This window comes from Sturnira hondurensis, unplaced genomic scaffold (assembly GCF_014824575.4).
Source record: "Sturnira hondurensis isolate 20B ecotype Veracruz unplaced genomic scaffold, ASM1482457v3 Scaffold0016663, whole genome shotgun sequence".
In the NCBI taxonomy this organism is placed as follows: Eukaryota; Metazoa; Chordata; class Mammalia; order Chiroptera; family Phyllostomidae; genus Sturnira; species Sturnira hondurensis.
This window is the reverse complement of record NW_028089294.1, coordinates 16379034-16600848: the sequence shown is the minus strand read 5'-3', so window position 1 is coordinate 16600848 and position 221815 is coordinate 16379034. Positions and strand designations below refer to the sequence as shown.

General features: G+C 45.5%; 1 protein-coding gene, 1 long non-coding RNA gene and 1 pseudogene across 11 annotated transcripts; 2 read left to right on the top strand and 1 right to left on the bottom strand.

The window, feature by feature from the left end:
• Positions 1 to 7964: 7964 nt before the first annotated feature.
• On the bottom strand, positions 7965 to 179322 carry DTNB (dystrobrevin beta). Of its 10 annotated transcripts, none has more exons than XM_037066786.1 (21): positions 179090 to 179320; positions 153335 to 153402; positions 151766 to 151846; positions 147148 to 147361; positions 131927 to 132012; positions 121931 to 122085; positions 114015 to 114120; positions 109576 to 109742; positions 87555 to 87679; positions 67576 to 67653; positions 59240 to 59329; positions 55698 to 55785; positions 45807 to 45892; positions 44901 to 45014; positions 41798 to 41894; positions 36515 to 36535; positions 17259 to 17418; positions 16394 to 16483; positions 13427 to 13480; positions 10000 to 10033; positions 7965 to 8342 (listed from the first exon to the last, which is right to left on the bottom strand). In XM_037066786.1, the coding sequence occupies exons 2-20, from the start codon at positions 153399 to 153401 to the stop codon at positions 10029 to 10031; spliced, it is 1884 nt and encodes a 627-aa protein (XP_036922681.1). In that variant the 5' UTR covers position 153402; positions 179090 to 179320; the 3' UTR covers positions 7965 to 8342; positions 10000 to 10028. The 10 variants fall into 10 exon arrangements, with proteins under 10 accessions (XP_036922681.1, XP_036922679.1, XP_036922680.1 ...); XM_037066784.1 differs by having other exon boundaries at positions 179099 to 179320; XM_037066785.1 differs by having other exon boundaries at positions 7965 to 8277; positions 179099 to 179320.
• LOC119001476 (60S ribosomal protein L10a-like) lies at positions 160728 to 162633 on the top strand (annotated as a pseudogene).
• A 96-nt stretch (positions 179323 to 179418) lies between the features above and the next one.
• LOC119001382 (uncharacterized) lies at positions 179419 to 189315 on the top strand. Its single transcript, XR_005069554.1, has 3 exons — positions 179419 to 180638; positions 185980 to 186122; positions 188850 to 189315. It is a non-coding gene; the product is annotated as an uncharacterized LOC119001382 (long non-coding RNA).
• Positions 189316 to 221815: the final 32500 nt, after the last annotated feature.

Sequence of the window (221815 nt, the reverse complement as noted above, 5' to 3'; positions counted from 1 at the left end):
TTCCCTCGTCCCCTCGCACTTTTCTGGGCCCTGAGTTCGGTCACTTCCACTCCTCACTTTGTATTACTGCGGATTCACGTCAATGCCCTTCTGCCTCGGGCTGGAACCCCCTGAGGACAGTGACATTTTGCACACAGGACCAAGTGTGGGCGGCCATGGAAATGTTGCAATGGACTAAGGCAGAGAGGAGGGGAATGCCCTGTTTGGCCAGATTAGCATGGGTCAGTCCTTGGGTGACAGGCCTCTGAGGACTCGGCCTCTGGCAGGTCCATTTTGTGTGCGAAGGGGCTTTCCCTCCAATGGTCGGGGAAGCTGGTGACAGGACAGAAGGGTGGCTGCCAGTTCAGGAAGATGCTTTCTCTGAGATGTGGCTTAGGCAGAGAGTGGGCTGAATGCTCACTTAGCCTAACACCAGGAGGTGAAGCGCAGGGTCAGCTCATGTGTCCTCAGGGAGGGGCGTCCTTAGACACTCTGTCTTAAGGTTCCGGATGATCCCAAGCAGCAGGACAAGTTCCCTGGATGCATGTTAACAGAAGGGAGCCTGGAAGAACCAGCCTGTCCCTCCAGGGCTCCCTCACCTCCTCCCTGTGTGCCCTGGACGGCTGGCTCTCCTTGACGTCACTTCTACACGCTGGAGCTCTCTGACTTGCCTGACCCACAAATGGCAGTGGGGCTAATGATTAGGTTCTCATTCGTGCCCTTCCTCCACCATGTCTCCAGGGGGACTCTGCCACGGGGGACCGTGGACGGAGCTCCCCCGCCCCCCGCCCCACAAATCTCGTAAGGACCGACTGCAGCAGGTGGGGTGGGGGACTTCCAGATCCTGCCCTGCAAAGTCCAGGGGAGGCTGAGGAGCCCCAGACGTCCCTACTGGCCCATGCGAGTAAGGTGCTCAAGGTACAGGGTGGGCCTGAGGGACCACCCTCCCTAAGCAAAGGCTGAACCTCTATCTTTCCTTTCCTACAAGAGTCTGATGATATGTAGGAAGAGCACAGAGCACCAGGCCCAGAAAGTCCTGTTCAGTGTCTGTTGGCTACAGAGGCGGAACAGGTCAGGAGGCGACTTGAGAGACTGTTTGCCTGGGAGCAAGTCCCTGCAACTAATTGGCTGCCTGTGTCCCCAGGCAAAATACTTCCTTTGTTCCGGTTGCCTCATCTGTCTGACAAGGGAGGACAGTGCTGGTGGTGTGTTTGAGGGGGACCTGGGAATGAAGTCGGTGTGCTTAGCCTGCAAGTGCGTGTGCCACACAGATTGCCTCACACTGTCCGTCTACCTTCTCTTCGGAGATGACGTTAGAAATTAGGCACTATCCCAGTTGTTTTAAGATGAAAAGAAAAAATCAGTGAATCTGGGCGATCGTTTCTCCATGGTGGTTTCTGTAGCAGGCAACCCGGCTGGCCCAACACTCCGCTCCCTCCCTGGGCCGGCTCCCTGCTCCCTGTTCACCAGACTCGGGCCATTTTCCCTTCCCTTGAAATGCCGCTGGGGTCCCCCCGTGAACGGTCTCACACGGGGGAGAAAGAGTTGATAACAGCCAGAGAGATGAGGTGGCCGTTTTACTTCCTACAGGTGTGGTACTTGACCTTTTCCAGAGTCCGTTTCCCTAGGAATCAGGGCCATCTATACCCCAGCTTCGTTGCCAGGAGGACGCCAACTTAGATTGCGTGTAAACACACACGTGGCACAGGGCAGGCACTTCCCGTGTGTCTGTTCCCTTCCCCTCGCAGTGAAGCTGCTGTAAAGAAGCCCACCTGGTTCTCATGGCCCAGTGACGTCGGCACGCCCTACACCCAAGCATCTCGCAGAACGACTACAATTCTGTGTGTGACCATCTTGCTGTTTTTCTGTTCTAGTATTTTCTTTCATTTACTGCCTCCTAGATGTCTTCCGGAAGCTCTGTTGGCTGGTGTCTCAAGGTAGACTTCCACTTTCTTCCCCTGTACGGCGCTTTGCAGCCTGGGGTGAGAGGAGAGTGGGGCTGCCCGTGGCTTCTGGCTCCTTCTGCGGCCCCACTGGAAGTGAGTGCCTGCCTCAGGTGTGCCTAGGTGTGTCGAGCTGAAAGGCCTTTTTGAGGTTCTGTCTGTACAATACAGCTAGAGAGTGACCTTGCCCAGGGAGCTGGCTCCCTAGGTAGAATATGCAGGGGAAGAAAGGCCCAATCTCTATCATAAAGAGGGAGCAGGGAAGCAGGATAAGGTGGGCCTTGGGCAGGTCAGGAGGGCAGGAGCCTCAGCAAACAGAAATGTTAAACTAGGGCCTCTCCCTGCTCCACCCAAGCTTTAAACCCCACAGTGTGCAAAGTTTGGCTCCAGAGGCCTTCCGATGACCCCAGTCTAATTTCCCTCTCCAGTAGTGGCTGCAGGCAAGAAGATAGCGACTCCTTAAACCAGACAGCCCCAGGGGAATTCCGCCAACCCCTCTGAGGCCGGAGCAGAGCTCTGGAAACCAAGCCCCAGGTCAGGGTGGGCTGTGGGGGGAGGGAGGGGCTGAGGAGATAAGGCCCCTGCCTTCCGGAGCCCAGATCTGTGCCTGGGGCAAGGGCTGGGGCAGGTGTGTGGGATTCCAGTGGGAGGGTGTGCAGCCTGGTCCCCATCCTAGCCAGGGGCGAAAGCCATCAGATAAAGTTGTGGCCACAGTGGGACAAAGGAATGAGACACCTAAGCCTCGGGCTGAGGGTTCAGGAGAACCCACCCAACTCTCCTCTCTCCATCTTTTCCCATCTTCCCCCTCTTCCCCTGCAGGTTCGGAGATCCCAGTACCATGAGTCCCTCCTCAGCCCACGATGTTCTGCCTCTTCCCTTCCTCTCCCTCTTAGAGTTCCCTCTCCCTGGTCCTTCAGCCCACACACCCCTCTCTTTGCTCCACTGCTCCACGTTCCTTGGTCCCTTGCTGCCCTCCTCTGAGCAGGCTCCAGGGGTAGGTTGGGTGGCGAAGGGTGACAAGGGATGGTCGCCTATGCGATGAGGGATGTAGGATGAACACCGGACCCTTGGACGAAGGGGACCTTCAGAGGCTTCGAGCCTGGAGGCCTCTTTCACACTCACCTGTGGTCCCCCGAGTCCCATCCTGAGGAACTGGTCCAGAAGGAAGCCCTGGCTGACACCCTCACGGCCAGCATCTGCTAGCTACTACCCAGTCCCAGGCTGCCCCTCTGCACTCGGCTCTCCACTGGCTGCTTCCTCTCTGCCTGCCTTCCTCTTACCCGCCCCACCTTAGAGACACAGCCCTTCCTAACATCAAGGGATGGTCGGATCCCGGAACCCCAGGGAGGAGACACCTGAAGGTCAAGGGGCCAAGGCAGGCAGGGCCATCACGCAGGCATAGTTCCTCAGTGCCCAGTTGGCCTTGTGGGGGAGGGGCCCCGGAGGGCCTGCTTTCCGAGGGTGCAAAACGCCTGACTGCCAGGCCTGCAGTTTGGAGGAGCGGTGGGTGGGGAGGATCTTCAATGTGGACCCATGACCCAGACTGAATCTTCTTGATGGGAGATGGATGCCTGGTGTACAAGGATGCCATCTCTGACACGGAGGCTCAGAGACTAAGCGACAAAGGGCTTGGGACCAGGTCACGGCGGCGCTGGCATGGCCCGTGACCCGGGACCGGAATGGAAAGCCCACTGTGCAGAGGCCATCCTGAGGCCCAGCGCTGCACACACCCTCTCCCCCTCCCGCGGCCAAGGAGTCGGGTGCTGAGTCTAAGGCTTTGCTCTCCTCCAGCGAAGCCCCAGCCCCTGCACCCTAAACCTTCGCAGCCGAAAGATCCCTCCGCCACCTGTACGTGCGCTTGCGCACTGAGGACTCCCAGCGCCCCTCGCTAAAATCAGGTGGAGTGTGTCTTCCCCGCCACCCTCTCACAGGCTGCAGCCTCTGAACTCTGACTGGGAGATGGGGCGATGGCTGTAGGCTGCCGTGCTGACATGTTTTTCTGTTGCTTGGCTGAGGGCTCTTGCTGAAGCTGAAGGGGATTCCGGCTATAATTGGTTATGACTGATAAGTAACTCATTAGCTGGCCATGTGCCTGGGCCCCAGGCAGCTCTAATGTTTCTGTATGTTAGTCGTGCCCCTCAAACTCATGTGGACGCTTTCCAGTCTCTTCCCCCATTCATGGGCCCAAAGACCACCCACTCGGAGGAGTGACCACACCCCTCCCTCCCTGCCTGCAGTGGCCTTGGTTTGCACCCACTGTCCCCAGTCTGGGGGGCTTCAGAGGACGATGCCGACACTCCAAGCCCACTGCCCACTCCCTAGTTATGAACAAAGAGGCTTCAACCTTAACCCTAAGGCCCTGTGTTCAGTGAAGCCTACAAATCTGGGGAGGCGCCAGCACTCAGCAAGAAGCTTCTGGAATGAAGGACAGTCCACCCAAGGCTTCTTGTCCCTTCCCAATCTCTACCTCTTAGCAGCGTTTGGATCCACTGACTTCAGAAAACCAAGGGTGGCTACCTGCTGCCTGCCTCTCCAGTGAGTCTCCGTTTGCCGTCGGGTCTCCCTGAGGGACTCCACATCCTCAGACCTTCACAGAACTGGGAAACCAATGCTGCTTTCTGGAACTGCTACACTGACTCAATGCCCACTGTGTACGCCACAAACCTACCCCCACTGGCCCCTGCACAGGGTAGGAGGCAGACAGGAGATGGCACCAGCAGGCTCCACCTGTCTGCAAACCACTCGGGGCAGGAGAGACACCAAGCCCACCACCTGCATGCACAGGCCTGACTTTCTGGTTGGGGTGAAGGGTGCACAGAAGACACCTGAATACCCGGCATCTGCTGTTCATGGCTGGGAATGGCTGCAACCCACCCCCCACCCACGCCTACCGTAGGTCCTCCGGCAAACCTTTTCTCTTAGGACAATAATGCCCACAGGGCTTGCAGCTTCCCGAGCAGGCTGACGGTAAGCAGCCCCGCTGGGGCCTGAACACTGCGCAGTGTGGAATATGATCTTTGCATCCTGGGGGAAGCATCTTGGTGCACCAGCTCCAACAGTGGGGGCTAGGTGTCTGCGATGCCCCTTCCTCCATCCAGGCTGGGCAGGCCGTACCTCCTCCCCACCCTCTACTAAGACTCTAGACTCTCAGCCACGAGGCATCTGTGAGGTTGGTCTTCCGTAAGTTCAAGGCCTTACTCAGGATGTTGCCCCCTCCTTCACATCTAGGGGAATGTATTTGTTCATTGATGGTTGGGGACCAAAGAGAAATGGTGTAGGACCACCGGTCCCAGCACATGTTCCCTAGGACCCCCGGCCAAGAGACGTGACCGTAAAGCACTCCCCCACTCTCCACTCCCTTCCCTTCCTTTGAATAAACAGCTGACTCTAGCCTTTCTCCACCTGACTGGTGACGGCTTTTTGCGCCAATGTGGATGCTTCTCCTCCTCCTCCTCACAAACGGTACAGTGGTCCTCACAGGGTGGTCTGAGCACCCACAGCGCCACCGCCAGTCAGGAGCTCCACCCAAGAGCTATGGCGTGTGCAACTCTTGGGGTGGGACCCAGCTATCCCCTTATTCACAGGCCCTCTTAAGTATGAGACCCACCTGTACTGCGTGCTACCCAAGAGCCCCACGTAAGAGGCCTCATTTGGTTTTCTGATCCCCATGTGGAGAGCCTGCCCAGGGGCACAGGCCTTGCACCTGTGGAGAGGAGCTTCCCAGGGAAGATGGGTACCTACACGCCACACTTCCAGCCATCTGACCCTGGCAGACGAGAGGCCAGAGAAGGCTAGATCTGGAATCCACGGAATGGCTCTTCACAAGCCCTTTCCTTCCAGAAGGTGCAGCAGGAATTCAGATGGCTGTGGGCATTGCCATAGCAACTGCACCTTTCTGAAGCTGTCACAGGCTACAGGAGCAAGGCGTAAGCAATGTGGTGGTGGGGGGGGCGGTTGGGGAGGGTGTGCCAGCGGAGAAAGCTCACCCAGCAGATGAAGCTGTGAAAATAGATGGAACCTCGGCATGGCTGGGATTTATAGACTGGAGCTCAGTGGACCCGTGACTTCCTCAAGACCCAGGATGTGTCTGGGATCTCTCTAGGGGGCCTCCACAGCGACAACACTGCACTGGCTAGCCCTGAGGGGCCCGAGATGATGACAGCAGACACCAGGTACAGCAAGAGATCATCCACCAAGGTTAGACTGGCTCCTACACGGTCACAGCAATCAGGAAGGAAGTGCCCACCATGGGACGGCTGCTCGTGGTTCCAGTCTGGGTTGAAGAAATGGATGCCGCTATAAGCTTCTGGTATAAATCAGATACCAAGAAGTCAGGAGGCACCTCGGGGGCCTTAAATAATGGAGGATATTCTAGCGCTAAAAGAAATCAACTGTCAACCAGAATTTGTATAAAAAGAACACCCATGCACCATTAGGCTGCCATCCGTGTCCATGTGGCTCTCTCCAGTGCTGCCCACCTCCGGGTGCTGGCAAAAGTGGGAGGCTGGGGGCTCTGGGCCCCCCCAAGGTGGAAGGCGTCAGTGCCTCTCCTCAGCAAAGGCCAGCAGACAGGCAGGACCTGCTAAGTGACACTCAGGCGTGCAGCTTCTCAGGAGCAGAGTGGCGCACACACACACACACACACACACACACACAAAGGGCCCAGGTGACCACCTACGTGCACCTCAGCTGGCCCGAGCACCCGGCAGTCTTGGTGCTTTCAACCTGTTCCTTTGGCTTTTGGCTCCACAAGGAGCAAGCGGTTGTGTCAGGGATTCTGTTGTCCTCAGGGGCGGGACACAAAGCATGAGAAGTCAGGGTAGTAGGGGAAGCAGTCACCCCCAGTGTCATCTCTGCAAGCCTGTTGCAGCCGCCCCATACCTAACCTCACCGTGGTTCAGCACTGTCCCCCAGAACTTTCCACCGGGTTACACTCACCTTTGCCCCTTCTGGCCCTCCTGGCAAGCCTGGGTCCCTGCTGAGGGTGGGTTTTCACTTGTTTTTCTGATACCAGAACCCCTGCTGACTCTCCGGGGCCCCTGCTCGCTGCCGTCAGTGTGAGTCCCTGCGGTACTTCGGAGTTGCTGCGGTGGGGGGCGGGGGGGGCAAGCCCTCCCCAGGTGTGGGGGCTCCTCCAGAGGCTTGCAGGGGGAGAGCGCTTTACCCCCAAGGGGAAGCCAGCTCCTGGCTCCCACTTTGCTCCTCGCTGTCATCTAGCTAAAGCAGTCTTCCCTGCACCTGCCCTGCACCCCCGTACTCACGACGCTCAGGAGCGGGGCCTCCCAGGCTCGGCACTCCCACACACCTCCGTGCCCTCCTGCAGGAATGAGCGTGATGGAGGGAGCGCAGTGGAGAGGGAGGGGTGGGGAGTCACGCCCGTCCCTGCCTTACCCTGGCTGCTCCCTCACGAGGTTTCCATGTGACTCTCCGTGTATGGCTGGGCTGAGCCCGCTGGTTCTGCACAGACCTCCTCAGGCAAGCGGGCAGGGGTCTGCAGAGGGGCATGTGTTGGGGGGATGCGAGAACCAGCTGTGGGGCCTCTCACTTCATTCCAGTCACTGCCCTTTATAAATATTTATAGACGTTCTCCTACTAAAAATAACATCCTGGAGCCCAGGGAGGAGAAAAAAAAAATTAATGCAAAGCACCAGGACCTGGGATCGAAGAGCATGTGTGCCAGAGAAGGGAACCCTGAGCCGGGACCTGCTGCGAGCGCACAGCAGCGAGGAGGGCTCCCTCTGGCGGCCAAGGGTCACGACACTCTGGCGGCCGGCCACGGGGTCGGCTGCACAGAACCCTCTGCCGCAGGAGGAACGGTACAGGATGCAGCCCCAGCTCTCCGCTCCCCCTTCCTGCCTAGGCTACAGAGCAGCGGCACCAAATGGAGTGGCCCAGCCGGAAGCTGTCTTGCATGACACAGGGAAGAAAACCTGTTTGTTTTTAAAGGTCAAAGGTAGCGGGGAAACATGTGCCTCCCCATCCTGGGGAGCACCCCCCAAGCTAGCAAGCCACAGGTGAGAATACCATCAGGTCACACACGGAGGCGACTTGTGCTGTTTCTTTGCTCTTTTCAACCTCCCGGTAGAGTCCCGGGCAGAGATGAGCCCCTGCCCGAGGGGAGCGGTGAAGATGCTAGTTCATGCAGGACTGTGCGAGGGGCCGCCCACAGGCGGGGCATCAGGTGCTCCCTCCCACTTCCCACCGGCGCTGGCTCCCCTCCCTCTGGCAGGTGGTGACATCTGGCATCCTGCGAGCCCGATCCAGGTGTGCCGCAGAGAGATGGACAGGAACGCCCCTCTGGGGGAGGGCCTCGCCTTCCTCAGGCTGATGCCAGCTCGCGCAGCGTCCCCCGTGCCTGTGCAGGGCAGACACAGTTACTGCAGGCGCTGCCAAGGGTCTCCCAGCAAATGCCGCTGCTGTCTGCAGGGGACGAGACAACGAGCAGGGCTGGGCTGCGGGGATGCTTCCTCTCACCTTGGGAGATGCAGAGGGGGGACAACACTCATCCCCTTTCAGGGAAAGGCATGCTCTCTTTTCTGGGGTCACCTAGGGTCTTTGGGGTCCCTGTATAGGTCACCAGTTAAAAAACAGTGTTTGAAGTGCAAGGTTTGGAAGGTGGTGGTTTCTCAGGAAGGAGAACTGAGGAGAAAGAAGGGCAGGGAGGTCAGAGACAGGCCCGCACGCACAGGGGCCCGAACTGAGCAGAACTTTGGGGCCCCTGAAATGGAGTCACCAGAGTTTTCAAGCTTTTCACCTGCCTTTCTACCACCGGGGCCTTTCTCCCAACTCCCAAAAGGGCCAGAGATCAGCACCGGGAGTAGAAGCTCCATTCTGTTTCCGACACCAGGCTCCCTGGTCAGGTTGTGGGCCTTGGTTTCTTCATATGCACGAACGGGGGTGGGCCACATGGCGTAGACCTGCCTTTCCTTGTCCCCCAGTTCCTGGGTCCAGGAGACAGGGGCTCTGGCCAGTTCCCGAAGGGCAAGTCAGCTCCTGACTCCCTCGCTGGCTGGGCCAGCCTTGGGCCTTGCCTGAGTATGCGGTGAGTTTAGGTAAAGGCCTGCCTAAGCCCCGCAGGCTCTGTGATTCCCAGGCCAGCGAGAGAATTCAGCAGCTTGGGCGCTGCCCATCCGTAGCCTGCAGGACCTGAGTCGGTGCGGGCTCACAGCCTGCAACGTGTGAGTGGAAGAGAGCTAGAAGGGACCTGGTGCAGGTGGGAGGGGGAGGGTGTCAGGACTCGGCCTGGAGGGTTGCTGCAGTGTCAGACTACTTGGAAGGGTCCGGGAAAGCTCCTTTTCTGAGCCATGAGGCCTGCAGCCCTGGCTTTGGTGCCTGAAAGACCTATAACTAAGATGGCCTAACTTTTAAGCATGAGAAGTGGGAGAGGGGAGGGAAGAAGAGATCGAAAAGCAAAGAGAACTCTCAGGGCTGCACCAAAGGCATCTACCCTTGGAAAGAACACTTCTCCAGAACAGAATGGCTGTCTGTTTCTGTGCTGTCCTCCCAGTGAGCATGCCCAGAAGCTGTACTTTCTTGTAACTGGAACTAGGGAAGAATTAAGGTCCTAAGATGGAAAACATGTAAAGGACGAATTCCTCAAGGCAATGGGCACTTGCTGTGGGGAAATCTGTACTTCCATTATTCATTTTTTAAGGAGGCGAGAAGGTGCAGTATGGCCAGGTGCCACGAGAAATGGCTTGCGTGGCCTATGAAGTCGGTGTGAATCTTCGTGACGAAACAGGTGACTAAGGTGAGGAGCTGTGGCAGAGGCAGCCCAAGGACATGGGGGCTCTCCGCCGACCTGAGTCACAAGCCTGTTCAGGCGACTGCATCCCGACACAGGTGACACCCAGCCCTGCTTGGGCCCAGGCCTGGGCACAGCACAAGAGGTTATTCAGGGCCTGGGACCCAGGCCAGATGGGTAGACTGGTGGGGTTGGACAAAGGGAAGAGGTGCAGCTGTGCTCTTTAAAGAAAACCCTAACTTGGGTCTCCACCAGTCAGGATGGGCCTCGAACGAAGGTGGGGGGAACCTTAGCTGCGAGTAGAGGGCCGTGGGGAAAATGGTCTGCACTCACCTTGCTTCTTCTCCGTCCCGGCTCCTCCGCTAACCTGGGCAGCGGGGACACAAACAACACATAGGTCACAATGAGGGTCTTCTCACCCCCGGATCTTCTCCCAGGGCCTCCCTGGCCCCCTGCACCCATGGGCTCCGGGACTTTCCTGACCAGGTCTGAAACCAGGGGAGCATCACTACCTACGACCAGCAACTGCTGGTAACTGCCACAAACCAGCCATGGAGACAAGTGCCTCTCAGGAGGAGGGAATATTAACTAATACTGACCAGAAATGAAGCCACCTTAAACCTAGGGAGCGGTTAGTTTGGGGGCACAGGTGTCCCGGGAGCAAACCAGGTGACCACAATGGCACGGTGACGAGGACAGCATCTCCTTCCTGTGGACCTGTCTGTCTGGGAGCACCGAGTCACTCTCACCCACCCTGGGATGACAAGCACTGCCCAGACCCTCAAACCCGTCTGCTTTCACAGAGGGCCACAGATGCCAGCCACGCACTGGGCCTAAGTGTGCAAACTGGATTTACGGCTCTTCGCCGTGAACAGCAGGTGCAGGGAGAGGGAATTCTGAAGAACACGGGAGCGTAAAATGAGGCTCTGGAGTAGTGGAGGCAAGGGTGGGGCTGGGAAGCCACACATGGTGAGTTCTGCTCGTCTGTGTTCTGTGTCGTCTTGGGGAAAGAAAAGCACTCACCACTCAAGGTAAGCGGTGTGGGAGGCAAAGTCGGAAGGGTACCCAGACAGAGCAGAAGCCTTCCACAGGGTGCAGCCGGACAGACAGCCAAGGGAGGGCAGGGAGAGGCCCAAGGGGGCAGATGGGGCTGGGCCATCCAGCTCAGTCACACCTTCTTCCAGAGCGTCCAGGGGTTGGCTCTCAGGGGGTCTGCACTGAGCAGGCCATGCTGCCTGACAGGCACCAACCAAGTTCTGTGTGTATTATGTCAGTAGGATTTCAACCCCAAAGCAGCAGCCCTCTCTCCCTCTGGGTGACAGTTACTGCTGTCTACCGCCCAGGTGACAGCGACTGCCGCAGCGTCAGTCTACACTATAAAATCTCATGCCCAGCTCATGACGGAGAGCTGGAAGGGCCGTCCATGAAAACACTTGGCTTTAGAACAGCGCCCACATGACAGCCGCAGGAATGTATCCTAGGGCCTTTACAATGTGCAAAGTCAAATATTTTTCTAAAACCCTACCCATCTCTCACCCCAGCTCTTAACACTCCTCCCCTCGGGATGACGTCTAAAGCCAGAGAAATAGAAAATCAGGTGTTTTCATGAAAAGATTGCACATGGGTAGAAACTGGCGTACATGCTGAAAGAGGGAGAGGAAGAGCTGCTGATAGGGCAACTTGGGTGTGAAGACAGAGGCCCCCAAGGGCAGGGGACACCAGGTGAGAGAAACCATGGCCAGTCCATAGGTGAGACGCAGCCTGCAGCCAGACTTGAACCAGGACTAAGGGCTGAAGTCCATGGTCAGGGCAAGGCCCCAGTGGGCAGGGCAGAGTCCTCTGTGCTTCAGGGGAGTGGAGGGAGGCTGGGGAGAGGCCATGGGAAAAGCTACTGGGGAAAGGAGGGTACACGGGAAGGGAGGCCAAAGTAGCAGCTGTTAAGTCTTCAGCCAAGAACATTCCAAAATGAATGCCAGGATCTGGCTGGATTGTGTGCGTGCGTGCTTGTGTTTGGAGGCTGTGATTACATAGGTGTAAACCTATCTCTGGGTGTCTGCTCTTCCCTTGTGCGCTACCGCCCTCCCGCCTTCAGCCTAGACCCCTAGTGCCACAGGGACGTCAGCCGTCCCGACGTTTCTCGGTAGCGTTTCTAGATGTTTCAAACCACTGCCCTCCACTTCTGACCTTTGACGTCCGTGCCAAACACATCACCCTCATCCATTCATCCCAGCTCTTGGTCACCTTCTGAATGAGTGCAGCACCTGAAGGATGTCCCCTCCTTTCCTGGCTTCTCCCTGGGCAACTTCATGTCCTTGCTGACACACTTGAGAGCCCTCTCTCTCTCACCCACACGAGCCCCCAGGGGCAAACAATGCTGCAGACCCCCAGGCCACGCGGCTTCCCCTTCCCCCTTGCAGCATCCTGGCCTGTACCAATTCCCTTCTACCCGCCCTTTCTCCACGTCACTCAGGGTGCTCATCCGCTCCGACTAAAGCTGGGGCTCTGGGGCTAGAGAAACTGGAGTGAGTGTGGGCTCTGACACCTACTACACGAACGAGTTCTCTAACTGCCGAGTCTTGTCTGGAATCCTTCCCTCACGGGGCCGTGAGAGCACACAGGGGGGTGTGCTTCGTGCGGCCGGCACGCAGCTCTCTCCCTGACACAGTGCTCTTGGGCACACCACTGTGGGTCCCATCGGACCGTGCACTTGCTCACATCCCACTACGTGCCAGGTGCTGTTCTAGGCACTGGGGATACGATCTGAGCGAAGCAGACAGAACCTCTGCCTCGTGGCAGGTTTTGAAGGAACTGGCATGGACATACTCACAGGTAGCAAAAATGACAGCTAACTCTCAAAGGTGCACGGAGGGTTTTGTTCTCCGTCCAGTGTAACACCGAAGCAAGAAGGTTAAGAGCATGAAGTTAGGAGTCAGAGAGACCCCGTTCAAGCCCAGTATCTGCAACTTCCTAACTCCATGATCTAAATTTCTCTGAGCCTGTTCCCTCATTGGTAAAGTGTTGTTCTAGAGCTCAGAGGGTTGTTAAGGATTAAATGAGATTGCAGGTGGAGATCATTTAGCACAGCTCAGACTGAGGAGGCATTATAGGCACACTCCGTTTTATCGCACTTCCCAGATACTGCTATTTATACTGGGCAAATTGAAGGCCAGCGCCTCCTCCGGAGAAAGGTGATGCTGGCTTTACGGCCACACTGGCTTGCTGCGGCGGCCTGCAGCCGACCCCACAGCGCCGGCTCCACCATGTGGCCTGTGCCGGCCTCTCTGCCGCAGCCTCTCCCACTGCTTTTCATTCTCCTGGGAGGCCACACCGGCATCCGGCTAGTCTGCCCACAACCATCTCCTCCTTCTCCGGACACTGTCCTGTATCTGTCACCATGCACTCAAAGTGTGACGATGCACTCTTCCTGCCACTTGCCTCCTGTTGACTTTGCCTGTTGCTTTCCCAACTATATCATAAACTCCTAGAGGCGAGGAGTCCTGTTTTGTTTTCTTGTGTCTGTTTCCTGTATCCCGACATCTAGCATCTCTCGGAAATCAGGAAGCTTTGTTGATCCATGGGCACTACCACCTCCGGGGGGGACTCGCTGGGCAGTTGGGGAAAGCAGGTAGGGGGAGCTGTGGGGTCCGAACCCTCGGGCGGCAGCAGGAAGAAAAGCAGAAACAAAAGGGAGCAGGGTCCGTTCAGGGGCTAGGAGCTCTGGCTCCCATTCCCACTGGGGCTCCTGTTGAGCTGCCTTTACCTCTGTCTTTCCCATTCTGCATCTTCTCTTCTTCTTCCTCTGCACCTTCCTCTGCTGCGAAAACAAGTCCAAGGAGGCCCGTGACCCTTCAGCACAGGACAAGCATAGAGAGGGGCGGAGGGAGCAACTCGGGAGGCTTGGGGTGACGCCCTAGCTGAAGGCTCAGGGCTGCAGCCCCCTGGGCTGCTCCCCTGCCCAGGCTGCACCCTGTGCTGTTTAACAGGGCTACTCAGAAGTCCGGAGCCCGCAGAGCAGCCTGATGCCGCCTACACTGCTGCTGGCTTCCCTGGTGACTAGATGGGGTGGCGGCCTGTCCTCTACACCTATTTTCCCTAAGGGAGGACGCCTGCGGGGGACACGTTGAGCATCTTGCAATCGGGTTAAAGGAAGCAACTGTGAAAGTGCACAGCTAGATTAACCTAGATTAACACTGATTCAATAAAAATGAATGAATAACAAACTAGGGGTTTTAGCTGGCGAGTCTTAAAACGACTGAACACTGCAATGTGGCTGTGAGGAAAAAAAATCTAAGGACGCTTCCCAAGTGTCCCTCAGGGAGGTCACGGCTCACTGTGCTCTGGAGAGAGAACCTGCCCTTGGGGTGGAGTATGCTCAGCTCTGGGGTATCTGAACTGGGGCCTTGAAACGCTGGGCAACGTCCCCAGGTTGGCAAGCAGGATGGTGAGGTGAAAACTGCGTCCCAGTGGGAACGGCCGAAGGAACGACCGACAGTTGCCTAAAGAGGAACAGGCTTAGGGAGGGCCCTGTCCTCTGCCACCAGATACTCAAAGGCAACACAAAGGAGGAACTGAACTTACTCTGGGCAGGTTTAGAGGGTCGAGCAAGTGTAAATGGGCTACAGAAAGGCATATTTTGGCTCCCCGATTAGAAAGAACGTCCTAGAGATGAGAGCTGGTCACGAACGAGCTCACTGGAAACACACAGATAGAGGACTTTTGGGTCAGGAGGCAGGCTGCAGTGAATGGCATCCAGGGGTGTCCACAGTACGGCCACGCTGTACGGGAGATATGGAGAGACACCCCGAGGATCTAACTGCACCCTGACCGAAACCTCCAGGGCAGCAGTGGAGATGGGCCGGTGTCGGCCGGGCTGTCCCAGTCCGTGGGGCACCGGCAGCCTCGCGTGTAAGGGAAATAGACTCCTGCATTTTGTGGAGATGGTGCCATGTGTGGGCTTGGTCCACACCTTCTTTTGGTCTCCAGAGTTTGAGAGGGCAGAGCACCAGGGAAAGGGGCCTCGTGGGACCACAGACCCGACACTTAATGTTCCTAAGACTCCGGTTCTAGAACAAGCTTTGCCCCTTCGAGCTGCCTGACTTCAGGCAAATGGCTTTTCTGTTGGCTGTTCACTGCAATTCCAAAGGGAAGGGAGTGGACAACGTGGCCTCTCAGGGACCTTCCGGACACAGCACCTAGTTCTGTCTGCACTGCCTTTCCCTGCTGTGAGAGGTGGCCGAGGACTCCCCTGAACTCCGGGCGGCTGTGAAGCTGTCTGCTCTGTGGGTGCTTTCTGTTGAACGGTGTCTGGTCACCTCTGTGCTAGTGTGATGAGCTCATGGCCACTTACTCTGCATAAACCCTAATAAGTGGCCAAGAGGCACCAGTGTGGTTGACATCCACAGCCCGGAGTCCATGGGGAGCTGTAAGAGGGACGTTCTGGTCACGTATAAAGTGGTCTCCATGGCAGTCACCGCTTCTATTCACAAGTGTGTGACGGGGGCACTGATTCTGACAGGCACTAGGGTGCGGATGGCGTCACCCAACGCTCCCTGAACAGGAAAACTGACACCTCATCTTAGCTGGGCTGGGAAAACCAACCTAGGCCACACATTTATTCTCTTTTAAAAGAAAACAGGCAGATTGGAGAGCGACGCCATGGCCCCAGGACGAGGTGGAAGGAACGCCCTTCATTTTGGGAAGTCTGCAGAACCGAGAGGCTGGCCTTCCTTCAGGGCACGGACTGGTGATTTCAATGCGTGTGTTTGCATAAGTGTATCTGTTTGAATAGGCCATGGAAAAACGGCTTTATATTTTTAATTAATAACCTTGGTAATTAATAACCTTGTGAAGGCATCTAACAGCATTACATTGGGCCAAAAGAAACACAAGCGAGCCATCTGTACGAGTGACCTCCGGAGCTCAGGAAGGGAACCTGCTTGTTTAATATTTAACATGGGAATCGGGCCCCTGTAAGAAAATCGGCAGATGCCTGGCAGCTACAAAACGGATGGAGTCATGAGGATTCCTAGAGGTATGATGACGTGGGAACGGGCTTTTACCCCCTTCCTGGGTTTCGTGTAAGGGGAGAAATGGCCATGAGGTAAGGGCCTCTGGAAAATCGCTGGAATAGCTAAGTAACCAAGAGACTGAGAAAGAAGTCACAGATGAAACCGAACCCAGGGAGGGAAGGAAGCGACAGACTCGGGTCATGAACTTCGAGTGAAATGAGAGCCTGGTCATGGACAAAAGGGGAGAATAGGGTTTCAACACCAAATCAGAGAGGAGGGAGCCGAGAGGCAGCTGGGAGAAAGTCCAGAAGCGTCCGTGGCTGATTTGGTCCCAGTGGCCCAGGAAAGCTTCGGAGGGAGACGGCGGACCAGGGCCTAGGAGAGAGGGGCTGCAGACGGAGCATCGGCGGAAGATACGTGCGGGGAGGAAGGAGCCCAGCTGTACTTGAGGCCTAAATTTCTTTAAATTCTGAATCGCGTTGGCTCCACACACTGTACTCTTAGGAGAAACTTAAAGGTGTAATCATCTCTATGTGAGCGCCAGGGAGAGACACTCCCCGGGTGAAGACATCCAGTGTGTCCCTAGAAGGCAGAGGATGGGGGGTGTGGCATGAGGGGTCTCTGCTCTCTGACAGCGTTCTAATCTACCTCATGACGCAGGAGTGAGGAGGGCATGAGGGAGGGGAGGCGTGAGGCTGGGTGGGAGCTCGGGGCTTCACCTGAGTGGAGCTCCTTCACCAGGGATGACATGGTGTTGGTGATGGAGTCGGCGGCCACCAGCAGGTCATTGCGGAGGTTTCTCCTCGTACCTGAGGGGAGTCAGAGCAGATGGCGATGCCAAGTGGGTGGGCGCGGAGAAGGGGGAGCAGAGTGCGAGACTCGGTCTTCCCGGCCCTGGGACAGTGCCGAGTACCGAGGGGGCATGGGGCGGCAGAAGCCCCACCGGTCCCCAGCACATCGGCAGCTCCAGGCACCCGAATGCACGTTTTCCTCCCTCTCCTTCTCTGCCAGGAGGGCAGGACCCTGTCAATTCCGAGCTTCCAGCCACAACCAACGCAGCTCAGTTCCGGCACCATTACTGCTCCCAGGGGCTCCTCGGTCTCCGGCAGGGCTTCCCTCCCCAGTGCTGCCTCCTCCCTGTCTTCTGTCTGCACCCCAGTAAGGCTTGCTCACCGCCCCATCTTCCTCCAGCTATGTAACTCTGGCCGCTGGCTTTTTGGGCGGTGGTGACATCCTGACACTGAATGAGCCCTCAGTAAGGTCCTAAGCACATGACTTTGAGAATCATTCCACCCCATTCCTCCGGGGGAAGCAAAGCCCGTAGGGTGAGGCACTGCTCACAGCCGGATAAAGAGCGCAGGAGCCCAGGAGGTCTTCCTGTGCACAGGTACAAGGCCTGCCGGCCTCCCGTTGGAGACAGCCCTCTAGGGAGAGGGAGCCAGCATGTGACTCACTAACACCGTGTATAAAAGTCTGACCACTTAAACCGAAGAGCAAAGAAATGGGAAAACTCTCAGTAAGAATCTTGTCTGTGTTTCCAAAGCCCTCCAGTTCTCTGCCTTGCACTCTGATCCCGAAACTGACCTTGTGCAAAGGCCTCCTGCATGTCTCCCCCGACTCCGCCCAGCGGGTCCTGCGGGCCGTGTGTGGGCGTGGAGCCAGCGGAGGCCGAGCGGACCGGCATGGGCATGGGGCGGCCGCCTCCGTGTGTGGGCGAGGTGTGAGGCGATCCCGAGGCCTGAGCCTAGGAGAAGCAAAGACAGAACACGTTATCTTGGGTGCCTGACCTCGGAGGGAGGGAGAACCGTTTCCTCAGCCAGCTCTGGCCCAGCTGACTGGGCTTCAGTCCCTGGGGCGAGGCGCCCCCACATTTCAGAGGAAGGAGTCAGGCTGCCTCTAGGACCGGAGGGAGGAGCAAAGGGAAGAAGGACAGGGAGTGGAGTGGGGAGGCTGAGAGAGCAGCAGCAGAAGAGACTGAAGTGGGAGGGTGCGCAGGGGCTGGCTCAGAGAGGGCAGGTCTTCCAGGGGGCAGACTGAGCAGGCAGCTGGGCCGAGGGTCTCAGAGTGCGGGGTGAGGGTGGGGGTCACACAGTTGGAAAATAATCCATAAACACCCCTCATTCTTGTTTGCGAACACATTCATCAACGCTGTCTCATCTGGCCCTCACAACACCTTATGCGTAGAAAGGGCACATGTTTTGTGTCTAGTTTACAGAAAACCAAGGGTGAAAGAGTGAGAGCCTTGTGTCAGGCTACCCTCGGGAGATGCTGGAATAATCTTCTCCCAAGGGCCATGGCGCGTCCCCTGCACCCCTGCGGCCCCAGACCACGTGCTGCACATGCCTGAATTTGTGCATCAGCAGCCAGGTCACCTGGCCTGTCACACTGCACGTGTCAGGCACACAGGGTGAGGTCTTCTATGGGCCACCTTGCAGGGACCAGGTGAGAATGGTTGCATGTTCAGTGCAAACGGAACTTGCCTTGTGAAGGCTCCGGGGTTGGTTTGGGCAAAGCCTGGGGCAAGAGACGGGATTTAAAAGCTCTGGTTAGAGAGAGCTCACTGAGGGGGTTCTGCCGCCCTTCAGAGCAAGGGGAACTGAGCGTGGCAGACAGGCTGGGCTTTCTGCAGAAGCAAAACTGGGAAAGTGTAAGCCAAAGTGTGCAAATGAGTTCAAATGAACATACTTATCCTTTCGGGATCTAGGGCAACACCCCCGACCCCCGCACAAACAGAATCTGCCCCAACAGGCCAGCTGGCTGCACGGAGCCTCACCTCCACACTGCAGGCAGTGTGGGTGCCTGGCTCACCAGGAACAGCCTGTTCTCCATCGTTTCTGCTTTGCCTCGTGTGTGCATGTGTGTGTTTAGAGGAATTTAAAAAAATAGAGGAAGCAACAAAGTATAACATACCGCCTACATTAGTAATTGTTACCACCGTATCCATTTATTTCAGCCTGAAAATACCGCAGGAAAACCTGGAGACCCCTTTTACCACCAGCCCTTTCCAGTCCCAGCCCCCTCATCTAATCCCTTCGGGGGCCACTGCTACCAAAGATTTTGGGGCGGAACTTTATACCTGTGTGTACATAGGTAACTATGAGTAATATAAGACGTGTCATGCCTTTAAATTTTGCATAAATGGTATTGTTACTGCACATATCATTTTGCAATTTGCTTTTATCATTAGCATGCTTTTTGAGATTTTTTCCACAATATAAATATGAACTTAGGCCCTTATCATGTTATATATAAAAACTCACCCAAAATGGATCACAATAAATATAAGAATTAAAACTAGACAATGATTCTTTAGATATGACAAGATGCAATAGCTACAAAGAAAATAAATAAATTGAAATTCATCAAAATAAAATGTTTTTTTCAAAGGACGCCTTTAAGAAAGTAAAAAGATAACTAAGAATAGAAGAAAACTTTTGTAAATTATTTACCTGATTACTGATTTGTATCTAAAATATGTAAAGAGCTTATAAGGTCAAGTAACCTAAGTTAAAAGTGGGAAAAGGATCTGAATAGACAGTCTCCAAAGATATATAAATATCCAATAAGCACATAAAAAGATGCTTAACATCATTAGCCATTAGGGAAATGCAAATCAAAACCACAAGGAGATAACACTTCACAACCATTAGGATGGCTATAATAAAAAAGACAGACAATAACAAGTGTTGACAAGGATATAGACAATTGGGAACCCTCATAAGCTGCTGGTAGGAACCTAACACGGTCCAGCTGCTTTGGAAAACAGCCCGGCAGTTCCTCCAAAGGTCCAACAGCGAGCGCCACATGACCCAGAAACTCCACCAGTACCTGTACACACCCAAGAGAAATGAAAACTTGTATCTACACAAAAATTTGCACACAAGTGTTCATAGCAGCATTATTCATAATACCCCCAGAGTGGAGACAATCCAAATATCCATCAGCTGATGAATGATTCAAATGAAATGTCGTTTATTCTTACAATAAAAAAATGATTTGGCAATAAGAAGAAATGAAATACTGATACATGCTACCAAATGGACAGACTTTGAAAATATGAGAAGTAAAAGCTAGTTACAAAAGACCAGATGTTGTTGGGTGCCATTTGTATGAAATGTCCAGAACAGGCAAATCCATGGAGACAAAGGAGATCAATGGTTGTCTGGGGCTGGGGGGTGTGGGGGGAGAGAGGAGTGAGTACTACGAGGTACAGGATGCTTTCTGGGGGTCATGAAATGCTCTAAAATTGGTTGTGGTGATGGCTGCCCAACTCTGGGAATATATTAAAAAACACGGAGTTGTATACTTTAAAAGAGTAAATTGTATGTTACATAAATTATATCTAAATGAAATTATTATAAAAAAGATACCACTAAGGAAAAAAAGATAAGCCATATCGTGGGAAAAATATTTACAAGTTATATTTGATAAAGAACTTGCGGGTATTTGCAATGACTTTTTGGATCTGACATCAAAATTAAAGGCAACAAAAACAGAAATAAACAAGTGGGACCACAGCAAACTAAAAAGCTCCACACAGCAAAGGAACCATCAACAAAAGGAAAAGGCAACCTGAGAGAAAATAACTGCAAATCGTGTATGTGCTGACTAGTTAATATTCAAAATATATAAAGAACCCATATAACTTAGCAAAAAGCAAACAGTCCAATTAAAAAATGGTTGGAGTAACTGAGTAGACCTTTTCCCAAGACGACAAACAAATAAATGGTGAGCAGGTATATGAAAAGGTGTGCAACATTACAAATCATCAGGGGAACACAAATCAAAACCGCAGTGCGCTACTGCCTCTCAGCCGGTCATTAAAGAGAGAAGTACCAGCAAGGACGTGGGGGAGAGGGGGCCTGTGCTCTGCTGGGGTGGGGGCGGTGGGGGTGTGATTGGGAGCGACCGCTGTGAACAACGGGATGGAGGCTTGTCACAAAATTAACGCCAGAGAAATCGGTCCAGGGAGCCCCTGCTTCTGGGTTGATAAGCAAAGCAAAGGAAAAGGGGATCCTGAGGTACCAGCACACCCATGTTCACTGCAGCAACGCACAGTGACCAGGATACGGCCGCAGCCTACACCAATGGTTAAAGAAGAGGCGGTGTGCATGTCCAGCAGATGTTACTTGCCCACAGGAAGACACAAGTCCTGGTCTTCGCGAGCGCACGATGCTGAGTGAAGCAAGCCGGTCAGAAAAAGACAAATACTGCATGGTGTCACCTACATGTGGAGTCTAAACTAGGTCAAACTCGTAGACAGAACCGAGAAGTGGCTGCTGGGGATCGAGGGGCTCGGGACAGGGAGAGGCAGGTAGAAGGGCACAAACTTCCAGCTAGTAGGTAAGTGAGGCCGGTCCGAGGATCTCATGCATGCCACAGTGACCGCCGTGGGTGACAGTGCATGTATTGTGAAACGAAGTTTGGGGAGGGAACAGAACTTACATGTCCTCACACACACACACAAAGACCCACAGGTAAGTTGATGGGTTTGTTAGTTAACTCGATGGGGGAATCTTTTCATTACGCATATCAAATCACCACGATGTATACTGTAAGCATTGTATGATTTTACATCAACTACACTTACATAAAGCTGAAATGACAAATATAAACCAAAAAAAGGAAAAGAAAATCTTGTGTCAAGAACAAAAATAACTCTTACAACTGGGTAATAAGACAAACACCCCAAGTACAAAACAAACAAAGACTTGAATAGACATTTCATCAAAGAAGATGCACAAATGGATCCCTGGCTGGTGTAGCTCAGTGGATTGAGCGCGGGCCTGCAAACCAGACGATCGCAGTTCAATTCCCAGTCAGGGCACATGCCTGGGTTGCAGGCCGGTTCCCGGCAGGGGCCAGTTCCCAGCAGGGGATGCACGAGAAGCAACCATACATTGATGTTTCTCTTCCTCTCGCCTTCCCTTCCCCTCTAAAGATAAATAAATAAATATTTTTTTAAAAAAAGAAGATGCACAAATGGGCTAATAACCCACATGGAAAACACTCAAGACAAGAAGTTATTAGGGAAACAAAAATGGAAATTATAATAAGATGCCCTTTATCCACTGAAAAGCTACAATCAGAAAGCTGATCCAGGATGTGGGGGAACCTGAACCCCTCGTACGCTGCTGGTGGGGCTGGACAAGGGTCAGACCACTTCGGAGAACAGTTTGGCAGTTTCTTAAAATGTTAAACATAAACTCAACCTACGTTCCTGAGTATTTACCCGAGAGAAATGAAAACATACGTCCACCCCAAACTGGTGCACAAATATTCATTAGCGACAGTGTAATAGGCCAAAAGGAGGAATAGCAACGAAGTCCATGGTCAAGTCCATGGTCAGGTGACTGCATCCACATAATGGAGCACGACAAAATCTTTCTGCTATTTTTACTGCTGCTTAACGTCTACAATAATTTTCCATGGACAATTAAACATCTTCTATCTTGTGAAATATTCTCGTCTATTTTCTGTCAGTGGTTATGAAACATTTATTATTTTTTCAGGGTGCACATCTTTTCTTCCCCACTAGTTTACAAACAGCTCAGGAATCCTGTTTCGGCTACATAATGTTACCACATAGTATTGTATCGTGGGGGACCCCGTCTGCCTTTTAACCTGTAATTACCACCATCCCGTTTTTCAGCCATTTTTATGGGAGAAGGGAAGGAACAGAAGGTAAAACTCAAGGTAAAACTCATTCTCCTTCGGAAAAGCGCTTATGAAGAGCCAGAGCTGGAATTTCAACCCCAGTCCAAGTGAGATAAGGAAGCCAAGAGGGAAGGGAGAGAACCAGGAGAAAAGGTGGGAAAAGGCAAGACAGGGCGATGCAGAGGCCCCACTTCGCCGGGAAACCCTGTGAGCCGGCCCAGTTGGGATGCAGGGGGTCACAGCAGTGGACCAGAATCAAGGTCGTCGGCTGGGTTGCTTGGGCAGCCTCCAGGGAGAACCCCATGCACCCCAGCAGCCGATGGGTTTCCCACAGGCTGATACTGTCAGATGAAGAGCCTGAAGTTGTCTCTCAGTCATGAGCTAGAACCTCAGTGAGATCATGTGAGGACCCTGAGTGCTGGGGAGCCTATGACTTCTGATGCTTCCACCACGGAGCAGGGAATGCGGCCTGCGGGAACCAGGCCTGCCCGAAACAGAGGACAACGGCCTCAGCCCGGATCAGGTTGGAGCTGCAGGCACGTGCCCACTGACAGAACAGCACCCAGCACAAGTCCCCAAGGCACAGCACCCATCTTGGGCACAGGAAGGGGATAAGAGTCTCTAAAGCAACCGGCTTCAGAGTTTGCCTGGAAATGCCAAGACCAAGTGCAGAGTGCAGACATGGAACACTGAAGAGGGAAATCAAACCCAGTTAAGGAAAGGAAAAAAAATCAGGGGGCCTGAGTACGTGGCCTGTGAAATTCAAGCTTACTTCACTGCCGGTGGCCCCGAGGGCCAACCCAGCCTGCAGCGGGCAGTGAGCGCTGGCTCCCCCTCCCTCAGGGAGGCCTGGGCCCAGCACCCAGGCTGAGGAGGCAGGGCAGGCAGTGGTCGCCAGGGAGTGCCAACTCCACCCGTCTTTGCTAGTGCTGAGTGTGACCTCTTTAACTAGATGGCTAAGTGTGCTGGGCAGGCCCCTGGGATGGCCTCCAATGACCTCTGGTCTGTAGTCACACTCTTGTGTAATCCCTTTCCCTTGAAGGTGGGCTGGGCATAGGGACTGCTCTTATTAGTGCGTCAGGACAATGGGAAGCCACCTCCGAGATTTGGTTCTTCAAGACAGACTCTGATCTGCCCACAAGCACACCCTCTCTCCTCTCCTGGCTTCCAACTCTGACGCAGCCAGCTGCCATCTCATGAGCTGCCCTGTGGAAAGGCCTACGGGAAGGGGCTGAGGGCGGCTCTCAGCCATCAGCCACGCTGAACTGAGGCCCTGAGTCCCACGATCCACGAGGAAGCCTGCCAACAGCCGCACGAGCTGTTGAGCCTTGAGGGGACTGTAGTCTGGTGAGAGATCCTGCCCCTCGCCTTCCGAGGCCCCCACTGCACAGCGCCTGGGTTCCTGGCCCACAAAAGCTGTGAGTTAATACCGTTGTTGTTCTACACCAACAGGTTTGGGGGTGAGTTGTTATGCAGCAACAGGCAACTCATATGCTATGCTGACTGTTTTCTTTGTGTGGTATTAAATCGGTTCTGCCTGAATGACAGCTGAAGGAGAGACGGAGAACTGGGGATATAAGGAACCAGACTCAGTGGCGCGCACGACAGGCCAGGGACCCTCGAAAAGAGGACGGCAGATGAGAAGAGAGGCAAGGACATGTAGCCGAGAATATGTTTTCTGATCTGAGTGTGTGCCTGGGTCCCGGAGTGTCTTCATCTGTCCCCACACTGAAAGTCGCAGCCTCTTTGCTTTGTCGGTAATTACAGACACCGGGGACACGCGGCCCTCACCGCCTTCCTTCGGGAGCACACTGAAGGCAGCAGCGCGGTTCAGTGGGAGCGGTCCTGGGTTTGTCTTTCCACTGCAGCACAGGCAGGAGACTTTTATGGGGCTCGGTCTTCTTATTTGTAAACCCAGAGGCACCAACGAGACGGTCTCTGAAGTATTTTCCAGAGATAAAACTCTATGAGTCTCTGACTTCCGCCAGGTCACCTCATCTCAGAAACGCCAAGTCGGCATGGCCTTGCTTCGGCCCTAACTGCACTGCCGGAGAAGGGTCCTCCTCAGCGGGTCTGGGCAGGTGTCTCAGGGTCACGTGAGGGCGTTTTCCGTAGCTGACTCACCTTTGTCACAGGTGGAGCCAGCACCAGAGGCGATGCCCATGTAGGCCTCACGCAAAGGCAGGCCGTCAGGAGGTGCGGGGAGCGGGCGGCTGCACGAGGGGATGGGGCTGTTCCCAGAAAGACAGTGCCCAACACCAGGTCCTTCTAATGACCCAGGTCCCCTGACCTACCCCCTGCCCCACGCTGCCTCCTTAAATGTACAGACCGGGGTGTGTGGACCTCACAGAGTCGCGGCAGCGCCTGAGCGCCGAGCCACACTCCCGGTAGGCTGACCGACACCTGGGAACCGGGTCGGTTTGTTCGATCATTGCCCTCCTGGCAGGGCCGGGCTGGAGACATGCATGAGAAGGAAGGTGGAGCACGGGGCTGTGCCGTCCGTGGCACCTCCCCTTAAAGCAAGGGTGGGCCGTACATTCCCAGAGGCAGGCCCTCCCCGTGGAGAGCCCCGGGCACTGCGCTCAGTGAGAACTGATCTTGGGTACATGGCACCGCAGGTGGGGAGAGCGTCACGGCTGGGACCCTGAGATTACGGGGAAATTGAGCATCACACCGAAGGTGGTAACCGCAAAGCCAGGTGGCTCTGGGGATGGGAACGGGCTGACCAATGAGGGCACGGGACCATCGTGGGCCCCCGGGGCTCCCCGGGCCAGGATGCGGGGGCAGTCGGCCTGGGAAGCTGGAAGCTTTGCAACGTGCTGCCCGGTGTGTCAAGGTTTCCTGGTGCAAGGACAGGGGAATGTTACTGAGACATAACCTGCGACAGAGGCTGGAACACAGCACGGGCTCACCACGGGTCTGACCAGTAACTACACACAGTAAACGCCCCGTGACTCAGGTCTCTGAACACAGAGGTCCCTTGTAGTTGAAAACAATTCTGCTGAAAACACAGAACTAGAGAAATGTTATAATCTGGGAAGCTCTTTAGTCTGCTGGCTCGTCACTTCTTCTGAATCAGCAAAACTCTTGAGAACCTGAAGAGGCAATGTATCCCATTCTAAGGAAACAGCTCAGAAATTATGTTTATGATTTCGGGGCGTCTGTGACCTCAGGAAAACAGCCTCTAGTTTAGTCCAACATTCCTTTTATGTTTGAGGAGACTGAGGCCCACAGAGGTCGTGAGGTCAATTATGACCAATCAGTAGAAAGGCTGAGGCTGGTACCTGGGTCTTCTAACTGCCCCACAGTGCTGGGAGGGACCAAGGCACCGTGGGACCCCAGCACGTGTTTCTGAGCCAGACGGGACTCGGGTCAGCCACCGCTCCTCACTGAAGCTCACCGCGACTTTCCACAGGACAGGCCATTTCCAATACTGTTGACAGGACGGCCAATTTCCAGTGAGAAATGTGAGGACTACAATTGTGACTTGGTCTTTTGTCTGGAACACAAATCTAATACTGGAGTCAAGCAGGTACAGAGAATGCCAGAGGAGGTGACCTGAGGACACTGTGATCCCTCCCCACAGCTGGCACCTGAGCCCAGAGGGACTCGAGGCGGTGGCAGGGCGAGCTGGCCACACCTGGAGAAAGGCCCCATCTTAGCTGGAAACCGGGAAGCTGTCCGGGGCTGTGCTCGGGCATCCCCGGCGCAGTGCCTGACACACGGCAGGGGCGCCACAAATACTGCTGCCTTCCCTTCTTGTTCCACCCGGAACAGGTATGCGTTCTTTTAATCTCTGGTGCCCAGACAGGCTTGTGGCAGAAGCCTGAGTCTGAGAGTTACTGCCCTCTGAGGAGCCCTGGTAACCACACACGCCCTGCTCCCCCGCCCCAAACCTCCGAGCTAGGCTGTTATCATGGCAACAGGAGGAGACACTCTGGTCTCTGCTTCTCTCTCTCTGACTCGTGGATACCTGCCAGGTAGCAGATGGCCTGTGTGGACAATTACCTTCATTTTGCTGCAGTGTATTTAAATTAAACAAACCGGCCTCTTTGCTGCCGATTTTGAGAGGCCCTCTCAGAAAAACAAAACACCAAAAAAGAACCCTGGGAGAAAGGAGCCATCAGTCTAAGATGCAAGGGAGCCAACCGCAAAGGCAAAGAGAACTGGGATGTGTAAGGAACAGCCTCTGTGCATTTTTTCCCTTCAAAAAAGGGTAAAAAACAAACAAACAAAAACAAAACACACATGCTATTTTGAGCTGGTGCTGGCTGGCTCTGCTAGGAAAATGCAGCTGTCTCATGGAACACAGAAGTAAAGGGAGAGAGAGGACGATCTGGTGCCGCACTGTCTGTCCTGCAAGATGTGGCAATAATTGCCTAACTCAGCACGAGTTATGACACTGGGAGTTAGGACCAGGGATGGGAGCAAGCGGACGATGGAGAGCAGGGGGAGGAGAGGAGAAAGACAACCACGGAGCAGTGAGCTGGGATGCAGGCTGTGCGTCCCTTGGGGCTGAATTCAAACAGATAAAGGATGCGCCTGGAGACCTCGCTCTCTAGGCAAAGGTGCCTGCCTGCCTGCTTAAGTGCAGAGCAGCGTTTAAGGATAAACCTGTCTTCTAACACCGGAGCGAGGGGCCGGCTTCCCGGACCACTGTCAACACACAGTCGTCTTGTTGTGTGTGCATTGGAAAGTCAGGGCCATCAAAAAGTCTGCCATGAGCTCCTTCCGCAGAGGGCTGACATACCTGTTTGTACCCATGTCACCTCAGGAAACTCGGCGCTTACACTTAGCCTGTCCCCCTGTGGTGGCTGTGGGGACACAGCAGCCGCAGGTGGGAAATGGCTACTTCAGGGCTGCTGGCTGTTTTGTGGTCACAGTGTTGGCATCAGGTGGAAAGTCGTGGTTCTCGATCTTCGTGATTCATCCACATTCAAGTCCGACTAAATTATACAGAAGACAACGCTTACCTCGAGGCTTAATGGGGGGAGGGGGGCAAGGTATTGGGCTATCTTTCTTAGCAGTAGAGGAAAGCATACAAAGCTCAGACAAAAAACAACCTATTAAAACTCACCCTAAACCCAAAGATCAACAGTAAGTTGAAAGTTAGACGTTTCAATAGGGAAGCTCATAAATTCCAAGGCTAGAATCACCCTCTTTCTGTTTGTTTCTCCTAGTTTGCCCCACTCTATTGGAAAATGGTATCCCATTAGTGATCATTGCAGGATTTTAACACCAGCTCTCGGCAAAATGATCAGGAACCTCATTAAGGGGGAAAAATCCCTATAAAACGAATGCCAAACACCCCGACTGCACATTAGAAACAAGAAGAAAACAGGCTCCCAGGAGAGCGTGGCCCTTACTCAGACACGGCTACATTAATGGCCATCAGGCAGGCAGCCAGAACCTACCACTGATATTTTAAAATTCAGTGAGACGAATTCAAATGCTCTGCGTGGGCAGGCCAAACCAGCACAGAGTGAGGGGCGGCACCTTCCACACCACCCCTCTCTGCCGAGTGCCTGGTTATCTGCAACACCGTGGGCAGAATCCAGGCTCTGTGGTTGACAATCTGATTTGGATTCGGCTCTGCTCTCTGCTTGCTGTGTGATCTGGGGCAACTTGCTTAACTTCTCTGGCACCTCAGGTTCTTCATATATAAAATGGCGGTAATAATCTCTCCACAGGTGGGTGAGGAGGAACATAAAGTGTGTCCCACATCGGCTCAGCAGCCTGCTACCTGCCACTACTCAGCAAGGTGCTGGGAATACGAAGGGGCAAGGTCTCCACTGGGAGGTGCACAGGCTGGAGGGCAGCCGGGCAACTAGCACACAGAGGAGGATGCAACCCGCGCCTACCTGGAGCTACAAAGGAAAAGCAGTACAGACACAGAGGGCTTAACTCCGACCTTCCAGAAGGGTCAGGTTTCACAGAGGGGTGGCATCTGAGAGTATCTTCAGGGGTATGATTTCATGAGGCAGAAGAGGCCTGGGAAGGGCGGTGCAGGTGAGGAGAGAGCATGAGCAGGGACAGAGGCGGCTGTGCATGGGGATAAGACGCGGCGCGGGGAGTACGGAAGCCACGTGATGGGAAAGGGAAGGGTGTGAAAGGGCCACAAGCGTGCAGAGCCATAAATAAATGGTCGCCAAGTTAATTGACCAGGCCACAGAATGGGCAACTGCGGCCCATGACCAAATCCAGCTCACTACCTGCTTTTTACAATCCACGAGTAAAAATGGTTTTACATTTTGAAATGGTTACATTTCAAGTGGTTACATAAGTACTCACATAATATCGTTGGTTTGGCTGGCAAAGCCTGAAATATTTACTAGCTAACCCTTGAAGCGGAAGCTTGCTGACTTGCCTTAGGCAGGGGCAGAGGGAGCTGGGGGAGGTGGGAATGATGAGGTCAGTGTGGTCCGTCCTGAGGAATCAGGGGCGATGTGAGGGAGGGACAGGGAAGCAAGAGGCAGCAGACAAGGAGACTCATTAGGAGGCTTTTCCCACAGACCATGTGACAGGTGAGGGCGGCTGGCATGGCGAAGGGTGAGAGGAGCGGAAAGGAGAGGGGGGAGAGCAAGAGCTCGGAGAAAAACGGACCGGACTTGACGACCGAGTAGGAAGAGCAAGATGGGGAGGGAGCATGCCTGTGCGGGGTGCGGGCAACGTGTTAGCGCAGCAGGACATAGGGACAGAGCAGTGATTTGTGTGGGAAGGTGACTGGGCATCTTTCAGCCTCCATCCCACCCTTAACCCCCAGAATAAGGGGTGCTGAGAAAGCCTGGGGCTCAGATTGGTGTCACAGAGAAAGGCTCTCTGGGCTCAAGGCAGGGCTTCTTAATTGGGAGGTCATTTTGCCTGCTGGGGACCTGGGGATAGGGGTGGCTGGAGCTAGAATGCAGGGGGGAGAGGTCAAGAATGCTTCTAAATATCCTACTAGGCACAGAAGAGTCCCCTGCCCTCCGACAAAAAGCCATCTGGCTCCACATGTCCACAGTGCTGAGAGGAAGACCCCTGCTTGAGGGTGATTCAGAGTTGCTCCGTCCTACGGAGGGTGACCAGTCCAGGGCTGCTTTTCCCGGGTGGTAAGCTGCTGCAGAAGGAAGGGCAGGCCACGGTGGCCTAAGGCCAGGGGAGAACTTTCAAGAGCCCAAGAATAAACTCTGATATCTTCTGCACATTTGGGAGATGACCCGGAGGGCAGCTATGGGCCCGAGAGTCTCTTAGATTCTCGGTTTCCTGACGCCTGAGGTAGTTGAATATGGGAGCTGAAGTCTAAAAGGGGAAAGTAACTGTCTAAACAGTGACTGCTATTATTTGTGACGTTAGCAAGAATACATACAATAAGGGCACTGAAGGGTTTACAGTCAGCCGGCTTGGCAAGCAGCAGTGAGTCGGTTCTTATCACAGGTAACGCCTGAGCTGCAGTGCACTGTCTCTGCATCGCCTCTGATTTTGGAAAACATGCCCCCTCCCTCTCTCTTTCTTTTTTAAGCATTGGGACATCTACACCACAGCTCCAAATGAGAGTGATTCTACTAGCCAAATTATGATTAGCAGTCAAGGGAGATGAAAGTAAAAGAGTCTATTGTAGCCTTTAGAACACGATTCCCTGAGCTGAAAAGAGGCAGATGTTCATCTCTGTTCAGGACTCCAGGCCAGGAGGCTCCCTACCTTAGCCTTGTTGCTAATATGGACCATCGGAACCAGGCTTACGGCAAGGTGAGGCCTAACAGAAAGAGAGCACCAGGGATCCTGCCCTCCTGTGGGAGGCATGGCCGAGAGTCCCAGAAATTAGTCAACGGGAGGAGGTGATGCCCTTTTCATAGGATGCATTTGCTTGTCTGGAAAAGTGGAGGGCAGACGATTGGCCTGAATAAACCCTGGGGAAGGAGCCGTTTACTGAAAGTGTAGACAATGACGTGAGGACCGTAGGGTCTCCAAGTCACAGTAGGACATGCCAGGCAAAAGGAACCCAGTTGAATTTCTGTAGCCCCTTTTTGGTTTACAGCCTTTCCCCAATATACCAACTGGTTATCAGTGACAAAAGGATCAAAGAATTGTGATGCGGGAAGTTTACAGATGAGGAAACTGAAGTTTCTAAGGGTTTGTACATATTCAGACAGAAAAAAAAATGAAGTTTTGTCATCAAGATTCTGAGTCAGAAAATCTAACATGCAGACTGAAGATTTAATCCTTCCTCCATTGGGGTGAATGCATGCAGTGAGGTGTGTGCAGCAGGGTGTGTGTGTGCAGTGGGGTGTGTGTGTGCAACGGGGTGAGTGTGTGCAGTGGGGTGAGTGCACGTAGCAGGGTGAGTGTGTTCAGCTGGGGGTGTGCATAACGGGGTGAGTGTGTGCAGCTGGGTGAGTGCATGTAGCGAGGTGAGTATGTGTAGCGGGGTAGATGAGTGCAGCAGGGTGAGTGTGTGCAGCAGGGTGGGTGTTTGCAGTGGGGTGAGTGTGTGCAGTGGGGTGGGTGTGTGCATCAGAGTGAGTGTGTGCAGTGGGGTGGGTGTGTGCAGTGGGGTGAGTGGATGCAGCAGGGTGAGTGTGCATCAGGGTGAGTGTGTGCGTGCAGTGGGTGAGTGGATGCAGCCGGGTGAGTGTGCATCAGGGTGAGTGTGTGGGTGCAGTGGGGTGAGTGGATGCAGCAGGGTGAGTGTGCATCAGGGTGAGTGTGTGTAGTGGGGCGGGTGAGTGCAGCAGGGTGAGTGTGTGCAGTGGGGTGGGTGTGTGCAGTGGGGTTGGGGAGAAGCAGGCCGTTGCAGAAGACAAAGCCCATTTGTCAGAGCTGTCAGCATTCCACTACTCTACTGAATATTTCCTTTCCAAGGTGCTGATAACTTCCTCACTGTCAATTTCAAGGGCTTCCGTGTTTATTGTCTTGTTAACTTTCTCCTTGAAACTGACTGGGCTTTCACAAGAACCCACAATCCGACCCCTCCTGCCCACTACTCTTTCTTCCTTGTGTCTACTAAGGTGCACGTTTATAATTTCTACCCCAATTTTATGTTGAAGACTTGCACATCCACAACGCTGGCCCTGTGTTCTCCCTGAAATACCAGTTGCATGTCCCCAAGTACCTAGTAGACCAGACAAAAAAAATGCCTGCCTGCCTATTCTTCATAACTTAATAGCTTCAAAACCAGACCAAAGTTCCCTCCCTAACCCAGATCACTCCCCATTTTCACTTCTTCACTCATGGGTATTTCAGTCATGGGTATTTCAGTCACTGGTATTTTCCCAGGTTCTCAGGCTCAAAACCTAGAAGTCATCTTTCACTCATTCTTTTCTGTTGATGCTCTGCTGAGACTCAGACTGGAATGTTTTGGGGGGACCTACGGTGGTCCTAGGAAGTCAGTATTCCCCCAGCACACGGCAAATTTCTCCAGCCTGGTGTGTGGGCTTTTCCTGGACTCCCAGGCAGATCCCTTTCACAGGCTGCATGCATTCTGGTCAGGAGAGGAAAAGACAAGTTCAGCACAGAAGGGAAAGAAAAAAGCAGGCAAGCACATCCACCAGCTTGTCACAGATGAGACTGAAGAACACTGGGAGCACCACAAAGACCCAACGCTGTTCCCCCTGTATCCTCAAGGCTGCCAACTCCTTATGGGTGTTCAGGGATTTTGCAAGGGGAGTGAGACCAAACGCCTATTTTTAAATATTGAAATGGCATTTCCTCTTGTGGGGAGAAATAACACAAAACCCCCAACCGGCAAGGTGCCAGGTCTCTGTAGTGAGTGTAAAAGCCAAGAGGGACCAGCAAGCACCCAGGGGACCTTGATGAGGCGACAGTGTGCAGAGGGTGTGGGGTCAGTGCACGCAGACGAGGGTGGCGCCCAGGCCTCAAGCTGCAGCAGAGCCACGCAGGCCAACACAGTGGTCCCTGTTCACTAAGACACCTGGGCCGTCTGCGAACTCAGGACGGCAGCAGTGGTGCCAAAGGCTCAGATGTCACTGACCTGGCTTGGGTTTCTGTGTTTAGGGCATCACGCCAACCACAAAATAACTTTCATGCTATTTGAAGGTGGGATTCATGTAGAATTTCTCCTTTTATCCTCTGAAAGGTCAGGCTCACTGCCTTGAACATGGGTAGTAAGACACTGCTGAATAAGTAAATAAACAGCAACCCTTTGCCTCTGAGGGAGCCAGCACTGCAAGCTTCCGTTTCAGAACATGGCATAGGGGGGTGGCGTGGATGGGGGAGAGTCCCAAAGATTTCAGAGGCATGCGAATCACTTCCCGGTAAGACTGTGTCCAAAGGTTAAGTGACCAAGAGGGGAAATGACCCATGAGCACATCAAGAGGTCTGCCAATAATCTTTTTAATGGGCAGAGGTGGTTTTCATTTGTTGTTACATTTTTTAAAAGTACTTTCTCTTAAATTTACAAAGTTAACACTCATGAGGTTTGCTGGAGTCCTCAGGGGTCCACCCTGGCTAACTAAATGAACACTGAACGCCCTTCCTTCAGGCATATTTGGGGGGCTGTGGTCAGAGAGGGCCAGCCCACACCATGCCTTCTCTGGGGCAGAAGTAGAGGATTATCTTCTTGGTTCTGGAAATCAGAAAGGGCAGGATCCCACATAACATCCCAGCTGACTCAAGTAACAAGAGAGATCCCAAAATGCAGCAACAGGCAAGTGGTTTGACAGGCAGGCTTCAGCAGCCTGGGTCTAGCTTCGCATTTTGTCAACTTCAAGAGAATGAGGATCGTGTACAGAATCAAAGTCGGTGAAACGAACATGTTCATTTATTCCCTTGTTGGCCCAAGGTTAGCTTTAAATTGACCTGAGAAATAATACACCAGCAGCAGTAATTTCTAGTTCTTGGATTACACAATAATCCATAAATTAAAAAAAAACTGTCTAGAAATGTCTATTGGAGGTTCTACTGCTGCCAAAAATAAACGCCCACAGTGTCTGCCCCCTCCTGCAAGACGGTTCTCAGAAGCGTAGGGAGTTCCCAAGCGCAGGCTTCACTCTGAGCTGGCACATTCAGAGAGGAGTCAGGAGAGGCGAGTCTGGGTGGATTGCTGGAACATTCCCAGCAAGTGGCTTTGACCGCAGAGTGTATCTCTGGGGTGTACAAGGGGGAAGAGGAGGAGGAGAACACTGGGGGTCAGCAAGCCCAGTGGGGTGATGCGCTGTACCAGCAGGAAAGGTACAGTCGATAGCAAGGGGATGAGACTGTCGGGCACGGAGTGGATGGAGAAGGGAGCAGGAAGGACAGATCTGCCCACTTTACACCTACATATTACCGGTATCTGCTTCTCTGCTTCTGCTGACCAAACTGGAGGGGAAGTGTGGTCATGTGACTTGCTTTGGCCAATGAAGTGGAGCGGGTGTGATGTGTGGCACTTCCTGGCAGACGCATTACATTGCAGCACTTCACTGGCCATCCTGGTCTTCCACTTCGCCCGTGTCAACGTATCTACTGATACGGAAGTGCCACAGATCAAAGCAATAAACTCCGTGTGGATGAAGAAAACAAGCTCTACACTAAAGCCACTGAGATTCCGGGCTGCCCGCCTCCCCTAACCCATGCTTTCTCTTCCTGCCCTCTTTCTCAGTCTGCCACTCCTTTCTTGCCTGCTCCTTTCACTAACCCTCTCGCTTCCTTTCTTTTCCCCTTTACTCTGATTCCACTGCTCTCCTAACTGGAAATAACAATAAAGTAATTCCCATTCTTCATCTGAAACAGATACATTTGTTCTATGCAAAAGACATAATTAATTTTTTGAATTAACATCTCATACTTCCTTCCTTAAAAAGAAAAGCCCTGGACTTCCGGCCAAGATGGAGGCACAGGTAGACACATTTTGCCTCCTCACACAACCAAAGGAAGGACAACAACAAATTTAAAAACAAAAAATAATCAGGACTGCCAGAAAATTGAACTGTATGGAAGTCCAACAACCAAGGAGTCAAAGAAGAAACATTCATGCAGACCGGTACCGGTAGGAGGGGCGGAGATGGTTACTATGTAACAGGTACACCTAGATGAAACAATACGGCCCAAAGCTCCAGAAAAAATACAACTAAGCAAGCAAGAGGTAGCCAACCCATCAGTTGCAGAGTTCAAAACGCTGGTAATCGGGATGCTCACAGAAATGGTTGAATATGGTTGCAAATTAGAGGAAAAAGTGAAGACTATGCAAAGTGAAATAAAGGAAAATGTACAGGGAACTGATAGTGATGGGAAGGAAACTGGGACTCAAATCAACAGTTTGGAGAAGAAGGAAGAAATACACATTCAACCAGAAGAGGATTAAGAAGCAAGAATTCAAAAAAGGAGGAGAGGCTTAGGAACCTCTGGGACAACATGAAATGTTCTGACATTCGAATCAGGGGTGCCAGAAGGAAAAGAAGAGCAAGAAATTGAAACTTATTTGAAAAAATAATGATGGAGAACTTCCCCAATCTGGCAAAGAAAACAGACTTCCAGGAAATCCAGGAAGCTCAGAGAGTCCCAAAGAAGTTGGACCCAAGGAAGCAAACACCAAGGCACATCATAATTACATCAGCCAAGATTAAAGGTAAGGAGAGAATCTTAAAAGCAGCAAGAGAAAAGGAAACAATTACCTACAAAGGAGTACCCATAAGGCTATCATCTGATTTCTCAAAAGACACCTTGCAGGCAAGAAGGGGCTGGAAAGTATTCCAAGTCATGAAAGGCAAGGACCTACATCCAAGATGGCTCTATCCAGCAAAACTATCATTTAGAATGGAAGGGCAGATAAAGTGCTTCTCAGATAAGGTCAAGTTAAAGGAGTTCATCATCACCAAGCCCTTATTATATGAAACATTAAAGGGACTTACCTAAGAAGAAGAAGAAGAAAAATATGAATAGTAAAATGACAACAAAACCACAACAATTAACAATTTAACTTAAAAAACAAAACCCAAAACAAACACGAATGAAGCAAACAACTAGAACAGGAACAGAATCACAGAAATGGAGATCACATGGAGGGTTATCAGTGGGGAGGGGAGGAGGGAGAGAATGGGGGGAAAGGTACAGAGAATAAGTAGGACAGACGGTAGGTAGAAAATAGACAGCGGGAGGTTAAGAAAAGTATGGGAAATGGAGAAGCTAAAGGACTTATATGTATGACCCACGGACATAAAATAAGGTGGGGGAATGCTGGTAGGAGGGGGTACAGGGTGGAGGGGAATAAAGGGGAGAGAGAAAATGGGACAACTGTAATAGCATAATCAATAAAATATATTTTTAAAAGGAAAATATTTATGGAATGAAACGTGCAGAATTATAAATTTCCCTAACTGCATATTTTATTTCAGAGGAAAAATGTAAAGGATACTGGAAAACAGAATCTGTCAATAAGATTTCCTACAGTTTTTTAAGAAAATACAAAAGTTTGTTTAAATTTTTTCCCCAAAAAGCCCTGAGGGTAAATTAAATGTCAGCTTTAGCTTATCTATAAGATGCATGCTTCGGGAACCTCGCTATATAAACAGATGGTGTTACCATTGGGGACAGGCCCTCAATTGATTTTTTTGTGTGTTAGTAGCTATCAGGATAAATAAAAACACACACAAACCCTCCCTAAACACCATGCAACAGCCACGCAGCCCAGAGAAACCAGAGCTCCCTCTGGGCAGGCTCTGAACAGGAAATCACAGCATCATCAGTGGCTTAGTTCTCATTCTGTTAACTTTGTAACTTTGTTAAGAAGGCAGCTGGAGTTGCAGCATCCAGAGCCTGTTCAGGACCAAAAGACATCTGAAGTTATCAGAAGAACGACCCAGTTTCATGCGCCATCATTCAGAACCAAGTATTTAGACCTGAGGTCACCCCTTCCCCTCCAAGAACTGTTTCAAGCAATTAATGTGGCTCTAGACAGGAGGCAGCAGAGAAAGCAAGAGCAAGAAAATGCAATGGTAGCCTGCATAACCATGCATACTCAAATAAACACGACAGATGTGCACTTTAAAAAATAATTCAACAGGCTCTGGTTTCAAATAAGAACATGCTCTACTAGGTAACATGATGGGGACTTTTAGGCCACTTCACACCACGGAGAGAACTGCTGGGGGTTTCACACGTAATTCTGCAGGGATGACCTTGTGCAGGGAGGAGAGGAGAAAGCATTACCATGAGGAAAATAACATGCAAAACAAGCAAGAACCAGATGGAGAATTCTGAAGTTCACTTACTGCCTGCTTTTGCTCTTCCTCCTAGAGGTGGTGAAAACAAAACAAAAAGGCAGAGGGAAAAACGAGAGAGATTAATGCCCATCACCACAGACACCTGGAAGAAATGACAGAAGAACAGGGCAAATCGGGACAGGCCCAGGGGTTCAGAGATCAAAGCCCTGAGCACCATGGAGCACCATCAGCGGGGCAGAGCAAACAGCTGCCTCTGCCCCGCCCGGTTCATTAAGCACTGACATCTGGGGTTGCAAGGAAAGAACCTTAAAAACCACCTGGTCCAACGTCATCACATGATGCATCGAAAAGGCTTCGAGTGTCTAACTTTCCCAGCATATAACTACCCGGAGAAACCCCAAAGAAGGGGCTCAACCATGACCCAAAAGCCCAATAACCATCTCAGTCTTCACAATATTCATAGGAGTTTGGGCACATTTATCCGGGCCATGGTCCTCAAAGTGTGGGACAGAGACCAGCAGCAGCAGCAGCAGCAGTACCTGAAAACCTGTCAGAGATGCAGATTTTGGGCCCCACCCCTCACAAACTGGATCAACACTCTCAGGCTGGGGCTCAGCCATGTACTCAACGAGCCTTTCAGCCAATTCCGATGACTGCCAGTTTGAGAACCACTGCTCAAGGGACTCCCCCTGCTAGCAATCCCCCCACTAGCAATCCACGTGTGCACAGACTCATCTCTGAATCTGGGCCCTCCCCTCCGCTTGCTCTCCGTGGCTTCGGTTTTCCCGAGGAACACAGCATTTCCCCCAGTAAACCTGAAACTGCTTCGGGCCCTGAGAGACCTCCCTTTTTCATGAATTCACATGGGTTTATTTAGTATTTCTAACTTGTAAAGCTCTGGAAAACACAAGAGGGTCTCCATCTTCCGAGCCTCACAAGGATGGGGTGCAGTCCGCGCCCCCAGGCACGGGCGAGAACAGCACAGCGGAGAGTGATCAGATGTCCAAGTTTCCCTCTCCTCGTCCTGTCCGCGGTTCCTCAGCCACTCATTTCACCGGGCGTCTCTGCTTCCTTTCGGTGCCTTGTTACGATTAACCACGGTCAGGAAGCTCCTGCTCTTTGCCCCCAGCACGCGCATCTACACGCTGTGGCGATGGTTCTGCTTAAAGGACCGTGTGTGAGTGTCCAGGGAAGGACGAGGGCTTCTCAGTGCGCACATCGGTGTGCAGTGGCGAGGATGGTTTCAGGAAAGCCAAGCAATTACAAGAGGGCGAGAGAGAGTAAAAATCCGGAGAAAGTATTTTATTTCTGTAAGGGAGAGACACGAATTTCCAGAAACAAAAGGGTCACTAAAAATTTCCAAGTCAGCCCAGGAAGATGTTCTCACGATGAAAGCCAGCTGTAAGGTGCCCGGCCAAACCCATGCTCCTAATAGCCCAGGCGGAGTGGCCCTGACCTCGAGCTGAGTTACCCTGAGGAGTCAGGGTCTTTTGCAGCTGGCATGCCTGGCTCTGGTTAGAAGGGGTTAGGGTTTTGCAGTTGGGAAGCCATCTCCCTTCCCATCCAGACTTCTCTGTAGGACAGAACACTTTTCTTCCATTCACTGGTAAGGCCAACGGTCCTGGTAGAGTTATGAAACAATTTAAAAACATGGGTTTGTTTTTTTTCTTGCTGGCACTAAGTGTTGCAATGCAAATTAAAATGGTGAGGGAGGGATGCGGCAATCCTGATAGGCTGAGATCTCTTCTGAAGTCAAAAGACCAGCATCTAATTCCTTAGAACTGACCCTATAACTCCCATTCTCTCTGTTTTCTCCAGGGGTGGGATTGGAGAAAACCTTGCTTTGGTTCAACAGAACAGGGAAGTTCCAAAACACACTGTTTCAAGTTTGTCTGCAGACCTGGTGACTTGTACCTAGTTTGTCCAGACATGAAACCATTAAGCCTGCACTAGACCCAGGTGTCGGGTGGGGATGGAGGTGCACAGGGTAGCACCTTCAGGACTCAGAGGCTACCATGAGCACTGGGACTGAGAGAGGGTGAACTTTGGCAAAGTGTTACCTAGGATGGTGTTGTACAATTTAAACTCACAAAAGTTGTAGCTCAGTGGATTGAGTGTGGGCCTGCAAACCACACGCTTGCAGTTCGATTCCCAGTCAGGGCACATGCCTGGGTTGCGGACCAGTTCCCAGCAGGGGACTCACAGGAGGCAACCATACGTTGATACTTCTCTCCTTCCCTTCCCCTCTAAAGATAAATAAATAAAATGTTTAAAAAAAATAAACTCACATAAGTCATTCAGATAAAGCCTTGAAGGCTCTGTCAACACAGAAAATGGGCCAGAAGGAAGGTCTCAGAACATTCCTGTTATCAACTGGTCAGTTAGGGTCAGTAAATACTGACTGAACAGGGCACAGGGGCCGACTTGATTTAAAGGGGGCAACACTACCTCAGTGATACAGTGCAAATCCGGAAATGCTGTGTCACCAACAGCGTGAGAGACTCTTCCACACAGGACACACCTGGCCAGGTGCCCAGAGCAATACCACAGTCGCTGCCACAGTCATAGACCTAAAAATTTATGTCGGCGCCTCATTTGCAAACGTCGTTGACATTCCACACTGCACAATTCATCTGGTAAATGTGTTTCCAAAGCAATAATGGGAAAATGGAAAATGATATAGAAAAATACTGGGGACATAATTCAGAAACTGAAATACCAACACATAACCATTTCCAGAGTAAATAAGAAGTGGGGGGCAGAGCCACCCACATATTTATTAGTCAGGGGAAGGCTCTCTGAAACAGGGAGCCCGAGGGCCAGCCTGCGCCATGTCATCAGGAACAAAGCACTGACTGAGGCCCCTGACACTCCTTGGTGACAGGAATGGAGTCTCACTCACCCTTATACACCAAATATCGAAACACGACACTTAGGAATTCAATGCCTTTTTGTCAAATGTATGATTAATTTTTGCCCAACCTTGTCCCCCCCCAAAAAAAAAGGATTTACGATTTTTGTTTGGTGAATTCATAAACAACGGTGGCACTTCATACACATGCTTCTTGCAGTTACTTTTCAGATAAACAGACAAAGCATGTAATGTTTCACTGAAGCAGGGAAACGACGGAAGGCCCCGTGAAACGGAAATGTGATGTGTGGTGTGTTCCGATTCGTAAGCGTCCCAGACCACGGGCCTGACTGTCTGTCTGATTCGCTGCTCCCAGCTGCTCTGGGAGAGGGTTAAACGCTGGCACATCGGGGAAGCAGGACAGTTGTTTGAAAGAAAAATCAGGGGAATGCCAGAGGGTACTCTTACAATGTACTGGTGAATATATATATTTTTAACGGTAGGAAAACATCACTGAAATTTTCATAGAAGTCAGTGATTCCTATGAAGGGCTGACCCTTTAGGCGTGTACCTAATACACAAATTAAGATTGTAATCCTTTTAGGAAGTGGAAGGAAAGGAATGAGATTTCAACTGTGAGTGCTCATCAGTGGAAAAGAAGACACTCCTGGGGGAATCTGTAAATCCTTCCTCCCAGTCTGCATGGCCTCCACCTGTCAGGTGGGTAGATAATAATATTTCTGATTAAGAATCCAGACGGGGATCCCACAGAATGGGGCAGCAGGCTCCTGCTTCTTTTACCGAAATTTGTAACTGCAAGACAACAGCTAGAAATGCAAGAACCTCGGGGTTTGGGATCAGAGTTCCAGGCCTCGGCACATTCTGCTCAGCCCCTGACGGACACGCGTCAGAGTTGCACGCACAGCTCTGAGCCAGGGACCTCAGGCAACCAGCTGACGGGGAAGCGTAGCCATAGTGAGAGGAAATTCTTGCTTCCTTTAATTTTCCTAAACTCTATTTTTCACAAAAACGAGTCTGGGGCACCTTTCCATCTGTGTCTGGGTAATGTTTGGGAGAATCTTCTGAAAGGGAGTTTTGACACAGGGGAGGAGTGCGTGGATCCCTTGCCATTTCTGACCCACTGGTGGGCCAACCTCCCAACAGCCGGGCTTCCAGAGCCCCAGGAGGCCACAGGCACTGAGTGGCTGACAGGCTGCTTGGCCGAACACCTGACAGTTCCTGGAGGGAACCGGGCCAGGTCTTACGCATGAGGTTTCCTTCAAACAAGACCCACTAAGACTCCGAACGTTTCTCAGAAGTCCTGCAGATGGGGTCAGTGTAGAACCGCATTCAGGCGAAACAACCCCAACATCCAGGACCAAAGCGAGAAAAAGCTGTGCTCAGGACTGAAAGAAGTGACTGTCTTGAGCAAGTCGAAAGTCAGTTTAAAATGCGTTTCCCCAGGTGCCAATCCCACTAGCTTCATTTTTAAGGAATGGGTTTAGAATGGAGGAACTGGTTTGGAGGAGAGTCAATGTTCCCCAGGTTGACCTCTTGGGCCACGGCCCAGCCACCTGGTCACTTCAGGCCTGGGCGGTTTCCCCGGGCCACCTTTCACCCTGCAGTCCCTTTTCTCACCCGTTCTGCGTATTCTCCTAACACCCCAGAGACTCCCCTCCATCACAGGGTTAAACCCACCCCCTCAGCCTGGCACCTGCAGCTCCGCACATTTTCCCGTTTTCGCTCCGGCTGCTGACCCTGTCCTATCTCGACAGATGGCGGTTTCAGAGCACGGGCCTTAGGACTCAACGGTAGGAATAAATGTGCTCCGGCACCACGGCTCCACCTTTTGCTGGGCGAACCTTTCTGTTTGATGCTAACGAGGGCGTCCAGGGGAGGGCATTTACACGCCAAGCGTGCCTTTCTCCGCCCTGGGTGTAGGGGTTGTAATATATTTCACAACAAAGAATAGTGGGATCTGAAGTATCCCAGATTTATTCAAGCCCCAATCTACTGAACCTAGAACTAACATGCTACTTTATTCCTTCTAATACAGCAAAGTTATCAATTAGGGTTGGCTTGGTAAGACTGGTGTGCCTCAGCAATACTGATTAAAAAAGGACATGATGCTCGTAGGTAGAGTATCTGAATGCTTGTCTTAAAACAAAGTTCAAACAGTTGGGAAATATTCATTTATATGTGGCTAATGTCCTATTTATAAAGATCCACAAAAGCAACTACTCAAAGTCATTACTCTGGCCCCAGTTACGGGGCTCTTTTTATAATCAGGCTTTACAGCACTGCAGATTACCGTCATAACGAATCAGACTGCCGTGACGGAGGTTTACCTAGAAACTGGGTCTAGGCAGCTATACGTCAGCCTGCAGCCTCCGCCTGCTCCAACATCACAGGGGGCGGGAGGCCCGAGCGGCCCTGGAGGTGGGTGGGAGAGGAGACAGCGAGTGGGCGCCAGCTCTCACCTTCAGCAGCTTCATGAGCCCCTCCAGCTGAACCATCAGCTCCCGCCTGCTCTCCTGCAGAGCCGACATTCTCTGCTCCAGCTCGTCCTTCCTCTGCCTGTCCAAGAGGAAAAGCACGTCAGGAACGAAACTCGGGAGGTGCAGGGTCTGAGGCCAGGTAACGTCTGTTTCGGACCCAACTCTGCTACTCGCCAGTGTATGAGATGCTGAGCGAGCCCTTTAACCTCTGATGCCTTATGGACAAAGGGGTTACATAGCTATTTTGCCCACCATATTACTGTGAGACTAGCATAAAATACTCTGAAAAGTATACATGGCCAAATAGGGAAAACTTACTATTAATAGTATTATTAAAGTGTCTCAAAAATTCTTCGTCGGGAAGTCAAACACCTCATTTAGAAAAATACACAGAACCAGTTCAAACTTAAATTAATAGTGGAGAAAAGGTATGAACACCGCCCGGGAAAACCAGGGTCCAGGCATCCGCGCTTTCAGTACCCAGCGCCGGTGCTAGAACTGTGTGCCAGGCACCAGGAAGACCCGCCCCTCCCTGAGGCCAGGCTTCGGGTCAGTGCCAGCTGAGTGTGTCCACCGTCGGGCCCGACTTCCCTCCCCCCGAATTCTCTCTCCCAAATGCCCTGTCTCTGCCCCGTTCTCTTCCGGGTGTCACGGCTGCACAAGTCAGTCCTCTTTGATGTCTCCCGTTTCTGTGCCGTAGTCAGTGCAGTCTCCCAGCTCAGATGACGCCTTCCTGGAAGCGTGTGTACCCACCTTCCTATTCTCCCTCCTCTCCCTTCTCCAAGCGCTCCTCTCGGCACACACCCAGTGGCCTCTTCGCTTGGCTGATCTGGATGGCATGGGTCATGGTGAGCAAAATGCAGTGGGAGACTGGAGGCCCATCATTTTCTGACTGTGCAGTTCTGGGCAAGTCACTTAACCTGTCTGAGCCTCAGTTTTCCATTCTGTGAAATGGGGCTGGTAATGAATAATATCAGCAATATTCTGAGGAAAAAATGAGGCAACGACGATGTAAGTGTTCTGTGAAGTGTGCCTGCCCACAGCAGCCAGTCTTAACCGAGATGCACTAAAAGTAACACACGCGCTGGATTTCACACATGTGGTGTGGACAAAAGAAAGTAAACTATTTCATTAATAATTCTTCATGTTGATTCAATGTGAACATGATAGTATTTTGGATATATCAGGTCAAGTAAAAGATAGCATTAAAATTAATGACACCTATTTGCTTTTAGTCTTTCACTGTGGGTGTTAGGAAAGTTTTAGTTGTGCACGTGCCCCACAGTGTATTTCTACTGGAGAGCACGGCTCCCGGACCCCCCGCCCCCCATCCGGCCCGCAGTGCCTGACCTATTCCATGTCTGGACCTCCAGACGGTGCACTTTCCCCTAAACAGACCCCACCGAGCTACAACTCACAGCTACCCCCCACCTTCCAAGTATTGTTCACTTCTTCAAGTCCATCCCAAACCACTCCTTCCCTGAGACTGCTCCTGACTACTTCAGCCGCTATCAGGTCCTGCTCAACCCACCACTACAGCAATCAGGGCTTCTCTGCGGCACTTTATTTTACCTTGCACTGCTGTGCTGTCAATCCTACCGCTGAAAAATCCTTGAGGGTAAGGGATGAGCCTTAATAGACTCTCATGCATCCAGTATATACGAAGTTATCCTCTAGTTAACTCAAAGAGATCGTTATTTGACACCCCTCAAGGATTTCCAATGGCCTATTGTTTAAGGTTCTCCAGATTCTGGTATCAATTAACTAACTAATTTTTTTCTCCTACCACTGGCACTTAAAGATTAATTCAATGGATGATTGAAAATTCTTAGCTCTGAGAGCCTTTCCCCTCTCTGTAATGTGTTATACTTATTTGGGGGATCATGCTGAACCCCAATGCCACTTCTAATCAGAAATGGTTTGTCTCACACTCCATGCAAGTCACACCACACCTATCTCTCATGGTCTCGCTCAACTTCCCCCACCTCCATGGGTCTAACTGCTTCTAGTCTGTACAGATTTAGATTCTTAAACTACTCAGATTTCTTATATTAGCCATTCTATTTATTAACATTGTATAATGTTATTTAGTTGACTAGCAATTTATGTTTTATTTCCAAAACTAGATTATAAAGTTTTAGGGTGGATCCACTGTCTCCTAATCATTATACTCCCCTAATTTCCAGCACAGTACAAATGCAATCAGGAGCTGGCTCATTCTTCCCTGAACCCCCAGGACTGGACACAGTGCCCTGTCTGTGCTGGCATGACCAAATAGTTACAACACACGGTAAAAATGAATGAACTACAGCCATGTGCAGCAACACGGAAGGGTCCTAAAGAGTAGTATGGAGGGGGGCGGATCCCAGAAGGCTGCGTATAACAACATTTCTGTAATGTCTAGACAACAGCAGCAAACTAAATACCCTGTTACGTAGGAATACATGTATACTTGCTAATACTGTTCAAAAAGCAAGGGGAGAACAAACCACATTCTGTAGAGAGGTCTGCTCCGGGGGGAAGGCGACAGTGAGGATGTAAGGGGTCTCACACCCACAAGATGGGGTTTTGCCACACGAGTTCTCAATTAGGATGTGGGCCCACCTGTTCCCCACGCTCCGTATTTCACACCTTTGTCACACATATTATTGTGACGAATGTACCATCAGAATAAGAATAATGGAGGAAACAACTCTGGTGGTCAGGAGTCATCACCACTGACCCTAACGATGAAGTCCTCTGTCTTGTCAGAGGACCGGCAGTGCCTACGTATCGATCAGGAACAGAAGGATGCCAGGTACCTACAGACGAGCGAGCCTTGCCCTTTATATGTCTTTTAATAAGCAAAACTTATTAATGTGGGTGAATTTACTAACTTCTTTCATGCTTAGTAATTCTGAGAAATTATTTTCGATCCCCAAATCCTAAAGAAATTCCCCTCGAGTTTCTTCTGGAACTTTTGAGGTTTTGTCTCCATGTCTAATCTGCCTGTTGGTACCTTTCTTCCTTTGGCGCACAGTGCCAGGCAGGGGGCCCGTGTGCTTCGTGTGTGCCCAGCGGACGATTACCGTTAGGTAATTCTTACCTCAGCAGCCGCAGCTCGGCCAGCAGCGTGGGGTTCTGCTGGGCCTTCTCCGGGGTGGGCTGGGAGGCCTGCTCGTGCTCCAGGCGGAGACGCTGGATCTCCTGCAAAATCTCCCTGCAGAGGGAGAAGGAAGGAGGTGGGCCACAGAGGGCCTCACAGCTCTCTCTCCCCGGCAGAAGTTTTCACTCGTGCACTGCGACCTCTACTAGTCTCATTCTGATGGCTTCCAAGTGACCAGGACAGGAATCGGACACCTCCTTAATACCTCGGCACATGGCACTCAATGAAACAATCCTTTACGGTAGAAAAAACCATTAAATACTCTTCTTGACAACTTGAAAAAGTCTTCCCAGAAGGGAAATGACAACGGAATACCGTGTTCCTCCCTGGGGAAAGAGCAAGAGACCACCCTGCGACCTGCTGAGGCCCTGGACGAACTCGCCCCAAGGCGTCCTGTCTCCCTTCTTCCCCTGACCCCGAGTGACAGGCAGCGGCTTCCACCTCTGCCTGTTCTAGTCCGTCCAATCTCCCTTGGCCGGGCTTCTGCCTTTCAGCGCACAGTGGGGGTGTCGTCTGGTCTCCTAGCCTTTAAATTGCTTCCTTAGTAAGAGACCGGGCACCCGCAGCCTAATGAGCCAGGACAAGATGATCAGATAGGCACCTGGAAGCAGGCACCTGAAAAAGAACCTACCTGAGGACAGGTGAGTGGGGTTTTGGATTAGTGCCCTGAACACCATGCAGATATGCAACTCGGTGTCCAGGGAATTTACTGGACTTGGGCTGGCCTATATTCACTGGGGGGCAGTTCTTCCTTTGTAGTCAAAAGCCATGCAGTCTGCCAGGAAAATGAGATACTCACGTGATAACCTTGGACTTCAGAAACCGGCTCAGTCCCTGCATTCTTACCTGTTTTTGTTTTCCAGTTCTGCAATGAGCTGCCTCTGTTGTTTGTTGGCATCCAAGCTAAAGCTCAGGTCAGTGGGAGGGCGGGTCTGTGGTGAGGAGACAGACGGGTTGTTTTTCCCCCCTGATTTAGACATATCCAGAGTCCTAGATAGACCACTGACTCATTTTTGAGGTAAGAATTGCCTACCAGAGAACCCACCTGTCTGAAGTATACAGTTCAAGGAGTCTCAGTGAATTTGAACAGGGTTGTGCCCGTCACCCAAAGTCCAGCTTTAGAACACTCCCACACCACAAAAAACGCCCCTCATGCCAGTGTGGGTCAACTGCCCCTCACTCCCATCCCCCAGTGCAGGCGCCCCCCACCCCCCGAAGGGCCTGCCGTCAGGCTTTGCCTTGTCTAGAAGCTGCTTGTAAATGAAATCACATGGCACGTGGCCATTGGCTTTTAGCTTCTACTTTGCGGGATGTTTTGGGGGTTTATCTACTTTGCTTCATGAGTCAGGAGTTCCCTCTTTTTACTGCTGAGTAGCCTTCCACGGTTGCAGCTTTGGGCCATTCAAGGAAGCAGCTATGTGTTGATGTCTGTATTCATTTCTCTTGGGTAAGCGCCTAAAAGTGGAATTCCTGAGTTATAAGGTAACTCTATACTTAACGTTTGGAGGAACTGTCAAATTGTTCTCCAAAGTGGCTATTCCCTTTTATAATCACACCCACAATGAACCAGGGAGTGATTCTCTACTTCCTGTTAAAACTCGTCATTGTCTTTTTAGTTTTAATCGCCCTGGGGTGTGTGATGTATCTGTGGGTTTTTTTTTAATGAGATATAATTTACATGCCAGGAAGCCCACCCTTTGAAAGGGCAGTGGCTTCCAGTACAGTTATGAGGCAGTGAGGCCATTGTCATCATCTAATCCCAGAACGTTTTCATCGCCCCCAGGAAGAAACCCCATCTCGTTAGGAGTCACTCCCCACAGCCCCTCCCCCACCCCACAGCCCCTGACCTACTTCCTGTCTTTCTGGACTTGCCTATTCTGAACAGTTCGCACACACAGAATTATGCAATAGGTGATCTTTTACATCTAGCTTCTTTCACGTGGCGAAACGTTTCCGAGGTTTGTCCGTATTGTTGCCTGTATCAGTATTGCGTTCTTTTTGTACAGCTGCGTGACAGTCCATGATACGGACAGATCGCATTTTGTTTATTCAACAGTTGGTGGATATTTCAATTGTTCCCGCTTTTTGGCTATTCTGAATAACACTTCTATGAACACCTGTGGACACGTTTTTGCATGGACCTATATTTTTGTCTCTCTTGGGTAGACGTCTAGGAGGGGAATGGCTGGGTCGCATGGTAACGCCGTTTGAGGGCCCGCCAGACTGTTTTCCTAAGTGGCTGAGCTATTTTACATTCCCACTCTCGACGCACGCAGATTCTGTTTTTCACACGCTATCGTCAGCACTTGTCATTGTCCTTCTTTCTGATCATGGTCCTCCCAGTGAGTATGAAGCGCTACCTCGTTGTGGAGCCGATTTACACTTTCCTCCTGACTAACGTGTTGAGTGCACTTTCGTGTGCTTATTGTCACTCATATATTATCTTTGAAGAAATCACTGTGGTTTGGTTTTGCAAGCCCACGGGCGTTTCTAACACGTGTTACCCCCTTTAAGAACATGGAAGCCGATCAACGCGAACTAGGAAAACAGAGGAACGGGTGAGGCTCCCGCCCTGCTGGTAACCAGAGTGGAAGCCCTGGACGGAGGCCCTTGGATGGCTGGGCTCCACCCGCACTCTCAGCTCGGCCCTGAGCCTCACCTACAACGAAGCGGGAACCCTGGCCCCCATCTAAAGCCCGAAGGTGCGTTTCCTAAACAAACAAGGGCAAAGCTGCAGAGCAGATCTGGGTGGGAGGCTTTTTACCAAATATTTTTGTTTTTCTTTTTTTCTCCTCCAGAGACGAGTGGACCAGCAGCCAATTCAGCAAATTGTCTATATTATATTAAGAGTCTTGTGAGATGCTGAATTGCACCTCAGAAAAATGGTTTGCCTGGGACTGAACCTGCTATGAATAATAGATTTACAATTTCTGAAAACTGGAGTTCAAACTAATGGCTTCTTATTAGAGTGAGACCAGGGAAAATTAGGAGGAAATGGTCTCTGAAAGGAATCTGCTTCCTAGGTAGAAAACAAACAGACGAAAACCCCATAGTATTCCACTGGACATTTCTTCCTAAAGAACCCTTTCAGCTTTGAGTGTCTAACTGCACTCGAAGGCACCTTTCAGAGGGGAGGTTAATAGGGCGATCGGGGTTCTTATCCACGGCGGCTCCTAACCAGGGAGGGGTCTGCAGCACCAGGAGCATCGTCGTCGCTCAGATACAAAGACCTGGGCGGGGGCAGGTGGAGAAAGAGTGGGACCCTGAGGCAGCACCCCCACTGGGGCGTCGTGCCTGGGGACAGAACAGGGAGGGCCCCGCTGGCAAATGCCCACTGACGGCTTATTTCACGGGGTCAGATTGTAAACACATCAACTGCACATTAAATAACAGAGAAACTGAGCATTTGACTCAGTTACTATCTTAAACACCATGGTGCTCCTTAAAAGGGAAAAAAAAAGCCAGGTATCCTTATTTCTAAAATGCCCAGGACACCAAAGAGAAAAAAATGGAAAGGGATTTATTAGGTCATAAAGACACAGACTACTTCAGCAAGAAGAGACCTAAAGATGATTTCCTTCAAAAATCAAATAGTTCGAGCATTCATTTATTCAGTAAATATCCCCTGAGCACTTACTATGTGCTAGACACTGTTTTAGAGACCAGGGGTATGTCAGTGGACGCGACAGAGTCCTCACCCTCATGTGACTTACGTTACACAGGGACAGAAAGATATACGGCCACTGTGATAAACGCAATGAAGAAATATGGGGAAATGAGACAGAGTGAGCTGAGACAGGAACCCTTTTTAAACGAGGCGGTGGTGAAACGCTCTCAGAGACTCAGTGATGGTAGGAAGTGAACCAGGGGAAAGGCGGCAGGCCCACGGCAGCTGCGTTTGCTGTTCTCGGGTCAGCGAGTGAGCTGCGGTGGGAGTGGCCAGTACCGAACTGGGAGATGAAGCCCGTGTGTCCAGATCACAGAGGGCCATGGGCAGGAGCCTCCGTCCCATCCTGAATGTGGTGTGAAGCCAGTCTACGACTCTCAGTGGGAAATACAGCAATTCCAAATAATGTGGGAACACACTCTCCCCTCGAGGGAGTGGAGCCAAACTCCCCATTCCTGTGTGGCCTGCCCAAAATGACTTCCTTTCAAAGAGGCCGGGTGGGAAGGCAGGGGAGGAATTTTACTTTGGAAAAACCTGACAAATACATTCTCAGCCAGGCACCCAAGGTCAACAGCGACAGTGATAAATGATGCCGATCCTATGTACCCCTGATCCGACAGAAAAGGGGCACTTGCCAATCACGAGGAAAACATCATGCTAACCCCCCACAGGGAACATTCTACGGCATACGACCAACATTCCTCAAAACCAGCAAGGCCATCAAAAGCAAGGAAAGTCAGAGAAACAGTCACCACCCAGAGAGGGACCGAAGGAGACTCGACAACTAAGTACAACATGGCGTCTCGGATGAGATCCTGGGGCAGAAAAGGGGCCTTAGGTAAAAAACTAACAAGGTCTGAATAAAATACGGACCTCAGTTAACAATAATGTATCAATATGGGCTCATCATTTGCAACGAACCTGCCATATTAACGTAAGATGTCAGATTGGGAAACTGAGCATGAGCTGCATGGAAATTCTCTGTCCTCGCCTCACAGTTTTTCTGTAGGTCTGCAGTAAGAGTTTATTACGAACAACACTGCTCTTGCTGCCACATGGGGAATCTGCTGTGTGAGAATGGAAGTGGGTGGCCTGGTCAGGAATCCTGGGTTTTGCTACTGACTCGCTGTGGAAACCTTGGGTTATTTTGTTTTACTGGGCCTTTATTTTCTTGTCTGTCAAGTGGGGATATTTACAAAAAGAGATGTGAAGAGGATCACTTCCTCTGTTACATCAGCATTCTCTTAGGTTCCGGTAATCTCACAGAACTCCGTCATCTTTAATGAGATGGAGATACATCTGTGAAGTACAGGATGAGAGACACGACCCCCTTGAGTAAGACTGGGCACAAGTTACGCAACCAAGGGACGCCAACGCTCAGCGAACTGTAATCTCATAATATGCATTTCAGTGGCCTTCTAAAAATACAGGGTCCAGCACAAATAACACCCTTTTTAATTACAAAATCATGAGCATGTAATTCTGTAACATAGCAACATCATACTCAAGCACACCATATGACATTTTGGGTGGAATGCTCAAATTAAAACTATAAATTATTACAACCACATTATTACCCTCCCAACCACACTCAAGCAGGGGTTACTTCTGCCAGGCCCTGTAGACTGGAGGCTTCCCATCTGTATGAACTTGGTGAGGACAGATTCCAAAGAGAAGTGCCCGATACCAACCAGACTCCCCTGTGAATCGCAGAGGAAGTCCTGCCATCACTCCACGCCCACTCAGACCAACTGGAGGGCTGTGGATTACTAATCTCTCTCACCTTTCAAAACCCCAATAATGCCTTGTAGTGTGGTGGTCCCAAAGACTGGGAATTTTCTACTCATTTTGTACATAAAAATCAAGACATCAAAAACCAAGAGACTCTCATTCAGCAGGTCTGAGGAAAAGCCAAGAACCTAGTTTTTAATTGCTTCCCATGATTACAACGGCGGGTTTGCCACTCACTGTTTTTACGGGGGACTCTGAGTCCATGAGTGTGTGCAAACCGCCACATGGACACTGCTGATCTGTGATTCTGCAAAGCCGCAGGAGACTTCTGGAATGACGCATGCTGACACAGGAAGATGCTGTGGTGGGCGAAAGCATCTCGAAACTGCATGCAACTTAGTGGGACACACGGGCAAAAGTTTCCCCTTCCTCTCCACCTTTCTTCCAAGATTTCCACTGTGAGTTTTTAACTTTTTCATAAAGAAAATTACTTTAGAAATAAACCCCGAACACCTGAGTATATCTAAGGCTGGTGATGTTGGTGATAAAACTTTAAGAATTTACTGTTATTGTTATGACTTTCCACATATTGTAGTTTTGTTTTGTTTATTTCTTCAGAAAAACAGATTAGCTCTCCTGGCTCCTGTAGGCCCCTGGAATCTCTCCAGTTGAGGGTGAGCCTGCTGAGGGGCCAGTGGCCACCGCGTACCCCCAGGGAAGGGGACATGAGGGCTCCGATGCCGAAGCCCGCTACGGGGTGCAATGCCGACTGCTCGGATGAGTTAATGGTCTTTCTTAGTGGAGGAAGGTGTTTTTAAAAAAAATCAATGCAAAGTCTATCTAGCAGGCTATAAATTCTTCTGAGCACGACACACCCACTTTACCCAAAGCACTTGTATCAGTGAGAGATTAGCGGATTAGAAATCTTCTGTGTAACAGAAATCTAGTCTAGAACTTAAGCTGAGAGTTCTAATATTTATAAGACAACTATACTTCAGAAAATACACTGCAGATGAAAGGGGCCATATCAGTATTCAGTCTCAAGCCCACTCTAACAATTATCATTTTCACACGAATAAGAGAACTGGTATCAGAAGCTATAAGGTACAAACAGACTTATCTTGTTTGCAGTGAAGGGGACCTGCAATCTCCTATTCAGGGTCAAATGGCTTTGGAGCTTTAATTTATGGCATTTTGAAAGTACCGTGCAAAGTCAACAAGACTACATAATGGCATTAAATATACTTAATTTTAAAAACTCAACCGCGATGCCGTCTATCTCAACGAATTCGATTAATTTTGTTTATAAATTCTAACTGGTAAAATAATGTGAACAGTTGTGACTGATTGAGGGTATGTGTGAGGTTTAACTAATGAAACTCTGTGCTTTCCTCAGACTTTCTCCCTATTCTGTCCTATTTCACTAACCTTTAGAATTGCAATGTTAGAGTCTGATGTAGGGCCTAATATGAGATTGAAATTTTTTTTTTTAATTCTAAACAAATGCAAAGGAATACATTACTTTGGGGGGGGCATGGAGAAACAAAGCAAGATTCTCTGTTGGCAGCTTTCGTAACTCTACCTTCCGACAAAAAGGTAAACATGAATCGGTACACATTTCTATAGCAATACAGTGTGTTTGCAGTCCTGGGCGATCGGGCCTCCTGTCCAGCCCAGGTCACTCCGGGATTATTCTCTTACTGAACTCTCCCACTCTGGGCCTTGGCATATGTCGAAACACACCCCCGGGCACTCATTACAGTTTCTTTACCTGGTCACTGCTCACACGGCCTGTCGTTTTGGCTTCAGATCACTCCTACTTTCAGCTCTTTGCTTGTATTTGATGATTTTTAATGTTATAGGAAAGGACATTTTCCCTAAATTTGATTGTCTTGTTTACTGCTAGTAAATAGAATTTTTATATTGACTTTGTATCTTGCAACATTGTTATAAAGTCACAAATCTGTTCTACTAGTGTTTTGTAGATTCCTTAGAAATTTTCTATGCAATCTCATGTCACCTGCAAACAATAACAGTTGTACTTCTTCCTTTCTAACATTTAGGCCCTTCTTGTGACGTTGCATTGGCTGAGGCCTCCAGAACAGCCTTGAATAGGGGTGGCAGGAGGGGCCATCTTTGTCTCCTGAGAATACTGGGTCAGGAAAACATTCTCAAATTTAACCTTTCACTGTAATATGAGCTGTATGTTTTTTGTAGATAATCGTTACCATCTGAGGATGTTTTTTCTGCTCCTAGTGTATTGAGAAGTTGTATCGTAAATAATGATTATATTTTGTCACAGGCTTTTTCTGCATCTATTGAAATGGTCTTGTATTCTTCTTTGCACTGCTAATATGGGGAACTACACTGGCTGATTTTTGTGTATTAGATCAATTTGCATCCTAAAATAAATCTCACTTGTTTGTGGAGTATCATCCTGTTTGCAGACTGCTGCATTCTATTTGCTAATTTTTTTAAAAGAAGTTTTCTTTTAAAATATTTTATTTATTTATTTTTAGAGAGAAGGGAAAGGAGAGAGAAAGAGAGGGAGAGAAACATCAGTGTGTGGTTACCTCTCGCATGCACCCTACTGGGGACCTAGCCCACAACCCAGGCATGTGCCCTGACTGGGAATCGAACTGACGACCCCTTGTTTCACAGGCCGGCACTCCATCCACTGAGCCACACCAGCCAGGGCTCAGTTTGCTAATATGTTGTTAAGAAATGTTTATCCATGATCATAAGAGAATTTGGCCATCAGTTCCCTTTTCTTGTAATTGCCTTGTATTGTTTTGGTATTAGATTATAGGGGTCTGATGAAATGACTTGGAGGTGTTCCTTTTTCCTCTATTTTTTGTTAGAGTTTATGTCAGATTGTTATAATGTCTTTTTTATGAATATGAGAATATCTAACAGTTAAGCCATGTGAGCTTGAAGTGTTTCTTGTGGGAAATTATCAATACAATTTCTTTAACAGGTTTAAGACTAGCTAGATTTTCAGAGACTTCCGCCAAGATGGAGGCATAGGTGTAAACACTGTGCCTTCTCCCACAACCAAGTTTGAATAAAACAAAGGTTTGGAGAAACAAAGACACAACCAAAGGACAGAAAATTGAATTATACAGAAGTCTGACTACATCTAACCGTTCAATGGGGACGGTAAGAGGGGCGGAGCCAGCAGCGAGCAGGGTCGGGCAGGACAGGGCCCAAGACCCAGGCGTGCAGGCAGACAGTAACCAGTTGGGGTGCGGGGCAGACCTCGGGCGCATATTCGCGCACAGTGAGACAGACCATGCAGGCTCCAGGGGGCGAGGGCTGGCACACTCGCGAGCAGTGGGACAAAACGCGTGGGCTAGGTGACGGCAGCAACTGCGGCACCGGTGAGAGCCGTGGCGGCAGGCGGAGGACAGGACACCATAGTCCCTCTTTGACCCCGCTCCCACATACAGCATCACAACCCAGCGACTTAGTTGCCCTGCAATACCGGTGAGAGCCATTGTCGCTCTTTGACCCTGCCCCCACATACAACGTCACAACCCAGCGACTTAGTTGCCCTGTTCTAGTGAACACTTTAGGGCTCTGATCCTGCTATGGAACAGGCACGAACAACCCGAAAGATGGCACAAGAAGAACTCAAAGTCCAAGAGCCAATAACTCTCAGCGACCAAGAAATTGCCAGCCTCTCAGAAGCACAATTCAGGACACTATTTATCAGGATGCTCACAGAACTGGTAGATTATAGTCACAAATTAGAGGAACAAAGTCACAAATTAGAGGAAAATATGAAGGCTAAACTAATTGAAATGAAGGGAGATGCACAGGAAACCAATAGTGATGGAAAGGAAACTGGGACTCAAATCAATGGAATGGACCAGAAGGAAGAACAAAACATCCCACCAGAAAGGAATGAAGAAATGAGAATTCAAAAAAATGAGGAGAGGCTTAGGAACCTCCAGGACATCTTTAAACGTTCCAACATCCGAATTATAGGGGTACCAGAAGGGGGAAAGAAACAGCCACGAGTGGAAAACGTATTTGAACAAATAATAAAGGAGAACTTCCCCAGTCTGGCAAAGGAAATAGACTTCCAGGAAATCCAGGAAGCTCAGAGAGTGCCAAAGAAGTTGGACCCAAGAAGGAACACACCAAGGCACATCATAATTACATTAGCCAAGACCAAAATGAAGGAGAGAATCCTAGAAGCAGCAAGGGATAAGGGGACAGTCACCTACAAAGGAGTACCCATCAGACTGTCAGCAGATTTCTCAAAAGAGACCTTACAGGCAAGAAGGGGCTGGAAAGAAGTATTCCAAGTCATGAAATCCAAAGACCTACAGCCAAGATTGCTTTATCCAGCAAAGCTTTCATTTAGAATGGAAGGACAGATAAAGTGCTTCTCAGATAAGGTCAAGTTCAAGGAGTTCATCATTACCAAGCCCTTATTATATGAAATGCTAAAGGGACTTATATAAGAAAAAGAAGATGAAAAATATTAACAGTGAAAGGACAGCAAACACACAGCTATTAACAACCACACCTAAAACAAAAGCAAACCAAGAGGACAGCTAGATCAGGAGTGGAACCATAGAAATGAAGAACACATGGAGGGTTAGAAACAGGGGGGTGGGAGGGGGAGAAGGGGGGAGAAGGCACAGAAAATAGCATAGATGGTAGGTAGAAAATAGATAGGGGGGAGGGCGAGAATAGTGGGGAAAATATAGAATCCAAAGAACTTGAGACACGTGGCTATAAACTAAGGGGGGCAGAATGGTGGGGGAGGGAGGGTGCGGGTGGAAGGGAATGAAGGGGGGGAATAGAACAACTGTAATGGTATAATCAATAAAATATATTTAAAAAAAAGACTAGCTAGATTTTCTATTTATTTTTATGCCAGTATTGCTAATCTGTCTTTCAAGAAATCTGTCTATTTCATCTAGGTTGTTAAATTCACTGGCAAAAAGTAGCTCACGACATCCCCTTACCATCCTTCATAACGTCTGCAGGATCTGCAGCTACGTCCCATTCTCATTTATGATACTGGTAATTTGTGGTTTCTTCCTTTTTTTCTTGATCAGGATTTCTAGGGATTTATTACTTTTATTTATTTTTCTCCAGAGAACTAAATCGACTCTTTGATTTTCTGTTCTTGATTCGTTTTTTGAAGAGAGAATATCATAGATAAAATTCCAGACCACTGCCATCCCTTCCCTAAACCCACTCCTCTCCTTCTGGCCCCGAGGTGCGTATTCTCCTGGGTTTCAGGCTGACCGTTCCCCCAACACTTCATGTTAAAGTGATGCTAATCTGTGCTACTCTGCTGGAACCCTCTGTTCACTCACCACGTTTCCCGCCTCTGCAGCCAGCCGGGCAGCGTAGCGAGCTATAAGCCGGTGTTCCTCATCCAGTCGGCTGGGACTGTCCAGGACGCTGTCGAGGAGATAAAAATCAACAGGTGTCTCTTAAACATCCCCTCTTCTTGCTTCTCTTTCGGAAAGACAGACGGGAGAAGAACTTGTAAAAAGGATGGTAACAGAGGAAGTGGAGGCCTGGCCCACAGACGCCAATGGCAGTCTGAGACAGAGGGGACTTAGAGAACCGAGGCCACCATGCGTGTCACCTGTCTTCAGCAGCACATCCCACTGCCCTTACACTGGCAGATGGGCACTTCTTTTTCCATACGAGGACTGAGAAAAGACAGGGCATTTACAGAGTCTGACAGAGGGGTTTCCAATCCAATGTTCTAAAAAGAACTCATGACTTTTAGACATAAGTCTCGAACCCCAAAAGAGCAAGAGAAAGCTGGCGCATCATGACAAATGGCTGAAAAAAGTACAATTAACACGGGCCGAGCAACACAGAGGGCTTGGGCAGGCCCAGCAGCATGTGGTAAAGGTGGAGAGGCGTACAATGGTACTGGACCCCTTCTTTCAATGCCTCTTTTTCTTCCTTTACCATGCTTGTTTCACAATGCAGCCCCATCTCTGAGCCACTCAGTCCATCACTCTTTAAGGAGAGCTCCAGCACTTTAAAAATGTAAAGACCCACAGAGGTGGGATGTCAGGTAATGCCGCACCTGGATGAAAAACGGGTTCCTGAGTGGCAGGTCCGCTCTATGCTATGCAATGCAATGAATGAGCTGTGGGTGAAACAGCTGACTCCGTTAATCTAGCACATGACACCGACTGTCCTGTGTTTGTATCAGGGCAGCTCCTGAGGAACAGGGACATGACTGTATGATTCTCTTTGTGGAAGCCTGGCAGGAGCTTTAAGGTAACGGAGATAACAATGACGGACCAGAGCTGGCTGTGGTGGCTTGCTTCTACTTTGGCCCTACGTTCTTGGAGTTCTAAAAACCCTTGATTGGAATTTAGCAACCTGACGCATACTCTGAAAAAATCTGAAGACATGAGTTCAATACTCGTCCAACCTTGTGATGATAGTCACTGAGGGAAACCTGGGAAGGGTAGAGGCAGATTAACGGCTCCATCTGGCCTTCTCATGTATATGATCAACTGCATTTTTCCTAGATGTTTTTCAGCTTTCTATATTTCTATCTCTGGCTAATTCTGTAAGTTTAGTCTTTCCTCTAGGATAGATAATTTTGTTGGAATAGGCTTTAAAGTCCTCTGTCTATGACACTTCTGAACCCTTAGTAACTTTAGGTGTGCAAACGTCAGTCTCCAACGTGTACAATCACCCTCTCGAAAGATGATCGCACAACAAGAACCTGCTGCCATCGGCCGACTTTAACATCTCCGGGCCAAGGCCCCACGGTCTGGGCTGAAATGTATTTGTGCTTTAAAGGTGTTTGTCTGACACAAGGGAACTACCTTCATCCTTTAAATAAACAACAGAAATTAGTATTTCACAATACAAGTAGGTAATATTATGGAGGGACTGGCAGCCTAAGAAGTGGGATTTAACATGGTTAATGTCTGTTTCTCAGCAAGGACCACCACGCTCCTCTGCGCAGACGAGCTCCTTCTCCAGCACATTCCATCTCCCAGGGAAGGTCAACCCTGCTTGTCATTCACACCCAACGGTGGACAACATGGTTGCTCTAATTGAGTCTGCTTTCCAGCCAGAAACTAGAACTTTATGTTGATGAGAGGTTTTAAGGTCAATGAAAATTATAAGGGAAATTAGAAAGGCCCCCTATTCTTCTTGAACTGAATTCATTTGCCGAATTAGCCATGAAATTTCTGATTTCTGATTTCTTCGAGGAAGTACGAAGCTCAAGTCCTTAGAGTATGGATCGGGAAGAGATGTAGTACTCACCACATCTTCACATTCTCCCAGGGTCCCTGGCCACGGATTCTTGAGCAGGGAGCCTTATCCCTAAGCCAAAGATGTGAGGACCTGGGCTAAACCTACCATAAATCTTCTTGGGCTGACATATCAGGTGGCAGTTGCTGTCCAACATCCAGTTGCCACTTTCCCCGTGGAAACTTTTAACCACCTGGACAACTGCCCCAACTGATTTTAAGTGAGCTGTGCTGCCAGGGGTGAGGATGAGACAGCTGTGCTCCTACAGGCCAAGGGGCAGGGCAGAGTGCCCGGGAATCACTCTGCTGGACGAGAAGACACTGTCTGTGACACGATGCATGAGCATCAGCCAGGCCCTGACTTCCCTCCTGTGGGGCGAACACACTTGGGAAGCAGGAGAACCCTACAGTTCTCCTAAGAACCCTGAGGCTCTACAGATAGGTAAATAAATTCCAAAAAATATCAATGCTATTTAGTCATATTAGGGAAACTGTGGGAAATAATATGAAGTATGATATTAACAGTCCTTTTAAAATACATGCATTTCTCATTGACTATTAATTTATCTGTTGTCCTGGGGAATAAGAGTTACCTTCTCATGGAACCATGGTATGCTATGGGCAAAACGAAGATCAAAATTTAAGGCTCCAGCCGCCCTTATGTACTTAGTTTATGAATTATGGGGTCTCCCCGCCAAGACTAAGAATCTCATATTGTTGGGTACAGTGACTCTGCCACACAGAGCAGCTGGGATGGCCTTGAGTGACTCACCTTTCACCTGCATTCTCCTTGCAGAACGCTGGTGGGTGTGGCCACGGCACAGGCAGGTGGCTGGGTCTGCCTGAATGTGACAGCATTTTGTTTGGTATGAACTCTGTTAAAGGGTTACCTTCGAGGTGGTTAGTGGTCATCAAACTATTTTCCATCCGAACCCACTGAAGGGTAGGTCACATTCCCATATTAAGAATGAGTCACGGTCACAGTCTTCAGGGAGAGGGGCAGTGGGGCTAGTACAGTCCATATAATCATTACAATACGAGGAGGCGTGCATCATTGGGAAAAGTCCCTAAGGCGCCGGACAATGATCCAATGCCACTGTTGAAAGCACTGGTTTAAATGACTGATAATGATAGACTTGGGGGAAGAGGTGGCGGTGTGACATGGGAAGATGTGACAGGGTAGTGGCACTGACGATTAGACAAAGTGCAATGTGCGTGGGTTGACTGACCTAAGCTTTGAGTATCTACAGAAATATTTTGTTATTTAGGCCAGAGTGAACAGTAAAAGGCTCATCAAATCTCCTGTGGATGTACATCTTCGGGGGCGCCTATCTCTCCAAGGTTTGGATATTCTTTAAGTACAATCTGAAGGAAGCGAGCTCCACTTCACAGGAGAATTTTGACTATATGTTTAGGTAAGTGCCTGGGCTTGGCAAGGCTCCTTCTCCTTTAGAAGTTAATGCGTTAGCAATAACACAAATGCTGCCAAACGTTGCTGGGAGCTTCTCAAGCAAAACCCCGTGCAGAGCTTTTTCCAGCTGGCACCCTGGGCAGCACGGCTCTCCCACCCTCTGCTCAGCCCCGGGTTCCCCGCCCGCTGCCGCCCTCCCACTGACCGTGCACAGTGCTGCAGACGGGCCACATAGGAGGCTATCAGCGCGTGCTCATCGGCCAGGTGACTGGGTATATCCTGGCTATAGTGCAACCTAGGAACAGCGGAGGCAAGGACAGTAGGCATGACACACACACAGAGCGAGAAATGAACATGAATTAAAAATGGGCAAACTTCAAAGAAACATAGAAAAAAATAAATCATAAGACAAGTTAAAAAAAACCCACGATGCAGAATGGAATGTGGTGTTAGACCATAGGGAATGTGTTTCATGAATCCTTTGACAAAAGTAGTCCCTTAGCAGACGGCTTTGGCCACCTGACACCACAACCCTTGAGAAAAGAAACCACGGAGGGGTCACCAAGGAGCCTTGCCCTGCAGTCCTGTCCAGGTTCTGGGCTCCGTGACGGATGCACCTTTAAGGGAAGGCTGGCTGGCACGAGAACAGGCAAAGTGGGTCTACCTGACACCACCACGTGGCCCCCTCCTGCTTTCATCGCCTTTGTCTACATGTAAGAGTTGTCAGTGATGCCTCAGGGTAGCAGCGAAACCTCCGCATTTCTGTAAGGATACTTACTGCCTTTAGCATTGTTCTGTTTTCTCCCACACAACGGGTACTTAAACCAAACTTGTTAGAGCTGTTTCTCAGTGTGAGACACACTTCACACATTCCAAGCGAGGCGCTCTCTTCTAGATTGATGGAAGGTCCTTGAACGCACTATCTTTTTTTAAATAAATACTTTTTATGCTAAAATATGCACAAAGTAGAGAGTAATCCAATGACTACCCTTCATGTACCCATCACCAAAAATTAGCACTTTCCTACTTGTTTGCTCTAGCTTTTCGTTTCCTAAGTTTGTGCAGGAAAGGTGGTTACAGCAAATCCCAGACAACCTAGTATTTGCCTCAGAGATACTTAATTTAAATAACCTCAATGCCATTATCACACCTAAAAATTTAACAAAAATATTTAAACTCAGCCCATCTCAAAATTTCACCAATCTTTAAAAAAAAATACTTTTACAGTTAAAATCAAGATCCAAACAAGGTCCACAGACCTTGCAATTGGTTGACTTTCTGTTTTTAATCTATAACAGTTTCTCCTTTTCCATTTCTGTCATTTATTTGTGAAAACAGGCTGTCTCTAGCATACCCTATATTCTGTATTTAACTGGCTATTTCCTGTGGTGTCATTTAATTTGTCCCTCCATCCTCTGTGATTAGACATAAATGCCTGATTAAAGTTTTTGCTTTTTTTGGTTTGTTTTTGGAGGTGGGAAGGGGCTAGAATCCACCATAGGCAATATGGTGGACTTACAAATCAAATAGGAGGCACACGATGGAATGTGAATGTTGACCACTGGGTTCAGATGTTACTGGTCACATGTCTCTGTTACGAAGTCCCCCGTCAACTTCACACATGGTGGTCTCTGCATTTACTGATGCTCTTGACTACATTCATTGTTTCATTAGCAGTTACAAAGTGTTGATTTTCTCCATTTATAACTTTCCTCTATTTGTTTGTTTTGAAATAGTGCTCACTTGGAAAAAGTAAAACAAATGATTAGTGTTTCTAATTACTTAACAAAATTCAGGACAATGAGTTAGTTGGTACCCCAGCAAACTCCAATGGTTACCAAGGGCTATTCTGTTTTGGTATCACATGAACTCACAGATCTGAAGGTATCTGATGTGCTTTGATCAGTTACAATCATCTTTTTGTTGCTCAGATTGTCCTATCTTTGGTCAGTGGGAGCCCTGTAGGCAGTAGGTTCCTGTGTTCTTCTGACATATGCAGTAGCTCTCACTAGGTTTCTTGCTTGGGACAATAGAATGTCTAGTCCCATCTTGTGTCTATCATACCCTACACTTGAAATCCACCATTTTTCCAAGGACTTCGCGTTCCCTTTACTGGAAAGGAGTGTTAGAGACCACAGTCAGGGGCCTAGGGTGCTCACTATTCCTGGGTTCACCGCTTCCAGACCTTTCCAGGGGGTAAAGCTAGTAACTTTATATATTTTATAAAGTAAAATTCTCAGTACTTTCAGATGCCATTCCATTTTCTCTTAGCTTGCATTGTTTTTAATGAGAAGTCATGGAAAAATCTTGTCTTTGTTCCCCTATACGTGACATCATTTTTTGTTTAGCTGCTTTGAATATTTTCTCTTTATCACTGGTTTTTAGCAATTTGATTGTGATGTGCCTTGGTATGGTTTTCTCTAATTATCCCATGTACAGTTTATTGAGCTTCTTGTATATGTGTGTTTATAACCTTCATTTATTTGGAAAAAATTTATTTTCTTAACTATTTTTTCTCTCCTTCCTCTGTTAAGCTGCTTGACATTGTTCTACAAGTCACTGATGACACTGCTTGTTTTCCAACTTTTCCCTTCTCTGTGGGTCATTTGTTTCCTTCATTTTGGGTTTGTCTTCAAGTTCAGTGGACTTCTCACCTGCATTCTGGTCTAGTAGGTCAATCCTCTGAATTTTTCATATAGGTATTATTCTTTTCAACTCCAGAAGTTGTTTTTTAATTTAAAATTTTAAGTAGGAAGTTAGAATTAAACTTATACTTGGTTTTTCTTTATTTCTTCCATTTTTTGCTTTAATATGTTCATATTTTCCATTATATTCTTTGGTATTTATCATGGCTGTTTTAAAGTCTCTATCTGCTAATTGCCTAATGGCTGTTATTTCTGGCCGTTTTTATATTAACTGATCTTCTCCTGGTTATAGGCCATACTTTCCTGCTTCTTCCTATGGCTTCTAATTTTTTACTGGATGATGGAAATTGTGAGTATTATGTTGGTGAATGTCTGGATTAAAATTTAAAAAAATTTTTAAAGATTTTATTTATCTTTAGAGAGGAAGGGAAGGAGAGGAGAGAAATATCAATGTATGGTTGCCTCTCATGAGTCCCCTGCTGGGAACTGGCCTGCAACCCAGGCATGTGCCCTGACTGGGAATTGAACCGTGATCGTGTGGTTCGCAGGCCTGCGCTCAATCCACTGAGCTACACCAGCCAGGGCTAAAAAAACTTTTTTTGAATGTCTGGATTTTGATGCCTTCCTCCAAAGGATCTGTTAGCTCATTTACTTGTGGACAGCTGGATCCTTATGAGGCTTGGATTTAAGTTTCATCAGTGCAGATCCAGGGGAACCTTTACCTAGGACTATTTTGGTCTTTCTCCTAGGACTCTCTGGGTCTTTACTGAATGCCTCAAGCATTCAATGACGTCTCTCTACCACGGTGGCTGAAACTCAACCACTGCGTAATCCCAGGTACTTATTCCACTTTCGAATTCCTCAGGGGCTGTAATTTCCCAGGTAGTTGTTCTTTGCTATTCTTGTGAAATCTCATTCTATGCGAATATAGCTTCGTTTTCATCCAAAGACCCCAGAGTCCTCTATGCAGGTTTATGGAGATCTTTCTCTGCACACCTCCTGCATGCTGGTGATCTGCTCCATAAACTCCTGCCTCCCCAGACATCAACCTCTGTCTCCTAATTCTCAGCAAGACTGCCTTGCTCGAGTTACACCCCGCACTGGAGCTGGGCAAATGCCTCTCTGCAGAAAGTCTGGACAGTCACAGCAATCTCCTCATTTGTTTCTCATCCCTCAGAGATCAGCCCTGCCTTATTTACCTTCTGACTTCTGAAAACAGTTGTTATATTCAGACTGGTTATATTCAGCAGTTTATAGTGGAAGAGTCAACCTGAGGCCAGCTACTTCATCAGGACCAAAGTGAAGGTTCTCTTTATAGGAACTCATTTTTATCATCCTTTTGTAAAGCACTGATCCACTTCAAACTAGAAATTACAATAAAACTGCTTCTTTAGGGCAGACATTGAGAAGTAGTGCTGTATAACCTGGTAGGCAGGCCATTGTCAGGGTTTTAGTTTTCACTCTAAGGTGCAATGTTACTGGAGGACTTTGAGCAGAGGTGAGCTATGACGCAGCTTATACAGTAAAAGGCTCATTTGAAGATAAAGTGCCAGAGAGCAGGGAAGAAGCAGCTAGTAGGAAGGCTGCTGCGTCATTCCAGGGGAGAGACAGAAGAGGCTAGGAAAACAGTAGTAGCAGAAGTGGTAAGAAACAGCAAGATCTTGGACATATTTTGAGGGTATTTTTGGATGAAGCTAATCTAATAATCCGACAGATTAGATGGGACAAGGATCAAAGATTCTGACTTAGCAACCAGAACTGCCATTAACTGAGGCAGGGGAAGACATGGGAGAAGCAGGTCCAGTGGGGAAAGATACAGTACTCAGCTCGACACATGCTAATTGTGAGATACGTGTGAAATAGCCAAGTGAAAATACTGCCTAGGAGGAGAGTGTAAGGGAAAGGGCCGGGGCCAGAAAAATAAGTTTGGGAGTCACCAGTATGTAGACAGTATTAAAGCTGGGAGTCTAGATAGGATTCCCCACTATGAGTGAGTACAGACAAAAGTGAGAAGTGGTCCCTCTGGTACACTAATGTCTAGAGTTCAAAGAAGTATGAAAAAGCCAGCAGAGGAAGCTGAGAAGGGATAAGAGAAAAACCAGAAGGGCAGGATACCTGGGAGCGAGGGCAGAAAGCGTTTCAAGTAGAAGAAAGTGATCCTCTAGGTCAACTCCCGCTGACAGATCAAGCACGATAAGCCCTGAGACTCCCCCCTGGATTCACACTGAGGAAGTCACCAGTCTCCTGGACAGAAACGGCTCTGGCAGAGTAACGGGAAGTGGAAACCTGACCAGGGGACGGCAGAACAGAGATGAGGCGGGCACTACAGAAGCAACAGGCCGCTGAGCTCTGCCGGCTTCGTGTGAGGACTGCTATTCAGAACCGGTGTTGTCTGCCAGATAACTAGGGGTCTAAGCCAAAAGGAAAAGCATTATCCCAGCAACCTATGGTAGCCGAAGAAATTAAGTGTCCACGTATTTTCACATTCAAAACTGTACCCGATTTCCAGATTTACTTTTTGAATTCAAACTTTCCCTTTTGGACAAAATCCGTATATATTACTGTATATGTAAATTATAAATATACACGAGCTTGTTTTTGTTTGCATCAACCTGAGTTAGAACTGCTGATGGGTTTACCTTAAATGCGTGAATGGAAATGGACTTTAATCCCAACCCAGGAGCAGTTAAAAGCTGGAGGTCTGCCCAGGCTATAGGATGGACTCTGGAACCTGGCCAGCAGCGAGGACCCTGCCGTTCCATACGAGTTATGTGTTAATTTTCAATTACTCTGCTTTCTTCTCTTTCAAAAAAATATTGGAGGGGAAAAAAAATCCCTGTGTTGCCATGGAGAGATTCTCATGAATTCACACAGCCTAGTTGCTCCATGACCATGCTGAAACCTTCATTACTGGGCTTTTCAACCAAATTTTGTTTTTCTTATTTCACAGGAAGGATGAGAATCAGTGGCATGACTCCAGAAATGGACAGCTTCTGGCTCAACCAACTCTACTTTGCCACCTTTCTCGATTTCCCTAACATCTCTCCTGTTCTCAGTTTAAAAACACAGCAGCTTGTGGCCTTCGTCACTTCACTGTGGTCTGCTGATAACAAGGTAAACTATTCACCTGGCACCCAAGCAGAAAGCCTTTTTAACACTAATTACGTCTCCTAATTTGGTCAGAAATAATACTTTTACGGTGGAATCTTCTGGCCTTTAAAAACTGCTTGCCTTCTTGTGAAGCTGGTGTTATAGTAACGTAAAAAATTCCAACTGATAATATTCTGCCTTTTCTTAAGGTTCCTAGCAATCGGTGACTATTCAGAATTAGCGGCCTACCTGGCCCTCACCTGGACCAATGGACCTAACCTAGTTATCTGGGGCCCTGTGCTGCCTGCAGGGGGTAGATGACACTCCTGAGAAAGGCTTGCATGCATTTGCAGTTGTTTATGGAGGGCTGTACTATGCGAAGAAGGAAAACTCTGGAAATGTCAATGTGTATGGGAAGTGTGCGAGGGCTTGTTTGTGTGGGCATTGTGCATGCTTTTGCACACATCTGTGTGCTGGGTAGCAAAACAGTAGCCTGCCAACAATCTGCGTTATTTTTCTTTCCCAGGATCGCTCTCTTCTGTTCTTAGCGGTGCAACTCATCACACACATACAAGGATGGGCAGTCGTACAGTCCTTGGAGCTTTCTCATCCATGGGAGAAGCACAGCATCTTGAGTGACAGGCGCTGGATGTGTGCCTGAAGTGTCGGCAGTAATGAGAAGGAGCTGTCCCGCAGTACAGGAGAAGGAAGACTGCGGAGGCAGGCGACGCAGGGCATCCTGGGGCAGTTCAGCTGCCCCTGTGACCCAGGGGCACTTCTGCCCTTCCCTTTCTGCTTCTGCCTTTGTGGGTTTGTGCCTTCCTCCACTTCTTTGCTTGAGTGAGAACACATAGCATGAGATCTATCCCCTTACATTTCTAAGGGTACAGTACAGCAGTGTTAATTATAATGGTTTCATCTTGCTTAACTGGGTTTGTGCCTTTTAAAGTTAAATTTTAATACCTGAAGCTAAGAGTTGATACAAATATATCAACCAACTTTTTTGCACAAAGCAAAAAGTTTTACACTGAATGTTTTTGTTATTGCCATAGTTGACAGGAAATGTCCACAGACTTCTTGTCATCTTTTTGTTTAACAATCTAAGGGAAAAGAGGTCGGTGTCCCCAACTAAACAGTCAGTTACTGCATGTCTTAAAAATCCTTGCAGCTCGCAGGTCGAAACTTGCTGCTCTGGCGTGATGCAGCGTGCAGAGGACACGTTACAGAGCTGTACACGTGAAACCTGAATGGTTTTATTAACCAATGTCACTCCTGATAAATTCAACTTAAAAAAGAGAAAAATAAGTAAATACATACGTTGAGAATGTAAAACAACAAAAAGTCTACGCTCTAGTGCACGGTACTGCTCATCTTCGCCCACCAGGCGCAGCGTGGCCACCCCCTGCCTGCAGTGTTTCAACAAGGCGGTGGGCAAGCGCTCTCACCGGGTCAGGGTCTGGAGTCTCCACGTGGGCTACACTGTGCTGTCGGGTCACTCTGATCTAGGAAGTCCCCAAATCCTCTGTTCCAGGGGAGCCCGCCTACGGTTTACTACTAGCTTCTTCCTAAGGCTATTTTCCACACCTGCCTGATGATAAGAATCCCCTGGAATTCCTGCCGAATGTGTAGCTCCTGTGGATCTCAGGATTCACTGGGTTTGATGTGGTCCCAGCTGGTTGTATCTTTAATGAGTGACCCAGGTGACTGTTTGCATCAGTCAAGTTTGGGAAACATGCTCTGGGCATTCCCATGCAATGGGAACTAACAGAGTTGATCTTCGTATCGTATAGTAAGTACTCACTCAGTGTTGTGGGTAGGTTCTTGGAACGGTGGCAAAATGATGTATAGTGAAACCAATTTCACCACAGGCTAACGGATATAAACAAGACAAGTTCCGAAGGCATCCTACCAGCAGGATAATGAAAGGACATTGAATGAAGCAATGCCATTTGAGGACCTGCTGTATATTACATATTAAGTCAAAGTATTAGTAACCAGATGATATTTCTGTAGCTGAATGAACCCAAAGCAATCAGTACCTTGTGGCACAAAGTGATTTCCTGCGGGAAGGACTTGGCGAGTGGGTTGAAATGCTTTTGTTGTCGTTTCCTTTCTAAGTGATGAGTATGAGAAAGAATTCTTTAATGGCTGCACCCCTGAGGGAGTTTCTGCATTGCTCTAGTCAGGCAACGGCTTAAAACCAATCGAAAGTGAGCCACGTTATATAGTTCTTTTAAGTTCTGCCCAAGAGAATTTTGGAGTAAAGTAAATTAAATAAAGAGAAAGGAGACACATAGTTCTAGTTCCTCGAAGGCCCATAAAGGAAACTAGTTGTACAGCTACAAGAGGGGCCTGTGCTTTTCAACTTCGATGTTTGTGAATCATGTACAGAACGACCTGGGAGAATGTAAAGAATTACTTTACACAGTCCCATCAGGACACAGAATCCATCTTTGACACTCAAAGAACCCCAATGAAAGAGTGTTGAAATTCATGATTATCAAAATGTTTTTAATGTTCAGAAAAAGATCTCAAACACGCCTCATTTGTTTTGACACTGTGTTCGCTGCTTGTCACAAATGCGGAGTTTCCACCTCAAGGCACCACTCAAAACAGACTCCGTCAGAGGCTATATTTAGGAGTAAGTAGGAAAATAAATAAGTAAAAAGTAGAAAATAATATTAAAAGAGAGTCAAAGGAGGAGAAAGCGAGCCAGTCCTTTCTGCCCTGTGGAATGCTCTGCTTCCCACCCAGACGCCTGTCCCTAAATCTGCATGGCGACTGAGGCGCGAGCCGTGACACATACCTCTTGGTGGGAGTGGGTGCTCCGGAGGACATGTGGCTCACCATGGTGTCGTTCATGTTGGCCAGAGGGCGAGGAGGACTGAAAAAAAGAAAGACATTTACGTTATATTAATAATCACCAGCGTGACTAGGGGAAATCGAATGAAGAATGATAAGACAAAAGAACTAACCATCATTCCTGAGAAGCACAGTGGGACCCACAGGAAGAGCGGGCAGGAAAAAAACCCATCGATACTTCCCACCTAAGGTAAGTTCCACAGAAAGGGCTCCCCCAGTGAGGCCAGACGTGCCAGGAGGCGCGTTCCGCCATCACACACATGCCACTGCGAGATGGAACACCGGGCCTTTTGCTTCGTTGTTTGAACGCAGGACATCTGAGCTCTGCCACTTCGTTAGCTCTCTGCTTGTTAGTGTTCACGGGACTCCTGGGAGCGTGGCGTTTATGCTGCATCACACAGGTCACGATGGCACCTGAGACTGGAGCTCGCTGCCTTCCCTCAGACTTAGCTTGCATACTTTTTACCAAAACAATTGAACTGTTAAATACTAAATTCCTCCATTAATCCTTTACTAGACTCTTAACGACCCCCGCTGGGGAACAATGAACCACATTTTATACTTATACTCCAGTTACAATGCTTCCTTTTCTAGCCTAATCCAAATTTAAATTTTTGATAACTTGTCTTTAACTGCTGGTTTTCTGGACTCAAGGCCTATTTCTCCCTCTTGTGTCTGGAATAAATGAATGAATCCAAACTTACCGAAAGGAACCTATGATTTGGCCTTTCAGGCAGGTGTCAGCCCCGCCCGCCCCACCATGATCACGTGACTATTGCCACTTTCTCCTGGGAAATCTCATACTTCCTCTCCAAAAGTGAACAAGTACTTTTCAGAGAAATTTGTCCATCAAAATCAGAAAAGTAAAGCAGAAGAGTCCTTCTCTCATATTCAGGAGTCCTGATAACTATCTCCTGGACTCTCCCTGTCTGTAAGAGTTAATTACGTAAAATGTTTTTGTAGAGGTTACACTTAGCAAGTCTTGGTAAATATTATGGGACCAAAACCTTCATTGTTTTGCAGATTTCATAGTGCATTCTAATAAAGTCTCAAGGGAAGTTTTTCAGGTAGAGCCAAGGGCCCCAGATGAAAGAAAGGTTAAGAGGGATGAATGGATCAACCCATCCGTGTATATCTACATCTGTCTCTCTAGGCACTTTGTTTTTAAAGCCAATTTCATTTCTGGGTGGGGGAGTATTTTTTATAATTTCCCATTTAATGGAGAGGACCAAAGACAGCAAGTAATTTGCGGGCAACAGATTGAGGTCTGCTGGTTTCGAAGCCATACCACTCCGCTTGCTGTCAGACACCTCCCCTTGCAGGGCAGGCCCCTAAGCCAGGCGTTCAGGACTGAAGCCTGCCTTGCCTTTATGGGCTAGATTTCAAATCCACATTATTTATCCCACTACCTGTCTTCCAAACACATGCCCGGTTTTGTCCCTAAACTTTGAAGTCTATTAACACTCCTGGCTTTGTTGAATAATAATCAATCAATTGCTTTAGGTTGATTAATAATGAAAGTGAACATCAACTCAAAAACTTGGTTTTTAGTCCTAAATTTACACTTTGCCACTTGTTCTTTTAAATCAATTGTCCAAACGGGACAAGGAGACAATTCCTATGAAAGAAGCAAATCTAGCCTCATAGCTTTTCGCCCTTTAGGGCCCCACAAACATCCTGGTCCTGGAAACAGAACGGACTTTGCTTCCCTAATACATTATTATTAGCAACCCCTTCCAAAGCAAGATAAGGACACATTCACACTGCTTTCAAAACTAACACAGGTCACTGCTCTCTGAACCCTGCCATGCTTTATATGGTCCCCACCTGGTAACCCGTCCCCCACGTCCAGGGCCACCTTGCTCCCCTGTCTAGGTTTCCTTGCAAACACATATTTTGGCCAAAAAACACAGCCATTAGAAATATTCGGTTTCACGGAGTACTGCACTTTTGCTGCAATAGTTTGGTAACAACAGAATCACTGAGAAGACCCTGGAGACTGCCACACAGCGGTCCCTTTGAAGACCTGCCTGACTCCGCCCCACCTGCTTCTCACCTGGCTGATCAGAGGGGCCAGCTGTAACACAGAAGGTCTTTCTTTTGGCCGACTGTCAACATACTCCTGCCTGGCCGTGGTGCGGCATCTAGGGAAGAGTCACAGGCCGCCCTTTCACTGGTATTCACTGCCCTCTCCTGCCGTCTCTCCTCTGTGGGAGGCACAGAAGATCTTGCTTTCTTGGGGATGAGAAGATATCCAAGAGGAATACGAGACAACTAGAGGACCAGAACTGCCCGTAGGAGGAAAGAGTCTCTGAGGATCGGGTTTCACAGGCTTGATGATGAGGACATGGCCACGTGCATCACTAAGGGCTGGTACCTTAAGCCCAGTGTGACCTGGCTGGACTGGGCAGAGAGGGATGGAATCAACCACAGTGCTGCGGAGGTCCTGGAGACACCGACGAACAACTTCTACAGGGGGTTCTCCATCCTGAAATACCATCAAGTTATTGATGGTAACTTTTCTCACCCATCGAGTTGGACGAGAAATATGTCCGCCGCATAACAGAGACAGACATGAACAATCGGCCTTTCAGAGTCACGCGCAAGTATCCGAGGAGAAAGTACCCTCTCTGACCACTATGAGGAGTTTGAATCACATCCACCCATGAACCGAACGGTCCCACCCAGAACGCCTGGTGTTCTTTCGTGGATTACACTCTTTTTTCCCCAGGCACCTCTCTGCCAAATGAAAAAAAAACAAACCAGGGGGTAAGAGGACCAATGTGCTATTGACTAAAATTATAGGGGCTCCCGACTTTGTCTACCTTAGGCCTTGTATTAAAGCTTTGTTTCTTTCTTTGGAATATGGCTTTGTAAGATTTGCTTTTCTTTGACCTATGCCTCTCACACTTTAAGCTCTCTGAGTAAACTTTAAAAATTTTCATTGCAAAATTAAAGTTAAAAACCTTATAAACCAAAAAATAACAAACAAACAAACCTAATGTGGTTGCTTAGTGTATATCAGTACTGAAGACATTGCTTCATTCAATTTCTTTCTGACATTCTCAAAGGAAAAATGACAAAACAACATTTTAAAACTCTTATACATGGATCTGTGTGATAAAATTGCCTGATCTGTCACATTTTGTTTGATCTGATACCACAAAAGTCTCTCCTAATCATCTCTAACTCCTGGCAAACATCATGCTCAAATAGTACGGTCTAGCACACATATCAAAGCCTCTTTTCTAATGTTTGAAACCGGACGGTAATGTCAGCCATAAACTAATCATAACTGCCCCAATGTCACACCCCTTCTGACCTTCTAGCGAATTTTGAGAAGAAAATGGGGAAGTATGCAGTCCAAGATGAAAGAGGCCTCTGAAAATACAAAGGGACAAAGGCAACCAGAGGAGAAACTGCCACGGCACGTCTGAACCTAGAAGTAAAGTAGCCAAGAGTCCTCACAAACTCTTCATTCCAGACACCACCCTCCCTTACTCCTCAGAGTAACTGTATGCAGTAGGTGCTCTTATTACCAACCCCCTTTTACAAATGCGCAGACCGAGGCACAGAGAGGTTAAGTCACTTGTGTGAGGTAACACAGCCACAGAACCAGGATTTAAACCCGATGATCTGGCCCCAGGTCATGCCCACGATGACCGCATAGCTGCCACGAAAGGTCCCTCACTGGGAAGAACAGAGAAAGTGGAAGCTGAGCCTGCAGGACTGGAGGAGAGACCAGAGCGAGCAGAACCAGGCCCCGAAGGGCTCAGGAACCAAATGCACAGGTACGTCTGAAAGCAGGAGGTGAGACAGAAAACAGAGGATTGGTTAAAGTCTAATAGAGAGTCAGACTCTGATTCCTTCTTGTACTGGTTTGACAGCATTCCTCCAAAATCCACGGGCATCAGCAACATCAGAATGGGACCTCGTTTGGAAAGAGAACTTTCCAGATGTCATGAGTCGATCTGTGGTCGTACTGGAGCGTGCAGGCTCTGATTCTGTGGTCATACTGGAGTGTGCCGGCAATGACTGGTGTCCTTAGAATAAGAGAAACAGGGTCGCGCACGGAATAAAGGCAGCAATATGAAGATGAAGGAGGCGAAGACTGAAGTAATGCCACCACAAGCCAAGGAGCACGAAGACGGCCAACAGCCACCAGACACTCGGCCGAGGAAGGAGCAGATTCTCCCTCAGAGCCTCCAACAGTGGCTGACCCTGCCAGCAGGGTGACCTCAGCCTTCAGAACTGTGAAACAATAGCTTTCTGTTGCTTTAAAGCCAAACAAACAAAAAACAGAAAAGAAAAAGGAAACATAAAGGGCATCTTTAATGTCTACCACTAGACCCACGATTCACTGCGAAAGTCAACGGCTCAGATGTAGTCAGGAGGCAGAGCACACGCCCTGGCAGGGGGACCCAGCAGGCCGGAGGGTCCTCCCGCAAATCGAAAGCTTGTGGTTTCGATCCCTGCTTGGGGCACTTACGGGAAGCAACCAATCGATGTTTCCCTCTCATCAATGCTTCTCTCTCTCTTTCTCTGCCTATCTCTCTCTAAAATCAATAAACACATCCTTGGGTGAGGATTTTTTTAAAAAGGAGGGGAGATATAATGTACCAAAAATGACTTCTTAAAAAAAGCCTTCCCAGCTCCAGTAAGGCAGAGAGCACTGAGAACAATGCTTCCAGGTGTGCAGGCGGGAACTTGCAAAGCAGCAGAATTGACACAACTCATCAGACCAGTTTGGCTGATCCTCTCCAACGTGCAGAACCTACTGAAAACCTGAACATATTACCAAGTGTTCAATGTCTGCACCTCAGCAAAGGAAGATGCCCTCACTCCACAAAGGCAAATGCACTTCCAGGGCGTTAAAGAGCTAAATGTAAATGCTAACTGATATAAATTAGGACAAAAAATGCGGACCTATGGACAGAGGATGGTCTAAGCTCAAAAGCCATAGAAAAATGACAAAGGAAAAGACTAGTTAACTTGAAATATTAAAATCAGGTAGAAAAAAACAAAATGTGGGGATTTATTTCAATTAATATGAGAACATAACAATTAATAGTCTTTACGCAAATTCATTAAGACAATTATTAAGACTTCAATTAGATAAATGAGCAAAGTGAAAATAACACCTTTAAAAAATACAAATAATAACATAAAAGTGTCTTAATTGTAAAAAAAAAGCAAAGAAATTTGTTAAAATTACAGATCACTTTCCCTTTAAAACATAATTTTTTAAAGGTTTTATTTATTTATCTTTGGAGGGGAAGGGAAGGAGAGAGGGAGAGAAATATCAATGTATGGTTGCCTCTGGTGTGTCCCCTGCCGGGAAATGGCCTGCAACCCAGGCATGTGCCCTGACTGGGAATTGAACCGCAATCATGTGGTTTGCAGGCCTGCGCTCAATCCACTGAGCCGCACCAGCCAGGGCTAAAACATAATTTTTTAAAAGGTAATCCTTGCTCTGGCCAGTGTGGCTCAGTTGGGTGGGTGTTGTCCCACAAAGCAAAAGGTCCCTGGTTTCACTCCTGGTCAGGGCACACGCCTGGGTTGCGGGTTCAGCCCCCATTAGGGGCACGTGTGAGAGGCAACTGATCGATGTTTCTCTCTCACATCAGTGTTTCTCTCCCTTTCTTTCTTCCTCCTCTTCTCTCTAAAAATAAAATCTTAAAAAAAAAATGAAAAAAGGTGATCCTTAAGGCTGGGGAGAATTTTCTTTTCTTCTTTTTTAAATCATCACCCAAGGACATACCCATTGATCCCAGAGACAGAGAGAGAGAGAGAGAGAGACAGACAGACAGACAGACAGACAGACAAACGGAAACATCGATGGGTTGCCTTCTGTATGCGCCCCAGTCAGGGACAGAACCTACAACCTAGCTACGTGCCCTGACAGGAAATTAAACCTTAGGCCTTTTGGTTTTATAGGATGATGCTCCAACCAACTGAGCCACACTGGCCAGGGCTGGAAGGGATTTTCTGAGACAAGCCACTAACTCATTCTCAGGAAAGAGTAAAAGTAACAAGTTAAGCAAAATTTCTAGAAAGCAATCTGGCAATATGTCTATTAAAGGTCTTTAAAATGTTCACTTTGATTCGATAACTCCCTTTCTAGAAATCTATTCCAAGGAATTAATCAAAATGCAAAGACGGGTCTACACTTTTAAAATTTAGGGAAATATTCAGAGTAGGACAAATATTGTAGAGTCTAAATGTTCAAATATAAGACCGAGGAAAAGTAAACAATGGCACATCCCCGATTATAGGACATAGTGCTGTCATTAAAAAATAATGCTTATGAAGACTTTCTAATCACATGGAAAAGTGCTTAGCTTGTAAGAGGCAATAAAGAAGAGCAAGAAAACTACAATAGCTAAAAATTACTAAATGTGTATATAAGTCTATCAAATATTGTCTTTAGAGCTTTAAATACATTACTTTATCCGAGCCAAAAACCCTATAAAACAAGATAAAATTACTTTTACATATACACAGCATAGTCTCATTTAAACATAATAAAACAAAGTATCTGGAGGAAATACATCAAACTGTTAAGAAAAGCAGAATTACGGGTAACTTTTTCCCTGCCTAGTTATACTTTTCTGTACTTCTCCAATTCTTCCAGCTTAATTTTTCCTGATTTTTCAAAGAAAAAAAAGATGTTTAAGTAGAAAAAATTATAAAGTAGGAAAATGTTAAATGTTAAATGTATATAACTGATAATACCACTGAGTCAACTTTCTGAAGTGAGTCTACAGTATTTTTGTTATCATTAACAAAGCGAACTGAAAAGGAAAGTGTTTTTCAAACCCAGAGGCAACTCTGAGTGTCACTGGGAGAAACACTCGTTCAGTGGTTTGAGTTGAAGTTCCAGGATCTCCCAACATCCCTACCATCACCCCTCCCACAAGAAAGTGAACATCCTAAATCAATCTGCATTATGTCCACGACCAGCCTAAGAAGTCTGTGATTTGTTCATCACCATATTTCGAGCACCTGCGTGTGGAGTAGGCTTTCCGGAAATACTTGGTGGTGGTGAGTCGGCCCCATGCAGTTTAATACTTAGACGTGTAGAGTGTGTAAGAAGTGATCTTTGTTACATCTAGCGTCGGTGAGACTATTCCCAGAGAGTGAAGTAGTGGCATCATTAGTTGTTCCGTGGGGTGGGTCTGTTCACAGTGTCTGCAGCCGCGGCAAAGTCTCCCCTGTAGCAGTAATGGAGGCGAGAGTGGCGAGGGTCTTTAACAGCGGCAGCAGCACGCTCACGGAGGGCTTCACATGCGCCACGCTCAGTTCGAGCGCCTCCGTGGGTTCATCCACTCCAACCTCACGACCACCGATAAGGCAGAGGCTGGGATCACCTTTATTCTAACAGATGGAGACACTGAGGCACGGAGAGAAGTAAGGTAAAACACCCGAAGTCACGACCAAATCCTGGCGGAAGGAGGATCTGAACTGAGGCAGGGTGGCCCTGGGGCCTGCGCTCTCGATCGCTGGTGTGTGGGGAACTACCTGCGACTCTTCTAGAAAAACTCACTTTAGTTTGTTTAGTCTATACATTACTACCAATAGCATGATATCAGATCATAGTTCTTGTCAAGTTGTTGCTAGGAAGGGAGAATGACAAAAGCCCAGAGCACAGTTTCTGTGTGATCTAGCCTTTGCCTGGTACAGCATTAGAACCCTACTGCAAAACATGCCTCTCTGAACAATCTGCTTGTGGAAATCCCATTCTGAAACCACTTCTGCCCACGGAAAATTGGATTAACCTGGGATGAACTGGCTCCTTCAGAAACAACTCTCTGATTTATTAGAATGACTTTAGATCTTTTGGATTCCTCATCTCAGCCTAACAAACTATATACTTTCAATGAGTAAATTACCTATTTCATCAGCCAGACTATTGATTAAAGAGAAACTCTGACCCTGGGTGGGCTCAGGACCCACACTGCGGGGACGCCCTGGTCTTGGCTTTCTTTCAATCCAGGGGTGAGCACGGGCTGGGAAGAGCTCTGGTCAACCAAGAATGTGAAAGTACAGTGTTGCTGTTTCAGCAACATTTCTACTTAAAAACTGCCAGTGAATAAAGGGGTACGTGAACAAAGCCAACTCTGACACCAGAAAGGACAAGCCAGGCCTGGGGCACCTGAGGGGACTGTCCCTCTCCCACAACCCTCTTCTGCAGAAAGTCGTTCCAACAGGCAGACACTCCTGCCCTGTACTTTCAAAAGCGCTTGCTCATTATCTCACTCTTTCCCCCAGAATACCTTTTAGCTGCGAGGTTAAGGTTACAGTCCTGCAATTCTCTTTAACCTCGACAGCTCTCTGCCAGTCTGGCACCTGGGGACTCCTTACCAGATGTCTTCATCTGTTTATTACTGTTAGTGTGAAAAGGAGCAATATTTTATTATGCCCTATGCTTTCATTTACTTGATTAGTTTTTGTATTTCCCACAACAGTGCTTTCCATATGGGGTACTTAACCATTTCCGTTAAATACATTTAATCACTTATCAAGATTTTTGCAGCTGGCTCTTTTGCCTTCAATCCAGATACGTGTGTTGCTTCTGAATCATCTTCCCTACTTACTTTGATCACACTGCCCCATCCCTACGGTCATTTGCAGATTTCACCATACTTTAAGACAAATTCAAAACCCACTCTGTAGAGACAACTTCATTCTTTTATCTGTCAAACTACTGGATTTCCCACGTCTTTCAAACAAGTTGTTCTTTTGCTTCATCTAAGCCCTGCTTTCAAATCAACTAGGTACCTACCCCGCCACGTCCTTCACAGATGTGCCAACATTACACTCGTTCTCACCGCTCTCATCAGAGAAGTGGCTCCAAGCATCTCCATAAAGCCCCTCTGATGACCGCAAACTCCATTTAGGTAAACGAGGGCCTAACCAGGACACACACAGAATCCATGGCTCATTCGTGCCCAGCAGCCTTAGGGCTTTGAGAAAAACAAAAACAAGTTAAAGACTGTTCCTGCCCACAAGAAGTTTTTAATCCAATTAGTCCTCGCCCTCTCGACAGCAGACATTTAACTTTGGCTTAATATATTACAGTTTTTAAGTCAAATATGATTTAACAATTATTTACAACCAGAAATGTATAAAATCATTCACAAAAAAGCTGCAACTTAATTATTTCAAATAACGAGCCAAACACCAGTGCAACAAAAGAGTACGAAAAAGCCATATGACGCTAACAGTTACAGGCACACCTTGCTTTATCATGCTTTGCTTTACTGCTTTTCACAAATATTGCATTTTTTACAAACTGAAGAAAAAAAACCCCATCAGCAAAAAGATTACAATTCACTTTACTGTGATACTGAGTGCAGTGGTCTGGAACCAAACCCACGAATCTCCAAGGTACACCTTAGGCAGGATTTGCTATGTATTTTGAATGTATTTCTTTACTTTGGAACGCCGAAGGGGGCCGGGAGGGAAGGAGTAACGCACTAACACTCAACAAGTGTTAGCACTCACTGCATTAGCAGTGACCTAGGTCCCTGTATACACCGTCTGAATTCTTGCTACTCTCCATGATGGCATCCCCATTTTCCAAATAAAGAAATGAAGGTCAAAGAGGGCAATTAACATGCTGAAGGTCACAAAGCTAGGACACGGCAGAACCAGTCCATTTTTACCTGGTTCTAAAGCTACTGAATAGATCAAATCCACAGACTCACCACCCTAACCCAGGCATCTCTATTACCCATAGGAACTTTTCAGATTCGAGTTCCCAGGGAAGAACAAATTTTCTAGTTTGAGAAACACTGCTCTACGTTGGAACCATTAGCTTCAAGTCTAACTTGAAGTCACTAGGGGAAAAAAAGAGGAATTTACTCAGTGTAATTAAATTCACAACTTAGCTTCATGAAGGGTGAGGGTGCAGCTGGCTGCCAGGACCCTGGAACGGCACCCGGACACTGGCTGTGATTTTTGCTGAGGTCTCGTTTTGGGTCAGAGTCTATATAGATCCCACAGCCGTGTGTTCATTAACAGGAAACAGCTTCTGCCCACCACACTGGAGCTTTGCCACGGGAGGGGGAAAACCCCTTCCTCATTCCAATGTGAAATCCTCAAGGCGATCGGCCTTGAGTCATCTGCCCACTCTGGTGTATGGAGGGCCCCGTACTCTGATTGGCAATCCTCTAAGAAAAACATGATGAGGGCCGAGGGAGAACCAAGTCTCCAAGGACGTTACTGTTTCCACTGCAGAGCAGTGCCCAAGATCCAGGTGCTTCTGGATCTCTGCTGGGGTGGTCAACACAAATGAATGCTGGGTTAGAAGGCACTACCCTCCAAATCCTTCACTCCCTCGTACAACCCAAAGGAGAAAAACACCCAATCTAAAATCAAAAAACAACCAGAAGTGCCAGAAAATCAAACTGCATGGAAGTCCGACAACCATGGAGTTAAAGAAGAAATCAACCAGAAAAACCAGACAGGCAAGGCGGTGGACGGAGAGAAACCATGGTGAGGCGGACCGTGCAGGCAGGGACGGCTGCAGCAAGGGGGCAGGCTGTGTGGGAGGGGCTGACTTAAGGGGAAACTGAGACTCGGAGGGGGCTGTGGACTATGGCAGTTACCCCATGGGAGAAACTCCCGGTCTCACACGAGAGTTTGTTGAAAAGGGCGCTGGAGACGAGCGGGCGAGCTGCACAGTTCCCTCACTGGCCCCTCCCCCACAGGCAGCCCCGCAGCACAGCAAGGAATTCTGCCCTGCCTCGTGAATACCTAAGGCCCTGCCTCCTTACGACTTACATGGCACACCGCCCCCCAGCAATGAAATGGGGCCAAAATGAAAGAACAGTGCCAAACCTCAGAAAGAGAGCTAAGCCCGGCACAGCCAACCTATCTGATAGAGAATTTAAAGCCTAGAACTGACTGAGCTGGGTCGAAAAATGAAAGAACAAATGAAGGATACCCAAAATGAAACAGCAAAATATTCAGGGAACCAACAGTGACAAGAAGGAAACCAGAACTCAAAGCAACGATGTGGAACAGAAGGAAGAAATAACATCCAACCGGAATAGAATGAAAAAACAAGAATCCAAAATAATGAAGAGAGGCTGAGGAATCTCTGGGACAGCCTGAAATGTTCCAAAATCCGAATCATAGCGGCGTCAAGAGGAAAAGAACAACAGCAAGAAATTGAAAACTTATTTGAAAAAATAATAAAGGAAAACTTCCCCAGTCTGGCAAAGGAAATAGACTTTCAGGAATCCAGGAAGCTCAGAGTCCCAAAGAAGTTGGACCCAAAGAGGAACACACCAAGGCACATCATAATTACATTCCCCAAGATTAAAAACAAAGAGACAATCTTAAAAGCAGCAAGAGGGAAGGAGACAGTTACCTACAAAAGAGTGCTCATAAAGCTATCAGCTGATTTATCAAAAGAAACCTTACAGGCAAGAAGGGACTGGAAAGAAGTATTTGAAGCCATGAAAGGCAAGGATCTATATCCAAGATGACTCTATCCAGCAAAGCTATCATTTAGAATGGGCAGATAAAGCGCTTCCCAGATAAGGTCAAGTTAAAGGAGTTCATCATCACCAAGCCCTTATTATATGAAATGTTAAGAATGGGCTTATCTAAGAAAAGGAAGATCAAAAATATGAACAGTAAAATGACACCAAATTCACACCTATCAACAAATGAACCTTAAAAAATAAAAGAAAGAAAAACAATGAAAATAAAAACTAAGCAAACAACTACAACAGAAATAGAATCAGAGAAATGGACATCACATGGAGGGTTTTCAGTGGGGAGGCGAAGGAAGGAACGGGGGTGGGGGGGGAGGTACAGGGAAGAAGAGAAGCATAACTAGTAGGTATCAAATAGATGGGGAGAGGTCAAAAATGGTATAGGAAAGAGAAAACTACAGAAAAAATAACTTACATGTACAAGCCATGAACTAAGGGGGGATGTGGAGGGTTGGCCTGTACAGGGGGGTGGATGAAAGGGGAAGAACTGGGAAAACTGTAATAGTGTCATCAACAAAATACAATTAAAAAAGGAAAAATACAATAGAAAATTATAAAAAAAACAAAAAAGTCTTAAAGATAATAATAACATAAACAAATGTAATGGTAATTAACCACTAATTGAATAAATTATGTATAAGGACTATGTGGTTAGACAATTACACCTTAAGTGACAGCAAAATGAAATTGGAAACAGAAGGTCTCTCAGAGACATTGAGAGCTGGGTGTTTTCTAAAAATTTTGACACAAAGAAACAACTAATTTTTCTCAGAGGCTCAGAAGTAGGAAAAGTTGCTAGAGTGTTGATAATAGGCGAGTTGGTTTTGTCTGAGAATTACTTGACCAACCTTGTTTACTTAATATTCTCAGTTCACCAGGAAAAAAACACAACAAACCAATCAAGGAATTATGCCTGACCTCTAGTGGAGGCTTTAGGTACTGTAGGTACATGACATCACTTTCTGAAGAGAAGGGACATAAAAGGGAGGGTGGGAGGGCTGTTTGACTGTTTATATAAATCATGTTTCATGTCATTCATTCACTCAAAGTATTTTAAGTGCCTACCATGCAACAGGCCAGGCACTGGGAACTCAGTACAAACAAGACGGAGTCCCAGCCTTTGCAGAGTTCACATTTTTGTGCTAGGATTTACTTTATTCTGAAGAAAAGATTTTAGAAGTTTATAGCACAGTATTTATGGCATCGTAACCTCTTAAAGCACTTTCAGATACATTATCTTTAAACAATATCCTGAGGTAATTAAGATAAGTTTTATTTATTTGTCCTCAACCAAGGACATTTTTTTATTGCCTTTTAGAGAGGGAGAGAGGAAAGGAAATGGAGAAGCATCAACTGTTTGCCTCCCAGTCCTGGCCCGAAGCAGGGATTGTAGAGCCCAGACTTGGACCAACCCACAACCCAGGCATGTGCCCTGACCAGGAATCAAACCCACAACTCTTTGCTGACAGGACAATGCTCCAACTGGGTCACCCTGGCCAGGGCTAAGGTAAGTTTTACCACCATCAGTTTTATAGAAAAGCAAACTCACGGCTCTTGATTTTTTTTTTACATCCCTGAATCTTTAATCTGGTTTTTCCTCTATCATTTCACACTGCTGCTCTTCTATTTTTCAACCATCCAAATTACAGTCACTCAATGTCCTCTCTTGATTCTAAAACCAACCATGGCGTTTGAACAATGTTCCATTATTGTATGTTTTGATAATAACAATTTTCCCTGGGTCAGCATTTTAGGCAACTGAGGTGCAATGGAAAGAACGTGGCACGTGGGTTGCGAGCCCTAGATTCTAGTCCCAGCTTCCCTGCACTGTAGCTGTGTGATCTTGGGAACCATCATTCAGTCCCACCGATGCTGTTTCCTCATGTTACAGGCTAATGATACTTACACTGCAAAGGCTGCTTAGGGTTAAGCAGGAGGTGAGCAAAGGGCGTGGAACACTAGGCGTGCATGCTCCATTAATACCAACAACTCTGGAATCTCACATTTGTGAGGCTCTGAATGAATCTCTACTCTATGTCAAAACTGAAATGGAAGCAATTAACACTACAGTGTACTTTGAGTTTCAATTCCTGACCCAAATTGCTACTGAGGTTTTTATTTCTGGGTATGCAATTTCTGGGCAGGGTACCTCTGAGACAGTTCAAACCACCGTCATCTCTCACCGGGCCAAGGGAAAAAGGAATCCTGGCCGGCTCTTCTTTTTCACCGTTGTGAACTCCTATTCCCACACAGTAGGCAGTGACTTTCCTTGAACAAAATTCAACTGGTCCCTCTCCTAGCCAAACCCTTCCGTTTGAGATAATGCCCAAAATCCTCGCCCTCCGTCCTAGTGCCCCCCTGCTGGGAATGCTCCTCCCACTGCCTTCCACTGGCCTAATCCCTATTCATCTTTTAAGCTTCACTGTAAATGTTATTTATTCTTCACAAATGCCTTCCCTAACCTGCCGATAAGATAAAGACAGACCACAAGGCAAAGACATCTTTTTAGAAAATTACATATAGAGGGCAAATATGTAATTTATGAGATTCTCAGAGCTTCAAAGTAAGTATCAGTTGCTAAAAGAAGTCTTATTAAAACTGCAACAAAATAATCAGGAAAATAATAGAATTGAAACAAATGGCTATCCACATTGAAAAAAATAAACTTAAATTCTATCTCATCTGATAATAAAAGAAATCCAGAAATGGAAAATTTTTTATAGACAGAGGTATTTTTATAATGTCGATGTGAGAACATTATCTTAAATATGAAAGGGGAGCCATAAACCATGATGAAAAAAAATAACAAATTTGATCTTTAAACTAAAAACTTGACCAGGAAAAACAGTTGAGACATTTACTAATTCAGAAAAGTTTGGCAGCGCCCTGGCTAGTGTAGCTCAGTGGATTGAGCATGGGCCTGCAAATCACACGATCGCAGTTTGATTCCCAGTCAGGGCACATGCCTGGGTTGCAGGCCAGTTCCCAGCAGGGGACCCATGAGAAGGAACCATACATTGATATTTCTCTCCCTCTCTCCTTCCCTTCCCCTCTAAAAATAAATAAATAAACCTTAAAAAAAAGAAAAGTTTGGCAGCAAGTTTGACAAAAGGTTAATTATTCCAATAATAAACTGTAATTGAAAAATAAATTTCATTAAAAGGAAAAAAATCCAGCTTGCAATTTACAAGAAACAGACTAAAAACCCAAGGACACAGAAAGGCTGAAAATAAAAGAATGGCAAAGCAATATCTGGCACATACCTAGCAGAAGATATTAAAAGACATTACTGGCAGATAAAATAGACTTGAGAACAAACAGAATTATCAGGAATAAAGAGAGGTACTACAAGAAAATTAATTTTCCATTTCCTAGAGAAGTGATTATTTGGAAGAAGTAAGTAAGGCTATACAGAAGGTTTGAGCAACATGACTAACAAACCGGACCCCATGGACAAACAGTTAGTCCTTCACTATGAATTCCGCACCCAACTAGCATAGGACACACATTATCTCCAAATTTACCAGGGCCAGGACAGAAACTGGATTCTATGTTAGATAATAAATACATACCAACAAATCTGAAGAGAACTGAATAATGTGGACCAAAATGAATTAAACTAAAAATTAATCACAAAAAGGAACTAGAAAATGCCCATATGTTTTGAAATTAAGAAAGTATACATCTCAAAGAAGAAATCTTAACAGAACTTAGCATATATTTAGGGCTAAACAAAAATATTATATAATGTTCCCTGGAACACCACTCAGGTAGTACTTATAGAAATTAATAGGCTTTAAATGCTTATATTAGGGGGAAAAACTTGAAATGAGTAAGCTACCAGGTCTTTCAAGAACTTAGAGTAGCAAAAGAAACTCAAAAAAACTAGAGCAAAAATAACGAAGGTAAGGGTGGAAGTGAAACTTAAAAATACAATTACATACAATAAAAGAATTATAAAAAACAAAAGTTGGTCCTCTGAAAATCCAATAGGTTATACAAACCTATGGCAATATTTTTAAAATAAACAAAGAGAAAATCCATAAACACATGAAATTAGGAATAAAAAGGGGGATAGTAGCATACATAGTATACACAAAATATTACAACTTTGTGCCAATAACTGAAAATTTAGAAGAAACTGACAAATTCCTACAAATATAAAATGTTCCAAAGTGACTAAAAAATAAAAAAATAAAAGTCTTATAATCATTTTTAAAAATGGAATTAACCATTAAAAACTTTCCCACACAGAAGGCTAAGGGGCACATAATTTCAATCTTATACAGGCTCTTCTAAAAAATATAAAAAGAGAATGTTGCTCAACTTGTTGAAGTAAGCAAACTAGGCAAACTTTGTCCTAAAGACACAAAAAAGGAAAAATTACAGAACAATTTAAATCATAAACGTAGGCAAAAGCTAAATGAAATATCAGCAAGTGAAACCTAGCAGTGTATTAAAAGGAGAGTCAATTTACATTTATTCCAGGATTGTTTTAAAAAATGTAATTCACAACATTAATAGAATAAAGAAACTTACATGATCATCTCAATGAATGCAGACAGAGTCTTTAAGAAAATTTGGCATCCGTTCAGGACAAAAAGAAAGCAGTCTAGCAAACTAGTCATAAAAGGAAACCTCTTCTACCTGATACACAGTTTATTCAAAGACTGCATCAAATGACATCCTAAATGAATGCTGAAAGCATTCTCTTTGGGATTAGTGATAACACAAGAATGCCTGTTAAACCACTTCTATTCAATATTGCACTAGAGGTTCTAGCCAGGATTATAAGACCGAAAGAAAAAAAAGTATGATTAATGCTTAAAAGTGTAATGAGTGGGAGATAGGAGACAAAGGTGTCACTCTGTGCAGGTAATGTATTATTTACAGAAAATCCCAAAGACCCTGAATACAAATTTCCAGAATCAATGAGCATGTTAATATAGCAAGATGACTATACAGTGGATTAAAACCCCAAACCCATTTACATCTCCACACACCAGCAACGAACTGTTACGGTGCATAATTCAAAGAAGATACTATTTGCACAATTATAGACATTTGTCAAAACTCAGCAAATTGTACACTTAAAGTGGGTGGGTTTTTTGCATGTAAACTATATTTCTAAACTGTAGGAAAAAAGGCATTACTTGCAACAGCAACAACAAATGTAAAGTACATAAGAATCTAACTTATGTAAGACCCTTCTGTGGAAAATTAGAAAGCTTTACTGAAAGGTATAAGAGCATATTTAAATAAATGGAAAGACATAAAACATTCCTGGGCTGAAAGATTTAATACTGTAAAGATGTCAATCTCCCCAATTTGATCTTCAGATTCAGTGAAGACCTGATAAAAATCCAACAAAATTTTGAATTCACTAATGAGGAACTCAATTAGTGAGGAAGTCAATAAGCTGATTCTAAACTTTATATGAAAGAGCAAAGAACAGATAAGACTTCTTCTAAAAAGATTACTTAATCCCATATAGTAATCAGGGTACTGGCATAGGGAGAAACCACTTCAACAGAGGGACAGAAGAAAGAGCCCTGACACAAAACTGTGTGTATTTAGAAACTTCGTTTGTGGCAGTAGTAGCATCATAGGTCGTTGGAGAAATAATCAATCATCTAATAAATGGCTCTGAGACAAGTTATTCTTCAAAAGCAAAGAAAAAAGAAAGAGAATTACACATTCTGTATCACACTATACGCAAAAATCTACTTCCGATGAATTCAAGACATATGTGAAAGGGGAATTCTCAAAACTTATAAAGGAATAAAGGAGAGAAAGAAAAAAATCTCTACAATGTTGGGATACACGAGGACCTTTTAAAAAATATTTCATTCATTTATCTATTTTTTAGAGAGAGAGGAAGGGAGGGAGAAGAGAGGGAGAGAAACATCAATGCGAGAGAGCGACATCGATTGGCTGCCTCTCATACGCACCCCAACCGGGACCAAACCCACAGCCCAGGCAGGTGCACTGACCAGGAATCGAACCAGCGACCGTTAGCTTCATGGAACAAAGCCCAATCAACTAAGCCACACCTGTCAGGGTGACAAGGACTTTCTTTTTAAGGAAAAAAAAAAAGAAACATTAAAAACACTAACCTAAAAGGGAGAATTTTCACAAATTTAACCCCCGAAATGGATTACACACAACAGGTAAAATTCAGTATGGAACATAGTGGGTAAAAAAGCATTTTCTCTCCTCTAGTAAGAAGACAAAAGTGATGGGAAACGGAAGAAAACACAAGTCAGAAAGTCAATGCAACTGTAAAGTCAACAGGCATGGGTTTGAGCAGTCAGTGTCGTATGAGAAAGAAGTTCCCACCAAACTTGGATAGAGTTCACAGGGCTCATGAACTTGGAACTATAAGAAGCAGCATACAGAATCACAGCACACCACTGGACTTTGTAGTAAGTCCTTGTTACTGCAAATGCTGTTATTTGGTTTGTAACTTTTAGATTTAACCCTGCGTAAGAGGGAACAGAAATACCACCAGTTTTGACAACACAAAAGTGAAGGCACCAATGACACGAGTGGGAGGTGCAAGGAGACAGAGGGAATAGAAGGAAGGTACTAATTGCCTCACTTTATACAAAAGTCAAGGAAACCTAGAAGAAATAGTGGTTTAAGAACATCATTTTAAATGACAAAGTTGACCAATGTAAAAAACGGTGATATACGAGGTCTGTCCAGAAAGTATCCAGCCACGTACTATGAAAAACAGAGACACTGATTGAAGAAGATACAAGATACAAGAAACATTGGTCACAGGTCAGTGACACAGGTCAGTGACAGCTCAGCCCCTTTCAAAGTTATGACCTTTTGAGAAAATCTGGTTCATTGGTAGCAGTTTGAATCATGTCATTAGCAACCTCAACACCATGTTCCTTCTGCTCTGGTAGCAGAAGCTGCAGAACGAATTTTGCCACGACACGTTTCATGCCAAGGTCCTGAGTCAAAATCTCAGACTCAGTAGTTTGTGGAATCCCCAGATCAACTTCTAGTTCTCACACTGTCAGTCGCCGATCTTTGTTGATTGCAGCCCATATGTGATCGACATTCTCAGGTGTCCTGCTTGTGGCAGGCCTTCCAGAATGTGGATCACTGTCAATAGATTCTCGACCGTCTTTGAAGCATTTGTGCCACACTTTTGTTTACACTGCACTCATGGCATCATCCCCCAAAGCCTCTGAATCATCTGAATGGTTTCCGTGGAGGATCAAGCTTAACACAAAATTTGAGGCAGATTCGTTGTTCTACTCAGTCATTTTGAATGCAATGGCCACACAGTACACATGCTCACTCAACTGCGTCTACCACCCCCACTGACTAGTACAGTGACGTCGTCATTGTTCACACATGCACATTCCAGTCCACTCTCCTTGGCTGCCAGGTTACACCGGTGTCTTGCAAACTGTTCTCGTTGTATTAACAATGGCTGGACTTGTTCCAGACAGACCTCATAATTATGAAAAACTGGGATGGGTTGATTCCTTATGCCCCAGAAGGGAGTCCACAATGTCCAAAACTGATTAAGTCAAGAAATGGTGCTGTAAATGTACTGTTTAGAGATATGGAGGTAACCACTAGCAGATCCAAAAGCCAAACAAAACACAATGAAGTGTGGAAGGATGTGTTGGGTTTCACTTTAAGTTCTGTATTACTGAACCTTCAAACCACACGCTTGTATTATTCTACCATCACATAGGGAAAGAAAATGTCTACTCCAACAGAAAAATTTTCTAACACCTGATATAGACTAATGATCAAATACTGCCAACTTTATCCAGCAGACTAAACTTAGTACCAGCATTTAATTCAGAGAGAAGAGGAGATCAGAATAGTATCTATCTTTGCTGCTCCTCCTCCTTACTTTTCCTCTATTTCTCTAACTCTTTTGGTCCCTTCAGCTTTCTAGCATGAATGTTCAATTAAATACATATATCTCACTAGCTCTGTTTATAAAATATAACCTTATGTTTCCTAATTTTCTCTCAGTACAGAAAGAGCAAATCAGGTTGGTATTCACTTCCATGCTGTCTAAACGAATTTTCAAAACCTATAGGCATTACTGTTACAGAGAAGAAGCAACCGCTACCACTGTTTTAGGGGAAGAGCACACCAACGACAAAAGGCAACTTGGCTAAGTCCAGCACAGCAATCACCCTTCAACGCGCCAGTGCTTCTTTTGGAGACTGTAATGTGCCACTAGCCTTCAGGACTCAGGAGCTAGGTATCGACACAGACATTCACAGTGATTTAAAGAGATGAGACCTTGAAATCTAAGTTTCCCCAAACCAGAAGGTTAAATGTTCACGTTAAGTGGTTTGGATCCAAAAGAATTGAGCAAGGTCTCCAGGTCAGTCTAATCGACATCCACATCCAGGTGTATACTTACACTATATTTGCAAGGTCAAGTGGTTTCTCTGGTTGCTCAGGAAAAACAGGATGCGGGGGTTCTCTGGTGGGTACGCACCCCAAAGATTTACTAATTGCATGGCTCAGCTTCTTTGCAGGGGATTTCTGTGTCAAAGTAGAAAATAAGGAAGTAAGGAATTATATCTTCAAAAGCATGAAAAAGAACTTCAAAAGAAATGGTGATGAGAGCTGGAGAACACAGCTTTCCAAGTACACGACACTCCATCACAACCCAAGTTCACGGGCTCCGCGGAAAGGCACCCGCGCCTGTGCCCGGGCCGCTTGTGGCCCTGCGTTCCGGGCTTCCTTCCCCGTCACTCTGTGCGGTCATATCACCAAGGCAGTAATATGCCTGTGCCCTGTCCAAAGGGCAGTCAACTTCCCTTTTGGACATCCCTGTGTACCCTTTGCATAAATTCCCCCCTTTAACGCTTCTGGATCTCTTTCCTTTTTAAAGATTTTAGAGTTCATTCCCTAATTGGAGTCAACAATTTGTGTGGGGCTGAAGTACTGAGAGCTCGTGGCTTTAGAATGTTAGCCAATTAGCTGACTAAGCCACATGCCAAAACGTGCCCATTAGGAGAACATTCCCAAAATAAATGGGAGGCAGAGAATTTGGTGTTAAGGGGCTGGCTATGTACACAGAAACCAATGAGCACTCCCAGACACGGGCGGTCAGCAGCAGACACGCCACTCTAAATTATGATATGCTGAGGTACAAAAATAGGTTGGCGCACTGATGCATTTCTTTGGAAGGCAGAACAACACACATGAAACCCAAAGACTATCAGGTTTAGTGTTTAATAGTAAATATGCACCAAAGTAAACATACGCCCCAATTCGGCAGAACACTCATGATTTAAAGGAAGCTCCAGGATACTGACTTTGTTGTCCACCCAATTCCCTCTAAATAACACCGTCGTCTGAGATTTCCTTGGCAGGACATTAACTGCAAAGAAGTTTAAGCATCCCCTTGCCTCTGCAGTCTGTTACCGTACGTACCGCCTCACTGCTCGCAGCTGTGTACCTCATTGATACCACGCTCTCCGTTTACCTTTATGCACCGCTTATATACATTTTAACACAAAATAAGCAAAATTCGATTAGCCTTAAGACCATATAGGCAAAGCTAGTTAATACCTTATTTAAAGTAAAGATGGAGTAATACCAGTTCCTTCAGAAACTTCATATATTGACTCCAAAGCACCTAGCACTATCCCCTTTGACCCATTAAATTCTCAGAAGAGTCTAAGTGTAATCCAGGTTTCTGAAAATAACACGAAACGAAACAAAGCAGAGATTCTGAACTTCCCCCAGTGGCTGTCCTGGTCCCTCTGCCCCGTGACTAACTGTAACGTGATGCTGGTTTTTCCTCCCTCGGTCCGTCCGTCGTCTGTGCTCCCCCAGACACATCAGTCTTCTGCCCAAAGCCCTTCAAAGGCTGGCCGGCACCCGCAGAATTAGAGCTTCGTGAATGCCACCACATCCCACAGCTTTCACCCTCAGCTCCTCTCCCCTCGCCTTTCACCTCACTCGAGGGCAAACGACCAGCGCCTGCTCAAGCTGACCCAACACCACCTGTTCTCCCAAGCTCTCTGCATCTCAGCCCCTGCCGTTCTGGGGTCTGCCCCCCTCAAGTCTGGTTCTCTGCGAATGTTCTGCTCAGCTCCCGGGACTGCGTGCCGGCTCCCTTCTTCCGTGAAGACTCTCCTCACTGCTCCCTAAGTCAGCGCCCACCGTTCAACACTACCCCGAACCACATCCGTAAACCCACTGGTGCGCTCGCCTATCTCTGCAAGACCGGTGCTCCGCGAGGCTGGGATCTGCACTTCCCATACTCGTGTACTCCCAGAACCTGTCCTATCACAGAATATGTTATGTGAACAGATCATTTGCCTAGAAGAATTCTGTAGACTGCTTTCCCCCTGACAAACCACATGTGCTTTATTTTTTGAGAATTATGATAGGAGTAGGAGACAATCAGAGGACATCAGAGAATATCTAAGTTCACCTTTACAGCTGAACCCCACATCTGTACTCCATGTATTCATCTCATGACGTTTTGCTCTATCTGGGAGCCACCTGGGCCATTAGCTCATGCAGTTTATGGGAGATGGTTTATCTTAGCTGCACCCTGAGTAACAGCAGCCATGAAATCACAGGTTCCATATGTATATTTTACAATAAACATTAAAATAACTACATGACTGTTAAGTAAAAAAACGTTTCCTTCTGCCCCTCTTAACGCTCTCCAGCAGTATGCATGTTGTGCTTTGAAAATACTGCTTTAAGACAAGGTTTAAGATTAGATACAATTTTGAGTCTCAAAAATATAGATAGAATGATAAAATCAATACATCAAAGTGAATTACAAACAACTAGAGTTCATCAAGAGAGAAAAAATTAGAAAATCAAAAATATGGGAATTAGAATATAAACAATGGACTAGCACCAAACCAGAAACGACACTACACTGAAAACTTCAAAGATGGCATTCACTGAGGTTTTTAAAATACCTACATAAAAGATTTCCTTAACAAATCTCAAAGACTGGATTATGACACGGACCTGAAGTGGCTCTCACCGCGGAGTCAGTGAGGAGGCGGAGTAACAAAGCCTGTACCGACCAAGGTTCGAAAACTACTGTAAGCACCAAGACGGGGCTTTACCTTCTGGCTACTTGGTCCAGGGACAGTGCTCAGGACTGAGCGGTCACTGAACATTCATGGACGTGAAGAAGGGAGCGAGGGAGGAGGAGAAGCAGTCGGGTCCAGGGACCAGGGTCCCCCCTACTTTGTGCGCACTACTACGCCAGCGATGCTCCCTTCGGTCTCCGTCCCTCCGCCCTCACTCAAACTCTGAAACTGAAATACGGGGAGGCCTTAACCTAGAAAATTGAGTCTCCTCCAAACACTTTTAGGGGATGACTTTCAACCTTTGTGAATTTTTAATACCCTAATACATCTAATTTCAAAATATTTCCTACTATCTCTTAAAATTTTAAAATAAACAATGGGCCCCCCCCTCCTGCATAACAGAATTACCTTCTGGAGGGCGGCGGGCCCTTGTAGTATAGGATTCCCCAGCTAGGGAGTGTTCTAGGAACCCGTCTGTATCAGTACACCAGCTGGCATTGTTGTGAGAGGCTGCCTTCAGCTTCAGTGAGTTTTTTTTTGAAGACTTTCAACGCATGTGCCCATTTCATTACGGGTGATTTACGAGCACACCTGCCCTCACTGAGCCAAATGTTTGGCAGTTTTTGATAAAAAAAGTATAACTCCCATGCCCCAGCCTCCCTATTCACCCAATCTCACCCTGATCGACTTTTTTTGTTCCCCTGAATGAAAAGAGTCCTCAGGGGGAAACCTTTTGCTGATATAGAAGAGGTGAAATAAAAAATAGCAGAAGCACTAAAAGGCATCAAAATATACAAATTTGAACACTATTTTGAGTAGTGGAAAAAAGTCTCCATAGGTGTATTGAACCCAATAGAGAGGACTTTGAACCCTGGTTGGTGTGCCTCAGGGGACTGAGTACTGGTCTGCAAATCAAAAAGATTCTGGTTCGATTCCCAGTCAGGGCACACACCTGGGTTGCAGGCCAGGTCCCCAGCGGGGGGCGTGCAAGAAGCAACCAATCAATTTATCTCTCACACATCCTTGTTTCTTCCCCTCTCTTTCTCCCTCTCTTCCCCTCTCTCTAAAAATAAATAATCAAAATATTTTTTAAAAAAGAGTACTTTGAAGGTGAATGAAATTTAAACATGTAAGAATAAATACACAATTTTTATAATAAATTCTGGGGGTTTCAGGGTCCCCCTCTTATATGTGTACAATTAAAAATATATTGAATTGGCCCTGGCTGGTGTAGCTCAGTGTATTGAGCACAGGCCTGCAAACCAGAGGATCGTGGTTCAATTCCCAGTCAGAGCACATGCCTGGGTTGCAGGCCGGTTCCCTGCAGGCCAACTCCCAGCAGGGGACGCTCAAAAGGCAACCATACATTGATGTTTCTCTCCCTCTCTCCTTCCCCTCTAAAGATACATACATAAATAAAAAAAATCTTTAAAAAATATCGGATTGTGTATAAAATGTGTATCAACTGTGTATGAAGTTATAAAGCATGTCCCCATCTACCACTACACTTCCCAAGAAGCAGCGCACTCCGGTCAGTCTGCAGCCGTGGGCCCTCACCCAGTACAGCCCCTCCCACCACACCGGCTGCTCTCCTGGAACCAGCATCCTGGGCTTTGTATTAATCATTTCCTATATTTTATTTTTCACAATTATGCATAAGTTACATGATTCATTTAACACGTTACATATTTTCTCTGCAACTTGCTTCTTTCACTCGAAATTGTTACGATTCACCCATACCAACGTAATTAACTGTAATTTATTCACTTTTTCCAATGTTTGATTGTACTTCGTTCCTTAATTACATCATAATTTATACATTCAATCCACTGCTGGTGAACATTTGGGTTGCTTCTGTTTTTTCCCCTCACTCACAGGGCTGCCATGAACTTCCTCGTCCACGACTCCTGCTGGCCATAGGTGAGAAGGTCCTAAGAGCGAAATTACGGGGCCAGGAGTTACGCCCACTCAGCTTTCTCCGGCACTGCCGACTTGCTTTAACAGAGTGGCCGCACTGATCTCTACTCCCCTTGGCTGTGAGAAACTCCCTGACTCTCCGCGTTCTGGCCAGTCCTTGGTGTTGTCAGACATTTTTATCATTTGTCAGTCTGGGGGGTGATAAACAGTATCGTGGTTTTCATTGTAACTCCCTGAAAAGTACTGAAAAGACTGAGTATCTTGTCCCGTGTTTATGGGCCACTCATGTTTCTTCATCTGTGAAATCTCTGTTCCTATATCTTGCTTAGTATTTCACCTGGTTGTCTTTCTCTTTTTCATCTATAAAAGTTCTTTATATTTTCTGGGTGTTAATCCTATGGAAGCTATGACTTGCGAACAACTCCTTAACTACAAGGACTGTTTTTCACTCTATTTGTTCTTTATACAGTCATCTTCAAACATAACGTCAGTCCCAATTTAGTACTCTCTTCCTTTATATTTTGTAACTTGAAAAACATTTCCCTCTCTGAGGTCAGAAAGGTAGTCTTCCACTTCGTCTTCTAAAGTTTTATAGTTTTCAACTTTTATATATAAGTTTCAATCTACTTAGAACTAATTTGCTTGGTAGGTATGAAGACAGAACCCGACTTCATTCCTTACAGAGCATCAACTGCCTCAGATCATTTAGCAGCTAGCCGTTCTCTCTCTACGAGGTAGGTATTCCGCTTCTACCCCTGCGCCAGTGCAACGTGACGTCATTGCAGCGTGACGTGACGTCATTGCGGCATGACGTCATTGCCGCCGCGGTGCCCCTGCTCTTCGAGGTTAGTGTCCGAGCCCCAAACTCACACTCTTCTCTTTCGACCCTTTACACTACCGCTCAAATTTTAAAGTCAGGGTGTTGTTTACCACAAAAAATCCTGTTGGGATTTTGACGCAAACTGATCAAATCTGTAAGTAGTTTTGGAGAGAACTGACATCTTTACTGAACATTCCTTTATACATATATTAATCTCCTTGTGCATTTACACCTCCCTTAATGTCTTTCAATAGTTATAAATTCCTGTCCATACTAAATCTATGCATCTCTCATTTATTTCTAGTTACTTTATAGATTTTTAAAAAAAACTGATTTTAGAGAACGAGAGAAGAGGAGGGGTGAGAAGGAGGCGGAGCGAGAGGGAGACAAAGACACTGACTTGTTGTTCCATTTACACATTCATTTCTCGGTTCTTGTGTGTGCCCTGACTGAGGTTGAACTCGCAACCACGGCATATGGCACAAGTAGTCATTTTAATTTACTGACTGCTAGTACATTTTTATTTATTTCTATAGCTTATTGTAACATTTTTCATTTTATTTCATTTTTTCTTTTATTTATTTCCTTTCTTACCCACTTTTCAGGTTTTATTTTTCTCATTTTAATTCATTTTGATTTCCTCTTTTTGGTGATTATAGTCTGAGTCTACTCTTCTAGTGGTCTCTTTTTTTTCGCCCCTGAAACGTAACACTTAAGACATTAGCTAGTGTCAGGCACCTAACAGGTGCTTTGCACGCACACACAGGCTCATTTAACCATCCGACAGTCTTGTGAATTAGTTTCATGGTCACAGTTTTATAAGTGTGGAAACGAAAGTGCATGTGAACAGGCCCGTTTTACTCTTCTCATGGTACAGCACAGCCTCTCGGCAGAGCGATGCCCCGGAGAGAGCACACAGAGACTGGCTGGGGGAGACAGCCTGGGACAGTGCGGCATCCCTGCAAGGAGTCACACAGAGACTGGGACCCCAAGGACTACAGTGCGGGTCATGCAGGGAAAGCTCCGCTGAGCTGGGAGGGGAGACCGAGTCCCACCAGAGGGGCAGACTCTAAGGCCGGAGCGGGAGGTGACTTGTGCGGGAACCGCTGCACCGCGAGTTCCTGGGCCAGGGCTGGAACTCACGGACCCGGCACAGAGACACTCTGGGGGGCAAGTTCTTCTGAGCTCAGATGACTGTACTTCCAATCAGCCTCGAGCTAATTCCCTGCATGGCTCAGGGTACTCTAAAGCTCAGGGTATAGGCTGACAGGCCCTGACACCTGGGAGCACAGCGGCCTAATGGGAAGAGATCAGGATTGGTGCCATGGAGGCCATTCCTGTCCCACTCACTTCAAATCGCCCTCTCTGAGCACATCATCATGAGCATCAAGCCACCGTCTGAGGGGCCGAAGCAGAAGCAGAAGCCTCCTGAATCCTCAGGCAAGACAGGACCCTCCTCCAACTACTTTATATGAACACTGACCACGATCCTACCCAGCATCTCGGGTGACTTAAAATCCTGTAACTTGACAGTCACGCCTCAACTAACTGTTCATGTCATGGTTGGCCAGTGCTTTAGCTGCATCTTATTTTAAGCCCATCAAAATTAGACATTATTATTATTATTTTATACATGATGCTTATTGAAATGTATTCACATCTACTAATTCCACTGCTCACCATTTCTTCTTACAGCCCATTTCTTCCTTATTGCTTCAGTTACTTTCTCCCCCAAGTATATCCTCTCCTAGTTCCTCAGCAACGGACTACTTAACTGGTGGCGGACGCACAGCGACTTTTTCTGAAAATGTATGTTTACTTCATCTTTGCTCTTGAATAGATCAGCTGGACACAGAATTCTGAGTTGATCTTTCCATTCCACACTCCGGACCCTTCGATCGCCTCCCACATTGTCCACCTCCCTGCGTCTGTGTTCGACGTTCTCTCTCCTGGTCGATTCCTTCGGATCTGCTTTCCGTTCCCTAATTTCGACTGTAGTCATCTCTAATTTGCTACTCAACCTCTCCACTGAGCTTGGCCCTAATATTTTATTTTTAGAAGTTTGACTTGGTCCTTTCTTGCTATTGGCTCACTCCTTTTTTAAATGTCACTCTTCTAAATTTACTTCTATTTACTTATGTTGTGCTGGAGGTTCCAGACGCATTAGAAGACCAAAAGAGGGGGGAGTATGGTTAATGTTTGAACGTAAAAGGAGTGGGAGGGAGGAAACAAGGTTATGACTGTTTGCGGGTGGTATAATTACTATAGAAAATCAAAGAGAATCTGAGTAGACATGACTAGAATCAATGAGCAAGTTAAAGAAGACAACTACATAGTACATTAAAATAACAAAATAATTTGCATTTCCATACACCAGCAACAAAGTGTTAAGATGCATAATTCAAAAAAGATATCATTTGCATGACTATATACATTTGCCAAAACTCATCAAATTACATACTTTAAAGTAGGTGCATTTCACTGCATATAAATTATGTCTCAAAAAAACTAGGAAAAAAGGCACCACTCGCAACAGTGACAACAAAGTAAAGTAAAAAGGAGTTAACCTCAGCTTTGTAAGACCTTTCTGGGGAAACATTAGGGAGCTTTACTGAAGGACTGGGGGATTGGGAAGAGGCAGCGACTGAATCCTGGAGGCTACAGAGACGTGGGCAAGGGAGAGCTGGGACGACAGGGAAGGAGGCGGGAAGGCAGCTCCAAAGGCACAAAGGAAAACAGGGCGGAACAAGCAGCTGCAACTAGTTCAATACAGCGTGCCTGTGCATGAGAGACACACACGAAAGGCCCAGACCAAGGACGCAACTGCAAAAGCTTTCAACGCTGCTACACAAGCTGAAACTTCAGTGAGTTCCAAATCCTCTCTGGTTTAGAAGCCACTTCTAGTGGACATGGAGCAGACAGTTCTCTGGCTGAAATGAAGTAAGAGGCTGCAGAGCAGGGCAGAATGAAAAAGGAGTGTGGCCAACGGTCTGATAATCAGCTACAACAGAAAGCAGCAGAGCCCAGGCAGCCACAGTCCAGGGAAAGGCCGGAGATCAGAGAGCAGGGGGGCTGGAAAATCGAGACGACCTGGCACGCGCGTCTTTGTCCCGCAGCTCTCCACGGGGCCTGGAGCGTGACAGGCACCAGACGTGTTTACTGAAGGGTACCGGGGCAGAGTGCTGTCTGGCTGAGACGGACCACTGTGTGACTACCCTGGGCACACAAACTCCACAGCCTGTTACCGACACCGCCACAGGTCAAGGCAGGAGCAGGGCCAGCAGTGATCAACATCGCACCTGATACAGACACACCAGTCAGGACCCCAAGACAAGCGCCGTGGCCCTGCCCTGAAACAGTGTTTCCCAAACTTGGCTGAAGGTAAGAAATTCCTGCAGCACTTGTTTAAAAGCAAAGCAAAACAAAGCAGATTCCTTTGCCTGGACCCAGACCTACTAATTCGTAATTCGCATGGAAGAAGACTGGTACTTCATATATTTTAGAAGCAGCCCAGATGATTCTCTCCAGGCAATTTTTGGAAGCACTCCTCTAGAAGTTCTTGCCAACACAAAGAGGTTTAAAAAAAGAGAGAGGGGTATAATGACCGCAAAATGGCTAAGTTGTTTCCTACAGATGGTATAGTTATCTACCTAGAAGTCCAAGAAAACTAAGTGAAAAATTATTAGAACCATGTATTGCAGAAAAGTCAGTGAGATTTCCTGATGAAAATGTCCCTAAGACCATTGAATATGGGCGTCAACACAGACAAGAAGCCTGGGCTGGAATTAAACATCGCAGACATTTGTCAGTGTCCGGGGGGTCTTGTAAAACCCGGAACTGTGGGAAGCACTGCAAGACAAGACAAGACAAGGGCCCAGGAGAGAATGCTGGGGAACACGCCATCTGCTTTATCGTGGGTAATCAAAAGGTTTAATGAATACACCACACAGGAGCATTTCATAATTGCACATTCCTCAGTCACTAAGTGGAGATAAAATGTAATGAGCATACAATGCACATAGATTAATTTATTTAGAGAAACGGCTCTACCCTAAACCTGGATCTATAGATACACAAAGTGTATACAGACTCACAAAGCACTAGCTAAACAGGTAATCATCGCTGACGCATTCGAGTTAACATGGAAACAGACGAGCAATTCGCAGTGCTGAGTCACAGAGAACGCGGCTCCTCCCACCCGTGAAAGAGGTTACGCATTCTCCAGGTCAGCTCCGGCGGCCACCGGTAACACTCAAAAACATCTGACGCTGGAGAAAGGGCTGTGGCCAAGTGACGACTGCTACACGAGAGGCATAATTTCTCTGCGATGGGACACCTATCATCTGTCATCACCTATCACCTATCATCCTGCCATCTCTCTGCTCTAAGAAAAGTCAGAATATGGTTGAAAAAGACGCCTGTTGTCTTATAAAAACTATACCCCACGACTGCCTTTGGTAAGCATCCATGTTTTTAAACAGCAGGGGCCATTGCACACGGTCTGCCTTCCAACTCAGCACTTTTGTAGCTGTAAATGGGTTTAAGAATCAATAGCACATCCACATACCACAGTCGAATGAGGGCAGTGTTCGCATGCTAAACCACCACCATCAGCCTACTGAAAATGCTAATAAATGCTGTCAGGACACCTCTAGCCCATTCCTTCTGTATCTCACGGATGACCCTGCGAAGTCCATAATTTCAGGGGGAAGGCCTTGGCCGTGAAGCAGTGAGTTCAGCGGTGGGTCGGGGCACTTCTCCCCAGGCCTTCACACCACCAGTAACAGGAGTAGAGAGGAAGCCAGAGCTCTGCGTGCTCCCAGAGAAGCTCTCTCCGAACCCACCCTCTCGTTGGCAGCACTGTGACCTGCCCTGAAGGTCCTCTGGGGCCAGTTCCAACACAACTTTTTTCAGAGGCCATGCCTGTTTCACAGGAAATCCAGGACTCCTGCTGGATCCTCACTCCCTCGAGGCTCTGCACATCCCTGACACGACCCCACCCCCACTGGTCCTCCACTCTCCAAAGCCTTCCACTTGTCTTCACAGTGCCCCACCGGCACAACTCCTCATCTGGCTGAGAGCGTCTTCTCCGAGAGCTGCTTTCACCTTCTGGCTCTGGGAGGAGACTGGGCTTTCCCTGAGGGCTGGGTTTCCCCTGAAGCCATTCCGTGGTAGCCGCTTCCTCTCTCACACCTCTCAAACTTCTACATGTCCAAGTGGGGGAGGTGGCCTCCCAAAGCCTCACGGCCATTCTCAGACCCCTTCTCCTTTTCCTTGGAACCCCGGTTTCGAATGTCGCATCTTTAGATTCAAACCCTAAATATCCCTCCACAGTGCTGTCCGGCATTTCCCATACTATTCATGGACTTCAACATCCACACAGTTGACCTTTCCAATACATAAGCAACAGTGGGTTGAATGGTGGCCCCAGAAAGAGATGTTCGCCTCCTAATCTCTGGAACCCGAGAATATTACCCTATGTGGCAAATGACTTAACATTACTTTTTATTGCAAAAAATGTAATTAAGTTAAGGACCTTGAGAGCAAAAATTCTTCCTGATTATCTGGGTGGGCGCAAAATGCAATCACATGTATCCTCGTAAGACAGACACACAGAAGAGAACAGAGAAGAGGAACAGGCAGTAGGACCAACTAGGCAGAGAGAGATTGGAGTGATGCAGCCACAAGCCTGGGAATGACAGCAGGGACCAGAAGCTGGACAAGGTCAAGAATGGTGTGATGGCTAATTCAATTGTCAGCCTGCTTGAGCTAAGGGTTACCCAGATATTTGGTCAAACATTATTAGAGTGTTTCTATGGGGTATTTTTGGATGAGTGTAAGATCTAAGTCAGGAGACTGAGTAAAGCAGATTGCCCTACCTAATGGAGGTGGGCGTCACCCAATCAGTTGAAGGCCTGCATAGAACAAAAAGACTGACCCTCCCCTGAGTAAGAGAGAATTCCTCCTGCCTGCCTACCTTTGAACTGGGGCCCTGGCTTTTTTCTGCCTTCAGACTTGAACTGATTCCTGGGTCTCACGCCTGCTGGTCTTGGGACCAAAACTACATGATCAGTTCTGCAGGTTCAAAGGCCTTCAGACTCCGACGGACACTGCACCATCAGCTCACCTGGTCTCCACCTGCCAACTCAACCTGCAGATGCTGAGACCTGTCAGCCTCCACAGTCACGTGCGGCAATTCCTTATAATAAATCTCTTCGTATTTACGGGTCTCCCCTTGGTTCTGTTTCTCTAGAGAACACTGACGAACACGAAGAGACGCTGCGCTAGACATCTTTTCAGACTTCTGGTACCCAGAGCTGTGAGACAGTAAATTTGTTCTGAGCCACCAAGCTTGTGGTATTTTTTTATGGCAGCCCCAGGAAGGAAACTTGCACACCGGACTTCACTCGGCCCCTCTCCTGCAACCACCTTTCCCCTACCCTACACTGCCCATCAGCTTCAGTCGTACCGCAGAACATTTTGCTGCCAATCATGGAACATCACCTACGATCACAACTTCGAGCCCCCCACTCTCCTACCTACGCCAATCTTTCTAGCTGAGTCCCGGTGCCCTGCCTTTAACAATGACCCAGCCCCAGTGGGTCCTCTACTCCACTGAGCCTGGTGCCTTCAACCAACCCCTTACCTCCCTCACGGCCTTATTTCTCTCTTTAAACAACCTACAACCCACAGGCCATTGTTATATTCATTTCTTTGTATTTTACAGTCCCAGCCGCGGTGTATTTGGGCTCCTATTTCCTCACAGTCTCATCAGCACTCATCACTATCGGTCTTTTTTCACTTTAGTCATCCTTGTGGGTGAGAAATGACATCACATCGTGGCTTTGATTAGACATTTCCCTGATGATTAATGATGCTGAGCATCTTTTCATGTGCTCATTGGCCACTTGTATATCTTGCTTGGAAAATATCTACTCAGGTCCTTTACCCATTTTTCCACACTTAATTTACTTTTTAAATATGGTACAAAATACATGACATAAAATTTACCATCATAACCATTTTTATTTTTTAAATGTATTTTATTGATCATGCTATTGCAGTTGTCCCATTTTTTCTCCCTTTTATCCCCCTGCACCCCGTACACCCCCTCCCACCAGCATCCCCCACCTTAGCTCATGTCCATGGGTCGTACATAGAAGCTCTTTGGCTTCTCCATTTCCCATACTATTCTAAACCTCCTCCTGTCTATTTTGAAGCTGCCATTTATGCTACTTATTCCTTGAACCTTTTCCCCCATTTGCCCTCCTCCGCCTCCCCACTGGTAACCCTCCATGTGATCTCCATTTCTGTGAATCTGTTCTTGTTCTGGTTGTTTGCTTAGTTCATTTTTGTTTTTGTTTTTTTAGGTTTGGTTATTGATAGTTGTGAATTTGTTGTCATTTTACTATTCACAGTTTTTTATCTTCTTTTTCTTAGATAAGTCCCTTTAACATTTCATATAATAAGGGCTTGGTGATGATGAACTCCTTTAACTTGACCTTATCTGAGAAGCACTTTATCTGCCCTTCCATTCTAAATGAAAGCTTTGCTGGATAGAGCAATCTTGGATGTAGGTCCTTGCCTTTCATGACTTGGAATACTTCTTTCCAGCCCCTTCTTGCCTGTAAGGTCTCTTTTGAGAAATCAGCTGATAGCCTTATGGGCACTCCTTTGTAGGTAACAGTCTCCTTTTCTCTTGCTGCTTTTAAGATTCTCTCCTTATCTTTAATCATGGCTAATGTAATTATGATGTGCCTTGGTGTGTTCCTCCTCGGGTCCAACTTCTTTGGGACTTTCTGAGCTTCCTGGACTTCCTGGAAGTCTGTTTCCTTTGCCAGATTGGGGAAGTTCTCCTTCATTATTTTATCAAATAAGTTTCAATTTCTTGCTCTTCTTCTTCTTTTCCTTCTGGCACCCCTGATTCAGATGTTGGAATGTTTAAAGTTATCCCAGGGGTTCCTAAGCCTTTCCTCATTTTGTTGAATTCTCGTTTCTTCATTCTGCTCTGGTTGAATGTTTATTTCTTCCTTCTGCTCCAAACCGTTGATTTGAGTCCCAGTTTCCTTTCCATTACTGTTGGTTCCCTGTGCATTTTCCTTTATTTCACTCTTCATAGCCTTCACTTTTCCTCTACTTTGCGACCATATTCAACCATTTCTGTGAGCACCCTGATTACCAGTGTTTTGAACTGTGCATCTGATAGGTTTGACAGGTTGGCTATATCTTCATTAGCTGTATTATTTCTGGAGCTTTGACTTGTTCTTTCATTTGGACCACATTTTTTTTTGTCTCAGTGCACCTGTTATGATGTAAAGGGCAGAGCGTTAGGTGTTCAACAGGGCAGGGTAAACTGGGTTGCAGCACTGTGATGCTGTGTGTGAGGGAGGGGTTCGAGAGGGAACAGTGCCGCCTGCTTGGCTCTCTGCCGGCTTTCAGTCCCTCCCCCCACTTCCCACAGTGAATTCCCACTTCCTCTCCCTGCTGGTGCTGATTCCTGGGTGGGTGGGCTTTGTGTACGTTCTAGGACCCTGTGGGTCTCTACAGCGAACTCTCCTGTGAGGCTGGGAGTTTCTCCCACTGCTGCCTCAACTCCCACAGGTTTTTCAGTTAGAGGTTTGAGGCTTTTTTTGCTCACGCTGGAGCTCTGGGTTGTGCGATCCATCTCACTCCCTAGTTGTTCCTCCCAGTTTATCCGCAGGCAAATGTGGGACCACTGCTCCTCCAGCTACTGCCCCGCCCACCCTGGCTGCTCATCTCCACCCCTACTACCTGCCTGAGTGACCGTTTCTTCTTTAATCCCTTAGTTGTCAGGCTTCCATACAGTTTGATTTTCTTGCAGTTCTGTTTATTTTTTGTTTTGAAATTTGTTGTTGTCCTTCTTGTGCCAAGAGACGAAGTGCATCTACCTACACCTCCATCTCGGCCAGAAGTCCCCACTTTTAAATGTACAATTAGTAGTAAGTTTATTCACACCACTGTGAAACACATCTCCTGAACTTTTTCATCTTGTCAATCTGAAACTCTATACCAATTAAGCAATAATTCCCCTTCTTTTGCCCCTCACCCCCACTCTGGGTAACCGCCATTCTACTTCCCCTCTGCTGACAATTAAATCGGGTCACTTGGTGTCTTTCGTTGTCGCTGAGTTGTGAGAGTTCTATATCGTGCCGGGATACAAGTCCCCCATCAGAGATATGATTTGCAAATAGTTTCTCCTCTTCAGTGGGTTGTCTTTTTACTTTCTTGATGATATCTTTTGAAGCACTGAAGTTGTTAATCTTGATGAAATTCAATTTATGTTTTTCATCTGTCGCTTGTGCATTTAGTATCCTGTCTAGGAAGCTGCTACGCACCCCAAGTTCACAAAGACATTTTATTCTAAGAGTTTTCTGGCAAAAGAGTAAGTCAACAATCTTAATTGTTCCAGGTCTACAACGCGTTTTGCTCTGACTCCTTAAAGGAAGTGGTTTAACATCACTAATGCCCAAACATCTACTATGGACATATACAAATTGCTCATTAACATTGATTTAAAAAAAGAAGAAATAATGTTCACAGAGGTTGTTAAATAAATCCAGATACTCTGTCTTTTGTAGTAGATTTTGAAGAATAAAAATAAGCAACTTTGTGTAGAGGTGAAGTCTGCCATCTGCTGGGAAGAAAGGTGGGAGCAGCTGAGTTACGTAACTGCCTCTGCTGAGGCCCTCTCCTAGCAACCTGTGTCTGTGTACTCCACACACACACACACACACACACACACACACTTCCTGCCACGGCATAACCAGGTGGGAATCGGCCCAAGTTCTCCTGGTACAGTGAGGACCTGAGTAAGCAGAGTTCTGACTGTAAGGCACTTCGGGCATAGAATAAGAATAGGCTTGTTTATTTCCAGCCTCTTTGCATATCAAGAACGGGTTAAGGGTGTATTTTACCATAATTAATAGAAAGGAAGGAAAGGAAGTGGGATCACTGTGTCACCTTCTCTGTAGGACTCACCAGGACGCCCTCTGCCCTCACTCACTTCCTCTCCCAATCAGACTGGCTGGGTTTAGAGAATAAACATGCCTGGCTCAGCCTCTCCCTGTCCAGTTTCCTGGGATCCTGGGATGCCCAGACTCCACAGAGCATACATCCCCCCACCCCAGGAACAGCAAGGCTCTGCTCCCTGCTGGAAACACCCACACTGGGTGGGGGTTGTATTCAATTCAGAGGCTACTAGCAAGTCCAGCTTTTTCTCTCAATCAAAACCACTTTCTCACACAGACTGCCATCTTCCTAACTCATGGCTGCAATCATGGGTGGGAAAAGGGGAAGTGGGATTAAATAGGTCTCCTAACATCCGAACAAGAACTACCATTAAAAAAGGGTTAGAAGTGGATATTCACTGGCAAAGGTGTCTGTGCTCGCTGTCCCCACCTCTCTCTCCTTTCCCTTTTGAACCCACCCTGAACAGGTTTTTGCCGACCACAGGGGCTGCGTTAGGCAACATGATCCTCCCACTGTCAGACAAAGGGCGGGGCCTTGGTCTTCCTACTCAGTATCAGCAGCATCGGACATAAAGTGGGTCACTTCCTCCTCAACAGAACACCCTCCTCACTTTTTTCCACACCACCACACTCTCCCGGTTTTCTCTCCAACTCGTGGGTGCTGGTTCCTCCCCTCTCCGGGGCCTCTCAATGTTGGCTAACTCCAGGGGTCTGTGTTTTTCTTCTCTCTTCTCTCTATCACTCACTCACTCACTCACTCACTGATATCATCCAGTCTTGTGGCCTTAAATATCAACTACATGACAATGACTTACAAATTGGTATTTCTATCTCAGACACCTCCTTGAAGTCTAGACTCACAGACAGGGCCTACTCAACAACTCCATACACAGACACCCAAATCCCACCTCTCCGAAACTGAACCCTTGATCCTAAACACACTCCATGTGCACACAGTCTTCCCCATCACCGATGAAGACGTGTCCAACCTTCCAGCTGTTTAGGACAAAATCTTAGTTTACCTTGACTCCTTTTCCCTCATAGGTCACATTCAACTCATTAGGCTGATCCATGAAATAAAACTTAATTCAATCTTTTTTCCTATCTTATTTTAATAATTGTAATCATTTCTCCTAAATGGTCTCTTGGCTACTATCTTTTCCTTCCAGTTTATTCTTTTAAAAAAAAGAAGTCGTTCTTCTTTGTTTCTTTCTTTCTTTCTTGATTAATTGATTTTGATTTTAGAGAGAAAGAGAGAGAAACATTGATTTCCTGTTCCATTTACTTATGCCCCCACTCACTGCTTCTTGTGTATGCCGTGACCAGGGATGAACTCGCAACCTTGGTATCAGGACGATACCAGCTCTAACCAACTGAGCTACCCAGCCAGGGCCAGTTTACTCTTTACATAGCATCCAGAATGATCAATTTAAAATATAAATCAAATCATGTGACTTTCCTACTTGAAACCCTATAAAGACTCCTCTTTTCATTCAGAGTAAAAGCCAAAGTCCTTACACTGGCCAACAGGCCCTCATTACCTCTTTGACGTAGGGAGCATCTCCTACGATGCCCCCCTGCTCATTCCACTTTGGCTTCTTTGCTGCTCCCTGAATTCAGAGGCACACTCCTGCCCAAGGGCCTTAACACCAAACACTCTTCTCCAAACACTCCTGCTCTTTTCCAGATGTCTGCTGGCAAATGTCTAAGACTTCTCAAATCTCACTTTCTCAACAAGGCCTGTAGGACTCTCCCCACCGATACCCCTGACCCCCTTTCTGATGTATTGTCCAATGTGCATTGGCCGAGGAGCTCTGATCCGTCCATTTGGGTACCAGCCTCCTTCTATCTAACGGCTTCTGCCTTGGCCAGTTTCTCTGGAGACATTTCCATTTGGCCAACGTACAGTACAAGTTGGAAGGGGTAAGATGGAGATGATGGAGAAGATGGAGAAGGCTTTCAACTGCCTTGACACGGAAGTAATACAGATCATTTCCTAACACATTTCACTGGTGAAAACCAATCACATGGCTCCATCTGACGGCAAGGAGGGTGGGCTATATGCATATATGCTAGTTATATGTCCAGGAGGAAAAGGAAAACTTGGAATACTGGAGAGCACTCCTAATCATTATATACCTTTTTGCTACCTTTTCCTAAACATAAAACACACTCAAGTCCTTCTACCCCTCAAAAGAAAACCTGAAGTCCCACCCAGTCAGCCAGTGCATCTAACTACCAGTCCAGGAACTCTGGGTATAGCTCAGTCCTCTTTGTCAAGACCGTGTGCAGCTCTTTATGATGTGACCTGTGAACTAAAAACCCAAACTACCTGCACCCTCCCTCCACAGTCCCATTACACGGCGGTGGAGCAGGAGCAGGAGGCTCTTCCTCATCCGGTACTGTGTCCAACCAGGCACAGGCATGCCCTCCTGGGGGCCACATAACCTCCACAACCCACTTCCCGCCCGAGCAAGTTCTGGGTCTTTAGGAAGTGGTTTGTAAGCTCAAAGAGTCAACGGCTTGTTCAGTCCAGGCTCACGGTTCTTGCCAATATAATTCTCCCCCAAACTCAGTACGCCTCTGATCTGTGTGTTTCCCATCAGTTCCGTGTGACAGTAACGATGAAGTTCTTTCCTAGACATAATTCTCAGGCCTGAGTTACGTCTTTGCCTCCACGACTCTTGCTTTCAACTTTCTGTACAGCGGCCACCCAGAGGCCACGTTAAGCAGCAGGTCAGTGGTTTCCAACTTTGGCTGCACAATACACAGAATTACTTGGGGGAACTTTTAAAAACTGCCTGTGTCCAGGTTTCATGTACCCCGGACCATTAAATCAGAAGCTGTGTAGGTGAAACCAAGACGATTCTGATGAGCACCCAAGAACAAGCACCTGTGCCCTTCATCTGACCTTTGCCACAGGATCGAGCCACTTCCGCTGACCTGAGGAAGTCTGCCAGGCCTTTGTTGCTCCAAGCCTTTCTCGACTCCCATCTCTTACTCTCTAGGGTCTAGAAAGAGTCTGTTTTCTCCTTTTACTGTCCCAAGGGTCAGAACTTTCTCTATTCCCTGACGGTTTTTGCTTGAGAACTAGCAAATTCTTTCAGAAGCTCATCTCTTCCTCGTAATACCTTGTCAACCACAGTTAACACACAGTCGCACTCTGGTCCTTTCCAACATTTGACCTCTAGCTCAGTCGGCAGGAGGTGTGCCTTCCAACTGATCCCAGGTAACACGTTTGCCTAGCTGGTCACCGTTGTACAACATGGGTTTGTCTCTCCTATGTCAGTGTCCTCATAAGGGTGGCACCAGACAGCTAAGCCAATGACACACATTTTAAGGTTTTGTTCTGAGAGCACGCCACTCCTCATACCAACTAGTGTGAAAACACTAAACCTCAGTAGCTGACCACAGTGTTTCCCTCTTGCTCCCACCAAAGTCAAGCAGGTCAGCAAGGTATTCTTCTCAACTTATTATTCAAGAAACTAGTTTCATTTTATGGTTTCACCCTCATCTGGGTCCTAATGAAATTGTCTCCAATAAGCTCACTGAGAGGATAGAAAAAGCACCCAGCTATTAACCATCTCGTCCTGGGAAGGCACGTATCACTCTGCTCACGTTCCACCGGTGAGAACCACTCCCATGGTCCAGCCTAGATGCCGGGGACTGAGAAATGTAGGTCAGGTGTGGGCCCAGCAGGAACAGGAAAACAGCGAGGCTGGCGAGTGCCAGCCGTCTCTCTCATGCCCTGTAAACGTGAAGCTGAGCAAGGGCAGGGTCTCTGTCTGGGTTGTTGCTAGATGCATCCCTCACGCCTGCTACAGTGGCTGGCGCACAGCAGGTGCTCAAAAAATATCTTCTGAATGAATAATGAATGAACAGGATGAATCGTGGAGATACCATACGGCATTTTTATATAATAAAGGCAAATGAAAGGATTGCTGACTAAAAGAATAATGAATTAGACTGCACAGTTACTTAGATAAAACATTCAGCAGAAGCTTTTGGAAAAATCAGAACAGACTTCTCAGCACCAACACTGTACACAGTAAAGCCACAATGAGAATTCACATATGAACTGGTTAAACACATACCAAATTCATGCACGGTGAACACAGAGAAACATTTATTCAACGTATCAGTACAAAGATGGAGGACAATCTTCAAAGAAATTACTTTTAAATGATCACACATCTTTTTATTAGGTGGAAACTTCTTTTTCTCACCATCGGCCTCAAAATTCACCCTGCACTTTCTCAGAGAGCGAAGGAACCACACATACAGAGTCCTGACCTTGAAAACAAGTCACACTCACGCAGCTGAAAGACCTCACCAGTACCAGGCGTCCGCCATGTAACACACACACTGGTCAGAATTCAGAACTGATACCTGGAGACACCAGCTTCAAAATTATGCATCTGATAATGTTTGGTTTGTCTTTAAATCTGAAGTCATTACAGCAAAAATGGATTCACAAAATAGAAAAAAATAAAAGCGCTGAAATAAAAATAACAAATGGGGGTAAGGCTCACTTTACAAGAATGCTGTGAGGCTCACCCAGAAGCATGACAATTCACCTGTGACGTCCTCCCTCTTCCTGACGCAGGTTACTGCTCAATGAAAAGGCAACAAAGTGCATAAAAAACTGCTTGGTGAATCATAAAGCAGCATTTCAACAGCCACTTATATGTGCATGAATGTCAAATTCCCATTTCCTAAAGGGTTATAAATTAGTTAAATGAGCAAGTTCAAACTAAGGTGAACAAGAAGATCCTCACTCTCCTAGCGCAAACATCAAGAACGAGAATTTTCATTAGCAACCTCCCAGGGAATCCATCCATCCTCACGAAAGTAATGGAGCAAAGAGCCATCTCAGTGTGAAGAGTTGGACTCTAAACAGAAAACTGTGGGGGAACATTTACAAACCGAAGAACAGAGTGGGATACCTGTACTTTAGGAGGGAAGAAAGTTACAACTGAAAATCTCTAAATTCTCCCTATTCACTGAAAAAGAGAACAATGACCTGGTTTTATTTTATCCTTTGTCAAAAAAATTTAAAGTAACTCCTCGAACAAGAAGGTACTGGAATTTACAATACAACAAGGCCCAGATTAGGATGTTCAATTTAACAAAATTTTATGGTTAACTGTAACTGAAAAGCTATATAAGAGAGAAAAAATCTCTAACACATTGCCAGAGATGCAGGAAGTGTACACTTGGGTGGAAGTTTTTGCTTAAAAAAAAAAAACACAAAAAATAATTCCTGATATAAACTTTTTGTTTTTTCTTGGCTGACTTTTAAGAAGGATGACTAGAAAATAAATTTTTTGACTTAATACTTGAAGTCCAGTAGAATGGCCAGGCTTAACAACCTAAATCCTGAATTATGCTAATACCTTTACATATTTTTCCACCCTTTAGCAAACCAACCAACCAACCAACCATGAAAATTAGAGAAATAGACTCTAAAACAAAGCTACAGCAACATTTTAGAAATAAAAGTATGGCATTTTGAAAACTGGAAATAAACTGAAAGAAGGGGAGAAAAATTACTGATACGTGTTTACGTGTTCAACTTGTTACGTGATTTATAAATATCACACAAATAGCAGACACCAACCTGCACCTCAATACTGTTCTTTTTAAAAGACTACTTTTGAAAGTAAGTAATTGCCACTAATGTGGCAATTGTAAAATATAGTGTTTTCCCAAACTTAGAGAGGCAAAAATTTTAACTTCTTTATTTCACACAGCTTTCTTTACAACAGTTAAACCCTATAAACAGCCCTAGCCAGGTAGATCAGTTGGTTAGAGCATCGTCCCCGTAAGAAGGCTGCAGGTTCAATTCTCCATCAGGGCACATACAAGAATCAACCAATGAGTGCATAAATAAGTGAAACAACAAATCCAGCATGCTCGCGCTCTCTCTCTCTCCCCTCCCCCTTCCTCTGTAAAAATCAGTTAAAAAATGTAAACCTTATAAACATTACGAAAATTTGTTTGAAAATAAAAGAACTCTAACTCTTACTGAAAGATGATAGGGTAAGCATTTAGAAGGTATCTCGTACAATTTTACAATAAGAAAAAACTAGCTTTTTACTTTGGAAAGGGGGCATTGTGACATTCTATTTCACTGAATAAAAGGGACTGCTGCGAGTGTAATAGTGTCTCCACCTCCCAGAACTTTAACAATTCTGCTCTCTGCCCTGGCTGGTGCAGCCCAGTGGATTGAGTGCCGGCCTGTGAACCAAAGGGTCACCAGTTCGATTCCCAGTCAGGGCATATGCCTGGCTTGTGGGCCAGGTCCCCAGTTGGGGGTGCATGAGAGGCAACCACATATTAATGTTTCTCTCTCACTTTCCCCCTTCCTTCCCCTCTCTCTAAAAATAAATAAAATCTTTAAAAGACATAAAACTAAATAAATAAATAAAAATTCTGCTTTCAAAATAAATAAAAATTCTGCTTTCAAAATCAAGCGATGAAGGACAACATCCTTGCAACCCCGGCCCTGAAGTCAGTATTTCGACCTCACTACACAACACCCTCATTTGCGGGCATGTGGCCGGAAGTTGGCCCAGTGCTGAAACCCAGGACACAGAGGACAGGTCGGGGACACAGACGGACACACAGAGCAGTTACCCAGGAGGAATGCTCCTTCATCTGGTGCTGGTTGCTGTGGGGACCGCTGGCATGGCCGCGCCAAAAGCAGCTTTGGCAGAGCTGGTAGTTGTGGCACTGCTGGCACCGGTACCGGAAGCCCATCATGCTCTCGCAGCGGCAGTAGGAGCACCCCACGGGGTGGAAGACTTGGGAGGCAGGGAAGACGGGAGCGGGCAGGGCGGCGGCGGAGACATGGGGCGAGAGGGAGAAAAAATCATTTTCACTTGGAGAATGAAGTCAGTGCAATGGAAACCAAATCTAACACGAAAAAGCAAGGGTGAAAACGAAATTAGAACCGAAGATTCCAAGTTATCTCCGAGTTAGTTCATTGAACCAGCAGCCATTTGTTACAATAAAAAAAAAAGATAATCAGAAAAAAAATTTTTTCAAACACCTCAGAAAATAGCCAGTTTCTCTCCCCCCGCCCCCCGATAGTTTATTTCAAAGCAACTGGACCGGATTTCAGAAGTGAATCTGTCTGCTCACAGCTTAGTGCTGCTGCTTCTCACCATCCCTACTTTCCCCTGCTTGCAAAAGCAGTGACTGTTTCCACAACCTCTTTAATGTTCCATGGCTCCCAGTGGCCACTGCCCACAGCCAGAGCTCAGAGGTGCCTGCCTGGCCTCTCTGGCACATCCTCTCCAGCCCTGCTAACCACTGTTTCTAGCCCTTCTCCCTCCAGCCCCCCCCCCCCCGGGGAGAGTGCAGGACTTGGCAGGGGTGGGGGAAGCAGAGCAAGCAGAGCACTGAGACAGCAGGGAGAAAGGGTATTGCCTGAGTCACAGCCTTGCAAATACAGCCAGAATCGGCTTCCCCTCCTATCCTCCTCCTGCCAATTTCTTTCTTTAAAATGAAACTCATGTTTCTCAAAATTTAGATGAGGATACAAATAAGGAGGAAAGAAAAGCCTTCACTCCAAAATTCCTTTTCCAAACCTACTGCTTTTTAAAGATCTATTCTGTATCATGGTGTGGTGTACATGTGTGAGTTTGTTCCCTTCACTAACATAAAATCCGTGAGCCCCAGGACGAGGTACCATGTATCACTGTTACTGCAAACAGCATTTTACACAGCACCCTGGCATGAGGACCTGCAAATGTTTCCTGAATTGAATACAACCACACATCTGGGCTCAAAAGGTAACTGGTAAAAAGTAAGACAAGACGTATTAAAATAGCAATTTGGGCCAAGGGCTCTAAGCAGCAGCATAAAAATAAAGTTCTGTAACAAAGGAAGGAACGGGAATTTGGAGGAAGGGGAACTCCATGATCCGAGGCTCTTCTCTCCACCACACTGGCAATTGTACCTTATGAAAGACTGTCAGATGGCAATAAGGATTCATAGAGATTTTACTGGGCTCTGGCTGGTGAAGCTCAGTGGACTGAGGGCCAGCCTGCAAACCAAAGGGTCGCCAGTCTGATTCCTAGTCAGGGCACATGTCTGAGTTGCGGGCCAGGTCCCCAGTAAGGGGAGCTTGAAAGGCAACCACAAATTGATGTTTATCTCCCCCCCACGCTCTCCCTACCTTCCTCTCTCTAAAAATAAATACATAAAATCTTAAAAAAAAAAGATTTTACTGGGATTCTCTTAGAGCCAGAAAGTCTAGTTCACTGAGTGGGAAGTCTAGTTCATAGTTGTATATTGTAGATTATTATTTATATTTTTAAATGTTGGTAGTATAATTGATCCCTGTGGCAATTCAATTCTGAACAGAAGAAATGAAAGTCAGCAGGAAATATGGACATATGGGGGGGAACCTATGCAAAATGGAATTATCTTCTGGAGGGCGGGCCCCTTATAGTACAGACTTCCCCCACTGGCTGAGTGCTCTAGGAACCCATCTGCATCAGTGTACCAGCTGGTGGTGTTGTGAGTGAGAGGCTGCGTTCAGCTTCAGTGAAATTTTTTTTGAAGACACTTTCAATGCATTTGCCCATTTCATGATGGGTGATTTACAAGTGCACCAGCCCATATCATGCTGAGTGTTCAGCAGTTTTTGACCAAAATCTGCATGAACCCTGTGCCCCACCCTCCCTAGTCACCCAATCTCACCCCAGTGACTTTTTTTTGTTTTCCTGGATGAAAAAAGTCCTCCAAGGGAAACGTGTTGTCAACGTGGGAGAGGTGAAACAAAAAAAGCTGCTGAAGCACTAAAAGGCATCAAAATCGATGTGTTCAAAAACTGTTTTGAGCAGCAGAAAGAACGTCTCAATAGGTGTATTGGATCAAATGGAGAGTCACTTTGAAGGTGACTAAAGTTCAAACATCTAAGATAAATACACAATTTTTTATAAATAAATTCCATTTGGGGGGTATCCCTCATAGTATTCACATCTTCAATCTCAATGACTCTTTCTAGTACTTTATATACAAAGCGCTCTTATCTCAATTTTAAACATTTTTAGTCATACTTCCAAAAATGTATATTAACTAGGAAATCAAGAATCAAAAAAAAATGAAGCACTAGATGAGCAAAACAATATAACGAGGTAAAAAAGACAAAAACAAAAGTAAAACACAAATGAGAAATCCAAAGGACATACTTCCTCTAAGAAATTCAAGCTTTTAGCATAAAAAAAATTTCTAAAGAATCATAAAAATGCTGAGTCCGTGTTCCAAATGAAAACGACCCAACTTAGCAGAGTTCTGCCAGAAAACACACCCCTAAACCAATCCAAATCAGTGCAGGCAACACGAGTGCACTGATACAGATAATCCTATGTGATAATTCAGGGTCAGGATTAATGACATGTATATCCATATTAAATTCTTAAATATGTTCTGATCATTTTGAACATATATGTCTATGTGACTTTTCCTCTCTTATAACTGGTCTAGAGACAGCCAGCACTTACATTTGTCAGAGGAATGGGTGACCAGGCAGAAAATGCGGAGAACCAGAGCGAGGAAAGGGTTGACAAGTGTGCTGGGTCAACTATAAACAGGATCAGGTTTGGGCAAAGTATTCTTTTTGGAAGAACACATCATGTGGTAGTTAACTTCTCACATACTATATACACTTGAGTTAGTAAACCAGTACTAAAAAATGCAACTTTGGCTTAAGCAAATAAATATTTGTCCTTAAAATAGGGAATTCAGTACAATTTGAGTGACAAATTTCCTAAGAAGGGCTCAAATAATAAAACACTCTAAAATCACCATAATTTAATTTGTTGCCCATCATAAATATTAAGATATGCAGATAAATGTTAGTATGGTAGGTAACGTTTTATTTTCTAGGTATTCCAATAAGTTCATAATATTTCTGTCTCCAAGAGAAATATCAATAACCACATAAGAATGTAATCAATAAATAATACAAGTTCATAATAAAATGTTCATAGGAATAATAATACATCAAGAAAAATGAAAATTTTTCTACTTGGTATAGCAGATACAAAATTATTTTATGAAAAGAAATTATCTATAAAGCTATGAAAACATTTAAGGCTTTAAAAGTAGTGCCTCCAAAAGAACCCATAATACTGTAATAATTTAACAGTATAAATCTCTATCCAAAAATCCTATTAAAAATTTTAGTTCTTTCATTCTAGTCAAAGGATACTGAACCTTGACTAGAAAATAATCCTGGATCTAAGGTACTTGTGCACCAAAGCCACAGTTTAAAACTAAAAACAGTATGGCTAAGAGCAGGAGAAAATAAAAATTTACAAAAGTGTGTTCCATTCTCACAAAGGAGAAAGAGGACCCTGCTTCTGACGCCTTTCATTTATGACTGTTCTCGTGAGAAAGGAGGAGAGATGGGCGAGAGCCTCGCGAGAGGTCAGGCTACAGAGAAAAAACCACAGCCTTCCCTTTAATAAACAACCTAAGTAAGGAGGTAAAACGATAGCAATAGCAGATAAAAAGTAACAAGTCACTAAGAGATGAGTGCCATTCCAATTCCAAGTGAAACAAAGATTTAAACCAAATGACTGGGAAGGATACTGAGAGTACTCCAAGGTGAAATAGTAAAAGAAAACACTGAAGATGTGTGAAGTTCTTTCTTAGCCACTTTCTTTCAAACAACTCAAAAACAGTTATAGTCTCAGTGGCTGACATGGAGTATATCCATTGTTTTAGATCTATGATTTTTTATGGACCAAAGCGACAAAGCAGCCACGGCTAAAGGAGGCAGGCTCCAGCGCCTGGAACCTCAGCGAGGAAGCCTCGAGTTCGAGCCACGACGTTCTAGGGCCTGCTGTTCCTACCTCTTTGCACCCTAAGTAATGAGACCCCCACCACTTCTTTTGAGACATATTCTTTCTTCCTTCAAAATCTAAAGTCCCAAATTCAAGTGATAAAATGCCAGCAAATGTCAACTATGATTTCAATCACAAGGGCTAAGGACATGACAAACACCCTCAGTCCACACACTTCCTACAGCATGAGGCACCGAGGGCGTGGGCTCTGCTTACCGTTCTCCACGTGGGCCAGCCTGTGCAGGAGAGGCAGCCAGACAAGGCACTGGGGAGGGGGGTCGGCCATCATGGTGTCTAAGAACATGTTCAGCATTATCTTTTTCTGGAAAGAAAAGAAAAAATATATACACTTCATATTTTTCAAGTACTGCTGAACTCCAAGATTAAGTTTACTCAGGACTCCCCCAATCAAGTCATGATAAATTACATGTGGAATTTTACAGCAAAATAAAATATTTTATGTTACTACAGACACTGCCACACACTACACTCTACACCACTCCTATATTCAAATGCATTTTCACGTACACTACTTTATCTGAGTCTTAAAACACCTGCATAAGGCAAATAAGTTAGGTATTACTACCTTTGTTTTACTGATGAGAAAACAAAAGAACAGAGCATTTAAACAACTTGTAAAAATCCTGCCAAAATCAGAGACTGAGCAGGACTAGAACTCGGACACCCCTGAAATTCCCGCTCCTGCTACACAGCGGGGAGCACCCACCGTGCCCCGGATCACACGACGCTTCCTCACGCTGCCAGCATTCGGGCCAGTGGGGGAACTCAACAGGCATTGAGCAAGCAATCGCTGAAGGAACAAGGTGAGGGGCAAACGCTCTCAGACACCACTCAACAACCTTCTCGTTCGTTTACAGAAGAGAGAACTGAAGCCCAGAGTAGTGAGCTGTTTGACCAAGTCACAGAGACAGTTGTAAGAAGGATGCAATTAGCACCTAACTGCCCAAATGCCCATCATAGTACGCCCTCCATTACACCACCCCCCTGGCTGGATTGCATTTTTCTGTCCTATCCCTATTTCTCTCTTTTAAACCAATGTACGGCAAGCTTCCACTGTATGGGAGACACTGATAAAATTATGTCCCACATGGACCTAGAAACTTAGAAAACAGTCCAGAATTAAAATAGTCAAGTGATGTAGATAGAACACATTCTCAACAATATTTCGAATCAATGAATTTTCTCATGATTTTCTCTAACCCACAAAACACCTTGCTAGCTCCAAAAAGAAAGGAACAAGGAGGAAAAGGCAGTGCCACAGAACTAGAGGTTAGAGTTCTGTCACTGTAACCTGCACTCCTAGGCCCCCACTTCAAACTTTGTTCTGAAAGGAGAGTGAAGGCAAAAGGGCCAACACAGGAGAGTAAGAGACGCACAGAGACGCACAGCCCAGGGAACAGGCCTCTGCCAAGGCCTGGCCCCCCATTCAAAGGCTGGGGACCGGGGGAGACACTGAGCCTTAGGGGCAGGGTGAGGCCACAAGGCACCCAGAGTATCATCTCCCGCTCTCCCAAGTGGTACATTCCTAGTACCACCACTTTACTTAACGGGAAAAACAGGGTATAAAAATTGCGGGGCTTCCCCATAAAACTTTAAAACACTTCAGAAAAAAAGGGTAGAAATACCAAATTGGTGAGAGCTGACAATATTTTGCCAGCCTATTACAAAGTAACTTTGGCATTCACCACTAACACATTCAACACAGTGTGGAAGCAAGGAGTACAGGCGGCCTGGTGCCTGGCTGGGCAGACAAGCGCGTCCAGGAGCTTGCTTCCCCGACGCACCACCGCAATACCTTCCAACGTGGGTCCCTGCACACAGACGCAGGACCACACAGACTGCACTCCGGGGATCTTTTTGGCAATCTGTGAGAATCTTGATTCCATTACATGCAAATCAGAAGTCATTCTTATTGAAAATAGTCTTTAAAAGAAGAAACTGGTAGCCCTGACTAGTGTGACTCAGCGAATTGAGTGCCAGCCTGTGAGCCAAAGGGTCATCAGTTCAATTCCCAGTTGGGGCACATGCCTGGATTATGGGCCAGGTCCCCAGTAGGGCATGTGTGGGAGACAACCATCCATTGATGTTTCTCTCCCTTTCTCCCTCCCTCCCCCCTTCCTCTAAAATCAATACTCATGTCCTCAGGTAAAGATCAAAAAGAAAGTTTTGGTTCACCAATCTTGGAATTTAACTTAATTTTAATGTTCAAGACAAAAAGGCACAATTAGATTTACTATCTCAGGAAGTCCTCATAAATACGCTCAGGACCGGTTTCCAAAAGCTGTCCTAAGGTCATACTGTCATGTGAAGTCCCCTGAAAGCATGAGAAATGAAACTAGAACTGTGCCCCAACTTCTGTCTTCCATTAACATGTGATTTGGGGGGGAAATCAGTTAACATTCTGGTTTCAGCTTTCTCATTTCTCAAGAGCATGGTCAGGGGTACCCCTGGGAGGTCCCTAAAACATTTTTAGGAAGTTCACGAAGCCAGAACTATTTTCATAATAATACTTAAGACATGATTGCTTGTTTCAATATCATTCTCCTCTGAGTGTACAGTGGGGTGTTCCAGAGGCAATCTGGTATACCCACAATTACCTCTAAAAACTAGGAAAACACTCCTCCTCTTTCCGGCGACATGAGTGCGTGAGCCCAGATTTCCTTCCTATACTTTAACCAAATCACAGCGCAACAGACTGAATGGATAAGCAATTATGAGACACCAGCTGTCTTCAACTATGCAAATCTGAGATTTGCAAAAACATAAAACAATGGCATTCTCATTAAATTTTTTATTTTGGAATGGCTATTTTTTTTCATTAAAATATATTACTCATCTTAACATGCAATAGGTTTATCATTGTTATTTTCAAAGACTTAAAATACTCTTTAATTTCTCCATTTTAGTTTATAATGTGGAGATATTGATAGATATAACCTACACACACAACAGCTCTTTGGGGTCCTCATTACTTTTTATTGTAATGAGTCCTAAGACAGAAAATTTGAGAACTTTATGGCGTAGAATTCCAGCTTAAAAACTGTGACTTACTATGTTACTATGTGAAAAGCTGGTTCTTTTTTCTCCCATTTTGTTTTATTTTATTTTTCCTCTTGAGTTGAACACATCCTTTGCATATCTCTTTATTTTTTATAGAACGATAATATTTATAACACACACTGCAATAAAATTGCAAGTGATGCAAATTTGCCCCCCACGATTTTCATTTTTCTGGGTCTCCCTCCAAATGTGTAAATGTTTCTATGTAATTATGTGCACAGAGTAGTAAAAAACATATGATCTGTTTTTTCATTTAACATTTCATTAAACATTTTATTATTGTGCTACAAGATCCTCACTTCTAATCACTGTAACAGCTGACCTGCTCGGCAGACACCACGATCTGTGCACACACGTGCTTGATCGCGCACTGAGGCTGTTTCTACCTCAGAACGCACTCCCGCGTCTCGTCTTAAAGAGGAACGTTTCCGTCTGTTGCCAAACTCCCACCCCCCGTCATTCTAGTCCCCAGTAGCGACAATGTATTTCCCTGAATGCCATTCTCATCTCCCTCCCTCTGCCCTTGGCTACATCGTTCCTGTTTTAAAAAGGAAGTGGAACCATCTCTTAAAAAGGAGAAACGCAGAATTACATGAGGAAACAAGCACAATAATTTAGTGTTAGATCATCACAGATGCAATCTTCCATCTCACCATTCACATTAAAAACTTACATCCTTGTGGGCGACAGGTAAGTAGTTCTTGTCCACACCCCTTCTGCCTGGTAATCAGTTCTATGTATGACATTTGGTGAACCTATTTTTTAAAACTTTCAGATGAAAATGGCTTTATACAAACAGAGTTATAACACTATTGAACCTGACAAAGGCAAACATACTGGTTATAAAAAACTGGTTATGGGACTAATGCCATGGATCAGCCTTTCAATTATTATTAGACACAGAATTTGTCCATGTCACAGGTTTACTTTGGACTTTGAAAATGATTTTGTAATACACAATATAATGTTGCTGTGCTTTTTATCGGAAGTATTTTTATTTATTATAGCCCAAAAAATTGGAAAAACTTCATTCTCCTTACTACAAAAATTGTTTCATCTGAGAAAATCATGGAATAACATCAAGGAAAACTTAGCTGTGAGCTTCGCACTTTCTCTCAGCATTCAAGCCAGAGACCCGTTCTCATGCCTCTCGAACTTAAAATCACCACCCAACCCAGCACATACCCAGTGGGCACTGATCCTTTTGCAGGCCTGTTGTCAAGGGGACAGAAGGCTGAAGGAGACTGAGGGGCACCCTCGGGGCAGTGAGCTGGCTGTGACATGTCACGGGGCTGCAGAGGAAGAGCCATCATCCTTCACTGAAACACTGGGAGTGTCTAAGAAGGGGGGACCTGACACCCGAGGCCATTGTTGGGGGAGAGGGGTCAGGGTTATTGGTGCTTTGGTGAGAGCCCACAGCATAAACACCGACAAGAACTCTGCTACTTTCGCTCACTCCAAATGCACATTACCCAACCAGAGAGAAATGCAAATCAAAACTACACCGAAGCAACATTCTCATCTTATCAGACTGGCCGAAATTCGTAAGTGTAAGAACACATGCTGCTGGCAAGGATGGGGAGAAACAGATGCCCTCACACACCGCCAGCGGGCAGGTGCAAAGGTACACCCCAGCTCCTGCGGGACTTCGGTGACCTCCAGAAAGCCCCCCGGCAGGCTGGTGGAGGGGGTCCGAGGAACGCCATGGAGACAGGTGGACAGTGAGCCTGGAGCTAGATTGATGAACACCCTGGTACCACGACAAAAACCTCATCCACTAAGAAACAGAAGCTAGTCGTGTTTTTAAGCAAAACAGGGGCATCAGCAGAGCTGCATTTAAAATGCTGATTCGAACTTGCTTATGATTAAAAGGAGTAATAAGACAAAAGCAATTATCTGAGAGGGGCCATTAGGCCACCATGTACAGAGAATAGGAGAGCAGGGTCCTCAGTTTTGTTGGCAAAGAATTTTCCTGCTTTCCCTGAAGACACGTGAGCACAAAGCTCTGGGCCAGGGGGTGGAGTGGGAGTGCACCCCAGAGAAGGACCTGGGCCCCCAGCCCCCCACACTCTGTGCCCAGCAGCGTTCAGCCCTGCCACAGGCCAGGGGCAGGACTGAACACGTTGGGACTCATTTTCAGCTCGTGAGCAGGAACTGAGAGGGGCCGGGGTGGGGAACCTTTCCCACAGCAAGTACACGGTTGGCATTGGCACTGCTAACTGACAAAAGGCCTTTTTAAAAAAGAGAACAATTGCCCTGGCTGCTGTGGCTTGGTGTGTGTGCTGGCCTGCAAACCAGAAGGTTGCCAGTTCGACTCCCAGTCAGGGCACACACCTGGGCTGTGGACCAGGTCCCCAGTTGGAGGTGCACAAGAGGCAACTGATCAATGCTCCTCTCCCTCTTTCTCCCTCTCTTCCCCTTTGCTTAAAAATAAATAAATAAAATCTTTTTTGAAAACGCAGGAAAACAAACCATATAGAAAAAGTCCATTTGAAAAAGAAGCCCAAAGCTCACTGAATTTAACTCTTGGTGTGTGAAACTCTGTCCCAAGTCTCATGTTTTTTGGTCATTCTTTCAGTAGCTTCTACCATTTGGAGGCCTTCTGTCATCTTTCAGGCCTAGGAAAATTTAACATTCCTGTGCCTCTTTGACTTTTCCACATTTGACATGTTTAAAACCACTGACTGAGTTTTATATAGGAATCTGAAGCGAATGAAAAGCAGCAATTAGGTTGTGAGTTCGAAGGCCTGATAATCATGGCATAAAGTAATTCAGAGAATCCTAGACAGCGTTCTTAGATTACAATGAGAATTTTTAAGATATTCTTCACGGTTTATTTTAAACGGTTATTATTATTTTAAACGGTTATTCCAATACTGGATTCTCCTTATAGGATGAATCCTTTGATTTACATTACAAGTAAATCAAAGATGGCTTTGGCTAGTGCTCCACAAAACTATCGCCTCTTGGGCAAGTGCTGTTCCTCAGCAGTACTTCTTCATGTAAACTCTCTTCCCCGGCCTGAGCTCCCTTCACTCGACCGCAGCATTGCTGACCGATCAGCTTCCTGCCTGACCGAGAGGAAGCTGCAACGAAAGGAGCTACGTGAGCATCAGATAGGAGATCCGCCCACAGCACTGTTTCGGTGTCTCCCTCACCCTCTTCCTCGGCGGCGTTGGCTCTGCCGGGCATTTCAACGCCGGCAGGGCGCTCAGGACCAGGGTGTGCGTGGACAGCCCCGGGTCGTTCGAAAATGCATATGCAGAGGGGAAAATGCAAACTGGGCTTTATCAGAACAAACTGAAGCACAGAGATATTTTCAACATGCTAAAAGCTGATATTGCTATTTATGCTGGGAGAAAAAATAAATAATGTATAGAGGCTAATTTTCACAAAAGCAATCAGCCGGCATGTGCCCACATTTGGGAAGAACTTCTCAGAAGTTACTGAAAATAACTCCCCGGTATTTATAGGTGCCACCCTCAGTGCTACGGTTGAGTCTCTCTAAACAAATTACAAAATATTATTTGAAAGTCTGACTTCAGATAAATATGGATCCTTAACTTTAAATGTAAAAAGGGGTATATGTATGTTTTTGCTTCTTTCGTGAATCAAAGTACCACAGGTCAGGAGAGTTCATTCATTTTATATTTTAACTTTTATGTTCAAATAACTTCAGACTTACAGAAAGGTTGTAAGAGACTATTTTTAAAAATTCCACTCACCATTACCCCAGGTTCCTCAAATGTTCACACAGCCACACACAGGCCCCTTCACCCTTAAATACTTCGTATCATATTTCTCAAAAACCAGGACATTCTCTTACCACAAATATGAAAATCAGGAAATTAACATTTGTGGACAGAATACTATTATCTAGTCTACAAGCTTTCTTCAGATTTTTCCAGAATATCCTCATAACATCTTTCATAACAAGAGAAAAGCCTGGATCATGGGTTGCGTTCAGGCTTCCCATCTCTGCGGACCCCAGTGCGAAGAGTCCCTTAGTCTTTCTTGGTCTTTCTGACATTGACGTTCCATGTTGCAGAAACCCCGCCCTTGGGAACAGGAGACACAGGGGTGCCGCCGGGCAGGAGTGCCGCAGTGGCGCTGGGCCTCCCTCAGTGCACCCTCCTGGGAGGTGGCGGTGTCAGCCTGCTCCTCTGGCTGGTGACTGGCATTTTGTCACCCAGTTACAGTGGCATTTGACAGGCATTTGACAGGTTTCTGCACTGTAGAGTTACTGTTTCCTCTGTAATAAATAAACATTTTGTGGGGAGATACTTTCAAACTATGCCAACAGTCTTTTTCCATTAGTCTTTCACTTATTAGTTAACATAGTTTTTTTCTTCATTCCTTGCTTTCCAGATCTTTCCAAACAGCAGGAAGTTCCTTTTATCTTGTCTTTTCCTAAAAAAACTGGGCACTGCTGCCAGCACCCATTCTGCCCCGAGTCCTTCGAGGCACAGTTGATGTCTTAGGGACAGACTCCCTCAGCCTCTAGGGAAGAGCCGTGGCGGTTTGGTTTCCACAAACCCAGCGGAAACCAAATCTCCCATTCCTATGAAACGGGCAGTGTGCGCTCCCGCACTGGCTAGCCAGGGGGCCTGGCGTGGAGCTGGGAGCCGCACAGCTCCGCTCGTCTCAGTGCTCAGGACACGGTGACCGGTGCTGCAGGGAGTTTCGTACCCAAACTCCAGTCCCATACATGGTTCACAGAACTCATTAGAAAGAGTAATACATGTTCAGAAGCAATACTGTAGACACCTCATCATGAACATAAATTTAAATGTTTAGTAATTTAAAATATTTCAAATGTTACTTTTTCAGAAGATACTCCACTCCCCACAACTCAAAGAAGTTCTCAGGTGAATTTTAATGCCCCCTCTTCCACCCCCCCAAACTCCTCACCCCTGACTTTAACCCCTGCTTCCTCCCGGACTCAGGACCTATACCCCAAGACAGAGGCGACCTGGGGAGACCTGACAAAGGCTGGGGGGGGGGGGCGCAAGCGCAGTCTGGGCCTGGGCTCTGCAACGATGGCGCCTCACCTGCTGCGGGAAGCAGGCGCGGGCTGAGTGCTCAGTGTAACCGAAAGACGGCCCCTCGAAGACGGCTGTGGGGAGCTTCAGCGCTTCCTTCAGAAACTGGTCAAACTTGCCAAATATCATGAAGCCATTGGAATCTGACATCTGGGAGAAAACATCTATGAGAACAAAACCAAATAAAGTCAAACTGTAAAGAAGTATCAACTTGGTATAAATGGCTCTAAGTCATTAGTATCACTGAAAAGCATCAGAAAGTTATTCCAATTTTTAGTTGACGTGAATTCTTATTCTTTATTAACACTGTATGGTTCCTTGGTTGATGAGGACCCTCTCTCCCACCCACCTAAAATTCATCCTAAACATCAAATTTCCACTCGCACTCTGTGCCCAGCAGCGTTCAGCCCTGCCACAGGCCAGGGGCAGGACTGAACACGTTGGGACCCATTTTCAGCTCGTGAGCAGGAACTGAGAAGGGTCAGGGTGGGGAACCTTTCCCACAGCAAGTACATGGTTGGCATTGGCACTGCTAACTGACAAAAGGCCTTTTTAAAAAGAGAACAATTGCCCTGGCTGCTGTGGCTTGGTGCGTGTGCTGGCCTGCAAACCAGAAGGTTGCCAGTTCGACTCCCGGTCAGGGCACACACCTGGGTTGTGGACCAGGTCCCCAGTTGGAGGCGCACAAGAGGCAACTGATCAATGCTCCTCTCCCTCTTTCTCCCTCTCTTCCCCTTTGCTTAAAAATAAATAAATAAAATCTTTTTTGAAAATGCAGGAAAACAAACCATATAGAAAAAGTCCATTTGAAAAAGAAGCCCAAAACTCACTGAATTTAACTCTTGCTGTATGAAACTCTATCTCAAGTCTCAAGAAACTGGCTAAAGAGACTATAAACAGAAGGACTGTAAGACACTTCCAAGAAGACTGGTCAAAGCAAGCTGACTAGGGTAGAAAGTAGACCATTTTTTCCTTCTTCCTTTTGCTACCTGGAATGCAGTGATGATGGCTAGAGCTCCAGCAGCCACCTTGGAATGCATGGTAACCAGTGTTGATGTAGAAACCATGTACTAGAATGACAGAAAAGACAGACAGAAGAAGCCTGGTCCCAGACGAACACGAAGCCACCTACCAGACCAGCCCTGGACTACCTCCTCCTGCACTTCCTTTCCACAAGAAAAAATACACTTCAACTGTGTTTAGGACACTACTATCCTAAGTTTTTGTTTTCATGCAACATCCTTAATACTAATTATCTCATTTTACTTTCACAAAGAGGTATGTATGTGTGTACATGTATATATGCATGCACATGATTATTTAAAATTTATAGATAAGAGCCCTGGCTGGTGTGGCTCAGTGGACTGAGCACCAGCCTGTGGACCGAAGGGTTGCCGATTCGGTTCACAGTCATGGCACATGGCTGGGTTGCAGCCAGGTCCCTGGCTGGGGTGCGTGAGAGGCTATTGGTGTATTTCTCATGCATCGATGTTTCTCTCCTTTTCTTTCTCCCTCCCTTCCTGTCCCTCTGAAATAAATAAGTAAAATTTTGTTAAAAATTAGGGAAAAATTACAGATAAGAAAACTAGTTTAGAAAGATTAACTTGTTTAAGGTCAAAAAGTTAGTCAGTGGCTAAATCAAGATTGAAGCCCACAGTCACCCGACTCTAAAGAAATTCCACTGCAGCACACCTCTTCCAACTCTAGTGGAGAACAGATACCACAGCACACAGGCAGGAACTGTCACGGAAGGAATCCAGAAGCTGGGCCTTGAAAGACAGGATTTGGAACGAGAAGGTCAAACCAGCCTGGGAGTGAGGCGCTGGGCACAACTAGAGAAGAGAAGGATGAAAGTCTCTATGACAGGAATTTATAGTGTATTGATTAAAGATGATAAACAAGAAACAGTACATTGAAATGAACATTCTATGAACAACTATTTACACTGAGAAATAAACGTAAATAAAGATTAAATAAATATGCTATGAATGAAAACTTTGAAAGAGGAAAGCAATTTGAAGTTGGTTTAAAAACTCTTAGGTAGGGAAGACATATTTATAGAGCTAGGTTTCAAGAAAACGAGAATTACTGACAGGCGGAATGAATGAAAAGGGAGGGGTTGGGGCCGCAGGAGGGACAATTTGGGGGGCAGGGGTCAACTCCCATGCACTTCAATGCAGCGAACTGCAATGGATGGCAAGCTGGATCGGAGAATAAAGGAATCGAAGAAGTTAGAGTTCTTCTGGATTTGTAGCTTGGGAAAATGCTGACAACCCTGAGTGAAATAAACAAGCAGAAGGTTAAGATACTAAGCTGTGAACATAACTAATCAGCAAATTTCCAAGTGGAACGGCCCTGCAGGCAGTTAGTACTGGGCCACAGTTCGAGACCACAGATACAGAGATTTGAAGATATTACCAATTACGTGAATAACGGACATCCTCTGAAGGAAGAAGCATCGTAACACAATTTTTAACCAGCTGGCTTCTATTCTTATAATGAGGACAACAATCACCCCCTACATCTGGACGGAAACAAAGGGTCAGCAGGGGATGCGGCGGACGCTGCAAGGTGCCTGCCGCTCGGTATCCGCTTTCCAGTGCCGGCTCCCCAGTGCCGGCTCCCCAGTGCCGGCTCCCCAGTGCCGGCTCCCCGGCTGCACCCTGATGGTGTTCCGAAGGGCAACGCGCTCCATTTAAAAAATGACTTCCCAGCCTCGTCTGCACATTGTAACTCTGGAGTAGATTTCGGAAAACAGCTTTTGCTTTCCTGAAAAAGACCTCTCTTTCTTCTTCCTATTTGGAATGAGTACATGAGGCCCTGCATAGAGCCATCGCTTGCGGACCTAAGGAGGCAACCCACATGGCAGAGCAGGAAGACAGGACCCCGGTCTCCAGTGGTTTACCATCCCTAAGTCACGGTACTAACCCTGAACTTACCAGCCCATGGACTTATTCCACATGAGAAAAATAAATCCCCGTGGTTTGAAGCCTCTGTTAGTCCAGTTTCTATCGCCACTCAACACGTTCCAAACTGATAAAACCAGCACGTTATTAACTTGCAGCCACTAATGGCAGCAATATTTAAGAACAGACACTCTGGCTACCAATTCTATAAATACACATATAACTGTATGTGTATTTTTTATTGTATAATTTCACAATCAAAAAACGTGTGTATACCCTCACCAACAAATCAGAACCTGACTCATTCAGAGTAATAAAAGGGAGTGATTAAACAATGAAATGACTAACTACCCCCCTCAATAAAGTATTATTTTCAGTTACACATATATCAGATAGATTCAAAGTAGTAAAAAAATTTAATTCAAGAAAAAAACATAACTTAAAAGGTCCATACTGCAACAGCAAGAGAACAAGCAGAAACACATTTGTTAGAAATACTACTACACCTCAAAATTGAAGGTGTAGTTAAGTAATTATTTGGAAGTCATTACTTCTTGAATTACTGGTTTAAAAAGTATTTTTAGATTAGTTTTCTATAAGAAAAATGACTACTAATTTTTTACATCTTAATTGAAGTATAACAATGAATCTAAGTCAGTGTGATTTACCATGTACAGATAAAAAGACCTTACTAAAGAAGAGATAGTAAAATTTAATAAAAATATCCAAAAAGCTAAACTTGTCCTCTAATTAAAGTCTTTTGCCTTCTGGCATTAGGGACTAATTTACATCCCAGATCACTGATTAATTTTGCCAGTAATTCTCCTTCTATTTATACCCCTCTGAAAAAAGGTACGCCGATTCCCCATCCGTTGTTCCAGATAAAAATACATACCTTCTCCCTTAGGAAAAACCCACAGTCAAGCCCTTAAATGCACAGGTGTACACACTTTTAAAAATACTCTGTCCTCTGTGTAATGGCAAAATAATGCTATTATTATTTTACCAGTATTGTGTATGCCCTTTTTTCCCTGATGATCATGACCCTGGTTTTACTCACTGCATCTGTCCACCTGTCTACTCCCCTTTCACCCCACAGGACCAAATGTACCCACAGACACTTCTGCAAGATGACAGGGCTGTTTCCAATAAAGACCCAAGTCTATAAATGGAAAGCATTTTATTTTATGTTAGCTCTCCTTGGCAAATGACTTTCACCTCCTGTCATCCTTCTACCAAATAAGCATGTACACACATTTGCATGTTTATAAGTGCCTGTATGTGACTAAGTCCAAGTGCATATGTCGTTCCCAAACTCATGAGCACCCTGACACCATTCACGGGGCCAGAGCGAGGCTGGTGGAGGGAAGTCAGCAGGTGGGGGCTTCTAGGGCTAACCCCGCCGCAACTGCCTCAGACAAGCCTCCAGGCCTCCCTTCATGTTCACTTGCTTTTCTTTTTCTTATTCATAAAATGCAGATTCAGGACTTACCCCAATATGCTTCCAGTTCTAAGACACTTTGGTTATATGAGAACTGTGCACATGGCCATCATTCAAACTAAAGTGACTTTTGTCTGATGAAGGAAAGGACTGGCTAGCAGAGCGCAGCCAGGGTAAATACACAGTGACAGGTGGTCAAAAGACCAGGGCAGAGAGGGGTAACTTTTGAACAGGTAAAACTATTTACTTGTAAGTTCAAAGGCTGGCCTCCCATAGTCTGTTAATGAAACATTCAGGAAGCAAACAATTAAAATGCCACAGCTGCCAGTTCTGGGTAAAAATAGAAAGAACCTCAAGTCACCTTACCTCTGGCTACTCAAAGAGCCATCCATCAAAAATATGTGAAAACATAACTACAATCATATAAACTATTATTATTATAAAACCATGTTTATGCTATAACCCAGACAAGATATCTGTTATCATTTGAGTATATTTCACGCTTTTTCTATGTGCATCATAAGTTTTTGTTCAAAACTGTATTACAGCCCTGCCTGGTATGGCTCAGTGGACTGAGCACTGGCCTGTGAACCAAATGGTCGCTGGTTCAATTCCCAGTCAGGGCACATGCCTGGGTTGCGGGCCAGGTCCCCAGTAGGGGGCACGTGAGAGGCAACCACACATTGATGCTTCTCTCCCTTTCTCCCTTCTCCTCTGTCTAAAAATAAATAAATAAAATCTTTTTAAAAAACTGTATTACATTTATGCATTTGACCTAAAACACATTTGAAAGACATACATGTGGGTATCCCAAAACGTAACTGAGCTCTCACTGTGGGACACTACAGCCCTTTCAAGCTTTCATACATCACAAAAAATCTTGCAACAGAGATACATAAAACTTGAGGCACACTTCTCGTTAATTCCTCGGGATAAACGGAAGTAGTAGAATGAGTCGATGGATATAAATATTCTTACAATCTTCCAGATGCTCACCGTGAGACTGGCCCTTCAAAATGCAGCACCAGTTTTTTAAAAAATTTAAAAATAAATTGCATATATTCATCTGCTCCTATTTTTTGGTGCACAACAGATGGGGCGTGAATAGGGTAGGTTAAGTTTCTTAGAAAACAGAATTAGACAAAGTAAATAAATCACATACTGAAACTGATAATTAAGTACAATGTAATAAATAATGGGCTTTATAGTCTGTAAATTTTACTGTTCTCTGAGTTATTTGGGGGATTTCTGACATTACTGAGTTTTGACCATGCTTATAATTAAAGTCTACATTCTGATTATAAATCTTTGGTACTGCATTTAGAGTCCTAAACTAAGTTACCTTTGAATCTAGGATATAGTCCTTGACGGCCACAACAGTGAGCCATTTCTGTAAATAAATGACGCCTGGGGCAGAAACTCTCTTATGAGAGATTTGAAAACTCTAAGAAAAGTTTCAGACTAAAAGCACAACTATTGGTTAAGTCATTTCAAAGGCTATCTTGACACTAAAGCAAAACAAAAAGTATATATCAAAAAAGGGAGGGGACAAAATTATAGGGAAAATAGAAAGGAAAAGGTAAAAAGCAGAAAGATCAAAATAAGAGTAAGAAAAGCAGAACTACTGAGGCATCTTCCATTTATTAGAAACCCTACTTTAAAAGGAACATTAACAGAGCCGAGAGCAGAGAGCCCTGTCAGTCTAAGAAGATGGAGAAACTAAGAACAACGAAGACAACAGAGTGAGTTGGTAAAAGAAAGCAAATAAATGGTCAAATGCTGTTTGATCTTACAGTGCGGAGTTATATGTCACTTTTGTCTACACTATTATCCAGCTACTTCGACTGAGCTGGACACAGCCGAGAACTAGGAAACCAGCAGGGAAAGGATTCTCCCAACAGGCAGAACCCCCAACCAGGCCACAAAAGCTCAAGGGCTTCTCCCACCACGTCTGAGCAATCGCTGTCTCCTCACTCGAAATAGAACACCAAGAAGTCAGGTTGCGTTTCCTCCATCAGGAGTCTGTCAGGAGTAAATCAGAAGCAAAGAGACATCTGCGTAGACCGGTGCACCAATAACACCATCATACCCTCCAGTGATCAAAGACACGCACCACCACCGTCACCATCACCACCAACAACCACAGCAACAGACACTCCAGAACTGAAGCAGCACAACAGTCTGAACGCAAGGGGTGGGACAAACCATGCAGCACCTCACGATGAGCCCTAAATGCATCAGAGAATGACATCCCGGAGAGACGGAAACACGTTTAAATTATGATCAGTGAGCTCTGTTCAATGTGAGAGGGGCAGCCCACATTTAAAGTGATTTCTTCCCTGGATGATTAAAATGGAAAAGGAGAAACAGGCTTCAATATCTGACTACTTTGCTTATTTTAAACATCTCATCCTCAAGCTATTTATGGTACAACAAAAACAATGAAATAGTGACAGAGGGTAAGGCAACTATGACTTTGAACGTGAAGAAGACAATGAAGCTCCACCTGAAATCTTCTGAATGATGCAAACAGGGCAGTGAGTGGCCCAGAGTGGCCTGTAACTCATCAACCCGCACACGGTGTGCGGTGACCGGCGTTCTGAGCACACCTGACAGGTCACGTGTGCCTGGGCATGCGCGTGCCTTCACGCCCCTAAATACTGGTCACTCGTGTGCCTCCAAGAAGTTCAAAAGCCACATTGATAAAAAAAACAAAACTGCTGTCACTTGGATCCCTTCCATGTTCCACAGAGCACTACAATTTGTACCTTTCCACTCACAGTTACAACAGACACTCGCAGTCATTTAAAGGACTAGGTCGACGATTTATATTTGGCAAAATCTTGGCACTTACTATGTGCCAGGGATGCGCTCTATGTAGATGTAGCAGATTTCATCACAGAAACTTAACAATTCCAGAGCCATCCAGAATGTGCATTTACATAATCATTTTTTAATTTTCAACCAGTTTATCTAGTACTAATTAAGAAGGCAATGTATATATACTTTTAACCATTTTTTTATTTTTTCAATTACATTTGGCATTCAGTATTATTTTATATTAGTTTCGGTGTACCATATAGTGGTTAGAAGTTTATATCATTTACAAAGTGACCCCCCCCACACACTCACACGTCTAGTACCCACCCGGCACATACATTGGTATTACAGTGTTACTGACTGTAACAATGTTCCCTACCACGGGGGTCCGACCTTTCGGCGTCTCTGGACCACACCGGAAAAAGAAGAGTTGCCTTAGGCCACACATTAAATACACAAACACTAACAAAAACTGAAAAAAGTTTCAAGTAAATTTACGATTTTGTGTTGGTCCACATTCACAGCCATCCTGGGCCACGTGCTGGACACCCCCGCCTGTCCTTTCCGTCCCCATGACTACTTTGTGACTGCCAGCTGTGCTTCCTCCTCCCTTCACCTTCGCCACCCTGACCCTGGAACCTTGACCCTGAAACGCATGTCGCTGTACGCTGTCATATATTTTTTCTTTTCTTTTTTAAAGATTTTATTTATTTTTAGACAGAGGGGAAGGGAGGGAGAAAGAGAGGGAGAGAAACATCAATGTGTGGTTGTCTCTCATATGCGCCCCCTACTGGGGACCTGGCCCACAACCCAGGCATGTGCCCTGACTGGGAATGAGACCAGCGACTCTTTGGTTCGCAGGCTAGCACTCAACCCACTGAGGCACCCAGCCAGGGCCAATGTCATATATTCTTTATCTGGTATCATCATCATTAAATAACAGAATCTCTACTTTCTTTTCCTCCTGTTTGAATGAAATAAAATTGCATCTATATCACATTGTTTTCCTCAGAAAAACACCATGCTAGAATTAAAATATGAAGACATTTCAGCCCAAAAGAGTAATATTACCATGTGAAAAAAAACCCAGAAGAATATTTAAATAAAACTATAATTTTCACTACCAAAAATCTCTTAGGCATTGCAGCTGACTCTGAAATGGAGGCAAACCGGATAACAGTTTGACCAAACACGTTATCTAAGATCTCGCTTCAGAACATTGAAATCTGTATCTAGTGAGCCATCTAGCTTTCCAGTTTTCGATGTCATGGTAACACGTAAGAACAAGCAGATTCCATTTTTTTTAAAAAGAATTTCAAAGTCTCTCTCTCTGTCTGTCACACACACACACACACACACACACAGAGAAATAAAAAAGAAAAGAAGAACAAAAACAAAAACAAAAACAAAAAGCACAGCCCTGGCTGGGTGGCTCAGTTGACTGGAGCATTGTTTTGTACACCAAAATGTTGCAGGTGTGACTCCCAGTCAGGGCACAAACCTAGGTTGCAGGTTCGATCCCTGGTCAGGGTGCACACAGGAGGCAACAGATCAGTGTTTCTCTCTTTCTTTCTGTCCCTCCCTTCCCCCACCCACTCTCCCTAATATCAATGAACATGTCCCCAGGTGAGGATTCAAACAAAAGAAAGAAAAGCACAGAAAACAAATGCACCTACAAAGTCATCTTGTCCAAAAGCTTGTACTTGAATTTAATCAAGTCTCTCTATCTTTCAATTAAAACAAAACTTGTAGGGCACGAGGAACATCATAGAGACCCGATCGTCAAAATCCAGTCTATGAGAAATGCTACAGGGCACATGAGACGACCCAGTCGCTCCAACACATCAGTTCACGGGGTGTCTCCACTCTTCACCCGGACCCACGGCTTCCGTCTCACCTCCCTGAAACCCGCCAGTGCCCTGCTCTGCGGGCACCCGAGGCACAGCGCGCTGCCCCCTGCACGGGACCAGCACAGCGGACAGAGCAGAGCAGCTAGGGGCGGGGCTCGGCCGCCGGACAGCCTGCGTTGAAATCCCAGCTTCGCCCCTCAGTTGGCTTGTCTATAAAATGGACAAAATACTACCTGCTGCTCAAAGAAATTTTAAGAATTCAGTGAGGAAATCTGTGTAAAGCACCTAGCACAATGCTTGGCGTATCTTAGGCAGTGAGTAACTAAAGAATGAATACATAAAAATCAAAGCAAAAATATTAAATAATTGTGAATTTCACCATCTCTGCTTTCATCCAACCACCTCTTCATAGTATCTAATCAACAATAAAAGGCCAAAACGGCCAACCGGAAGAAAAAAACTTGGAAACGTAACTGGAAAAACATGCTGTTGATTTCCAGATAACTGAGCTTGACTGAGGTGCGGAAGACCAGTGTAACCACAGCAAACACCGCCTGATGACGAAGGGAGGTGTTAGGATAAGGGCTAACCTTGACGAAACCTGGTCAAAGTAATCAAATTTATTTTCTAACACAATCACCTAACATAAAAACTGTGTTTACACGATTTTTATGTTAACACAATTTTTAGTAACATAGCAACCATTTAAAAATAATTTTTTTAAATGTCAACATTACTGCTCTGAATCTCTTCAATTTTCTTGCTTTAAACTTACAGCTTTACAATAAAAACACTAAACAAACGAATTCAACTTTTCTGTCTGAACAGTAGGTGGCATAATTCACACGCTCCGAGTCAGGTAAGTGATGCAGCAGTAAACAAAAATGTTTAATACAGCATCATCCAAAATTCTGAAAATGTTCACTTAAAACTGCTTGAAAGTCCTAATTTGAAAATTAAAATTTTCAAATAATATGAAAATACTTACATCTCAATTTGTCCAGCATTTTCCCACCACACATGGTTGCTAACATAGCTTTAACTGAAAATACCGTCATCTTGCCTCGGCCCTCACTGCAAGAGAAATTATATTAGAAACAATTGCCATCTGGAGCCACAAAGTCAATCAAATGTATCACTGAACATCGAGCAAGCAATAGACTGACCCCTACCCTCTTCTGCCACATTACCTTGGATTTTTAGAAACCTCACATTTTTTGTGCCTTTGTAGAATTAAGGCTTCATCTACGCTAGGTGAGTAGTGCTAAAACTACCTGCAACCCAGATTATTTGGAAACTGGTTTTATAAACATTCTGTAAAGTAATTTCTACTGGCTGGGTAGGCAGAGGCCTACACAGAAGTAAATTTCTTGTCAATTTAGTCCATTAAATCCACAGCTGCAGTGTTTTTTGTTTTTTTAAAGATTTTATTTATTTATCTTTAGAGGGGAAGGGAAGGAGAGAAGGAGAGAAATATCAATGTATGGTTGCCTCTCGTGAGTCCCCTGCTGGGAACTGGCCTGCAACCCAGGCATGTGCCCTGACTGGGAATTGAACCGCAATCGTGTGGTTCGCATGCCTGCACTCAATCCATTGAGCTACACCAGGGCTGCAGTGTTTTTAAGTAGTCAAAACTGTGGCATCGCTTGTTTTGAATACTAATTCAGAAATGTGTCCTTCCATGGACATATTATAGCAGTCATTTATTGTTATATACTAAACCAACAGGGTGCACATTGCTACAGAGATTTTATAGGACATTCATCTTTGTTTTTACTGTGACACTCATGGTACCCGGTGTTTATTCTAAGAAGCTCGGTCATACCTGTCTCAAACCTTCCCACACCACAACTGTGAGAAAGTGAAGGGGAAGGATCAGTAGCAGAAAATCTTCTTTAGGAATTGGAAAGAAGAGACGTGGAAGAGTTTGAACGAATCACCCAAGGCAATGCTGCACAGCACCCGCAGAGCTGAGCGAATGCCTGCAAGGCCCCTGACCCAACAGGCCCCTGCCCCACCCAGGCAACCACGCCCTGGTCTCACGGCAGATGAAAGCTCCACTACTTAGTGTTTCAAATTATCGTGTGTAAGTTAGCAAGGGTTTTTGTGCTAGTCTTATACAGCTTGTGCTTACAGTCAGTCTCCTAGTAACTCGGTAAAATACCTGTGCAATAATGAGAAGGATACTATCTCAGTCTTAATAAGAAAGTACCATCCTCTTTATGTTTACTAATGGTCCCATTACACTTGCCATTTATATTTACTATATTATACCATCCTATTCATACTTACTGTCTCCCATTTTCTGAACCTTTGCATATAGTAAGCTCATACCTGGAGAAAGGCAAATTCTCTATAAGCCAGAAGGTTCTCAGTGAAAACATTGCCATGACATCTAAGTTTACTCACTGGCTGTAATGGAAATCCTTACAGCCAGTTAAAATTCAGATGGTGTTTTAAACAGACAGATCTTTGCAAACTCGGAGACTGTCCGCCTGTCTTACACGGTACCTGGAAACGATCAGGAACATTCCCATGTCGCATATCCACTGTATTACATGAGGCAATGTCACACAAAGAGAATCGATTATGTTAAAACGAATGGGTGTCCAAAACCGATAGAGAACTTTGAACAGTGGCCGTCTCCTTTTGGTCACCAACCACCCAAATGCTCAGTCTACATGTAGGCAGACCCTCCCTACGTGACACGTACTCTTCTCGCTAACACAATATCAGAAAAAAAGCCCTCAGATACCTGCTTCCCCATCTTTCTTGAAACCCAGACATGGGTGCACGACAGGAGCTCCACCCACCAGATGCAGCTCTAGACTTCAAACAGAAAGCTTTCATCTTTCAGCAGCTGGAACTCAGAGAGTCCACCGCACAGCATGGCAGCTGCTGGGGCAGTCCCACCCCGTGTCCTGAGGCAATAGAGAGAGAGCCATGGGGCGGCACCCGCGGCCCAGCATCAGTGGAGTCCAGAGCACAAGCAGCAACATCGGTGCCCGGACTGGCGGCAGAGGGCTTTGTGAGGCCATGGGTGTGACTCTGAGCTTAGTTTGAGACAGTGTGATCTTCGAGCCTATACCCTCCCAACACTTCCAGACAGTCTTTAGCAAGACCCACCCCCTTTTAATAAACTAGCCCAAGATGGTTTCTACCGCTTACCACCAAGCACTGAGGCAGGCAGCTGTACCCCCCTGCACGGGCACAGAAGGCAGCGGCAGCAGCGGCAGCAGCAAACATGCCTGCCACCCAGGGGAGAGCACACGTGTGCGCCTGAGGGTCAGCAGGGCAAGCACAGAGAGGGTCCCCGAGCCGCAGAGCTGAGCCACAAGCGCGAACCCTGCTAAGGACATTTTTTAAGGTAAACATGCTCAAAATATTTTTCTGCAGACACATTTCATGATGCAAGAATATCTGGGGAATTCCACAGGGGAAAGTCAAAATAAACCATAGAAGAGCTTTTCATGAACATCAGGATACCGAACCACCTGGGGGAGGGGCGGGCTGGGACACAGAATGGAGCTTCCGGGGTGCTGGCCCCCCAAGAGATCATAACGCACTTGCTTTATCGCAATTCATTTTAAACTGCACTTTGTTTCCTGTATTTTTTCTGTACTTGTTTTCTATTTCTCAAAAACTGCTGTTTTTTAAAAATGCATTTTTTTAAATGGAAAAATGAAGGTTTTCCTGGGAAAATGAAGGTTACCATTCTTGGACAAAGCTAATGGTTTTAGGGGAAAATGAAGAAGTGGAAATCTGTCAGTTAAAAGACACTTAAGATACAGAAACTACAATGTATAAAATTTCCCATAATAAAAGTTTCAATAATAATAGTATATGAAAGAAGAAAAAACTACCAAGGCCCAGGCCCCATCCGTGGGTGTCCACTAATAGAAGACTGGCCATTCACACTATCATAAAAAAAAATTTAAAGAAAAACAGCCCTAACTGGTATGGCTTGGTTGGTTGAGTGTCATTCCACAAAGCACAAGGTCACCGGTTCGATTCCCGGCCAGGACACGTGCCTGGGTTGTGGGCCCAGTTCCCACTTGGAGGCGGGAGGCAATGGATCTATGACTCACTCATACAGCAATGTTTCTCTCCCTCTTTCTCTCTCCCTTCCCCTCTCACTAAAATAAATGAAATTTTAAAAAAGAAATGTAATATATGAAAGATAAAGAATGTATCTAAGATAGTTTACTACGTAGAAAAAGCAAGGCATGGAACAAAATAATTGCTAGAATACCGTCTAGCAATTACTTTAAAAAGGAAAGAGCAAAAATAATATTCTCATGGACGGTCCCCAATTTATGATGTTCAATGTAGAATTTTTCAACCTTATGATGGTGCAAAAGCAATATGCATTCAGTAGAGATCATGTCAAATTCTGACTTTTTCCTGGGCTAGTAATATGCAGCGTGATATTCTCCCGTGATGCTAAACAGCGGCAGCGTTACCAGTCAGCCACATGACCACAAAGTAAACAACCGGTGCTCTAGTGGGTAGCACTAAGTGCATTTCCAACTTAGGGTGTCTTCAACGTATGATGGGTTTCTTGGGGCATATCCCATTGTAAGGCGAAGAGCATGTGTATTTGTTTGTATACGTTTAACCAACTGCGAAGAGATACTGAAACAGTGACATTAGTTGTCCCCAGGGTGGCAAGTAGGCAGCCAAAGGAAAGCAGTGAAAGAGTGGTCGCTTTTTACTTTATGAACATGCAACATGCTTATCCCAGAAAAGAAGGTTCTGGAGTCAGCACCTAAGCTTCCAACTCAGGGCACTAGAAAAAGAACAGCAAATTAAACCCAAAACAAGCAAAAGGAAAAAAAACAATACGAATAACGGCAGAAATCAATAAAAATTGAAAACAGAAAACACAGAGAAAAATGAATGAAACCAAAAGCTGGGTCTTCAAATAAATCAATAATGTTAATTAATCTCTAGCCAGACTAAGAAAAAAAGAGGAAAGACACAAATTACCAATGTCAAGAAGGAAAGATGAGATACCACCACACGTTCTATAGACGTTGCAGAAATAATAGGGAAACATCATGAAAAAGTTATGTCCGTAAGTTCAACAATCTGAACGAACTGGACAGGTACAGCTACTCCCTGACGGAACACACCTACCAGCGCTCACTCAAGAAGAGACGTACAACCTGAAGAGGCCAGAATCCACTATGGAAATTGAATCGGCATGTTTAAGCCTTCCAAAAAATAAAGCTCCTCATTCAGAGGGCTGTACTGGCGAATTCTAAACAGTCGAAGAAGGAAATAATTGCATTTCTACACTAATTCTTCCAGGAAATAAAAAAGGAAAAGAAAACAGTTCCCAATTCTTTTAAGAGGCCAGAATTTTTAAACCAAAAACACATAGCCATTACAACAAAAGAAAACAAGTTGGCCCTTCATTAACTTAGACATAAAAACTTCAACAAAATGTAAGCAAATCAAATGTTACAATATATAAAGAGGGAGAAGGGGGCTTTATTTCAGGAATGTTAGTTAACGCTGATTTGACATTTGAAAACCCATCAATATAATTCCGCATATTAACAGACTAAAAGAGAAAAGTCACTTGATCACCCGAATAGAGGCAGACAACAACATTCAACACCCACCCCTGATAAATACTCTCGGAAAACTAGAGGAGAAAAGGAACAGCCTCAATCTGATAAAGAACATCTGAAAAATAACAACAGCTAACATCATGCTTAATAACGAAAGTGCTTTTCCCCAAAGACCGAGACCAAGTCAGAGGACTGCCCGCACCAATAGTCAGCATCAGTCTGGAGAGCCCCACTGGTGCAATAAAGCAAGAAGAAAGCGAGAAAAGGCATATGCATTGAAAATTAAAAAATAAAACTGTATCTACTCCAGAAAATATGACATTTTATATAGAAAATCCCAAAGAACCTACCAAAAAAACCACTATCACGGATTTTAGCAATGCTGCAGAAAATAAGGTCAACCTGAAAATTCTATTTTATTTCTACAAACTAGCAAAAGATCACAGGAAACACAACAGCACCAAAACTATCAAAAGCATCAATAAAACATTTTTTTAATTTTTTAAAAAATGTGCTGATTTTAGAGAGTGAGAGGAAGGGAGAAACAGAGGGACGCATCGATTCATTGCCCCACCCACCCAGACACTCACTGGTTAGTTCTCGCATGTGCCCCAAAGAGGGATCAAACCCCCAAATCTGGAGCATCAGGACAATGCTCCAATGTACTGACCTACTCAGCCAGGGCAATAAAAAATTAAAAGAAATGTTCAAGATCAATACAATGAAAACTCCAAAACACTGATTACAGAAATCACAGAGGACGTAAATAGATGTGACATGTTCATGAAATGAAAGGTGATATTGTTAAACTGCCAATCTCCCCCAGCTCATCAGAGCCTGCGGTGACTCAGCACAGGCCCAGTCAAATCCACAACAGAACACCTGTGTGGACGTCAGCGAGGTGATTCTCTGCACATCCTCGGAGCTGTCAACCCTTGCAAAGCTCAGTGAGGTAGGTGTGGGGACATACTAAAGATACAACTCACGTGTCCCAATCCCACCCTGTTCTTAGCACTTTTTAAAAAGTCCTTTGTGTTATTTTAATATGCACCCAGAGCTGAGAACTACAAACATAAAACTGTGAACACAATACTGAGACTTTAGCTTCTATTCCACAGGCAACGATAGATCAAAGGGTGTGATAAAAGGTTAAAGAGAATGAATCTGTGTTCGTTTAACTCTGGTTCCAAATCTCACATTCTTCCTTCAAAGAGCTACTCTTTGCTGAAGAGAAGAGGCTGGTGTCACCTAGGCAAACAGACAGGAGGGCGGCAGGGCCCGCACTCTGGCGGGACGGCCAGGCCCAACTTCCAACTCCGTTCCTGAAGAAAGACTTAACCCACAGTACGCACCAAGACTTAACCCATCAGAAAGCACCATAGGACAGGTCTCAATGGGCACTATCACATCTTTATTTCTAAAAACTACTGTCACAGTTAGCACTTAATGCTTCTTCTTAATATTCAAAATCTTTTAGAAACTAGTATTTCCAACATTTTCCATTCTCTATTCAAAATATTATGTAACTCAATTCTGTTGCAAATAACAGTCCTAGATGCAGAAAGTCTTACATTCAAATACAGAGTAACAGATAAACTTCTCATTCAGCCTGGATCAGCACTCAAACACGGGTGCCCTGTCTACTAGTTCAGGTTATTACTAGTCTCAATGACTGGCCTTGGATCAAGTATTCTGTAGATGCATTAACAAAATTATGCCTCAACTCCTCAACTAACAATTATCCATAATAATTATCTCATCCTCTCTCAGACCTACTTTCCAACCATTTTTCCTATTCACAGCACAGACACAGCCACCTCCACACACACAACCTCCCCCCCAGCAAACCCGGGCTCTTTCTCTAACTATACGCTCTCTGGGCTGCACCAGCGTATGTGTGCTGACTATCACATGCTTTACCGAGGCTGAGGGGACACGTGTCTAAATGACAACGCGTGACTCAACAGGATGAAGGGCCTTCGTATAAGGCTGAGGGTGTTTGAAGTATGGGGTCGGGAGAGGAATCTGAGATGAAGGATTACTGTAAATGTGAGGGGATAAATCGGCAGAAAGGAGAGATTGGGAATGATGTTTAGTGAGCCCTTATATTTAAGAACCCATTTAAAAAGTATGTGAAGTGGGCTCGGGTCTTAATTATGAACAAATCCTCCCCACTTACGATCATTTACAAATTTAGGTTCATAGTTTCAACTATCAAGAGGTTTACTGGCCTTTCTAAAGAAAATATTAATATAAACAAGTAAATGGTATATTTAAAGACACTTAGGAGTACTTATGAAAGATACTTACATAAAAATCTAGGTATAACTTAGTATAGAGAAATAATCGTCCAAATAAAATTACTGAAGGGGTGTTCTCACAATTCTTACTTCTTCAAATCACGCTTCTTTTTACATTTTTACTCCAAAAAAACAAAACAAAACAAAACACTGAGGTCCCTCCTTCTGGCTCCTTGCTCTCAGCATCCATTCTTTCGCTCTGACCCCGAAGTCACTTTCTGCCTAAGTACAACTCCCTCAGCTGCCCCAAATGAAGTCGGGGAAAGTGTCATGACAGCTCCTGCATTCTTCCTCTAAATTAGAGGCAACAGAGAAAAAATAGTCACTTAGCCATCTAATACCCCATGATTATGTCCTTTACCTAACTGATTCTTTTTTTCTTGAAAAACACTCATTCTTGACCCTTCCCACCAGACAGCTGAATTTAATCCACATACATTGCTCAAGTAACATTTAAAAGTGAAGAGTCAGCTGCCCCCGGTCACGGGATATACAATACAGCCTCACCCAGGTCCACGTTTTCAGCTATGCCAAGGTGAAGCCCGGGTTCATACCAGAATTGATTCTCCACAAACAGGATTCAGGAAAGATCTGGTTTCATCACAGACACGTGACTCACTCAGAGCTGACTAGTAGGTCAATGTTTAAGCTGTAACACAATGAACAGTGAAAATTACCACCCCCCCCACAAAGATACTAAAATGAAAGGATAAACAGGCAGTACTTGTTGAGGATGAGGGGAGAGTGGAAACGGGGTATTTTAGCCCCACCCACACAGAATCCCTCTGAGGAGCACTCTCCCTCGGTGAAGAGAATGACCACAGTCTTCTTTCTCAGACACCCCTGCGTGACTCATCCCCACAGACCTATCATTTCCCAGTCTGACAATAAACCAGGCACACGACTTCTAAAAGAGTTCTTATTATCCGCAACTGAGAAAACACTGGGACTGCCGCTGGGCCGAGCTAAGCAGACGGTGAGTCACCCTCAATGAACGCGTAGGTTGGAACATACAGGTAGGGGCCTTCAGAAGCCTCTGCAGTCCCCACCCGTTCTCTTCGGATGAGGACTGCTCATTTCAGTTGCACCAAGTCTCAAATTCTGCCTGTATTTTTCACGTGTAACTCACCTGACCTGGGTGATGTTTACAGCTTTGCACTATCTAATAAGAGCTCGCTATTCAAACTGATTTTGAAAACAAGATGATAGGGAACATTTTTCACTTAAGAAAACAAGCTTTCTCCATCTTTAGCAAATAACTGTGGATGTGGCCAATTATAAATTAGTACTTTTTCCTTGAAAATAGACTTCTTCTCTAGAAACACCATTACCAGTCCAATAATCACATGCAGCTAAAAGTAATAAAAGCATTTCTCTTTGATTTTCAAACTCCTATTTTTCCAATTAATCTTAATTTACAAAACTTTACAGTGAATGGATTATGCATCAATCAACTACAAATCAAGAATCCATTTGGCAAATATCAAATAGCCTAATCGAGTAAAATCAATGAAAAAATCCTATTCAATTTTATCATAATCAGAATGCCTGATAATTTTGTATTTTTTTGCCTACTAATTTTCAGCTTTCCAAATATTTATTAAGAATCCAATGCTGCATTAATTGAGAAATTTAAGAAAAGGTAAAATCTCTGCTCTCGAAGACTTTCAATCTTATTCACACACCGAGGAAGTTCAGAGTACTATAACTAAAAGTCAAAATAATGATACAGACTATAAACCATCACAGGGATGAAAGCGGGTCGGTGGGGAGAAGGAGGAGGCTGCAGAAGAGGGAAGAACTGGGGTACAGCGGGTGGAGGAGCAGGGAGGACAGACGGATGCAGGCGTCACACTGCGAACACTGAAGTGCCTCGAGTAGCTTAATTAGAGTTTGGTGTGAGCAGAGAATTATGAATTGATATTGTTAGCTCTAACTAAGGAGTATGAATTTCACTCAAAACCACAGAGAGTCTGAAAGTTTCTGGGGTGTGAAGTTATGTGATGAAAACGGAGTCCTAATCAGATTAATGTGGAGGTGAGTATTGGATGGACTGCAGAAGTCTGATACCACCTGTCACTTTCAGAGGAAAACAAAAGCAAGGAAAAAACACTTAGAAAAAGAATCCCCTTGCCCTTAAAAAAAAAAAAAAAACACTTCCAAGAAGACAACAATAAGGCTAAAATAATAAGCAAAAAGTATTTTTATTTTCTGAATTATTAGCTAATGGTCAAACAAACCCTTTACAGGTCTGCATGGGGTCCTGGTGTCAAGAAGAGTCCTCTCTGAAAATCAGCACAAATGCACGACTTTGCTCGGGAGAAAAGAAAAGCTACGAAATACACAGTAAGTAATGGGAAGAGGAATAGGTGAATTTCAAGTTCATTCACTTTTGCTCTCTGAATAATTCTGCCACCAAGCACTTAGCCTGGGGCTCAGTGAGCCGGTTTTGGTGGTGTCACATCACTCAGCACACCATGACACCCACAGGACAATGGCATCCAGCAGGGCAGGGAATCAGTGTGGGCAGGTGGGCTCCGCTCGTCTCTTCCACCAGAGCAGCCATTTTTCTCCATTTTGCACTAGGTTTCCTCTTAGGGTTTCATCCTTTTTAAAACATTCAAAACCCCTCACTCATTCTCCACCACTGCCTGGACATTTCCTAAAAGAGCCATAATCTCATCCTTTACTTACAAAAGTCAGGTCCTCACAAAAATGTGCTGCCATTGAGGGCACCAAATTCCTCCCACCCAGCACTAGTTGTCTCCTATTTTTATTTGGCTGACTTTTTCCTGTCATCCTGAATCAACCTAAGAACAAGTAGAAATATTAGGAAATGCTGTATAAAACACACGTGTCAGCGTAACATCAAGTCTGCAGAGAATTTTTGTGAGTTTATTTGAGCCAAACTTATGACAACTGTCGGGAAGCAAAAGCTCAATGGGTTGAGAACTGGTCTGGACAATGGCAGTTCTGCACCTTTACCCAATAAAATCTGAAGAGGAGGCATAAACGGGTCACGTGAAATCCACTGGTGATAGGTCAGGGAGGCTGGAGGAACCTCGGGGATTGGGTACAAAGTAAAATGACAGACACACCTTTTACACAGGTGGGTACAGGACAGCAACAGTCAACAGTGAACATGAAAACAGTCACAGTGAGGGGACTTGCGGTCTCCCCACGGTGCGGTGTCTGTCCTTTGAGGGGTCCGGAAAAGGCAATTGGACATTCCCAAGGTGTGTTATCATAGATGCAAAAAAACAGACAGGCTCAGTTAAGGTGAAGATTGACCTTTGTCAGGGAAAAATACCTGCCTAGGATGTGACGACCCTACATGAGCTGCTTTTAGTTAGAAAGTTTCCATTTCAGACCATCCTATGTGGTTACTTTAGGTCTCTGAGTGTGTAAAGACCTCCACGCAGCACTCCCTACCCCCACCCCACCTTGTCAGGTTTCGCACGTGGCCCCTTTCCTTCCATGCATGACATGTTTGTGCCTCCCAGGAAATTTTAGTTTTGTTAAAAATCACTACTGAGTAAGACAGTAATCTAATATTATCCTTTTTCAGCAATGTCCACTCTATAATATGGTAGTTGGGTATATTCAGAATTTAAAGTGAACTGGTTTTTGCTTTTTTTATAGTTTTGTTTGTAGCATTCAGCATAATGAGGGAACAATGGAAAATTTTAAATATATCCAAATGAAGCTGCTAAAACAAAATGTTAAAATAGTTCATAGTCGTATTTCCAAACTACACAGGAATTTTTCATATAAACCCACCATAAATTAGATGCAGAAGAATCTTCACCCTAAAGGAATCTTGACCTTGCTCCGCATTCGCCCCAGACACCTCTGTACCTTCTGTTCCTGACCTGGGTTGCCCCCCTCTCCCTTCTGCTATCTCTTCACCCTCCTCCCTCCTATGGCCACAGTGTTTAACTGGCTTGATATAATCAGGGATTCAAAGTTTATAGTCTCTGCTTTATCACTCAGTAAGAGGACTTTTTTTGCTGACTTTAGAAATACTGTTTCTTGAATTATTTTTTGTCATGCAACCTGAACTGATTTACTCAGTGCATCAGTGCTGTGGTAAGGTGCTGCTTGTTCATCGCAGATTAAAAGTTTTTGTAATGGGGTGCTGGGTGGGGTCTCCTGAAAATAGCAGAGCGTACCCCCACAACCCTTGACTGGGGGGAGAGGGTAGTGGATGATGTGACTTAAGATACTTTGCGTAACACTGGATAAGTTAACAGCCATGCCTTTCCTGAAGGGACGAGGCCTGCGGCCAGGGTGCAGGGTGTACCTGCCTTGAAGAGTGTACAGTGACTCCTCACACAGCCAGGGGAGGCGATGCCCACCCCAGGGGCCCCCATGTCCCTGGGAACTCTTGCCCTGACTAAAGATGGCAACCAAAAGAAGATATAAGATACACAGGATCTGGCAAAAGTGGCAGATGCTAACACATCATAGGAGGGGCCAGTTATGAGGTCAAGCAGGAAGTTCTAGGCCAAGCTTTCAAAGGAGGGCAGGCTGAAAGGATGGAGAAGAGAGTCCACCCAAAGACAAGAAGTCGGGAGTGAGTGGCAGAGGCACAGGAGTGCACCCCGAGGTCTGCAGGGGGAGACGGCCCGTGTGGAGAACACCTCGAAGGAGCTGATGGAGCTGCGGAGACCTGCCCGACCAAGCTCGGATTCATAAGAGGTGCTTGGGGCTGAAGTGTGACTGGGGATGCTGAGTTGCAGACTTCTGCTTCTCTGAAGGATGTACAGCAAAGTCACTGTCTTGGGAACAGGGCAGGTCTAAAACCCACAAGAATACTTCCCAGAGAGGACAGAGACCTATTTGTGCAGCTCGTTGAAGAACGGGTAAGGATATGGGGAACTTCTGGGCAAGGTTTTGTCTTGCAGCCTGGCCCGGGACGGGGGCGGGGGGGGGGGTGGCACAAGGGAAGAGCCGGTTCTTGCAGGGACAGGAGTGCTCTCAGCCCCAGCCCCGCCCAGGCTGGAACCCTGTTAATAAAAACCTTTCTCCTTCAACACTAATTGTTGGGTCATGTGTCAAGGTGCCATGTGGCCGAGCCCTGGTTTGCTCAGCTACAGTTTTACTAAGATTTTTGGATCAAAAGAATCATTCCTTGGACAGTATTAAAATTATAGCTTTACTATGTAAATTGCTTTTAAAAATGGCATCAGAATTTTGGGACATATGTCTCATGTCACACTTCTTTTAAAAATTCACATTTCTTTCTTTTTTTAAAATATATTTTATTGATTATACCATTACAGTTGTTCTATTCCCCCCTTCATTCCCCTCCACCCGCACACTCCCTCCCCCACCATTCTCCCCCCCTTAGTTTATAACCACGTCTCTCAAGTTCTTTGATTCTGTATTTCCCCCACTATTCTTGCCCTCCCCCTTATCTATTTTCTACCTACTGTCTATGCTATTTTCTGTACCTTCTCCCCCTTCTCCTCTTCCACTCCCCTGTTGCTAACCCTCCATGTGATCTTCATTTCTATGGTTCCACTCTCGATCTAGCTGTCCTCCAGGTTTGCTTTTGTTTTAGGTGTGGTTGTTAATAACTGTGAGATTGCTGTCCTTTCACTGTTAATATTTTTCATCTTCTTTTTCTTATATAAGTCCCTTTAACATTTCATATAATAAGGGCTTGGTGATGATGAACTCCTTGAACTTGACCTTATCTGAGAAGCACTTTATCTGTCCTTCCATTCTACATGAAAGCTTTGCTGGATAGAGCAATCTTGGCTGTAGGTCTTTGGATTTCATGACTTGGAATACTTCTTTTCAGCCCCTTCTTGCCTGTAAGGTCTCTTTTGAGAAATCCGCTGACAGTCTGATGGGTACTCCTTTGTAGGTGATTGTCCCCTTATCTCTTGCTGCTTCCAGGATTCTCTCCTTCATTTTAATCTTGGCTGATGTAATGATGATGTGCCTTGGTGTGTTCCTTCTTGGGTCCAGCTTCTTTGGGACTCTCTGAGCTTCCTGGATTTCCTGGAAGTCTATTTCCTTTGCCAGACTGGGGAAGTTCTCCTTTATTATTTGTTCAAATACGTTTTCCACTCGTGGCTGTTTCTTTCCCCCTTCTGATACCCCTATAATCCGGATGTTGGAACATTTAAAGATGTCCTGGAGGTTCCTAAGCCTCTCCTCATTTTTTTTGAATTCTCATTCATTTGAATTTTGAGTTTGAATTTCTTCAAACTCAAAATTTTGAGTTTCTTGAGGGAATTTCAGGGGAAATAAGGGAGGGATTTAGAGGAACCTATATAAAGGATACATGGACAACAACTGAGAAGGGTGGAAATGGGAGGGAGGGGGAGGATGGGGGGTGGGATGGGATGGGAGTAATAGACAGAAAACTGTACTTGAAAAATAATTAAATAAAAAAATTGAAAAAAAAATTTTTGAGTTTCTTCATTCCTTTCTGGTTGGATGTTTCGTTCTTCCTTCTGGTCCATTCCATTGATTTGAGTCCCAGTTTCCTTTCCATCGCTATTGGTTTCCTGGACATCTCCCTTCATTTCAATTAGTTTAGCCTTTATATGTTCCTCTAATTTGTGACTATAATCAACCAGTTCTGTGAGCATCCTGATAAACAGTGTCTTGAATTGTGCTTCTGAGAGGCTGGCAATTTCTTGGTCGCTGAGAGTTATAGGCTCTGGGACTTTGAGTTCTTATTGCGCCATCTTTTGGGCTGTTCGTGCCTGTTACATAGCAGGATCGGAGCCCTAGGCGTTCACCAGAGCAGGGCAACTCAGTCGCTGGGTTGTGACGCTGTATGTGGGGGCGGGGTCAACGAGGAGCAATGGCGTCCTGTCTGCCATCTCCTGCCACGGCCCCCACAGGTGCGGCAGCTGCCACCATCACCGGGCCCATGTGTTTCGTCCCACTGCACGCGAGTGTGCCACCACCGTCAGCCCTCGCCCCCTGGGGCCTGCGTGGTCCGTCTCACTGTGTGCGAATGTGCGACCGTGGTCAGTCTGCCCCACACCCTGGGTCCGGGCCACTTGCGCACCTAAGTCTGGGGATCTTTCCTGCCCGACCCTGCTCCGCTGCTGGTTCCGCCCCTCTTACCGTCCCCATGGAACGATTAGTTGTAGTTGGACTTCCATATAATTCAATTTTCTGTTTTTTGGCTGTGTCTTTGTTCTCCAAACCTTTGTTGTATTCAAACTTGGTTGTGGGAGAAGGCACAGTGTTTCCACCTATGCCTCCATCTTGGCGGAAGTCTCCAAAAATTCACATTTCTTTAAATAATTTTCTTTTAAATGAATAAAATATCTAACTTGTGACATCTTATAAAAATGCCATAAATTTACTAAGTTCCTATGTTGTAACTTGGCTTTGACACTTGTATTTTACCATCAATTCACAGAATCATCAATATTATAAAATTTAACTAATAGCAAATGTATGAACAACAACAACAAAAAACCAGGTCTACAGAGAGAGAAAGTGAAGCAGAGAATCAACTCTCCCAAATCAGACGGCTGATAAAACAGCAGGGATCCGAACTCTGAGCTCTTAGTTCCTGGAATACAACCGTCAACCTCTGTGTTTCTAACATTATGATTTCTTGCTTGTTTTTTATAAAACCAACTTAATCCTCCATGAATACAAAGAGAGCGACTCATTTCTGTTTTAATTCAGAGAATATTTCAATAGTTCTCTTCTATTATTGTAATGTTATAAGACAATGTTCGGCATTGAAAAAAATTAACATAAGACACTGAACATAAATAAAGAGAAAATGAGATACTATATAGTTCAGAGGCACTTGATGTAAATAAGAAAGACAAATTAGCTTTAAAAGTCAAACAGAGCCCCGGCTGGGTTGTTCTGCACACCGAAAGGTTGTGGGTTCGATTCCCGGTCAGGGCACATACCTGGATTATAGGTTCAATCTCCAGTTGGGGCATATACAAGAGGCAACTAATTGACGTTTCTTTCTTATATTGATGTGTCTGTCTGTCTCTCTCCCCTACTCTTTCTCTCTCACTAAAATCAATAAAAACAGATCCTTGGGTGAGGATTAAAACTAAAAAGAAATAATAGTAAAATCAAATAGAAACCCTCATAAGCAAATTCGTAACTTGCCTTTGTTTCACTGGACAGGCGACTACACCTTTACACTGTGTCTCAAGTGTGTGATTCTCCAAAATGTTACAGGGCTTAGTATGTGAGACGCTGCAGGACAGCATGTCACTAACTATGATTCTAAGTGGACAACCCTTAAGCAAGGAAGTATAGAAGAAGAACGACTAAGGGACAAACATTCTTAAAATCCTGTAAGCATGTAAGGTACTAGCCTGTCGTACGCGGCAATCATAAAGTTAAGGAGGAGGCTAATGGACTGGTCCACGCTGATCTGGTGAGTAGAAGGCAGGCGCTTGTTCAGCTGGTAGTAAATGGACGAGATGACGGTTTCGAGGCGGGACACGCTGATCTCAGTGCTGGGGTCCAGTGTGTTAAGGCCATTGTCTCGGAAGGCTTCGATCATGTTCCAGATGTCAACGAGATGGACTACAACACAAAGCAAACAAACCGTCAGCAGGTTAGAAGTTTTAATTCATCAGAAAGACAAACAAACTTTACATGTATTTACAAGTAATAGATTTGTGAAAACTGGCAGAATATATCACCCCAACACACCACTTTGGCATGAGGATTCCTTTGAGCTAAAGACACTTGAGAAACAGCAGGTGCCGAAGGTGAGGTGTCCTGACCCTCACCTTTCCTTACTGACAGCAGCAAATAAAACCTCCACATGAAAGATGCCTATCCTATTCCAGGAGAAAAAACAGGGATCTGTGCTGATCAACAGAGACAGAGAGTGGAGGCCGAGAATAATCTGCACAGACTTGTTAAAATAACTCTTACCTTTCTTTAGTCTCATGCATTTTTCAGTTACTTTTTCAAAATTGCTACTCTTTGTTTGACCTAGTATATAAGTGGGAACCGCCCTGCCTGGTTTCACAAGCTGTAACCCCCCCCATGGCTAAGGCTGAGAAAGCGACCTTCGGACCATAAGCCACTAAGGAGACAAAGCTCATCTCCCTGGTAGGGGCGCTGCCTCTGCTCCCTTACTCCATTCTGCTTGGCCCAGAGCCTGACCAGTTAGCCAATGATGGGTAAGATTCCTCAAGGGAGGAATGACCGAAGACAGGCATTGTCATGAAGGGGCCCCAAGGAAAGGACTTGGGGGGCTATAGAAAAAGGGGGTGATAGACCGTCCCCCCTCAGCTTTGACATAGCCTGAGTCCTCATTCTGTCTGCAAGAAGTCTCCTAATCTCTCAGCTGTCTAAGACAATGCTTTAAGCCTGAAACAATGCTGGTGGTGGATACCGCCCTGTGCTGGAAAGCGCAGGTTCCCTAGGGCAATCAGGCTTAAGAAAGAATACATAAAATCCTGTGAAACCTGCTTTGTTTAGAATGCTCTCAATTAAATAAAGGTCCAAGCAAGAAGTGAGTTTGTTCCTCAAAGTTTTATAGCTCTTTAGCTCTCTGACCCTGACTCAAAATAGGCCCTCAGAGTTCTTTGTTATCTATTGTCTGATCCTTACTGCCTTACAATGACTGATGAGCTTTACCTTTATTCCTGTGCAAAATGAACCCAATAAAAGCCCATTGAGGAAAAGGCTCTTGGCCCTTCTCCCTTGAGAGATCGGCCACCTTTCCTCCCCACACAGATCATGTCTTGGTAGACTTACTCTCATCCGTGGTGGCCAGGGGGGAGCCCTGTGGACGGAGCTCCCCCACATATAGCACTTGGACCTAGTTACTCTTTGGGTCCTCATTTTCCTATGGGCACTCCCATGTATTGTAAAAATCTGTATGCTTTTCTCCTGCGATTTGTCTTATATTAATTTGATTCTCAGGCCCAACCAGAGACCCTAAGAGGGCAGCAGTGAAGTACAGTCTCCTCTACAACAGCCTCAAAAATATATAATGTAAAATTCAGATTTTTGACTAAACGTCAAAGAGACAAAATCACAAGCTTTGGGGGAGGTATTAATACATGTTTCTTAGTAAATGAGAGGCCAACATACATAAGTATGGATAGAAAATTAAACTTCATAATGAACAAAAAAGGCATAATGAACATTATATGAAATACTGCCCCCAATGATTAGAAAATATGCTTTATTTTCAAGAACCCAAAGAATATGTATAGAAATTNGCCTCAAAAATATATAATGTAAAATTCAGATTTTTGACTAAACGTCAAAGAGACAAAATCACAAGCTTTGGGAGAGGTTTAATACATGTTTCTTAGTAAATGAGAGGCCAACATACATAAGTATGGATAGAAAATTAAACTTCATAATGAACAAAAAAGTCATAATGAACATTATATGAAATACTGCCCCCAATGATTAGAAAATATGCTTTATTTTCAAGAACCCAAAGAATATGTATAGAAATTGACCTTAATTGGGTCATAAAGCTAATCTCAACAAATTTCAAAGAATTAAAATCATATGAATCATGCTCGCTGAACAAAATGAAATTAAGTTAAAAATCATTATCAAAACAGTAACTTTTTAAATGAATTTTACCTATAGAAATGAAGAAACACATTAGGGAACTTCCTTAATATAATTAAGGTATCTGCAAAAAACTAATCAAACACACTACTTGATAGTAAAATGCGGAAAGCCTTCCCTCTGATATTGGGAATAAGACAAGAAATGCTCACTGTCATCATTTCTATTGTACTTCAGGTCCTAATAATATAACTATACAATAACTATTGGTACAAGTATTAAAAATGAAGAAATATAAATGTCATTATTCAGAAAGTTATAGAAATATAAATGTCATTATTTAGATATACGAATATCATTACACAGAAAATCATAACAATTCTATGGATAAGTTACTAAATTAAATATTTGAGTCTAGAATGATCGCTAAACATAGATTGATTTAAAAGTAACTGTATTTCTATGTGTCAGTAACAGACAGTGTAATTTAAAAGTATCGTAAGTCATCAAAGACTTAGAAATAAATCCAGTGAAGAATGTGCAACACCTCTATAAAAAAATCTCTAAATACAACTGGCAGAAATAAAGACCTAAATTAATGGAGAGATAGACCAGGTTCCCAAGAGGAACCTCAATACAGGAAACGTGGGAAATACGCCAACTCCCCCAACTTGATCTGCAGGTTTACTGCACTTGCAATGAAACCCCACCAGGCTGACATCCAAAGGATGAATTTTGCTGTATGTTAATCACACTTATAAAAAGAGATGCAGAAGGTAAGCATCCAGGCAAACTTCTTCGTTTTGTGTGTTCTTCGTAGAAACTGACAAGCAGAGTCTACACTATAGATGAAAATAAGTGTAAAAAGGCCAAGAATGCCCCAATCTTAAAAAGAAGAACAGAACAAAGTAGGAAGACCTCTTCTACCTGACATCAACACTCACTATAAAGTGGTGACAGTGGTTATTGGTACAGGACAGACAGACAGACAATGGAACACGAGAGCCCAAAAGCAGATCTTCTGATATACAGACACTGCTTGAACCTTCTTGTACATTTTCCCAAAGGGTGTGAAGAAAAGATTGCTTAGTAACGGAGAAAATGGTCTTCTGAATCAACAGTCGAGGGAGAACAGAACACACGTAGGAAAAACTGAAGCACGACCCCTGTGGGTGCTGTAGACCCCCAGAAATCCTCTTCATGTGGGTCGGGAATCGTACGTGACCAAATAAAACTTCTAGAACAACGTACCCTCTATGTTACGAACGCCACTGGCCTGGTTCAGACTCTCGACACTCCACACACAGACTATCGTTTCCCAAGAGTAATTACAGGAAAAATTATAAAGATAGTAGGTTCTTTAGAGCAGTGGTTTTCAAAGTTCTTGACCGCAACCCACAAAACTATATTTAAATCACATCTCTCTCTTTCTCACACACACACACACACACCCAGATCCTATATATTTAGTAAAAAACAAATTTCACAAAATACTTTTTAGATTTACCACATAAGCTGCATTCTGATTTTTATTTTTCTTTCTTTTCTCTGTTCCATGCTTTAAATTCTGTCTAGGGCCACCAAAACAATTCCATAAACTATTAATGGGCCACAGCCCATAATTTGAAAAACAATGCTTTGGAATGCCAGGAAATAAACCTGACTTCAGTCTCGGATGGAATGGTACAGTCTTCAGAGAGGATTTTAAGCTAGGATTTCTGAGTAAGACTTGAAGTAGGGTAAAGGTATTTAGCTGTGAGAGTGGCTCGCGCAAGGCACAGGTTTATGATAAGTGGCAAGACCTGGACTAAAACCAAGGTTCTTCCCCATTCTAAGGCCAATGTTCGTTCCATTACACAAAACAGTTTCTCATTAATGCAGACACACACACACACACACACACACACGTATGAGAAAGTGCAATGATTCTGCCATAAGTTAGTTCACCTTCACAAAAAACAAGATTCTCACGCATATTATGTGTATATGTTTGCATATATTTTATTTACTTATTTTATAAGTAGCAATTGTGCTAGCAAAGGCTGATTATAGAAAAGGCTGATTCCTGTTAAGTTTAATCAAGAAAGTTAATTCTTATTACATCTTATCAAAATACTAATATTTTTCTTTTCCTCCAGAAGCTGATAAATCATATTAGTGCTGCAGGAAACATTCCATTAGAACGTGACAAGGAGAAACCCATTCTCCTGTTGAAAGATCATGAATAACGCGCCCGTCTCACGACTAGTACATGTGGAGCTGATTAAATATTCTGAGGCACATGCAAAGTGCCACGTTCTTTCCATTACACAGCTTACATTCTGCTACGCACTTCAGACAAAAATAATTCCATCGAAATCACAACACGACTAAAAGATATTAAAGTCTTCTACTTCACATTACTGAGAGCTCTACGCAGCTCTCACAGAAATGACTTACGGTTGCATCGTTTCTGGACGAACCGTAGTTTGCATGCTGTTCTGTACGTTGATAGTCGTATAACATCAAAATTCTGAGCACCTGAAAGCGAGGCAAATAAAACATGTTCAACTGGACTTACTGCTTAATCTGTACGTGCTGGGAAGAGGCTCTATGCCACTGTGTTGGCACAGTGTACATGGAACTTGTCAGCTAAGCCTTCTGATAAGACCGAAGGTGGGAGGAAGGGCTGACCAGGCCGTTTTCTGCGTGCCCGCTCCACGCCGGGCACTCTGCTGGTACTTCCGCCGACAGTGCCCAGTCTACTGGCCTCAGCAAGCTCTGAGGGGGGGAACACTCCTCATCTGCATTGATTAACTGTGTGTCGTGGGAAGGGGGGATGAAGTCGCATAGCAGGGAAGACCCTAGCCCAGAGTCAGGGACGTCAATTCCAGCCCCAGCCTGACCGCCAACTGCAGAACCTGACCATGACCCCGTCATGTGCCTCTTCTCAGCCTCAGTGTCCTCCTCTGTAAAGCGAGGGAACTGGACCAGCTGATCTCTGCGGCCCCTTCCAGATCTGTGGCAGCCTGTACTTTTCAAACACTGGCCATAACGGAATTTCCAGGCTGCTATTTTATGTGCTTCCAGTGCACTGTCCCTCCCTATCAAGAATGAAAGATTGTGTCCCTGTACCTGCATCTGAGCAGGTTACTGTGACTGCCTTAATGAACAGAAGGTGGCAGAAGGGACACTGCCTGACTTCTGAAGACAGGTGACGAAAGGTGGTCCGCTTGCCCCTGCTCTTCCTCTCTCGGGACACTCCCCCTGGGAACCCAAACTGGCCCTCTGAGGAAGGACCTTGGGGGCCATCCCGGCCGGGCTCCTACCTCCCCAATCCAGCACCGACTGTGTAACCGTCAAACACTTTTCAAAGGGCTCAGTCACTGGCCCAGACCAGCAGCACCCTTTCAGGAGAGGACTCTGAGGTCTGGCAAACAAGCGCACTAGCCTAGGCCACGCAGGCAAGTAGTCACAAAGCAAAGCAATCCTTCAAATAACAGGGACCTCCTCTCAGCCATCTCCTTTTCTTTGTTCAGTTTTACACAATAATGTAATTTTTAAACAGACTTCAAGTTGCATAGTAAAGTAATATACTGAAGCATGCCTTCATACTATTAATTCCCCGCCCGCTCTAAGTGTTGTCCTAACAGCCTTCTCTGGCCAGAATCTGCATCCAGTGCTGGGTACCTTACGTGGCACATTAGTTACGTATCAGCACGTGCGAGCCCACAGTCACAGTGGAGTTACTGCAAGAGGTCTGCGTCGACTGGCATGCCTTGATCCGACAGATACTCTAGGGGACATTTCTGCCGTACTATTTTTGGCCTTGCTGGGGAGAGCAGTTCAAGTCAGTTCAATTGAAATAATATGCTTTAGCTTGGGGGTCCTCCAACTCCGTGACTCATTAACTCTCTCATTCTTCCTGTTCAAAAGCTTGTAACTGAAAACTTCTGTGACTTCATCAGGAGAAAAAAAAAGCTACTCCCACACACGTGAACAAGGACTCGAGAAGCACTCCGGACTTACGCATTTCTATGAACAGCTGCCTCTTCTCTGCCATGGTCTTCCGCTTATTCCCACTCTCCTCGATCATCCTAGGGACAGAGAGAGACACAGTGAACCAGTGTAGACTTTGACAACCACGCGCTCATCACGCTACTGTGAAGGAGAAGCACGGGAACCGAGCTGTATACGCACATGCTAAGAGGGTATCAGTCAAAATAAAGTGGAAGCCTGGTACCAGAAAGATCGACCCTTTTCCCACTGTTTGATGCCTTCTAAAATATCAAAAGTCACTACTCAAATGAGCTCGTACATGCCTCTCGTGCTGAAAATATGGGCTGTCTTACCTCTGACTTTGATTATTTTCTCCGCAGAGTCCTAGATTAGCTGAGGCGGTCTCCCATGCCCCTACTGTTTACACAGGCAAGTGTGTTACTAAGTGTAACTTAGAAAGTAATGATAATGAAAGGCCATTAGAGTAAAGGACATAAAATAGTGAGTTTACACATAAATAATATCCATTTTTATATTAAACAAATGTAGGTATTCCTCCCCACACTGGAATAACTCCCAAATGTAACTTTCTATCACATGGTAACAGTAGTTTATGGTGTCAGACTTAAGCTACGCCAGTAACTGTCAGAACTCTCGTCATGCATTAGCTCATTTAACCCTCCTATCAACCCTGGGTGCTGCTGCTATTACTATTATTATTATTATTCTGTCCCCATTTTATAGATTAGGAAACAGATGCCTAGAAAGGACCGCTAACTTGAGAGCCCACACCTCAGAAGTGGCAGAGTAGCATCTCAACTCTTTCATTAAACCTCTCCCATAATTATTGCTTTTAGATGCATATTTTCAAATATCTAGGCCTAAAAAGCTAGAACAGAAATAGCCCATTGCTTGGACCCTGTTGATACAAAATTTGTGACAACATTAGCTGAACTTTGCCTTATTCTATAAAGAAAAATACCTAGACACACAGCATAAGCCAAATAACTTCTTCCCTAAGCAGCTTCACTGTCATAAATCATCCTTGCACATGTCAGAATCACAAATTAAGTAAATGATGATCATGCAAATCACAGATCCATTAAAGTAAGGTGCCTGGCAAAAGTTTAGTTATAACTATATCCTAAAGGAAATTTAAAATGTAAATATATTCCTTACTATTCTGCAATAATATTTTGATAACTAAGACTGGTCCTTTCCTACATCATTGAAATGTTACCAAAAAGACTGCAACACACATGACAGTTACTTAACAATTGGCCACAAGAGGAAAGAACTGTGAACAAAAGATGGTAAGGCAAATTAAATGCAACCAACGTTAAAAAAAAAAACACAATGAAATCTAGGCCCTAAGAAAAAACAGGAGTTGGTACCAGTAGCCTGTAATTACAAAGAAAAAATATTCAAAAGCTTGTTTCCTCTACCCCAATCTTTGTCTCCCATTAAATAATACAGTGTTTAAATATTACACACAGATTAAAACAGAAAATATCCTAATATTCTTTATACCTCATTTATTGTATCCTTTTTTCTACTTTTGCTATTTCTTTACACCCCTTTTTCTCAAAGTAGGATCTAAGACTCCCTGGAGATCCCTAAATTCTTCACAACTTTTAAAATTTTGTCTTTATTTCCAGCTCAATTTTGAAAAAATTAATGCAACATATTCTGGATCATCTAGATGACCACCCAACCACTAGCACTGCCACATCACTCAGGGTACACCCAAGGCACACTCAGGCACGCACGTCGCCTGTGCAATGACAGCGGCACGGGGGGCGGGAGAGCACCGCAGGCAGGGCAGACAAACTGGGGAAAGCGCGCTCCCCGGGCTGGATCCGACCTGCCACCTGCTTTTGCAAATACAGTTCTGCTGGAACACTTGGCCACACCTACTCCTTCCCCTGTCATTGTGGATGTGCCCCTGCCACAGCGGCAGAGCTGGGCAGCGGCAACAAAGAGCGTCAGGCCTGTGAAGTCTGAAACGGTGACGGTGCCAGGCTGGATTCCGCCTGCGGGCCTCGTGTTTGCTGCCTGTGATCTGCAGCTCCCCATGGTCTCAGTTCTCTCACACAGAGCATCCTCTTTTCTATCTCTTCTTCCTTCTCTCAAAACCATCATTCAACTAAAGAAGCAGCAGCCAACTCCAACATGAAGGAAAAACCAGCCATGCCAGACGTCGAACCACTTGTATACATTTGTCTCCACTGGGGTATCGCTCCCGAGAAATTTCAAAAGGCATTTTCACCTATATCACATTTCCCAGGTTCTCACTGGGAAACAAACTCCCAAAGGAAGCTAGACTCAGGCACATGAAAGATAAGCAAGATATACTCAACTACAAGGATTTGATATTAATGTTTCAGAAACAATGTTTCTAATGTTTCCATTGCTTTAGGAAATCATATTCATGGAACTACTTTCTTAATAGTTTGGAAAACTGTTCATACTATAGAAAAATCTCAAAATTCAGAGCTACTGGATAAGGCTAGTCACGACGGGTTCTTCTGAAAATAATTATGAAATGTGAACGACACGCCAACCTGCATATGCTGTCAACAAAACTAAAATACTGTATTTATGTTGTGGAAATTATTTAACCATCATATATGTACATAAATAAGAATTAGAAATAAATTTGAAAACGAAAATACATTTGTAAGGTGTGGTTTTGTTCCCCCCTCAAATTTTATTTTGTCACTGTGTTGCCTGACAGTTCATAGAAAGTTGAATGTGTTTGATGTTTGTACTTAAGAGTTTTAAAATGTCTAAATATGTTTGCTGGGAAATGATGGGGGAACATGCTCTTACAGACTGCTAGCAAATATATACGTACTGACACATGTATTTTGAATGGCAATTTGGCAATATCTACCAAAATTTTAAATGCACACTCCTTTGGCCTAGTAAATACGTTTGTTTATTTGTTTAAAAGGAAAAGAGAAGCAAGGAAAGGGAAGAAGGAAAGAAGGAACAGAAACAGAGTAAAACTGCTTACGTAACTTACGGGATGGCCATATAATGGAATAGTATAGTCCACAGGTTATAAAAAGAATGAGACAAGTATGTGCAATTTATGTAAGTCAAAAGGCAGGGAAGGAGCCCTGCCTGGTGTGGCTCAGCTGGTTGGGCATCATTCCCCAAAGTGAAAGGTCACCAGTTCAATTCCTAGTCAAGGCACATGCCTGGGTTGAAGGTTCGGTCCCTGGTTTGAGTGCCTGAGAAAGACAAGCCACGTTTCTATCTCACATCAATGTTTCTCTCCCTCCCTTTCTCTCTCCCTTCCCCTCTCCCTAAAAATAAATAAATAAGATACTTTTTTAAAGGCACAGAAACAGTATTACAACCCCACAGATGCTGTTCCTGCCCTGGCCCAATATTACCTGGCTGCTCACCTCTCGCAGAGGAAGTCCTCTCTGGAGAACGACTTTCAGTTGACCAAACACTCTGTGAGCAACACCTGAGAAACAACTCACCTTCCAAAGGGACCCACAAGCAACTGCAGCTGGGGGCTCACATACAAGGTAAAAGCCCAGGCCTGTAAATTCTGGATCCTGGTAAAATGGAGCACGCGCACCGACCTCTCTCCCACCGAATACAACCATAGACAGATGTGTGCTGCAGCTATCCCGTGCTCCGCGAAAAGTAAATATCAGCAGGTGGATCGAGGGAGAGTACAGAATTCAAAATACCACGGAACAGATGGTGAGTTTACCGTTCTTCCCTCTTGTATGAATGGCCCGGCTTGACCTCGACCCAGCACAAAACCCCAAAGCAAACACTGTGATGCAAACACAGAGAAATCCTCAGAACACTCTAGTTCTAGCTCGAAGAAAAGAAGAACTGAAGCCCAGAGAGAATGAGAGACATTTCCCAGGCCTTTTTCTCTCTTTTCTCTTTTTATTCATTTCCTCCCACCCGGGCCAGCAGGCAGTCCTGCAGTAGGGGCGGTGACAGCAGCAGCCAAAGCCACTGGCCGGGGAAACTGCAGGAATCACATGTGAGGGGAAAAGCCGCCCTCCTCTCCGTTCCATAAGCTGCAGCTCCAAGCAGGACCTCACGGAAATGTTTCTTTCTCTCGCTCCCTCTCCTCTCCTCTGTGGTGCAACTGCTGGAGTGGACAGTTTCTGGCCAAAACACAGAAAAGGGGAGTCCAAAGTAGCCAGAAAGTTCCCAGGTGTTAACTGAGAAGGAGCTTGGGAAAGCAACCCCATATAACTGTGTATGAAATACTGGGATCTTCTCCAACCTGCACATCCCAAGATCTAATCTTAACTAGCACGCCAACATCTCTGAAAACTAGGTGTAGAGAAAGACCTCTACCTAAGTCCCAGACCAGTGGGTGGCACACATGTGACACGGAATCGAAAACGAAACTGACATCAGAACCACAGCCAATAGCAGAGAGACAGAAACCTGTGCAGACTAAACTGAACCGGGTCAAGTACGCCCTTAAACACAAAGACACCAGCATTATCCATAAAATTTTTAAAGAAGACCCAAAGTCTTATAATGTTCAAAATGTCCAGAAAACAATGTAAAATTATTTGGTAAACAAGAACCATGAAAACTTTAACTCGCAAGGGAAAGATAACCGATAAATACTGATGACAAGATGACACAGATGCGGGGTATGTGACAGATGTTAGAGTAGCCACCCCAAAAATGCCCAAACAAGCAATCACAAACACTCTTGAAACAAAAGTTAAAATGTTAAGTGTCTGTACAGAAACAAAAGATGTAAAGAAGGACCCAATAAAAACATTAGAACTGAAACACGCAGTAACCAAGAGGGGGAATTCACTGCAGGGACACAGCAGAGCGAAGATGACGAGGGAAAGAGGCAGTGCGCCTGAAGAGAGACCAAGCAGAAACTATCCAATCTGCACAACATAAGAAAGGTTTTAAAAAGAACAAGAAATAAAGCCTCAGAGAGCTGGCAGGCAAAATCGAAAGGTCTAACATCCACCACACTGTCAGAATCCCAGGAGAAAAAGAGAGAATGTGTTGCTGGGTGCCCACGAACAACGCATGAAGACACTATGGCTGAAAACTTGCCAAGTTCAGTGAAAGACATATACCTACGGATATATTCAGTCATTTTGAGTGTGATGGTCACACAGTACACATGCTCACTCAACAGTGTCTACCACCCCCACTGACTAGTACAGTGAAGTCATCATTGTTCACACATGCACATTCCAGTCCGCTCTTCTTAGCTGCCGGGTTACACTGATGTTGTGCAAACCGTTCTCATTATACTAACAACTGTTGGACTTTTTCCAGACAGACCTCATAACTCTCCACCTACCTCGCCCCTTCCCCAGTTATCCACAGTGGTAACTTGCTTGATAACAAACCCTTTTTTTGCTAACTTCCCTCCCCTCTCTTACTTCTCAGTCCCCTACTGGTATTTTCTGGGATAACCTCCAAAACAAAATATTTGCACTCAACGCCAAGAGTCAGCTCCTAGGGGAACTCAGAGACTGTCTTTTCATCTCAACCACACTTGTACTTCAGACAACACACAGTATATGGGGCGCACACAAACTACGACTGTCGGTGACTTCCCTGGGCATCAGCGATTCCCCAGTGCTCCGCGGATGCGAAGAGCTGCATCTCTGTAATTACCACAGGTCCACTGAACAAAGATCTAAGCCTACTGATGGGCCTGAGTACGCGTCCTTGTCTCCCCGATGCAACCCTGACAATCGCACTGACATGGCTGTAAGCAGTCTCTCTGCTTCCTCCCACTTGGACTCCTGGCACTCGGCCTTTCTCGGCCTCACGGTCTAGAGACAGCCAGACCTCCCCTATCATTCCCTTCACAGACCAACTCTGAGTTTAAACCCTGCCATTTCCTTCCTCGTAATCACTCGCATATCCACCCTTTTCCCCATTTTCACTGCCAAAAATCTCTGTCCACATGAATGCACACATAAAAATCTGTGACACTGTGATCTCAGGACTCTGTGCCCCCTTCTTCCTGCCATTCATCCTGTGAACACCCAGCAAAACCCACTAGGTTATTTATTCAAACACTCCGGCCTTCAGTGGGTCCTAATCACCCTATTCAGGAGCCTTATCCCACCCAATTAAAAATATCAGAGCACAAAGTGAAATATTCCAGACTGAGAAAGACACATGCAAGTGAATTCACTCAAATATAGAATCTAATAATAACCCCCCAAAAAAAAGACAAGCCCTGACTGGTGTCGCTCAGTGGGTTGGGCGTCATCCTGCGAACCAAAAGGTCACGGGTTCAATTCCCAGTCAGGGCATATGCCTGGGTTGCATGCCAGGTCCCTGGCTGGGAGAATGTGAGAAGCAACCAATTAATGTTTCTTTCACACATAAATGTTTCTCTCCCCCTTTCTCTCTCCCTTGCCCTCTCCCTAAAAATCAATGAATAACATCTTTTTGTCTTAAAAGCTAAACTCATTCCAGAAGCAGAGTGGTGACCGCCAGGGGCTAAGGCCTGGGGGAAATTAAGAGATGTAGCCATAGCATACAAACTGCTGGTTATAACACGGGAGCTGAGTGCACAGCACAGCATCTACAGTTGGTAACACCATACGGCACAACTGAGATCTGCTAAGATCTTAAACATTCACACCGCACACACGCACGCGCGCGCACACACACACACACACACAGACGGAACCATGTGAGGTGACGAATGTGTGAAAGAACAAAACCACAGCAATGGTAAAATGACGTGTGGTTGAGAGATCTGGGGGGAAGGGAGGAGGGATGAACAGGTGAAGCACAGACTTCTACGGTGGGGCAACTTTCCTCATGACGCTTCAGTGGTGGGTGACGCTGTGCACCCGTCAAAGAGGACAGACATTCACAACACAGAGTGAACCTCAACGGATGTACATTTTTATTACATCCTTTGGGACAGGGGTGTCAAACTCATTTTCACCGGGGCCCACGTCAGCCTCACAGGTGCCTTCAAAGGGCGGAATGTAATTTTAGGACTGTGTAAACGTAACTACTTAACTAGGGGCAAGGAGCTCAGTGCTGCCTCCGGGTAGAGAGAAGGTGGAGGGCCGGATTTGCCCGCAGGCCTTGTGTATGCCTCCTGTGCTTTAGGATATCAGAGGATCCAAGGGTGAGATGCAGAATGTGACAAAACAATCTAACTGCACTACGAATGTGTCAAACAACCTCGCTGCAGAAGGGCACGGAGGTAAAGGAAGTAACTCTGGAAATGAACAGTGTTTGTAAGACTAGAACAAAACAAAGTATACCTAAGTGCTGTACTCTAGTTCCCACTGGTTGGAGAAGCTACCAATTCCAATACTGCTAATGCATGAACACTGGAATCAAACAATTATGGAAAGGGGTGGCATTTCGTAGAGTGTAAGGTTACAGACCAGCACGGTGAGAAGCTAGAATGATCCATGAGGATTCCAACTGCAGACATCAGTATGAGATCATGTTTCCCTTAATACGGATTCAGCGCTACATACAGAAGTAATTCCAGAGAGGTGCACATGCATGGGTCCATATACACGTAAGCCCTTGCTCTGTCTACCGAGAGGGTCTAGAAACAACAACATCCCAAAAGCAGTGAGCACACCTAGTGCCCACATTTTGGTTTACAACACCATTGGGCAATAAAAGGAACCAGGAGAGGTGGCTGAGGCAGGAAATCTGCAAGGTGAGACTGAAGCACCCTGCAGAGGGGAAAGAAGTTCCAGGAGAAGAAACCACATGACGGGGGTGTGGGGACGCGGGAGCCAACCGAAAGCTCCCAGTGGACAAAGTTGGCCCAGTTTCAGCAACACAATAAATAAAGCAGAACTACACATCCATCAGTGAGTACTGATACCAATGGGTGAATAAATTAACAAACAAAGGAGAACAAATGTCCTGTGAAGAACTGCCAATAATCCATGCCAATACTCAGCCCTGAAAAAAGCAAAGCACAACACCCTAAGTGCAGGCTGCACGCAGGGACTTCCTCACAAAGACGACAGCACGGAGGATGGGGAGCAGGAAGTAGCCTGACAGTGGAGGCCCCTGAGGAGCCCTATCTCAGCCAGGGCAAGTTCAACATCAGCAGTGAGGAAGCATGTTGACCGCATGTGAGTATATCCTTGACACGATGTGGTGAAAACGGCATGACACCTCCGTGATCTCCCTCCCCAGCCCCACAAACCCAGCTGGGTCATGAGGAAAACATCGGGCAAATCTCACTTGAGGGATAACCTACAATGACCTTACCAGGACTCGTCAAATTCACCAAAAACTTGACCAGCAAAGTCTGAGAAACTACGAAGCCACAAGACATCTAAGGAGACATGATGATCACATGCAATGCGATATCCTGGCTGGGACTGTGAAGCCGATAAAGGCCACTGCAGAGACTCTAAGGAAATCCAAATAAAGTAGGGATTTTACTTAGTAATAATGTATCCTTACTGGTTCATTAATTGTAACAGATGTAAGAGGTTAATGACAGAATAGAGTATGGGATGCAATGACTTTTCTTTTTTTAAATGAAGCTAAAACTATTCTAAAACTTAAAATTTATTTTTTTAAAAAAGACAGTACAAACATGTTCATTTCTCTTTATTCTCTTAACTGATTTAAAAAGCAGCAAAGTGTTCCGAGACGCCTTCCACGAGGCGATGCGGGAAGTCCTGCACGGGAACCAGCGCGAGCATCAGAACATTCTGGAGACGGTGGAGCTGCAGATCAGCTTGAAGAACTACAACCCCCAGAAGGGCGTCCCCCATGCGGACATCGAGGTGCTAAAGAAACTCAACCAGAATAAGAAGCTGGCCAGGAAGTAGGAAGCCTTTTTGGCTTTGGAGCCTCTGATCAAGCAGGCCCCAGGAATCCTGGGCCCAGGCCTGAGTAAGGCTGGCCGGTTCCCTTCCTTGTTGACCCACAATGAGAACACGGTGGCCATGGTTGAAGTCAAATCCACAATTAATTCCAGGTGAGGCAGGTGCTGTGTTGGCCACGTGAGGATGACAGAGGATGAGTTTGTGCACAACATCCACTCAGCTGTCAGTTTCCTGCTGTCATGGCTCAGGAAGAACCTGCAGAACATCCGGGCTCTGTCCATCAAGAATGCCACGGGCAGGCCCCAGCACCTGCACTAGGGTGCAGCTTAACAAACCACCCTGCTACCAAAAAAAAAAAAAAGCCCATAAAAAGCAACTGTGTAAAATGATACCTATCAAATTGATTTGCTGGGGCCTGTAACATACAGATTTGCTAAGACATAACAATCCTAAATGTCTACATACCTTACCACAGCACTTCAAAACACAGTAAAAAACTGATAGAACTGAAAGGAGAATGAGAAAGGAGAACACTTATGCTTGGAGACTCTGACACTCGTCCATGTCAACACAAGTAGAAAGTCGAGAAGTGCAAGGAAGGACTGAACAACACCATCAGCCAACTAGAGCTGATTGACAGCTATGTCCTCCAATCACGACAAAATGCAAATTCTTCTCAGGTGCACATAAAACACGCATGGCCAAATTCAGAAAAGTGACTGCAGAAGCAAACCACCCCTATTAGCTATGTTTTATTTACCAGGCTGGTTCTGGGTACACTCTAATACTCTTTATGCTAGTATACATCTTATTTCATAGTAAAATTTTAAGTCCTTTCCTTTGAATATATTCTCTGGTAAACCTTTTCTTTAAGATTTTATTTATTTATCTTTAGAGGGGAAGGGAAGGAGAGAGGGAGAGAAATATCAATGTATGGTTGCCTCTCATGCATCCCCTGCTGGGAACTAGCAACCCAGGCATGTGCCCTGACTGGGAATTGAACCGCAATCCTTTGGTTCGCAGGCCCATGCTCAAGCACTAAGCTACACCAGCCAGGGCTGGTAAACCTTTTCTTTAGTGGTTTGGAGGGGGAGAAGGCAGGTCCCCACACATTTTTTTAATAAAATGGGAGTATACCAGATACCACAAGCACTGTACTTTTACCCAGATAAACAGAAACTCTCACAAACTCCCTAATTTGGTACAATATTTATTGCTTCAAATCTTTAGCAATATCTTCTATGAGCATCCAAACAATATTTGCTAACAAAGGATGAATTTCACCAAACTAAAACTATTGATTTGTCTATAGGTTATTTCAGCCACAACTACCAAAACAGAAGAACAAAGGTTTGTGGCTTTTTGTTTTTCACTCCTGAAGCAAGAAATCTGCACGAACTTCTAAAAACGTATTATTGAGCTAAAATTTTAAAGTACCAGATTAATTAGCACATGGCTGTAACCATCCATGAAAACTTTCAATAACTTTGCCTTAGTACTCTGAATGCTTAATTTTAAAATATCTCAACCAGAATCATAGGGGAAAAGGGGATGGACTCACATGAACAAGTATAAAGGACACATGGACAATAACTAAGGTGGGCGGTGGAAATGGGACGGAGGTGGGCAGCACTGGGGGGGCAGGGCTGGGAATATAAGACAGAAAACTGTACTTGAACAAGAATTAAATTTTAAAAATTAACTATAAAAAATAAATAAATAAAAGGGTCTTGACTTAAAAATAAATAAATAAATAAAATAGAACATCTCAACCAATAACATTAGCCTCGTGCTATCATGAGTGACTCTCAGGCACAATATACCCAATGGTACATATAAATAAATCCATGTATCAAAGAGCATTTTGAACAATCTAAAGAGTCTTTTTTACTGATTCCCCTTCAATCTGCTTCAATTATTGTTGCTTTTGTACTTTGCCACTGACTGACAACAAGCCCATAATACACACAGAAGCGTCAGCTCTGCTTTTCTCTTGCAGTTCGCGTGTCCTGGCATTATCACTTCCATCTCCGGCTGAATCTGAAACGTCAATCTGCAGTCTCTTTGTAGGGATCTTTCTAAGCCCTTTGTCTGTTGAGCAAGCCTCATTTCATTCCAATCAGATAACAGAATCTGAAAGACCACCGCACCAAGCAGAGGGGAACTCAATAGCCTGAGCAGAATGTAAGCAAACACATGCGGAGGCTCACATGTCAGGCCCTCCACTCAGCCCACCTGGCTCACCAGACCCGGGTGTATCATCAGACCTACAGACGGGTGTCAAGTGTCAGCCTATGGATTAACTATGGATTAAATCGTACTAAAAGTTAATTGCCCATGTTTTCTTGTTATCCCTACCTAGAGAATCATTTGTGCATACCTCTTATTTTGAAACCACTGACCTTAAAAAATCTTTTTAAATAAAAATAAATAAATAAATAAACAAGATTGAGAAGACAGGAAGGACTGTGCCTAGCTTGAGGAGCAAATGAAGAATGTGGATGGTAAAATTAGACGAGTAAATTTAGCACCTATGTGGTAGGTTAACTTGGCCTAAGGTTACAAAGCTAGTGATTTGTGGATTTAGGCCACCGATTTGACTGCAAGTCCATTCTCCTTCCACTGTGTCACACCGCCCCCACCAGGGCAAACGCCAGGATTCCAGGAGAGGGCAAAGAACACAGGTCCCCAAATCCCAGTGCTGGGTCAGAACCTAATTCATAGTCCAGCGTGGCCTGGAGGCTAGAGCTACAGAACGCCTGGCCCCTCTTGGTGCCGCCTAGGAAGTCACACCAAGTCTGCAGGCCCGAGGGGAGAAACTGCCCCAGTGAAAACCAAAGGAAAGAGGGGTGGAGCTCCTGCTGCTGAGCTCGGGGGGGCCTGCGGGAGCAGGGCTTCTCCAAGGACAACTGACAAATACGTCTGAAGGCTGTGGGCCAAGGCCATTTTTGCCGGCTATTTAAACAGGGTCTTCTCTGTGTGCCCTGGGAGCACACAGCTCCTCTTCACATTGAAGGTGTGTGTGTTCCAGACGAACCTGAACTCTCNGGAAAGAGGGGTGGAGCTCCTGCTGCTGAGCTCGGGGGGCCTGCGGGAGCAGGGCTTCTCCAAGGACAACTGACAAATACGTCTGAAGGCTGTGGGCCAAGGCCATTTTTGCCGGCTATTTAAACAGGGTCTTCTCTGTGTGCCCTGGGAGCACACAGCTCCTCTTCACATTGAAGGTGTGTGTGTTCCAGACGAACCTGAACTCTCTCCAGGCCAGAGTCGTGCTTCTGTGTACACAGCAAAGAACAGCACAGTGACTCCTGGTGGCAAACTGAACAAAACCCGCGTCGTCTGGGAAAAAGGCACGTGTGCTCATGGAAACAGTGGATGGTTGGTGCCAAATTCTGAAGGAAGCTTCTTGCTAAGGCCATTGGACACAGAATCCGTGCAGTGCTGTACCCTTCAAGGATTTAAACTTACTGAAAACTAAATAAATAAAATGCATTTGTTTTAAATAAATAAATGAATGAGTGAATGAATGAAAGAGAGCCCCGGCAAGGTAGCTCAGTCGGTTAGGGCGCTGTCCCAATACACCAAGGTCACTGCTGGTTCAATCCCCAGTCAGGGCACATGCAGGGATCAACCGCTGACTGCACACATAAGCAGAACAGCAAACTGATGTTTCTCTCTCTGTTACACCAAAATCAATAATTTTTTTAAAAAATTTTAAATGACAGAGAAAGAGAGAGAGCAGGCTGTAGAAATGTTTCCGGAATGTCTCTGCCCATACCCAAGTGTTAAATATCCTTCATTCCCTTAAATCTTTTTGTTAATGTCTTCACCCTTCCAGCTCTCAGTTACTACAAAGCATCCAGATATCAGAACTCCATGTGCAAGTTCACTGTCTTCCAGCAAAACGTCTGTCAGTTCTTCTCTGGATAACCATGTGATTAAGAAGTCAGAGATGACTGAGACTGTCACTACCAAGTACTTAGCCACACTGCCCTGGAAGAGAACTAACTTCCTTGCTTATTTCAGGAAAATTCTCCACTGTCCTTCCTCGAATACTTCTTTAGATTTTAAAAATGCCAGGGAGCCCCGGCTGGTGTAGCTCCATGGATTGAGCGCGGGCCTGTGAACCACACATTCATGGTTCCATTCCCAGTCAGGGCACATGCCTGGGTCGCAGGCCAGTTCCCAGCAGGGGACTCACGAGAGGCAACCATACATTGATCTTTCTCTCCTTCCCTCCCCCTCTAAAGATAAATAAATAAAATCTTTAAGAAAATGCCAGGGAAAGTAAATGTTTATAAACCCTAGAGATTTTCTATTTTACATATCTAAGAAAGTTTTCTAGGTTCCAATAAAAAAAACATTCAAATATTGCACTCTACTACATAGAGCTCTGAATAAAACAAAGAAACAAACAAAAACCTCATAGGGCTGTGGCAACAATTAAATACATTATGTAAAGCATTTAACACGATGCCTGGCATGAAATAAGAGCCTAATAAATGTTAGCCACCACTATAATTATTGGTGTTACTCTGGAACTCCCCTCTTGGAGGGTGCCTAAACCAGAATTCTATAATCAAGGGGTGCTTTGTCTTAATTTACAGTTCTTCTGACTCATTTAAAAGTATAAGAACATAGACTTGGAAGAAGAATAAATACTTTGTTATCAAGCATTTGCAACATCTGAAATCTAGAAGAGAGAAAAGGTTTTCACAAAAGTAAAAGGAAGCAAAGCAACAGAAAAAAAAAACATGGCCAATGAATCATCACTAGAATATAAAAAAAATAAAGGGACAGGTAAGTCACAAAAAGGAGAAGCAGGTGCAGCTAGTCCACTAAAGACAAACCTCACCATTTCTCCTAAAAGCTACCATGGACTGAGCTGGTAGAGTGGCTCAGTGGGTTGGGTGTCATCCTGTGAACTGCAAGGCCGCTGGTTTGATTCCCAGGCCGGGCACACCCCTGGACTGCGGGTTTGGCCCCCACTGAGGACTCACATCAGTGTTCCCCTCCCTCTCTTTCTCCCTTCCCCTCTCTCTAAAAATAAATAAATAAAATATTTTTTAAAAACTTACTAGGGACTGCCTACTTCATAAAGGAAATTCTAGTTCTAAGCAGAGATTCTAGTACTCATCTACTAAGGAAATATTCAAAGCATTTAAACAATAAAGAAACAGATGTACTTCAAATGACACACAAAGCTCTAGTTCTCATAGTCACGGTCCAGAAAAAAGACCCTCGTTATTTCTACGATTAAGCTTGTCCCTACAGAGAATGTTTTTAGAAAGACATATAAGAATGACTTCTTCAGATGATTTTGGAATTCATGAAAAAAGACCCATTGATGTGTTCCCACCTAAATCAATGGTGTTTCTTTCTGACCAGAACAGCAACGTGCAGGCTCCACATCTAAATCCCGTCCATCAACAACAGTTCCTTTTCCAAGTCCCGCACCTTGAACTTCAGTTAACACACTGGTAGGAACGATGGTGAGCAACAAAGACTACAGGCTCAGGAACAAAGACAGAATGGGATGGCTCTGAAACCACCTACCCAGGACCCCACCGTCGGCACATCCAAGCAAAGACACGTGTCGTCCCAGCACACAGCTGTGCCTCGCCGCACAGAAATGGACGCAGAAACCAAGAACCCCGAACTACTACTCCCTTATACCACCTTTCTACATGTTAACACAAAGATCATTTTTCCGTGTCTATGGTCTGTGGGGAAGAATTCATAAGCAATAAATTAAAGCCACAAATTTAAAACTTGGGTATATCAAAAGACCATATTTTTTAAATATTATAAAAGACGAGCCACAAACTTGAAGAAGACATCTGAAGCCATCAAAATGAAATGTCAGCATCCAAAATATAATGAAAATTAGGGCCCTGGCTGGTGTAGCTCAGTGGATTGAGCGCGGGCCTGCGAACCAGAGGATCGCGGTTCGATTCCCAGCCAGGGCACATGCCTGGGTTGCAGGCTGGTTCCCTGCAGGCCATCTCCCAGCAGGGGACACATGAAAGGCAACCATACATTGATATTTCTCTCCCTCTCTCCTTCCTCTCTGAAGATAAATAAATAAAATCTTTAAAAATATATATATATAATGAAAATTATAAATCAATATGAAAAAAAAACCAACACAAGAGAAAAACAGGTAAATGATAAAAACAAGCAAACCACAGAAGAGGAAACCTAAAGAGCCAATAAAAACATGAAGCAATGTCCGAACTCACCAGTAATCAGAAAAACATATATTAAAGTCCAAAATAAGCCCTGGCCGGTGTGGCTCAGTTAGTTAGAGCATTGTCCCACAGACCAAAAGGTTGCCGGTTCAATCCTCGAGCAGGGCACATGCCTAGGTTGTAGGTTCAATCCCCAGTCGGGATGCATATTGGAGGTAACCAATCAATGTTTCTCTTTCACATCAGTTTTTCTCCCTCCCTTCCTCTCTCTCTAGAAGCCATGAAAAAACTGTCAAGCGAGGCTTTAAAAACACAGTAATATGATTACATTGTACATCAAGAAGATCTGCAAAAATAACAAAGCCTAATACCACCAATGGCTGACAAGGCAGGGAAGCAGCAGAAGGCACTGCTGCTGGTGTGGATGCTACCTGGGAACACAACCTCAGGGAGGAGTGTGGCGAAACCCACCGCTGGGGGCGTGCACGGTACTCAGGCTGCGGTTTCTCCCAGGTGCACGCTCTAAAGGCTTGCATGGGTGCACGAGGAGACGTGACAGGGCACTCACAGCAGCAAAATCTTAATAGCAAAAAAAAAAAAAAAATCAGAACAAAGTAACTGCCGATCCTCAGGAAGAGATAAAAGTAAATTGTGATGTAGTCAAACAACAGAATCCTGTTTGTCAAGAAAATATATACATGAGAGCTACATATATCCATATAAGTGAGCATCACAGTATTGAGAGATAAAAAGTCACAAAAATATGTAATAACAGTGTTAATATAAAGGTTATTAAACTATACAACTATTATACATTTTAGGGCTATTTAAATAATAAAAAACATGAAAATTTGTATAGACATGAAAAGCCTCAAATTCAGAACAGTGGTTCCTTTGGAAGGAGAAGAGACTGCAACTGGGAAAGAGGCATGTGGGGTTCAAAATTAAACACGGCCTGGTGGCCCCGCCTGGTGTGGCTCTGTGGATTGAGTGCTGGCCTGTGAACCAATGTGCCTCAGGTTCGATTCCCAGTCAGGGCACAAGCCTGGGTTGAGGGCCAGGTCCCCAGCTCAGGGCATAGGAGAGGCAACCACACACTGATGTTTCTCTCTCTGTCTTTCTCCGTCCCTTCTCCTCCCTCTAAAAAACTAAAATAAAATAAATAAAATATTTTAAAATAAATAAGTCAAAGGAGCCCAGTTTCTTAAGTTACATAGTGTGTACTCAGGGCTTCACTATTTATATTTTCCATACCTCTCTGGGGACTAATATTGCATTATGTTTAAAGAGTTTAAAAAAACCCCAAGACCCAACCAAAACAGCTTTACCCCAGAGCCCACAGGCTTACCCGTGACACTGCTCTGTCCTTGTCGGCACAGGGAAGAAAGGTTCAGTCACTCCACCCGGAGAACTGGAATAAAGGACCTGACTGAAGACAAAGGCCCCACAGGGCACAATGCTGGAGACGCACATGGTCCTGTCACCACATTCGGGAATCACGTGAAAAAGCCAAAGCCAAAACCAAAGCTGAACCCGGAAGATGAACCAGTCTGGCTGAGAGCACGTGGAAAGAACACGGGCTTTGAGGTCCACGCTGGATTTGAACGTCACCCCTGTCACTGATTAGCCGTGTGGGCCCCAACAAGTTGTGACTTCTCTGAGCTTGACCTCCTCACCTATACACTGCAGACACCACGTCTCGCTGCCAAAGATGTCAATTTAAACAGTAGCCATCATTCATGAAAATGCCTTCGCACACAGTGGCCTGCTAATAGGTAGCAGTTAATATCGCTTACAGAAGAAAGTCTCTTTGGTGAGAGAAGACAAAGTTGGGGAAAGACCAAAATTAAAAGGGGGAAGTCAACAGTCTAGAAAAAGAAGCCAGGAAAATGCTATAATGGTTAGAGGTTGAAAAAGTCTTTAAAGAATCCCCAAAGCTACCAAATTAAAAAACATATATTTTAAGTCAGTACTATTTCATTATAATGAGGCTTAGTTATAAGAACATGTAGTCCAAACCTGACTATTTCCACATTTCAGTCCTGTTTTGGCTTATATATATAATGTTAATATGCAAAAATTCAAAATAAAAATGTGGTTTCTTTAAAGGTTTATTTTTTGTTAAAAATGCATTACCAAGTAAATCATATAAATATATGTTTCTCTTGGTTATCTATAACTCCGAAAGGTCTCTCCTACTCTTCACATATTGAAGAGAAAACAATGACCATTTCAACAGATGCCCCCCAAATGCCTTTGATAAAATTCAACACCCAATAAAAACACAAACCAAGAACAGAAGAAAACTTCCTTAAGTCGACAAAGACATCTACCAGAACCTCCAGAAAGCACGGTATCTAACAGTAAAACACTGGAAACGTTCCCATTCAGGAAAAAGATAAGTGCCTGTTACAATCGCTGCTGGTCAACTTCTGCACTGAAGGGCCGAGGCACTGCAGCCCACAGAAAACAAAGTAAGCGCAATACGCTTGAGAGAGAAGCCCGGCCAGGTCAGTCTTCCAGTGAAGGCAATGCAGTAAGCAGACACCTGCATGCAACCCCTCTGCTTTCAAAACACAGCAACAAACAACGTGTTTTTAGAATATATTTAAAATGACTTAGAAAGGTTCAACAGGAAAAACCTCCATCTGGCTCAGAAAAGGAAGAGACACGCGAAACCGTGAGCAGAAGGCAGAGTGCAGAAGCAGGTGCACTTTCTGCAGGGAGTAGCGCCGCTCACATGAAGTGGAGGACCCGGACCGGAGGACCCGGACGAGCAGGACCCGCTCACACGAAGTGGAGGACCCGGAGGAGCAGGAGCCACCTGAGCCAGACTCAGGAAGCCAAGGATGAGGCCGGGGTTAAAAGGAAGCTAAAAAATGCTGCTGCCAGTCGCTGCCTAGAACTGGTTTATGCAATGCCCTGGGCTTAGCAAGTGGGAAGATAAAAACACAGACTCATGACCAGGAACCGACCCAAGAGCTTGCACGCTCTGTCAGTGGATATAAAGCAGCCCAATTACCCCAAAGAGCGGGACCCCTGACCCACAGTTATCGTCTCTGATTTTTCACGAGGTCAGTGACAGCACCACAAAGAGAAGGGTGAGTGCAGAGATAAGAAAAACAAAACCAAAAGCATTCACACTCAAGTCTGTAATCGACACTTCAAAACGCACGAAGGAATATAATGCTCAGTGAGGCAGCCAACAAAAGCCAACAACAGGAGTATGAATTCCAGAGAAAGTTTACCTTTACAGAACAGTTTGACGAACACTTATTTTTAAGTATATTTAGGGTGTTCGAATATAAACTCTTTAAATGAGTAGAGATGCAAAACTGTGCAGCCACTGTGGAAGACAGGCAGTTTCTTAAGAGGCAAAACTTATTCTGACCACATGATGCGGTGACCATGCTCCTAGGTACTTATTTTAAAAAGCTGAAAACTTACGTCCACACAAAAACCTGCACGTGCACATTAACAGAGCCTCTATTCAAAATTACCAAAAACTGGAAATAACCAAAATGCATTACAATAGGGGTATGGATAAACAAACTGTGGTACTTTCATACAATGGAATATTATTGGGCGATAAAAACAAATGAGCTATCAAGCCAGGAAAAGACACTGAGGAACCTTAAATGCATAAGCCCAATAAGTAAAAAAGGCCAGTCTTAAAGGCTACAATACCATGTGACCCCAACTCTAGGGATTCTGGGTAAGGTGACGCTGCACACACAGTAGAATGACCCGTGGTTGCCAGGAGCTCAGGAAGCGGGAGGGGAAAACTGAACAGGTTGCAGACAGAGGATTTTAGGGCAGTGAAGTTATTCTGTATAATTCTGCAATGACATTACATGAAGTGTCATGTGGCACAACATACATCTGTGAAACCCCACAGACCTACGTAACATCAAGAGTGAAACCTAATATAAACTATGAACTTGAGTTGATAATAATGTATCATCAAACTTCTGGTCAAGATGGAGGCGTAGGTAGACACACTTGGCCTCCTCCTGCAACCACAGAAAGAATTACAACCAGATCTCAAAGCTAATAACACCCAGAACCATCAGAAAATTGAGCTGTATGGAAGTCTGACAAGTAAGATTTAAAGACACATCCATCTAGACGGGCAGGAGGGGCAGAGTCCTGGAGACGGGCGGTGGGGACAGCTGCAGAGGAAGGGCTGGGAGGGGTACCTTGGAAGCGAGTGACCCCAGGCCCAGGCCAGACCGCCAAGTCCAGGGTTGGACAGCCCAGGGTTCCAGCACTGGGAAGATAGATCCCCATGACCTCTGGCTATAAAAACCAGAGGGGGTTAGGATGGCGGAAGAAACTGCCAGATTTTTGCCAGCAAAAGGACCTGCATAGTCTTCGAAGACAGGCAAACCCACCCACTCCAAGCAGCAGCTCGAAGGGCACCAGTCACAAACTGCCAGCGGGGAAAGGAGTGAAGTGACTGGGAACAGACGAGTGCCAGGCAAACTGTGAGAAGCCAGGTAGTGGCACTGCCCCCTGTCAGAGCCCTCCCCTCACACAGAGCCACAAAGTGGTGAAGTGGGTTGCCCCGCCCCCCAACTGCCTAAGGCTCCACCCCGCACAATTTACAGGTGCCTTTTTTACATCCGCCAGGCTACTAAGACCAGGGAGTAAAAGCAGCTCTACCTAATACACAAAAACAAATACAGNAGTGACTGGGAACAGACGAGTGCCAGGCAAACTGTGAGAAGCCAGGCAGTGGCACTGCCCCCTGTTGGAGCCCTCCCCTCACACAGAGCCACAAAGTGGTGAAGTGGGTTGCCCCGCCCCCCAACTGCCTAAGGCTCCACCCCGCACAATTTACAGGTGCCTTTTTTACATCCGCCAGGCTACTAAGACCAGGGAGTAAAAGCAGCTCTACCTAATACACAAAAACAAATACAGGGAGGCTGCTAAATTAAAGAGACAAAGAAACATGGCCCAAATGAAATAACAGAACAAACCCCCCCAAAAAGAACTAAGTGAAATAGAGACAGCCAATCTAATAGATAGAGTCCAAAACACTGGTTAGCAGGATGCTTAGTGAAAAACTCCTTGAGTATGGCAAAAAAATAAAGGAAGACATGAAGGCCACACTAAGTGAAATAAAAAGTAATCCACAGGAAACCAACATAGAAGGGAAGGAAGCTGGGATTCAAACCAATGATTTGGAACATACGGAAGAGATAAGCATTCAACCAGAACAAAAAGAAGAAACAAGAATTTAAAAAATATGAGGATAAGCTGAGGAACCTCTGCGGCATCTCCAAACAAGCCAACATCCAAATGACAGGCATGCCAGAAGGAAAAGAGGAAGAACAAGAAATCGAAAACTTACCTGAAAAAATAATGAAAGAAAACTTCCCTAATTTGGCAAAGGGAACAGACATACAAGTCCAGAAACACAGAGACCCAAACAAGTGGGACCCAAAGAGGACCACACCAAGACACATCATAATTAAAGTGCCAAAGGTTAAATACAAAGAGAGAATCTTAAAAAAAGCAAGAGAAAAGCAGCAGGAGAAAAGCAGAGGGTACCTACAAAGGAGTTCCCATAAGACAGTCAGCTGATTTCTCAAAAGACACTTTACGAGCTAGATAGGACAGGCAAGAAGCACTCAAAGTGATGAAAAGCAAGGACCTACAACCTAGATCTCTCTATGCAGCAAAGCTATCATTTAGCATCAAAGGACAGATAAAGTGCTTTCCAGACAAGGTAAAGCTAAAGAAGTTTTTCATCACCTTGGTAGCGTTACATGAAACGTTAAAGGGACTTAATTAAGAAAAAGATTAAAACCATGAACGTTAAAAAGGCAACAAACTCACAACTATCAACAACTGCATCTTAAAAATAAAAAAAATAAAAACTAAGCAAACAACCAGAACAGGGACAGAATCATAGAAATGGAGATCATTTGGAGGATTATCAGCTGGGAGGGCGAAGGGGAGAATGGGGAAATAGTACGGGAATTAGGAAGCATAATTGGTAGGAACGAAATTGACGAGGAAGTTATGAACAGCATATGAAATGGAGAAGCCAAAAAATTTACATGCAGACCCATGGACATGAACTAAAGGGGTGGGATTGCTAGAGGGAAGGGGGTACCAGGTGGAAGGGGGCAAAAAGAGAAAAAATTGGAACAATTTTAATAGCATAATCAATAACATATACTTAAAAAAATAATGCATCATCAGTTGTAATAAATGTACCACACTCACGCAAGATAGTAGTAATGGGAAACTGCACCTGGGGAAGAACAGGTATACAGGAACACTCTGTATGATCCGCCCATTTTGGTCACATCACTTTGTGTATTACTTTTTAAATTATCATGAAGAGTTCCACTTCCAGGTATATACACAAGAGAACTGAAAGCAGAGACTTGAAAATGTATTTGTACACCCAGGTTTACAACAGCATTACTCACAACAGCTGAAAGCTGGAAACAACTAAAGTGTCCACAGACGGATGAATGAACAAACAAATCTGATATATACATACAATGCAATAGTATTCAGCCTTGGAAAAGGAAAACTCCTGACACACGCAACAATGTAAACACTGAACACATTATGCGTAGTGTGTTCAGTGCCACACACAAAAGGACAAATACTGTATGTTTCCACTTACAGGAAGTACCAGAGTCATCAAATTCATAGAGACGGGAAGTAGAATGTGGTCCCAGAGCTGAACGGAGGAGAGAACTGGGAGTTCGTGTTCAATGGGGACAGAGTTTCAGGTGGGAAAGATGGAGAAGTTCTTGCCCTGGCCTGGTGGCTCAGTTGGTTGGAGTGTTGTCTCATACACTAAAAGGTTGTGGGTTCCATCCCCAGTCAGGGCACATGCCTGGGTCGCAGGTTTGGTCCCCAGTCCCGCAGGTTTGGTCCCCAGTCCCGCAGGTTTGGGTTGAGTAACAGAGGCAACCGATGGATGTTTTTCTCTCACACTGATGTTTCTTTCCCCCTCTTTCTCCTTCCCTTCCCCTCTCTCTAAAAATAAACAAATAAAATATTTTTAAGATTATGACAAAAAGTGTGAAAAACTGGTTATGCCAATTGAAAAACACATTACCTCTCTTCATTATAGCATGTAAAAATTTCACACTGAAAGCAAAATTTATTTTTTTTAATTTTAGAAGGAAATACAGAAATATGTAACTCATACCCTGAGGTAAAGAAAATTTACTTAACCAGACACACACAAAAATTTTTTATTTAATGGAATTTTTTTCATAAACATAACATGAAAATTTAAAACTTGTATACCAGCAAAGACACTGTGAGCGAAGGGGAAAGGGGAGCCTCAGACTGGCAGGGTGCCTTCACAGCACATATATCCATCAAAAAAATTCGTATCCAAAACAATCTAACCGTCCTTCACTGAGTGAAGGCGACATAAACCATAAACGGTCATTTCAGTCTACAACTGAACACTATTCAGTGATTTTTTAAAAATGAATCAGATCCACAAGTAGCAACATGGTTCAATCTGCAGCAATTAAAATTTTAAATGTGCACCCCTTTGAGCCGGTGAGTCTGCCTCTCACTCGCGGCAGCACTATCCAACACTGCAACACAAGGCACACTTCATAAGGGAGTGTGGAGCGGTCGGGAAGGACCAGCGAGATCCCTACGTCTCACCACGGGACGACCTCAAATATTCTGTCAGAAAACAAGCGGTGGAACAGTGTGCACTGCGTCACGTCACCAACGCAAGGAGTGTGGGGCAAGTCTGCTTTTTTCTGTGTCACCTGTATTTGGATGAAAACGCACAGAGACAGGTCAGGGAGGACCACAACACACTGTTAACTACAGTTTCAGCAGAGAAGGGAGTGCACCAAGGAGGGTTTCATCCTGTCCATACTGTCCACCTGAGTACTCTGTAACAGTGCACAGTCGTGAGCCTTCTGCAGACTGCGGCACTGGGCCCCACAGACTGGGCCCACACAGGAGCTGCCATTCACAGGGACTCTGCTGCGCACGGCACCCCCTAAAGCTGGGCAGTATGCATCCTGCACAACTAGACACCACATCCCTGATGCTTGTGTAATTAGAAATGAATTAAAGAAGGGGGAGGGGGTCTGCAAGCCAGAATGAGGGAACTTTCTGGAGTGATGTAGATTTCTATACCCTGACTAGGATAGTGGATACAAAGTATACACATTTTCAAAATTCATCCTACTAGACATGGACATCTATGTGCTTTCTATGTACACTATCCATGAATAAAGTTGATTTTAAAATAAATGTAAATTAAATACATAAATAAAATACAGTATCACTGGGAGAACCTGGAAGAAGGTACCCAAATTACAAGACCCCAAACGAGAACTGGTAGATGCCTGCTGGATACACTCTGAGGTACACAGTATGAAAACTACAAAGAAATTAACTTCATTCTACAAGACTGATCACACAATGCCAAATTTGGATTAATGTGACCTGATTTTTTTAAATGAGGAAACAAAGGTCCTTAGAGATTTCTAGTAAGGATATAAAATAAGGGGTAACTCAGCATTCTACTGGTCGCAAGTCTAATTTTCTAAGTAGAAATTTTGTCTCTCGCAGAGTGGACTCTTGAAAACCTCGTCAGCGCTGCTCTGACTACACAACCCCCTTCCAAGGGAGCTCCACTTATGTATGATAAAAATCCTCACAGAACTCATAAAAGGTCAAGTTTTCATTTGGCACACAAAGTAACCAAACAGGCACTGCAGCCCAGGGAACTGAGACAGCAGGCTGGAGCTGCGGAGTCCAGAAACCCAACCAAGGCAGAGAACAGGCAGAATTCCAGCCCATACAGAGGAGAAGAGATACATTCATTCTCTTACTACAGACCTACAATCCAAGAACCAGGATAAAAGTAAAAAAAAAAAGTGTTCCCTAGACAAAAGTACTCTTCTTCAAATGACAGAAAAGAGACAAGCCAGAAAAAGGATGATTTGAAGCAATGGGCCAAGGACTAAGTTCTTGATGGGCCAACCTGCAATTAGCCATGGTTTTAAATGCCTGGGGCCTATGAACCTGGGTTACCTTCCGTGGCAAAAAAAAGGGGGGTGGGGGAGACAGATGTTAGGAATAGGGGACTTCCATCAGCCACCCAGAATAATTAATACTGCTCTGTGTAATACATAGCAAAACCCTGCCGGCTTCATTCACTCAGGCAATAAACATTTCTTGCTCAACTGCTGGTCAGCCAGGGTTGTCACTGTTCTTGTCACGGTTCTTGTCACTGAGGATGTATTTACTTATTTTTAATTTACTTTTTGTTTTTCAATGACAGGTTACATTTAGTATGTACAGTTGTCTGCATTTATCCCCCAGCCGTCCCCACCTCCCTCCCCCATTTCCACCACCCCCTTGGTTTTGTCCACGTGTCCTTTATAGTTGTTCCTGAAAACCCTTCTTTCCCGCCTTCCCTCCCATTATGCCCTCCCACCTCCCCTCTGGTTACTGTCAGATTGTTCTTAGTTTCAATGTCTCTGGTTACATTTTCCTTGCTTGTTTTGTTGATTAGGTTCCATTTAAAGGTGAGATCTATGGTATTTGTCCCTCACCACCTGGTTTATTTCACTAAGCAAAAAACTATGGTACATTTACACAATGGAATACTACTCAGCAGAAAGAAAGGAGGAGCTCCTACCCTTCGCAACAGCATGGATGGAACTGGAGAGTATTATGCTAAGTGAAATTGTCACTGAGGATTTAGCAGTGAATAGTCATGGAGCTTAATAATAGCAGGGAAGGAAGGGAACTTCTTTTCTCTTTTCAATTTTTTTTCTTTCTCCCTTTAAATGTTACACAGTAGAGCCTTCAAAAATATCCTAAGTTTCTCCCACAAGCTTCCTTGACCCTCCTGCTTTATCTTCAAACCAAGTAATTTTTGGCTCCAATGTTCCAATACTGGGGAAAAAGGAAAGAGACCTAAAGTGAATAAGGTGGGAGACAAAATTCAAGGCTGCTTTGTATTTTATATGCAGACTTTCACAAACGAATTGTTAGCCCCTAAACAGCAAATTATGGTCGTGTCTGATACTATTTTGTGGTCCCAATGCTGACCATGGTTCTCCACCCGCGGTAGCTAGCTAATCAATAAACGTTTGCTAAGAATGCTGGAAGGTCTTCATAATCCCAAGGCCTGGCATAAAAACTGAACAGCAAGCATTCGTTAGCTGCATCCTCTCTCCTTCCAGCATACTTTCCTTCCACGGGTGACACGATGCGCAGGTTCACTGTTAGGCACCACGGGAAACAGTGTTTTGGGGTGATTTGAAATAAATTCCCTTCCCTCTGCCAGGGCCTGCCTGCCTCACCTGCCCTCTGCCAGGACCTGCCTCCTTTGCCCCCTTTCAGCACCTAATGCAGAGCCTCCTTCCAGCGAGCAGGGCTCCAGCAGCATCAGCCCAACGCCCGCACCCCGAGTCTGTGCCCGACGGCCACAGCGCGCTCGGGAACCCGGAGACCCCCTCCCCGGCCCGGGGTTCAGAGCCCAGCAGCAACGGCCCGGGGCTCCGCTCCATCCCCTCCGCTCGCCCCTCCAGGGCCGTGAGCGCGGCGCCGTCTCCTCTCCCTGCGCGCGCGGTGCAGCGGCCCCGGCTCCCCTCGCGCCGTCTCCGCCGCGCTTGGCCCTGCACCCACGCAGGATCCCGAGGTCCAGGGGCTGCGCGAGCTCCTTCCCGTTCCCCGCGGGCGAGAGGCTCCCGCACCGTGCACCTCTAAGGCAGCCGGCGGCCGCCGCCGCGGATCCCCACCTTACTCTCTTCCCGGCCGGAGCAGGGGGCGTCGAGAAGGTCTCCCGCGGCCGCAGCCTCCTCCGCCGCCTCCGGCCCGGCGTTCGCAGCGGAGACCGCACCAGCGCTCCCAGGCCCTGGAGCCGCCCCCGCGGCGAACGTTTTCAGCGCCCGGCTCGCGCCGCTTCCCCGCCCGGCACGCGCAGCGAGCCCTCCCCCGGTGCGAGGGCGCGAGGACTCAGGGCTGGAGGCGGGCACGCGCCACCGGCGCGAGCGCGCGCTTGGGGGCGGGGCTTCCGCCGCGCCGGGGAGGGGGCGGGCGAGCGTCTGGGTTCCCGTCGAGCCCCGCCCCCTGAGGCCGGGAGGGCCCGGCTCCCCAGCTGGCCTCGGGGTTCGCGGAGGGCAGGTGAAACTCGTCCCCTGCGGACATCTGCCGCGCGCTAACTGCGGGCGGCTGAGGTGCGTTTCAACTCTGCAGGTATTTGCCCGGCTAGCTGGATACTCCGCCCGACGTGACTACAAGGTAAAGAATGCAAAGAACCACCCCATGAATCATTCATCCACTCCTCGGGAGACAAGATCCTCCCCGAATGATTTTCCCAAATTAATTCAATTCAGCAAGCGTTTACTGAACACTGGCTCGGTACCTAGTGCTGTGCCGGGTGCTGGGTGGGTACACCATCCCGGTCACGGTCCTTGGTCTCGAGGAGCGCATAACTTAGTGGAAAAGCAGCCGTATAAACAACCCGGACGGGTGGCCCGTGCAAAGCCAGTCACAGGGAGATGCTGTGGAGGGCTTCGTAGTGAGAGATTACTTCCGCTTGGACCGTGGAGACAGGTTCCTAGAAGAGGTGGCATTTGTTTTCAGCCTCGAAGGAAGAAAAGGAAAGAGGCTTAGTAGAAAAGAGGAAGGGCATCAAAGACAACGAAAACATCTTGGGCAAATGAACAGAGGGTCGCCAAGGTTTCCCATCTCAGCATCAGTGTCTTTTGTTTTAATGTTATACATTTCTGGTAGAGTCCTTTCCAAACCATGTAAAACACAAGATGATTAGACGGCTAAGCCTTTTTAATGACTCCAAGCATCATTTTCCTCAACGCTCCTTAAGGCTGAACACAGCAGTGTGCTTCAAGGACTACTGCATGTGAGTGCAGTGTGTTGACTCCCTCAGTGAAGAGCCCCAGAGCCAGCCTGTTTTCAGTCTGGTTATTGACTGCTTTTTGGCACCTTACGATGAGGCAGATCGAGCCACCTGCTGCTGCTGTCTGCCTCCCTTCAGAACAAACTCTTCCTCCTCCTCTCATCTTCCTATTTTTAAACCCCTGTGGTGAAGGGAAAATGCTGGCAACCAACTTTGTTGAGTGGGAGTAAACAGATTCCTCAGAAAAAGGCATCACCTTTCCCATGGGACCCTCACGACAACTTGGCATGCTTAGAAGACGTGATCGCTTCCATGCAGTGCCTTGACTGCGTTCTGAATGTGTTAAGATGCTAAGAATACAGAGAAGAAACATCTTGTTTATTCATTTACCACTTTTGAGCACCAACTGTGGAGGAGGCATTGAAAGGGTAAAATATTGATCCTATTCTGTGAAGAAAAGATGTGTAAATGATGTAAGATAATTATGTAAATATTGCTTTAAATATTTAAATATTGGCCCTGCTGATGGAAACCAAGGTAATTTCACTATGTGGGCCAGACTGTTATAAACCATTCTGGGAATTGACTGTTATAAACCATTATGAGTACACTCATATTAGCATTTCCCTATCTAGGTTCTGTGTTTCATCACCTGAGTCCTCAGAAAACATCTTTCAAACATATTTCAATCATTCTCCCCTCTTTGAAAATCAGCAACTCCTTTTTTACCTACTTGTCATATTCCTTTAACCTCCATTCATGTTCAAGCTTTTCCTATCCTAAAGAAAAAGAAAGAGCCCTGGCCAACGTAGCACAGTTGGCTGGAGCAACGTCTCACATACCGAAAGGTCATAGCTTCAATTCCCGGTCAGGGCCCATACCTAGGTTACAGGTTCCATTCCCAGTAGGGGTGCCTGAGAGAGGCAGCCTATCCATGTTTCTTTCTCACATCGATGTTTCCTTTCTTCTCTCTCTCCCTTCCTACCCCTCTCTCTAAAATCAATAAGCATGTCCTTGGGTGAGGATTTTCTTATTAAAGGAAGAAAGCCCTCTGTCATTCTTGACTGCACCATAGTTATTGCTCCATCTCTGTAAATTCTTTCACTTTGAAAGTAGTTTATCTCAGCCAACTGAGCAGCTTCTCACTCCTCACCTGGTGGCTATGTAGCTTTTTTCCCCACCGAGTCATAGCACTTCTCTCAGTCCTTATTGTTGGTTAATCCCCAATGCCCCAGGCCACTCTGAGAGCATTCCACTCTTCTTGAAACACCAGTTGTCTTCACAGCCTGACTCCTCTGCTAACTCTTGTGACCACTCCCATCTCCAATCTGTCCTCAGCCTTCGCCTCACTCCATGCATTCTCCCTGAGTCATTTCATTCACTGTCTTCATCTGCCACACTTATCAGCAGCACCCAAATGCATTATCTAGCTCGGACCAGTCATCAGGGTTCTAGATACACAAAAGCCTGCCAGGCTTACCTACCCGAATGTCCTAGAGATACTTCCTGCTCCACATGTCCAGAACTGGTTAGCATTACCGGCCACTCAGATGCTCCATTCAGAAACCTGGAAGTCATCCGTGATTCCTCCCTCCCTCTCCCCACGACACTCAACAACCCTGTTGATTTCCCCCGTAAATAACTCCAGAATCTGTCTATCTTAGCCCCTCTCTCCTAGACTAACATAGTAGCCTTTTATCTTATCTCCCTCCTGTAGTCTTGTTTCTTCCCATTCATGTTCCATACAGCACATTAAAAAACTTGCAGAAATGTGCTGTCATGGTGTCACCCCTCAGGGTGGCGCACAGGCCTTCCATTCATCTAGCCCTGGGCTGTCTTCTCACTCCCTGCACACACCCCACCCAAACTCCTGGGTGTCCCCACTTTTTCTCGCCTCCACACTTTTGTACTTATTGCTCTCTCTGGAATGCCACTTGAACACAAGCAAAGAATGTCCAAAATATGTGTAGCTGAAGTTCCTGGTATAATGAAACAATTATTCCAGAAACTTTCTAGAAATAAGAAAATGTAAACCCACATAAGGAAAGGACCCACAGGAACTTGAGGAAATGACCACAGTGTGATCGATTCGGAGAGCTAGCATCTTAAAATGATTAGACAAATGAATAATAATGACGATCTTCCAAATCTCTGCGCAGAAAGTTCAAATTGCTTAAAAGGGTAAGAACACCAGGCTGCAGGTGTTCTTAGAGAGCTGCACATTCCCTATCACTTTCATCATTCCAGGCTGGCCTGAGTGAATTGCTTGACCAATGGAATGAGGGAGGTTATGTGTAGGACTTCCACGTGTAGGTCCTGAGAAGTCTTGAAGAGTCCAGCTGGGTCTTTGGGAACACTAGCCCTTGCAGCCCTGAGCCACTATGCAAAATATCTAACTCTCTGTGGAGAAGATTGGAGACTACACAGAGCAGGAGAGGGGCTTGGCCCATCCTAGCTAATATGAGTGAAGTCATCAGGAATGCCTTATATCTGTCTATCTAGCCATCAGATGAATACCACTGAGTGGCCTCGGCCGAAGCCACATGCAGCAGAAAATCATCCAGCTGAGCCCTGCCCAACTTCCTGACCGCAAAGATTGTGGAACTGAAATAAGAACAGCCCTTACTTTAAGCCATTACTTTTTAGCACACATAGTTTGTTATAGCGTCTGTTAAGCAAAATACTTGGCATCAGACTTCTCAAGAGCCAAACAAGGCAAATAATGATGCAGAACTTTTTCAAGACTCAAGGAAACAAGATGAGTGAAGGATTTTCCATCCACCATGCTGTTTTGCAAACATCAAAGACCGCAGAGAAAACTTCCTAAAGTGCAATAATTCAAGGAGCTACGCACATAAGGCCATCCTGAGTACCACAATGGGGAACAGCAATTTTTTTCTAAAGCACCAGATGGTAAACATTTTGCAGGCCTAACTATTCTCCTCTGCCCCAGCAGCACAAAAGTAGCCACAGGTGACATGCAAATAAGTGGCTGTGGCTATGCCTCACATAAACTGGGTTTACCAAAGTAGGCAGCAGGCTCGGTGTGGCCCATGGACTGCAGTTTGCCACTCCTATATGAGAGGAAAAGAAATAGAGGAAGTTACTTCAAAAAGAGTACAAAGCCCATGTGATTTAAGAAAATAGCATGCCGCAGCCCAGTGGGGTTTACGTGTTAGCCTGCCAGAACTGCCGAAACCAAGTCCCACAGACTCACCTAGAGAACAGACGTTTATGTCCTCACAGCTTTGGAGGCTAGAAGTACAAGATCAAGGTGTTGACAGTGTGGCTTCTTCTGAGGCCTCTCTCTGGCTTGTAGATGGCTGTCTTCTCCCTGTGTTTTCACAGGGTCTTCCCTTTTTACTGGGAGCATCTTTGTCCTAGTCTCCTCTTCTTACAAGGACACCAGCTGTTCTGGAGTAGAGCCCCCCCCCTTGACCTCATTTCAACTTAATTATATCTTTGAAGACCTTACCTTCAAATGCAGTCACATTCTGCAGGACTGGGTAGGACTTCCATGACCTAAACATCAAAGCTGTAACTGTAAAACTCTTAGACAAAAGCATGGATATCAATCTTCATTGCTCTGGGTTTGGCAAAGTCTTCTCATATGCAACACCGTGAGCACCAGTGGCAAAAGAAAAAATAGACAAGTTGAGCCCTGGCTGGTGTAGCTCAGTGGATTGAGCGCGGGCCTGCGAACCACACCATCGCGGTTCGATTCCCAGTCAGGGCACATGCCTGGGTTGCAGGCCAGTTCCCAGCAGGGGACACATGAGAGGCAACCATACACTGATATTTCTTTCCCTCTCTACTTCCCTTCCCCTCTAAAGATAAATAAATAAAACCTTTAAAAAAATAGACAAGTTGTACTTCATCAAAATGTAGAATTTTCATGCATCAAAAGACGCCATTAAAAAAGTGCAAAGACAGCCTACAGAATGGGAGTGAATATTTGCAAATAATACGTAGGATAAGAAACATACCCAGAATATATTTTTTAAAAAAAACACTACAGTTATAAAACAAATAACCCAGCTGAAGATGGGGAAATGATTCGAGCAGATACTTCTTCAGAGAAGAGGGTCAATCACCCCATGGAAAGATGCTCAGCATGATTAGCTAACAGCGAAAGTCAATAGAAATGTGATGCAGCGCCCTCCTCCTGGACCAAGACGCCCTCCTCCCTCACCAGGACGGCTGCAGTGAAAGGCATGGGCAGTGTGTTGGTGAGAGTGCGGACAGTGCAGCTGCTACAGGACAGCTGGGCAGTTCCTCAAAATGTTCAAGGTGAAGTTATCTTATGAGCGAGCAGTTCTGCTCCTATGTACATACCCAGGAGCCTTGAAAATGCTTGCCCACACAAAACCTATGCACGAATGTTAATAGAGTCTTATTCAAAATAGCCAAAAGGTGAACGCAACCCCAAACTCCAGCAACTGATGGATAAACAACATGTGGTGAATCCAATCATACAATAGAATATTATTCACCAATAAAAAAAGGATGGAGTGCATGCTATAAAGTGGATGAAATCTGAACACATTATGCCAAGTTTAAGAAGCCAGTCACAGAAAACCGCATATGACATGATTCTATTCAATACATGAACTACCCAGAATAGGCGGATGTGTATAGAGACAGAAAGTGGATTAGTGGTTGCCGGGGGCCAGAGGAGATGGGAGCGCTGAGAAAGGACTGCGAATAGGTACTAGGTTACTTTCTGAGTTGGGGAAATTGTTCCAAAGCTGATTGTGGTGATAGTTCCACAACTTTGGGAATACACCCCAAACCACACACTTTAAATAGATGAATTAAAATGTATGTGAATTGTGTATCAATATATCTGGTTCTTTGCAAGAAGAAAACTATAAAACAATCCTGAAAGACAGGAAAGTATACCTGAACAAGACATTTCTTCGTTTTGCTTAAAATCTCTCAACATTGTTAAGATGACAGTTCTCCTTATGTTAATTTCTAAATTTAATATGATTTCCCCCAAAAAATATAAGCAAGTATTTTTTCGGTAGCTAAATAAATTGATCCCAAAGTTCTTATGGAAAAATAAATACTCAAGAACAGCTAGTAAGACACTGAAAAGGAGGAGGCGTGAGAGGTGACTAGCCCTAGCAAATATTAGAACACACTGAAGAGCTCCTGAATGAAAATATGATGGTTCTGGCACAGGAGTAAACAGACCAATGGAACCAAATAGAAAATACAGGTATCAATCCAGCTGCATGTGAAAAATCTAGTATATGACGAGCAGCCAAATGGCTAAAGGAGGGCTTTGTTGTGCACTGACTGGGAATCGAACCCTCAACCTTTTACTGTACGGGAGGATGCTCCAACCAACTGAGCCACCCAGCTACGGCAAAGAGGACCTCTTTTTTTAGATTTTATTTATTTCTTTTTAGAGAGAGGGGAAGGGAGGGAGAAAGAGGAGAGAAACATCAATGTGTGGTTACCTCTCATGCACCCCCCACTGGGGACCAGGCCTGCAACCCAGGCATGTGCCCTGACTGGGAATTGAACCAATGACCCCTTGCTTCGAAGTCCAGCCCTCAATCCCCTGAGCCACACCAGCCAGGGCAAGAAGGACTTTTTAATAAATGGTTTTGAGGCAAACTGATAGCCACACGCAGTTTCTCTGTGTTGGTGAGGTTATGAGGAGACGGATGTTACTAAAGGGAATAAAAAATAGTACGGACCCTCTAGGGGAGCATTTGGCAACATCTAACGAAACGATTTATACATTTATCTCTCAAGCTAGCACTCCAACTTCTAGAAATTCACCCAAAAGATACCTCCAAGGCTACATGTGATACACTCTAACATGTGTAAGCTTCCACATTGTAGCATCATTTGAAGAATATTGGAAACTACCTAAATGCCCAAACATGGAAGACAGGGTGAGTAAACTGTAGCCCTTCCACATAATCGACTGCTAGGGAGCAGTAAATAGGAGTACAGGTTATCCTCATGGATTGAGAAGTGCAGATTGGTAGTTACAAAATGTCATGGGGGCGTAAAGTACAGATTAGGAAATACAGTCAATAGTATTGTAATGACTATGCTGGTGCCAAGTGGGTGGGGACCACTTCATATATTATATGACTGTTTAACCAGTATGCTGTGCACTTGAAACTGATACAAAATAATATTGAATATAAACTGTAATTGAAAAAAAATTTTTAAATAAAAAGAATATCTTTATGAACTGGTATGTAACAGTTTCCAGGGTACAGTAGTAAGTTATAAAAGCAAAAAAGCAAATGTATAGTATGTTACCTTTTACCTATTTTAGTAAAAAGAATCACAAGAACAATAAATCAGAGAACAATGAAATTGGTTTCCTGTAAGACACTGAGTGAGGGAACAAGGTGGAAAGTGCAGGGAGAGAGGGACAATACTGAATACATCATGCCTTTTGGTGTATAGTTGGGCTTTTGGAAGCATATTAATGTCATATACATTCATACGAGAACATAAAATCCATAAGCATAGGGGAAAATTAAAGCCTGTAACTAAATTTAACAAAAACACACCCAATTATATGTCAAGTGGATGACATAACCACAATAAAGAGAAAGAAGTAAACAAAGTAATTTTGAATACAGTGCTTAGACACACCTTTAGTCTGATGCAAACAATAAACTGGGGGGGGGGGGGATCAATACCAGTAAAAGGAGAAACACNAATACTGAATACATCATGCCTTTTGGTGTATAGTTGGGCTTTTGGAAGCATATTAATGTCATATACATTCATACGAGAACATAAAATCCATAAGCATAGGGGAAAATTAAAGCCTGTAACTAAATTTAACAAAAACACACCCAATTATATGTCAAATGGATGACATAACCACAATAAAGAGAAAGAAGTAAACAAAGTAATTTTGAATACAGTGCTTAGACACACCTTCAGTCTGATGCAAACAATAAACTGGGGGGGGGGGGATCAATACCAGTAAAAGGAGAAACACACTGGCCAGTAAGAATAGTTTAAAATGTTGATTATCTTTATGTCTAATATTTACAAATTAAGTAACAAAGCATTCAAAATTTAATATCTAGTGTTACAGTGTTTGGGGGAGAAATGTAAATAATACGTCCTTTCTGGAAAGTGACTTGGAAATACCTATCAAACTCTTTTAAAATGTTGACATCCTTGCCCTGCCTGGTGTGGCTCAGTGGCCTGAGCATCTGCCTTCGAACCGAGGGGTCACCAGTTTGATTCCCAGTCAGGGCACATGCCTGGGTTGTAGGCCAGGTCCCCAGTAGGGGACACTAGAGGCAACCAATCAATGTTTCTCTCCCTCTCTTTCTCCCTCCCTTCCTCTCTTTCTGAAAATAAATAAAATCTTTAAAAAAATGTTGATATCCTTTGACCAAGAAATTCAAATTCTTGCAGTTTATTTTGTGAAAATATTAAGTGATGTGTGTAAATTTATACATTAGGGTAGCTTACCAGAGTTACTTTTAAAAACTAAAAAAAAAATGATAAGGTACAGGGCTTTGATTAATTAAATTATGAAATATCCATGAGATAGAAGATGCCACAGGCATTAAAATCACAGTGTAAAAGAATATTTCATGTCATGGGAAAGTGTAAAATAGTGTATGTAGCATGATTCAAATTTTGCTTAAACATATGTGTGAGAGACAAGTTTAATAGAAAAGGAGCAGAAGCATAAAAAGGCATTTTGAGGAAAAGCAAACACATATGGCGAGTAAACGTATGAAAAGATCTTCAGTTTCATTAGTACGTGTATTCAGGAAAATGCAAATTAACACTGCAATAGTATACGGCTACTAAAAAGGCAAAAGTTCTAAAGTCTGACCATTTCGAATGTTGGGCAAGAGGTGCTCGCCTGGGACCCTGTGCCCTGATGCTGGGGATGGAAATTGGTGCAGTGTCTTTGGCTCAGAATGAATCTGCATACTTCACATCCAATGGTCTCCCCGCAAAGGCAACCAATAAACTGAACCAATGTATTGTTTGAAAAAAGCAAAAGACATATGATTATAGAATGATACCATTTGTATAAAGCTTAAAATCAAGTAAACCCAAATAATTTGTATAATTACTTTTATAAAGCAAGAGAATAACAAACCCAGACTTTAAGAAAATGGTTACCCTGTATCAGGAAGCGGTGGCTGGGGAAGCACTTAGGTGAGTAACAATTATTGTCAATTATTCCTAATGTTTTATTTCTTGGCTTGTGTGTGTACGATGTTACATATATCCTTTTGTATCAAGTATATTTGTTTTTGATCTTATTCAGTTACAGTCAACATTCAATGTTATATTATTTTCAGGAGTAGTTGTCAGATATCAAATATCACATTATAAAAACAATAAAGGGAAAGTGTGTGTGTGTGTGTGTGTGGTGCTCCCAGAATAAAAGACTGGAAGGATATAAACCAGGGATTTATATTCTGGGATTACCTGTGGGTGGTAGGATTAAGAGTGATTTTAATTTTGTGTGTGTGTTTTTTATAGTCTCAAAATGTCTTCAATGAATATGCCCTTTTTAAAAAACAGGAAAAAGTATTTTTAAAAATCTCTGCGAGGACCTGCCCCATTTTCAGTCTGCAGGCTGAACATCCAAGTCTTCGTTTCCGTGGTTGTAGGTCGCCGGGGAAGAGGAGCACTGTGAACCTCCCAGGCCGCTCAGGGCGCCAGGTTCGGCGGGGCAGGAGCCCACCGAGTCGGGAGGGAAGCTGGAGGAGGCACAGAGCTGCCGAGGCAGGCAGGCACCTGCCGGCCAGTGTCGCATGGGAAGCAGGAAGGTTGCAACAGCTCAAGGGAGATGATTTCACGGCACTGGAAAACCGTTCCTTGAAGTCGGGAATGCACGGCGCCGCCCACTCCCCCCGCCGACACGCCGACCCCCACCAAAAAACCCTAGTAACACATGTGGGTGAGAATCCTGGAAACTAAGTATCACAATTCCATCCTTGCATCAGATTACGGTAAACTGACACCATAACGTGTGGCGGTTCTGTCCTCCGGCACTTCCAGGAGAGGACTGGAAAGGGTCCAACCGCGGGTAATTAAAGTGACAGCGGAAAGAGTGTTCTTTACACGCTGACAAGCCAAAAAGAAACTCTGGCCTTCAGAGGAAGATGAGAGCTCAGACGCGATTTGCGAGAGGCGGTGTGTGCGCACCGTCGGAGCACCGTCGCCGTCCCCACATCGGGGACCGCCAGCAGTGTGAGGCAGCCCCCCCGGAGGCTGAGAGAGGCCGATTTGGAAGGAACAAAGAGGAGCCGCTGGTCCGCACAGTGGGCGCGACGTGGACATGCCCCCCCCCCCCAGGCTGCTTCACTGGTTCTCAGTCTTGTCCCAAATTGTGGAAGGAAGACTCCCCATCAGAACCTTCAGATGGGGAGGCTCTGGATGGGGAGGGGATGGCCAGAAAGAGAGGTGGTGCTGGGACAAGCGTGTTCCTATTCCCTGTGACACCTTGTGGATTCAGAGTCTGTGACAAGTTGCAAGGAAGGTCTTTATGAATGAAACTTTCTAAGACTTACATCAGGGACAGAAGCAACAAAACTGTTCTTCAGTGTCATCCTGGAGATTCCAACTAACCTGACCCACGGGGTGACTTCTGTGTGATCACAGGAGTGGCTGCCATACTTCCACACGGCAGGCAGCTCAGGAGGCCAGGGGCTAAAGGAGACCCCCACAAGATCCTCAAGCTTTACCCCAATAGGCAACCCAGAGGCCACAGTATCCAAGGAAAGCTATCTCCTAGGTGCCACTAGTTTACCGAAGGCTGAGGACTTACAGGGTATTTTCAGATACCTCAAAAGATCAACAAATTCTGTGTTGACTACACTTTCTAAACTGGCGAGATTAGTCCTTCCAAGTGTTCCCAGTCGGGCTGCATACCAATCACCCAGTGTGCTTTGGAAAACACAGCTACCTCCGGGATCCGCCCGAGACGAACTGAAGTTTTAAAAGTGCTCCCGGGTGACGTAATGTGTGGCCGAAGTGGAGAGCCACTGTGCTTCTCCATTTGTTAAAGTGAATCATTCGGGGAGCTTCTGGCTGCAGGGCGAGTGCAAAGGGCACGGACGGACAGGCCAGGGTAAAGAGAGAAGTGGATTCTGCCTCGTGTGTCACGACACTGGCCAGGCCGTTCCTGCAGGGGTGGTGGGGGCGGGGCCAGAGCTGCCTGCATTTCCGAATGTTACCAGACAGACCTGGACGTTGGAAATGTAAGTCTCCAGGGTGTCTGGTGTCCCGTGAGGGAGGGAAGAGAAGAGAGGTACGCTTCCCCTTCCTTTTCGGGGCTCCTCTCTAGAGATAAGAGAAAGATGCATGAGGCCAGCAGTCCCCAGGAACAGGACAGTGCTTTCTTGTCACTAATGCTGAGCTGTCCCATCTTTCTTCTGCTTCTCAACACTTGTCTCGATTTCCTTGCCTTGGGATTAGCGCCTTCGGCTCAGTGTCTCCGCGCTTTTCAAGCTCAGCCGGCAGCAGTCTGGCCCCTCTTCCTATTCCCTACTGCAGATTCTTTCAGGGCCTGGTCGCTACTGAGGGCTGCTCCTTGGGGCCTCTGTGGCTTCCCTTCACATCCATCCGAGGGCCTTGGGAGGAACGAGGGTGTTCTGGGAGGGATGGGAACCGTTTGTGACGGAGGGGGAACTACTGTTTGCCGTGGTCCTGTGATCTGTGGCTCCCAGATGGGGACTGCTGAGAGAAGTCTCCCTCTGCCACAGACCCTGAGCTTGTCGGCCAACAGCCACCAGATGCCTCGGATCCCCAGCCCTGCGTACCCTGCACTGAGTGATGGTTTTCAAGCCAAACTGGCCAGAGGAGCTGCTCCGCCAGTCCACAGAATCATGGGAAATTAAATCATTTACTAGTCTAAGTAGACATTCTCAGGATGGGTTTGTAAGGCAGCAGCGGATAAATGATATCAGCCTTCTCGGAGGAGCTAATACTTGAGAATCAGAGAGGGTGAGCACGTGGAGAGCCAGGGTACTCGTGCCATTGCAAGAGAGAGTAGGAGTGTAAGCAAAGCCCTGGGGGAGGGGAGGACAAGGCTTCCCAGGCTACTTGGTGTTTGACACACCACAGTCCGCAGTAACTACTCCAAGGAGGATGTCAGTAGGGCTGGTGCCCTTTCAGAAAGCGGCACCAGCAAGTCTTTTGTTGGTCAACAGAGATCTTGCTTAGCCGTGGGGCTTAAAGATCCAGAGCCTTCCCACCTCCACTGCCCAAAGACACACCATGGAAAAGACTGGCAGGATGGCGGTGGCCAGAGGACACACCTGCAGTGTCACGTCGCAGCTGTGCCTTAACAGGAAATTAGCAAACATGGGAACGGCACCCACTGGGCATGGCAGAAAGTGCGGGGGACTCAAGGTCTGGAGATCCACATGCCTGTACATGTGCAATTGTTTTCAAACCCACAGCCACGACCCTGTGGCTCATTTCTCTGGGTCTGTCTTCATTTATAAAACAAGTAGACGTCCTCCAACTCTGAAAGGAAGAGGTTTGAATGCACAAATCAGTATGAAAGCGCCTTCCACATAAGAAGCAGACAAATACATGTTGGATCCGTGCAGGCATCAGCGGTGAAATGGAATATGGGGCCGCTGAGATACTATTGTCTGCACATTGGTACAACTCTCTTGGAAAGCAATATGGGCATAAGAATCAAGAGTCATAAAAATGTCCCTTGACTTGTAACCCCATTTTGGGGAATTTATCCCATGGAAGTAATTGAACATAAGAGAAAAGCTATAATGCATCACCTCCAATCTATAAAAAAAATCAGAAACAATCTAAATGTCTAATAAAAAGGATAACTAAATAATTGCCTGGGTAATATCACATAGACATTACAAGGATTACTGTGAAAGCTGTGGACTCCTAGGAAAGTGTTTATGGTTTTACATTTAGTGAAAAAGGCTATATGTATAATATTACTGTAACTATTTCCAATAGACTGTGCGTATGGACAAGGCTAAAAAGAAATGTGCGAACAGTTGTGTAAAAGAGCTGAGATTACCGTGACAGCCTTATTACTTACAGGTCGCCCTTACAATAAAGTTATTTTCTAAACCCCATGATCTCTCTCTCTCTACTCTCACACTCAGGACCAAGCAGGCATTCCTGTGCAAGCAGATCAGGAAAGCCCCCCATACATGGCCTGGGGAGGCCTAGAGTCCCTCAAGCTGTAGGTGCCCTGACACAGGCAGTGGGCCCTCCTGAGAGCATCCAGCAAGCCCACCAGGGACCCGGGGGGCTGACCAGGAGTCCCAATTCAAAGAGAGGGTCACTTAGGCAATCTGGAACTCCATCAAAGACGGTGACTCGGGAACACAGTAGTGATTGCGAGAGACCCTGAAGTGCCCTGGGTTTTGTCCAAGATGGTTCTGGCAGAAGAGCTGAAGACAGGACCTGCACTGCCTGAGGGGTGACCTGACCCGTTTCTGTTGCCAGAAACCAGAGAGGCACAGAGAGGAGACAGCACCCCATCCCCCCATCTGAAGTGATCATGTCCATTTAAACCAGCCGCTTTGCATAAGAGCCTAAAGAGGATGTAAAGATGACTAAGACAGGGATGTCCCTGCAAAGAGCTTGCTTCCAATAGTACGTGGGGCTGGGGAATGGGGAGAAAGAGAGAGAGGATTCTGTGACAGGCAGATCGCTTGCCAGGTAGGAAAAACAGTGCCACCAAAGTCAGGAAGAGGAAGAGGTCATGTCCAGCTGGCAGGATGGCTGGCTCTGGTCTGGACAGAGGAGTCTTGTCAGACGTAACAGCTGCGGAGGCTCTCAGGCTGAGCAGCCAGTGGAAGTGAGAATGCCACAGGGAGGAAGTCCTCGGTGCACTGGGGCAGCGGCGAGTGGTCAGAGAACACAGTGAGCATGGTAAAAGGGAGGGGGCTGGAGCCAGGAGGGTCACACCACTGCCTGGCAGTGACAGGAGCATGGAGACAGAATGGGGGCTCAGGGGGAGGGATGCTGGAAGCCAGCAGCTAGGCAGGGAAGGAGCAAGGAGAGCTTGATCAGGCTGGGGCTCCAGTAGCTGAGTGAAAGGAACAGAAAGACCAGTGAGAGGCACACTGTGGGGGCAGGACCAGTAGGGTTTGGTGACTGACTGTGTCCCGTGGGAGGAAGGAGTGGGAGAGAACTCCAGGGCTCACAGCCCGGGACGCAGACCCCTGGGGATGCTGACAAGGGGCCAGATGGAGCAGGGGGTGAAAGCAGAGGGTCTGGGTCAGGAGACAGCAAGTTGAATGCAAATGGCCATGTCCAGCAAGCAGCTGGACTTCAGGGCTGATTTGGAGCTAACCACTAAGAGCCTGTGGGCGGAGAGGGAGAAGGGTCTGAGCAGAGGGCTGAATAGCAGGGGGCTGAACATTCAAGTGTCAGAGGAAAGGCAACTACAGAGCAGACAGAGGCCGCCCGGCGTGGGAAGGCCTGGGGGAAGAGTGGCGGCTGTGAGGGCACAGGGAGGGCGCCCACGGAGTAGGGCGCTGGGGTGGGGGCGCTGTCAGGCTAAGGGTGTTGGGGGAGACAGGGCAGAGGCCAGAGTGTACGGAACTGAGAGCACAGTCACAAAGAGGGGGCAGCTTTTGATAAGGTTTTCTTGAGTGTGTTGATGAGGAGAGGGAGCGGGGGATAGCTGTCTGATCAGTTCAGCAAGGTCAAGGGGAAGTGTTGGAGGGTGTGCACCGTGGAGCAGGTGTGTGGGTGAGGAGGTGGCAGATGAGAGGACAGCCAAGCATCGCTGCCCTGGAGAAGAGGGGATGAGCATCAGCGCGTCAGCTCTACCGAAGAGAGATGCTTGATCCTTGAAGGCAATGCTGTTTAAAAAAAATTTTTTTAAACAGAAAACTTTCCTTCAGGCAAGCCTTATTCGNGGAGACAGGGCAGAGGCCAGAGTGTACGGAACTGAGAGCACAGTCACAAAGTGGGGGCAGCTTTTGATAAGGTTTTCTTGAGTGCATTGATGAGGAGAGGGAGCGGGGGGTGGCTGTCTGATCAGTTCAGCAAGGTCAAGGGGAAGTGTTGGAGAGTGTGCACCGTGGAGCAGGTGTGTGGGTGAGGAGGTGGCAGATGAGAGGACAGCCAAGCATCGCTGCCCTGGAGAAGAGGGGATGAGCATCAGCGCGTCAGCTCTACCGAAGAGAGATGCTTGATCCTTGAAGGCAATGCTGTTTAAAAAAAATTTTTTTAAACAGAAAACTTTCCTTCAGGCAAGCCTTATTCGGCGCTCCCCCCCCCCAAATGTAAAACCATTGATGCTGAGCTGAAACGGGACAGGGCTTTCAGTGAAAGCCCTCGTGGCCTCGGGCCATCGGCCCCAAGCGCAACAGAAAGGGCACGAGAACAGAAAGGGACGTACTCTGCTCGGGGCCGTGGCGTGTTGGAAAACTGAAAGCTCACAGGCAACAGAAGGAATTTGGAAGAGTCACACTGGAAAAATGAGCTACTACTTCGACTGGAGTTGGAAAATCCGGGATCTCTGAGCAACGCGGAGGTCTGTGGCGCGAGAGCGCGTGAACGGGGAGCGCAGCCAGCTGGCCCGGGCTCTCCAGCAAGGCTGGCAGCGGCAAGCAGAGGCAGCGTGTGCCAGGCTGGGGCTGACTCAAGCCCAACGGAAGGCTGGCACAGGAGGGGGTCTCAGGAGCTTTCAAGGACGTGCTACAGAGAGCCAGCCTTTCCTGGGGTCCCTGTTTGCCAGGCCGGATATAGCAGGGCTCTCTGCTATGTCCAGGGATGTGCCCCTTCGGCGGTGCTTGGTGGGAGGCGAAGCTGCCTTAGAGGACAGGACGCTGACAACGCTGGACCGAGAGTTCCGGGAAACACTTTTTAAAAATTCAAAGTTGTGGTAAATTGCCATTCGCACAAAATATGCTGCTTTAACCACATTTAAGTGTGCCGTTCTATGGCACGAGGTACCTGCGTGCTGCTGTGCAGCCGTCACCACTGTCCATCTCCAGGGTCTCTCCATCTTCCCTGTCCGACACTCAGTCCCCCTGGAACTAGTTAGGTCTGCGTTTCTCCGTCCGCCCCGCCCTACCCGCAGCATCTCATTTCAGTGCAACCTGCAGTGTTTGTCTTTTGTGGCTGGTTCGTTTCACTTGGCATAATGTCTTCCACGTTCATCCACGTTGTCGCCTGTGTCAGGTTCTCTTTCCTTTTCAAGGCTGAACAGTATTCCACTGTGTGTACACCAGTTTGTTTACCCATTCTTCAGTGGATGGACACTTGGGTTGCTTCTGCTTTTTGGCTGTTGTGTTGGTGTATAAATTCCTATTGAATCCCCATTTTCAGTTTGTTTGTACATTTACCCAGAAGTGGAATTACCCGTGATAATGTTTTTTAAAACAATATACATAACTGAATTAAAGATCAATACAACTTTGACCAAAATGGGTGATGCCGGACATTTGAAAGCTGGGTGCAAGGAGGTCTAGGTGCAAGGAGGCCTGGGTACCAGCACCCCTGCTTGGGCAGGGCCGATGGCCTGGCCACTACTCACACGCATTGCCAGCACCCTAGACTGGGGCGTCTGGTGCTCTGCTAGGATTCAGGGCCTGACCCTATCAGAAACTTGGCTGTTTCAATCTCAGGACAGAGAGAAACCATGCCAGGCTTCCAAAGCCCATTCAGCAGGCAAAAGCGTGCAGGTGGCTGTGTTTAGTGTGAGGCACACAGGCAGCTGTGGTTCAGGCACAGGCAACAACAGAGCTGGTCAATGGTCCGATTAAAGCCAAGCCCTGGCTGGTGTGGCTCAGCGGACTGGGCATCGTCGTGCAAACCAAAGGTCGCTGGTTGGATTCCTTGGCTGGACACACGCCTGGGCTGCGGCTTAGGTTTCTCCCATCGATGCTTCTCTCCCTCTCTCCCTGCCCCTCGCACTAGAATCAACAAAAAATAAATAAATAAAAAATAAAAATAAAGCCAAGTTTTAGTGAGGAGCCCTAGCCTCCCCTCTGGTGTTATTTAGGTTCCAAGCTCAGGCTTGGGGGTCAAGTGGCCTTCTGTTAAAACCCGTGCTTCCTAGTGGTAGCATTGCTGTCTTGGGCAGGTCACTCTATCTCCCTGACTCTCAGCTTCCTCGTCTGCATCAGGTAGCTGCAAGGATGAAATTAGATATATATGCATGCGTAAATGCCTAACGCAGAATCCAGCACAGAACACACTACAGTGAATGTTGGTTTCCTTCTTTTCCCGTCTCAGTGGCTTCCTTCACTGCCCCTGCCCGACCTTCTTATGGACTTCGGGCACCTAGGACCCCTCGCTGTCTGGCACCTTCCCAGGTAGTTCTAAGCTACCAGAAAAAGAAAAAGGCAGAAACACTGTGCCTTTGCCTCCTAGTGGTGACAGAAGACCATTGCGGGTTCACACAATAAATGACAGGTTCATACTTTATTGGTTGTTGAATCAGAGGTCAGCTCTAATTTACGAACACACATCTGAGTCATCAGCAATACATCACTGTAACTAGAGTTTACTGTGCACTATTATTCATGATTAAATACTATTTAGAGGAATAATTACAAGGCACGATTAAATATATCCTATAATTCTTAGGCCCCATCCCATACCTACCATTCAGGGCGCAGGGACCAAGAATCTATACTTTCAGAACTCCTCCCCAAGGTGGCTCCTATTCCTGAGGCTAATTAGCGCTCACTTGCCCAGCAGCCAGAGGCCCCAGGTGCTTGGGCAGCGCCAAGTGGCCGCAGCCGTGGGGGCAAGGGCTGGGGGAGCAGGAAGCCTGTACACAGCTCCCTCGCAACCTCAAGCAGAGACGCCAGCTGCAGCCTTGCTGGCCCTGGACCCAGCAGAGGTTTTATTGAGACGACCAGTGCCCTCTGGCTTGGGTATCCTCGTAGGCAGCGAGAGATTCATGCAGTACAAAAAAACACTTGCCTCAACATTTTTTCTTTACTTACATTGTCTTTTTTTATTTTTTTAAGGCAAAGCATGAGTTATCTATGGAAACAGGTGAGCGGTTTGTTTTTGGCATCCTGGGACAATCCCATCTCCAAGGTGCCCATCGCCCTTAGGCAGCAGTGGGCACCCCTTACCATGGCCCTGGGAAGTACCACATACTCTTGCACCTTCTTCAACTAAGTGATTGCTGCAAAAGCCTGAACATGCAACAAGGCATTAGGCAACCAATAGAATTATCATAAAGATTGTATGGGGACTTAGGAAATATTTATAAAGGAATATTCAATAATATGTCTGAGTAAGTGTAGAAAATATCATCATTAGCTATACAACTATGAAAAACAATATGCAAAAGAATGAAACTTGAGAATGGTGACTGCGTTTGTTTAGAATGTGTCCTAGTGTTACAGTTACTAAAAGCCACCTTTCTACTACCCCTTTTCCTCTCTGAATGACAAGATGATAAGCCAGAGTTGGGACTGAGACCTTTAGTAACAGAACTGTGTGTAATTGCTGAGCAGTCACTGACCTTGAAAGGTCCAAAAACATCCCCAGTGAAGTCCGCAAGAGATGGGCTGGCGGCTCTGATCACAGCCTGCTCTCAGCATCCAGAGCCCGAACTACCTGCTCCGGCAGCTTGCTAATGGCCTGGCGCAGAGGCCGAGTGAACAGGAGCAGCCGCTGAGCAGCTGCTGAAGCAGCAGGCTGGATGAACATTGATTGTTTGGCTCAAATGGTGTGAGATGCTCAAAAGGTGGCTTTTTATTTGGACTGTTTCTGGTTGAGCTCTATTGAAAGGCAATTCAGGCCTCATCCCAGCCTCTACATCATTTCTAGCCTCTGCCTGAATTGGGGATGGAGAAGCCAGCTTGAAAGTCTTCCTGCCACAGCCTGTGTGATGAGGGGTGCTGTGATAACGGCCTATAAATACCCCGGGGCAGAAACACCAGGGGCTGGCCACTCCAGGGTGGAATTGCATCAACAAGAGGTGGGCTTATGCAAGGAAAGACAAAGAAATGTTTGTCTGAATGTCAAGTGTTCCAACAGTGACCTTGGTGATGACATCAGCTTTCCTTGGGAAAAAGAGTAGGAGAGAATGCTGGCACCTCAGAGGTTAAGAAGCAATTTGGAGAACTGGGTAGAAAAGAGGAAGGCACCGTGGAGCACACAGGGGGACGAATGCTAGTGACCTGGAAGAGCCCTAGGAGCACAGGGATGTCCCTTGTTGCGGGGAAGAGCTGGGGAAAGGTGAAGAAAAGCGTCTCTGTCAGAAATAAGCAACAGCAGGCACGATCTCATTGTGATGGTTTCCTTTCCCGCTATAGTTCGTCCAATACCCAGGAACCCTAAGAAAACAAACACCCACCACTGAGTTCATCGCAGCCATGGGTCTGAAAAACAGCTCTGTCAGACGGAGGCAATGAACCAAACAAAAAGTTGCTGGCTCACAGATGAAACTTGAAACAGTGATGCACTAAAAGAAAACATGCAAATTTCACATGTTATAAGGTCTGCTGAGGCTTCTTCCTGGAACGCAGAGCACCTGCAATTCGGTAACTGACAGGACGTGTGCGATGGGATCAGTTGTGGCCCGTTAGCAGCACAGTGAGACATAACCTAGGTGTGAACAACTAAAAGAAAAGAGGAAGTTAATACATGATGTCTTCACACTCTCTCTACAAACACTACTACAATTCTTAATTCATGGTTACTGGTTTATTATTTGGTAAACTACTTGCACTCATTTAAAGGCAAGGAACCTATTTTGTACACATTCCTCTTTAGCATTTCAGTTACCAATACCTACATAACAAATTCAAGTCAAGCCTGCACATACTATGGTTTCTAAAAAAAAAAATGTAGCACAACATACCAAAACCTATGGGGTGCAGCTAGTACAGTACCTAGAGGACAACTGGTAGCTATAAAGGCCTGGTGGTTCTAGCCAGAAAATTAGACAAGAAAATGAAAGAAAGGGTACCCAGATTAGAGAGGAAAAAGTAAAGAAAAATTAATAGCATGAATGTAAGTATGATGGATTAAACTGTGTCCCCCCAAAAGATATGCTGAAGTCCTAACCCTCAGACCTTTAAGAAAGAAGGTGTCCTTATTTGGAAAGAGGACAGTTGTAGGTGTAATTGGTTAAGATAAAGTCATACAGGAGTAGGACAGGTCCTTGATACAGTACGGCTATGTCCTTAGCAGCAGAAAAACAGAGACCCACGGGGAGAAAGCCACATGGCAACAAAGGTTGAGACTGGAGTGATGCACCTGCAAGCCGGGAAACGCCAAGGATTGTTGGTGACACGAAACTAAGAGAAAACACGGCAGGGATTTTCCCTGGAGCCTTGGCAGAGCACAACCTTGAAACCTTCATTTCACACCACTCGCCTCCAGGGCCGTGTGAGAATAAATTTCTGTTAAGCTACCCAGCCTCTGGTGGTTTGTTACGGCAGCCCTCGGATGCTAATACAGTGAGAACATACCTTCTTCCGTTAACCTGAAAGAAGGAAACCCCAGGAAAGGCAGGATTCTCCGCATGGGCAGGAGGACACCACATTGCCTGCCCTGTCCCTGTCCCTCTTCGGTCAGGAGTAGACCAAGTCCTGGGGGCCCAGGGCCGCCCACGCTAAGCATCTCAGAAAAGGAACTGAACTCTTACTGACTCTCTGAACTACACGCCACAGCAGACGCTGTCTTGATGTTCACCCAACACCTGCCCCGCACCTCTTCCTCAACAAACAAAGCCTCAGGACAGCAGGCGTGTACTTGTTCCCCATCTCCATCTTGGAGCCAAGCCCAGCTAGTCTCCATCAGTCCAGTAACCCCCTTTCTCTGGCTAGTGACTGGCTTAGGGACCGGCAGCCGAGGGAAACTCTGTCGGAGAGCTTCCTGCAAATGGTTTTCTTACTCTTATGGAGAGGTTGCATCTTCTTCCAGGGCAATGGCTGTATCTCACCCTCAAGTTGGTACTATACCAGGCTTTGTGTGATCAAGAGGAAGGCCAGGGTCAAAGCTGGAATGCTGAAGATGGACAAGTGGGAAAACCAGGGAGAAGGGTTTGCAGGTGAGAGACAATGGTGTCTTGGCCAGAGTGGTGACCGTGGTGGTGGAGACAGGTTGCTGGGCTTTGGATACACCTTTGAGGTGGGCCCACACCGGGTGTGGAGTCTGGATGTGGAGTTTGAGAGGAAGAAGACGAGCCGAGGAAGACTCAAGATTCCTTAGCTTGAACGCCTGGAGGATGGTGCTGCCAGTTGCTGGGTCGGAAAAGGCCAGGGGAGGAGCAGCTCGGGGTGTGGGGACTAGGTGGGGGGGCAGGAGCTCAGCCCTGAGATGCCACATCCAAGTGGAGATGCGAGGAGGCAGTTACAGATTTTCGCAGCACAGGACAGAGGGGCAGGCTGAGGGTATGAATGTGAGTTGCCTTCCTTCCTTAGATGACCCTGCCATTCCCTCTGGCTTCCCCAGCCGAACCCTGCTCTGCAAGCTGATAGGAGAGACGGAACCAGAAGGAGAAGGGTTCATACATTTTTCTGTCTTGGGGTCTAGAGGACAAGGCGTATGTGTAGGTTTCCTATGGCTGATGTAACAACTTAGCACAACTTGGCTTAAAACAACACGAAATGATTTTCCCATAGTTCTAGAGGCGTTCAAAGTGAGTTTCACGTGAGGGCGAAGAGCAAGGTTTGCCGGACCCCCTCCCTCTGGAGGCCCTAGCGGAGACTTCACGGCCTTTCCGGCTCGAAGAGGCCCTTCCATCCCTCAGCTCAGCGGCTCACGTCATGTTGCCTTTTTCTGTTCCCAGCATTCCGGCTCCCCCCCCGTCCCTTCCAGCCTGCTGCTGCCCTCTTACAAAGACTTGGGATTATCCAGTGTCATTTCCCCAGCTCGAGATCCTTACCTTAATCACACCCGCAAAGTTCCTTTTCCTTTTTGTCCTTTCCGGTACGACACACAGGCTCCAAAGAGGAGGGCTTGGACATCTCGGGGGGGACCATGGTTTGACATATTGCAACATACTAAAGGTGAGCATCTTCCCCGTGACAAAACACCTGCCTCTCCCTCCTGAACAGCAGCAGCAAGTCAGTGACACCATGGACCGACTCCCTGATCGTGCATGTGACATCACTTTGCTGGGGCAAAAAGGACAAGACCCAAACCAGCCTGTTGAAACATTACAGCTCTGGAGCCGAGTTCCACTGTTGAATGCACATATTTATGGCTCGCGCTCTATCCAGGGAGACCACCAGCCACAATGGGCTTCCGGATGTGATAGAGAACAAATGCAATGCTTTGGGAAACTCTAGTGCACTGTGGTAACTTCAGAGATACGATTACCCCCGTGTGGACCTGTCCTATTCGTGTACGTGCACGTTTCTCTCCAGCCCCACCTGGAGGAGTGTCACTGGACTCGGGGCAGGAACCTATATGTCCTATGTTCCTAGGATCTGGAGCAAAGCTTAGAACAAATGTCAATGAAAACCTGAGTGCATTTTTACACTATATACTAGCTTTGCACACATTAAAAGAATAAATGAGAGCCCTGGCTGGTGTGGCTCAATGAACTGAGCACGGGCCTGGGAACCAAAGGGTCGCCGGTTTGATTCCCAGTCAGGGCACATGCCTGAGTTGTGGGCCAGGTCCCCCAGTGAGGGGTGCATGAGAGGCAACCACACATTGATGTTTCTTTCCCTCTCTTTCTCCCTCCCTTCCCCTCTCCTTAAAAATAATAAATAAATAAAATCTTTAAGATAAATGAGAAGCTGTAATTTTAAAAGTTTTAAATTTAAAAGAGAAATAAAGAAATGAAACAAGTTCACATTATGAAGGGAAGGGACGTAATAGGTACAACTGTCCACATATCCCTGAAGAATGAAGAGAGTGACGTGAGGCGAAGGTTGATGGGCAGGAAGAGCGATGCCCCGTCGGGCCAGCATGCCACCTCAGTGTTCAACAGCAGCTCTCCCCACCTGGAGCGGGAGGTGAGCTTCATCCCACGCCGCTGCCCTGCCTGCCACCCTGACCTCTTGGCCTCAGGTAGGCCTGCTCCTGGTCCGGGAGGAGCCCAGCCCCTCGGTCATGTCTGGGGAGGGGTGAGGGCTGGCATTGCCTGCTTGTTTAGACTGTGTTTCTGTCCCAGGTCCTTTGGTTCAGTTTCCCTCTCCCAGAGCAGCCCTGGCTTCCTCCGTGCAGCGGGATTCCTGGTTGAGGGGGATGGAGTCACAGTGCGCTGCGGCTCCTGCCTGAACTAAAGCATGTTGGCCTCGACCAACGCTACCGGGAATGGCTAGCGGTCAGCGGCTCTGACCAGCTGCACTCCTGGTCCTCGCTGCCTGGCCCCACTCACTGACACACATCAACGACCGGACTGGCGACCACTCAACTGCCCAGAGCGTTTTTCAAGAATGAGAGTGTTCTAAAAAAAAAAAAAAAGGATATTCATAAGCAGCCCTGGCTTACTCCTTTACCCAGCTAGCTTTCTTCCCCACAAACATGTGTGTGTGCCTGTTAACGCGCATGCTCCCCAGCATGGCAGGCTGCCAGGCTTGTCTGAGGCCAAGCATCCCTGGGCCTCCTTAGGAGGCAGTGACCCACTCATGGTCCTGCCTCCCCCAGGAGCGGTGAGCGAGTCCCTGATGTGGGTTCTGCCTCACCTTGTTCAACTCTGTAGTAGATGCTTTTCTTTCTTTCTCTCTCTCTCCCCCGCCCCGTCTTTCTTTCTTTCTGTTTTTGGTGCCTCTGCTTGTTCTCCCCAGGCCAGCCCAGTCCTGTCTGCTCTTCATCCTGGCATGCCTGCTGCACCCCAGCTTGGCACAGCTTTGAGGCTGCTGGCTCCAAACCAGGTCCTCTTCAGCCGCCCCTCCCATGCCCACACAGTGGGGACTGGAACCCCCCAGCCCAGCCATTCAGGGAGTTGTAACGTGGGGAGCATGGGAACGGCGATGACCAGCTCTCTCTAGAAGGGTTCGCGTGCACTGGTCCGTGCCGCCTGGCAGAATGCGGGGTCAGCCCAACTGTGCGTGGTTCGAGTTTCAAGCTACCAAAAGCATGTTTGTGATCTGAACAAGTCATGCAACCTCTTAGGGCCTTAGTTTCCTCATTGGTGACATAGAGGTGATACAGTAAAACCTCAGCCTAAGGTGATGGGTGGGCAAAAAGAGGTCAGTCTTGTAAAATGCAAGGGCACGTGTTTGAGGTGTCCATGAAAGGACTCGGGTTGCCGGGGTTCCCACTATGTGGGCCAAATCCTGTCCAGTCTCAGCTGCAGTTTGCTGCCACCTGGGTATTGTTTACTCTGGTTTAAATATTGATGGGAACACGTGTGGGTCCTAGCCATGCAGCTGGCTAAAGTTCCCAGGAGAGCGGCAATAATTCCATGAATCTCCTACTTGACACCCATTGTGTCTTTGGGATTGAGGGAAATTTGGCTGGAAGACACATTTTTCTGAGGACACAAGAACACTTGTCCCCCCACTGTCCCAGGGGAGCCGCAGCCCTCCCCACTCCACTGGGTAAGAACTTCAGCTCATCTCATTGGAGAGCAGTGGCCAGGGGACAGGAACTGAAGAAAACGACAATGACGTGATACCTGAATTGGCTTTACTGATGAGTTTTACTCAAAGCCCACTCTATATTAGTGTTGTTGTAAGGACTAGGGTTAAGATACGAATATGTTGTGGTGCTTGTCATGTGGTATGTGCTCACTAATCAGGTGTTCATTCCACAAATGTTTATTAAGCACCTACTATGTCCTGGGCCCTGTACTGGGTCCTAGGACTACGGCAGTATATGAGATACGTGTTTCCACCCTATGAAGCTCTCAGTTTAGGAGAAACACTAGCTTGGAGCAGTGCCTTGAGAGCTAGGATGGTTAAGCTATCACCCTATTTTTTCTAAAATACTGTCTTTCCCTAAACACTTTAAAACACTTAAGCTCTTGTATGTCTATTTTGGAACAGAAAATTCTATCCTCTTCTCTAAAGAAATGGTTCTCAAAAGGGGCTGCTTTTGCTGCCCAGGAGACATTCGGTGATGTCCGAAGACAGTTTTTTTGTTTTCATTACTTGGGGACCAGGGTACATGCTACTGGGATGCTTCCAAACGCCCTACCAAAAACAGGACATCCCACGACACAGGCTCACCTCACCCCAAATTTCAATGTGCCAAGGCGAGAAACCATGGTCTAGAGGGGCCCTGTTCCGTTCACATCGGTTATTTTTGGCAGCAAAGGCAGAGAAACACACTTCACCCTCATACATCCTAGCAAACTGGCCCTTCTGGGCTGCGCTCGATGACACTGGGGCTTGTGGGAGGGGGGAGAGCCCAGGAGGCTCCTGGGGGCAGAGAGAATGGCCCTGCAGTCTGTCCCCAGTGCTCAGCCCTGTAAGTGCATCTGGTGACTGTTATGTTTGACTGCGTCTCTGACAGAAATGAGTTTTCAAACAAAAAGCTCCTGGAAAAGACCTTGTCTTTTTTTAACCCTTTGAAGACACTACTACGATATGCAAATGAACCATATTATACTGAAGCCAAGTTTGCAGTTCATTTGGCTTTGTTTCTTTCTATTTAAAGTGTGTTCAAAGTTGTCTGGGCATAATTAATCCAGCTTGGACTTTAGGGCAGCCCAGGCTTCCCCAGTGACTGGTTTTGATCTGGTGGTTTTCTCACCCATGTGCAGCAAAGCAATAAAATTTTGGAGAAACCAGGGGAGGAGGGGGAGTGAGGCAAAATGAAATGAAGCCAGAGGAAAGGGAGGGAAGGAGGAAGGAAAAGAGAGATGGGGAGAGACAGGGAGAAAGGGGTGGGGGAGAGAGGGAGAGAGAACCAAAGCAGTTGAGGGTGGGACTCATGAGCACAGAAAGAAGGGAAATGGCCAGTGGTAACTTTCTTGGCTTCAAGAGCCCTGGTGTCCACCCTCAGCTTACCTCGGTCTTCTACCCTGCTCCCCCAAAGCACTGCATGGGAATTAGCCTACTTCCCTCTCCTCCAGCTCCTGGGCAGGTGTTGTCTCACCGCTGGGCTCCGCAGCAGAATCCTGTGTGGGAACAGCAGAGCCTTTGCAGGGAAGCTAGGATGAGTGTGTGAATTGGAGACTCTTTTGCATTCCCATTCACCTTGCCATAGTGGATTATCAGTAAATAGGTTGTTGAGAAAGCTTGAATATCCAGTACTCAGTACCAAGCACAGGATGTATGAATCACGGACCCACTCATACAGGTTGGATGATGATTCAAACTACGATGTGAATCCTTTGAACTCCGTATTTCATGTCCCATTGGCTGAACAAGCTGCATACCATTTCTTAGAAATGAGATTGTATTTTAAAATGTGCAAACGTCTGACCCGAAATGTGCAAACCACTTTTTCCAATGCAGTGTTTTACTTGGAACATCTTCAGGTGTTACATGTGTTATTGCAGATTCTTTGACATGAGGCTCTGTCTGAGTCCACCTGTGGAGGTTGTGCCTTATAAAGTCAACAACAGAAAGCAACAGATGAACCGGAATCACTTGTAATACTCGTGGTTAACAGAACTTCACATTTGCTTAAGCATCATTCTTGCTTTTAAAAATCTTGTTATTGGCTGATGCCAAGTGTTCTATAGCATTTCCCTGGTATACACAGAATTTCATAAAAGCTTCCCAAGATTTTCATCGCTTCAACTTGCCCCTGGCATAGCATAAAGCAAGTCTTCTTTACCCCCAAAGCACCTTTCTCTTGAATTTCTCTAAGGTTGGTTTTGAGCTCCTTAGAAATTCAGTGGGAGTTTCCTTATAGTGTGATATTTAATAAATTCCCCCACACACCTGGCACATGGCTGTGCTCAGTGTTTGTCAGATGGGAGAGCAAGGTGGGCTTTGCAAAATGGGCGATCAATAATGTTAGGCAACCACAGGCTGCAATATCCACTGAAGACCTCTCCTTGTTCCCCGTCCCTTCATCTGGGCATTTCCAGGACCACAGGACCTCTCACCAGGCCAGCCTCCCTCCAGTTCTAAACAGGGTCATTGTGGGGGACACTGAAGCAGTCTCGTCGTCGCCGGGGGCAGCCCAGACATTCCTCGGTCAGCCAGCACGTCTGCTCTGTTAGCATGTCTCCGGGCCTGCAGGTCAGGCCAGTGCATGGAAGCGCAAACCAATGAAAGGAATGGAAATGATGGGGCCAGAAAATCCTTCACTCTTTGTTCTTCTGACGGGTGACAGGATAATTAGTCCAAGTGAGATTCAGCCTCTCCCAGACTATATTTAGTCTAATTGCAGAGCTTGCTTTCCCCTGAAGGAGGCTGGGATTGCTCCCTGATAGGGAGCAGAACAGAACAGCCACACCGGGGCATGTGCTCCCCTTCTCAGAAGGGGGGCACTTGGTGCAGCTTGTGTCCTGGGTGCAGAAAATGGGGTTTCACCCCCTAGCTCCACCACAAACTATGCGAGACTGCAGGCCCTTTAACCCCTCTGAGCCTCAGATGTTTATATTAAATAAGAACGATATTCTCTACTTCACAGGACAGTGATGAGGATGAAATGTGATGCATTTCATAAAGCACTTTAGGAGCAGTAGATATGTGATACAAATGTAGGTGTGTTGCCATAAATAACAGCATGGCTTAGACTTCCCCTTTTACGAAGGGCCAATGCCCACTTGACCCAGACGTGTAAGACAGGTCATACTTATGACGTAAATTGGTCACTGTCTTCTTTCCCTTACTCCTCTCTGGGACCACTGTTTCCCAATCCTCAAGTCCATGGCTAATGCTCAATAAATATTTGATTGCTAATAATGACTATTACAATTAAGACATTAAAAGAGAAGCACTGATTCAGCAAACAGAAGAGATACACTGTAAATTTCATTGTCTAAGTATACACTAATACATACTTATTTGTAAATAAGTATATTTGCAAATAAACTGAGAGGTGATGCTTGGGAGAACATGTTTTCAGTCCTAAGTATACTTAAAGATGTACATAATATTGATACGACTTTGCCTATTCCTTTGGCTATACATTTTTAAATTTAATGATTTTAACATGATTTGAAATTCAACTATGTAATGAACTCTTCCCTCTCTCACATCAGACTTTATGAAAAAACCTCCTTACCTTCCTTGTGTTGTTTGTCCTATTTCCCCACCTCTCAAATGTAAAAGAATTTTATAATGCAAATGAATTCTGCTTAATTCAACACATATTTACAAAACACCTACTATGCAGAACTGAAAAATAAGAATGAAATCTATGGGATTTTCTTCTCTAACTCACCCATCATAAAACTCCAGTTATAACACACACACGGACTTGCCATTCCACGGCCAGGGTCTCAGTGCTTTGAACTACTCCTTCAACCTATTTGACACCTGCAGTCCATTGCTATTGGATAATAAGGTACTTCCCCTTCTCAGTAATTCATCCACCCCTGCCCCTCACCCCCCGCCAAGCCTTCTAGCCAAACAACGAGATTGAAGCCTTTTTTTCCAGGAAGAAGGGTGGACACGGGCTAAAGCAACAGTTATGGCTCAGCTTTGCACTTCAAACTAGACGTTTAAATGTTCAGAGTGGAACAATAGTCCTGAAAGCCAGGTTTGGGGGGGTTTTTTTTGAGACAGAAAGTTGTTGTTTTTTTTTCTCAGAAATCCTAAAGCTGGGTTTCTACATGAAAAGAACCAATGCCTTTTATTATTTTTAATCAACCTTAGATTTTTTAAAATTAAATTTATTAAAGTGACATTGGTGAATAAAATTATACAGGTTTCCCTGTCCATTTCCATGATGCACCTGTATATTGCATTGTGTGCCCACCACCCAAAGTCAAACCTTCTTCCATCACCATATACTTGGACCCCTTTACCCCTTACTACCCGCTAAGCCCCTTCCCTCTGGTAACCCCTATACTGTTGTCTGTGTCTCTGTGTTTTATGTCCTATATATGAGTGAAATCATATGGTCCTTGGCTTTTCCTGACTTATTTCACTTAGCATTAATATTCTCAAGGTCCATCCATGCTGTCGCAAATAGAAGTGTTTCATCTTTTCTTATGTCTGAACAGTATTTCATTGTATATATGTGCACCCCTTCTTTATCCAGTCATCTATGGAAGGACACTTCCGTTGTTTCCATGTCATGGCCAGCGTGAATAATGCTGCAATGAATATAGGGGTGCATATATCTTTGTGAGTGTTTTCACACTTTTTAAAAATAGCTCTCCATATTTTTTTAAAGATTTTATTCATTTATCCTTAGAGGGAAAGGGAAGGAGAGAAACATCAACGTGCGGTTGCCTCTCGTGCGCCCCCTGCTGGGAACTGGCCTGCAACCCAGGCACGTGCCCTGACTAGGAATCGAACCATGATCGTGTGGTTTGCAGGCCCGCACTCAATCCACTGAGCTACACCAGCCAGGGCCACACTTTTGGGGTAGATACCCAAGAAAGGGGTTGCTGGGTCATAAGGGAACTCTAATTTTTTGAGGACTCTTCATACTGTTTTCCATAGTGTCTGTACAAATTTACATTCCCATCAGCAGTAAATGAGGGTTCCTTTTTCTCCACAACCTCTCCAACACTTAGTACCTGTCTTGTTGATAATTGACATTCTAACAGGTGTGAGGTGATATCTCATTGTAGTTTTGATTTGCATTTCCCTAGTGGATTATGAAGTTAAGCATCTTTTCATGTATGTGTTGGCCATTTGTATGTCTTCCTGGGAGAAATATCTGTTCAGGTCCTCTGCCTATTTTTAATTTGTTTGGTGTATAAGTTCTGCTGTTGTTTGCAAATATCTTCCCCAGTTCAGCTGGTTGCTTTGTTGTTGGCAGTTTCTCTTGCTGTGCAAAAGCTTTTTAGTTTGATATAGTCCCACTCATTTATTCATGCCTTCACTACCCTTGCCTTTGGGGTCAAATTCATAAAATCTTCTCCAAGGCCAAGGTCCATAAGTTTAGTATCTATGTTTCCTTCTGTGTAATTTATTGTTTCAGAAGTTTTATTTAGGTCTTCAACCCATTTTGATTTAATTTTTGTACATGGGGACAAACTTTAGTCTAGTTTCATTCTTTTACATGTAGCTTTTCAACTTTCCAAACACCATTTAGTGATGAGGCTTTCTTTTTGTGTGTGTTTTTTGGCTCCTTTATCAAAAATTATTTGCCCATATATTGTGGTTTTATTTCTGGTCTCTCAATTCTGTTCCTTTGGTCTGGGTGTCTGTCTTTCTGCCAATACTATGCCATTTTTTTTAAAACAGTGTTTATTTTTTTAAATATTTTATTTATTTACTTATCTTTAGAAGGGAAGGAGAGAGGGAGAGAAACATCAATGTATGGTTGCCTTTCGTGTGTCCCCTGCTGGGAGTTGGCCTGTAGGGAACCGGCCTGCAACCCGGCATGTGCCCTGACTGGGAATCGAACCACGATCCTCTGGTTCGCAGGCCCGCGCTCAATCCACTGAGCTACACCAGCCAGGGCCTAATACTATGCCATTTTGACTATCATTCCTTTGTAGTACAATTTGAAGTCAGGTAGTGTGGTACCTCTGGCTTCTTCTCTTTTTTTTTTTGGATTTTGTTTTATTATTATTATTTTAAATATATTTTATTGATTATGCCATTACAGTTGTCCCATTCCACCCCTTCACTCCCCTCCACCCTGCACACCCCTCCCGCACCATTTCCCCTTTTTTGCTCATGTTCATGTGTCACGAGTTCTTTAGATTCTGTATTTCTCATAGTATTCCTGCCCTCCCCCTGTCTATTTTCCACCTACCGTCTATGCTACTTATTCTCTGTACCTTCTCCCCCCTTCTCCTCCTCCCACTCCCATTGCTAACTCTCCATGTGATCTCCATTTCTATGGTTCCGCTCTCGATCTAGCTGTCCTCTTAGCTTGCTTTTGTTTTAGATGTGGTTGTTAATAACTGTGAGTTTGCTGTCCTTTCACTGTTCATATTTTTCATCTTCTTTTTCTTAGATAAGTCTCTTTAGCATTTCATATAATAAGGGCTTGGTGATGATGAACTCCTTGAACTTGACCTTATCTGAGAAGCACTTTATCTGCCCTTCCATTTTAAATGAAAGCTTTGCTGGATAGAGCAATCTTGGATGTAGGTCTTTGGATTTCATGACTTAGAATACTTCTTTCCAGCCCCTTCTTGCCTGTAAGGTCTCTTTTGAGAAATCTGCTGACAGTCTGATGGGCACTCCTTTGTAGGTGACTGTCCCCTTATCTCTTGCTGCTTCTAGAATTCCCTCCTTCATTTTAATCTTGGCTAATGTAATTATGATGTGCCTTGGTGTGTTCCTTCTTGGGTCCAACTTCTTTGGGACTCTCTGAGCTTCCTGGATTTCCTGGAAGTCTATTTCCTTTGCCAGATTGGGAAAGTTCTCCTTTATTATTTGTTCAAACACGTTTTCCACTCTTCCCCTTCTGGTACCCCTGTAATCCGGATGTTGGAACGATTAAAGATGTCCTGGAGGTTCCTAAGCCTCTCCTCATTTTTTTGAATTCTTGTTTCTTCATTCTTTTCTGTTTGCTCATTTTTTTCTTCCTTCTGGTCCAGTCCCTTGCTCTGAGTCCCAGTTTCTTTTCCATCACTATTGGTTTCCTGTGCATTTCTCTTCATTTCAATTAGTTTGGCCTTCATTTGTTCCTCTAATTTGTGACTAAAATCAACCAATTCTGTGAGCATCCTGATCACCAGTGTTTTGAACTGTGCATCTGAAAGGTTGGCTATTTCTTGGTTGCTTAGAATTATAGGCTCTGGGGCTTTGAGCTGTTCTTGAGTCATAATGTTTTGCTCTTTTTGCACCTGTTATGTATGAGGGGCAGAGCCTTAGGTGTTCACCAGGGCGAGGCGACCCAGTCACTGAGTTGTGATGCTGTATGTGGGGGCGGGGTCAGAGAAGGGGAAAAAATGAAGCTTTGCTCTGCTCTATGATTTGTCCTCTCTGTGGCTTCCCACAAGCAAGTTGGACCCCTATGGTGCTGGTTCCCAGGTGTGTGGGCCCATGTACCCTCCAGGACCCTGTGGGTCTCTCCAACGAGCTCTCTGTGAGCCTGGGAGCCTCTCCTGGCCCCTCAACCCCGAGAAAGTCATTCCAGTTGTGCTTTCAGGCTCTAATTCCCATCCCTGGGACCCTAGTGTGAGTGGTCTGTCTCACTGTTAACTCCTTCGCTTGGTTTATCTGCGTGTGAATGTGTGAACACAGTCAGCCTGCTGCCACGCACCCTCACTGGGTCCGCCCATTGCCACCCCATGCCTGGAATCTGCCAACCGCCACCGCTTATGTTCCTGGGTGGGTCAGACCAAAGGATCCTTCCAGCCAGACCCGTTGCCGCTGACTCCACCCCTCTTACAGGTCTGGCTGAGTGGTTCATTGTTGTCGGACTTCCGTACAGTTCAGTTTTCTGTTTTGGCTGCGTTTTTGTTACTAAAACTTCGTTGTCTTTAAACTTAGTTGTGTGAGGAGGCACAGTGTTTCCACTTACGCCTCCATCTTGGCCGAAAGTCTGGCTTCTTTCTTGCTTCCCGAGGATTGCTTTGGCTGTTTGGAATCTTTCGTGGTCCCATGCAAATCTGATTTTTTTGTTTTCTTTCTTTTAAAAATGTAATTGGGATTTTGATGGAGATTGAATTAGATCTGTATATTACTTTGGGTAATATGGACAGTTTAACTATGTTGATTCTTTAAATCCATGAACACAGAATGTATTTCCATTTCACTGTGTACTTCTCAATCTCTTCTTAGTAATGCTTTGTAGCTTTCAGAATATAGGTCCTTCACATCCTAAGTTTATTCTTAGGCATTTTCTTTTTTTGAAATTGCAAAAGGTATTTTTCCCCATGTTTCTGAAATTTCATTGTTAGTATGTAAGAAAGTGTTGGATTTTTCTACATTGATTTTGTATCCTACAACTTTACTGTGTTTATTGTTTCTAACAGTTTTCCAATGCCTATTAGAGGAATAGCCATAAAATAAGCACAGATTCTTGCCACATTTTGGGGAGAAAGCCCTTTCAATAGAGTGGGAAACAGCTGGGGACAAGAGAGAAGGGTTTAGATGCAGGTCTCTTGCTTACCTGCTTGTTAAAACTCTGCAGTAGTGAAACACTGAGATAAACATGGAGTTGCTAAGATGACAGCTGATTTCCTGATTCCCCAAACTGAGTGTGGGGACACTATGTATGTCTCCCAAACTTTGGATTTGGATTCATAGAATAGCAATGGCTGAGGGAGGTGCCACCTGCCATCAGCCTTGTAAAATACAATATAATCAAAAGTGGTAAAGAACAGGGTTCTCAAACTTCTTTCGTTTCCAGAAAGCAAACCAAGTAGCTACTGAGCCTGTTTCTGCAGGATGTGGTTTTCAAATTCTTTGATCTCAAGATTTTTTTTCTTAAGTGTATTTTATTATGCTGTTAGAGTTGTCCCATTTCATTCTCCTCTATACCCCCCTCTACCCTGCCCCCCCTTAATCTATGTGTCATATATAGTTCTCTGGCTCCTCCATTGTCCAAAGTATTCTTAACCTCCCCCCTCACCCCAACTATTTTGTATCTACCAATTATGCTCCTAATTCCCTGTACCTTTCTCCCCATACCTGTTACAACCCTCCATGTGATCTCCATTTCCATGATTCTCTTCTTGTTGTAGTTGCTTAATTAGGGCTTTTTATTATTATTAACGTTCAGTTGTTACTGTTCATAGTTTTAATCTTCTCTTTCTTAGATATGCAAGTGCTTTTAACACTTCATATAATAATTGTTTGGTGATGATGAACTTCTTTAACTTGATCTTACCTGGGAAGCACCTTATCTGCCCTTCCAGTCTAAATGCCAGCTTTGCTGGATAGAGTAATCCTGGATGTGGATCCTTGCCTTTCATTACTCGGAATACACCTCTCCAGCCCCCTTTTCCCTGTAAGGTTTCTCTCAAATCAGCTGATAGCCTTATGAAACTCCTTGGTAGGTAACGGTCTCCTTTTCTCTTGCTGCTTTTAAGATTCTCTCGTCTTTAATCTTCAGTAATGTAATTATGTGTCTTGGTGTGTGCTTCCATGGGTCCAGCTTCGTTGGGACTCTGATCTTCCTGGACTTCCTAGAAGCATACTCCCTTTGCCAGACTGGCAAAGTTTTCCTTCATTGTTTTCAATTTCCTGTTCTTCCCCTTCTGGCACCCCTATGATTCAGAAGTTGATCGTTTGAAGTTGTGTCGGAGGTTCTTAAGCCTTTTCTCATTCTTTTGAATTGTTTCGTGTTCCAGATGAATCGTTATTTCTTCCTTCGGTCCCAAATTGTTTGAGTCCTGGTTTCCTTCCCTTCACTGTTCCTTGTGTATTTTATTTCACTTTGCATAGCCTTCACTTCTTCCTGTACTTGTGACTATACTCAACCATTTCTGTGAGCACTCTGGTTACCAGTGTTTTGAACTCTGCATCTGATAGGTTGGCTATCTCCTTGTCACTTAGTTCTTTTTCTGGAATTTTGATCTCTTTTATTTGGGTCATATCTATTTGTCTTAGCACACCTGTCATGTTGTAAGAGGCAGAACCTTAGGTATTTGCCGGGGGGGGTAACCCCCACTTTCTTGCATTGTGGCTCTATATATGGGAGAAGTGGTCTAAGAGGGAGCAATGCCACCTGCTTCCCTCTCAGCCAGGCTTCAGTCACTTCCGCTACTACCCACAAGTGAATTGGGCCCTTCTGGTGCTGAAGCCCTGGGTGGATGAGTTTGTGTACATTCTAGGACCATGTGGGTCTCTCCAACGAACTCTCCTGAGAGACTGAGAGTTTCTTGCACCACCTCAACCCCCACAAGTTTTGAGTTCCAGAGGTTTTGAGGCTTTAGTTCCCAGTGCTGGAACCTTGGGCTCCAAGGTCTGTATTGCTCACCATCTGTTCTTCCCAGCTTATCTGCACATGAATGTGGGACCGTCTGGTCCACTAGCAGCTGCCTTGCTATACTCCCTCTCTACCCCTCTTACCAATCTGGATGAATGTTTCTTCTTTAACTCCTTGATTGTTGGACTTCCATACAGTTCAATTTCTCTCTCTATAAAGACTGATCACTGATTCTGTAATTCATATAGGAAATCAAAAGATCTAAAACAGCTGACCCAACTTTGAAGAACAAAACTGAAGGACTAACACTTCCCAGGCTTGAAATATTTATAAAGCCAGAGTAATTAAGTGATGTGGTATTAGTGCAGAGATATATGAATATATACATTTTTATCAGCAATGCACAAGAGTTTCAATTTCTCTATATCCTTGCCAACTTTTTTCTTATAATAGCTATCATAATGGGTATGAAGTTGTATTTCATTGTCATTTTGATTTGCATTTCCCTAGTAATTAGGCTTGTTGAGCATATTTTCATGTGCTCATTGGCCATCTGTGCATCTTCTTACAAGAAATGTCTCAAGTTCTTTACTTTTTTTTGTTGTGAAATTGTACAATTTTAAACACTCTGAATTTCTCATCAGATGCATCATTTGTATTTTCTCCCATTCTGTAGGTGTGGATTGTCTTTTCACTGTTGATAATGTCCTTTTGGTGGTCACATTTTTTAAATGAAATTCAATTTATTTTTTCTTCTGTTGCCTACACTTTTTGGCCTCATATCCAAGAAATTGCCAACTTGAACTACAAAACTCTGCACTTTCTTCTGAGTTTTTATATTTTAGCTCTTAAATTTTTGTATACAGTGTTAAGGGCCCAATTTCATTCTCTAGCACGTGGGTATCAACTTTTCCCAGTAACATTTATTGAAGACTGCCCTTTCCTCACTGACTAGTCTTGACACCCTTGTCAAAAATCATTTGACTGGCCCTGGCTGGTGTAGCTCAGTGGATTGAGCACAGGCCTGCGAACCAGAGGATCGCGGTTCAATTCCCAGTCAGGGCACATGCCTGGGTTGCAGACCAGTTCCCTGCAGGCCAATTCCCGGCAGGGGATGCACAAAAGGCAACCATACATTGATGTTTCTCTCCCTCTCTCCTTCCCCTCTAAAGGTAAATAAATAAATAAAACCTTAAAAAAATCATTTGACCATCTATGTGAGGGTTTATTTCTGGGCTCTCCAGTCTATTCCATTGGTCTGTGTATCAGCATTTATACAATTACCATGCTGTTTTGACTTCTGCAGCTTTGCAGTATGGACCTCCTTTTTATTTTTAAAACATGTAACTCTTTCTGGCTCACATTGAGTTCTTTTAATCCTTGAATGTTGCCTGAAGAGACTGGCACTCTCTGTGGCATCCTAATTTAGCCACAACCCAGAGACAATTGTGCCATCAGGTGCAAGGGAAGTTGCAACAAGCAGGTAACTCATTCAATATGTCTAGTTTCTTTGGAAAAGAAAAGGCACAATTTTTAGAGTAAAACTGTACGCCTTTATTCAACATGAGTCATTAAGATAAAATACAGTTGTCCATGTGCAGAAACATTATACATTCAATTCTGAAGGTAGTTTTATACAACCAATGAAAGGAATAGTCTAAAAGTGACAGGAATAAAGACGATAGTGAGGAGCTAAAAGGCAGAGTTTCTTCTGTCAAAGTGCTAAGGCCTACGTGCACAAAGATTTTAAAGTGAACAAGACCAACATAAGGTCATTTCTTCCATTGTGATTTCTCTTGGTGCTGGTGACAGTCTTAAGATGAGATGCAGTGAGTCACAGAATTAAGATGGTTTTTTTAAATATAGGTCATAGCACTTAATGGCTAGGAAAAAAAGTTTTAATTTCTAGAATTTCATTTGTCATGTACTCTAGATCTTTCATGACTCTATTTCATGAAATCTCTAAAAGCAAAGTTGCCCTTCAATCAGTAGTTCAATATTAGAGAACAAATATTTAGGTTCTTTCTAGACCAGAATCTAGCAAACAAAAGGGAAACTATATTTGAGACTCAGGAAGAGTTCCGTTAATTTAAAACTTGTGCAGTAATTATATAAGGTCCAGCAGGGACCAGTACTAAACTCTTAAAAAATTGTTACTGCCCGAAAACCTAAAACAGGAAGAACTGCAGACTCAGGATCAAAGTACAACTCCATCATTCCCAAGTTCTAGGTATTCAACACTGGTCTTTGAATAAAACTGACCCAAGAAATATAAAATTTGATGTACCACACTTTCCATAGGAAGAACATAGCTGGATGTAAAATAATAGTTCTCAAGTGATATTTGTACATGTAATATATTGTTTTCTCTCTCTGGGCTAATCTGAATTTTAAATATTTTAAAAGGCCCATGATTAAAGTTAATAAAATTAAGTGCTGACTAAAGTTGGGTTAATAGTATTTATCAGCCAACGTCTGTGTCACTTGACAGACGCACAACCTGAAATCAAGATCAGCAGCTGAAGTGGCAACAATTCAATAGAAAACCACACTTAGCTCACAAAATGCCTCAAATCAAATTCCATGTTCCACCCAGCAACTCGACGTTACCTTATGGGAACCCGAAACATTAAAAAAAAAGAGATTCAGTTTACTTAAATCTGGCTTAAACCAATGTTGAGTTTACCTTTCTTTTCCCCTAGTTATTCCCAAGGTTTGCAGTCAAGGTGCAAATCAGATGTTTTTAAATGCTCTATCACTTCATTTGAATTTGAAGAACCAAAAAAACAAGTCTAAAGTTCTCTTCAGGGAGAACCCACTATCTCCTCTCATCCCATCTCCACAGCTGACCATCTTCGGGGCTCTTCCAGGTTCAATCTATACTTCCTGTCGAAAGGAAATCTAGGAGATTCCCTTTTAGGGTTAAGCCTGAAAGCTACATGAAGGTGGGATTCCTTTAGTTCATATAGTCTCTAGGAAAGAAACCCGATTTTCTATTTGCGGTCACCTAATACTAGGAAAACATAAGATACCCACCCTCCTATTTCTTGGACAGAGATGAGGCTACATTCTTCTTCAAGTAAGAATTAGGACTTATGCCACAACAGGGGTATGGTTCTGTGGAAGCCTCTTTTGATTCAAGTTTTATAACTTAAGAGATGAGGGGAGGGGGAGAGCCAACCCTACAATATTAAAATAAAAAAGGATACTAATTATATCCATTACAGAGAAAGAACAGGAAAGCAACATCTCTTTAGGGATAAACTTCTCATCAGACTACCAGATTGAGCTCAAGGTATGCTTTTTTTTTTAAAATCCCCTTTAGCTTCTTTTGGGTTATTTACCCACTTGTTATTCTGAAGTGTTCATTGAACGTAACAAAGTATCTTTACTGACACACTGACAGGAATTACCTCAAAGGTATTGCTTTTGGACTGATTCTTTCATCAATTTAGACCTCTTTTACAGTTTAAGTTTCTATCAACAACTGAATCTTCCAATGATAGCTCCTCAAAAAAGGCAAATTGTATTAACATGGCTTCTCACTTCCACATTGTCGTCTCGTCTAGGGGCAATGTCTTTTCTTCATGGTTTGCTATTGGTTCACTCAGTGTCTCAAATGGTATTTCATAATTCATTTACACTTAAATTTCCAACATGTCTTGCAAAGCACACAGCATGTATTACTCTTTGGGCCCTGGACACATGCTGTATGGTTACTACAATAGCAAGACCGTTCACAATTTACATAACTGATTTTGTTTACCTGTGCATGTAACCAGAACTTCAGCAGTGCTTAGCATAAGTAGGTGTTCAATAAATATATAAGTTAGTAAGGAGCATGCTTTGTACACAAAAACAGCTGGAAACATTACGCAAAATCTGATTTCTGAAGACTGCTTGCAGTCATGAACTGTCAAAAGCAATGGACAGTTTCTAAGAGTGCGATGTCAGTCGAGTTGGGAATCCATGTTGAAGCTCTGTTCTGGTACATTGCTCTCTCACTCAACTGCAGACCGACTCTACCTTTAGGCTCCTATGTCATTACCTGAATTAGTTTTACTTCCAGTGAGGTAGAAGGCCCATTTAAATAATGATAAGTATGTACTAGAAATGGGGTGGGGAAGGTGTCTGTGTAAATGGTCATTGTGGTTCACACGCAAGTATTCACCTTCATTCCTATTACATATGAGAATTATGAGGATGCAGATGTTCCCTGAGACTTAAGACATTTACTTTAGAAATAGTGTATTGTCAGTAAAGATTTAGAGTTCTGTTCTTTTGGACAGCTAAACTATCTTCAATGTTTTGGGGCAACCCCAATGTTTGAAATTTCAATTTCTGGAAAATAGTGAGGCTGCCATTTTTTAAAGCATTCTATGTATCTTTATTAATTTCCAACTATGCCTTTATCAGTGAAAATAACCACAGCTAAGCAATTTTGGGGTGAACTAATAAACAATAGTCAATTTCATGGGTCATTAAGATAACATTCTTTCATGCCATCAAATAAATCTGTATTATTCATATTTAGAGTGGGCTACATCTTTATTTCCAGAAACTATCTTGGTATCACTTTGCTTCCTCAACCATATCCTAAAACCAAGTATTTACAACCACAAAATTACCTCTCTTAGGTATCAGGATTCCAGATTATGGGACTACGGGCAATTAATGTCTTCTGACATCTGGCTCAGTCCTCATCCTTAGAAATGCCCTTCCTGACACTAGAGAGACCAAAATCCAAGTTCACCTGGCTCTTCTACCTCTCTAGATCAATCAGGGACATAAAACTGGCTATGAAATTAACTTCTTGGAGAAAAATTGGTGATCAGGAAATATTTTATTATCTTCATGAGATTATTTCTTTATACACCGCTTGGCCTGGAAAGTGCTGGCAGTGAATGTTTGTTAATGAATTATTAACACGTGTGGAGAAAGAAAAACCTATTTTCCCCTGAGATACTTTCTTACCATTCTTTATTTTAGAAGCAAGCAATGAGCATATTAAAAAAAGAAAAAAGAAGAAGAATGCACCTGTCTTTTTTCTTTTGGTCTTATATTCCCACTGACATTTAGTGGTTAGGAGACAGGATAGTTTCAGGGTGAACACAGATGGACAGATGAAGAGACTTTAGTATTTTCACTATAGTTCTGAAAGAAATACATTACCCTGATTCATCACCAAACTACTCATTTTACTCCCTTCTACACAACCTGTGGTAATCCTCCCATGGTAATATAAGGCAACAACTGAGGGTCCTTACCCACATTGCTCTCAGATGTATGTGAGATCTCAAGATTCACCAGAAACTCCAAGGTTTTTATTTTCACTTTAATTTTCTTTTACTTAATAAAATGAAAAATAAGAATATATGAATACATACAATCTATATACATATATTTATTGCAAATACTTAAAATTCTTATGCAAAATGATTTCTATATTTGTGAAAAAATATGACTTTTTAAATGGTGTTGACACCAACTTCTCTGTACATACCCTCAATTCCAACGTTAACAATTCCTTTAAAAAGGCAACAAGACACAAAAGTTTAGCATTTACCAAACCAGTCTGTACAAAACTTATAAGCCAGAAGGGAAAAAATAGTTTGTGGTAAAGAAGTCAATTTTCCTTTAAATTAAAAATAAACTCCCAAACTATCCCCCTTATTGCGTTTTTCGGAAAAAATCTGAGTATCTTTAGAGAAACTTCCTCTCAAATCATTTGTGCCTTAACAGTGAGGTCCTACATTAAACAGACCATACATGAGAAATTCAGTCTTCCACTGTCACTTTTTACATAGATATTAAAATATATATTACTTAAAATATATTACTGGAAAGCTATTTTTAAAATTGATCTTTAATAGTTGTATCAAATGTAAAGCATTAATAAAAAATAAAGTAACCAAGAATCTATGAAGCTCTTCAACTTTAGGAAATGTTTTTACCTATTGTTTTCTTTCAACAGGTATGTACGTATTGAAACATGGTAGGAAAGGTCCCTGCCCATCATCATGTTTCTCAGTCTCTTTGGACTATTCTATAAACAGAGCTGAAAACTACCCTTGGCTAAGTTTTGTACTTAGCACATGGCTGTAACGCAACGGGGAGACTTTTCCCTTCTTGTCATGAAGTCAAACTCCTGGATGAGAGAGTAAGACAACCCTGGCATTGCTCACTGACAGTGAGTTCTAGAAATAAATAGCAGTGTAATGACTAAAGAAGACCCCCTCATTACAACAAATCATTTCACCCAGAAGTTTTTCAAAGGACTCTAAGGCAGAAAATGGCAATAATAAGCAATTAAGATGATAACTGTCATTAATAGTATGAATTTTACACCTTCACCTGGAAGGCAATGAGGTCTTCCTTTGGCTATTTATTTAAATCTGAGATAATTTCCTAAACAACTACATCTGTGTGCCCATAAAAGTATGCTTCCCCTACCCCAAGAAAAAGTACACATTAGTCAGACCTTATTCTTTAAAAAGTTACATGGGATACCACAGAGGGCTTCAGAATTTTGAGTACAGGAGTTAAGGAATAAAAGCAGAGCAAACAACTCCAGGTTATTTGGCTTTATTTTGTATTTAATTGGATGGAGAATTTTAGTCAAAACTCTTTGAGACTTAAGATTCAGGGAGCCTTCTCTACTAGACAACTCATAACGGTCATAAGCGAGACTGAGACCATGCACTGTCAATGCTGCCTCCCAAGGTAACCAGCCGGGGGAGGCACTGAAGCACACCCCGGAGGCACACACGTCAGGCACAAGACCCAACTAGGGACTGGAAGCAGTGCCAACTTAGTACCACAAAAGCTCAACACTTACTAGGTTGAATTGAATGGTAAAGTAATTCTGAAAATCTAAGATAAAAATTGCTTTAATGGTACCAGAGTACCATACTTTTAACTTTTTCTTGTTCCTTCTGCCTTATTTTCAAGAGTCAGTTTGTAACTTTTTCTTCCTGCTCAGCTCATGACTTTCCACTTGAAACTACTGTTTTGAAACAAATTGATAAATGGACTGCATTCAATTTACCACCAACCTATGAGAACCTATCTGTTCTCTCATTTGGTCAATTTTGAGGCAGTGTTCCTAGCTGACAATTTTAGGGGCATTCATAAATGCAAGTATTTTATTAGCTAGGTACTATACTACTTTTGAAGAAAATCTGGTGAGCAGTACATCTTACGACCATCTGCAAGAACCTGGGTCAAGATGAACAGGCACAATATGGTTTGCTCTCTAAATGAACTTGAAAATCCCTGATGCCTTTCCTCCTTCCCTATATAGTCTATCCATCCTCAGATTCAGGAAAGGTGCAAAGAAGAAAAGCCACTTTAATCAACCCACATTGGTAACTGTTCAGCATGTGGTCAGTTCTAAAACCCTCAGCTACAACTTCCAGCATGCACACCAGCCCTCAATCCTGCCACTGAACTGGGCAGTGTAGAAGCTGGGCATGGGAAGTTTTAACTAGCACCTCTCCCCGCAATTACTCAGGGCACTGAAAGTTTGGAAACAGCACTGTGGTTTCTATTTCTTACTGGTCCTGGCTCAGGAGGAACCCTGTTAAGGAGGGTTCAGGAGAAAAACCTTATCCCTGGATCCACTTTCATTTCTCTCAGTTATGTGTGTGCTGGAAGAAAAAGGGAACTTAGAAGGACAGCATACTGTCTTGGCTGAAACAAGAACAGAGCTATTAACTATTTTTGCTTTGGGCCATCACAAAAAAAAAAAAGAAAAATTGTTAAGTAATGAGTTTTTTATGGAGTTTGAAAGTAATGAAAAAGTGTGTAACACAGAAGGAAGGCAGGAGAGGGC

Coding starts and splice junctions, on each gene's coding strand:
- DTNB (XM_037066786.1), bottom strand. CDS start 153,401: ATGATCGAGGAGAGTGGGAATAAGCGGAAGACCATGGCAGAGAAGAGG. Junction 151,847..153,334: donor GCAGCTGTTCATAGAAATGC/GTAAGTCCGGAG, acceptor CCTCGCTTTCAG/GTGCTCAGAATTTTGATGTT. Junction 87,680..109,575: donor TGAAGGAGCATTCCTCCTGG/GTAACTGCTCTG, acceptor ACTTTGACACAG/AAATCCCCTGCAAAGAAGCT.